Here is a 288358-nt window from a genome sequence, read left to right on the forward strand (position 1 = left end):
ATTGTCATTTTAGTCTTGCTATTCTCTCCAGGATGTCTGTTACATTTGTTGTTCTCCTGGTGTCCTCTGAACGGATCTTATCCCTAATGTATCCACAAAGACGCACACAAAATGCTGTCAGTTGGTACAGTTATTTATTCACATCTATTTACAAATTAAACACACACATAACCTTATTCACTGCTGTCACTAGCAAAATACACACACCAACAAAGCCACCATTTTTAACCAATGAATATCACTTCAACATGGAGACTGCACCCACTGCATGTCAACAACAAACACGTGTTCACCAGTGAAACTCCTACTAAACAATAACTCGTTACCATCAAGACCATCTCCTTATATACGTGCCTGGCCAGGCTTCTAGAAAGTTACATTACCAAAATATCTTTTTGAAAATTCCATAGTGCCTAACAACATGATTATAATGTACAGAATACTCTACCATCATCGAGTGCCTTTCTGGAACTTACAGTGTGTTTCAAAATACCGTAGTGGATTACAAATAATATATGCAGGTAAGAATAAAATATTAATTTACCAGTATTTACATCGATTGAACCGATATAAATATCTATATACAGTGCATGTTTCATGACATAACCTCACAAACAACGTGATCATATCATATGTACATATGATGTAGTAATAATAATAATAATAATAATACTAAATGGATGTAAACACTTCATAGCTATACATTACAAGTAGTAATAATAATAGGCATAATTGTAAAATAATAATAATAATAATTTGAGCTTGATACTTGCATTATTTACCCATGGGTGAGAGAATATTTTTTTCAAGTTATATCAGTCATGTGCTCATCCCTAAGGATGATCCCTAGCATCTTTCACTCCATGGCTCGTTGTGTTTGCTGAAGCTTGCGAGCACTTGCCTTAGTCAGAGTCATCGTTTCCAGACAGTAAGTAGTAACTGGCAGCACGCACCTATTATAAACCTTGATCTTCAGGTTAATTGGAACATCCTTGTTGATCAAAATGAATCTTAGTTTTTGGAATGCTATCCAACTCATACGTATTCTATGAGGAATTTCTGCATATTGGTTGTCATTTTCCAAATTTTATCTTGTGTTCAAGATAGATGTACTCTTGGACAGCTTCTATATAATTGTTTCCCATTTTAAGTGGTTGATTGTCTGGGCTTAGTATTTTCGTTTTATTAATGTTCATTTCCAAACCAATCTTAGCAGAGGCAGTTTTTAATTCTTGGGTCACGTTTTCTAGATTTTCACGTATGAGCACAATGTCATCAGCAAAACGCAGGTGGTTCAAATATAACCTGTTGATTTTTTATTCCTTTATTATCCCAATGAAGTGTTTTAATTACATCTTCCAAGGCAAGGGTAAACAGCTTTGGAGAGATTGTGTCACCTTGGCAAACTCTTTTGCCAACTGGGATTTTATTGGTGATGAGGTCTACATCCACTCTGACTACCATTGTTGCTTGATCATAAATGTTTTCCAGGAGCTTTATATACCTTGAGTTTATCATGACATTTTGAAGTGCTTTCATGATTGCCCAAATCTCCTCTGAGTCGAATGCTTTTTTATAATCAACGAAGGCCAGATGAATCTTGATGTTGTACACAGTGGTGTTTTTTTTTTTTTTTTTTTTCAAGAAAAAGGTGAATAGTCTGGATGTGTTCGACAGTAAAGAAACCTTTACAAAATCCCGCTTGCGCGGCAGGTTGATATAAATCCAGTTCTCATGTGTGGCGGTTAGTTACAATTTTAGTCAGGTGCTTGTAAAGGTGTGCTGTCAAACTCACAGGATGATACAGTAGTTCTCTAAATTTTCCTTATCACCTTTCTTGAAGAATAGTATCACTTCAGCATTTTTCCAGTTTTCTGGTATTTTTCCAGAGTTATTGCACTTGTAGAGGAGTATTTTCATGGCTTCTAGCAGATCTCTTCCACATAATTTCATCATTTCTTTCTTTATTTTATCCTCCCCAGGGGATTTTTTTTATTCCTTAGTTGTTTTAGTGCATTTTCAATTTCAGCAGTGGTTACTTCATGTGTATAATTCTGGGCTAGTTGTTCATCACTGGGTGGTTTATTAATGGTTGATGTATACAGCTTGTAGTTAAAATCTCTAATAACTTCAATCAGTCACTACTGGTCTGCATTTAGGGCAGTCGTCCAGGTGGCAGATTCCCTATCTCTTGTTTTTCTAGCCGTTTCTTAAATTATTTCAAAGAAATTCAAAATTTATTGAACATCCCCCTTGGCAAGTTATTCCAATCCTTAACTTCCCTTCCTAAAAACAAATATTTTTCCCAAACTGTCCTCTTATTTTCCAGCTTTATCTTCATATTGTGATCTTTCCTACTTTTGAAGACATCACTCAAATAAATTCGTCTACTGATGTCAATCCATGCCATCTCTCCACTGACAGCTCAGAACATACCACTTAGTCAAGCAGCTCGTCCTTTCTCCCAAATCTTCCCAGCCCAAACTTTGAAACAATTTTGTAATGCTACTCTTTTGCCGGAAATCAGCCATAACAAATCTAGCTGCTTTTCTTTGGATTTTTTCCAGTTCTTGAATCAGGTAATCCTGGTGAGGGTCCCATACACTGGAGCCATACTCTAGTTGGGGTCTTACCAGAGATTTATATGCTTTCTCCTTTACATCCTTACTACAACCCTTAAATACCCTCATAACCATGTGCAGAGATATGTACCCTTTATTTACAATCATATTTATGTGATTACCTCAATGAAGATCTTTCCTTATATTAAACAATGATCCCCAAAAGGAACTTTCACCCCATCAACGCAGTAATTAAAACTGAGAGGACTTTTCTTATTTGTTTATCATCATACCGTTGCCCACTGTCCATCTCACAACATTATCGAGGTCATATTGCAGTTGCTCACAATCTTATTTATTACTCTGTACAGAATAATGCCATCTGCAAAAAGCCTTATTTCTGATGCCACCTATTTACTCATATAGATGTATATAAGAAAATGTAAAGGTCCAATAATACTGCCTTAAGGAATTTCCTGCTTAATTATTACAGGTTCGGATGAAGATTCGCCTAATCTAATTCTCTGAGTTCTATTTTATAGAAATACAGCCACCTATTCAGTCACCCTTTAGTCTAGTCCAGTTGCAGTCATTTTTGTCAGTAGTCTCCCATGATCTACTCTATCAAATGTCTTAGATAGGTCAATCGTGATACAGTCCATTTGACCTCCTGAATCACGATACAAGTTGAGCTTCAGTGAAATAACCTTTTGCTAAACCCGAACTGCCTTCTATCGAACCAGTTATTCATTTTGAAAACATATCTGATATGATCAGAAAGAATGCTTTCCCAAAGCTTACATGCAATGCATTTCAAACTTACTGGCCTGTAACTTTCAGCTTTATGTCTATTACCCTTTCCTTTGTACACAGGGGCTACTGTAGCAACTCTCCATTCATTTGGTATAGCTCCTTCAACCAAACAATAATCAAGTAAGTACTTCAGATATGTTACTGTATCCCAACCCATTGTCTTTAGTATATCCCCCGAAACCTTATCAATTCCAGCTGCTTTTCTAGTTTTTAACTTCTGTATCTTACTTGAAATTTCATTGTTATCATAGGTAAATTTCAATACTTCTTTTGTATTAGTCACCTGCTCTATCTGGACATTATCCTTGTAACCAACAATCTTTACATACTGCTGACTGAATACTTCTGCCTTTTGAAGATCGTTGCATACACAGTCCCCTTGTTCATTAATGATTCCTGGAATGTCCTTTTTGGAACCTGTTTCTGCCTTAAAATATCTATACATACCCTTCCAATTTTCACTATAATTTGTATGACCACCAATTATGCTTGCCAACATGTTATCCTTAGCTGACTTCTTTGCTAGATTCAATTTTTTAGCAAGTTCCTTCAATTTCTCCATACTTCCACAGCCATTTCTGTCTCTATTTCTTTCCAACCTGCACCTCCTTCTCAGTCTCTTTACTTTTCTGTTATAATAAAGTGGATCTTTGCCATTCCGTACCACCTTTAAAGGTACAAACCTGTTTTCACATTCCTCAATCGTTGCTTTAAACCCATCCCAGAGTATACCATTTTTCACCGATCATAGTTACATTTAGAAAACTCCCTCATGCCTGTTTTATCAGCCATTTGGTAATGCCTAATAGTCCTACTTTCATGACTTCAGTAATGTTTTGTCTATCTGTGGCTATTTCTCCATTCTGGTTCTTAAGTTTTGTAATTTTTGGTCTTCCTGTAGACATGCTGTTCTTTACAATCTTCATATTTTTATTTTCTTCAATTGTCTGTATGATCATGTTATTATTAAATTTTCTTAGATCTTTCCTTATATCCTTGCAAATGGTCTTGTTAAAAAAGTTTTATATTCTGCTGTATCCCTGTCCATTGTCTTCCTGTCCTTAATGAGCTGTATGCTATTAAGTGAAAGTCGACTCCTCTTATTAGTTTTCTTCGATGGAATCTTCTTTGCTGCAATTTTAGTACTGACTGTAATTTTCTCATTGCGTTCGTTCACATCCAAGTATTTAAAATGTTTTATTGGGTTAAGTTTTTTAGTAAGAGCTTGTTGAGAAAATGATTGATGTTTTTCTAAGTCCTCTATTCTTGGAAAAGTGTGCCCCCTTGTCATTTTGGACCGTTCAAGTTTGAGGTCAAATGTGAAGTTTCCTCAAACTAGTCTATGGTCACTTCCTGTATTAAATCTGTTGAGAACAGTATCTGTACAATATTTCTTCTTGTTGGTCAGTATAAAATCTGTCTCATTCTTGGTTTGTCCATCAGGGTTCTTCCATGTCCATTTTCATTGGATGGGCTTTTTAAATATGGTATTCCTGCAATAGAGATTTTTGGCTATGAGATATTCTAGCTATCTTTCACCTCTTTCATTTTCATTTCGATTCCCTAGTTCATACGTACCAATGTTCTCTGGGTCTCCGATTTTCTTGTGACCCACTTTTGCCAGTAGCAATTAAAAGATCTGGCATATGGCTGAGGGAAAAATGGTGGGTCAGTTTGTTTGCGTAGTATTATACGAGCAATGTCATGCGGGAAAAAGCACGTTGTCTGTCTTAAAGGTGACCGATAGTAAGGGCAACGCCGTGTATAGAAAGTAGAATGCACATCTTCTTCATGGCTAATTAATTAATTATACACATAAATGTGCCTCGATAGACACTATCTATTGGTGAAGACCGGAATAAAATCCGTTCAGTACTTCCTAAGGTTAACAATTTCAAACAGACAGAAAAAATGAACCCACTTTAATTTATACAGAAGGTTGTTCAGGATCTCTGGTACAAGTTTGAAGGTCGCTGGTGGCATTGTTATCAACTTGAGCACGTCAAAACGGGGAGTGATGATTAGTGTGTGTGTCCTCCGCATCGCAAGCTCTGCGCCTGCAAGCTCCGCAACCCGCCGTAGCACTAAAGTTTCTAGCAGCTATGAGGTGTCCTCACTGTGCCTGGCACGCTCACCGATGACGTCTGCCAGCGATATATAAGGAGCTTCGTTCCGAGCCTCTCCAGGACTACCCCAATGTTCGACGACCAGACCACACTGCAAGTCAGACACAGAGGCATTCCCCTTTAAAAACTTGTTTTGAACAGGTGGCAAATTGCTGGCCGTGAGGTTTCACCTCTGAACATTGCCTCATTATCCTGATCCCCATAGCCATGTCGAGCCCCGAGTATAGCATTCTGCTACTCCCTTTAGTCCTCACCAGTGCTCCGACGTCCACCTTAGCATTCTGCTATTTGAATAAATTAATGCAAGTTCCTTGCAAGTATAAACCTAGTACCAGCATTCTGCCTCTCTCTACAAGTTACGCTTGTAATTTCACAGAAGATAGTTTTCGACTATCAGGACAATTTATTAGTGAAACAGACTATCTCCTCAAGATAGAACTAAGTGTATATAGAACTCTCATATTGTATAATTGTACATATGCAACAGACATTCAATTTAAGATTTAATTTCAACATTTCATATCCTGTTTTCGGTTCCTGAAAACCATGCTTTTTTCTCCGCAAAATGCACGGCGGTTACTGCTTGTCCGTTTAAGATGAGCATTATTTTCCCCCCAATCATGAATGGAACTCTCATCCTCATCATACTTTCTTCCCACTGCATGATTAATATGGAGCTTTTCTTCAGCCATGAATGACCTATAACAAAGACTCATTCTGCCCATCTCAGATGTGATATTAAACTGACGCCACGTAAATAACACCAAATATACGCAGCACGGTTCTCGGTTTTGGTGGGAACAAATTCGCCAATTGGTTGGGGCGAAAAAATATGACTTCCAGATTTCTCTAAGTCAGGAGTACTGTACCAACCTTGATGCAAATAATACCCGCACCCTAAATTTCTGCCGTCAAATTTTGAAAAAAATATGCAGGGATTATTTGTTTATATACAGTATTTTTGAGGGCAACTGTTTTCACAAATAAGCTAGTGCTGAGTCAAAACACAGGTCCCGTTTGACTAATAAACATCTGTTGGTTCAGCTGAATATAGTTTTAACGAAAATAAACCCAGATTTTAGTGAATAATAGTAAATGTAAAAGAAATATAATTAAAAAATAATATTGTATTTTTTATTTGTTTACTATAGTCTAAAGTACATAAACCATAATCAGTATTTGTCTAAGAATCAGCAGCTCCCACTGCTCTCATTGTCCACTTACGCCTCTATCTACTAGTTCGTTCTGAATTATGTGGTGTTTGCAGGTTGCTTATCAAGTGGTATCATTGCTAAATTAAGTAACACATTTTTTTAGTTTGTACATATTTTATTGTTGCAAGTTAACATTTAATAGGAAACCAACTTTAGTTACAATTTAAACACTAACATTATATTAATATAAATCATTTACACATTTTTACATAGGTACTTGAAATGTAGCATCTATGTTGTATTTACAATAAAAGCTAATCGTTGGAGGTTGTATGAGTTCTGATTCAGGGATATAAATTCTAAGTTGGAACTTGATTCTTAAAAGGAAGATTATTGCTTTAATGCATTATAGGCAAATTAAGAGGATTAGTATTAAAAGGATATATCACAGTAGAGAATGTATAAATATGCCAGTGCAATATGCTTGTATAACTGGAGAAATGGCAAAGAGTTCTCAATAGTCTGAGCGAACTGATAAACGTATATATTTATGATCAACCTTGCATTCTTTTTTTCTTTTTTTAAAGGAAATTAAATGTAATAGATCTGAGTATGCCTGATTCTAATACCAGGTTAGTGTAACTTTTATAATTTTATAACTTTTATAATGATATTTGTCTTTTCTTTTAGGATAGGTAAAAATAAACTTGCCAGCTTAAATGTTTTATATCAGCCTTACACCTGCAAAACCTGCTACAAGAAATATTTCAGCTCGGAACTATGGCTAGTAAGGTTCTGTCATCTAAAGTTCAATAGTGAACAAATTATGTCAAAGAATTCTCATTCTTAGTAATATATGTGTTGCAGGTCAGTATTTCTCCGACAACACAATCACATTACATAAAATCAGCTTCATGGTCCGTATTGCACTTCAATAGATTCACAATTAAGTATTTATTTATTTTCCACCTAGTCGATACAATGATTGCTTAAGGCAATTTTTAATGGTCAAAAGTGGTACGTTTCGTATATTATCAACATCTTCAGCCACATAACACTGTTTAGATGAAAAATATATAAAATTGACAAAGTAATGCTTTAGAGGAAGTGTCCTTAAAATTAACATAAGATTGACAAGATTCATCTGTTAAGTCCAAGTTGAAGCCCTATTAGAATATTCTACATTCTGTTGTGTATATACTCGTAAGGAACAACTTATGACTGAGTGTTTGTTTAATTCTATTAACATGTCAAACATAGCTACAACGCCTCTTTAAAAGTTAATCAGACTGTTCAACAGATTAAAATACGACAGATCAAAAGCTGATCATTATATTTTACTGCAAAAACCAAAATTTCTTTTAACATGTCATTCTTTTTAAATACAATTACTAAGATGTACACCTTATAAAAATCTACCACTATTGTATTAATGACTATCAGCTTATACATGTAAATATTACTTTAGTTTTAATATGTATATTTCTAATTTTACTATTATGATATTATTATAAGGGTCATGATCAGTGTATTTTATTGTCTTTGTATAATTTATCCTAGGCTGATGATGACATATAGTTTTGTCGAAACCGGTACCAAAAGTTTATAAACATGAAGATTTAACAGAAATGTAAAAAAAATTTCATGTAATATATAGTATTGAAAAGGTGGATCTTATTATTTGCTTTGTTTATTGCGAATCTTGATTCAATACAGAACCCGAAGAATGAAATTCTTAACGTTAAATAAAACCAGTAGCAAAAAGAAAAGTGAAAACTACAAGGAGGTGTCGCACGACAATCTCTTGTGCATGAACCTACCAATATGCCCACAATAATGTGTTTTCCAATTGAGTTGGCTGTTGCTACGTGGTCAGAGAATGTTGGTGCTTGTTGCTGGATTCTGGTGGACAGTCATGCTGAAATTCCAAGTTCTTATAGTATAGTCATTACGGCAATGTGCTGCCCATGGAATGTATAGCATCCTTCTGTAACACCCCATGTCAACTGAATCAGTGCTTTGCTGGTCACTTTTGTTTATTGTCCATGTCTCAGTAGCATTTATGTGATGACAAAAAATGAGATAGTTGCCTAGTCTCAATTTTAGTGACCCATCAGAATGAGAAGCTGAGATGGTAGAGTGCTGGCCTTCTGAGCTCAACTTGGCAGGTTTGATCCTGGCTCAGTCTGCTGGTATTTGAAGGTGCTCAAATTCATCAGCATCATGTCTGTAGATTTATTGGCACATAAAAGAACTCCTGTAGGAGAAAATTCTGGCATCTCCAAAAATCATAAAATGTAATTAGCGGGGCTTAGAACCAGAAACATTATTATTTAGCAACCTAGATATGTGTCGATCTTTCCAGATGTTCAACTGGTTTGCCTTGGCTGTTCTGGGGATTGCAGTTCTTCTTGGGATTTCTTTCTCACATTTTCTGGAGTTTGGTACAATGACAACAAGGTAAATAAAGTTTTCCACCCCTTTATAATCACACCAAAATGGAGAAGTTTTTCTACAGAAAAAAGAAAAGAAGGAAAAAGGCCCGAAAATGTTGAACATTTCTCCTAACTCGTCCTTGTTTCAATGCTTGTGAGTTGTCAACGATACTTATTCGATCATGACTTCCTTTTGCTACTCACAAGCGTTGTAAAATTCAGTGTAAATGAAGGACCTCAGGTGCTGCTCTTCTCCACCATAAATCCTTCAGTAATGTTGTATTTGCTGTGTTAAGTGTACCTGACAGGTGACAGAAAGATTGAGAAAGAAGTGAGGCTTACATTAAGCACATCTGCACTGGAATCGCTTATGGTTCAGAAGACTCACAGTGGGAAGGATGCTTCAAGAAAAAGAACTACACTGAAAAGCAGCTGCTGCATGAGAAACAAGCTACCAGGAACGTTTTATCACAGAACGAACAGGTTGTGTGCAAATGTCATTGTGTAATATGATAATATACTTTCAAAATAGATTGCTAGAGGTAAGGGCAAAAGGGGTGTCATTATCGTGAAGGGAGGAGCATGTTTTGGACTTGACTTGAAATTTTTCTCGGGGGAGCAGAGCGATTACTGATAATCTACTTCAAAGGTTGGCACCTCTGTATGTATGTCGATCCTCAACAGCCCCACCATCAGCTGTCATGTATAGCCTAGGCATCACTGAGATGGTACATGAGAGAAATAACGAGAGGTAGTTTCCCATTGCTTCACTGAGCCAAGTCCACTGACCTTATGACCCACTGACACCAGCTGACCCTATGAGTGATACCTTCATAGTATTCATCACAGGGACTGACTGTGCAAGGTATGGCATTGGTAGCATTGCTTACACCTCAGTCAATATTGTCAAAGCTGAAGATAAGACATTCAGATCAAAGAAAATAACACATTTGTTCTAACCCATACCAGGAGGTACAGTGCACTGTGAACACTACATGTCACCAGAGATGGATGTGGGATTTGTAAATACATATATATATATAATTATGGATTTATATTGTTGACATTTGTTGACTGTTACAGAAATTGTAAAGTAAGCTGATCAAGACAACTTATGTGAATGAGGAATGAAGCAGTATTGGAGTTCCTTAGTTACCATTGTAATCCAGATTTTCTACTTCTAAATGGTTAGGATCAAGGTCACAAAGCTCCCACCAATTTACAAACTTTGCTGCCAAGGTCCAAATAAATTTGCATTGCTGCTATAAAATACAGCCCATAATTATCAGACATACCCAGGTGGAAACTAAGTCAGTATGTATCAATATTGTTCAAGTTAAACTCTTTGGTGAAGATATCTCAACTTACGGAGGAGATGTCAAAAGCATCTCTCCAGAAGAATCAGTCAAATATTTGGGAATGAATTTTGAGAGTATTATCACATTCAACTCTTAAACAATGATTGATCTAAGAAACAAGTTAGAATCTCTGTAATTCTCACCTGTTTTAAAAAATATATATATTTCTGTACCAAGCAAGTTGGCCATGTGGTTAGGGTCACACAGCTGTGAGGTTGCATTTGGGAGATAGTGGGTTCGAATCCCACCGTCGGCAGCCCTGAAGATGGTTTATTGTGGTTTCCCATTTTTCACACCAGGCTGTTCCTTAATTAAGGCCACGGCCGCTGCCTTCTCAATTCTAGCCTTTTCCCGTCCTTCCATCGCTGAAAACCTTCGATGTGTTCATGCAATTTTAAAGCTGTTATATACCAGTTCCAAACAACTTTCTCCAAGCAAATTCCTGTAAAATTCCTTGAAGATCCAGGTAAAATGATCAGATGCACATTGAAAGAAATCTTACAAGTTCCTGCGGATATGCCAGACACCATGATATACAGTCCTGTGAAATTCAACGGACTAGGACTATTCTGTTCATGTTCAGAGGTAGTTCTTCACCGCATTAATGCCTCTTTAATTCCAAAAATCCTTACTTAATACAAAGAAACCAAAAGAAGAAAGCCTGATCTGTTTGAAAAGGCTTCATCTAACACCAGATAACAGCGTGTTGAGTAGAAAGGATGGTTTTTTCAGACCCCTGGAAAGTAAGAACCAAGTTGAGAGAAGTTGAATTTAGTAAGTGGTGTGACCCCTCAAAATGGGAAAGGAGATATCCTTTTTCATCAACACCCTCCAGCCAAACATTGGGTTAGTTACCTTCAAGGATTATCTTGCAGCAAATGGCATGGAAATCGACAGAGAACGTAGTGGTCAGATAAGCTATTCCAGGCAGGACCATAGACAGTAACCATTGTCAGCGCTGCCACAGCCAGGTAGAAATGCTTGCTCAAATCCTTCGTTACTGCTCTCATCGTAAAGCTCTATGAGATATAAGGAAACATAAAATATGATTTGCCAGTGCTCAAACATTAAGAAATTTGGGCTTTACAATCTTTGAGGAGGTTCATGGTCTTCTGTTATAGGCAACACCCATCGAATTGACATGATTGCCTTTAAAGACCATTAAAAGGGTTTTGTAATAGATCCGACGACTAGATTCAAAATGCCCAAAACAACCCATTGAGTCCCCTGAGGAAAAGAAAGCAATATATGAACCAACCATCCCATTCTATCAACAAGAGTACCAGTTGGATGATTTTGAAGTTATTGAATTAATGGTTGGTGTTAGAGGAACCATTCCTCTTTTTTTCTTTTGTCATGTTCTGCAAATTGTTTAATGTTATAGGATAAGTTGCAGTGACTGACCTGAAATGTTCAATCCAAATCTTGAAACACCATATCTCCCAAATTTTTTAATGAAACCAACCATTATGTAATTAACTCCTCACAATTAATTTTAAAATTTCTGTTGCTGTACTGTATACTTCGTCCTCAGGAGCAATTTCCAGTTGGGGAGAGGTTTTTTTTTTTTAAATTGCTATCTGTCTTATAATACTGCATTAGTATTGATAGCCTAGGAGTTGCATACTATAGTTTGTATATCGTATTTCTACTCGAAAATACAGACTCTGATTATCAGACATACCCAAGTGAAAAACTTAACTCTCGTAATTATTTTAAAAATTCATATAATTTGTCTGTTTATTATATGAATGATAAGTATTTCTGAAGGTGAGACATCCCTACTAATATCATAAGTAATTTCAAAGAGGAGGTACCATATCTCCCCTAGTGCAATCACTGCACATCAGTAGCGACCGCTTGGGTGATGCTAATGAAGCACCAGTTCACCTGTTTATAAATATCTAAATACTCAATTTTGTGACACAAAATTTTTAAACTTTTAATTCTGCTGTCCAAATATCTGCATTAGAAGGAAGTTCTAACGTGGCATTTTTCTTTCTGCATTATGTTTACTTGGAGCCACTAAAGCTAGCTGGGTGTTAATCTGAAGAGGATGTACAAGGGGATTACTGTTGTCTTGTTAGAACTTCCTGCTTGCCTTTGGCCTGCAGAGTAAAGCCATTTCCAAACCTGTAGTGGATAGGTGCATGTTTATGGTTGGTTGCTATGACAACCAACTAGAGTTTATGCTTGTCTAAAATTTGTTGCAAGTCTTTAAGTGCATCCATATTTCCAGATCTACCTGGAAAGTTTAGCAGCACTTTGTAGCCTCCTTTGGCAGTCTGTTTCATTCACATGGTCAAGAGGGAAGTAGCAGTACATTTTAAGCCATCCCTTGCACCTTCACCATTGTAATTATCTCATTCTGTCCTTAGTACTTTCATTAGTAGGGCCAATTGTATTTAGGAGTAATTGTTAAAAATAAGCTATTGTGCAGTGAAGGTCAAAGAAAGAACTATATCTTATGTTTTATTAATGTCTTGTTATAAGTGACAGTTTAGTAATAATGGCAACATAGATTAGAGTGATTCTGCAAAATTATGTAAGTGGTGTATTATTACACACACTATTGTAACATTGGACTTGACTTTCATTTGGTTCAGCTCCTTGGCTGAACTGTCAGTGTACTGATTTTTGGTTCAGAGGGCTCTGAGTTTGATTCCTGGCCAAGTTAGGGATTTAAATCTTAAATGGTTAATTCCCTTGGCTCGGGAACTGGATGCTTTTTGCCATCCCCAACATCTCTGCAACTCACCACATACATCACATCCTATCCTCGACCACGCCAACACACTGTTATACACGGCAGATGCCGCTCGCCTCATTGGAGTGTCTGCCTTACAAGGGCTGCACCAAATTATTTATACTTTCATACTGTAAAAAAGTACAATTTCAAGCACCATTGAAACTATTTTAGGCGTGTCACAGAATCTCCTCTTCCAAAAGAGTTTATGGTTCAGCTTGCAAGTTGCTACTGCTGCATGTGCTTCAGAGGAGTTTTACAGTGGTGTCTCAATGGTGCTCTGGCTGCCAGTGTCTTGGAGAGGTGTGGCAATCCAATTGATGAGCCCAGTATGACACTGGGACAAAACACTGCTAATTTCACAATTGGAAAAGCCTAAACAGCTTGTTTTGCTGAATATGGTTCAGACTACTTCTCATTTTACTTTTATTTCTTGAACGTGTACTTTTCCAAAAAATAAAAGAAATAAAAATTATACAAACATCCTATATCTTGTATAAAACTTAAAAAATAAAGCAATTCTTTCTACAGGAAGCCAAATGCGAATAAGGAATTCAAAGCATCATTGAGAGATTTTCAAGATTTCTAAGATTCTAAGAAAACGGCACCATGACAGATTATTTCATGTGAACCAAATTCTTTGGAAATACATCTGCAGAGTTCTGGAAGTAGGAATAGCTGCTTAAATTTATGGGTCAAATAAGAATTCAGTGTCATAGAATAAAAATAACTCAGATTTCACTCTATTTAAAGGGTGTTGATGTATGTACACTATTCCTTCACAAAAATTTTCTTATGATCTATAGTTTGATATCTTGTTACAAAAATATTACTATATGAGTAGTTTTAAAATACCTGCTCAGGTATTCGTTTGGGAACATCAACTTGTAACGTTTGTTATTTAATTATAATATTTTGTCAGTTATAATAAACTTTAAGCATGAGAAGAGAGGGAAGTTGGGAGACAGAAAGTGAGAAAGAGAAATAAAGAGAAATGGTGGAGGAAGGTTTACATTAGTAATTGAAAAGTGTTGTTTTAATACTTTTTTTCATAGTTGTGATTTTAATTATAATGGCTGTGGGCACGCCATTTAAAAAGAAGATCTTTGACTTGTCTGGAACTTATACTGATGCCTTTTGCTGTTTCTCTTGATGATCTTATCTTGCATCATCCTTCTCTGCACTTCATCCTTTGACTGTACTATTACTTGGTCATTGAGGATCAGGAGCAGTTTTTGCATATCCTAGAGATTGCAGTACTAGTTTAATATCGCGATACACTGTAGGATCTTCAATGGTACCAGGAATCTGGAGAAAAGATATTTCACTTATTACATTATAGTAGGAAACATATTCATTTGTATTAATTATTAATTAATGAAAATTTAAAATATATTAATTGAAAGTAATAATGGCCCAAAAACTTAATAAGAATACCAGGTATAAGGAATACAGAGATTTCTCTCTCTCTCTCTCTCTTCATTCCTAGTTGGTCTTTATTACAGTATTGTACTTGTCTTACCTTAACAAACTTATTCCTAGCCAAGTCTGATATAGACTTCCTTGCTGTCTTGCCAGACCGTGTACGCGGTAGCCCTCGAACTGCTGCGGCTGATCGAAAGGCTGCAATAGGGCCTATCAACTCTCTTACCATAACCACTAGCTCACGGCTAATCTCTGACTCATTCTTTCGAGCTCCTGGAATACAAGGAACATGTTATATTATGCCTTTCCTATATCTGAGGATCTGTGAGAAAGAACCCTTTGGTTTATACATTTGGAACTGATAATTCCAGTCTCTGAAATACTAACAAAGAATGGACATAAGCTGATTGGCAGAGTGACCAGAGTGTAGGAAGTTGCACTGCTGTCAGCCCTACCAGTTTGAAACCATTTAAGAACAGACTAGGTAAAGAACTGAACAGGGAATCTGCCACCTGGGCGACAGCCCTAAATGCAAATCAGCATTGATTGATTGATTGATTGATTGATTGATTGATTGATTGATTGATTGATTGATTGATTGATTGATTCCTTCCTTGCAAACTATTCGATTGGTAAGTAACCAACAATCAGTTTAAACCTGTAATAAGAAAACAGCTGACAGTCTACCTACAATTCAGTCTCTTCTGCTATCATTTCATATTTAGCTTTCTTGAGTACTGAACTTGTCCTGTTAAATTAATAGGTTTATAACACTAGGACTGTAATGTTATAGCCACCACTGTGGTTTTTTGCGATTTTTTTCCCTCCCCCCCCCTGTCAGTGTTTACAGTGAGTGTTGGAGGAGGCACACAGAGTGCTTGTGAGTGGGCTTATCTTCAAGACTTTGGAAGTCATGTCATCACCTTTTCACTTCTCTTTCAGTGGAGACATTTAGTAAAGGTTTTATTGAAATTAAGCAAAAGGTAGTAGATTGTCTCTTCTTTTTTTTTTTTTTTTTTTTTTTTCAGCATTAGGTTAGTTAAATAATTAAATAGTTGGAGATCAACTGTCAAATCAGTAGGTCTGACAACTCTGTTCAAAGAGTATATCACCCTGATAATAGGAGCCAATCTGGGGATGAATATTGCTTGGGTTCCTCCATACTCATTTGAGAAGAATGACATATTTAAACATTTAGGAACATTAATCCATGAAATTTGTTATTTAATTTGGGGGAACTTTCCAACCTTATAAATTGTATTTCCAAATAATAATATTACATTGTGGGTTTACAAGCAAAACACATTGTCAGTTTGCTTGCACTTTTATGCTGTCCTACTGTGCTATTCTACATATTCAAACAAATCCATTGCATAATTTTAAAGATAAATACATTTGTTTTATTCAAGAGCAGGTATTGGCATTGAAAGACTGAACATTTTCAAACCTCTTTTTTTTCTCAGAAGTAAGATTTCTGACTTAATGTGTTTTGCAGGTAAACCTAGGATATGGTTTAATTACTGAAAAGAAAATCATCTTGAGTGACAAAACTAGTGAATCTTAACATTCTGTTCTCAGTATCTGGTCATGCAACTATATTTAACTAAAGCTGGACTACCTTCTAGTGGAACTGAGACCTTTGTATCGATATATTAGAACATACGGTAATTTGCTGAATGTTTACTAGTTCAAAAAGATGCAGTTCTGGAATAGAAAAGAAAAAAAGAAAAAAAGAAAATATTTGAGAAACAGAACAAAGAGAGAGATGAGAAGAAGTATAACGTTAAATGTCACATGCATGTTTAGATATCTTTCAAGGTTTTACTTGCAGTTTTCTCTTAAAACAGGATGATTGAGCTGCTGCTTCTTCTTCAACATAATCCCACTAGGTGATGTCACTAATGGAGATTTCCTTCTTCCATAAGGTTCAGTTGTGTACCATCATCTCCACAAGTTCATGCAGGTTCATACTGTCTGGAACACCATCTACTCTCTTTTCCTGTTGGCAGCGTTTTGAATATTCTTCTTTCTACATATTCCTGCAATTCTTGCAATTTCCTTATTAACCGTCGGCATGCTTTTGAAACCTAGCTGGTGGGCTTTGTTTACATTCCCTGTCTTTGGAGTTCCAGGATTTCCCAAACTTGAGACACAGCATTGTCAAGTCTCCGTTTTAACTACATAGTCACTAAGAGGGAGCACCAAGACTGGACAGAACTGTATGCAGTTGTGCAGCACTGGAAACCTGACTTTGAAGTACTCCACATTGACAGTCACTGACAAAGCAAGTGTGCTATTGGTCAAGAGCCATCTGCTATTGGTCACAGCAGAGGCGATTGTAGACAGTCATAAATTTGGTTACTTTCGGGGGTGTGGGGGTGGTACATCTTAATGTTTGAGTCACCGGTCGTTAACGAAGAAATTGAGAGAAGTATGTCTTCCTTTGATGTGCCCATACCATCTGAGGCCAGCTTCTCTGGCTGTTTTAAATACTTTCATCACTTTAAATCTTCCTCTCACTACCTTATTTCTTACTTTTTGTAGCCCTTGGCTGTCCATTTCCAAACCTTGCCATTCTCATCTCTGCCACACCCAGTATATCACCTGTTTTCTTGTCGTTGGCAGAGTTTCTGCTCTGTAAGTTCTAGCTGTTACGGCAACTCTTTTGTGGATATTTCCTTTTAGTTTTTCTGGCATCTTTCTGTCATACAACACTCTGGACACCTTTCTCCAATTCCATAATATGGATTATATCCGGCTCATTGTATCTTCCTCCAGACCGCCATCTTGTTGGTTAAATGAACCAAAATACCTGAATGTGTTTGTTGTTGGGATTTCTATTGCATTCATCTGCACACCTGATTTCCTCTCTCTCAGGTTTATGAACTTTCATAGTGAGTTATTATAACTAATTTATGGTTTTTGAAGAGAAACAAGGTCTAATTCCATTTTCAGTTTTCTGTAAAGCAGTTGTATATGGTTTCTCCATTTCACCTTCAGATCTGAGATAGCACATTTATCACAGGTCATTATCTTCCTAATTGCTAGGGAGCAGATGTTTATGTAAATACATACAGTATTTTCAATAATTCTGCTATAAATGCGTAGTTTCAATAATTGTCACTATTCTTTGTTTTTGTTTTTCAGTTCAGTCCAAAACTTTTTTCACATACTGTGCATTATAAAAAAACACAATGTGAGTTAATTTTCTTCATCTTGATCTTGACTTTAACTGTACGTACTAGCTTGCTTGTTCTCCCATTAAAAGGGGAATCCCTTATCAATGAAATGAAGCAATGCATTTGATTTTATTCAGTTATTGGCATTGCCTTGATTAACTGTTTATACAGTATAGATACATAAGTGAAGTGATTGGTGTTCATCCTCATTTGCAGTAACGTATTGCTGCATTTAATGGAAATTTTACAAATGATAGAAAGATACTCTGTCAAAAATGCGTAACATCTGTAAATGCAGATCACCAATCTCTGACCTTGCAGCATTTAGGAGGTAGTAAACACAGAACGGCTGCTCACTTGCAACCTCTAGAGAAGTTATTTTATGAAAAGTAAATCCCACTTCACATTCCCTATTTTACATATACACTGCCCAACAAAAAGTTAAGCACCCAGAAGGAGTGGTGAAAGTGAATGAAACTACATTTGCTGAAAGACCTTGTGCCTTTATTGAACCGATTACAATATGGGATGAAAGCAACAAGGCTGTTAGCAGTTACAGGTGAAATGTTGGCAGCAGGTCAGTAGGGTGTCGCACCCCCGTAACCGCAATGCATGCCTTTATGCTGTTTGGAATGGTGTCAAACAGCCTTTGGATCCTCCCCTGAAGCAAGTTCACCCACAGTTATTGCAGCTGTCCCTCCAAATCCCGCAGGTTGGTACTGGGACGGAGTCTCCTTCCAATGTCATCCCACACTGTTCAATGATGGAGAGGTCTGGGGACCTTGCTGGCCACGGGTGGACCTCAACATCCTCTAGGTAGTCCATAGACACCTGTGCTGTGTGTGGACGTGCATTATCTTGTTAGAACACTGTCCCAGGGTGCCGTGCCATAAGAATGTCTGTGTCGTATCGCTGTGCCGTCAAAGTCTGTTGAAGCACTATTATAGGTGACCTGAATACATATCCTATGGCTCCCCACACCATGATGCCAGGGATTATGCATGTGTGTCTTTCCACAATATGGGAAGGACCTGCCCTGTGCCTCGATGCCACCAAACCTGCACACGACGGTCATCAGAGGTTATGGAGAAGTGGGACTCATCACTAAACACGATACGATGCCAGTCGTCCTTTGTCCATGACTCCCGGGCAAGGCACCACTCCAAATGCAGGTGTTGGTGTCTGGTGTCAATGGCAAACAATGCATGGGGCGGTAGGACACCAATCCCACGAATGTGAGTCATCGAGACACTGTGTGGGAACTCACAGGATGTTGTAGAGTCTCCAGTACATGTTCACAGATGGCGGGTGCCAAAGTTATGGGATCCCGCAATATTTGGCGCACTATACGACGGTGGTGTTTCTTGGTCGACCCGAACCTGCATGATGTGATTGGGTGCCCTCATGTATCCAGTGAGTCCAGCATCAGGCCACTGTGACATCTGAATGGCCCACATGCCTGGCAATTGCACAATATGACCAACCAGCCTCATGCAGTCCCAAAATGGGGCCTCTGTCAAGTGCTGTCAGTTAGTGGATAGGCTGTCTAACGCGTCTGCGAGGCATCGCGGGTACTTCGTACTGTACGTAGTCCTCTCTGCACGTCTTGCTTAACTGTCTGACTCACAGCAGTTGACTGGTAACAGCTTATCAACAACAGGACGGTGCCATCACGAATGAACTCTGGTGGGTGTTCTACACATTACAGGTCCTTGTAAATCTAATCATTTACTCACACATCAATGGTATGTATACCGAAATGGGATAATACTGGACCACTCCTTCTGGGTGCTTAACTCTTTTTGTCAGGTAGTATATTTATTGCATAGTAACAGTTCCTCAATTTAGATGTTGCCTATAAGACAAAGTATACTTAATACCAACAAATATTGTGTAATGTAATAACTCTTAATATTACGCAGATTAATGCAAAGTTTTCTTAAATCTGATATTCCTTTGTATAAATTTAAAAGTCCAGAGTTTAGGAAGTTTCTCACAAAATAAACACATTTTGAAATACAAGTAGAATGAGCATTTTGTATGTCCCTGTGTATTACGAAGAAATTCTAGGAAAGATCAGGCTGAAATGTGAGAATAAAGTAAAGATATAGGTAAGCATGGAGGTACCACTGGACTCTAGCAGCAGAAAAGTGGGAAATATTGTGGTAGGTGTGCTAGAAAATAATGGAATAGTTTCCAAGGAGTGTTTTCTATTTGCATGTAGAGGAATGTCAGAATCAAATCATGAAATGGAGGCTTATTTATTAAATGAATCTCTACAGTAGTTATGGTTGAATGGGGTCACAATTTATAATGTTTTACTCTTACTTATAGGTTTTTGCTCTGTATATGATGAAGGCAAGAGAAAGGCCTTTCTGTAAACTACCCAAACATGATATATGTAACTTTTATAGTACATGATTTACAGAGAGTATGTGAATTATGCTGAAGTGAAAAAAAAATTAAGTGTTAAAAAGCTTGTTTGTGAAAGCCCTAACAAGAACCGAATGATTCAAAGCCAAAAATCCAGATCTTGTGTTTCCACATAGACCCATAGTTACGTACTCGGGGGCATGATTAGAAGCAGTAGTGTATTATGTAAACAGTTTCCAATATTTTAAATCAGTGATAGATAAAATAAAGGATGATACTTCATCAATTAAAATTCTTCAAGCCTGGATTCAATTCCAAACCTTTCTGCAGTGTTTGTATAGAGTGAGGGCATATGACGCTGTTGATGGTGATTCGTCCATCGGATGTGGATGTTAAGCCTTGAACAGACCTCTTGGTGTTAATCGACAGGGGTAAGCTATGTGCTGACACCAGGTTTCATCCTCTTCCTACATTATCATCATCATCATCCCACATCCAGAAGTGCAGGTCGCCCTTGCACATCAAGTAAAATGACCTGCATCAGGCAAGCTGAACATGTCCTTGGGGACACTCCCGGTACTAAAAGCCATATGATAAATAAATAAAATAACTTATTTAAGGGTAGATTAATTATCTTGCCTACCTACAAACTAGAGTTTATTGTTGTCACTCTGTAAAGAAATTATAAACATCAACCAATTTGTTGCTGTGACAGTTAATGAGAAAGATGGCTTTGGAAAAAAGTAATTCATTTATAGGTCCCAACGTAGAATTTAGTAAACAAAAAAATTAAAAGTGTGTCTGAAATGAAATGGCGTATGGCTTTTAGTGCCCGGAGTGTCCGAAGACATGTTCGGCTCGCCAGATGCAAGTCTTTTGATTTGACTCCCGTAGGCGACCTGCACGCTGTGATGAGGATGAAATGATGATGAAGACAACACATACACCCAGTCCCCGTGCCTGCGAAATTAACCATCAAAATTCCCGACCCTGCCGGGAGTCGAACCCGGGACCACTGTGACCAAAGGCCAGCGCGCTAACCATTTAGCCATGGAGCTGGACAGTGTGCCTAAGGTAAGGTAAGGGTGTATTCTGCCTGAAAGCAGGTCCGAACCTCCGCAGAGGTGTGCCTGAGCCAGAGTTTACGTACGGTAGGGTGGCCAGTTCCTTTCCGCTCCTCCATTCCCTTACCCCCCACCAACAGCGCGTGGCAACCCTTCCAAATCTTGACCACTCCCAATGTTGCTTAACTTCGGAGATCTCACGGGATCCAGTGTTTCTACACAGCTACGACCATTGGCACAGTGTGTCTGAAGAAAATTATTGATTTCATACTGTGTGTAACCAAAGTTTTGAAAGGGCAAAAAGGCATTGATGAAATTAAGAATTTGCCTGTCAGTGACATTCCATTTATAACATTTGTATTTGTTTTGAGTATTTCCTGGTATTGAATTTTCATTGTGTTTTTCGTCCCTACATGATCAAAATTATTTATCTACTCATACAATAACATATGGAGCACATCTGCTTCTTACTGATAATTTTACTTAGCAGAATAAACCTATTGTTTTGATCAATAGTATCTGTTGTCATCCTTTTAACATGAATTGGTGCCTGGCCTATAAAAGACCCATATATTTTAACAGGCCAAATCCTTACTGTTTTATACTTCCTGTATTGTATCTTGTGACATTGAACAGTCCTCCCAGCATTGTGCGTGTTCCAGAACAACCAAGTCTTTGTTGTTCACAGCAGGAGTGAGCTATTTTAACCCACCACTGTTTGAACATGACTGGGGGAGTGATTTTTTATATAATATATGTATAATACAATTTTGTAATAATGAAACAAGATATTTTATAAGCTTACATACTTTTTATTACTTACTACATAAGAAAATAAATATTTTCAAGCTTTTTTTAGCAAAATGCAATCTGTTTCTACTAATTACTGTTCAAATGGTTGATTCACATCCCAATTCAGGCATTATGATAACATAGATTATCAAAGATTTTCACATTCACACAGCATGGTGACTAGTCTTCTGGAAACAGATCAGATACCTATAAATGCTGTATGAAAACTATACATGCTGTATGAAAAGTTCACAAAGAAATTTTGTTCAGAATATCTAGACCTTTAGGTAAGGACTCAAAAGTCAAAAAGGAAACATACTTTGAGGAAAAATAAATAATGGATCAGCCAGCTGTTAGCAGTAGAGAATGTATATTCCTCATGTAATGGAGTTTGGTGAGTTACCCAGAAATATATTCTTGCATCCATTGTTGTACAAACTGTACTATAAAGGACTAGGAATATGAAATTAAGGGATTTAATTACATAATTCCTTCTGTAAAATATAATTTTGTATGGGTGTTACAGCCTGGTATAGTCCTTGCAAAGCAAATCCCCCACTGAGGAAAAACAACGTCTGCCATGGAATGTAAACTGCATGTTATTGTAGTGGAGGGAAGTCTAGTATGTGGAGTGGGGATTTCAAGAATGTTAGGCACAAAATAAACACTCAACCCTAGAACCACAGGAATTAATTTTATGGAATAATATTCCCATGATGTAGTCAGAGATCAAACTCAGATCCCCCGCCGTTCAGACCAAAGACCATTATATTGACCATTCAGCCACACACTCAGACAAAATTCTTTCTGGAATTTAGGGACTCGGGATCACCTTATTATGCATTCTAATGAAAACACATGGGTTTATCTTACTACGGAAGTGTAAAAAGGCATGTCAACTGCAGAATGTGTCCTCCTCCAAATTTTCTGTTTTTAGTCAGTGACTTAAGATTTAGACTTCCAGATTTTACTTTGAAAATTGAAGTATCATTATGTTTAACTTTTATCTTCACTGAACTTGGCTGTGTAGACATTTTGTTGTTGTTTCAAACAACTATGAAATGAGATTCATATTCATAAATAATCTTGAAGCTATAGTAAAAATTTACCTTGCTTAATGATATAGAGGCAGAGCGGTATTTCACCCTTCGTTGGTTCAGGTACTCCTACAACTGCCGCATCTCCTACATCAGGGTGACTTAGCACAACATCTTCAAGAGCAGACGTTGACAGTCGATGGCCAGCTACATTGATAACGTCATCATCACGAGCTGTGACGAAGACATAGCCATTGTTGTCTACGTAGCCAGCATCCATTGTATCATAGTAACCCTAAATGGGTAAAATAAGGACTATTTTACTGAATATGCCATAAATAAGATTTCTTCTGCAGATATATTCAAGAAAAAAATTACTTCAGATGCATACCAGATTTTGAAATAACTAGCATGGAATAGCGTCAGTTGAACAGGTAGAAACATAAAAGACATTATCATATTTAAAAACACATGGTCTTTGCACTTTTTAATCATGCCAGTGTGCACGTCAGATAGAAGCCATCAATCTGTTTGGAATGAACTTTGAAATGTTGGAGCTATATTTTGATACTAAAAGATACCTGTGCTTCGCAATGGTTTTAAACTGAAAGTTATTATTCAAGATTTTACATTTTGGAGAGTCTACTGTCAGCTGAGCCTGTAAAATACGCCCTCAGTTCGTACATCAAACGGTTTTGGGGGAATAATTATTAATTTTCTAATCTATCACTCCTTTGAATCCAATACGGAAGAATTTGAATGTTTTAAACCCTACGTCATTTAACATCTATGATGTAAAAAAAACAACCTGTGAAATTGTTATTTTGTACATCGAACACTATTAGAGGAATGAATATTTTTAAGGGGTGCATGTTTTAAAGTATTTATTAACATCTATGTAGGTGGTTTGAAAAGTTCTCGGAATATACTAGAATTAAGTATCTTACCTCAGTGGAACTGCTTTTATTTTTCAACATAGTCTCCCCGTAGACTAATGCATTTGGTCCAGCGATGTTCCAATGCCTTGATCCCATCTCGAAAATGAGATTCGTCCAGTCCTGCAAAATACCTCTCCAATTCGGCTGTCAGTTCTTCCCTTGTAGAAAATCTCCATCCACCGAGGAAAATTTTCAGCTTGGGGAATAGATGAAAGTCTGATGGTGCCAAATCAGGTGAATAAGGTGGATGTGGCAACAATTTGTACCCCAGTTCATGAAGTTTTGCCACGGCAATACCACTTGTGTGCGGCGGAGCGTTGTCCTGATGAAAGATGACCTTTTTCCTTGCCAAACCAGGCCTTGTTTTGTGTATCTTTTCCTGTAGTTGGTCTAGGAGGTTTGCATAGTATTGCCCCGTAATTGTTTGGCCAGTAGGAAGATAATCTATCAGCAGAATGCCTTTTGCATCCCAGAAAACTGAGGCCATGACCTTTCCGGCTGAATGCACTGCCTTTGCTTTCTTTGGTGGTGGTGAATCAGCATGTTTCCACTGCTTTGACTGCTGTTTTGTCTCTGGGGTATAGTAGTGGACCCAAGTTTCATCTGTAGTCACAAACCGACGCAAAAAATTTTGTTGGTTGCACTGAAAACGGGCAGACTTTGTTCGGACATTTCCAATCTGGTGCGTTTATTGTCCAATGTCAAGAGCCACGACACCCATCTTGCGAATAATTTTTTCATACCCGATTCTTCGGTTAAAATATAATATACCCATTCAGAAGACATCCCTACAGCTTCAGCAATCTCCCGCACTTTCAGTCGATGATCCTCCATGACCATTTTATGCACTTTTACGATAAATTCTGGGGTCGTAACACTTTTTGGCCGTCCACCACGTGAATCATCACCCAAGCTCTCCCGACCAAATTTAAACTCGCCGGTCCACTTGGCAACAGTTGAAAATGAAGGAGGAGAGTCCCCCAGTGTGTTCTGAAAGTCGCATGAATTTCCTTTGGTTTCATACCTTTCTTTATAAAGTATTTAATCACTGCTTGAATCTCAGTTTTTTCCATTGTCACAAATCACTACGCGGGAACAACAACAAAGAGTCGTCACTACCACACTCCTGCAGCTAGAGCACTGACGCGCCACGTGTTCACTCACAAAGGATGTGTGATTATTGCGCGGGAACCTCGTTGCTCTAGCACTGACATCTAGCGGTGATTCTGAGAACTTTTCAAACCATCCTCGTAGGATGTAGAACACCAACCACCCTTCATAAAAAAAAGTTTGTGCCTGAAATAGTTTCGGAAGAATGGATATTTTATTTTTGAGTCAAACACTATCTAAATCCCTTAGGGGAGTAATATTTTGAAGTATACAATATTTTACACCTAGGACGTAAAAGAACACCCTTCTCGTAAAATTACAACTTTGTATGTCAAACAGTTTTGGAGGGATGAAAAATTTCATTTACGGAGCTAACCTCATTTAACATTTTAGGGTTGGAACATTAAAAATTATTTTTTATTTCATGCTTAGGATTTGAAATTGGAATTTTGTCTTCATATGTTAAACCATTTTGTAGGAAGGAATGAATATATTTGTTTTCGGATCTTAACCCCCATTTAACTGCGGTTAAATTTGTTTCAAACCTTCTGTTATTTAACGCCTAGGATATCATTTGAAATTTTAACTTCATAATTCAAATGGATGCCTGCTGTCATTTCTTGATGGATACAGTACTTTTGTGTCCATCTCTTGGCACAGGCCAGAGTAAAGTGTAGCTTCCACCGAAGTCTCAGTCAACATCCATGGCTGTGACAATATGGAAGTTGCTGGGGTATGGGTAGTGCTGAGTAATGACATTCAGAGCATGACTAGTGCATCTGAGTGTTATGAAAGATGCTGCTCATAGGGTCAGTTGTGCTGCAATCGTACTTTCTGACCCAGTGAGGAAAGCAATGGCAAACTACCTCACTCCTCATCTTGCCTAGTACGCCTCATTTTGGTGCTGCCATTGGTTTTTGGGGTTTCCTTATAACCGCATAACCTTTGGTGGTGCTATTTGAGGATCCAACCAGCCTCTAGGCTGATGACCTAACAGACAGACAGACAATTCAAATGGTTTCGTATAAATGCATATTTTTGTCATCATTCCTCACCCCCAGACAAAATCCCCTTAGGGGTGTATTGTTTTAAGTCCACTTCTTCTTTGTATCCTCATAAAAGTAATTCAAATACTTTTACACCCCCTTAACCCTAGAAGTGCCAAGTGTATTTCCCTAAATGCCAGGCCATTTTTGCATGCATTACACATTTATGATCTTAACAAATTTCATCACGCTTAAATAGAGAAAAGTTAGACATGCAGCACACCATATTATTCAGAAAGCTTCATTTAACAAGCTTATATAAGTATTATATAATTTACTTGCTTATCTGATGCATATCAGGCGATCAGAATTTTGGAAAAGTAAATAAAAAAAACTTTTTAATATTTTCAAGTTCACCATTAGTAATAACAAAACACTCATTTTAAAAATCATTTTAAAAATATACAAAACATGCAAAATTTCTTCTGGTTTTTAAAAATATTAAGTTCTCAAAATTAAACACAGGAATAAAATCACAAAAGAATCAAAAAGTTCCGAGCTGCACACAGTTCCGTCAGCCACCGAGCACTACTGGGAGTCATTCTCGGAGAATTTTCTTTTCCTGCAGGCCTCATAGGCCTCCAGAAATGCTGCAATTTATGAAAACATTCACGGTACAGCCCATGTTTATTAGAATGGCAATGTATTTTTTCACTCCAGAGACAGTTACATCACACCAGGATCGTATACGATAAAAAGCCTTCATTTTCTCCAGAATCTCTTTTAGGTTTAATTTTTTCGCTAATTGCTTCCAAATAAAATCCGTAAAGAACAAGTAGATATAGATAATGGATGTACTGTTTCTGTGAGGACAGTTCCTAATGCCAGGATCCCTTACGCGGAACTTCTCGGAAACATTGACCTCCTGTTCGGGTGGATAAACCCTGCATCATTTTGGTGTTACAGAATCAGTACCTATACATATAAAATAAGAGTTTTGTCTGTACATTGCTCAGAATTTGAAAAGAATGGTATTTCTGTGTCGGTCATGTCCATAGTAACAAGGAAATGCACTTTTTACTTTTCCGTAATTTCTGCCTGCCTGCCTGCCTGTCTGTCTGTCTGTCTGTCTATCTGTCTGTCTGTCTGTCCACCATCACTAGAAAACGGCTAAAGAGAACCTAATGAAAATCGGTACGCAAAGTCGGAGAATAAGTCGCTAAAATCTAAGCCATAAATAATTTTATTCACGCTGATAGCAATGGTAGTTTAAGGGAAGGTCTAAAATTTAATTTTCAAATATTTATGTTATTAGTGGTCCTGTCTTAATAAAAATTTGTGTGCAAAGTCGGGCAGTAAGTCGCTACAATCTAGGCTATAAATAATTTTATTCACGCTGAGCAAAATGGTAGTTTAGGAGAAGGCCTAAAATTTAATTCTTAAATATTTACGTTATTTGTGGTCCTATCTCATTGAAAACTAGTATAAAAGTCGGAGAATGAGTCACTACAATCTAGGCTATAAATCATTTTGTACCGAGCTTGATAGCTGCAGTCGCTTAAGTGCGGCCAGTATCCAGCATTCGGGAGATAGTAGGTTCGAGCCCCACTGTCGGCGGCCCTGAAGATAGTTTTCCGTGGTTTCCCATTTTCACACCAGGCAAATGCTGGGGCTGTACCTCAATTAAGGCCACGGCCGTTTCCTTCCCACTCCTAGCCCTTTCCTGTCCCATCGTCGCCGTAAGACCTATCTGTGTCGGTGCGACGTAAAGCAACTAGCAAAAAAAATCATTTTGTTCACACTGAATGAAATTATAGTTTAGGGGAAGGCCTAAAATTTAATTCTTAAATATTTATATTATTAGTGGTTGTATCGATAAATACTACATAACCAAAGTTACATAGAATTAAATTTCTGACATTTATGTCCTATACATTTTTACTGTACCGGTTATGATAACACAGATATTCATGAATTTGTATTTTTGTTGCTAAGTCCATATCGACGCCGAGCCACGAGAAAATGGGTTAACAGAATTTAATGAAAATAGGTATATAAAGTCGGGGAATAAGAAACTACAGTCTATAAACAATTTTATTCACCCTGGATGAAATTGTAGTTTAGGGGAAGGTGCCTAAAATTTTAATTTTTAATTACCTATGTTTCTGGTCCTATCAAAAAGTACTACATAACAAAAGTTACAGAGAATACAATTTCCGATCATTTATGTTTTATTCAGTTTTACTGTACCAACTATAATAAGAGTGGTATTTCAGTTGGAAGAAAACTAAATGTGAAGGCCTACAATATTGAAAGCGCATAACATTGATCAACAATAACATTACATTGACCATTGTTTGTTGTGATGTTATATGTCTCTTATGCTGCCTCTCAACTCCGATAGATGGGATTACTGCTGCGTACTGAGTATAATAGCCTGACTGAACATTGGCAGGAAATAGCCGGGGAGTTAGAAAACTTTCTTCTTTAGCATGCCATTCCTCCGGTTCATACATTTTCTGATACAGTTTGTACGTAACACACTGGTTCTTCATAGTACTCCAGTTATTCAATCCTACTCTGTTGAGCTGTTTTGAATGAGCAGTGTGCATACTTAAGGCAGAGGCTGACTTAGTAGTAGTAGTAGTAGTAGTAGTAGTAGTAGTAGTAGTAGTAGTACCTGGTCTAGAATTACAATTTAGGCCTATTCCAAATTATAGCACCACAATTCACTAAATAACTCAAAATTCAAACCCTGAAAAGAGCCATTTCTTAAGAAAATCTTCTTCCTCTCCACTTTTATTAAATTCTACATTCATTTTATTCCAAATTATCAGTGAAAAGGGGGTTTCTCCTCTGGCTTGGAGGAAAAATTTGCTTCGAAGTCAGATAGATTTTTTCTGCCGCCTGTGTAGTGAATTGATATTTTCCCACTCATCGGGTATTCCTAGGAAACAGATTAGTAAAAGGGCATAGCTTTGCCCTAGGAGTCTCCACGATTCGAGCCTCTCCCCGCCAATAAAAGGCGAAGAAAGTTCACTAATCACGGCTGTCTGCGGCCTGGTCATTCCAGCTCTGGAAATTTGGACTGTTAGATCGGCAGTGTAGTCCTGTTCGTTAAAAGTGAGAAAATGTGTTGTGTTTCATTTGATCGAAAATTTCATATGAAAGCACTGCTTTTAATCACACCATTCCTATTGACGTCATTGTTATGTACGATCATTTCAGTTCGGAAAACCACAAAGACAGTCTTTCTGAGGATGTAAAAAGGCAGGTGGAGAGTGAGTGTCTACCATCATAATGAAAACTTCCCAACCTGATTGTGACTGATGGTTTGCAAGCGGGTCAGCATTTACAGTGAAAATTCCCTAACTCAGTCTTCATATGTCAAAAGATGCTTGGTGACATCCCCGCGGCGTTTCTAGGATAACATTAAGAGCTATGCAATTTAATACAATCTTGCTTACAACGTGTACTCTAGAATTCCGTATACAATGTAGAATTCTGTATACAATGTAGAATTCCGTAGCAAAGCACGGGTACATCAGCTAATCATTCAATAAAACGTCGGCAGGCCTGCTCTGTTCATCGGAGTCACTTTCAACTTCAGATTCTGGCATATAATCTTCTCTGCTATCAGAAGAATCATAAGCTAAAGAAAATATGTCGCTGGAAGAGTAAGCATCCCAATGAAAGTTTACACTTCGAAAGAAACAATTTAAAAAATAAACTCAATAATCTGTTGAAAGATAATGAAAGATATTCACAGAAACTAACCAAAACGGCGAGCGAGCGCGAAGTTACATAGCAACTGAGACGACAGGGGTATGAGGAAAGAGTAGCTGACTTTATACCTACGCTGACCTTGACCGAGTCATTTCCGGCTTGTGAGGAATGTGTGATGAAAAACTTGAAGCTTCCTTTTCAACGTCTTAATTGTTAAAATAGCATAAGTGAACAATAAATTATGTTATAACTGATTAAGCCATTGCATGTACTATGCGTCACGTGTGCGACGTTGGCATTCTAGTGAGATCATATTGAGTTGCAAGCGCGACGTTTGGCAGTTCTAGGGTTAAGTTGATTCCACCCCCCTCCCCCGCCACAAAATACGTGTGTCTTTATTTTTAAAGGAGATTCCAAATACAAATGTCCATGTCTGTAACATCTTTAATTTTTGAGATATAAGTATCCTCAAACAAAGAATTCAACTCATTTTTCAATTCATTTATCTCTCCCTCCCCATTAAGAATATGTGTTTTTTTTTTAAGAGATTCCAAATACAAATTTTCATGTCCGTGTCATCTTCAGTAATTGAGATATAAGTGTCCTCATAAAAATAATGCATCCCCTTTTACAGTCCTTTCTACAACCCCCACCCCTTAAATGTTCTTTCCGAAACAAAAATGCATGTTACTGTGTGTTTAAAAGATTAAAAATACCAATTTTCATGTCTGTAATATGTGGTAAGTTTTTTTGAAATACTGTAGATTTGCTCATTTCAAAAATTCACCCCCTTTAACACTTCCCCTTATGGATTTTCAGAAAACAAATTGTGTGTGTTCTTTTACATTTACAGGAGATCCAAATACCAATTTTCGCGTCTGTAACATCTCCAGTATTTGATATATAAGTATCCTCATAGAAATAATTCAACACTTCCTTCAGTTCTTTTGACCCACCCCACCCCCTTAAGTAGATTTTCTGAAAACAAAAGAATACATGTTTCTTTATTTTTCAAGAAGATTCCAAATACAAATCTTCATGTCTGTAACATCTTCAATTTTTGAGATATAAGTATCCTCATAAAAAGAGCTCAACTCATTTTTCAGTCCCTTTTACAACCCCCTTAAGTGAATTTTTTGAAAACAAAAATACATGTTTCTTCATTTTTTAAAGGAGATTACAAATACCAATTTTCATGTCTGTAATATCTTCAGTTTTGGAGATATCAGTATCCTAAAAAATTAACTCAACCCCTTTTTCAGTAATTTTACCTCCCCTCTTAAGTGTTTTTGCAAAAACAAAAAATATGTGTTACTTTATTTTTAAAAGAGATAAAACATACCAATTTTAATGTCTGTAACATGTTAAGTTAATGAGATATAATACAGATTGCTCATTTTAAAAATTCACCCCTTTTAACACTTCCCCTTAAGTGGATTTTCAGAAAACAAATTATGCATGTTCCTTTACTTTTACAGGAGATTCCAAATACCAATTTTCATGTCTGTAACATGTTATGTTTTTGAGATATATCTTAGATATACTCATTAAAAAATTCACCCCATTTGTGGACTCCTGTTTACCCACTCTTACGAAAAGATTTTCCAAAAACAAAAAATATGTATTTCCTTATTTTTACAGAAGATTTCATATACCAATTTTCAAGACTAATATCTTCAGTTTTTGAGATATATGGATCCTCATAAAAGGTACTCAGCCCATTTTTCATCTTTTTTCACACCCGTTAAGAGGATTTTCTGAAAACAAAAAAATATGTGTTTCCTTATTTTTAAAAATTTTAAATACCAACTTTCACATCTTTAAACTGTCAAGTTTTTGAGATATAGATATGATATTTTAAAAATTAACCCCCCTTTCCATCCCCTTAGCAACGGAATATCCGAAAATCCTCCCTTAGTGAGTACCTACACTATAATATAAATGTATCCTCAAAATTTCATTTCTTTACGTTCAGTAGTTTTGGCTCGGCGGTGATGAATCAGTCAGTCAGTCAGTCAGTCAGTCAGTCAGGACATGTTATTTTATATATATACTAGCAATTATGCGGCTTCGCTTGCGTGGATTTTGTAATTTGATCAAAGTAATTGTACCAAGACATTACTTGAAAATTCCTAAAGTATAAAAACTCACTCAAAAATTGAATTTCATTTACCCAAGAAATTCTTTATAAACCATGTTTGTGGTATTACCATTTGGGGCTAAGACGACCATGCAACATAGAAGTGTACATGTGAGAAACAGTCTTCTCTCAAGTCGAAAAAATAAATACATGTTTCTTTATTTTTAAAGGAGATTTCAAATACCTATTCCAACATCTGTAACATTTTCAGTTTTTGAGATATACGTAAGTATCCCCATAAAAAGAATTCAACCCTTTGATCAGTCCTTTCCCCACCCCCACCCCAATCTAATTATATTTTCCGAAAACAAAAATACGTGTTTCTTTATTTTTAAAGGAGATCCCAAATACTTATTTTCACGTCTGTAACACTTTCGGTTTTTAAGATATAAGTATACTCATAAAAATTAATTCAACTACTTTTCACTTCCTTTCATACCCCATTAAGTGCCTTCTCCGAAAAAGAAAGGTACATGTTTCTGTATTTTTAAAGGACTTTCCTGTAAATGGCTTTTCTGAAAACAAAAATATACGTGTTTCATTATTTTTAAAGGAGATTCCAAATACCAGTTTTCATGTCTGTACATCTGTAACACCTTCAATTTTTGAGATAAACGTATACTCATAAAAATAATTCAACTTCTTCTTCACTTCTTTCCACCCCCATCCCGCCTTAAGTGGACTTTCCGAAAACAAAACAAAGTTTCTTTATTTTGAAAGGAAATTCAAAATACCAACTTTCATCGTCTGTAACAGCTTCAGTTTTTAAGATAAAGTATCCTCATAAACATATTTCAATTCCTTATTTACTTATTTTCAACCCCACACCCCTTACATCGATTTTCCGAGAAAAACAAATGCTTATTTCTTTATTTGTAAAGGAGATTCCAAATACTAATTTTCACGTAAATCAACTCATTTTTCACCCCAGCCCGTTAAGTTGATTTCACACCCCCGCCAAAAATGCTTGTTTCTTTATTTTTAAAGGTGATTCTATATACAAATTTTCACATCTTTAACATATTTCGTTCTTGAGATATATGTATCCTCATACAAAGAATTAAACTAAGTTTTCAATTCATTCATCCCCCTTAAGGGGACTTTCCGAAGAGTAAAGGACACGTGTTTCTTTACTTTGAAAGAAGATTCCAAATACAAATGTTCTTGCCTCTAACATCTTCAGTTTTTGAGATAAACCATCTTCATAAAAATAATTCAACTCCTGTTTCACCCCAACCCGTTAAGTTGATTCCCACCTTCCAAAAATGCATGTTTCGTTGCTTTTAAAAGAGATTCCAAATACAAATTTGCACGTGTGTAATATTAAGTTTTGAGATATAAGTTTCTCCATAAAAATAATTAAACTTTTTCACTTCCTTCCACCCTCCTCCCTTAACTGAATTTTCCGGAAACCAAAAGTACTTGTTTCTTTATTTATAAAGGATCTTCTAAATGCCAGTTATCACTACTGTAACATCTTCAGTTTTGAGATATATGTATCCTAATAAAAAGGAATTAAACTCCTTTTTCACTGCCTCCGCCCTCAAGTTGATTTCCCCCCCAAAATGCGTGTTCCTTTATTTTTAAAGGAGACTCCAAATACTAATTTTCATGCCTGTAACATTTTTAGTTTTAGAGATATAAGTATCCTCGTACAAAGAATCCAACTGATTTTTCAATTAATTCACCCCCTTAAGAGAATTTTCCAAAGACTAAAGATTACGTGTTTCTTTACTTTGAAAGAAAATTCCAAATAGAAATTTTCATGTTTGTAACATCTTCAGTTTTTGAGATATAAGTATCCCCATGAAAAGAATTCAACTCTTTTTTTCACTCCACCCCCGCCCGTTAAGTTGGTTTCCCCCCACCCAAAAATGCATGTTTCTTTATTTTTAAAGGAGATTCCAAATACCAATTTCCTAACCTTCAGTTTTGAGATATAAGTTTCTCCAGAAAAAGAATTCAATTTTTTTCACTTCCTTTCACACTCCCCACTTAAGTGAATTTTCCAAAAACAAATAGTACCCGTTTCTTTAAAAGAGCTTCCAAATACGAAGTATCACAACTGTAACATCTTCAGTTTTTGAGATATATATATCCTTGCAAAAGGAATTCATCTCCGTTTTCATTCCCCCCCCCTACCAAGTTCATCCCCCCCCCCCAAAATGCATGTTTCTTTATTCTTAAAGGAGATTCCAAATACCTGTTTTCACATTTCTAACATCTTTAGATATTTTGGTATATATATTCATACAGATAATTCAACTAATTTTTCAATTCTTTCATCGCCGCCCCCTCCCCCCTTTAAAGGTTTTTCCGAAAATGAAAGAATACATGTTTCCTTGTTTTAAAGGAGATTCCAAATACCAATTTTCACATCTGCAACATGTTAAGTTTTTTATATATACTGTAGATATGCTAATTTTAAGAATTCACCCCCTTTTTCAGTTCCCCGTAAATGGATTTTCAAAAAAAAAAAAAAATTCTTTACTTTTACAGGAAATTCCAAATACCAGTTTTCAAATCTATGATATGTTACCTGTCTGAGATAATTTGCAGATATAGTCTTTTTTTTAATTCTCCCCATTTGTCACTCCTGTTCATACAGATAATTCAGATATTCATGGGATTATCCAAAAACACAAAAATACGTGTTTCTTTATTTTCAAAGGAGATTACAAATACCAATTTTCATGTCTGTAAATTCTTCAGTTTTTGAGATATAAGTCTCCTCATAAAAGGTCTTCAATTCATTTTCCCCCAGTTTTCACCCCCTTATTGAGATTTTCTGAAAACAAAAAAATACGTGTTTCTTTATTTTTAAAGGAGATTCCAAATACCAATTTTTATGTCTGCAAACTTTTTAAGTTTTTGAGATACAGATATCCTCAATTTAAAAATTTACCCCCCTTTTCACCCCCTTAACAACGAAATATCCAAAAATCCTCCCTTAGTGAGCACCTACACCCTAATATAAATGTATACCAAAAATTTCATTTCTGTACATCCAGTAGTTTTGGCTCGGCGATGATGAATCAGTCAGTCAGTCAGGACATGTTCTTTTATATATATAGATATAGATATAGATATTACTAAACTGGGTGTACTGACTCAGTATGTAAACTTGTAACCCTGTAACCTTGTTTGACTCCGACTTTTGCCAATGTTCAGAGCGTCCGTGGCTGAGGTGGCAGCACGTCAGCCTCTCACCGCTGGATACCGTGGTTCAAATCCCGGTCACTCAATGTGAGGTTTGTGTTGGACAAAGCTGAGACAGGACAGGTTTTTCTCCGGGTACTCCAGTTTTCTCTGTCATCTTTTATTCCAGCAACTCTCCATTCTCATTTCATAGCATCTATCAGTCATTAATAAATCACTTTGGGAGTGGCGACCCCATCGTCCTAATAGCCTATATATGATTCATTTCATTACATCCTTGACCCTGTCAATGACTGGAAAACAGGTTGTATGTTTTCATTTTGCCAATGTATCACAGAATTGCACAGACATTACCAGGGCCCGGATTCTGATGACATGTCATATTTTAAATGGTTCACCACAGACATTGCTAACTTATATATAAATCCTGTTCATGACCCCCGTATTACAGAAATGCATAATTATTAAGTAATTTTTTGTCATTTTTTCTTTATTTTTAGGTCATTTTCTCGCTTTTTGCATCATTATTATGGAATTTATTAAAATATTTTACACGTTTTGAGTAATTTTCTCACATTCTTAATGGTTTATGATGCATTTCTTGCGTATGGTACTGGATATTAACAGAACTGAAAGTGAGGATGAATACCAAGACATGAGAATCTTCACAACTTTGTTCAACTTGGAATATCCACATTCCAGGAGACACACCTGTGCTTGCAGCTAATCCGGAAGCCATGTTGAAATTGAGGGGTAGGAGACAGACAACAGCAGGCCCAGTAATGCCAGTCTGGTTAAGTACCTCAGTGCAACCATATTTATGCTAAGCGGATATGTGTTATCGATTGTTTTTTGAGTGTATTTAAAATACCAAAGTTATCTAGGGCTCTTAACTTCAAACAAACTTCGAGGTCATCGACTCCTTAATGTGTTCAAAAGTGCCTCTATCTCCTCCGTATTTCTCAAATTGAATGGTAGTCCAAATGATTCAATAATTGTTCAGTTAGCACTGGAAACTTCAGAAATACTCATGGATCAAGGGTTGACTCCATCAAAAATCCTATTCATTTCCTTTTTATACTAATGTCCAAGGCCCAGAGTTTGATGACCTAAAAATGTTTAAATGATGGCTTATAAAATGACTGTAAATATCCCATAAAACTGACCAAAAATCTGAATGAAACTGATATAATTTCATCACACAAAATTCAAACAGACTAGGCCATTGTATTATTTAATTTATTTTCCGGGTTGAACCGTGTTGTACTTGTACGCATATCACGTACAGTTTGCCGACGTTTCGAATACATTCTTGACAAAGAATACTGCAATGTATTCGAAACGTCGGCAAACTGTACGTGATATGCGTACAAGTACAACACGGTTCAACCCGGAAAATAAATTAAATAATTCTTCACACCGTGGAAGCTTCACTTCTAGGCCATTGTATGTTGAAATGATTTTAATAGATACCTAATATAATTTAATTATTATTTGACAAATATGAATTATTTGCACACAAATACTGTTTATTATTTCAGTCTATTGTTTGGCACTCAAGGAAAATAACGCTTCATGGTATGTGGAACTTTAAGGCTACAATATCTGAAGAACAAAACAGAGAGAATTTCACCGTTAGGTACTCAAATTCTTGATTGGATTGGAGATAATAAGAAAAATGTGCACTTAGAATACATGACAGTCTATACAGGCTTATCTCACTCTGCGTTACAATAGATGATTCTGATCATTCGTAGATTCTCACAGGAAGACGATTGTCGAAAAGCTCCTTTCAACGTCTATGAATGCTATTGGAGCATACTTGAAGTGCACGAAATCAATGGATTAAGTTCTTCTTGAATGGCAAGAATGTTGAAATCTTCACCCGCCAAAATCCGAGAGGTGAAGCCACAAAACATTAAAACCCAAGTTCTTGACAAGAACACGTTTCAGTTCATCTGACACTGCCACACCAGAATCACCATGAATGAATTTTAATTTGTCTGTGGATGTTCTGACTAAACTGATAATTTTTCCTAGAGCCACACCTCTTTCCTGAAGATGTGTAATAATTAATTTGCTTTGATGCACACTAGTTTTCCCTGCATTTGCCTATCCGAAAACAATTCTTGAGCCATTTGAATGGCCTTGGCATCTTGTACATCGAAAGAATCTATTACATGCTTCACTGTCTGAAAATGGTCACAATAGTAAATACAGGCACCGATCCATGGACCCCACCATGCAATGCAAGATTGCAGTGGTAATGCAATGTCGGATGCTTGGGATCTGAAAAGTTCCCTGCGTGATGGAGTCTTAGTAAATACCTTCTCAGTTAGGGACACAAGCTTATCAACTTGAGGGAAATTTGATCTGACTTCTTCGGCCACTCTGTAAAAAATGTGAGCTAGGCTGGTTACATGTACCATTTTTGAGTTAAATGCTTTGATTGCAATGGTAGCTTTAACTATGTAAGACGCTGCATCAGTCACAAGGAGCAGAACATCCTCATACCTTACACCCTCAGGCCATAATAGTCCCATTGATTTTTCGAAGAGGCGACATATTGTAGAATTGTTCACAGATTGCAAAACTTTGGTCATGAGCAAAAATATTTTTCCAGGCCTTTCTACTTCTAACGTACAATGTAACAGGCCTCTACATAACTGGTTTCATTGTTGCTTTATGTGTTGTTCTATGTGTGAAACAGCATGGAAAGGAATGTGATTGTAGCAGGAGATCTTAATTTACCAAATGTCAATTGGGAAAGTAATGTGAATGACAGGAAGTATGACCAACAAATGGCAAATTGCAAATAAGTTAATATGGGAAGGATAGCTGATTCAGAAAGTGATGGAACCAAATAGAGGGAAGAATGTTTTGAATGTGGTACTGGTAAACCCAGATGAGCTCCATAGAGAAACCGAAGTAATAGATCGTACTAGTGATCACGAAGCTGTTTTTGTCATAGTTAAAAATAAATGTGATAGAAAGGAAGGTCTTAAAAGTAGGACTATTAGACAGTACCATACGGCTGATAAAACAGACATGAGGGTGTTTTTAAAAGTATCTATGATCAGTGGAAATCGGTCAATAAAAATTCAAAACAGACTCTCAGATGAAAACAGGTTTGTACCTTTAAAGGTGGTAAAGAATGGTAAATACCCACTTTATTATAATAGAGAAATAAAGATACTAAGAAGGAGGTGCAGATTTTAAAGAAATAGAATTAGAAATGATTGTGGAAGTAAGGAGAAATTGAAGGAACTTACTAGGAAATTGAATCTAGCAAAGAAGTCAGCTGAGGATAACATAATGGCAAGTATAATTGGCAGTCATACAAATTTTAGTGAAATATGGAAGGGTATGTGTAGGTACTTTAAGGCAGAAACAGGTTCCAAGAAGGACATTCCAGGAATAATTAATGAACAAAGGGAGTGTGTATGTTAGGATCTTCAAAAGGCAGAAGTATTCAGTCAGCAGTTTGTAAAGATTATTTGTTACAAAGGTAATGTCCAGATAGAGGAGGTGACTAATGCTAAACAAGTATTAAAATTTACCTATGATAACAATGACATTTACAATAAGATACAAAAGTTGAAAACTAGAAAAGCGACTGGAATTAATAAGATTTGTCATTAAAATAAATATATATATCTTTTTAAGCAACCTATGACAATTTTTCATGTTGGTAATTGGTGTTCAAGTGTTTGTCATGTGCATTATTCTTTGGAAAAATGGGCATTGTTTTCTTACATCCCTTTTATACGGGGCAGAGTGTATTTTTAGCGATAATATAGATGTGTGATGAAGCTAATTTTTAGTCTGGAAACTGTTAAGCATTATTGTGTGAAATGCGAAGATATCAATAGGTTATGGGCCCAGAGCACCACAGTGCATCACAGACCATTTAAGCAGGAATAGAGTGACAATAATTTATGAATGAAGCAAGTTGTGACATTAATAATGGCAGGAAAAATTGGCAGCATCATGGACCAGGGAAGAAACACTAAATAGGAACATGGCTGAGCTTACATTAGAAGTATAGTATGAGGATATGAGTTTACTTTAGTTAAGAGGTGTCCTCTGTTGTTGCTGTTAGGCAAGTTCATTAATAAAGTGATCGTTTAATATCTTGTAACTCAGGTCACACATATAAGATGCCCCAACGTAATTCGTCGGGGAAGAACAACGATTCCGCTTCGAAGTAGCTCCAATGACATCACAAAAATTTGTGAATAGCTTCCTCCATCTGACACGCACAATGAAAATGCATCAAAGTCGTGCAGCACATCTATGTTTCATAGTTAAGAAATATCCGCCTCCATAGCATTCTGCATCTCCAGTGACATCGCCCAAATACATGAACAGTTTTGTAAATCCAATGTGTGCATTGCATGCATGGATCAGCCATGTGATATCCCTGCGTTCTGTAATTAAGACCATCCGCCAGCATAATGGTTAGCACAATTACCTGTCATTCTCTGAGACCTGAGTTTGATTCCAAGTACTGCCAGAGATTTAGGAATGGCAGGAAGGTTGATAAGCAGTAAAATGGTACACACAGCCCACCTGCATTGGGCGTGTGGCTAAAAAGAGCTGCACCACCTCAGGATGAGGACATGAGTTTACTTTAGTTAAGAAATATTCTCGGTTGTTGCTATTAGGCGAGTTCATTAATAAAGTGATCATTTTAATATCTAGTAACTCAGACCAATATGGGTAATGTTTTGAGAAGTAGGTTTAAAGTGTGATTAAAACAATCCAATCATAATGATTGTTTTACTTGTCAATGTACCTAACAAATAATAATGTTATTGGTTACATGACCCACTAACTATTTTTTTGGTTTTCGGAGATGCCAAATAAATCATATTATGCATTAATAAAAACATGGTGACAGCGAATGTACAGAATTAAACATTATGATAGTAAAACGCATGCCTCCATACCTTTGGATATCCATAAACACGGCAAGCTTTCCTGATTTTTATTTTTTCTTGACTGTGTTCTGAGCTGTCACTGGAGATATGGCATGGAATGACATTAGTAGACTAATAAGCGAAAATTCGCTGAATCTCTGCAAGAAGATACAATCGGAAACAAAAAGATCTTATTCCAGTGGGTTAAAAAGAAGAAAAACCCAGGTGAAGCAGGATATATTGCAGAGGTGGGGAAAATGCTTTGAACAGCTTTACAATGTTGCAAAATACCTCGGTACAAGGAGAAATTGAAGAACCAGATTTAGTGCAGATGGAAGATAAGGAAAACAAGGTGTCCATGGCAGAGATTCAGTGGGCCACTAAAAGAATGAAATGAGGCAAGGCAGCTGGAATTGACGAGTTTACCATAGGAATGATAATAGCAGCAGAAGTAGTTGGTCTACAGTGGTTGTATAGACTCTTCAGAGTGATGTGGAGAGAAAAGACTGTTCCAAAAGAGTGGACGAAAGCAGTCATTATACCAATTTTCAAGTAAGGTGACAGGAAGCAATGTGAAAATTACAGAGGAGTGATACTGATACCTCATACAGCTAAGATCCTTGAAAGAATCTTGTATAGACAAATAAGAGACAGAGTAGAGGGAAAATTGGGAGAACATCAGTATGGATTCAGAAGAGGCGGGAGCACATTTGACCCAATATTTACATTGCATCAAATGATGGAAATGTATTGGGAATATTGAAAGGACATGGTAGTAACGTTTCTAGATATTGAAAAGGCATATGACAGTGTCCAAAGGAATTTTGTATGGAAAACATTGGGAATGAAACAATGCAGATTGTAACAGCATTTTATCAAAATTGTAAAAGCTGTGTTAGAACCAAAGTAGGTCAAACTGAATAGTTCAGAGTTGAGACAGGCTTAAGACAGGGAAGTGTATTGTCTCCCTTATTCTTCGTTATCAACATGGATAGAAATCTACATAATATCGAGGTGAAGATGATGGATGAGCAAATAAAGTCAATGTTCTTTGCTGATGACATTGTAGTTTGGGGAGATAATGAAGAGGAAGTACAGACGCCAGTTGATTTATGGAATGAGGAGATAAGAAATTTTGGAATGAAGATTAGTACTGGGAAATATAAGACTTTGATCATGACAAGAGGTAATGGAAAATCCAGGGGAGTGATAAAAATAGGAAATGAACCTCTTGAAGTAGTGAAAAATTTTAAATATTTGGGCAGCACGAATCACAAGATGGAAATTTGGATGGAGAAATCAATTTAAGAATACAGCAGTCTGCAAGTTTCTACCAGTGTGTGAGAGACATTGTATGGAACAAAGATGTGCCACTGAAGTGCAAGAAGGTTTTATACTCATCTTATTATAAACCTATAGAGACCTATGCTTCAGCAGCCTGGACGTTAACTAAGTGGAACCAAAGTAAGATGCAAGCAGCTGAAATGAGGTTCTTGAGGAGCATACAGAGAAAGACAAGACGAGATAGAATAAGAAATGAGGAAATAAGGAGAAGCGTGGGAGTGTGTAAACTTCAAGAAGAGATTGATATAGCAAAGCTAAAATGGTTTGGACACTTGATGAGAATGCCAGGAGAGAGAATACCAAAGAGAACATTCATGGATACAGAGACTGGAAAGAGGCCTAGGGGATGTCCTAGAATGAGATGGAGGAGCTCTGTTGTGGACTTTATTGCAAATAGAGGAGTCGATAGCAGTAAAGTACTAGAAGAGGAATGGTGGAAAAATCGAGTAAGGTGGAGGGCTTTGGTACACTACCCTACCCAGAGAGAATCTGGAAAAGGGAATGGAAGAAGAAGAAGAAGAAGAAGAAGAAGAAGAAGAAGAAGAAGAAGAAGAAGAAGAAGAAGAAGAAGAAGAAACTTCAGTGAAGCTTTTTAAAGTAGGAAAGATCATAATATAAAGATAAAATTAGAATTCAAGAGTACAAATTGGGGCAAATATTCATTTATAGGATGAGGAGTAAGGGATCTATATATTTTAAAAAATAGGCTGATTTTTGTTACTGCAAGTTTGAGAGAACAGTTGAACCGATTGACATTGTAAAGCATTCTGACGAAAGCTCTTAGCCTGTAGATTTGCAGAGTGTATTTGAAAGTATAACAATTTCTGGCTTATCTTTTTAACTGTTTTGATTCTTATCAAGAAAACATTCCACCTTTACAATACTTAAAAATGTATTCTTTAAAATAAAATTAGATGAACATGTTTCGTCCCTCCTGGGGACATCATCAGCCTCACAATGTACAAAAATTACAAGGTATGCACTGTCTGGTATGGCATCTCCTCGCTGTAGTCTACATAACTGAGCAGTCAGTCATGGACTCGTGGTTTGTCAAGAGTATTTCAGATACAGTTTTTAGGTTTGCTTAGCTGAATGGTGACAGTCCCAATGGCAGCTGGATGATACAAGATATGTATAGTGCAACTTGTGAATATGCACAGTTATCACTTACTTTTATTATTTGAAAGGTTCAACTATTTCCCAGACAATCTGGTCTTCCAAAAAGACAAAGTTCGATGGAAAACAAAATAACCTAAAACTAAAATTACCGTAAATCAAAAACACAACAATAACTCTAACGCTACAAAATATTTCGTAAAAACCGAGTGAGTGGCCGCGGTTTGGTTTGTGTAACTGTAAGTTTGCATTAGGGAGAGAGTGGGTTTGAACCCCACTGTTGGTAGCTCTGAAGGTGGTTCTCCATGGTCCTATTTTCTTACAAGGCGAATGCTTGAGGCTGTATGTTAATTAAGGCTATGGTTGGTTCCTTTGCACTGCTAGCCATTTCCTACCCCATCATTGCCATAGACCTATCTGTGTTGGTGCAACATAAAAAAAATTAAAACAAAAAAGTTTCATTTATCGTCGCAATAAGAACATCTAAGAAAATTCACTTCACACATCATTAACAGGTAATACAAATCCTAAAAGTAAGCGTTCAAAAAAAAGTACCCAGGCAGCACATGGAGCAATTATACATCAAGACACATTATTTGACCTATTTATAACAAATGCTGCAGAGCAGTACAGGTTCTTTAGTTGGAATAAATTATCAAGGGAAATGTTTGATAAATTTCTAAGTTCTTCAAAAACATTTAAGAAAAGGTTAGGTAAACAATTTATAGGGAATTGCCACCTCGGCGATAGCCCTAAATGCAGATTGATTGATTGATTGATTGATTGATTGATTGATTGATTGATTGATTGATTCATTCATTCATTCATTCATTCATTCATTCATTCATTCATTCATTCATTCATTCAAGTTCAAATCATTAGCTGCCTGACATGAGAGATAACAAACCTCCAGGCAACCAATCATTGACTCTAGGGAAGTACAAATAAGATAATGAACCAACTGTTTGATGTGATCCTAATTTTAACCCTGGAAACTGGAAGCTTACTCATCTGTTTCTAAGGGGCACTATACTGAAAATTAAATCATTCTATGCACTATAAAAATATTCTTTCTTGTTGGAGTTCTAAAGCAGTAATAATCTCTACAACATATTGAAGCAGAAGGGGTTGTTCTCTACACAGAGCATTTCTAAGCTGGACCAACAAACTTCAAGGTCAGTTAGAGAACCTTCTTTTAGGCAAATTCTTTTAAGGAACAAATAGTTCAAGATGTATCACTTCAATACTACAAAATATTTGACCATTAATGGGACAAACGTATACGTACTTCATGAGTGAATTTATTAAACAAACCATTTTTTATAATGGTTGTCATTTTACCAAAGCAATAAAGAATGAAGTAGAACAAACTGTACAAAAACAGTTCAAACTTTAATGGCAGATGTATACAAATTTGTTGTTTCAAAAAACTGTTCTCACTACTACTGCAGGAACTGGAACATTGTCAAATGTGCCTGGCATGTCACTGATTTCACCAGCTGATATTGCTGCTACAGAATCTTCTTTTATTAGAGTCAACAGCAGTTTCACAAACTAACACACCTCCTTTCCATTTTTCTCTCTGATTAGTGTTATATAGAGGATGGTTGCCTAGTTGTACTTCCTCTTAAAACAATAATCACCACCACCACTCATAAAGTAACAACTTATGTGATCCCACAAAAAGAAATCAAGTACTGTAGGTTCCTTTCCTCACATTCAACACTCTACACTTCCTCCATTCCAATTACACGCAGGTTCATATCATATGGTGCAAGTAGGGGCAAAAGATCTCTATAGGTCGACGCCCCGAACAAATAGCATTTAAAAAAAAGTACTGTAAGTTAAGGTGAATATGCTTGGCTGGCAACAGGTTTATCTTGATCCCTTCAGTAATTTCCAAACATAGTAAGATGACAATGCACATTGTTCCCAAAGTAAACTGGTTTTGTGTTGTGCTGTAACCACATTGGTTGTCTGATGTTAAGAGAAACCATTTCCAATAGCACAAGCAGAACCTCTTGCAAGAATATCAAGTATATTGTTGACATTGAGTCATTGTGCAAAAGTATATGGTCCTACAAGAAAATGATTACAATCCCTGGCCAAACATTGACACCAGACATCATGGAGAAGAATATTGCCTAATGTTGACAGTAGATCTTGTAACAATTGAAGGATTGTGCAGCACCTATATGTTCCATAATAAGAAGGGTCTAAAAGGGTTTTCTTCATGATCTCAAAGGTTTTCGGTCTAATTTAGAAATACTCTAGATTTATTCAATTCACATTGCTGAAAATGACCTTGAAGTAAGCAGGCTTTGCTACTGTACCGGGAACTTGGAGAAATAGATCTGCTTAAACCTCTCTGGAGCCTTGTACAGTGTGGACATGGTTCCTGGTGGGAGTGGTAGCTTACACACGATACGGCCCAGCTCCAGGTTGTCTGCTTTGCTCCCATCCTGACGAAGTACCATCACTAGAACATTATTCATCAATGTTAATACATGACATATTGCCTAATTTTATACAGGATAAGCTCAGTTTCAAATTTATACTCTGCTGCCATCCTAGCCTAGTGTTAACATGAAATTCAGCAGCAGTCCATACTGAAAATTGTCATAACCTAAAACATTCATCTTGAATACACAAGCCCCAGTACAAGCTAATATGCATAATATAATGGAGGATGATCTTGAGTATATTAGCCATAGAAAATAAAACAGTTTTTCTCTTGCAATGGATTAAAATTTAAATTAAATATACAGACAGTCAATATCTTACAATGTTGGAATATGCTTTCCTGTCTTGCTGGGATTGAAATTTTGTCAGTGAAAATAATTTCTTTTATTAACGAGTTGTGAACAAGTTATAACATAATTTAGAACATTATTAACAACTACTGGAATAGTTGCAAAATTATTAAATATGCTAATTAAAACACAATAAACAAACAAATAAAATCATCCACCCATTAGCTGAAGTCACTTAATATTATTTTAACATCTACATGCTCATACTTTTAGGAATACACTGGCAGAAAATGAAATCCCAACACTAAGAATACATTAGTTTAAAGGAATGCAATTTAGGCTAAGCAATTGTCTAGGTCACATATGTATTTGATTAAAGTTTCAAGGTCACAGGTTTAAGTGTGCACAAAAAAACATGTGACATTCTGGTAAAGTGACTACGAGTTTGAATGCAAGCATGCATTGTGTCGTACAGGTGCTGTATGTCATTTTGTGGGATGGAGTTCCATGCCTGTTATACTTGGTCAGTCAAGTCAGCACTGGTTAATGCTAGTATTGGATGACACTGGATTTGTCCTCCTATAATGTCCCATATGTGCTCAATGGGTGAAAAGTCTGGTGATCTCACAGGCCAAGGTACTGGTTGACATTCTGTAGAGCATTGAGTGACAGCAGCAATATGAGGATGAACGTTGGAAAACACCCACTTTGAATACAGTGAATGAATGGCAACAAAACCACTTCAGTCATCAGTTTGATGTACATATCTACTGTCAAGGTTCTTGGAATAACGAGAGTGTTACTGTAGACAAAGGAAATCGTTCCCCAGATCATAACTCCTGGTATACTATGGCCACGATTGGCACCAAGAAGAAACAGCTCTCATCTGAGAACACAACAGATCTCCACTCTGCCCTTCAATGAGCTTTAGCTTGACACCACTAAAGTCGCAGATGGCAGTGATTCGGAATTAGTGGCATGAACCCTGCAAGACATCTGGCTTGGAGCTCTCTCTCAAGTAATCGATTTGTTACTGTTCACTGTGTCAACTGAAACTCTAATGGCTGCTTCAGCTGCAGTATGATCCACTACAGTTTATCAATCTTGTGTTCACAATGTTCCATATTGACAATGTATAATACACAAAATTTCTTTGAAAAAGAGGAAAATTTAAAAAATCCACCTTTGTCAATACAATTCAATATAGCCTATATTAAAAACACTAAAAAGGTCATGATTAAAAACTTTGGTACATGTTTTGGCCAAATATTTAGGCCTTCTTCAGGCACATATTAAAACAATGAATGGAATAAAATGAAAAAATATATGATGTAAAGCTGAAAATACACCGTAAAAATGTCCAACTTGATGAAATAAAAATGGGAAAGTCTTTTTCAAAAATAACATACATTTGGGTTCTTCATTAATCACTTCTTGAATGCTGGAGACAATACATTCTTGTTACATAAATCTATCAATGTTAAAAACTGATAACAACCACTGATGATTAATAAGTAAAGTGGCACACTTGGTTGAAGAATAATTGTGTAAAAAAAAGTTTTCCTTTTTGAAGTCAACACAAAACATTGGCTGGAAACATTGACGTGATAACAGGTATGGCGTTCTATTAAAATCTATAAAGAAAAATGAACAAGTAAAAACCATGCAAAGAACCAAAAAAAAAATTAATTAATTTATTGCTTGTTGAAGATTGAATTAGAATGTAAACAAAGTGTGCACTGCAGGGGGATCTGCCAGGCTGGTGAGTTGGATCAGCTGTCAGCCGAGGAGAACAGGGGAACGGGAGAGGGAGGAGGAGGAGGAGGAGGAAAAAGGAGGGGAGGAATTTAGCATGGAAGTTGTTAGATGCAGGAGAAATTTTAGCTTTCTTACGTTTGTTAAAGAAATATTAAAGCCTAAAAAAGAATGTTGGACTGTCCCAAAATGTCATTTAAATTACAAGCAGAATTATTTCTTTGGTCTAAATGTATGAAAATATTTTCATAGATGCTGAGTAGATTACCTTTCAGTGTTGTTTGTATAAATCAGAAGATCTTTATCAGTGGTCATAAAATTATGATTAATGACGATGACTAATGCTGACGAGGTGTACAGAGCATATTTAAAGCAAACTTGTCATGGTGGCACTGCAAGTAGCACTCTTCATTGACTAGCAAGCAAATTTGAACAGGTGTCATCTTTTATATGTGCAAATACGTCTCTAGCACAACTCCTTCGTGGTGTTGGAATTTCATTTCCCACCAGTGTAATATAGATGTTATTAATATACATACATACATTACCATTATAGGCTGTTATGCCTTTCAGTGTTCAGTCTGCAAGCCTCTGTGAATTAACTGAACGTTGCCACAATCCTCTATTTGCAACTAGTGCTGTGGCCTCATTTATTCCATACCTCTTTAAATCATTAGAAACTGAGTCTAAGCATTGTCGTCTTGGTCTCCCTCTACTTCTCTTACCCTCCATAACAGAGTCCAGTATTCTCTAATTAACCTATCCTCCATTCGCCTCTCATGACCCCACCACCGAAGCTGATTTATGCGTACAGCTTCATCCATCTAGTTCATTCCTAAGTTAGACTTTATCTCCTCATTCCGAGTACTCTCCTGCCATTGTTCCAACCTATTTGTACCAGCCATCATTCTCACTACTTTCATGTCTGTTACTTCTAACTTATGAATAAGATATCCTCAGTCTACCCAGCTTTTGCTCCCATAAAGTAAAGTTGGTCTGAAAACAGACCAATGTAAAGATAGTTTCATCCAGGAGCCGACTTCCTTCTTACAGAATACAGTTGATTGCAACTGCAAAATTCAGTGCATTAGCTTTACTACATCTTGTTTCAATCTCACTTACTATATAATCATCCTGGGAGAACACACAACCTAAATACTTGAAATTATCGACCTGTTCCAGCTTTGTATCACCAATCTGACATTCAATTCTGTTGAATTTCTTACCTACCGACATCACTTTAGTCTTTGAAAGGCTAATTTTCATACCATACTCATTGCACCTATTTTCAAGTTCCAAGATATTAGACTGCAGGCTTTTGGGACAATCTGCCATTAAGACCAAGTCATCAGCATAGGCCAGATTGCTTACTACATTTCCACCTAACTGAATCCCTCCCTGCCACTTTATACCTTTCAGCAGAAGAACCATATAAACTACGAACAGCAAAGGTGAAAGATTACAGCCTTGTCTAACCCCTGTAAGTAACCTGAACCAAGAATTCATTCTACCATCAATTTTTCACTGCAGCCGAATTATCAACATAAAAGCCTTTGATTGATTTTAATAATCTTTTAATTCCATAGTCCCCCAGTATGGCGAACATCTTTTGCCTCGGTACCCTGTCATATGCTTTCTCTAGATCTACGAAACATAAACACAGCTGCCTATTCCTCTCGTAGTATTTTTCAATTACCTGGCCCATACTGAAAATCTGATCCTGACAGCCCCTCTGTGGTCTGAAACCACACTGGCTTTCATCCAACTTCTTCTCAACCACTGATCACACACTCCCTTCCAAGATGCCAGTGAATACTTTGGCTGGTGTACTAATCAATGAGATACCTCGATAGTTGTTGCAATCCTTCCTGTTCCGTTGCTTATAAGATAGGTGCAATGACTGCTTTTGTCCAATCTGAAGGAACCTTGCCAAAACTCCATGCTAATCTTACTACTCTATGAAACCATTTCATCCCTGCCTTCCCACTATACTTCACCATTTCAGGTCTAATTTCATCTATTCCTGCTGCTTTATGACAGTGGAGATTATTTACCATCCTTTCCACTTCCTCAAGCGTAATTTCACCAACATCATTTTCCTTCTCCCCATGAGCTTGGCTGTTCACATTACCACCAGGAAGATTTCGTTTTACATTGAGAAGATGTTCAAAATATTCCTTCCACCTCTCCAGTGATTCCCTGGGATCTATTATGAGTTCACCTGTAGTACCCTAAATACTGTCTATTTCCTTTTTCCCCTCCCTTCCTAAGATTCTTTATTACTGTCCAGAAAGGTTTCCTTGCTGCCTGACATAGCCTTTGCAGGTTATTACCAAAATCTTCCCATGACTTATTTTTGGATTTAACAACTATTTGTTCCACTCTGTTTCTTTCATCAACATACAATTCCCTGTCTGCCTTGGCCCTTGTTTGAAGCCATTTCTGATAAGCCTTCTTTGTACGTTTACAAGCTGCTCTCACTTCATCATTCCTACAAGATGTTCACTTTTTCCCATCGTTACACACAGTTGCTCCTAGGCATTCCCTTGCTGTTTCTACTACAGCATCCCTGTATGCCACCCATTCTCTTTCCATATCCTGAACCTGCTTACTCTTCACTATTCGAAACTTCTCACTAATCGTATCCATGTACTTCTGTCTAACTTCCTCGTCCTGGAGATTTTCTACCCTTATTCGTTTGCAGACAGATTTTACTTTCTCTAACCTAGACTTAGAGATACTCAGTTCACTACAGATCAGATAGTGGTCTGTATCATCGAGAAATCCACAGAAAACTCTTGCATTCCTAACAGACTTCCTGAATTCGAAGTTGGTTAAGATATAGTCTATTATGGATCTGGTACCCCTAGCCTCCCATGTGTAGCAGTGAATGGCCTTATGCTTGAAGAATGTATTCGGAACTGCTAAACCCATACTAGCACAGAAGTCCAGCAAATGTTTCCCATTCCCATCAGCTTCCATATCTTCCCCTCGTTTACTAATCACCCTTTTGTATCCTTCAGTTCTATTTCCCACTATCACATTGAAATCGCCCATTAGCACTGTCCTATCCTTGCTATTGACCCTGGCTATGATGTCACTCAATGCTTCATAAAACTTGTCAACTTTATGCTCATCTTCACCCTCACATGGTGAACACACTGAGACAATTCTCATCCTAATTCCTCCAACTGCCAAATCTACTCATATCATTCACTCATTTACATGCCTAACAGAAACTATGTTGCGTGCAATGGTATTTCTGATAAACAGCCCTACCCCATACTCTGCCCTTCCCTTTCTGACACCTATCAAGTATAATCTCCTATCTCTTCCTTGTTATCTTCCCTTTACCCGAATATCACTTTCTCCTAGCATATCCAGATGCATCCTCTTTGCTGAGTCAGCCAGTTCTACTTTCTTTCTTCCATAAGCCCCATTAATATTGATAGCTCCTCATCAAATTCCATTTTGTTCGCCAAGTTGTTTTCAAGGAGTCCCTCGCCTGTCAAATGGGAGTGGGACTCTGTTACTCCCATAGGTCCGAGGGTTGCTTAAAAGTTCTGAGTTCGGTAAATTCATGAAGCAGGATGCTACCCTACTTGCACATAGTCCAAGTGAGGATCCCTCCTCTAATGGGTTAGGGACCACCGGTGGATTGTATAGTCCTAGCCGTCTGAGCATAAAGAGGGTCATGACTCAGAATATGTCCGAGATGCCCACTCCCATTCCATAGCAACTGGTATCTCGATTCTCAGGACCGCTTACTAGGCTACTCAGCTGTTGCCCATGGTTTACGAACTAGGATGTGACTACAGTTAAGGATTTTGCCATATTTTGATGCATGTTAGGCAAATATTGTGTATGATTCACTTGATCTGTTGTATGTGTATTACAGAGATACTTTATAAATCAGCCTTTTAGAAGTTCACTTTTATCAAATATTGATTACCCTACATGAAATTTGTGTCGGGTTGTGGAGAAAGCAAGTGGACGTCCTCTGGGACATCTGATTTCCCTATCATTTTCATTTAGAAGTGCTTGATATCATTTATTTCTCAGTCTGGAACAGTGTGGTTTTTTATGGGTCAGCATTAGAAAGGTTATACATTTCTTTGCTGGAATAAGGTTCATTGAAGCAAATCTTTATTGATCTTTTTGAGCTGCCGCCCAGATGTTTCTTAAATAATTTCAAAGAACTTGGAAATTTATTGAAAACCATGCGAGTTGGCCATGTGGTTAGAGGCGCGCAGCTGTGAGCTTGCATCCAGGAGATAGTGGGTTCAAACCCCACTGTCGGCAGCACTGAAGATGGTTTTCCATGGTTTCCCATTTTCACACCAGGCAAATGCTGTACCTTAATTAAAGCCACGGCCACTTCCTTCTAATTCCTAGGCCTTTCCTATCCCATTGTCACCATAAGACCTATCTGTGTCGATGCGACGTAAAACAAATAGCAAAAAAATATATATATATAAATTAAAAATTTCCCATGATAAATAATTCTAGTCCCCAATTCCTCTTTCTATAAATTAATATTTGCCCCAGTTTGTCCTCTTGAATTGTAACTTTATCTTCATATAATGATCTTTCCTACCTTTAAAAGCTCCACTCAGCCTTATTCACCTACTAAAGTTATTCCACACCACTGATAGCTCAGAACATACCACTTAGTTGAGCAACTTGTCTCCTTACTCCCAGGTCTTCCCAGCTCAAAGTCTGCAACATTTTTGTAACACTACTCATTTGATGCAGATCACCCAGACCAAATCGTGCTGCTTTCCTTTGGATCTTTTCCAGTTCTTGTATCGAGTAAACCTGGTGAGACAAAAGAATGGTGTTGCAAAAGTGTAACAAACTTTGGGCTGGGAAGACTTGGGTGTAGGGAGAATTTATTTATTTATTTATTTATTTATTTATTTATTTATTTATTTATTTATTTATTTATTTATTTATTTATTTATTTTATTTATATATCATATGGCTTTTAGTGCCGGAGTGTCCGAGGACATGTTCGGCTTGCCTGGTGCAGGTCTTTCTATTTGACACTCATAGGTGACCTGCGTGTCTGGATGTGGAATGATGATGATAATGAGGTAGGAGGAGGGTGAAACCCGATGTTGGCATGTAGCTTAATTCTGTCGAATAACACCTAGGGGTCTGCTCAAAGCTTTATGTCCCTATCCGACAGACGAATCACTATCAAGAGCGTCATATGGCCACACTGCATATGAGCAATGCAGAGAGGTTTGGAATTTAATCCAGGCTTTTGGCATGCAATCTAGTGATTAGAAATTGTATTCCACCACCTCTCCTACCCTGCTGGCCAACATTCTGGAAAACATTTTTTTTTGACCAACAGGCTCGAACTGGCTAATCACGGTGTCAGATCATATAGACTTGATGCCTTAAGGATAACGGCTACCAAGCGGGCCCAATAAGAAGGTGAGCTGCTCATTATAAGTGATACATTTCAATCTGTCAGCAGAGAGATTACTGGAATGACATTAGTAGATGAATAAGCTTAAATTGAGTTTTTAAAAGTAGCAAAGTTCATAATCAGTGATGTGAAAAGTACAAAAGAAAAGTGATTGGGCTCAATTACAGGTACCTGAGAGAAATTTACTCAGTTACAATTACTAATTACTTTTTGAAAAAGTAATCAGTAAAATTACAATCATTGACATTTTTTCACATAAGATGGAAAGACTCCAAAGTTTGCAAAGAAAAATATATTATACTCTTTCTTTGTTTTTTTACAACTTGCTTTACATCGCACTGACACAGATAAATTTTATGGAAACGATGCGATAGGAAATGGCTAGGAGTAGGAAGGAAGCGACCATGCCCTTAATTGGTGTGAAAATGGGAACCACAGAAAACCACCTTCAGGGCTGCCGACAGTGTGGGTTCGGACCCACTATCTCCCAAATGCAAGCTCACAGCTGCGTTCACCTAACTGCACGGCCAACTCACTTGATTACTCCATTTTGCTTTTTCTAGCATAGAGACACATAACTATCTAGCTTTTTTTTTGCTGGTTGCTTGACGTCGAACCTACACAGATAGGTCTTATGACGACGATTGGACAGGAAAGGCCTAGGAATTGGAAGGAAGCGGCCATGGCCTTAATTAAGGTACAGCACCAGCATTTGGCTGGTGTGAAAATGGGAAACCATGGCGTAACCGGTGCTTCATCGGCTACACCAAACACAGTTAAAGGGAGGAAAGTAAGGGCAATTACACGGTACCTAAAACACTACACACACAATAAAACATCTAATGAACTATGCGAAACTCCGCTGATAACAACACTGGTAAATATCAGTAGGGGTAGGGGCAACTTGATGATAATATACCAGGAACGTTGAAAGGTGACTGGGAAACCTTACGAAGGGCCATGGAGGGGCGAAGGTTGCAGTTTCCGAAAAGCCAACAGTGATCTCTGGTTTTCAAAATATTATTTACAAAATCAGCAGTACAAATTAACTTCCGAAACAAATTCAGCTGTACACCAAATCTAGATACACACTATACATGATATGCATGTTTTTTGACAAACTACAGTATAGCGGTTCCTAGACAAGAGCTTTGCCTTAAGTTCAAAGAGTTAAGCAAGTACATCTCAGTTCAAATCTAATTTGACAAATACAGTATTGAAGGTAAGAGGAATCACGAAATACTATTACATTTTAGAGTGAAATCAAAAATTGCTTTTCACATCTAATCAAACGAGTGGCATTTAGGGCAAACTCCTGTGATACACCAACGAAAACTAAATGGGACTTAAAATCGGACAAAAGCAACAGTGCTTACCCTTAGGCAGCCCATGCTGGTACCAAGGAGATGTTCACGACGTCAAAAACTTCGGCAGGCTCAGGAGGCCAAGACCAAGACGACTCAGAGACTTAAGACGTCAGACCTCACATGAAATGCTGTGTAGCCCCTTTTAAAGGGAACCCTGGCCTTGGAGTAGCCAATCAGAACACAGGAGCTTGCCCAGATTGACCAATCACAACACTTACTTCGGTCACGATATTTAAATACTTTCTCAAATACATATGATCGAGAATCTTCTATTTCCAGAATAGTCAGAACATACTTTCTAGAATACATAACTAACAAAGGCCAACACAACCTGTTCAAAATTTCATGTCACAACTTTCTGGACAGTTCCAGTAAACATAGAAATGAAATCAACTAGTTACAAATACCATATGTAACCAAAATATTTACACTGTACAGGTTAGGTAGTTACATGGAATACAAATAAAACATTCTATCACCACATTTCAGATCATACAGTAAGTACTACTTAACAAGGTTTACAAATAAAATCTTCTATAAACACTTTCCACTTCCAATACATTCTGCTCCTGTGTCATCTTCCTCCCCCCCAAAGTCCATCGCACCGACTCAGATAAATTTTATGGAAACGATGCGATAGGAAATGGCTAGGAGTAGGAAGGACGCTACCGTGGCCTTAATTGGTGTGAAAATGGGAAACCACGGAAAACCACCTTCAGGGCTGCCGACAGTGTGGGTTTGAACCCACTATCTCCCAAATGCATGCTCACAACAAAGGAATTGAATTAAGTAATTCAATAGATATATACTTACCAGATATTTTAATAGGAGTTGAATCATGGCTGAGAAATGATATAATGGATGCAGAGATATTCTCACGGAACTGGAGTGTGTATCGTAGAGATAGGATAGGAATGGTAGGAGGGGGAGTATTCATTCTGGTGAAAGAAGAATTTGTGAGCTACGAAAAAGTTAAGGATGAAAAACATGAAATTCTGGGTGTAAGGCTCTTCTCTAAAGATAATAGGCAACTTGATGTCTTTGGAGTGTACAGACCGGGAAAGGGTAGCGCTGACGCTGATTCAGAATTATTTGATAAGATAATCAGCTATGTTGGAAATGATATGGAAAGGAATGTGATAGTAGCAGGTGATCTCAATTTACCAAACGTCAATTGGGAAGGTAATGCGAACAACAGGAAGCATGACCAACAAATGGCAAATAAGTTAATATGGGAAGGGCACCTGATTCAGAAAGTGATGTAACCAACTAGAGGGAAGAATATTTTGGATGTGGTGCTGATAAAACCAGATGAGCTCTATAGAGAAACCCAAGTAATAGGTGGTATTAGTGATCACGAAGCTATTTTTGTCATAGTTAAAAATAAATGTGAAAGAAAGGAAGGTATTAAAATTAGGACTATTAGGCAGTACCATATGGCTGATAAAACAGGCATGAGGGAGTTTTTAAAAAGTAACTATGATCGGTGGAAAACGGTAAATAAAAATGTAAACAAACTCTGGGATGGGTTTAAAGCAATTGTTGAGCAATGTGAAAATAGGTTTGTTCCTTTAAAGGTGGTAAGGAATCACTATATTATAACAGAGAAGTAAAGAGACTAAGAAGGAGGTGCAGACTGGAAGGAAATAGAGTTAGAAATGGTTATGGAAGTAAGGAGAAATTGAAGGAACTTACTAAGAAATTGAATGTAGCAAGGATGTCAGCTAAGGATAACATGCTGGCAAGCATAATTGGTGGTCATACTAATTTTAGTGAAAAATGGAAGAGTATGTATAGGTACTCTAAGGCAGAAACAGGTTCAAAGAAGGACATTCCAGGAATCATTAATGAACAAGGGGAGTGTGTATGTCAGGATCTTCAAAAGGCAGAAGTATTCAGTCAGCAGTATGTAAAGATTGTTGGTTACAAGGATAATGTCCAGATAGTGGATGTGAGTAACACTAAAGAAGTATTAAAATTTACCTATGATAACAATGACTTTTACAGTAAGATACAAAAGTTGAAAACTAGAAAAGCAGCTGGAAATGATAAGATTTCTGGGGATATACTAAAGGCAATGGGTTGGGATATAGTATCATATCTGAAATACTTATTTGATTATTGTTTGGTTGAAGGAGCTATACCAAATGAATGGAGAGTTGCTATAGTAGTCCTTGTGTATAAAGGAAATGGTGATAGACATAAAGCTGAAAATTGCAGGCCAGTCAATCAATCAATATCAATCAATCAATCAATCAATACTGATCTGCATTTAGGGCAGTCGCCCAGGTGGCAGATTCCCTATCTGTTGCTTTCCTAGCCTTTTCCGAAATGATTTCAAAGAAATTGGAAATTTATTGAACATCTCCCTTGGTAAGTTATTCCAATCCCTAACTCCCCTTCCTATAAATGAATATTTGCCCCAGTTTGTCCTCTTGAATTCCAACTTTATCTTCATATTGTGATCTTTCCTACTTTTATAAACGCCATTCAAACTTATTTGTCTACTAATGTCATTCCACGCCATCTCTCCGCTGACAGCTCGGAACATACCACTTAGTCGAGCAGCTCGTCTTCTTTCTCTCAATTCTTCCCAACCCAAACATTGCAACATTTTTGTGACGCTACTCTTTTGTCGGAAATCACCCAGAACAAATCGAGCTGCTTTTCTTTGGATTTTTTCCAGTTCTTGAATCAGGTAATCCTGGTGAGGGTCCCATACACTGGAATCATACTCTAGTTGGAGTCTTACCAGAGACTTGTATGCACTCTCCTTTACATCCTTACTACAACCCCTAAACACCCTCATAACAATGTGCAGAGATCGGTACCCTTTATTTACAATCCCATTTATGTGATTACCCCAATGAAGATCTTTCCTTATATTAACACCTAGATACTTACAATGATCCCCAAAAGGAACTTTCACCCCATCAACGCAGTAATTAAAACTGAGAGGACTTTTCCTATTTGTGAAACTCACAACCTGACTTTTAACCCCGTTTATCAACATACCATTCTCTGATGTCCATCTCACAACATTTTCGAGGTCACGTTGCAGTTGCTCACAATCTTGTAACTTATTTATCACTCTATAGAGAATAACATCATCCGCAAAAACCCTTACCTCCGATTCCACTCCTTTACTCATGTCATTTATATATATATAAGAAAACATAAAGGTCCGATAACACTGCCCTGAGGAACTCCCCTCTCAACTATTACAGGGTCAGACAAAGCTTCACCTACTCTAACTCTCTGAGATCTATTTTCTAGAAATATAGCAACCCATTCAGTCACTCTTTTGTCTAGTCCAATTGCACTCATTTTTGCCAGTAATCTCCCATGATCCACCCTATCAAATTCTTTAGACATGTCAATCGCGATACAGTCCATTTGACCTCCAGAATCCAAGATATCTGCTATATCTTGCTGGAATCCTACAAGTTGAGCTTCAGTGGAATAACCTTTCCTAAAACCGAATTGCCTTCTATCGAACCAGTTATTAATTTCACAAACATGTCTAATATAATCAGAAAGAATGCCTTCCCAAAGCTTACATACAATGCATGTCAAACTTACTGGCCTGTAATTTTCAGCTTTATGTCTATCACCCTTTCCTTTATACACAGGGGCTACTATAGCAACTCTCCATTCATCTGGTATAGCTTCTCTGACCAAACAATAATCAAATAAGTACTTCAGATATGGTACTATATCCCAACCCATTGTCTTTAGTATATCCCCAGAAATCTGATCAATTCCAGCCGCTTTTCTAGTTTTCAACTTTTGTATCTTATTGTAAATGTCATTGTTATCATATGTAAATTTTATTACTTCTTTGGCCTTAATCACCTCCTCTATCTCGACATTATCCTTGTAACCAACAATCTTTACATACTGCTGACTGAATACTTCTGCCTTTTGAAGATCCTCACATACACACTCCCCTTGTTCATTAATTATTCCTGGAACGTCTTCTTGGAAACTGTTTCTGCCTTAAAATACCTATACATACCCTTCCATTTTTCACTAAAATTTGTATGACTGCCAATTATGCTTGCCATCATGTTATCCTTAGCTGCCTTCTTTGCTGGATTCAATTTTCTAGTAAGTTCCTTCAATTTCTCCTTACTTCCATAACCATTTCTAACTATATTTCTTTCCAGTCTGCACCTCCTTCTTAGTCTCTTTATTTCTCTATTATAATAAGGTGGGTCTTTACCATTCCTTACCACCCTTAAAGGTACAAACCTGTTTTCGCATTCCTCAACAATTTCTTTAAACCCATCCCAGAGTCTGTTTACATTTTTATTTACCATTTTCCACCGATCATAGTTACGTTTTAGAAACTGCCTCATGCCTGTTTTATCAGCCATATGGTACTGCCTAACAGTCCTACTTTTAAGACCTTCCTTTCTATCACATTTATTTTTAACTACCACAAAAACAGCTTCATGATCACTAATACCATCTATTACTTCAGTTTCCCTATAGAGCTCATTTGGTTTTATCAGCACCACATCCAGGATATTTTTCCCTCTGGTTGGTTCCATCACTTTCTGAATCAGCTGTCCTTCCCATATTAACTTATTTGCCATTTGTTGGTCATGCTTCCTGTCGTTCGCATTTCCTTCCCAATTTACATCTGGCAAATTCAGATCTCCCGCTACAATCACATTTCTTTCCTTGTCGTTTCCCACATAGCTGACTATCCTATCAAATAATTCCGAATCCGCGTCAGTGCTACCCTTTCCCGATCTGTACACTCCAAATATATCAAGTTGCCTATTATCTTTAGAAACGAGCCTTACACCTAGAATTTCATGTGTCTCATCTTTAACTTTTTCGTAGCTTACAAATTCTTCTTTCACCAGAATGAACACTCCCCCTCCCACCATTCCTATCCTATCTCCACGATACACAATTCCAGTGCAGTGAGAAAATTTCTGCATCCATTATATCATTTCTCAGCCATGATTCAACTCCTATGTCAGTTTGACATGCATTGTATGTAAGCTCTGGGAAAGCATTCTTTCTGATGATATTAGAAATGTTTACGAAATTAATAACTGGTTTGAAAGAAGGCAGTTTGGGTTTAGGAAAGGTTATTCGACTTAAGCTCAGCTTGTAGGATTTCAGCAAGATATAGCAGATATCCTGGATTTAGGAGGCCAAATGGACTGTAATGCGATTGACCTATCTAAGGCATTTGATAGGGTAGATCATGGAAGACTACTGGCAAAAATGAGTGTAATTGGACTAGAAAAAAGAGTGACTGAATGGGTGGCTATATTTCTAGAAAATAGAACTCGGAGAATTAGAGCAGGCGAAGCTTTATCTGACCCTGTAATAATTAAGTGGGGAATTCAACAAGGCAGTATTATTGGACCTTTATGTTTTCTTATATATATCAATGATATGTGTAAAGAAGTGGAATCAGAGATAAGGCTGTTTGTAGATGATGTTGTTCTGTACAGAGTAATAAATAAGTTACAAGATTGTGAGCGGCTGCGGGGTGACCTCGATAGTGTTGTGAGATGGATGGTGGACAATGGTATGATGATAAACGGGGTTAAAAGTCAGGTTGTGAGTTTCACAAATAGGAAAAGTTCTCTCAGTTTTAATTACTGCATTGATGGGGTGAAAGTTCCTTTTGGGGATCATTGTAAGTACCTAGGTGTTAATATAAGAAAAGACCTTCACTGGGGTAATCACATAAATATGATTGTTAATAAAGGGCACAGATATCTGCACATGGTTATGGGGGTATTTAGGGGCTGTAGTAAGGATGTAAAGGAGAGGGTATATAAGTCTCTGCTAAGACCCCAACTAGAGTATGGTTTCAGTGTACGGAACCCTCACAGGATTACTTGATTCAAGAACTGGAAAAAATCCAAAGAAAATCAGCTCGATTTGTTCTGAGTGATTTCCGACAGAAGAGTAGCGTTACAAAAATGTTGCAAAGTTTGGGCTGGGAAGACTTGGGAGAAAGGAGATGAGCTGCTCGATTAAATGGTATGTTCCGAGCTGTCAGAGGAGAGATGGCATGGGAGGATATCAGTAGACGAATAAGTTTGAGTGGTGTCTTTAAAAGTAGAAAAGATCACAATATGAAGATAAAGTTGGAATTCAAGAGGACAAATTGGGGCAAATATTCATTTATAGGAAGGGGAGTTAGGGATTGGAATAACTTACCAAGGGAAATGTTCAATAAATTTCCAATTTCTTTGCAATCATTTAAGAAAAGGCTAGGAAAACAACAGATAGGGAATCTACCATCTGGGCGACTGCCCTAAATGCAGATCAGTAGTGATTGATGCTGTGTTGATGACAGCTGCGTTCACCTAACTGCACGGCCAACTTGCTTGGTTACTCCATTTTGCTTTTTCTAGCATAGAGACATGTAACTATCTAGTTTTCTTTTGCTAGTTGCTTTACGTCGAACCGACACAGATAGGTCTTATGACGACAATTGGACAGGAAAGGCCTAGGAATTGGAAGGAAGTGGCCATGGCCTTAATTAAGGTATAGCACCAGCATTTGCCTGGTATGAAAATGGGAAACCATGGAAAACCATTTTCAGGGCTGCCAACAGTGGGGTTCAAACCCACTATCTCCCGGATGTAAGCTCACAGCTGCGCACTCCTAACCACATGGCCAACAGGCCTGGTGATATGTAACTATCATCACTAGGTAAAACTAATCAGACTCTCAAAATGACTGCTCCCAAGCAAAATTTGTGTGTCACTTTAGTGTTTTCTTTATTTTCAGGATACATACATAGATACATACATACATACATACATACATACATACATACATACATACATACATACATACATACATACTACATTATCATTATAGGCTGTTGTGCCTTTCAGCGTTCAGTCTGCAAGCCTCTGAGAATTTACGAAACGTCGCTACAATCCTCGATTTGCAACTAGTGTTGTGGCCTCATTTAGTTCTATACCTCTAATCTTTAAATTGTTAGAAACCGAGTCTAACCATCGTCGTCTTGGTCTCCCTCTACTTCTCTTACCCTCCATAGCAGAGTCCAATATTCTCCTAGGTAACCTATCCTCCTCCATTCACCTCACATGACCCCACCACCAAAGCTGGTTTATGCATACAGCTTCATCCATCTAGTTCATTCCTAAATTAGCCTTTATCTCCTCATTCCAAGTACCCTCCTGCCATTGTTCCCACCTGTTTGTACCAGCAGTCATTCTCACTACTTTCATGTCTGTTACTTCTAACTTATGAATAAGATATCCTGAGTCCACCCAGCTTTCGCTCCCGTAAAGCAAAGTTGGTCTGAAAACAGACCGATGTAAAGGTAGTTTTGTCTGGGAGCTGACTTTCTTCTTACAGAATACTGCTGATCGCAACTGCGAGCTCACTGCATTAGCTTTACGACACCTTGATTCAATCTCACTTACTATATTACCATCCTGGGAGAACACACAACCTAAATACTTGAAATTATCGACCTGTTCTAGCTTTGTATCACCAATCCGACATTCAGTTCTGTTGAATTTTTTACCTACTGACATTAATTTAGTCTTTGAGAAGCTAATTTTCATACCATACTCATTGCACCTATTTTCAAGTTCCAAGATATTAGACTGCAGGCTCTCGGCACAGTCTGCCATTAAGACCAAGTCGTCAACATAGGCCAAACTGCTTACTATATTTCCACCTAAATGAATCCCTCCCTGCCATTTTATACCTTTCAGCAGATGATCCATGTAAACTACGAACAGCAAAGGTGAAAGATTACAGCCTTGTCTAACCCCTGTAAGTACCCTGAATCAAGAACTCATTCTACCACCAATTTTCACTGAAGCCCAATTGTCAACATAAATGCCTTTGGTTGATTTTAATAATCTACCTTTAATTCCATAGTCCCCCAGTATAGTGAATATCTTTTCCCTCGGTACCCTGTCATATGCTTTCTCTAGATCTATGAAACATTAACACAACTGCCTATTCTTCTCGTAGCATTTTTCATTTACGTGGCACATACTGAAAATCTGATCCTGACAGCCTCTCTGTGGTCTGAAACCACACTGGTTTTCTTCCAACTTCCTCTCAACGACTGATCGCACCCTCCCTTCCAAGATGCCAGTGAATACTTTGCCTGGTATACTAATCAATGAGATACCTTGATAGTTGTTGCAATCTTTCCTGTTCCCTTGCTTATAGATAGGTGCAATTACTGCTCTTGTCCAATCTGAAGGTACCTTATCAACACTCCATGCTAATTTTACTACTCTATGAAGCCATTTCATCCCTGCCTTCCCACTATACTTCACAATTTCAGGTCTAATTTCATATATTCCTGCTGCCTTATGACAATGGAGTTTATTTACCATCCATTCCACTTCCTCAAGCATAATTTCACCAACATAATTTTCCTCCTCCCCATGAGCTTAGCTGTTTGCAACACCACCGGATGATTTCCTTTTACATTGAGATGTTCAAAATATTCCCCTCCACTTGTCCAAGGTTTCCCTCGGATCTATTATGAGTTCACCTGTATTACCCTAAACACTGTCTATTTCTTTTTTCCCCTTCCTTCCTAAGATTCTTTATTACTGTCCAGAAAGGTTTCCCTGCTGCTTGACCTAGCCTTTGCAGGTTATTACCAAAATCTTCCCATGACTTCTTTTTGGATTTAACAACTATTTCTTTCGGTCTGTTTCTTTCATCTACGTACAAATCCCTGTCTGCCTTGGCCCTTGTTTGGAGCCATTTCTGATAAGCCTTCTTTTTACTTTTACAGGCTGCTCTCACTTCATCATTCCACCAAGATGTTCGCCTTTTCCCATCTTTACACATAGTTGTTCCTAGGCATTCCCGTGCTGTTTCTACTACAGCATCCCTGTATGCCACCCATTCACTTTCTATATCCTGAACCTGCTTACTGTCTACTCTTCGAAACTTCTCACTAATCATATCCATGTAATTCTGTCTAATTTCTTGGTCTTGGAGATTTTCTACCGTTATTCATTTGCAGACAGATTTCAGTTTCTCTACTCCAGGCCTAGAGTTACTGCAGATCAGATAGTGGTCTGTATCATCGAAAAATCCACGAAAAACTCGTACATTCCTAACAGATTTCCTGAATTCAAATTCTGTTAAGATATAGTCTATTATGGATCTGATACCCCTAGCCTCCCATGTGTAGCGGTGAATAGCCTTATGCTTGAAGAATGTATTCGTAACAGCTAAACCCATACTAGCACAGAAGTCCAGCAAACGCTTCCCATTCCCATTAGCTTCCATATCTTCCCCACATTTACCAATCACCCTTTCGTATCCTTCAGTTCTATTCCCAACTCTCATATTGAAATCGCCCATTAGCACTATTGTATCCTTGCTGTTGACCCTGACCATGATGTCACTCAATGCTTCATAAAACTTGTTAACTTCATCCTCATCTGCACCCTCACATGATGAATACACGGACACAATTCTTGTCCTAATTCCTCCAGACTCTGCCCTTCCCTTTCTAACACCCATCAAGTACACTTTATAATCTCCTATCTCTTCCTCATTATCTCCCCTTACCCGAATATCACTTACTCCTAGCACATCCAGATGCATCCTCTTTGCTGACTGAGCCAATTCTACCTTCTTTCTTCCATAAGCCCCATTAATATTGATAGCTCCCCATCAAATTCCATTTTGTTCGCCAAGTTGTTTCCAGGAAGTCCCTCGCCTGTCAAATGGGAGTGGGACTCCATTACTCCCATAGGTCCGAGGCTTGCTTAAAATATTCTGAGCTCGGTAAATTCATGAAGCAGGATGCTACCCTACTTGCACATAGTCCAAGTGAGGATCTCTCCTCTAACGGGTTATGGACCACTGGTGAATTGTATAGTCCTAGCCGCCTGAGCACAAGGAGGGCTATGACTCAGAACATGTCCGAGATGCCCACTCCCATTCCATAGCAACTGGTATCCCGACTCTCAGGACCACTTACTAGGCCTCTCAGCCGTTGCCCATGGTTCACGAACTAGGACGTGACTACAGTAACCCACAAACATGAACCATTTTCAGGATAACTAATTTATTCAAATAGGGGAATGGAAATGCCTTAATCCCTTCATTGTCACATGTTTATTTCAGCTCAATTCTCATTCACGTAACCCCTGTGGGTGGGGGCAGTAGAATAACATCTCTGGTATCCTCTTCCTGTTGTAAGAGATGAATAAAAGGGAGACCAAGTACTCTCAGCTTGGAAGCATGGGCTGACGACTATTGTTCCACTAGGCGAGCCTGGAATTGCTTCCACTTATGTCAGTGTCCTCGATCAACTGTTGTATTAAGTTTTCAAGGTCTATGGAGTCTTTCATTTTCACACCCTTTGTGGCCCTTCCCTTTCTTTTGCCAAAACCTTCATGTTTCAAAGTGTCAGACCTCCTCCAATTTTTCTCTCTAATTAGTGTTATGTAGAGGATGGTTGCCCAGTTGTACTTCCTCTTAAAATAATATTCACCACCACCATCTTGACCATGTAATACATTATTATCTAAATCTCAGTATGTAATTTATTAATATGGACCAACGATGATTTTTATCATATGTAATATCTAAATCTTAACCACTAACCAGGACAACCTGCGAGTAAGTGAATGAGTGCATGTCGTATCCTGGAATTATAACCTTGGCGCGATGCTCTGCCAAGATCTTTATGCAATGAATATCAATTACTAGAATGTAATGATTACTAAAGTTTTAATAATTACAATTTTATTTTCAAAAGTAAATTACAAGCAAAAATTAAATTTTGTCAAAAGTAACGATTACGAGTAAAAATGAGTAAAGAAGTAATCATTAGAAGTAATTCAATTACTTTTACTCAATTACTTCATTAGTCTGATCATAATATGAAAAAAAATGTTGGAATTCGAGAGAAGGAATTGGGGAAAATATTTATTTATAGGAACGGGAATTAGGGATTGGAATAATATACTAAGCGAAGGGTTTGATAAATTTCCAACTTCTTTGAAATCATTTAAGAAAAGACTAGGTAAACAACTGGCAGAGAATGTACCACCTAGGTGACAGTCCTAGATGGAGATCAGTGGTGTCTGATTTTATCTCATTTCTTTTAATTTTACCCCCTTAAATTAGACAAATGTGACAAAATATTTACTCTACTTACCATGATAACCTGGAAAAGGCATTCCTGCTGAGTACTTTGGAGGATTTAGACTATGTTCAAGTCCCAGGCACGTTGCTGTAATTGAGTGGCCTGTCTCAGTTTGCCACCAATGGTTCAGGATTGGAACCTTTGAAATGGAAAGCAAAATTACCAATGAATTTAAATGAACTGAGATACAACACATACAGTATCTTAAAGACTCATCAAGATAATTAGATATTTTTAACAGTTCCACTGTTTCTCTGCTGCATCAGGCAGGATTGGGTCAGTTACTTTTCCAGAGCAGTTTACTGCAACTGTGTTTGGCGTGCCTAATCTGCCACCAATATGTTCGATATTCCTTTTATTTCTTTTAAGTCTTCATGTTTTCCCCACAATTTCTCAATTTTTATCACCAACTTTTCTGAGGAGGAGGTCTTCACTGTTATGAAAGGTATCACCATGGACACACATCAGGTCCAGGAAATGTGTTATTGAGAGTCATGAAAGATGCTTCTGTCTCAGCTTTAAAGCTCAATCAGAAAAAAATGCCAATTATTCCACTTTTCTGAAAATAAATTTAATATTCCCTTCAACTACAAATTAATTCCAAAATTCTTGTAAACAGTGTAGAACAGAAAAATTACTTAGGTGTATTAATTACAATGATCAAATTTAACAAATATGTAAAAAATCCTTGCAAATACACTGGCAAAAAAATAAACAAATCCAAACATCAAGAAATAAGGAATGTAGAATACAGAAATTTTGGCAATATATTTGTTGAGGTAACACATTTAATTGATTAAAGGTACAAAACTATAGGTCAATATCTGTGCAAGAAAAGCCATTGCAAATGTACCACGCTGGCCCATTAAGAACTGGTATAATCACGTGACTGTTGAATGCAGGCATGCAGACATGCATGCATTGTGTCGTACAGGTCCTGGATGTCAGCTTAAGGGATGGAGTTCAATGCCGGTTGCACTTGGTCGGTCAATACAGGGACGGTTAATGCCGGTTGTGGATGACGCTGGAGTTTTCGTCCAATGGTGTCCAATACGTGCTCGCTTGGGGGCAGATCGGTGGATTGAGTAGGCTAAGGCAAGATGTCGACACTCTGTAGAGCATGTTGGGTTACAACAGCAGTATGGGGGAGTGCATTATCCTGTTGGATAACACCCCCAGGAGTGCTATTCATGAATGGCAGCACAACAGGTTGAATCATCAGATGGACATACACATCTGCAGGAATGGTTCAAAGCTCCGCTTTGTCCAGCACAAATCTCACATGGAGTGACCGGGATTTGAACCACAGAACCAGCGGTGAGGCCAGCGCACTGCCACCTGAACCACGGAGGCTTGAAACTGCTTTAGTATTCCATCAAAATATTTAAGGGTGGAATTCAAGGACTTAGATATTTTACAGTGGGCTGTATTGAAGCATGTTCGTGTGTGGTCTGAGGTTGAAAAGGGTTTGAATTCATAGCTGGGCAGTAATTCTTCAATGAGGATTTAAAAAAAAACTCTTATAAAACTGCCTTCCATTGAAGGAAGTGTAGTCCTGTAGGACTCAGGATTGTACTCGTTAACTTTATATAACAGTTATAGCAAATCATACTCAAATATTTGGACTGAGATGTTGATTTGTTTAGCAGGATTTCTTCAGCATAGTCATTACAATGTAATCTCTAAGACAGGATGGTATGCCACTCTTCCTAAAAATCTTCAAAAAACCTTCATAAGGCACCTCGAGTTTCCAGTAAAAGATCATAAGTCTCGATTGACTCCAAGTGATATATCTTTAAAGAAATTATTGTAGGTTAATTAATAGTCTTCTTTTCTTGTTGTACCTGTGTATCCTCAAATATTGTGGGATCCACAATTACATCTTGCTTTGTACAGAGCTGAGCTGATGCATCCACATCAAGGAAGGAAATTTCCTCATTTACTGTCCAACCCTTCTTCCTCAGGGCGTCAGCTACCTTTGACCTTAACAATGTGGTGACATGAGTTCTGGATGAGCACTCCATGGTCACTGCCAGGATTTCAGTCTCTGGGCAGCTATGTCTACACCAGTTATCACCCAAGGACCGACCAGGAATGGTTCAAACTTCAGCAACATTTGCATTCATCTTTAAACACATCACCCACTATGAAGTAGATGACCTGCTCTTGTTAGATATCCACTTGTTAAGCTCGGACACCATGCTACCGTGCTATACATTGCTACCTACATCTTTTGTGAGTTAAGAACTTAATGTTTTATCCGTACTGACATGTAATCAGGAGAATAGGTATGAGGTTTTCTGCCTTTCAATACATTATAAGTAAAATGACAAAGAGATTTTAGATCATTTTTACTATTTAAGGGACCGGTTTCAACCCAAACAGGGGTCATATTCAGCCTTATAATTCTAAACACTTTAAGAGTCTTCTGTTTTGTCAATATGTATTTTAATGTGTGTTTTATGTCTAGTGATAATGTATATGGTACGGGATTTTAATGATTGTACATGCATTGTATGACTTGCTGATCGGCTCTCATTAACACAATACAGTCCTAACAGTGGTGGAGGATGGCTTTCTATGTATCTCAAATTAAAATTACCTCTCGGCATGGGAGCCCGCACTTGCCCCCCCTGGAATTCTAAAGATGTGGAATTCTAAAGATGTTGATGTTCAATTGTTTAATATCATACCAGATTATTTCATAAACTGAAATTACTGACAGTCATCTAGCATATGTTATAACTGGAAGTTTCTGTAAACAATTTAATGTTGCTGACGTTATATTGGTTTTTATATTGAAGAAAATTGTTAATGTGCCCCCCCCCTGGAAAAGATCCTGCGGGTGCCCATGCCCCTCGGACTTTTCTTCCTGAGTACAACATACTGTTGGGGATGTCACCTGGTAAGAAAAGCATCTATTAACAGAACTTCACATAATTTTGTCTATGTAGGATCCACAATTACACTGATGAATTTTCATGCTTTAACAAGGCATGCAAGGTAAGTTAAGGGTGTATTCTGCCCGAAGGCAGGTCTCAACCTCCGCAGAGGTCTGCCTGAGTTGGAGTTTACGTACGGTAGGGTGGCCAGTTCCTTCCTGCTCCTCCATTCCCTTACCCTCCACCAACAGCACGTGGCCAAATCTTGACCACGCCCAATGTTGCTTAACTGCAGAGGTCTCACGGGATCCGGTGTTTTAACAAGGCTATGGCTGTTGGCACAAGGTATGCAACACGAGAAAAAATAAATATGTGGAATAGCTTGGATGATCCTGTAGGCATAGATAAATGGTGGACAGAAATCTTTGTTCAACTTAAGGACCATAATGTCAAGTGTCATCGTCTTTCATCAATCATTCAGTACATCCTTTCCCTGCCACTTAAAAAATGCATCTGTAGAAAAACTGTTTTCCCTATTAACACATTGAGATCTTGTTCATTTTCATACATTTGAATCCTCCAGACTGGTCATTTTTTACTAATTGCGGATTTTAAAATTGAATACTAGTTTTGAACTTACATAATTTTCTATTTCACTCTATTTGAGTTCATACTTTCTACTTCATATCTGTAAAACCATAATACAAGATAGATCCCTTACTATGAAAATAGTGGATTAAAGGTACACTCGTGTCCTCATCCTGAGGTGGTGCAGTTCTTTTCAGGCACACTACCAATGCAGGGAAGCTGTATGTACCATTCCAAACATATACTAGCCCTCCTGCCATTCGTAAATTTCCAGCAGTATCAGGAGTCGAACCCAGCCCCACCCCCCCGAGGATGGCAGCTAATAACACTAACCGCTACACTACGGAGGCAGACAAATTGAAATTAGTAGGTTTTTATTTTGTTAAAAAGTTCAATGTGTAACCTTAACTAATAAAATATAGTTATATTTTTGGTTTTTAGGCCATTCAAAATTGTTTGTATAAGAGGTATATCTACGTAATAAGTAGTACATAAATACACTGACTGACAGAGCAAATGCAACACCAAGAAGGAGTGGTTCGAAAGGGATGAAAGTTGGGGAAAAAACAGAGACGGCACGAACGAATAATTGATGTTTATTTCAAACCAATATGCAGGTTACACAATGCGCACGGCATCGACTCAGTAGGATGTAGGACCACCGCGAGCGGCGATGCACGCAGAAACACGTCGAGGTACAGAGTCAATAAGAGTGCAGATGGTGTCCTGAGGGATGGTTCTCCATTCTCTGTCAACCATTTGCCACAGTTGGTCGTCCGTACGAGGCTGGGGCAGAGTTTGCAAACGGCGTCCAATGAGATCCCACACGTGTTCGATTGGTGAGAGATCCGGAGAGTACGCTGGCCACGGAAGCATCTGTACACCTCGTAGAGCCTGTTGGGAGATGCGAGCAGTGTGTGGGCGGGCATTATCCTGCTGAAACAGAGCATTGGGCAGCCCCTGAAGGTACGGGAGTGCCACCGGCCGCAGCACATGCTGCACGTAGCGGTGGGCATTTAACGTGCCTTGAATACGCACTAGAGGTGACGTGGAATCATACGCAATAGCGCCCCAAACCATGATGCCGTGTTGTCTAGCGCTAGGGCGCTCCACAGTTACTGCCGGATTTGACCTTTCTCCACGCCGACGCCACACTCGTCTGCGGTGACTATCACTGACAGAACAGAAGCATGACTCATCGGAGAACACGACCTTCCGCCATTCCCTCATCCAAGTCGCTCTAGCCCGGCACCATGCCAGGCGTGCACGTCTATGCTGTGGAGTCAATGGTAGTCTTCTGAGCGGACGCCGGGAGTGCAGGCCTCCTTCAACCAATCGACGGGAAATTGTTCTGGTCGATATTGGAACAGCCAGGGTGTCTTGCACATGCTGAAGAATGGCGGTTGACGTGGCGTGCAGGGCTGCCAACGCTTGGCGGCGGATGCGCCGATCCTCGCGTGCTGACGTCACTCGGGCTGCGCCTGGACCCCTCGCACGTGCCACATGTCCCTGCGCCAACCATCTTCGCCACAGGCGCTGCACCGTGGACACATCCCTATGGGTATCGGCTGCGATTTGACGAAGCGACCAACCTGCCCTTCTCAGCCCGATCACCATACCCCTCGTAAAGTCGTCTGTCTGCTGGAAATGCCTCCGTTGACGGCGGCCTGGCATTCTTAGCTATACACGTGTCCTGTGGCACACGACAACACGTTCTACAATGACTGTCGGCTGAGAAATCACGGTACGAAGTGGGCCATTCGCCAACGCCGTGTCCCATTTATCGTTCGCTACGTGCGCAGCACAGCGGCGCATTTCACATCATGAGCATACCTCAGTGACGTCAGTCTACCCTGCAATTGGCATAAAGTTCTGACCACTCCTTCTTGGTGTTGCATTTGCTCTGTCAGTCAGTGTATTATGTGTGATCTAGGTCTGTTCAGTTGGTATAAATCATTGTTGTTCAGTGTGAGTTTGTGCATGGCCACCATTATGTGCACACTGCTGTTGAGTCGATACAGCTCCGAAATGATTTGAAAGGAAGAATATGACATAATGTAATGGTAGAGCTGTAGTTTGCTGCCATCTATATTTTTTCGAGAAATATATGAACCAGATCTTATACTGCAGTGCCGATCAACGCACATAGTAGGTTTGTTTCGTGGTAACAGCACTAAAAACCAGAGAATGTATGGCGTGCAGACTTTGTTCTCTGCAATAAATGACACAGCCCATACGGTGTACTGCCTTCGACCTCAAAGTGTTAAACAGAGTGTTGGATAATATTGATATTTTTGACTGTTTGTACACTCTAATCATGAAAAATGCCACCAAATAAAAGTGTCAAATTCCTAACCTTTAGGAAACTTAGCTGTTAAACTTCTAGTACTAAATTAATAATTTCATTTGTTATTACAATACAAATTTCTCTCTTGTGTGATGATTTCTTAGCTAGAAGCACCTGTAGGTTAATGTAACATTGTTTTATACTATCAAGAAAGCACATTATTATTATTATTATTATTATTATTATTATTATTATTATTATTATTATTATTATTATTATTATTGTTATTGTTATTGTTGTTGTTGTTGTTGTTGTTGTTGTTGACGACGTTTCCTGTACTGTGTGAATTTCTACTTGTTTTGTTTGCCCTTCATCAAGAAGATGGACTTTTTTCAACAGAGGTCACTGCTAATAAACTATGATCATGCACCCTGGTGTGAAGTGGAAGAACTTCGATTTGAAGAAGTTTTGCATTCATAAGTTATTTTTTTACTAAATTATGTTCATTCATTTTTGGGTTGGCAATATTGATCTTTTCTTTCCGCCAGTTTTGAATTTAGCCAATCATGAATTTCTGTAATTAATTTTCCGCTTATCACAGACTTCTTCCTCGATTCTGAGTGTCACTTTTGATGTTAACCAATAAGATCCTATGGGTGTGTCTTGATTATTCGTGAAAGGTCTCGAACTTTCCCCAAGAGTTTATAAACTGCTGATTTTCTCATCTCTTGGCCATTTGATCGTCATCTAACTAAGTGTGTGTGTGTGTCAAGCAGGAGGCAGGAGGCGCCTCTTTCATCAGGCAGCAGTTCTTCAGCAAGGTAATGGCCAATTAACATCTTTATTTCTTGCTAGCTCTGCAGTTTAACCCGAGGGGGAGGCCCGAAACTTTAACTATGTAACCTACTTTTCTGAAAATGTAATTTCTATCGGCTTATGTAATAACTTCATATAATCTTTAACTGTGAGTCGGGGATAGAGAGTGATGTACCCTCTCGAGCTCCCCTTCATACTGGTTTGAGGTGACTATGTTTTGTAACTGGTTTTCTTCGTTCCCGTAAAGTCTTAATATATTCATATTCGAGTCACCTCCATAGTTTGGGAATAGCCCCTGTTTCATCGGCCTAGTGCCCCTTAGGTTTTAAGAATGCATATTTAGGAGAGCAAGTACTCGCCTCCATTCAATTTGTGTTTCGGGCCATTTTCTTAACCTGTTCTTTTCTGCAACTGCCCAGTAGGTTGGGTACTGGTTACCCCTGTTTCAGATTTGTAAGTTGTGCCTCGATGGCAAGTGATTGTAATTTTCTGATATTGCCTTGAATAGGCTTGGAAAACGGAGAGCACGTTAGCTCTTTTTCAAGTGTTGTAAAAGTGCCTCTACGAGGCTTGATATTGTAAATTACGGAGCTAGTGCTCCATGTATTAGGGGATTTCTGCCCTTATGTAAAATTGTGGTCTTTTGTTAATTTGAGCTAGGAGCTCAGGATTTGTAAAGTGAGGGCTTGAAGCCCAAGATCTGTTTATACCACCAATCTTGTCTTTCCTAGACTTGTTTATTGCTGCTGGTACCTGTTACATTGTTATTTGTTGATTTTCTGAAATTCTAAAGAAATATAACCTTTGTTAAAGTTTTAAATTAATTTGTGATATTGTAGTTAGACCCATTCACCCCGGCACCTTCTTTCACCTCTGCTGGTCCACAGGTAGCCCCGTAACAATTATCATCATCATCATCATCATCATCATCATCATCATCATCATCATCATCATCATCATCATCATCATCATTGCTCTATGAAGTGCAACAGGCATGACATTGCTCAAGACAGGAAGCCAGTGGGTAGGAGTTAATCTCTATACACCTTGACTTATCCTCACTGCATTGTTGAGCTGCATATCCACAAGTTTCACTTATTGAGCCAAACTGGAGCACAATATTAAGTTGTAGAGAAAACCAAACCTTGGGCAGAATATCTCAATGTAGTTGCAGAAGTGCTCTAAGTTGTACCATATGATCTCTGCAAAATATAGTTATGACTTTGATCATAGCAGGAGTGTTCATTAGTTGATGCTTGAAGGAGAGTGTTTACTATAAAGTTACTCCCAGATACTTAGTCATCATATGCAAGTAAGTATGTCTACCCTTTAGTCCCATTTTTGATATGGGGTTGAGGATGAAATGAAATGGTGTATGGCTTTTAGTGCCGGGAGTGTCCAAGGGCATGTTCAGCTTACCGGGTGCAGGTCTTTTGAGTTGACGCCCGTAGGCGACCGGTGTGCCACGATGAGTATGAAATGATGAAAGCAACACATACACCCAGCCCCCATGCCAGGGAAATTAACCAATGATGGTTTAAATTCCCGACCCTGCCGGGAATTGAACCCGGGACCCTAGTGACCAACGGCCAGCACGCTAACCATTTAGCCATGGAGGGGTTGGGGATGAGGCGAAATGAAATTATATGGCATGTTTTTATGGCTGGATGCCCTTCCTGTCACCAACCTCAGTTGAGGAGCTAATGAAAATGAATCATGGTGACAAAATTGGGTAAGGAGGTGGTAGGAATCAGCATTTGCCTGGAAGTGAAAATGAGGAAACCACAGAAAACCACACTCAGGCCAGCTGATGGTTGAGTTCAAATCTGCTCACCTCTAAAATGCACAGCTTGGCTCTATAACTGTAACGCGTTAACCAGGGGCGCAGCCTGGGGAGGGCAGGACTGGGGATTAGAACACCCCCCATGGAATTTTTACAAATATAAAATAAACAGAAACTGACCTGACATTAAATAATAAACTAAATGAACATTCAGAGACATAATTATAGAACTAACAGATCTGTAATTTACTATTATCAGTGTCCTTGTAATGAGAAGTCATTCTTGCACATAACAAGGGATTTGTCCATTTTGGAAACTTACTTCAGGGACTGGAGACTCAAGCCCAGCACCAATAAAACAGAGGTGTCTTGTTTCCATGTAAACAGTCACTTAGCAAATACTAAATTGAATGTGAGTTTCTGTGGCAGGATACTTCACCACAATTGGAACCCAAAATATCTTGGAGTAACCTTGGATCAAACACTAACCTACAAGCAACATCTGCTGAACACCGCACAGAAACTGAAAACATGTAACAACATCATTCATAAGCTTTGTGGAACTGCCTGGGGCTCTTCTGCAAGCGTTTCATGGTCTTCAGCTTTAGGCTTGGTGTATTCAAGGGCTGAGTACTGTGCTCCAGTATGGATGAACAGTCATCACACAAACTTATTGATACTGAATTGAATTCCACCATGCGTATAATAACTAGCACAATTCGATCTACGCCAACTCATGGGCTCCCACTTTTATCTGGAATAATGCCATCTGATTTATGTAAATCCACCGCTCTCATCAAGGAATTTAATAAAATCTTACGAACCCCAATCTACCTATACATGAAGATCTACGAATTATAAACCAAAATAGATTACGTTCATGCCATCCAACTGTACGTAACACCTTAGACATGGTTGCTATAGGCTACAACCCAACTACAGAGTGGAAAAGATGGTGGGAAGCAGCAACAGAGATCCACCTGCACAGTACATTCTCGAATGCCAAACTTCCAAATGGATTCCAGCTACCACGTAAAACATGGTCTGCTCTGAACAGAATAAGAACAGGCCATGGCAGATGCAGAGACATGTTGTTTAAATGGAACAAGTTGCCGACACCCACATGTGACTGCGGAGCTGCACGACAAACCATACACCATATTGTCAGAGAGTGTGAAACGCAGGCATACACAGGCAGCAAAGTGGATTTTCTGATGGCAGCTCCATAAGCAATACATTGGATCAATGATCTTGACATTCAGCTGTAAGGAGTCTTTTCTTGTTCATTGTTTTCTTGTATGTAAATATGTATATAATTTATTTCTGTACTCAACTTGATTGTATGGGCCATACGCTAAATAAATAATTCTTGCACATCCATTGTGTTCTATCATCATTTTGTAGCTACAAAAAGGAAATCATCAGCTGATCCTGGCTATGCTACTGGCGTTAACACATGTTGCGTTCCACTGTCTGCAAGTAAGTATTCCACATAAAACTCAATGGCTGTACTGTTTTCAACAGCTGCACTTTCTGATGTTACTGTGCTTCTCCCCTCTTTGATTGGAATAGTCACAAACGATGTAGTAGCTGAACTATACTATCTTTCTGTTGCTGTGAGGTTCCTAGAAGCAGTCTGAGAATTGCTATATAGACATTCAATGTCAGCTACTTGCTGTGGTTACTGATGTGTACTCTGTCATCATTCACTCTTCACGAAAATTGGTTCAGATATCTTTTCATAATAATTCTAATAAAAAATGAGGTATAACCTTCAACCAAATATTTTGTGTATGATGGCATCTTTGCAAAACTGTTTCCACTATGGAACTTTTCTTAGCTTCAAACTTTAAGTTCTTATTCTTGAGTATACTATTCACTTTTACTGTCTTTTTTATAATTTTTAAAAATTTTATTTGTTTTATGTTGCACTGACACAGACAGGTATTATGGCAACAATGGGACAGGAGAGGGCTGGGACTGGGAAGGAATCAACCATGGCCTTAATTGAGATATAGCCCCAGCACATGCCTGTTTTGAAAATGGAAAACCACAGGGCTGTCAACAGTGGAGTTCAAACCCGCTATCTCCTGAAAGCTATGTGACCCAAACTGCATAGCTAACTCTCTAGGTGTTTCTGAGACTCTTTCCATCATTACTTTAAATAATTCTTCCCATCAAAACACTGATTGCTCATCTTAGATATTTTACGTGTTTACATGGAGCATCAAATTTTTTTTTCAAAAGTCCATTCCTCTGATAGGGTTTAAATCCATGATCTTTGGATCTGGAGGCCAACATTACAATTTTAATCCACAGAGGGAGTTTATGTTTTCTTCACCATAAATTTCACCAAGATTGCAGGGATGCAGAAGTCTAACCATCTGAGTATAGAGTTACTTATGCATAATGCACACCCTATCAGTTTGTTAAATATATATAATTTTAATTAATTCCTATCAGTTTGTTAAATATATATCATTTCAATTAATGGCTTGCTATATATACATCGTATAGCTACACTCTATGCTCAGATGGTTAGGCTTTTGTATCCCTTCAGTTTTGACAAGTGAATGTGAAATTTCTGCTGGAAAGAGACATAAGTTGAACAAGTTTTGAAAGAGATCTTTTGATTTCCTTGTTACTTTTTTTCAATTAATGGTTCAAAGTCATTTATAATTTCCTTAGAGATGTGCAACAAGCATTTTCATCAAACAATTTTCTCTCCCTCAGAATAAGATGAATCAAAGGCTGACTTGTAATTAATTTGGAAATAGGTGAAATAAACACAATAATGAGATACAAGTACTCTGATAACATTTTGAAGGGGCTAGTAAAATATGCCTTATATTATGTTCACTTGTCGGACACATTTTAAGGTACAGAAGAAATTGATAATTCTTTCAACATTCACCAATACCATGTTTTGTTCCTTTGAAATAAACAGTATAACAGATTAAACTGAAAGGAATATTGTTTTAACAGTTATTTTTATTGAGAGAGTCTGTAATGATATGAAGTGGTGGGTGACTCTACAGCAGAAATGTTGTTGTTATTGAGGAGTATGAAGAAAATAGAATCACCATTCTATTTTCTGAAGCAATCATTTTATGATTCCTCTTGTTGAGATAGCCAGTCCCTGTTCAGCTAAGAAGAAATGCCATCAAATATAAATCACTAGTTATGGAGAAATTCTCATCAGTAGACTTTTGGTATATTACTATTAAGAACTTTTACCTGAGCCCAAGAAGTTTCATTTATTCAAATATTGTTATCAAGTGGGCAGCTGTTCAGAGATACAATACAATATTAAGTTGGCTATAATTTGTGGGATGTTATCTTACATAAAGTGATTGACCAACTTACTTCAAATACTTTCCCTGCCCAGGCTTTCGTTTCGTGATCACAGTGCTCGCCAGCCACAAAGAGAGTTCGTAATCTGCAAGATAAATAACACAGAAAGTATGACTAAAAGGATTTCAGAAGACATAATTACAGATATATATTTTCTACAGGATATTGGTTTCTTTATATACTTACGACTTGGTTGAGTATTTTCGGCCAACTTTAACTTCTGGGTCTACTCTTCGTATCACTCTCAAGGCTGTGGGGGCTGTGAACAGTGCATTCACTTGGTGCTCTTGAATGACTCTGACAATGAAATGAAAACAAAGAATACTATGATACAAGTAGCAGATTTATTTCTTTAACAGTCTCAGACTGTTGGCAATCAGTTTCCCTGTTAGTTGGAGATTATGTGCCTGTACTTTGGTGTATCTACTGAAAAATGATCTAAATGGTAAAATATGATATTTTGTTTTTTTTGTAAGTGGACAGATATATCTAAATGAGCACCATATTATATTAAATCTTGTCATGATTTATCTTAAGTGAAAGAAGAAATTCACATTTACTTACATTAAATTTGCATACTTTGAAATCAAAATATAGTAATCTATTAAAAAAAGTTTTGTATCGCCTGTGAAGTATACAGAACTAGTTCATGATACTTAACATAAAAAATAGCCCTGATGCATGCAAGTATAGTACATCTGCACTAATTCTTGCTCAACAAACCAAAAAGAGAAACATTTCTGTACAAGATCACATCGTTGGTTTCTCAGTTGGAGTTTTTCATATCAATCTCGACAACATTGAAATTGAGTAGCTTGTCCCCTTGCTCAGATACTTGTTTAAATCATGTTGGCACACTGTCTATAATGAAATTCAGCTATTCTTGGCCAAATTTGTTCCATTCATCTCTGGCAATTCTTCATAAGTATTGAATGCTATGTGGTTGACTAGTGTGTTCATTAACAGCTTATTTAAATTTCTCTCAGACATCTTCAACAGGAATCATGTCTGGAGAATAGGAGGGCCACTTCATTCGATTTTTATTAGCATGAAGAAGGAAGACATAAACAATAATTGTGTAATGAACATGCAAGTACATAAAAATTCAGTCTTCTCCAAAATGCTGGTGTATGGTTCCATTAGTGACTGGAGAATGTCGTCCCTTTATTTTGAGCATTTAGTGAGTACTGAGGAGCCTCCGTGGCTCAGATGGCAGCGCGTCGGCCTCTCACCGCTGGGTACCGTGGTTCAAATCCCAGTGACTCCATGTGAGATTTGTACTGGACAAAGAGGAAACGGGACAGGTTTTTCTCCGGTTTTCCCTGTCATATTTCATTCCAGCAACACTCTCCATTATCATTTCATAGCATTTATCACTCATTAATAAATCACCTTGAGAGTGGCAACCCCATTGTAATAACAGCCTATATATGTTTCATTCATTACATCCCTGACCCGGTCAATGACTGGAAAACAGGTTGTAGGTTTTCATTTTCAGTGAGTACTGAACAACTTCAAGAATTATATTGAGGTGCTATAAAATACTACCCCAGAATATTACTGAGCCTCTACCTTGCTGCAGGCTACACAATGGATACAGTGTTTTGAGATGTGTGGTTTTATTATCTGGTTCCCTCTGGGCATGTCTGTGATCACCTGGTTGACACATGCAACATATGATGGTGAACAATTCTGGGGAGTTGATTCAGCTTGATTTTTTGTCCATCTATCACACACTGCATGATGTCAAGATTCAAGAGCTGGACCTCATCACGGCCATCAGGAATACTGTTTGGCATCACGCAACCTGTTCCTAAGTGTTTGATTAGACATGCAATGCCCTGCAGCGACCATGAATGCATGATTAAGTCTTGTAGCATTCAGTTTGCGGTATCTCTGTGCCAAATTTCTGAGATAACCATCATCTTAGAACAAGGGTGGCCTGTGTGGGCTATCATCATAACTAGTTGTCTGAACTTCGCTTTGGTTCACTCACAACCTACTGAATAACTCCCCTTGTCAACAATCCTTCTTGAGAAAAGGGAGGAGGAAGTAGCTTCTGCAGCTATCAGGAAAGAGAGAGCTGACCAGGAGGGGAGGGGATCAAATGAGGTGGGTAGAGCTGAGGCTCTGGTCATGGGCGATTCCATCGTTAGACATGTGGGGAAAGTATGTGGAGGAAAGGGAACCAGGGTAGAGTGTAATCCAGGAATTAGTTTGAGGCGGATGTTGAGGAAAGTAGAAGAGAAGGAATAGGGGAAGGAGAAACTGATAGTGTTCCATGCAGCACGGGTGTAGTTTAAGGAAGCAGAGATTGTTATCAGTGGAATACTGTGTAGGAGGGATACTGACTGGAGGGTGATTGGGGATTTAAATGAGACTATGGAGTGGGTATATGGGAAACTGGGAGTGAAATTTGTAGATCCTAATGGGTGGGTAGGAGATAGGGATCTGCGCTCAGATGGCCTTCACTTAAACCGCAGTGGTATGTATATGTTAGGAAATTTTGTTTGGAATGGTAATAGGGAGGTACATTCAGGGAAATGGGGTGGTCTAGGGAGCAGTGATAAGGGTACAGAGATCTGGAAGTCAAGTAGGGATGACATAAAAATGTTAGTGTTGTACTGTAGAAGTATTGTAAAGAAAGGAATAGAATTAAGTAATTTAATAGATATATACTTACCAGATATTGTAATAGGAGTTGAATCATGGATGAGAAATGATATAATGGATGCAGAAATTTTCTCACAGAACTGGAGTGTGTATCGGGAGGATAGAAATAGTGGGAGGAGGAGTATTCATTCTGGTGAAAGAAGAATTTGTAAGCTACGAAAAAGTTAAAGATGACAACATGAAATTCTACGTGTAAGGCTCATTTCTAAAGATAATAGGCAACTTAATGTCTTTGGAGTGTACAGACGAGGAAAGGGTAGTGCTGATATGGATTCAGAATTATTTGATAAGATAATCAGCTATGTGGGAAACGACATGGAAAGGAATGTGATTGTAGCAGGAGATATGAATTTACCAAATGCCAATTGGGAAGGAAATGCAAGTGACAGAAAGCATGACCAACAAATGGCAAATAAGGTAATATGGGAAGGACAGCTGATTCAGAAAGTGATGGAACCAACTAGAGGGAAAAATATCCTGGACATGGTAAAAAAAAAACATGAGAGAAAGGAAGGTCTTAAAAGTAGGACTATTAGGCTGTACCATATGGCTGATAAAGCAGGCATGAGGCAGTTTCAGAAAAGTAACTATAATCAGTGGAAAATGGTAAATAAGAATGTAAACAGATTGGGATGGGTTTAAAGCAATTGTTGAGGAATATGAAAACATGTTTGTTCCTTTAAAGGTGGTAAGGAATGGGAAAGACCCACCTTATTATAATAGAGAAATAAGGAGACTAAGAAGGAGGTGCAGATTGGAAAGAAACGGAGTTAGAAATAGCTGTGGAAATAAGGAGAAATTGAAGGAACTTACTAGAAAATTGAATCTAGCAAAGAAGGCAGCTAAGGATAACATGATGGCAAGCATAATTGGCAGTCATACAAATTTTAGTGAAAAATGGAACGGTATGTATAGGTACTTTAAGGCAGAACATGTTCCAAGAAGGACATTCCAGGAATAATTAATAGACAAGGCGAGTGTATATATGAGTATCTTCAAAAGGCAGAAGTATTCAGTCAGTAGTATGTAAAGATTGCTGGTTACAAAGATAATGTCCAGATAGAGGAGGTGACTAATGCTAAAGAAATATTAAAATTTACTTATTAAAACCATGACATTTATGATAAGATACAAATGTTGAAAACTAGAAAAGCGGCTGGACTTGATCAGATTTCTGGGGATATACTAAAGACAATAGGTTGGGATATAGTACCATATCTGAAGTACTTACTTGATTATTGTTTGGTTGAACAAGCTATACCAAATAAATGGAGAGTTGTTATAGTAGCCCCTGTGTATAAAGGAAAGGGTGATAGACATAAAGCTGAAAATTACAGGCCAGTAAGTTTGACATGCATTGCATGTACGCTTTGGGAAGGCATTCTTTCTGATTATATTATACATATTTGCAAAATTAATAACTGGTTCCATAGATGGCAGTTCAATTTTAGAAAAGGTTATTCCACTGAAGCTCAACATGTAGGATTCCAGCAAGATATAGCAGATATCTTGGGTTGAGGAGGTCAAATTGACTGTATCGTGATTGACCTGTCTAAAGCATTTCATAGGGTGGATCACGGGAGACTACTGGCAAAAATGAGTGCAATTTGACTAGACAAAAGAGTGACTGAATAGGTTGCTATATTTATAGAAAATAGATCTCAGAGAATTAGAGTAGGCGAAGCTTTATCTCACCCTGTAATAATTAAGAGGAGAATTCCTCAAGACAGTATTATTGGACCTTTATGTTTTCTTATACAGTATATATATAAATGATATGAGTAAAGAAGTGGCATCAGAGGTAAGGCTTTTTGTGGATGATGTTATTCTGAATAGAGCAATAAATAAGTTACAAGATTGCGTGCAACTGCGAAATGACCTCAATAATGTTGTGAGATGGACAGCAGGCAATGACATGATGATAAATGGGGTTATAAGTCAGGTTGTGAATTTCACAAATAAGAAAAGTCCTCTCAGTTTTAATTACTGTGTTGATGGGGTGAAAGTTCCTTTTGGGAATCATTGTAAATATCTAGGTGTTAATACAAGGGAAGATCTTCATTGGGGTAATCACATAAATGGGATTGCAAATAAAGGGTACAGATCTCTACACATGGTTATGAGGGTGTTCAGGGGTTGTAATAAGGATGTAAAGGAGAGGGCTTATAAGTCTCTGGTAAGACCCCAACTAGAGTATGGTTCCAGTGTATGGAACCCTCACCAGGATTACTTGATTCAAGAACGGAAAAAAATCCAGAGAAATACAGCTCGATTTGTTCTGGGTGATTTCCGACAAAAGAGTAGCATTACAAAAATGTTGCAAAGTTTGGGCTGGGAAGACTTGAGAGAAAGAAGACGAGCTGCTCGGCTAAGTGGTATGTAACAGTTACAAATTCTTGTTTTTATATCCACCTTATTCAATACATAAAAATGTTTATTGTCTCTAAAAGGACATTTACTACAATACAAACATTAAAAGAGACATGTTTTGCTTGTTTTGTTGAGCATCGTCAGCCATTTTGTACAATTATCTCAATGGTTGAGTCATTACAATAAACCTTATTTTACAATTATTTGTTCATTAAAATGTTATTATACAATAAAATATCGTTACTACAGTAGAAGTCCAATAGTCCGGCACGTTCGGGATCGGCCCGAAAATGCCAGACTATCGGGCTGTACCTCTTACTACGATATAGGTTAAGGCGTACAGCGAAAACAGCTGTAACACGGCATTTTGCAGTAAAATATTGATCAGCAGAATTATTAGTTTAATAACTTTAGCTCAAAATTAGGGCAGCACCAAATCTTCATTCAACACATTCAGTTTACATACATGTACTCTACAATACTTTAGTGTGACTTAAAAACATTTTGAATATTTTTTTGTTTTCGAGATCGTTGTTGCTTGCCATAAAAGTTATTTCTGATTATATGTAAACCATTAAGTTCAGTGGCATTATAATTAGTATTACACTCAGCAAAAGTGATCAATTTATGTAGGGATTCCGCGGCTTCAGCCCAGCTGATTCTCTCCTTTTCTTCGGTTTCCTCATCTGAGTCACTCTCCTCAAGATTGTGTATAGGTTGAGGGTTTAATACACTTTGGATAATGTCCTCATCGCTTAGCTCCTGCTCGGTAGGTTCATTGTTATCCATTTGAATCCACTCCGCAAGTTCCTTTTCAGATACGTTATCCAAAGGATTGTTGTTGGTTATACTTCTTACAACACCCAAAACTTCAGACACTGATTTGGGATGTTGTTCCTCCTCAACAGTCTGTGGTGTTGAATCAAATGTAGGATCCACAGCACCATTGTAAAATAACTTTTTTACTTGAGCCCAGGACAGTACGACAGCATAGATGGCACCTTGTACATTAAACTGTTTTTGAAATTCAGTTACATCACACTCAGTGTTTAACAGGCTGAAAATGAAAGAACTCCTATAAAAACATTTAAAGTTCTGGATTACCCCTTGATCCACTGACTGAATCAGTGACGTAACATTAGGTGGCAGAAGTGTAGCAAATATATTTCCAGAAACTAACTCAGCCACTAGTGGATGTGCTTTACAGTTGTCCAAAAGAAGGATGGTTTTGCTGTCTTCTGGTAGACCACAGTTTTTGAAGCTTTCTTTGACTTGTGGCACAAAATGATGAAAGAACCACTCTTTGAATTGGGTGGTGGTCTTCCACGCATTTGATTGACCACCATAATGAACAGGCAAGTTGGTAACATTTTTAAATGCCTGAGGTTTTCTAGATTTACCAATTACAAAAAGAGTTATTCGGTGGCTCCAGATGCATTAGCATGTAGCAAAACTGTCAATCTGTCTTTGTTTTTTTTAAACCCTTTAGCCACCTTTTCACCTCCCGCAGCTAGAATAAATGTTGGTAAGCACCGCCATAGTAGGCCTGTTTCATCAGCATTGTAAATCTGATCAGCTGTTAGATTTTTAACTGCGATTATTTCTTCAAACTCGTCTTTGTATTTTTCTGCTGAATATTGGTTTGCTGAAAGTGTCTCTCCAGTTACATCAAGTCTTCGAATTCCACGCTGAAACTTAAAGTTTCTGAGCCAACCATCAGAAAAATTGGATTCACTTTTTGCAACACCTAAGTCGTGTCCAAATTTCTTTGCCTTTTCAATAACCACTGGCCTCATTACCAGCTTCCCTTCAGAGCGTACTGCACTGAACCATTTGTACAATAACCTATCTAATTGTTCCAGTTTTTTTATGTTTGTCTGGAAGGCAAATTTTCAGTTGTTACTGATTGAGAAGCAAATTTCATTAGCTAATTTTTTTTTTTGTGTGTGTTGTAATTAGTTGATGAGCTAATATTAAATTCATTCAACAAAATATTTTTCTCACCTTTCTCCAGGCGTTTGATGATTTCCAGTTTCTGTTTGATGGTCAGAGTTACGCGCTTATCAAAAGATGGATCATTGGAGGTTTGTAGTCTGTTGTATGCGTCATAAAAATGCTGGTTCACTGGTCCTCCTCCTCTCAAGAATGTTCAAAACAACCCTGGACTCAATGGAGTCAGTCAAAACGTCTGTCTCCTATTTGCTGTGTATTGTTCACAGAGATTCTTTACATTTTCTCTATCTGAAATTCTGTATATCTTGTTTGTGAAGGCCAAGCAATATGGCTGAATACAAAAATAAATTAATTAATCGACCTTATGTGGCTAAGTATTTTATAGAACATCAACTACCGGTATTTCTTCAGTAGATACTGTATTAGGAGAGCACTAGTCCAAATAAGAAATTTTCAACTACCCTCCATTCATGAAATTAATCCAATGAAAATTTATTGAGATGAGTGAGGATGTAAATTCTTGTCTATAATATTTATGATCAGTTTATTTTGTTCACCAAACCTGAAATTATGGTTACTAATGTAAGTGTAATGAATGCCAGAACAATCTATGTTTGCACTGTAAAATTAGATGAATCACATATTAACACTGTGCATTAGAATGAACAATATTCCAAGAAGGATTTTATTCTCTTGAAGCATTTGCTAAAATGGTAATGTTCACACAGGTTGTTGCACAACGAACAAACAAGCAAACAAACATATATCCTCTCCACACCATAGATGGCTCATGAAAATCTGAACGGACGTCTAATTAATGATGGAATCCATGTATCTCCAGTCTGTTTAAAGCACTTCTCAGGTTGTTGTTTTTTCCAGTCCAGCTTTGATTAAGCATGGTATCAATTGTGTGGAAGTCCAGGCCAAATTTCTGCCCATTTCCTCTGTCTGGTCCAAAGGTGTTCTTGTTCCTGCCATGTACTGTAGATGGAAGCTGCAGTCTGGTTCTTAGATCTTATACTAGGAATGTCTCTGCATTTAGCTCATAAATTTCACTCTTCATCTCCAAAATTTTAAGGGGTTCTCCAAACAGACTTCTCAAAATTATTCATATCATGCAGTTTAGTTATTACTTCCCAGTGTCCAGATGCAGCTGGATCAAAACAAATATTGTTCTTTTCTACTTCTCTCTTCCCAAATGAATAATGATGATCATCACTTTCATTAATATTTGTGCTTGCATTTCACAATCTAAAATTTGTAAATTATCTTACGTTGCCTACAAATCCTGGATAAAGGGGACCCTTGTGTAGAATATTGATTAATACATATTTTTAGGTGTCCAGCTATTTTAACTTTGTAATTTAATTCTTGTAATTTGTTCTTTGATGGCTGTCTTCATTCTGCACATTCCTTGGAATCAGATTAAAACTAGTCTATAGAATATCAGAATGATATCCTTAGTGTTGTTTTAAGTTACTTTTTATCACTAGCAATATCAAATATAGTGCATGAATGTTGTTACTTTGAAATAATTTACACCCCTTGGCACCTGAGAAGGACTCACCTGAAATACTGGCCAGCATCTGGTGTCCGATCTGGTTTGCCTTCGTACATGACTGATGTCATACCATAGACGAGAGGCCCATAGCAGATGTACGAGTGGCCTACTACCCACCCCATGTCGGATGCGGTCCACCATACGTCATTCTTGTCCATGCCATAAATAGTGTGCATTGTCCAGGCCAATGTAGCAATGTGGCCTCCTGTTGGCCTTAGAACACCCTTGGGCTGATCTGTAAATATATTATTTATTTATTTATTTATTTATTTATTTATTTATTTATTTATTTATTTATTTATTTAATTTATTTATTTATGTATTTATTTATTTATTTATTGTAATAATAAGTTGTAAACAGGGTGTATCTGTTATGATATTACAAATTCCAGGGATGATAGAGGGCGGTACATGGATCAATTTGAGATAAGGAACCATATTCCAGAAACGATCGAGTCAAAAGTTAAGCAAAATTCTACTCATTTAAGTCCGTTTACATGCACAAGTTTCACAAGCTGCTCCACATACAACAAATGTTCAAAATAGCGTCCCCGTGTGCCAATGCAGGCATGGCATCATTGCACAAAGTTCTGTCATACCCGTTTCAATATCCCTGGTGTCGTTTGAACAGCATTGCAGGCAGCGAGAATTCTTGTCAAGAGATCCTTCATCAGTCTTGACAGGTGTCTCATACACAACCCCATGTCATTGGCTTCCGGCACATTAAAGAACATGAAATTCCGAAACCCCAACATCTGTTGAGAACGGATGGATTATTAATAACTTTTTACTCAAACGTTTCTGGACTACGGTTCCTTATCTCAAATTGATCCATTTGCCATTCTCCATTGTCCCTGAAAGTCTGTAGCATCATCACGGATACACACTGTGTATTAGAGAAGATTTACTCTCTTGCTGCCTATCATGAATTCAATATATCAGTAAATATTGTGTTTTCAGATCAAATACTTTATAAACTTGAAGTAATGAGAGGATGTGATAAATATCTCTTTAGAAACATTTCTTTCTCTGTTTAGTTGGTTGGTCACACCTGTTAACACATTTTTACTGCTCTGGTCATCATTGTTGACCATCTGTCTTTTAGGGAGCAAGTGCACAGATTGCCATATACTGTGAAGTATGGAAGTCCATTGTTCTTATTCAGAGATGGTGGTGTTACTGTGAAGGGAAAGAATGCCACAATCCATCCAGAGGCAATAAAGAATTATTACTCGACCATGAGTTCAGTTACGGATGCAACTAGAAGTGGCTGTCCATCCATGTTCTTGACTGAGGAGAATGTGACTTCAATTGAAGTCCAGGAAAATCAACACATATGGCAGCTTGCAAAAGCAGATTCAAAAGGTACCCATATGGAAGGTATTAAAGAAAGAATTTATTTCTGCCCATGAGAACCTCATCAGGTGCAGGAGCTGACACCAGAAGACTCCGACCGCTGAATGGAGTATTTCTTGTATTCTCCCATATTTTAGTCTCATCTTTTCAAGTCTCTTGTATTTAAAAAGATATCTCCCATAAATTTTTCTGGCATTTTAAAAATTATGGCTACAATGAGTTAGCAGAATCTGATGGATTGGCCTCAACTGTTTCAAAATATCCTCTGGAGCGATGAGGCCATATTCCATGAGGGAGTTTTCATTAATATGATACAGTTGTCATTATTGGATGGAACACAATCTTGGTATGATGGAAGAAAAGATGTAGAGTTCTCCAAAAGTCTCCATGATGGCCACAAAATATAATCAAGCCATATCTCCTGCGTTGACCCCATGAACGTGGTATGCTACATGAGATGCGTGAAGATTACATATGGCCCATGGTCTCTGGATGGGAAAACATCAACATTATTTTCATTATTTTCATTTTCTTAAAAATGTTTGTTATATTGAAAAATATTAAATTCTATTCTTCATAAACTATTCCATCCTTCAGGTCAGTATTCTTTTCTTTCTGTGTTTGTCCTGTGTTTCTAATCTTTTACCACCTGTATTCATTTTTATCTTCTCCTATGTTTATCTGGATTTCTTTTTGTACTACATGTCCCCCATCAAGACTGAAGATCCATCAAGATGGCTCCTGAATGTGCATTGATACTAAGGTTGCCAGATCTCCCTTATTTCTTGTATTCTCCCGTATTTTAGCCTTATCTTGTCTCTTGTATTTAAAATGAAATTTCCCATACATTTTTCTGCATTTTTAAAATTATGCCTTAGCTTAATCAAACTTAATATTTTATTGATAATATGTAGAAATTCCATACTTCTAAACCTTTGGACTAAACTTCAGTTTTCGATTATTGTGTTTGCGAGCTTTCAGATTTGATCAGATATCTGTGAGTGACTTTATTTGCTCTTGCATATGGTTATAACACAGGTAATTAATCTAAAACACTATGGGTGGAAAAAGAAGAAAAATGGAGTTTGTGTATTCAACTTAGAGTAGTACTTGTGTTTTGTTATGTGTATTCTGGACTTAAATGCTCACACTGAAAGAGTATTTTTATTAATGAATAAAAACTGGACAGATCCAAGAAATAAGAGTTCTGTTGAACTCATAAAAGCATTATACAGTTTATTGTTTTTTTAACTTCTTGAAATCCAATCCATTTTGTTCAGTCAGTAAGAATATTAAGTTCAAAACATTTAGTGGATATTTTATGATTTACCTGTCCAGTTGAAGTGTGTATCTTGTATTTTAAGTATTCAATAGTTTTCTTGTTCTTAAAATCTCCCTTATTTTCAGCTTTAAGATCTGGTAACCCTGTTGATGCCTGCCCCTGCCTTTCTGACAAAGTTGGAAAAGAGAAACAAGCTCATTGGGACTGAGAAGAATGGATATTGAAGAATTGGGATTAATGAGGAGAGATCTCATTTATTTGAAAATGTGTAGTTTTTGCTTGTCCCTTGTTTTGCTTTCATATTTGACTTTGTCTCTTTTCTCTGTTGCTCTCTATTCCTCAACTATAACATAGCAAATCCCATACTTATGAAAGAAATCTCATTCCAGTAAGGATTTTCTTCTCTTGAATTATTTTCAAAAATGGTAATGTTCACACAGATTGCTGCACAATACACACACTTCATACCGTATGGCAATCTGTGCTCGCTCTGTAACAGACAGATGGTCAATCATCTTTGTTATTGTTGTATGTGCCCACTCTCATGGCAAGCGTCTGTACTTCCAATGAGTGATTATCCTATTATGCGTTCCTCTTCTTGTTTTTATCTTTCTATATGATTTGGTGTTCCATCTCCTCAATTCCACATGAATAAAGGAAATGCATAAAGTTCTCTGAACTTTCTGTCATTTTCTTTTCTTTAGGGCCTTTTGTGTGGGTAAGTCATTTGCATTTATTGTGTTTTATCCTTGATGATGACCTTCACTAAAAGCTGTTTTTCTGTAAACAGTACTTTTACATAAATTATTTATATGTTTTGATGAATTTGTATGGGAATGCATCAAATTAACATAGAATGGTCAAGGTGATGGTACCTTAATAATTGATTATCAAGAGCTTCTGGGTAAGCTTTAATAATATTTTTTACTCTCCTGATTAAATCAAAGCATATACCGTACACCAGATGCTTTGATTGAATGTACGGTACTGGTACTGAGAGGTGAGACTGCAACGTTCTTTCAACAGTTTAGTCACTCTTTAATTAAATGAATTAGGTATATGGCTTAATTTTAACATTTGTTACGTTAATACATATAAAAAGAGAGTTATTTTATAGAGGAAATCTCTCTTTCCAAAGACAAATATTTTGTTAGGGGAGTGTGGCAACATCTTTAACATCTACAATGAGTACATTGTGTGATAAGTTTTTGGTAGCAGGAATAGCAGCATGACAATTGGTGGCAGGAGAATCTGCAGTGCATGACATGGATGACCTTGAGACTATCATGTGGAGATTAGGTGCAAATTATAGAACATATGGCCTGGGAATTAACATTATGAAAACAAAAGTCATGATCATTGACTGCTTAATAATCCTGACATTGTTACAGTTGCTAATTATGAGATAGTTAATTGAATACCTGGGATCTATGATATTCAACACAGCAAACTGTGAGCCTTAAATATGTAGACACATCATGATGGCAAGAAATTTGACAGCAATGTTCGCCTGTATCTATCACAGTCATGGCAAAGCTCACTTTACCTCTAATGCTTGTTTTCCTCATTAGGAACTACACTGCTGAAACAGCTATTTGGAGTGGGAAATGGTCTTGTTCTTGTGGTAAATTATTGTTCGCATATCAGCATTGAAACCTCAAGAAGCATTTTCCACTTCTGTTAATTCTCCAATCTTGCCCATATGCTCTCTTCCATTTCCTACTGTGATATTAGAATCATCCCTTCAAGTCAAAGTTTTGTTTGCTGTTAATCTCCTAAATCAAATCTTAAATCTTCAATCAAATCAAATCCAGTGGCATTATAGGTCTAGTGAGCTTGGTGGTGATGGTGATTGTTGTTTTAAGACCAAGCACAACTTGACAACCATTCTCCCTTGTAAGCTGTTCTCCTACTGACCTAAAATTCTTCCTCTCTTGAGACAAATCTGAGTATTCTATAGCGAGTACAATGGATTCCATGACAGTTAATGTTAGTGGCTCCTTTTCCATACTCCCAAGGGTGAGTGAGCCGCATTCCATACACAAAAGTAATTACGGTTCATAAATTTGTGTCAGACTCGATTTGAATCTGGAACCTCCTAGACTGCAACTTTCAATGCTATCTCTGTGCATGATAAAAGGTCTACTGAACTATCTCAGTATTTATAACCAGCTCATTTCTCTTTATGTGCCTACTCTCTTCATGTGTTTCGTGATCTAACCACGTTTTCTAGCTATTGAATGGTCTTTCTACTGCTCACTTTCTGGCATGGTGTGGAAGCTAACAGGTGCTGCTAAGATATGATTAATTTAGACTGATTATTTTCCCCCATTGTACTACAAGGAACATCCTAGAAGAATTGGTGAGATAAAGGAGAAAGACAATGAAGTCATGGGAACTTAGCAAGGTACGGTAACTCATTTTCATTATAATTCCTTTCAGTATTATTTCTGAGACTGAAATCATGGGCCTTGATTTTTTAATCCTTCAATGTGCTCTTTTAACACACCTTTTCTCTTTTTCTTTGTGGTATGATATATTCCTTCTTAACAATTATCTGACCAGTTTGAAAGTTCTATTTCATTCTAGAGTAAAAATCTGTGGTTGCCTTTTGCCTGGAAAACCTTTTAGTAATTCTTTTCTGTACTGTTCTCTTTGTGGCATACCAGTAATATGTTTGTTCTTAGCAGTTTAACAACCAATTTAAAAATCCTAGTTCATTCCAGGGTAAAGTTGTATGCTTGCCTTTTGTATGGAAAACCATTCCAATCCTTCATGCTTTTCATTTGATTCCATATAACATCGTCATTGTTACCTCAGTTCAGTTCACTGGAGTTCTGATTACTGGTTGCGACTTCAGAGTGTTTGCTTTATTGAATATAAGTGCACCAATAAAATGTATCTGGTTTTTGTATTTAATAACTCACAAAGTTAGTAATATTAGTCTTCTTTTATGTTCAGTTCATTTTTATTCAAATTTGAAATGTCATTTACTATGGCATTAAAATTTAATTTCGTGTGGCTATTTCTAGCCGAGTGCAGCCCTTGTAAGGCAGACCCTCCGATGAGGGTGGGCGGCATCTGCCATTTGTAGGTAACTGCGTGTTATTGTGGTGGAGGATAGTGTATGGCATTAACAACCCCTTAGAGAAAAAATGTTTCATTTTTAAAGGAAATAAAATCAGTTGTTGTGACATATTTTATATACTCCTTTAATTCCATATCAGCAGTGACATGAAAAAAAAAAAGTACTGAGCATAGTGTAGAACTGTTATGAGAATACCATTCATAACCTAAACAAAAGGAATTCTGGAAGACCAACAGGCAGTAAGAAAACAAGAAAATGGTAGTGCTGTATTGTAGTTAATGAGACAGAACCTCGAGAAGTAATATTGAAGATGTGCCCAAAAACTGATAGTGTCTCCAACATCTCTGACATAAATTTTGAGAGTTGAATTCAGGAAGATTTTACACAGTGCATTGGAATAACTTGCTTATAATTCATTGCTAAGATGAAGGGGTTGAAACATGCAACAATTTAAGCCATTTAATGGAGGAGAATGATGAATGGATAAAGGATGTGTGATTTGGGAGCAAAGCTCATTTCCATTTTAATGGATTTGTAAATCACCAGAATTTTTCCACAGTCTCAAAGGTACTGCTCAGCAGCTCTGAGTGCTAGGGGCATGACTGGTCTTCTGTAATTCTCATAAGAGAATGAGATTACAGTGTCTCTCAGAAGGTCCTCAGGTTATTCCTTGTTGAATTTAAATGTGGGAACATCAGTTTAAATGGTTGCTGCTAGACAATGCGATACCACTCACTATGAAAACAGTCATGGCACTGCAATAAGATCACTTTGGGATTGAATAAATTCCATTGGGCTCTTCATTCGCCAGGTATAGTCCCTAGAAAAGTCCTTACCGGGCGAGTTGGCCATGCGGTTAGGGACGTGCGGCTGTGAGCTTGCATCCGGGAGATAGTGGGTTCGAATCCCACTGTCGGCAGCCCGAGAAGATGGTTTCCCATGGTTTCCCATTTTCACACCAGGAAAATGCTGGGGCTGTACCTTAATTAAGGCCATGGCTGCTTCCTTCCAACTCCTATGCCTTTCCTATTCCATCGCCGTCATAAGACCTATCTGTGTCAGTGCGCCGTAAAGCCACTAGCAAAAAAAAAAAGTCCTTGTAGGGCCGGGCAATAGACAATATGTATTGAGAAAAAGATTAACTTGGTCCTTCTGCTGAGGAGCAGTTCTTGCATTCAATTCTAATGCAAATGTGTGAGAGTGACTGAGAATTTTGGGACTTTTTAAAACTGGAGCATTGGTTCTAGAGGTCAGTATGAACATACTGATGTAAACAGATAAATTTTCGTTTGATGTAGAATACAACCTCACCAGGAATACCTAATAAAAGAAATAGATGGTGTGCAGAGGAAAGCAGCCAGATTTGTAACAGGGGATTTCAGGAGAAAAAGTAGTGTGTCAGAAATGTTAGAGAAACTTGGGTGGGAAAATTTAAGTAAGAGAAGGGAGAAAACTAGACTTATAGGATTATATAGAGCCTATAGAAGAGAGGAAGCATGGGGGGAATTCTGTGAGAGGCTTCAGTTGGAAAATAATTACATCGGCAGGGCTGACTACAAGTATAAAATTAGACAAGGTTTTAGCAGATGCGATTAGGGTAAATTTTCTTTCATTGGGAAAGGTGTGAAGGAGTAGAACAGTTTACCAGGGGAAGTGTTTGATCCTTTTCCAAAATCTGTACAGATATTCAAGAAAGGAATAAACAGCAACAGAGAAAAGGAATGAAATGTTAGAGGGTATTTGACCTGTGCAGGTTATTGCAAATAAAGAATTTTTGTGAATAAATTACTGTAATTCCATCCTCTGGTCTGTGGAGATTGGACAGCCAATGTAGGGGACTGCCTATAGGGGTGAAGTACAGTGGGGACTTCGAGGGTTCTGGGACCACTACGGTAACTATGAAGGCCCTTGAGAAAATCTGAAAAATGGTGGCTCTGGTTAGGTCGTTATGCATGTTAGGTAAAAAAAAAAAAAAAAAAAAAAGAAAAAAAAAAGTGAATTTAAATCTTATATCAGTTGTATAGTATTATTTGAAGTGATTCCACATACTATGAGTATGTGGTTTTCCATAGTTTCCCATTTTCACACCAGGAAAATGTTGGGGCTGTACCTTAATTAAGGCCACGGCTGCTTCCTTCCAACTCCTAGGCCTTTCCTATTCCATCGTCGTCATAAGACCTATCTGTGTCGGTGCGATGTAAAACCACTAGCAAAAAAAAAAAAAAAAGTGCAAGTACAGAAGAGATGAGTAGAATTTTGAATTTTGTAAATAATTTAAATTTATTTATAAATTTAAGTTTAATAGAAAAGTTGTTAATATAAATTGTACAAAACTGTATTTTAGGAAAATGTCTTATTTTTCTGTTTACTTTAAAATTTAGTGCTTGAAAATTATGAATTTTTGTGTATCATTTGCCACCAAGGTAGACACCTCATTTTCCACAAAGGTGATTTTATTTTTATTTGGTTTGATCTGTAGTTTCAGAAATGTACCTGGGCCAGTGAATGTTACAAAAATGGAACTCTTAACATGAAAATAATCTAAACAACAGGTCCGATGACTGTGTTCATTATCTTGCTGTAAAGAAGAAGGGCAGGCTACTGGACACCCAGCCAAGCTCTTGCACTACCTCAGTGGTGAAAAATAACTTGGAACTCATAGATGTCGGTACTAAGTGATCGCCCTAGTGATGATGCGCCTACCTAAGCTCCCATGAATGTGATACTTTTGCCCATATTGTTGATGTAGATTTCTTTCCATATGTACGTTACTTTTCATATCACAGACCCATTGTACACTGACTTTGTCTTTAAGGTTTTTAAATTTGTTTAGAATTAGGAAATAAAATGTAAACAGTAAAAATACCTATCATGCAGTACGTATTATACGTCAAAACTTGCAGCCATGATCCCATCTCAGCCCTGACTGAATTATTTGTGTGCCACCACAATAAATATAGGCTAAATAGTTCATACGTTATACTTTTTACAAGCAAGTATATTGTATTGCGCATGCATCTTATTCATTTAGACATAGGGTTACCATATGTTACCATTTTTTGGTTTAAAAAATAGGTGTCCACAGATTTTCTTTTTGAAATCCATGATTTGTCCACATTTTTCATGCTGGAGTATTTATTCATTTTGTTTCTAGCATATGAAGGATGATATTATTTCTGTGTTCTGTGTTACGTTGGTAATTTTGCACAAATGAAGAGTACAGATGTTGACTAAAAACCAATAAAACTGACAATCAAAATTCCAATACCAGTAATCAGTTTTCCATTCAAAGAAATTTGTCGTTTCACACAGGGTCAAGTCAAGAAGAATGGTATGACTACCAAGGAAAGAAATAGACTGACCATTGTTTCTGTGAAAGGATTGATTTAGTGAAATTAAATTTTATAGTTACTAGTATTCCTATTTCGTTTTATTATTTGCTAAACCATGACTATACTATGATTCGGTAGATTTGTACATTGGAAGTTTTAATACATTGTTGCTGTAATCTTGACATTTTTTCAGAAAGAGACTTATTTTCTCTCATAAGAGGGTTTAGTTTTCTGAAATTTATTTGGAGCATCACATCCACAGTCTCACAATAAAAGGGTGGGCTCACCATTTAAATGGAGGATACAATGAAGCGGTGCACTAATTCATTCATATTTCTCCCTTTATAGCTTATTCTGCGGATCAGTGGTAGAGAATTAGCCTCCAGATTGCAAGATCGTGAGTTCAACATTGGCAGAGGTAGTCAGATTTTTGAAGGGTGGAAACAAGTTCATTTGATACTTCATGTCATATGATGTCTGCATATAAAAGATCTCCGGTGACACGTTTGGTAGTGTTTATCCAACAAAATTAAATAAGACTCAGGCATAGATCGTCCAAGAGAGATCCATGTTCCTTTGCCATCTGGTAGAGGTAACTGATGAGCATACAGCCTAGATGGTGTCAAATTAAAAATAATAATAATAATAATAATAATAATAATAATAATAATAATAATAATAATAATAATAATAATAATAATAATAATAATAATAATAATAATAACAACAGCAAAATTACTGTTATTATTATTATGCCTTATTTTGGTGCCACATTGGTTATTGTGGTTTCAACATAACCGCATAGCCTTTTGCAATGCTATTTGAGAATCAAAGCAGCCTTTTGTGTGATGACTAACCTAAATATGAAATGTGTCACCAGAGATCTTTTATATGCTGACATCATACGACAAGGAGTGTCAAATTAACCTTTTCCATCCTTCAAAAATGTGACCACATATCTCGAGTTTGAACCCACAATCGTGGGATTTGGAACCTGACAATCTATCACTGATCCACAGAGGGAGGTAATGTGGGAATGTATATAATCCAATCCTTTTGGTATCATCAACACCAAAGAAACAAAATTACTCTAACAAATCACATCTTATACCAAAACTGATGTAACTTAAAGAGTGTATAATAAAGGTAAGAACAGTATTAGAGTAATACTTTTACCTGTCGTGCCTGAAGTGTAAAGTATGTAAAGAGGATCATTTGCTTCCACTGGAACACAGGGATGGGGGGTTGCATCTGCCAAGGCATCATCCCAGAGAAGATCGTACTCAGGATCCAATTCCGCTGCTTCAACTCTGTATCTCTGGAAGATGATGCAGCGTTGAGGTTTCACTTTTGAAATAGCTATTGCTTCATTCAGGATGTCTTTGTATCTATGAAAAGACAAATATTATTATTCTGTGCCCCTGGTATACATTGACTAGTTTCAAGACTAATTATGCAGTGTTAAATAGAGCACATATTATTCAACACAACTCATGTCATATTTCAACTCATACATGCATACATAAGCTTACCGGACAAAAAAGTAAGTCACCCTAGTGCGCACACACAGATGGATCATTAAGCATGTACAGATGGCACAGCAAATGAGTCCTTGGCTCAACAGCATGCGCACTGCCTCTATGTGAGCATAAGGCAGTAGCGATCAACGAGACACTGATGTTTCAAGCGGACAGTCAACATGGTAGATGTAAGGATGTGACTTAGTGGTAAAAAGGGACAGTCGTGTTTGGCCGTGCCCATAGCCATACGGTGTGTGAAGTTGCTGGATTTGTTGGTGTTTTGCAGCGGACTGTTCAACATGTCTACAAGCAGCGGTGTACTACACGTGGCCACGAAAAACGTCAGAATTGTGGTCGGAAAGAGATCCTGACTGAGATGGACTGGAGACTTGTTTCACGGCTTGTGAATCAAAATCGCTTCCAAACCCAACAGAAATTGCTGCAGTCAATGAATGAAGATCCTTCCCAACCTGTTAGTGAGAGAACACTGGGATGCAAACTCCTTGCAGTGAATATGTGGAGTCTGTCACCTCGCAAGAGGCCATTGCTCACACAGGCACATAAAGCTGCACGCCTTCAGTAGGCTAGAAATCAACGAACGTGGACAGTAGCTGGCTGGCGGAATGAAATGTGGTCTGACGAATCATGTTTTTAGCCTGTATTCTAATGATGCATGTTGTCGAGTACATCGAATTTCATCCTGGATGTGTGCAAGGTCAGGTTCAAGCTGGAGGTGGGTCTGTAATGTTTTGGGGGTGTTTTTCATATCATGGATTGGATCTGCTCACTGAGATAACCACTAACATCAACCAGCATGTTTATTGAAACATTCTGGATGATCAGGTATTGCCTTTCAGTCAACATCTGCATGATGAGTATGCTACTGATACCCCAATTTTTCAAGATGACAACAGCAAAGTTCATCAGGCTGGAAGAATATGTGACTGGTTTTATGAACACTCCCCCACCCTATTACATCTCGATTGGCCTACAAAATCACCTGACTTGAACCCCATTTAAAATCTATGGAACATGCTGGAATAGCAGGTAAAACACCGATATCAGCATCAAATCTTTAGCGGGTGGCTTAACCTAGATGCAACATACATGCACAACCTTGTGGACTCACTTCCTAATCAAATCCAGGTGGTTATTAAGTCCAGAGGTGGAGTTACACGGTATTATATCTTGCTTGTAATTATTTCTCCAGAGGTGATTAATGTTTTGTCCTACATACATACATAACAGAGGGGTGGGATGGAAGTAACTGAGTAAAAGTAATCAAATTACTTGTAACCAATTTTTTCATGTAATTGTTCCTTTTTACATATTTTCTCATAATTTACCTCTTGAAATTGTAATTGTTACTTTCTAGTAATCAATATACATCGCATGGCATCAGGAACATGGAGAAAAGTGATAAAAAAAACTTTTCAGTTGTACTACAGCAGACCCAGTAGCTTTGCCAGTGCTGGATGAGGTACTTGCTACCTTTTCAGTACCTCCAAAGACAGTACGATATCCATCTCTGGGGATGTTCTTAAAATTAAAATTAAATTAAAATTAACCACAGGTATCCCTTCAACCCCCCCCCCCCCCTCCCTTCCCCTGTAGAGAATCTTTTCAGCAAATGCAAATATGTACTTCCCCTAAGAGGACAAAGCTTAGTGATATGAGAATTTTAAGAACCAGTTGTTTTGTAAAGCAATTGAAAACATATTTCAATGTTAAAATTCAATAACTATAAAATTATGGGAAAAAGTCATTGAAAGTTTCAAGGTATCATATTTAGTCTCCTTTGAAACTTTGATATTATTCCAGCTCCATGCAGAAAAAAAATTCAGTGCTTTCCTGAAGATTGGAGTTCAGTGAAGTAATAATTGTAATTTCAATGATTACTTGTTGTAAATGTAATTTGTAATTGTAATTGAGTAAAACATTTCTCAGGTTACTGTAATTCACACCAATTACTTTTCATACTTTTTTCACACATTGCAGCTTCTCTAAAGAGAGCCCTAACATGATGCGCTGGAGTAATATGTAGTTTTAGCTTACAATAATTGATGGTACTGAAGGTTTTATCTTACCTGTAATTTACAGTATCTATTGAAAATGTTCACCATTCATATCCAAGCATAAGTCATATCGGTGAAGGTCTAGAAAACTTGCTGAGGTTCATCTTGGCTTATACTGCGTATTACACTTGCAATCTCTTGTTCGAGAGTCTGAAGAACAGGAGGATTTTTCCTGTACACATTCTGTTTGAGAGTACCCCAAGGATAATAATCACAAGCAGTTAAGTACATAACAGAACACTCAGAAATGTCATATTCTTGCACAAGCAGTCAATTCAGATTTTACAAACTCATTTCCATTCTGACTCAAATGTCTTGAAGCTTCTCGTCAGTCAGAGCTCGTTTTGGTCATAGCTTTTTTAAAAATCAGAAACAGACTCTGTTTGTCACCACTTCATAAACAAACCCTTCTTCTTCTTCTTCTTCTTCTTCTTCTTCTTCTTCTTCTTCTTCTTCTTCTTCTTCTTCTTCTTCTTCTTCTTCTTCTTCTTCTCCTCCTTCTTCTTCTTTAAAGTTGACGGTGATCATGGCAATCTTTGTTTTTGAGGTTGTAGTGTGAAAAATTGAATTCTGTACCAGTCCGTGAGGTTCATTATCCAGGAAGTTGCTCTTCGGCCAGGAATGCATTGGCCTTCTGTCTTATCCTGCATCACTAGTTGTAAGGTCCTCTACTCATTGTTCTGCATCATGTTCCATGTGATAAATTTCATATTTGTCGTTAAGTGTTAACTTGTGAAACTCTATAATATCATCAAAGATTATCAACACACCTGCATGGTAAGGAACCTCCTACAAAATAGAAGATTTTTTGTTGAATTTAGGGGAAAAGATGTAGATGGAGATCCCAGAGAAATGGATTTAATGTTTACTCCAATGACAAGTCTCTACCAGAAGGAACGGAAAGTTTCATCTACGCAGATGATCGTGCTATTACTGCACAAACTAGCCAGTTTTAGGTTGTTGAGCGAAAGCTGTCTGGTGCTATGGAAGAACTTACTACCTATTACAGGGAGAATCAGTTGAAACCAAATCCAAACAAGACTCAAGTCTGCACTTTTCATCTTAAGAACAGAGAGGCTTATAGAACACTCCATATCTCCTTGGAAGGAGTCACTCTTGATCACTGTGCAACCCCAAAGTACTTGAGAGTGAGCTTAGATCATGCTCTCACCTTCAAGAAGCACTGCTTCAATATCAAGCAGAAAGTGTCAGCTTAGAACAATGTGGTGCAGAAACTGACAAGTACCACATGGTACAGCCAAGCACCCTGAGGACATCTTAACTCGTGTTGTGTTATTTTGCTGCTGAATATGCGTGCCTGGTGTGGTATAGATTCTGTCATACCAAACAATGGGGACGTCACTCTTAATGAGACTTGTCGAATCATCACTGGTTGCCTATGGCCTAGACCTTTGGAAAAATTGTCCTGCCTTGCTGGGATTGCAGCAAGCAGAAAAAAGTTGATACATCTGAATCTCACCCTCTGTATGATCACCAGCCAGCTTGTCCACGTTTGACTTCAAGGAAAAATTTCCTCTGAACAATGGAGGCTCTTGTAGGGACTGTACACCAAGCCCGAATTTATAAATGGCGAGGGAGGTTCAGATGCTCAGAAGAATGGCTGAATACAATCGAAGAACTCCTTCCTGGTCATACAGAAGGTTGGTTAATGTGGAAATCTCTCAATAGGTTGCGCTCAGGTGTTACAAGATACAAATCTAACCTGTTGAAGTAGGGTTTTCGCGTAGACTCACCGCTATGTGATTGCGGTTATCCACAGACAATGCCTCATCTTCTCCAATACAAACTGTGTCCAACTACATGTCCTATGGAAGACCTCATGCAAACAACAGCTGAGTCCCTGAAAGTGGCTAACTATTGGTCAACAACCATATAAGTTTGTTCATCTGCCATGTTCTGTGGTCGTTTTAGACCATTCCATTGTGGTTAGTTATTTCTAAAGACAGTTTTCATATACCAATGCAGAATCTACTTTCCCAAGCACCGTGCTCGACAGGAAGTCATCTATATAGACCAGATCCATCACATTGGGACCTTTTTTCTTTTATGTTATGTTGCTATATATTTGTCTTTTGGTTGTACATTTTGTATTTATATGTCTATACTAGCAAGATACCCGTGCTTTGCTACGGTATTATACTGAAATTTATAATTGAATGCTTAACATTTTATATGTAATCCACCAAAATTCGTGATCTGACTCGTTTTCTGAGAGATTACAGAAAAGTTCATCCCATTTTTGAATCTTTCTTTCCAGCAATCAATTTCGTACTTCCCAGGCTAGCTCCAGGTATTCCACCCGGTCAGTTGGGTCCCTAAATCTTTGCTATCTTTTCCTATAAGCATTTTTAATATGGATCAAATTGTTGAGGAGATCCGGTGTGGTGTTGTCTTGGGTGCCTTGGTGGTACTGAACCCGCGGCCGGACTGCATTCGTAGTCATTACCCGGCCAGGACCTGTTTCCAGTGTGGTCCGCATATTTTGATGACGGTCCAGAATATTATTATTATTATTATTATTATTATTATTATTATTATTATTATTATTATTATTATTATTATTATTATTATTATTGATGTTCTGGACCCCGCAGCAAGATGCAAGGCTACTACTTGGCGGTAAATTACATCTGCTGCCATTTTCATTGCTGACAGTGTGACTAGCACCATTGTTGTACGAAGGCAAGTGCACGGGATTTCTGGCGATACGAATGATATACTTCTGTGCATTATTGACCTTATTATAGAGGTGAACAATTACACGGTAACAATTGGTAACTCTGGGTGTTGTCTGCATCGTGCTTGCTTGCCATATGCTGTTTTGCTTGTCTCATACTGCACTCTAGTGAATGAAATTGGAGTCACGCAGCCACTGGCAACCCCTTGATCCTTAACAATGCATGCAAACCTAAGCCAGTCTTCCACACCTGTTCTACACAGTGTCTTTATGCGTGTAGGTGGTGACCGTGTGATCTGGGACATGCACGCAGTTAGGATTGTGAAGCTGCAAGCTTGCATTCGGGAGATGGTGGGGTAGCCCTGAATATGGTTTTCTGTGGTTTCCCATTTTTACATCAGGCAAATACTGGGGCTGTACCATCATTAAGGCCACAGCTGCTATCTTCCCACCTTGTGTCGCTGAAAACCTTTGATGTATTAGTGCAACATTAAACCACTAGTTCTTGTAATTCATTGAAACTAGTACTGAAAAGGTACTTGAAACCTGAAGTAAGGATTCATCTTAAAATTTATCAACTGATTGTGGAACAACCTGTAGAAATTCCAGACACTGGATAGGCTGCCAAAAGCTTGCATAGTTCATTTAATAGTACATGCTTTCACGGGTCACCTGCCATTTTAGGTATAGAATTTGTAACACACCTGATAATTTTATTGGGTTCAACTCCACAACTTGCAGCGATGATAACTTTCGGTTCGGCATGTTCTATTCGAACGCACAACTCACGAGCAGCAAAACCTGAAATAAACAACATGTCCTCATCAATACTTCATTTTACTATACAAGTTCATTTCTTACTAGGAAGTTAATTATTGTTGTTGATTCATAATAGAAGCTTGGTTATCACAGCAATGCATCTAGTTATGTAGACTGATAACCTGTTACGTGCCAGCCCTGTGACCCTTTTGGTACTTTCTGGAAGGTATTAGTGAGTCACGGGACCGGGGAGCTCCCAGCCTACCCATGTATTGTTTTCTTCATCTGGTTTCCCTGTGAGTTTCTGCGAGGTGCAGCGATAATATTCCATCTCTAGCCACATCACAAATATTCCAGTACACATCACCCAAGCTATAAAAAGGAGGCTAGCCCCGAACAGTCAATGTTGGACTCAAGAGTTGGAGTCGGTATTGGACTCAGTGTTGGAGTCATTGTTGGATTTAATGTTGGAGTTGGCCTCTGTGTGTTGGGGCTCGGTGGTTGGGCTGAGGGCAAGAGTGTTGTTAGCTGTCGCCAGTGTCCCACCAGAGTCTGAACAAGGAATGGTTGTTGTTGTGTCGAGTGAGTAACTGGACCGAATATGGCTGTCAATGTCCCACCGGCATCAGAGTATGTAGCGTACAGAACGGAAAATTGTTACTGCTTAGGGTACTGTGTGTGTACTTCTGTGGACTGAGGACAGTCAGAGTGAGTGATTGGAGCAACTATTGTGAGTGTGATTCGAACAGTGTTATTGTGAGGAGTATTGTCCTGCTGTTTAACACTGTTGAGCTGTTGCTGTTTAGTTGTTCACTGTGTGAATTACTGGACTGTCTCTGGAGTTGAACCGAGGAGCAGTCATTGTGTGTTGTGTGGCCGGTAGCCCTGAGTTCAGACCTAGCTATCTGCGCACAGTTGCTGTATGGGGTGACTGGACTTATGAATGCAAGTGAAAAGCTTGTCAATCAGGTTTACCATCTCCCAGGTAATACCAATGATCCGGAATGCCCGCTGTATGAAAAGGACAGAGATTTGTATAGCCAGCAATTAGTAAGAGTAGCCATTCATGGGTGAATAAAATTGTGTGCGCATATGTATGTGTGTATGGTGAATTTATTGTGTTATCCTAAAATAAATTAGGGCACTAAAACAGACAGTGTTTTATTCGTAACAGTATCTAGCCTCCATTTTACTACCATTATGATGAATGCCTACATGGAGCGTGTGTTCTCAATTATAAACTCCTTATGGTGAGTGTGGAAATGCTTGTGGAATGTTTAATGTGTTTAATAAAAGTAGTGAACCATATTTTAATGTTGAAATAGATCGATTGAAGATTGAGGGAATTGGGTACAGAAATAAAATAAAATAATTTTGCTAGAAGGAGAGCCAAATGAAGAAGAAAGCAGTTGAACTAAGCAGTGTTATAGATAATCTTAAAGGCTCTGATAGACAATAAGTACTGTATGATATTAAGTGATTCGGGTGATAGGCTTACATCAGTGTGCCTGTATAAACTGCAGCAAGATAAAGCTTCACGGAACTGTAAAATCTGTTTGAAAACTCAAAAAGTTAAATGTTACAGTACCCTTCATTTTCTTTCCCCAAAAGCATACCAATATTCATTTGTGAGAAACACTTTTGACAATTTAATTTAATTGTAATGCATATTAACCCATAAGATCAATTAATTTAATTATACTGTAATTTTGTGTGTCTAGCCTGATGCAACCTTTGTAAGGTAAACCCTCCGATGAGGCTGGGCAGCGTCTGCCGTGTATAGGAAACTGTATGTTACTGTGGTGGAGTATATGGTTGTGTGTGGTATATGAGTTGCAGGAATGTTGGCTACAGCACAAGCACCCATTCCCTGAACCAAGAAAATTAACTGTTTACGATTAAGATCCTTAGACCTGGCTGGGAATCGAATCCGGGGTCCTGGGGACCGAAGACCAAGATACTGACCATTCAGCCATAGAGCTGGACAATTTCTTTTATCAAATGTACTGATGTCTAAATATCTAAATATATGATTTAATTGAATATCTGTCTTGTTTTAACAATCTTATAATTATTATGTAGGTTCTACACAATATTTATAGTTTCTTCAAGAAATTTTAATTATTGGCCTTTATTATTTTATTTGTACATCATGTGCATATTTTGATATAAATATGTCTTACAAATGGGGGTTGCAACCGTGCAGGCTGTGATGTGAAGTGTTGATGGATGGCCATACCAAGAGCCGTATTATCAAAGAGGGGCATTAGAGCCTATAAGGTCAATGTCATCTTGCAGGCTGTGTTGTGAAGTATTGATGGATGGCTGTGACTGAGAGAGACAGGAGACTCTTTTATCAAAGGGGCCTCATCTCATCATACTCTAAAAAACTGATTATTTCGTAGGCCTTGAGTCAGTTTTCCCCTTTCGATGCATTTGTCAACTCCAAATTCCACATAGAAGTTTCTCGGAAACGATTCATTAGATGCAAGTAAACGAATCGTTATCAATTTGCGTGTCAATTATTGAAAGATATGTTATGACCATTTGATTTTCCCAAAGAGAAAGTCAACACCATTTTTGTTGTGTATGGTATTATATGTACATACAAACTTTTTGTAATGTTATTTTTTCATAGCAATCATAATAAGAAGTATTTCTTGTCCACCTATTCATTACAAATCACCTTTATTGGTGTTTACACTTTCATACAATTAATTATTCTAAGGGACATGTTTCGCTCATATAAAGAGCAGCTTCAGCCTTAATTTTTTAAAATCTTAAAATGATATTCCTGAACAGTCGTAAACATATTAAAAAAACTATAGTCAAAATTAAAATTACAGTAGTCTAAAAACCAAATTACATTACATCTAAAAAACATTGAAGCACTTCTAGGAATGTGATAACATACACAATTAAAATGATCACATTGTCAATTTAAAACCTTGTCTGAAACTATTATTGAATCTTCATCTTACAAACAGCAGTAATTGTGTTTCTATAAAGACAGCACGAAGGTGAACACCAATCTTATGGAGAGACGAAAATTTTTTTCTTTCTTTTTTTTTTTGCTATTTTCTTTACGTTGCACCGACACAGATATGTCTTATGGTGACGATGGGACAGGGAAGGACTAGGAGTGGGAAGGAAGCGGCCGTGGCCTTAATTGAGGTACAGCCTGGTGTGAAAATGGGAAACCACGAAAAACCATTTTCAGGGCTGCTGATAGTGGGGTTCGAAACTACTATCTCTCGAATACTGGACACTGGCCGCACTTAAGCGACTGTAGCTATCGAGCTCGGTAAGACGAAAATTAAAATGCACCTTAAGTGACGTGGTATTTCTAGAATGTAAGTTAAAATAGAGTGCCCACAAGCTGAATTGTGAAAACACAATAATCCATATTGCTTTAAATATAACAGACAGGACACAGAATGTGTGCAGGAGTCAAATGTGGGCTCTAGTTGAAAGTGAAAGATGCTGCTCAGCTTGTTTACAAATGTAGGTAGTAAGTTATGTTATGCAAACTTGCGAGGTATACAACGTCATGCATGATCTATGACTAATTTATGCAGATAGTGGAAATTGTTATTGTTAAGATGATAGGTATGTCCTGTTGATTTGGAGTTGCCAGTTGCGAAGCTGCACTAGCAGACATCACTTCCCATGCTACGTGGTATTTTGTTCATTCTAGCATTAGATGTTTTAAGTCTGCAGCACATGCGGGATCGTATTTCCGCATTGGCGAGGGCAATACTGTATTTTAATTCACTGGTGGTGACCTGGATAAGATCCATGTCCAAGCCTCATTTGTATTGTGCTTATAACATATCTTCTGCTAACAAAGAAAGGGCACAGATTTTCCAGGGCATTGCACATCCAGTGTAAGTGGAAATTATAGGCTAATATGGATTCATTCAGCTAGCTATTCTGAAAATGAGGTCACTTGTGTAGTATTCAGGTTACCAACTGTCCTAGTTTACCGAAGGCAGTCTCAATTTTGTTAGTCCAGTACACTTCCTATCTTTTTATTGAAGAGAAACAGTAGATAAATAAAATAATGTGAACAATTACAATTTAAAATACTATTTAATTTTTTGCATTAGGCCTATATTTCTTCTTCTTTGTACTATTGTCCTGGATTGTTTTTCTGGGAAATAATGGCAGGCCTTTGTTTCAGGTTTGTTCTGAAAAGTTGATCTCCCTATGTAGTAAAATTGGTGTGAAATTACTGAACATTTTCTTCATTAAGATAAACTGTGAAATTGAAAATAATAATAGTGATATGATACTTGTAGAGACAAGCTCTTACCTCCAAATACGACAGAGTGAATTGCTCCCAGCCTTACTGTAGCTAACATTGCAATTATAGTTTCTGGTACCATGGGCATATAGATGAGCACTCGGTCTCCTCTTGTCACCCCAAGATCAGCCAACGCTCCAGCTAGTCGTGAAACCTGCACAAGTAAATGTGACAATTACAATCTTTTAAAATAAACTTCAGAAAACAGTTCAAAGGATATCATTTTTAAAGCTGAATTGTTCAGCACTGTCCAGTACTGAAAGAATTGCAGATGTACTTTAAAATGAGAACTAAAAATAAAAATTTTGATAATGATGATAATATTGAAATAATTACAATTCATTTTCTTGACATAAAATGAGCAATATGAAACAACTTACAATCACTGGGTATATTTAATTATAGCCTCTGCATATATCCTTCTGTGCAAAAGAACATGTAGGCCTACACATTCTTAAAGCAGTATGTTCTTTGAGAGTATGTTCTAGAAGTATATTTTAAAATATATCTTTGTACCTACCAATAGCCTAGACAAGTTGAAACATCAGATTCTAGTAGATAATTATTCATAGTTAAGTCATTTGGCATTATCTGTATTTAAGAGACAATTGCATACTATTGACTGCTGGAGAAGTGGAAAGCTTTTCATGTTTCAGCACCTTTTCCAGGAAAATGTTTTTCATGAAAGGAAAAATATTTCTTTAAAAGTACAACTTCAGAGAAAAATTCCCATAATCCTTCAACTGTTGCCTGGAAACATAAGTCTAGGCTGACAATATTTCAGAGATCAAAGTACAGACACCACCTCCCCCCATATATCCAAACTACCCTACACACATTTTAACCTAATAAATATTCCAAATTGACCTTGAAAAATATTATATACAGTACATATATAATACCTATTTATTCAATTGAATTCACGAAAAGCCTTCAATTTCTCCACTTTTATCTGAACCTTTTCCCAGGACCTCACACTTTTTTCATTAAAGAGAGAACTCTTTCTATAGCAGCTGAAATACCTGGAAGGCAGAAAATTAATTCAGTTGCCTTTCTTGGGCTCATGCAATTGTTTTGGCCTGTTTGAAGAATCTTTCACTCATATTTCAGCACCCGTGAGCAGTTCCTTTCTTGTCTTCTTTCTCCTTTTCATCCTCCTCAGTCTTTGAAAGTCCCTTCTTCATTGTAATCCAGGTGTTTGATTGTGTCCATTCTGAAAAATGTGAGACACCTTTTCCACGGTGTGGTAGTTTTTTCCATGTTTTGAACTGCTGATCTCTCAGTTTCTTCCGGAGAGTCTGTACCTTAGGTTGTTCATCAGGATCAAAGCCAAGGCTTCTCAGACTACCCTTTATTTCTTGTTGAAAATTTCTTGTTTGTACCAGAAGTGGGTCAACAACAGAGTCCAGTCTGTTACAGATGTTAATGTGTTGAAGGAAAGCTTCCCATGATGCTCTCATAATGCCCAATCCACAAACTTTTTTTGAGCTGTAGAGCATACAGTCTGGATAATCCATAGGTAAACCAATTATTTCCTTTATTGTACTTCTGATTAATTTATTGACATCATCTAAAAACCCGCGTCATAGTTTCTATAAGGGTGCACACTGTAAAGGATAAATCAAACTCGGTCAAATGTATTGATTTATAATATTAATTTTCTGATCTGGTTTAAGAAAAATTGAGTTCACAAGTCTCGATAAATTATCATTTAGTTTAGTTATAATGTTCCTTTAATCTAATATTATTTCATTGTTGTATGTAACACCTAAATATTTAAGGTTTACTTGTTTATCAATAGATGACACCTGAAGTGCACTGATAGTCCTAATAACAATGTTTATCAGTTGCCCATTCTCAATAACTATAGCTTTTGATTTAGAAGTATTCAGTGTGAGCCCTACTTTGGAAAGGCATTGGCTTGCTGTGTCAATCATAAGTGCTGCTGATTTTTTATCTTTAGATATCATCAGCAAAACCTAGTGCTGCCACATTGTAGACATCTTGCACAAGATTGTAGCCAAATTGAGAAGCATGTTCTAAGTCATTTAACTCCCTTAATATGCAATCAATTGCCAAATTAAACAGAAGAGGCGATAGAGGCAATCCTTGAGCTACTCCCCTATGAACTTGAATTTTCTTAGTTCAAGTGATTGCGTCTATTTCCACATGAATTGAATTATTCCTGAAAAGAAATATTATTAAAGACTTCAGCTTCTTGGGAACAGATGTCAAATTTAGTGCATATTCCAAGTTATTATAACCAATATTATCAAACGCTTTGTATACATCTAGAAAAGTGATGCAACAATTCTCTTGAAGACAACTGTTGACCAAAGATGAATTTATGAATGTACCTGGTGCAGACACAAAACTTCTTTGCTGGGTTGATAAGTCAATGAAAGGTCTAATTTTTCTTTCCAGACTTCTTTCAATGATCCTTCTTAAAATAGAATAAATTGTTATTGGACGCCAGTTACTCATTACGTTTAGACCTCCTGATTTAAATAACAGGATAGTACGACCTCTTCTAAAACTTTGCGGAACATAATCCCAGGTTATCATTATATTTGCTATAATACTGATGATTTTCAAACATTCAATTCCTTTATGACCTTAAGAAATACTCGATCAGGGCCAGGATCAGTATCAACATTTATTCCCTTCATAGCTTGTTGAATCTCCTCGTCTGTCACGGAACAGTCATATTCATTATCCTCCTCATCAGAAGAAGTGTAGTTACTTAAAACAGCAGGATTTTCTGTGCCTATGGAATTTGAAAAGAAGTCATATCCGAAGCAGGAAGTGTACATTGTTTACCTTCAGTATTTGTCATAATATTTTGAACAGCCTTCTTTCTTCTATACGAGTAATAATGTTGAATGAGATCATATTTATACTGATTTCATTTCTTATCCCTAAACCGTTTATCATGGCGCTGAGGATTGCTACAAGTAGAATATTTTGAAGGTTCACATTTAATTTGCCTAGCTTTTCGAGCTCTGAATTATTATTTTGCTGAATGTTGAGGACCTTTGCATTTAGATGTTGCCCTATGCAAAAATTCAGTGAACTTCTTTATTACACTGTCAAATTTTTCTTCATCTTTAACTCCATTTTTAATTCAAGAACTGGAAAAAATCCAAAGAAAACCAGCTTGATTTGTTCTGGGTGATTTCCGACAAAAGAGTAGTGTTACAAAAATGTTGAAAAGTTTGGGCTGGAAAGAATTGGGAGAAAGAAGACGAGTTGCTCAACTAAGTGGTATGTTACAGGTTATTATCCTCATGATCTTTTCCGTATTGAAAGTTATTCATATAGGAAATAACAAAAGTGTTTTTGCGGTTCCACCTATTCAATACAACCCGCTGTTCTGTGGTTGCATTTGTGAGCAGCTATATGGATTAATGGTACATGTTTTGCCCTTTCTAGAGGGCATCTTCAGCCTTTAGTCAAGTTTGAAATGCTGAACTTGAATATTGAATAGAAGTGTGAAACAGAGAAAGTGGACAATTAACATTGTAAAGCTGAAACTGGGATGCCAGGTTATTTGAGATATGGACAACACTAAATTAAAACATATGATGATAAAGTGGATTGAAATATATTAAAAGTCAGCATCAGTCTAAAACTTCAGTTTTAGCTTCAGAAGCATAGTTTTAGAGTGATGCTGATTTTTAATATATTTTAGTCTATTTTATCAGCACATGGTTTAAGTTAGTGTTGTCCATATTTCGAATGTCTTTGTATCCTGATTTTGGCTTTACAATGTTAATTATCTGCTTTTATGTTTTGCCTTTTTGTTTGATAGCCTATTTGGGTTTGGCATTTTAAGTTTGACTAAAGGCTGGAAGGGATTAATTGATTGATTATGAGCTAGGTTCAACTATTATTAATTAATTAATTAATTTATTTATTTATTTTATTGTTTCAATGATCCCATGAGCTAATGCTCGTATTGGGACAGTACATTAAAAAGCTGGCACAGTTACAATACTAAAGGCAAATTAAATTATTGATAATACAGAGCTGATAAAAATTTATAATTTAAATCTAAAATACAACATTTTTCAGAGATACAATTGTGTGTTTAAATGTTTATATAAATAGAACCATATAGCTTGAAAATAAACTTGATAATAATTTCATCTAAACAGGCTAAATCGAAGATCATTAAATTTTGTCCTAAAATGTTTTAAATTTTTTTAAATTTATTGAAATTCTGACAAGCTTTTAACGAGTCTGGAATGGAATTAAATGCTATTATAACCCTATACAATACACCATTAGTTCCATACTTTACTGTATTAATTCTATGGATGACGTAAGTTTTCAGATTCCTGTGTTGTGTGATCATGAATTGATGAATTACTGATGAATTTGAGTTTTATTTTTGCCTGAGCCAAACTATGTTCAATTTTGAAGGCAAGTGTTAGCAAAGAGTATGCAATAGACAACCTAACTAGAGAAATGTCTGTTACTGAGTATATTATTTGTCTGGACATTAAGAATGGAAAATTATAAATGGCTCTGAGTGCTTTATTTTGAAGAATTTGAAGTTAACCAAAGGCACCTCATCAATAGTTCATTCACATTTATTACTGGGCTAGAAGAGAGAATCACTGAGTTGATGAACTCAGCTGAACTTTCCAGAGAAGACTCTTGAAGGTTTTCTTCCAGTCTGTCAAGACTGATATGCACTGGTTGTAGAATTTGTCTACATGTATTTTAAAATATTCCTTTGTAACATCACCTTCCTGAACTCTGGCTGATAGCTTTCATTTGGCAATCTGGAAAATTAATCTATTTTCTTTCCTAGACATAAGTTTTTCTTGCAATTCAGGACACTTTAAAGCCACCTGTTGCTTAATTGCTACCTTGCTCCATTGCAAGGACAGTCTTGTTAATCATTTCCAGGGATCCATGCACAAACCATAGCCATACCTCACTAAAAACATTTTCAAAGAGGTCTTTAATAACTCTGGAGCACAATGACTGAAACAAGAAGTATGATTGTAATCCCTCATACATCAGAAGCATCCTGGATGTAGGCTGAAGAACCTTGTGTAGCTGTGAGGCAGTCATCTTTTGTATTCTACTCCAAGAAAATCACAAATGTCTTTAAGCTTTGTTACCCTGACATTACATATATATATATATAAAAGTAGACGTTTATTACCAGTTCTGTCATTTTGATATCAGTCATGGGAAGTTGATTGACTCCATGCTGCATACAATTGTGAATTATGTTAGAACCACATCCTATCTCAATATTTACCTTCCATACTTCTCTTGAAGTTGTGTGAGGACACTTTCGATATGTGCTCACAACAGTAGCATGAGAGTAGCCCACAAACCGAAATCCATCGCATCACTGCACATGGAATGGACAAGAAACTGTCATCCAGCATTCTCAGGTTTTCATTGGACAGCAGAGGGCTTTCACTGGTGTGGCTTGAGCTAAATATTTCCCCTTAGTCTATTCATCAACATCAAAACCGCACTGCATGTTAACATTTAGAGAATCACAATAACGTCAATTTGTAAAGCCGCTCTTCAAGATAGATCATCTGTAAATGTATTCATCTTCACGTAAGTAAAGCAATAACGTCTATCAGTCTTTTAATTCTTTTGAGAAAATTTGATTTGTTTATGTTAAATGACTTTGTAAAACGTTATAGTCTGTCAGTCTGCACTGGCCTACAAAACCAAAATAGTGGATTCAAACGAATCAGAGGTAGTTGGCTTTTTGAACGGCAAGAATAAGTCCATTTGGCACTTCATGTCATACAATGTTGACATGTAAAAGATCTCTGGTGATACATTTTGTGTTTACCTGACAAAATTTACTACAACTCAGCAGTAGATCATCCAATAGAGTTCCAGGATCTCTGCCATTTGGTAGAGTAAAACACAATGTCAAAACTGACATGCAGTAAGCCCAAATGGCATCTTATAAAAATATTTGTACACAGTGGCAGTAGCTTTGGTCGTATGATTATATAATCTTCTTCATCTGCTTCTCAGTGTTTACGCCAGTCAGTTGCAGGGTCCGCTCGACGGCATTGCTTGCACCACATAACACTGTCTAGTGCACCTCTGCAGGTAAGCTTTGTCCACCTCATATCATCTTTCAGTCTTTCATGGCATCTCATCTTTGGATTATTTTAGCCTACTACCTGGAACCAACATATTTGTCACCGATTTTGTCACAGAGCTGTCATTGCTGCACAGAAAGTGATAAAACAATCTTATTCTTGACTCTCACATATCTTTGATTGGAGTGACACCAAATATTTTGCCAAAGTTTTTGTTCTTCACTTTAGCTACCAACATAATCTTGTTTATCCTATGGACCATCTCAGAATTTTCATATCCATGGTATGGAGAGTCTGCATATTTGTCTTCCTCACTGGCTAATTCCCTGACTTATACAAAGCCATTGTCCTGATATCAGTACAGTGCAGCTTAGATTTGAGAAGTAAAGGGGTTTTCTTGTCATATAGTACATTCCAGCAAGATATAGCAGATATCTTGGATTCTGGAGGTCAAATGGACTGTATTGCGATTGACCTGTCTAAAGCATTTGATAGGGTGGATCATGGGATACTACTGGCAAAAATGAGTGCAATTGGACTAGACAAAAGAGTGACTGAATGGGTTGCTATATTTCTAGAAAGTAGATCTCAGAGAATTAGGGTAGGTGAAGCTTTATCTGACCCTGTAATAATTAAGAGGGGAATTCCTCAAGGCAGTATTATCGGACCTTTATGTTTTCTTATATATATAAATGATATGAGTAAAGGAGTGGAATCGGAGGTAAGGCTTTTTGCGGATGATGTTATTCTCTATAGAGTGATAAATAAGTTACAAGATTGTGAGCAACTGCAGCGTGACCTCGAAAATGTTGTGAGATGGACAGCAGGCAATGGTATGTTGATAAACGGGGTTAAAAGTCAGGTTGTGAGTTTCACAAATAGGAAAAGTCCTCTCAGTTTTAATTACTGCGTTGATGGTGTGAAAGTTCCTTTTGGGGATCATTGTAAGTATCTAGGTGTTAATATAAGGAAAGATCTTCACTGGGGTAATCACATAAATGGGATTGTAAATAAAGGGTACAGATCTCTGCACATGGTTATGAGGGTGTTTAGGGGTTGTAGTAAGGATGTAAAGGAGAGGGCATATAAGTCTCTGGTAAGACCCCAACTAGAGTATGGTTCCAGTGTATGAGACCCTCACCAGGATTACCTGATTCAAGAACTGGAAAAAATCCAAAGAAAAGCAGCTCGATTTGTTCTGGGTGATTTCCGACAAAATAGTAGCATTACAAAAATGTTGCAATGTTTGGGTTGGGAAGAATTGAGAGAAAGAAGAAGAGCTGCTCGACTAAGTGGTATGTTCCGAGCTGTCAGCGGAGAGTTGGCGTGGAATGACATTAGAAGACGAATAAGTTTGAGTGGCGTTTACAAAAGTAGGAAAGATCACAATATGAAGATAAAGTTGGAATTCAAGAGGACAAACTGGGGCAAATATTCATTTATAGGAAGGGGAGTTAGGGATTGGAATAACTTACCAAGGGAGACATTCAATAAATTTCCAATTTCTTTGAAATCATTTCGGAAAAGGCTAGGAAAGCAACAGATAGGGAATCTGCCACCTGGGCGACTGCCCTAAATGCAGATCAGTATTGATTGATTGATGAATGTGTGAGTATTTTGTTGCTCATGCTGGAATTTCCATAAATTCATCAGCACTAACTTAACCCCAGATATGTAATGGGTTATTTCGATTCAGTTCTGTTGAACTGCTGGTTTGGTCACCCCACTGTAGATATTCTGCTTTACAGATATTGAGTCTCATTTCACACCTTTATAGTTATACCTTCCATTGTTAAACTAGGCATTATAGATGATTCCGAATGGCACTGACTATCATAATGTCATCAACTAATAGCCGTGCCCAAGGTGGTGTAAGAAGGTCTGTAGTTGCAGAGTCCATACATAGAATAAAGAGTAATGGTAAGGGTCAGACATCACCCAGCCATATGTCGACAGCAGCTCGTTCATGTCAGAGGCCAACGGAGGCTGTGGCACATTCTTCGGAGTGACCTTGGGGCCAAAGTTTGAGAAATCACCAACAGGTACAACGGTGATGAACGGGTCAATGTTTCCCAGCATACGGTTAATCGAACACTGCTGCGCATGGAACTGTGGAGTCAACGACCCTGTTGTACACCTATGCTGACAGCACTTTATAGAAAACAGCGCATACGGTGGACATAAAATCATCACCACTGGACTATGGATAATAGGGAAAAAGTTGCCTGGTCCGATGAAGTATTGAACAGGTTGATTAGAATAAAAACTTTGTTATTACCAATAAAAACTTTGTTATTACAAATAACATATTTCAATACGGATTAAAACATGAGATTAGTCACTTGCAATGAATCCAGAAGACTCATTCATCACATCAATGGCCTCAATCGGAGGCTATGACACTTGGTTGCAGGGCTGGGTGAAGACAGGCTGGCGGAGGTGGTGTGATGATCTCGGCGATGATTTCATAGGAAACACTGGGGCACATTATTCCGATACACCAATTCCCTAACAGCTATTTGGTGTCTGGACATTGTTGGGAACCAAGTCCATCATGTGAACAGTGTTTCCTGATGGTGATTGTCACTTCCAACAGGACAATGTGCCATGCCACAGTGCCAAGACAGTAAAGGACTAGTTCGAGGAACATGACGTGAATTTGCTTTTATGCCGTGGCCTCCAAATAGCTCTGATATGAACCCCATTGAACCTTTATGATTTGACTTGGAGAAGCGGGTTCGTACTACATCACTACCGCCCAGCAGTGTAAGCCAACTGGATGACCTGCTGTGGTACCAGATACCTTAAGATACCTTCTGCCACCTTGTTGAATCAATGCCTTGCCAAGTGGCCACGGTTCTGGCCCTACATTGTATTAGGTAGATTGTCATAATTTAATGGCCCTTCGATGTAAATATGCTGTATACGAGAATTACGGTCTAAGGTTAGCCAGCCTACCCTTTATCCAGAGGCTTTAAGTTCGACTCCCTGCATGGTTGGGGATTTTTATCTAAATCTGAGAGCTGGTTCAAGATACACTCAAGTCTACGTTAACAATTGAGTTGCTATCTGATGATGAGACAACGGCTGAGATGATTCGTCACGCAGATCACACATCACCTCATAACTTGCAGGCCTTCGAGCTGAGCAGATTCGCTTAGTAGGCCAGGGTCCGTTAGGTCTGTGGGCCCATGGGGGTCTGTTTTTGATTTATATGATATAGAAAAGGCAATTTCTGTCCTATAACTTTTGTCACATATATAGTTTTTAGATAGAACTAATAATTGTGGAGATATTTGGAGGTTTATGAAAAATATAATTGTGAACATCTCCGTTATTAGAGCCTCCATGGCTCAGGTGGCAGCGCACTGGCCTCTCACTACTGGATTCCATGGTTCAAATCCCGGTCACTCCTTGTGAGATTTGTGCTGGACAAAGCAGAGGCAGGACAGGTTTTCCTCCGGGTATTCCAGTTTTCCCTGTCACCTTTCATTCCAGAAACACTCTCCAATATAATTTCATTGCATCTGTCATTCATTAATCATTGCCCCAGAGGAGTGCGACAGGCTTCGGCATCAGGCACAATTCCTATCTTCGCCGCTAGATGGGGGCTCCATTCATTTCATTCCTGACCTGGTCAAATGACTGGAAATAGTCTGTGGGTTTTCAACTCCATTTTTATTTGTTGTAAACTGTATTTTGCACAACTTTTGATATGGTAAAATTTTTCAGTGAAACTAATGTTAGTCTAATACATGTTATTCATTTTACGTTCTGCTAACTACTTTTAGACCCCAGTGTATTGGAATTTTGTTCCACAGAAGTGTTATGCACCGGTAAATATACCAACAAGAGGCTGACGTATTTGAGCATCTTATTCAAACATTACCAGACTGAGCCAGGATTGAACCCATCAACTTGAGCTCAGAAGGCCAGTGGGCTACCATCTGAGCCACTCAATCTAGCCCAAGTAATATTAACGGACATATTTGACAATTCCTGTTTAGGGCACTCCCACTCCTCCCAATATTACTGTGCCACTACACTAATCAAATAATAGTTTAGAGCACAGATGAAATATAAAAGATCAGAAATTGCATTTTCTATAACTTTTGCTATGAACAGTTTTTACATGGAATTAATATTTGTGGCAATATTTAGAAATCTTCAAGAAGTGTAATAATTATGAATACCTCTGTGAATATTCGTCATATGAGAGAAGCATATGAAATATCAGAGATCCTTAATTAAACAGGGTGGTCAGAAACATAGTGAATCAGATATATGAGCGTTAGGAGTTTGTCATACTGATAAATAATTTGAAAAATAATTTGATATCTCACACCGCTGTCATTTTATCACCTGTTGAAGTTATCCAATCAGATCACTTCACGAAGCGGTGGTGCTAAATCTGCACGTGGCTAATGACCAGCTTATGATTTCAATGTGAGAGTTGGAAATAGAATGGAAGGATATGAAATGGTGATTGGTAAATGTGGGGAAGATAAGGAAGCTAATGGGAATGGGAAGTGTTTGCTGGACTTCTGTGCTAGTATGGGTTTAGCAAATACAAATACATTCTTCAAGCAAAAGGCTATTCACTGCTACACATGGGAGGCTAGGGGTAACAGATCCATAATAGACTATATCTTTACTGACTTCGAATTCAGTAAGTCTGTTGGAAACATACGGGTTTTCCAGGGTTTTTCAATGATCTGTAGTGGACTAAGTACACTGACTGACAGAGCAAATGCAACACCAAGAAGGAGTGGTCAGAACTTTATGCCAATTGCAGGGTAGACGGACGTCACTGAGGTATGCTCATGATGTGAAATGCGCCGCTGTGCTGCGCATGTAGCGAACGATAAATGGGACACTGCGTTGGCGAATGGCCCACTTCGTACCGTGATTTCTCAGCCGACAGTCATTGTAGAACGTGTTGCCGTGTGCCACAGGACACGTGTATAGCTAAGAATGCTAGGCCGCCATCAACGGAGGCATTTCCAGCAGACAGACGACTTTACGAGGGGTATGGTGATCGGGCTGAGAAGGGCAGGTTGGTCGCTTCGTCAAATCGCAGCCGATACCCATAGGGATGTGTCCACGGTGCAGCGCCTGTGGCAAAGATGGTTGGCGCAGGGACATGTGGCACGTGCGAGGGGTCCAGGCGCAGCCCGAGTGACGTCAGCACGCGAGGATCGGCGCATCCGCCGCCAAGCGGTGGCAGCCCCGCACGCCATGTCAACCGCCATTCTTCAGCATGTGCAAGACACTCTGGCTGTTCCAATATCGACCAGAACAATTTCCCGTCGATTGGTTGAAGGAGGCCTGCACTCCCGGCGTCCGCTCAGAAGACTACCATTGACTCCACAGCATAGACGTGCACGCCTGGCATGGTGCCGGGCTAGAGCGACTTGGATGAGGGAATGGCGGAATGTCGTGTTCTCCGATGAGTCACTTCTGTTCTGTCAGTGATAGTCACCGCAGACGAGTGTGGCGTCGGCGTGGAGAAAGGTCAAATCCGGCAGTAACTGTGGAGCGCCCTTCCGCTAGACAACGCGGCATCATGGTTTGGGGCGCTATTGCGTATGATTCCACGTCACCTCTAGTGCGTATTCAAGGCATGTTAAATGCCCACCGCTACGTGCAGCATGTGCTGTGGCCGGTGGCACTCCCGTACCTTCAGGGGCTGCCCAATGCTCTGTTTCAGCAGGATAATGCCCACCCACACACTGCTCGCATCTCCCAACAGGCTCTACGAGGTGTACAAATGCTTCCGTGGCCAACGTACTCTCCGGATCTCTCACCAATCGAACACGTGTGGGATCTCATTGGACGCCGTTTGCAAACTCTGCCCCAGCCTCGTACGGACGACCAACTGTGGCAAATGGTTGACAGAGAATGGAGAACCATCCCTCAGGACACCATCCGCACTCTTATTGACTCTGTACCTCGACGTGTTTCTGCGTGCATCGCCGCTCGCGGTGGTTCTACATCCTACTGAGTCGATGCCGTGCGCATTGTGTAACCTGCATATCGGTTTGAAATAAACATCAATTATTCGTCCGTGCCGTCTCTGTTTTTTCCCCAACTTTCATCCCTTTCGAACCACTCCTTCTTGGTGTTGCATTTGCTCTGTCAGTCAGTGTATCTCTAGGCCTAGGATAGAGAAAGTGATATCTGTCTGCAAACGAATAAGGGTGGAAAATCTCCAGGACGAGGAAATTAGACAGAAGTATACGGGTATGAAAAGTGAGAAGTTTCGAACAGTGGACAGTAAGCAGGTTCAGGATATGGAAATAGAATGGGTGGCATACAGGGATGCTGCTGTAGAAACAGCAAGGGAATGCCTAGGAACAACTGTGTATAAAGATGGAAAAAACGAACATCTCGGTGGAATGATGAAGTGAGAGCAGCTTGTAAACGTAAAAAGAAGGCTTATCAGAAATGTCTCCAAACAAGGGCCGATGCAGACAGGGAATTGTATGTAGATGAAAGAAACAGAGCAAAATAAATAGTTGTTGAATTCAAAAGGAAGTCGTGGGAAGATGTTGGTAATAACCTGAAAAGGCTAGGTGAAGCAGCAGAGAAACCTTTCTGGACAGTAATAAAGAATCTTAGGAAAGGAGGGAAAATGGAAATGAACAGTGTTTTGGGTAATTCAGGTGAACTCATAATAGATCCCAGTGAATCACTGGACAGGTGGAGGGAATATTTTGAACATCTTACAACATAAAAGGAAATCTTCCTGGTGATATCGTGAACAACCAAGCTGATGCGGAGGAGTAAAATGGTGTTGGTGAAACTACGCTTGAGGAAGTGGAAAGGATGGTAAATAAACTCCATTGTCATAAAGCAGCAGAAATAGATGACCTGAAATGGTGAAGTATAGTATAGTGGGAAGGCAGAGATGAAATGGCTTCATAGAGTAGTAAGATTCACATGTAGTGTTGTAAGGTACCTTCAAACTGGTCAAAAGCAGTAATTGCACCTATCTAAAAGCAACGGAATAGAAAGGATTGCAACAACTATCGAGGGATTTAATTGATTCGTATACCAGTCAAAGTATTCACTGGCATCTTGGAAGGAAGGGTGCGATCAGTGATTGAGAGGAAGTTGGATGAAAAGCAGTGTGGTTTCAGACCACAGCGGGGCTGTCAGGATCAGAGTTTCAATATATGCCAGGTAATTGAAAAATGCTACAAGAGGAATAGACAGTTATGTTTATGTTTCATAGATCTAGAGAAGGCATATGACAGGGTACCAAGGTGAGAGATGTTTGCCATACTGGGGGACTATGGAATTCAGGGTAGATCATTAAAATCAATCAAAGGTATTTATGTTAACAATTGGGCTTCAGTGAGAATTGATGGTAGAATGAGTTCTAGGTTCAGGGTATTTACAGGGGTTTGAAAAGGCTGTAATCTTTCACTTTTGCTGTTTATCTGCTGAAAGGTATAAAGTGGCAGGGTGGGATTCAGTTAGGTGGAAATATAGTAAGCAGTCAGGCTTATGCTGACGACTTGGTCTTAATGGCAGGTTGTGCCGAAAGCCTGCAGTCTAATATTTTGGAACTTGAAAATAGGTGCAATGAGTATGGTATGAAAATTAGCCTTTCGAAGACTAAATTGATGTCAGTAGGTAAGACATTCAACAGAACTGAATATCAAATTAGTGATACAGAACTGGAACAGGTAGATAATTTTAAGTACGAGTATATAGGTTGTGTGTTCTCCCTGGATGGCAACATAGTGAGATTGAATCAAGGTGTAGTAAAGCTAATGCAGTGAGCTCGCAGTTGCGATCAACAGTGTTCTGTACGAAGGAAGTCAGCTCCCGGACGAAACTATCTTTACATCAGTCTGTTTTCAGACCAACTTTGCTTTATGGGAGCGAAAGCTGGGTGGACTCAGGATATCTTATTCATAAGTTAGAAGCAACTGGTCCAACTTGTTGGCTGAATGGTTAGCGTACTGGCCATCGGTTCAGAGGGGTCCCGGGCTCGATTCCCGGCTGCGTCGGGGATTTTAATCACTTCTGATTAGTTCTTCTGGCTCGGGGACTGGGTATTTGTGTTTTTCCCAACACTCTCCTCTTCATATTCAGACAACACACCACACTCCCAACCACTACAGAAACATGCAATAGTGATTTCATCCCTCCATATAGGGTTGGCGTCAGGGAGGGAATCCGGACGTAAAACAGGGCCAAATCCACATGTTCGTTGCAGTTCACGCCCACTACCCTACAGGTGTGGGAAGAAGCGGTAGAAGAAGAATAAGAACAAGAAGAAGAATAAGTTAGAAGCAACTGAAAAGTAGGAAGAATGATTGCAGGTACAAACAGGTGGGAACAATGGCAGGAGACTACTCAGAATGAGGAGATAAAGGCTAAGTTAGGAATGAACTCGATGGATGAAGCTGTACGCATAAACCGGCTTCGGTGGTGGGGCCATGCGAGGCGAATCGAGGAGGATAGGTTACGTAGGAGGCTAATGGACTCTGTTATGGAGGGTAGACTCTCTTTCTAACGATTTAAACGGGCCTATGACCTTAGATGTTAAGTCCCTTTAAACAACAAGCATAACTACATGAGGCCACAGTACGAGTTGCAAATAGAGGATTGTGGCGACGGTTAGTAAATTCACGGAGGCTTGCAGACTGAACACTGAAAGGCATAATGGTCTATAATGATAATGTATGTATGTAAGATTAGTAACAAAGTAGAACTGTGCGGTTTGAAACAATAATTTCTTTGTTATTCTCATTCTGAGAATTTTTGTTTTCTATTTGGAGGACCTTTCAGACTGGTGTATGTGTATTTTTAACCACCGAGTGATGCCCGCCATCTGCCTTTTGACATTTCCTACGTGTCTTTTGATGTAAGACCATTTCCACACAATGCAAAACCTAACGCATACAGGTCATACCCTTCCGCCAGTGTATTGTCGATCATGAATCCCATTTCTCATGTTTATTTACCAGATCGTTTCGCTATGTATGTAGTCCATTCTTCACACATATCACATTATGGAAATTAAGGGGCTGACGAGTTTTTGTCAGTTTGTAGACTTTCGTATCATCACTAAATGTGTTCAAATAAGTTAGTATTTGTGATTTAATATTTTAAAGGTGTTTTATCAATGCTTTGTAGGGAAATTCTAGAGAAATTAATTTACTTTTTCCGTGAAGAAAAGGCAAAATATACAGAAAACATTGTAATTTAATAATGGTGGTACATATAGTGTTTCTCAAAACTCGAAGCCACGATGTGTTGTCACATCAAGGATATCATGAAATTAAAATAACTCCAAGTATTCAGAAAGAGTAAAACCAACCAAATGTATTCTACAAACATTCGTAACCGAAAGAATTGGCTGTGCGCTTAGGCTCGCGTAGTTGTGAGCTTGTGTTCTGGAGATGGTGTGTTCGAATATCACTGCCGGCAGCCTTGAAGGTGGTTTTCTCATTTTCACAAAAACAACAGCTAGGGCTGTAGCTTAATTAAGGCCTCTGTCGCTATCTTACTATTCCTAGCCCTTTTCCATCCTTGCATCGCCGAAAACCTTCGATGTGTTAGTGCGACGTTAAACCACTAACAAGAAAAGCCCACGTTCATAACAGCACGTTTAGTGACAACTATTGTTGGAAGTAAAATGATATGATAGAGACGTTTGCTACTCATTCAAGAATGCATTCATGGGCGCCCATACCCGGAGGCAAGGTGGGGACCCCCCCCCCCCCTAGCTCTCAGGGAAAGGAAAAAAATCTAATATAGTCAGGTGTTTTTCTTTCAAGACAATTATTTAAAAATCGGTATTATGTAGAAGTGGTAGGGGATACCGTGTGTGGTACTCTACCGTGGAATACAAGTCGCCATTCATGTTCCAAAATATTAAAAATACTATATAACCCCAGGTCTAGCCCCCGGTACAAACTATTCCATGGGCGCCCATGCACGCATTAAAACAGTAATTATAAAATACCAGTCGTCTAAAATGCGCATAATAACTAATGATAAAAGACGCACGTAATATAATATAATATAATATAATATAATATAATATAATATAATATAATATAATATAATATAATATAATATAATATAATATAATATAAAGCAGTTCAGATTTAGGAAAAGTTAGGTCAAATGGACGGCTTCACTATTGAACATCCAAGGCATTTTATAGGGTAGATCATGGGAGACTCCTGAGGAAAATGAGGTCTGTTGGACTGGACAAAAAGGGTGGGTAAATTTCTAGAAAACAGATGTCTGTGAATTAGAGAAGGTGAATCATTATCTGATCCTTTAATGACAAAGATGGGGTTCCGCAAGGCAGTATTATTGAGCCTTTATGTTTCCTTATGTATACTGCACATAAATAATTTGAGTAAAGTACTGGCATCTTTTTGCGGATTTTATTATACTGTACAGAGTAATCCTTCCGTATATGGTTGGCGTCAGGAAGAGCATCCAGCCGTAAAATAGGACCAAATCCACATGTGCGACGCAGTTCGCAGCCGTGGGGAAAGCAGTGGAAGAAAAAGAAGAGTAATAAATAAGGTACAGGATTGTGAGCGACTGCAGTAAGATCTCGACATTGTTGTGAGATGGACAGCAGGCATTAATGGTATTATGGCAAATGTGGTGAAACGTCAGATTGTTAAGTTTCACCAAGAGGAAAAGTCCTCTAAGTTTTGATTACAGTGTTGATGGAGTGGAAGTACTTAGGTGCTAATATAAGGAAAACCGAGCTCGATAGCTGCAGTCGCTTAAGTGCGGCCAGTATCCAGTATTCGGGAGATAGTAGGTTCGAACCCCACTGTCGGCAGCCCTGAAAAATGGTTTTCCGTGGTTTCCCATTTTCACTCCAGGCAAATGCTGGGGCTGTACCTTAATTAAGGCCACGGCCGCTTCCTTCCCACTCCTAGCCCTTTCCTGTCCCATCGTCGCCGTAAGACCTATCTGTGTCGGTGCGACGTAAAACAATTAGCAAAAAAAGAAAAATATAAGGAAATATCTTCATTGGGATTATAAATAAAGGGTACAGGTCTCATCATATGGTTATTAGGGTATTTAGGGGTTTGAAGTAAAGATGTGAAGGAAAGGGCGTATGAATCACGGCAAGACCCCATTTAGAGCATGGTTCCCGTGTATGGCACCCTCACCAGGATTATTTGATTCGAGAATTGGAAAATATCCAAAGGAAAGTAGCATGATTTGTTCTGAGTGATTTTCTATAAAAGAGTAGTATATAGTAGGAAGACTTGAGAGTAAAGGAGACGAGCTGCTCGGCTAAGCGAACTTGTCAGCGGAGAGATGGCGTGGTACATTAGTAGACGAATACGTTTGGATGGATTTTCTGAAAGTAGGAACGATCAAACCGTGAAGACAAAGTTGGAATTCAAGAGAACAAATTGGGGCAAATATTCGTTCATAGCAAGAGGAATTAGGAACTGGACTAATTTACCAATGGAGATGTTCGATAAATTTCTAACTTGAAATTATTTCAGAAAATACTTTTTTAAAGTACTTTTATTTTACAAGTTGCTTTACGTCGCACCGAGACAGATAGGTCTTATGGTGACAATGGGACAGGAGAGGGCTAAGAGTGGGAAGGGGGCGGCCGCGGCCTTAATTGAGGTGCAATTTGCCTGGTGTGAAAATGGAAAACCACGGAAAACCATCTTCAGAGCTGCCGACAGTGGAGTTCTAACTCAGAAAATACTAGGTAAACAACCGATTGGGAATCTGTCACCTGATAGACAGCCCGAACTGTAGATCAGGCGTGATCGATACCTCTGATTGATTGATTGATTGATTGATTGATTGATTGATTGATTGATTGATTGATTGATTGATTGATTGATTGATTGATTGATTGATTGTATGTTTGTCCAACTATGGATCCGTTACGAAGGGACATAATATTTTTTGCAAGTGTTAACAGATTATTTTGATATTTATATGTTAATGCCACTATGGACAATAAACCTTTTAATAGAAGTAGTGCGTGAGAAGGACATTTGTATTTTCAATTTAAAATTAAAATGTAATTTCTGGGTGCGTAAAATATCAGAAGAGTTGTTGGTATAGAATAGAATCTCCGCCTCCGGCTGGGTCAAAGATTGAGGTGTTTATATTTCTGTCAGTGAGTAGTAGGCCTATAATTGATAGCTCCCACTAGGACAGGTAAGGATAATAGTAGTAACACGGCTGTAATAGCTACTGCTCAAAAATAAGTCTTTGGTCGAGAGATATACCTGGAGCACGCATATTAATAGTCGTGGTAATAAAGTTAACTGATCCTAGAATTAAGAAAACTCCAGACAAGTGAAGAGAGAGAGGCCTCGGCATGAACAATCTCTCATCTCCAAGTAAGTAACTGGGTTGTCCTAGATCAGCTCGAATTGATAAACTTAGTAAAGTCCCTGGTCCCTGTCAAGCCCATTCAAATACATACACCGATTAATCCTACAAGCAATATTTTCATACCGTTCGTCATAGGGGCTGACTGCGAAAGAAGGGTGTAACTAGAATAGCTCATTACATCTGATACTTTCATATTGTCAACATCTTGAGCAGAGATGGATTCTAACATCTAACTTCTTAATGAAATCCTTGTATTTCCCTGTCATCAACAGCATATTTATATTTTTAAAAAGGCACTCTAAAGGTCATCACGGCTCTTATAGTGGTGTGGATAGCAAAGACTGGCACTCTTCGTAACCTCAACACTCAGTGCGATAGGATGGTTAGCTCCATGCCCGGCCACCCTTTCTCCCTGATACTCATTTCTGGTGTAGGGACACGTGCCTTTCCAAAAGTGCAAATCTCGGTTCCGATTTTATGACTTCCTAACAGGAGAATCGAACCCACTTCCTTCTGGGTGAACCGAGCACGCCTTTAGCGCCTCGGCTATTAATCAAGCCCGTGTAAGTAATTCAAGTAATTTAATAATATTAATAATGTTATTTGTTTAACATTCGTTCTAACTGCTAACGGTTTCTAACAGATGTTACAGAATTGTGCCTCAAAGAACATCTTTCAGGTGCTGGAAGCTAACGACACGGGTTTTCCATTTTTCGTTTCTATTTCGTCGATGCCCTCGAAATCAATCGAGATCGAACTTGCTATCGTGGGAGTACCGGTATTATGTCATCGGAGTCCGCATTTAAGTGCGATAACTGGGGTTAATAAAGAGGTTAGCAAAAAAACAGGCACATCATTTTGTAAAATAAATTTCCAATTTAAGTTATGGTTATTGAGAACACATTTTCAATTCGTGCACATGTCAAAGCGGAGAGGATGGTTGCCCAGTTGTACTTTCTCGTAAAACAATAATCACCACCACCACCACCACTACCTGTCAAAGCAGAAACTGTATGGACACACGCAATTAAGACAGACTTCACTCTTGCTGAGTGTATGGGGCTGTTGATCACGATATCCCAAGTTCCTAAAATGAAGCAAGAACAACAACATATAGGCCACAACGGTGATAATCAAATTTACAGAGGAAGCGTCTGGACAGCTGATCAATTAAAAGTTGTACCGATGTTAAAATGTTAATATTTGTTCAGTAATCACCAAGGAACACTGCAGGACAACGTACGGTTGATCTCCTGGAAACAAATTCCCTGGAAATTCCCTGGAAATTCCCTGAAAACAAACTATTGTGGTAACACACTGTTTGAAATGCGACCATCTCAAAACACTTCCTCGTATTGTTTGTTATTTCTTCCTCAATAAATTGTTTCTGTATCCCATTAGAAAATCACTAAATCTCGAAATATGTAAAACTCGATGTCTGTCTGTAAGAATATAAAATTATAACTAACTTGAGAACAGCTGGACATATTTTGTTTGGTTTTCTCTGTTCCTTGGAGGATCTCTCGAGGAAGATTTTTCGTGAATTAAATATTGAACTGCGATGAAATGAAGCCGATCAGTAACAGTTTCTGCGAAGCAATTCGAAGAAAAAGACGCCACGGTAACACTTTTTCGGCTTACGCTACTTATACCATTAAAGTTATCTACAAACTGCATGTGTAAGATATCGTAGAGCATAAGAAGTCTCACAAAAATCCCGCGCTATCATATACTTATCCTTAAAAGGTCACCCGCAATAACAGTTTTTATATTTGTTAATAGGGGGACCCTGTTCGGCTCCATGGCTAAATGGTTAGCGTACTGGCCTTTGGTCACAGGGGTCCCGGGTTCGATTCCCGGCAGGGTCGAAAATTTTAACCGTCACTGGTTAATTTCCCTGGCACGGGGGCTGGGTGTATGTGTTGTCTTCATCATCATTTCACCCTCATCACGAAGCGCACAAAAGACCTGCACCTGGCGAGCCGAACACGTCCTGGCATCTCCCAGCACTAAAAGCCATACGCCATTTCATTTCAGTAGAGACCCTGAGCTGGATATAGGAAGAGCATTCGTTTGGCTCGGCTTAACACTGCTTAAACCGCTTAATAAACACTCAAGCTATGCGTATAAAAATGATCGAGTGTAAGAAGTTCTACGAAAAAGTCTGTAAGAACTCTTTCATATCTTTAAAAGGTAGCCCACAATTGCGATAACTTAGCAGTAAACACAAGAATAAGATGTGATGTGTAGCTCATAAAATCAGCTGTGTCTGTTTTATGTTAGTCAGTACCGGAAGTATTACCTTCTAACAGTCAAGGTTTGTTTAGATTTATTTCACTGTAATAATCTAATACTAGCACACTTTTGGATTCCATTTTGAGATTTTGTACGAAGCTCAAGGGATATAATCGTTTAATTTGCAGGACTTCGTCGACGTGGGCGGAGCCGTGGGCAACAGTTAGTTTAATAATAAATCACGCGCTTTGAACTCTTTTGTTCTGCAAATATTTCGCCACTTTTACTTGCTGACATGGTCATCGGTCACTAATAGCGCTGTGTTGACCCGTGTAATTGAATGTCATTTTCGCAACAGACAGGTGATAACCAATCATGACAATGATAAAGCTTTCACCGCCCTTTCTTATCAAGAGGGAACTTCCGTTGCTAGTAAAGCTGTCAGCGATATCTGCTACTGTACTTGAGAGCGTGTTGCGGATATCAGACCTTGCTACTGATATGGTAAATCAAATATAAAATGTGCTTGACGGGTTATTCGTGATACAGATGCCTTTTATTTGAATACAATCGACCAGATTTCTTCCCTCTTGTCATAGCGGAAAGAAATAGTTTAGGCCTATATGGCGCAGAGTAACCATGTCATCATATACAATGTTACTGAACTTCACTTCAGAAACTATTTTCATTTTTTAAATTTCATAACACACGCAATAAACATGCGTAGAGGTATGATTTTTCGCATTAACGACAAACGCGACAAAAAAATATTCTGAAGCGATTTTGAAATGTCTTAACGAATCGTATGATTCTGGTTAAGAAATTAGTGCTTTTGTTTCCGTAAATTACAGCGAATTAAAGCGACAAGGTCAGTTTAAAGCGAAATTTAATTATTTTGCGATACGTGTGAAAATGCAGCGAAATTCATGGAAAATTACGATCTTGATATTGTGTTCCAATATCGCATGTGTGAGGGGAACAGAAGACATTCTCATTTTAACAGAAGCGTCTTTCTTTCTTTCTAATCTGCGTACCTTCCAGAGTTGTTTTTCCCTCGGACTCAGCGAGGGATCCCACCTCTACCGCCGCAAGGGCAGTGTCCTGGAGCGTGAGACATTGGGTCGGGGATACAACTGGGGAGGATGACCACTACCTCGCCCAGGCGGCCTCACCTGCTATGCTGAACAGGGTTGGGAAGATTGGAAGGGATAGACAAGGATGAGGGAAGGAAGCGGCCGTGGCCTTAAATTAGGTACCATCCCGGTATTTTTCTGGAGGAGAAGTGGGAAACCACGGAAAACCACTTCCAAAATAGCTGAGGTGGGAATCGAACCTACCTCTACTCAGTTGACCTCCCGAGGCTGAGTAGACCCCGTTCTAGCCCTCGTACCACTTTTCAAATTTCGTGGCAGAGCCGGGAATGGAACCCGGGCCTCCGGGAGTGGCAGCTAATCACACTAATCACTACACCACAGAGGCTCTTCGTATTAATCTATATATATAAAATAACTTGTCCTGACTGACTGACTGACTGATTCATCATCGCCGAGCCAAAACTACTGGACATAAAGAAATGAAATTTTGGGGCTATATTGGTATTAAGATGTAGGTGCTCGCTAAGAGAGGATTTTCGGATATTCCTTCGCTAAGAGGGTGAAAAGGGGGGATGAAATTTTAAAATGAGTGTTTCTATATCTCAAAACTTTAAAAGTTTACAGATGTAAAAATTGGTATTTAGAATCTTCTTTAAAAATAAGGAAACACGTATTTTTTTCTTTTCAGAAAATCCCAATAGGAGGGGTGAAAAAGGGTGAAAATGGGGAAAAATGGGTTGAATGCCTTTAATCAGGATACCGGTACTTATATCTCAGAAACTGAAGATATTACAGTCCTGAAAATTGGTACTTTTGATCTCTTTTAAAAATAAAGAAATACGTATTTTTTTGTTTTTGAAAAATCCAATTAATGGGAGGGTGAAAAGGGGGTGAATTTTTAAAATGAGTGAATCTATATCTCCAAACTTTTACAGTTTGCAGATGTAAAAATTGGTATTTAGAATCTTCTTTAAAAATGAGGAAACACATATTTTTTTTGTTTTCGGAATATCCCAATAGGAGGGATGAAAAAGGGTGAAAAAGGGATTAATTACCTTTAATGAGGATACTTATATCTCAGAAGCTGAAGATATTACAGACCTGAAAATTGGAATTTGGGATCTCCTTTAAAAATAAAGAAACACATATTTTTTGTTTTTGGAAAATCCAATTAATTGGAGGGTGAAAAGGGGGGGGGAGAGTTTTTAAAATGAGTGTATCTACATCTCAAAACTTTGAAAGTTTTCATATGTAAAAATTGGTATTTAGAATCTCCTTTAAAAATAAAGAAAGTTGTAATCTTTAGTTTTCGGAAAATCCCAATAGGAAGGGTGTAAAAGGGTGAATAATGGGTTGAATGCCTTTAATGAGGCTACTTATATTTCAGAACCTGAAGATATTACAGACCTGAAAATTGGTATTTGGGATCTATTTAAAAGTAAAGAAACACGTATTTTTTCGTTTTTGGAAAATCCAAATATTGGGGATGAAAGGGGGGGTGAAATTTTTAAAATGAGTGTGTCTACATCTTAAAACTTCAAAATTTACAGATGTAAAAATTGGTAGTTAGAATCTCCTTTAAAAATAAAGGAACACGTATTTTTTTGTTTCCTGTAAATCCAAATCGGAGGGGTGTAAAAGGGGGAAAAATGGGTTGAATGCCTTTAATGAGGAAACATATATCTCAGAAACGAAAGATATTACAGAACTGAAAATTTGTATAGGGGATCTCCTTTAAAAATAAAGAAACCCGTATTTTTTTGTTTTTGGAAAATCCAATTAATGGCGGTTAAACAGGAGTGACAAATTGGGGTGAATTTTTTGAAAGACGATATCTACAGAATATCTTGGAAACGTAAAATGTTACAGGCGTAAAACGTGGGTGTTTGGAATCTCCTGTAAATGTAAAGAAACAAAGGTGATTTGTTTTTGGAAACTCCACTTAAGGGGAACTAAAAAGGGGTGAAATTTTAAAACGAGAATTCTTACAGTATATGTAAAAAAACTGAACATGTTACAGAAGTGAAAAATGGTATTTTTTATCTCTATTAAACATAAAGAAACGTGTATTTTTAGTTTTCGGAAATACCACTTGGGAGGAGGGGGGGGGGGGTAAAAGAGACTGAAAATGGTGTTGAATTCTTTTAATTAGGCTACTGATATCTCAAAAATGAAGATGTTACAGACTTACAGACGTGAAATTTGATATTTGCAATCTGCTTTAAAAGTAAAGAAACACGTATACTCGGAAAATCCAATGAGGGGGGGGGGGGGTGAAAGAATTGAAAAATTAATTGACTTAATTGTATGAGAATACATACATCTAATAAAAACTAAAGTTGTTACAGACGTAAAAATTCGTATTTGGATCTCCTTTAAAACAAAGGAAAACGCGTTTTGGGGGGAAAACCATCTTGGAGAGCGAGAGTGTAAAGGAGTTGAATTCCTTTCATGAGGACACATAAATCAAAAACTGAAGGAGTTAGAGTCGTGATAACTGGTATTTAGAAGATCGTTTACTATTAAAGAAACAAGTATTTTTTGCGGGAAAATTCACTTGGGGATGGGGTGTAGTGTGAAATGAAGTGAAGAAAGTAAATTATTTTTATGGGGATACTTATATCTCAAAACTGAAGGTAATAGACGTGAACATTGGTGTTTGGAATCTCCTTTAAACATAAAGAAACAAGCCTTCTTTTATTAATTTTATTTTTTTTGGGGGGGGGGGTGTTGGCGGTAAATAAACTTAACGGCGATGGGGTGTAGAAGGAGGTGAGACCAATTGATTTTACTGTTCTTAATGTATTTATAGGGATCCTTCGTTGCTCAGGCGGCAGCGCGCCGGCCTCTCACAGCTGGGTTCCGTGGTTCAAATCCCGGTCACTCCATGTTTCATTCGTGCTGGACAAAACGGGGGCGGGACAGGTTTTTCTCCGGATACTCCGGTTTTCCCTGTCATCAGCCATTCCAGCAACATATAATAGTAATAATAATAATAATAACAATAATAATAATAATGTTCCGGACCGTCGTCAAATGTGCGGACCGCGCTGGAAACGGGTCCTGGACGGGTAATGACTAAGAATGCAGTCCGGCCGCGGGTTCAATGCCCCCAAGGCACCCAATAAGACACTACGCCGGATCTCCTGAAGTATTTTATCCATATTAAAAATGATTATAGGAAAAGATGGCAAAGATTTACGGACCCAACTGACAGGGAGGAATACCTGAGCCTAGCCCGGGAAGTACGAAATCGATTGCTGGAAAGGAATATTGAAAAAATGGGAGGAAACGTGCCGTAATCTAATAGAAAACGAGTCAGATCGGGAATTTTGGTGGATTCTCGCAGAAAACGAGTTATATCGCGAATTTCAGCGGATTATATATCTAAAACAATAAGCATTCAATTATAAATTTCAGTATAATACCGTAGCGAAGCACGGGTATCTTGCTAGTTTGGTTCATAATTCACATTTCAATATTACATCAGTCCCTCACTGATTTGTGCCATGTGCGTTCGTATGTTAATGAAAAGGGTACAATTCATTGCGTTTTTTCCGTTTATGGTTCTGTTTTGTGTTACCTGCCAGTTTTCAAATGTCTTGAGATACCTTCAAATAAGATAATAATACTAATATGTCTAAAAGTAGAGACTTATGACTTTTTTTCAAACTAAGGCAAAAGTATGTTTTAAAGTTGAACGTAATGAAAGTGGGGTAAAGTGTCACGTGTGATTGCTTTATAGCAGTTGGATATATAAAGATGCTGGGGATCTTTTAAGACATACTAAAGGCAAAAATTCATACAGAAAGCCGCTAAGTCCAGTACTGTACCGAAAGAAATTGATTCGCCTTTAGCCTGTAAGTACTCTTCCACAGACAAGAAAGTTCCGGTAACAGATTCATCATTAATCCTACAATTCTACGGACTGCATATCTAAATATTCAAATTATTCACGGTTAAAGTTAAATTTGAGTCTAAATAATTTATCCAGCTTTTTTTTTTAAATACCGGTATAAATTATGTCAAAATGTCTAACGCGATGTTACCAAGCAACCGTTGATGGATGGCCATCACCATCGCCGATAGAGAGACAAGGTTTATTTGTGATTATTTATAATAAATTTCGTGTGGGTATTTCTAGCCGGGTGCAGCCCTTGTAAGGTAGACCCTTCGGTAAGGGTGGGCGGCGTCTGCCATGTGTAGGTAACTGCGTATTATTGTGGTGGAGGATAGTGTTATGAGTGTTGTGTGAGTTGCAGAGATGTTGGGGATAGCACCGAACACCCAGCCCCCGAGCCAATGGAATTAACCAATGAAGGTTAAAATACCCGACCCGGCCGGGAATCAAACCCTGGACCCTCTGGACCAAAGGCCAGCACGCTAACCATTTAGCCATGGAGCCGGGCTATGATTATTTGATCTTCCCAAAGGGAAATGTGACACCTTCTTTTTAAAATGTTTGATCTGTCCAACATTTAAATAGTGATACCCATGCTTAGAGGCATGATTTTTTTGCATTAATTTATGTTCGATTTAGCGAAAACGAAACAATTTTTCATGTTATTTGGCGAAATAGGACTGATCCCATCGTTTTAATTTCGCTTTAATATTTTCCTAAAGTTATTCATAAAAAGTTTAATTTAATTTCACACTACACCCCCCCCCCAAGTGAATTTTCCCGCAAAAAATACTTGTTTCTTTAATAGTAAACGATCTTCCAAATACCAGTTATCACGACTCTAACTCCTTCAGTTTTTGATTTATGTGTCCTCATGAAAGGAATTCAACTCCTTTACACTCTCGCTCTCCAAGATGGTTTTCCCCCCAAAACGCGTTTTCCTTTGTTTTAAAGGAGATCCAAATACGAATTTTTACGTCTGTAACAACTTTAGTTTTTATTAGATGTATGTATTCTCATACAATTAAGTCAATTAATTTTTCAATTCTTTCACCCCCCCCCCCCTTCATTGGATTTTCCGAGTATACGTGTTTCTTTACTTTTAAAGCAGATTGCAAATATCAAATTTCACGTCTGTAAGTCTGTAACATCTTCATTTTTGAGATATCAGTAGCCTAATTAAAAGAATTCAACACCATTTTCAGTCTCTTTTACCCCCCCTCCTCCCAAGTGGTATTTCCGAAAACTAAAAATACACGTTTCTTTATGTTTAATAGAGATAAAAAATACCATTTTTCACTTCTGTAACATGTTCAGTTTTTTTTACATATACTGTAAGAATTCACATTTTAAAATTTCACCCCTTTTTAATTCCCCCTTAAGTGGAGTTTCCAAAAACAAATCACCTTTGTTTCTTTACATTTACAGGAGATTCCAAACACCCACATTTTACGCCTGTAACATTTTACGTTTCCAAGATATTCTGTAGATATCGTCTTTCAAAAAATTCACCCCAATTTGTCACTCCTGTTTAACCGCCATTAATTGGATTTTCCAAAAACAAAAAAAATACGGGTTTCTTTATTTTTAAAGGAGATCCCCTATACAAATATTCAGTTCTGTAATATCTTTCGTTTCTGAGATATATGTATCCTCATTAAAGGCATTCAACCCATTTTTCCCCCTTTTACCCCTCCTATTTGGATTTACAGGAAACAAAAAAATACGTGTTCCTTTATTTTTAAAGGAGATTCTAACTACCAATTTTTACATCTGTAAATTTTGAAGTTTTAAGATGTAGACACACTCATTTTAAAAAATTCACCCCCCCCTTTCATCCCCAATATTTGGATTTTCCCAAAACGAAAACATACGTGTTTCTTTACTTTTAAATAGATCCCAAATTCCAATTTTCAGGTCTGTAATATCTTCAGGTTCTGAAATGTAAGTAGCCTCATTAAAGGCATTCAACCCATTATTCACCCTTTTACACCCTTCCTATTGGGATTTTCCGAAAACTAAAGAATACATCTTTCTTTATTTTTAAAGGAGATTCTAAATACCAATTTTTACATATGAAAATTTTCAAAGTTTTGAGATGTAGATACACTCATTTTAAAAACTCTCCCCCCACTTTTCACCCTCCAATTAATTGGATTTTCCATAAACAAAAAATATGTGTTTCTTTATTTTTAAAGGAGATCCCAAATTCCAATTTTCAGGTCTGTAATATCTTCAGCTTCTGAGATATAAGTATCCTCATTAAAGGCAATTAATCCCTTTTTCAACCTTTTTCATCCCTCCTATTGGGATATTCCGAAAACAAAAAAAATGTGTTTCCTCATTTTTAAAGAAGATTCTAAATACCAATTTTTACATCTGCAAACTGTAAAAGTTTGGAGATATAGATCCACTCATTTTTAAAATTCACCCGCTTTTCACCCTCCCATTAATTGGATTTTCCAAAAACAAAAAAATACGTATTTCTTTATTTTTAAAAGAGATCAAAAGTACCAATTTTCAGGACTGTAATATCTTCAGTTTCTGAGATATAAGTACCGGTATCCTGATTAAAGGCATTCAACCCATTTTTCCCCATTTTCACCCTTTTTCACCCCTCCTATTGGGATTTTCTGAAAAGAAAAAAATACGTGTTTCCTTATTTTTAAAGAAGATTCTAAATACCAATTTTTACATCTGTAAACTTTTAAAGTTTTGAGATATAGAAACACTCATTTTAAAATTTCATCCCCCCTTTTCACCCTCTTAGCGAAGGAATATCCGAAAATCCTCTCTTAGCGAGCACCTACATCTTAATATCAATACAGCCCCAAAATTTCATTTCTTTATGTCCAGTAGTTTTGGCTCGGTGATGATGAATCAGTCAGTCAGTCAGTCAGTCAGTCAGTCAGTCAGTCAGTCAGGACAAGTTATTTTATATATATATAGATGGTCGAGACGATGGTTAATCCCCGAACGGGAACGCTCGCCATACTGTGTAGCTGTATAGCTGTCAGGTTAGATGAAGCGTCACGTCATGATATGTTTAATGGTTTTTGTTATTTTTAATATTTTGAATCGATGAACTTCAAGACATACAATAAACGCAATATTACTATTTAAATGGCGGACAATCACAAATTGAAATTCCTGCCCGACGTACGGACAAATGATAAAAAGCAGGACATGTCTGGCAACCATAGCATGGCACCACAGCTTCAAGGTAAATGAAATGAAATGGCGTATGTCTTTTAGTGCCGGGAGTGTCCGAGGACATGTTCGGCTCGCCAGGTGCAGGTCTTTCGATTTGACTCCCTTAGGCGACCTGCGCATCATGATGAAGATGAAATGATGATGAAGACGACACATACACACAGCCCCCATGCCAGAGAAATTAACCAATGATGGTTAAAATTCCCGATCCTGCCGGGAATCGAACCCGGGGCCCCTGTGACCAAAGGCCAGCACGCTAACCATTTAGCCATGGAGCCGGACACAGCTTCAAGGCGTTATAGTTTACAATGCAGAAGATTTGATCACAGATTTACACTTTATCAAGATACACATAGCTGGTTAGTATTTTATAAAATGAGAGAGGCATCTCTTAGACGAATCAGTCGGGCATCTGATCGAAGTAATAAGACCCCATTTTGTAACCAAGCCAATATATCCATTGACCGATTGCAGTTGAACGTTACGCTGTTCGGAGATTTGAGGTTCGACTCGAGGTGTTGACAGCGGCTATCCTGAGTGTGGTATCTTTCATTCTTTCTTGGCATTTTGCCATTTGTCTGGGGTCAGCACTAATGCGGATTAAGTCTACATTTACGAGCAGATGCCTTTTCTGATACCAACCTTGTGTAGAGGGATGTATTTAGTATTGCGATCACAAAACACCCGGTCCCCGATCTAAAGGAAGGAACCAAAGGGGAGTAAACTTCCGGCACGGTCGGGAATCCAATCCAGGGTCCTTTGAGGCGAAGGCCTCTACATTGACCATTCAGCCCAACAGCCGGACACCCTGAGTATGATGCATCTTAGGTTACTTCAACAAACCCTGAAATCAAATGTCCGAAGTGTGCCTTAGATCCCAGGGGTACATGTCGTAAATAATAATATTAGGCACGTGTTGCCATAGATTCTCACAATAACGCAATCATCAGATTCTGCACCACAAGTACGCGGAACTGATGACTGAAAATGTCCGAGGCCCATTATACTAATAGGCGAGAACGAAGTAATAATCAAACACGACGCGTTCTGGTAGAGAAGTATCATAAAATGAGAGATAAACTACTACTACTACTACTACTACTACTACTACTTAAGTGCGGCCAGTATCCAGTAGTCGGGAGATAGTGGGCCCGAGCCCCACTGTCGGCAGCCCTGAAGATGGTTTTCCGTGGTTTCCCATTTTCACACCAGGCAAATGCCGAGGCTGTACCTTAATTAAGGCCACGGCCGCTTCCTTCCAATTCCTAGGCCTTTCCTATCCCATCGTTGCCGTAAGACATATCTGTGTCGGTGCGACGTTAAGCAAAATATCAAAAATAACAAAAAAAAAAACAAAAAAAAACTACTACTGAAGATGTTCCCACACCTTGGTGGGGTTGCGGGTGCAAACTATGTCGCACATGTGATTTGGCCCTGTTTTATGGACGGATGCCCCTTCTGACGCCAACGCTATGAGGTAAGATGTATTCACTATTATGTGTTTTTGTGTTGGTGGATAATGTGGAGTGTTGGGACAATCGGCCAAAGTTCAAAAATATGCATATTTTTTCGCACGCAGACCGGGGCGATGACATATATGGGCACGTAGCTAAATGCACTAAAAGTTACATTAGCAAATTTTTGCTAGATTAGTAACTCTTGCTGCTTGCAGAAACAATTCTACTGAGACGTGACATTGTTCGCTTCATAATACATTTTCATCATTCCTTTTTTGTTTTTTTGTTTTTTTGTTTTGTAGCGGATTGAGCTGTTAGGTTACACTAGTCTTCGGCCCAAGAACAAATCTAGTATTCGATTTCCTGGTTATGTTAAGCTTCGGTGTAAGAGAGTTCCAAGTTTGATGTCCGTTCTCTTTTTGTTCAAGGGAATCCTAGACTCGATCTTTGTGTAGCTTAGATATTTTGACCAATGTTACTTTTGTTCAACCTATGAATAACGCATATGTATTAGGGCTTGTACTGTCTCCCTAGTCCCGTGCCGCCATCCTTTTCAGTTCAGCTTCCAACGTTACAGCTCCTATGAATAAAGCATATGTATTAAGCCTTTCACCACATCCCTAGTCATAAGTCTCTAGAGTTCAAATCCAGCGGCGGCTCATGACCAAATTTTCAGTGGGTTCACAGCAAAGTTTGTGTTCACTTCCAAAATATACCAAAGTAGAATGCAAATAAGTACAAAATCATTTACTTAAATCCTTCCTTGTACGGTTACTTCTCTACTCATAAAATGGGAGTAACTTTAAAACTGAGGATTTATTTTCCCGAGACTAATCTGTGAGTGTACAAGAAAAGTAAAATTACGACTGCCGGGCTGAGTCGCTCAGGCTTTGGCTGAGGCTCTGGCTTTCTGATCCCGTGATAACGAAAACCTCTTTAGTATTAGCTACTAGCGAAATCTTCCTGCAATGTAATGCAATAGTAACTTCTGGGAGCTGTGGCCAACAGTAACAGGGGAGGTGGCGAACCCTTATGGTCACCTGTAATACTATACCTGGTTTGAGGGTGGTTGTAGACGTAAAGGCACGTTCCTTACCGTGCTCCTTGCTTATGGATATATCTGTGCATAAACCATGACGTCATCTCCATGCGCATGCGTATAGTCTTTAGGCTCGTAGCAAAATCTCCAGTGTCCTCCCTGGCATTGTCAGTCGAAACGAACAGCTGTCAGTGTAACGGAGCTTCGATATAAGTCGATTGCTTTCGATCGATTGACGAAATCAGGTCGAAGAAAGGAAACAATTTTGAATTACCCGTATCCATGAATGCGTGAATATGCGCTACAACTGGGTGTTCACGTGCTCATGTGCTCCTGAGAGCCCACCGCCACTGTTCAAATCTATAAGCTCTACAGTTCAAATAAAATATTGAGTGTCCGGACACTAAGAAACGAACAGCGCGTTACGCATCAGCACAGGCATAATCTTGTTCCAAGTTCAGCTCCAAGCTCCCTTTAGTCGCATTCGAAAGTTACTCCCCTATGAATAAAGCGTATGTATTAAGTCTTACACCATCTCCCTAGTCCTATTAGTTCAACGTGTAGTCGCTAATCTAATGTAGGGAAGGGCTTCCGGTTAGGTTCATGCCTGGTCAGCGTGAGGTTAAGCCCCGCACAATTAGCTAGGGTGTAAAGTTATGTTTAAGCTGGAGTAGGGAAGGGCAACCGGTTAGGTTCACGCCTGATCAGCGTAAGGTTAAGCCTGCACTTTTAATGCGGTTAGTCCGGGTATTGAACTTAAATTCTGTACAGTTAATCTTACTCTTTTTCGGTTAGCCTGGGAGGTTGGGTTCACCTTCAATCCCCAAAGATGCTTCCCAAATATTACGCCCCCTATGAATAAAGTACATGTATTAAGCCTTATACCATCTCCCTAGGCCCATTTGCAGCCATCTTGTTCTTAGTTCAGCTCGGAGCCCCCGAAGTCACCTTCCGACATTACGCCTGTATGAATAAAGCATGCGTATTAAGCCTTATAGCCGCAATCTTGTTCCAAGTTCAGCTCCAAGTTCCCTTAAGTCCCTTTCCAATGTTACGCCCCTATTAATAAAGTCTGCACTTTTAGCCAGGGTTTGGGGAAGGGCAACTGATTAGGTTAACGCCTGGTCAGCGTAAGGTTAAGTCTACACTTTTTGCCAGGGTGTGCATTAGGTTAGGTTAAGCGCGGTCAGCATAACCTTAGAACTGCACTTTTAGCCAGGGTGTAGGGAAGAGAAACAGTTAGGTTAACGCCTGGTCACCGTGAGACTAAGCCTACACTCTAGCCATTAACGTCATGTACGGTTAAGCCTGCATGGTTATGCGGTTAGCCTCGGCATCGAACTTAGGTCTGTAAGTTTAACGACCTTAGACCTGGGGTCGAACCCGGGATCTGCGAGGTTAAGTCTAGACACGTAGTGCCTGTTAGGTTAAGCTTGCCCTCTTAGCCATAATTACGTTGGCTGTTAGTGTAAGCTTGCACTTTTTGGCATCGAACTTGGGTCTGTAAGTTAACGTGCTTAAGCCCAGGATCGAACCCGAGGTCTGTAAGGTTAAGCTTGGACACCTAGCCAGTTTAAGGCCATGTGAGGTTAAGAGCGCGCTGTTAGACAAATAAGGTTAAGGGCACGCTCTTAGCTAGCAGTCCCGCACCACGCTGCGATGTCACCCAACGGATCAGGCCTCTCCCAGGAGCCGGAAGTGGAAGTGGTACCAGAACTCTGCAAATATAACTTCTAGTGTGACTTGAGCAGACATGCAGGATGCCTCACAGACGTATGCGAGAACTATACCGTCAAATGAGTGAGTTTGAAAGAGGGCGCATTGTTGGCATGAGAGAACGTGATGCATCCAACCGGGAAATTGCTGCTCGTGTGGGACGAATAGGTATTTACAGGATGGTTCACAGAAGGCCGTAGAACACGATCAGATGGGTCTGATCGCACCATCCGGACACCCCCCTCCCGAGAAGATCGATACCGTACCTCATCCGAATGGCATTGCAGGACAGATCTGCGTCGTCACCGGCCGTGCCCAGCTACACACTAGACAGTACCGTATGGGCCTGGAAGGTTGGATGTTGTGTACGTGTGTTAAAGTCGAACTATGGCGTATGCGTACACACCCCTGTTGTGCAATCCGCCTATAACCGTTTGAGAGGGGTCATATTGTGGGACTTCACGAGGCGGGATGGTGCACCCGTTGGTTATGATGCATCCGCAGTGTGGCGATGTTATCAACGATGGTCTCTGTCCGGCCCCGTGGTGTAGGGGGCAACGCGTCCGCCTGTCACCCGGCGGCCGCGGCTTCGATTTCCGGTCGGATCAGGGGTTTTTAATTGTAAATTATTAATATCCCTGGCCTGGGGACTGGGTGTATGTGTCGTCTTGAACACTCTACACTTCCGCAATTACACTTACACGCAGATTCCTCTCAAATGGTGAAAGTAGTGGAAAAAGATCTGTAGAGGTCAACGCCACGAACAAGTATCATTAAAAAACTATGGTCTCTTGAGCAGGCCCCTAACCGTACATCAGGTTCGGGATGTCCCCGTCGTACAGATAAACGTCGCACGTATCCACTTGCGTCGGGCAAGGATTACCTGGAGAATGGAATGGCGCTCTGTTGTGTTTAGCGATGTTTCTGCCTTCATGCAAGTGATGGCTGTTTACGTGAACGTCATATTCCAGAGTGTATTCTCCTCCGACATACAGGTCCAACTCCTGGCATCATAGTGTTCATGGAGGGTCCGTTAATCAGTGCTCGCTGCATCCAGGACATCGTTTGACCCGTCCTGCTCCCATTCCTGCAACGGGAATGTGATATACTTTTTTTCTGGCAGGAAAATGCTCGTCCACATACTACTGCTGCTACTATTACTACATGTTCGATAGCTGCCCTAGTCAGCACGATGCGCGCACCTCTCTCCCACTGAACATGTTCAGGACATTATGGAAAACTGTACCGCAGGATGATACTCGTCACCTGTACGTTAATCTACATCAGAGGTGTTCACGCTGGGCATTTCGTCCCGCGGGCACACAGCACTATAAGCGAGCGGGCAAGCAGGCGATGAGCCTATGCTATTCAGATACAGTGACGTTGTGACTACGTCACAGGCCGTGAAGGTAATTTGAAGTTCTCCCAGTCACTCTCGACCGCTGCTGTGATACCAGAGTTTGAAATAGAGGCAAAAAGTAATGAAAGAAAGAGGGAAGAAATCCACGTCATTTTCAGTTTACGTTGTAAGAAATAAGTTCATTGTTCCTGCCAGTGTATGTTGTAACTCACCTTGTCTTGCAGTTCGCCGTAGGTTACGTGTCTGATGGTTCTCGTGACGGGACTGTCGTGGATGAGCGCCACTTTGTTGCCGTTGCCCGCCTCTACATGTCTGTCCACCGCGTTGTAGCACGCGTTCAGCTCTCCGCCCACGAACCTACACATAATACATTTTACATAAATTTCTTACTTTTTTCATTTAAAGCCTTTCTTAGGAGTTACTATGCTCCATCAGACGACTCGGAAGTTAAGTGCTTCAATTCTGTAGAAATATTACCGTCTACAGTTGGTTATAGAAGGGAAGGCCAAAAGAAAAATAGGGAAAGGGTGAAAAAGAATACCGTGATGGCTGTACATTTCAGGATACACCGGTAACAGAAATATGGGGCAAAATTACGAGAATGGATTCTTTATAAATGGTATGTGAAAATGGCTCCAGGAATAGTTAATTTTTGAATTACTTGACTTCCAAGTATGATCTTAGTCTATTCATGGATGTTTAAAAAAATTTATGATACTCGTTTCTTGCAATGGTTCAAATGTTCACCCTCTCTCTCTGAATAGAAGCCTAGGTTCGTCTCCTTATAGAGTTTCACACATGCTCCGAAATTCAAGACGCATATATATATATATACAATCTTCTTTACGTAGCACCGACACAGATAGGTCTTACGGTGACGATGGGATAGGAAAGGGCTAGGAGTGGGATTAAAGCGACCGAGGCCTTAATTAAGGTACAGTGTCAGCATTTTTGTCTGGTGTGAAAATTGGAAGCCATGGAAAACCATATTCAGGGATACCGACAATGGGGTTCGAACCCACTATCTTCTGCATGCAAATTCATGACGTAGTGGCGCAAGTGCGTTAACAGAAGTGCGATAAGAGGTATAACTTGAAAACAATATTCTCTCATCCATGGGTAACGAACACAAGTATCGAGCTCGAATTATTATTATTATTATTATTATTATTATTATTATTATTATTATTATTATTATTATTATTATTATTATTATTGTACCGGGCGGTACACCTCCACACCGTTTATTTAAAAGTTGCGCCAGTTGAAACTCCTCTTCTGGAGGAAGTCTGAACTTTATCTACGGTCTTAATTTCCAAATTTCTCAGAAGATGTCACTTCCTGGAAAATTTTGAGTTTGTGAACTGTGTCATTTTCGACGTACTTTTGTCTTGCTTGTATTAAGAAGTGTGAACTTTCTCTTCTAGAGGACACTACTGAAGATCAACAATAGTGCACCCTAGTGCGGAGTCAAAGAACTATTTTGGTGGAGAAAATTTAATTTCAGGAGTTTGTTCTTTGTTAAATTTCTTTCTGTCATTGTTTAAGTTGGCAATATTTACCCCTTTCTTCCCCTTGTTTTGAATGTATCCAATCACGAATTTTTTCAATTAATTTCTGACCAATCTGGTGTATCTTTCCCCAACTTGAATCTGTTGCGGGGTCCTACCCAATAAAATCTTTGTGGGAGGGTGTTTTCTTTCCCCTAACGCCTAGAACCTTCTGCGAGAGTATTTAAACTGCTGATTTTAGGGTCTCCGAGCCACTTCTGTTCCATCTTTCAGTGTATTAAGTACATAGCTGGAGGCGGGAAGCGCCTCTTTCCTCGGCAGCGGTCGACAATAAGGTAATGGCCGATTAATAAATTTTTTCTTTGCCAGCTCAGCAGTTTAACTTTCGGGGCAGGTTCTAAGCGTTCCCCTATGTAACCTTTTCCTAAAATGTAACTTCTCTTTTCTTCTATTCTCTTGTAAAGCGACATACTGGGATAGAGAGTGTTACCCCTCTCGAGCTCCCACTCACATTGTTTGAGGTGAACTTATTTTTCGCAACCTATTCTTCAGTAATGTAAGTTAGTAGTTTCTTAAGTCACCTCTGTAGTATGGGATTAGCCCTTGCATCAGTGGCCTTAGAGCCAAAATAGGTCTTAAAGACAAAGTGTATTAGGAGTGCAAGTTCGCCTCCTCTCAAATTGTGATTTTAGAGGTCATGTATTAACTTTCTTGTCATTTAACAGACCTCAGTAGATTGGGTATTTTGCTCCTGTGTATATGTCCTTTGAGGACGGCTTAAAGGTGGAGTTCGGAGTGGCCTATGATAGGCTTGTATTTTAAGGGGAAGTTGCCCTTTTTGAAAATTGTGTTTCTGCCTCAAGGAGGCTTTTGGATGTAATTGGAAGCAGATGTTTCTGGCATGTTTGGGGGTTTTCGGCCCCTTTGTTGTATGGTGTTCATTGTAAGGTTGGGCTCATGGCTCAAGAATTATGTTTCTGACTTTTTGAAGCCCCAAATGGGGTACCTATGTAACTGTAATTGTCAATCGTGTTTCGGCTACTAAGTACCTGTTCTATTTGTTGTTACCTAATTTTGAAAAGAAAATATAACCTTGTTAAATTTTAAAATTAATTTCACTTTAGTAGCTTGAGACCCCTTCACCACCCAGCACCTTCTTTCATGCATAACTACCACCAAAACACGGTAACAAGTGGTAGCAGAGCGTGGTTGAATGGGTCTCAATTTAGCCCCTTTTGACGGCTAAGCTCTGTTTTGATCCGAACTCTAACCATTTTCTCAGTTGCTGGAAATTTTTTATTGAGGTTTTTCAAAATTTTTCTGTTATCATGCCCGGCCCTCGCGATGTTCTCCTCCTTAACTACTTGCGCAAAGAGGAGTTGATCTACGAATTAACTATTAGAAACGTGCAATCTGGAGGCACGGTTGCTATCGACACTAACAAGCTTAGAGACTCCCTTGATTTGCCCATTTCCATCCCCAATTTGGGAGAGAAAGAAATTGATGACTCTCTTTCCACGATCGTCGAGAACATTACTGGGCTAGCATCGGTCGTTAGTTTCTTTGATGAAAATGATCCGTCTCCTAATCAGATTAAGCGTGTGCAAGGCAGGCTATATCATTTTTCAAATAGAGTTAATGATCTGTTGTCTCTAAAGGTGAATGACGTTCAGAGGAAGGAAGCTAATACGCTCCTTGAAACTATTTCTGAATTGTCTAGTAAAGTCACTCAATTGTTAACTGGGGAAATTCCTCCCAAATCTGATCAACCCACCATAGTGAATGTAGGTAGCGAGGAAGAGTCTCCTAAGGGAGAAGTAAATAGGAAAACCCCCACTGCTCAAACTATTTCTGCCCCATTGGACAACGAGTCTGAACGCCGTGCATCGTTGAGTAACATCCGTGCTGAATTAACTTCTTTGCCCCTGAAACCTCTACCTACTATGTCACCCGGGTTTAGCAGCTTGCCTCATCCATTGGCAATGTTGCTAAGAGGTATCTCTAAGTTTTCTGTCAACACCACCAGTGAAGTTATTTCATTTTTAAGATTTTTAGTTGAATTTCAGGATCACGCCCTTGTGTTTTCTCTTTCGCCTTGTCAAATTTTACAAATAATCTATCCTTATGCTATTGGTGTTCTCTCAGATAAAATAGTAAGAGCTATTGCTGAACAGTCATCTATTGAAGATTTTCACGCACACTTGCTTGCAAATTTCATTCCTGCCCGCGCGAGGTCATCTCTGATTCAGAAATACTATTATCGGGTACAGCGCTTGGATGAAAACTTGGCTGATTTCATACAGGACATTAAGTTTTATACTAGGGTGTTTGCCCTTCATTTTCCTGAAGATCAGATTGTGCAGGCTATTGTAGAGGGAATTTCACCTCCCTATAGGTCATATTTGTGTTTCGCGGCGTGCCCGCAAACCTTCTCGGAACTTGAAGCGTTGGCCGTCTCGGCGGAAGGAGTTAGATACGCCGATTCTTTGCGTGTCGCGAAAGAACCCCCGCCTTCCTTTAGTAACACTCGGCCTCCACCTCGCCGACCAGTTAATCCCCGTAAATGTTATGCGTGCGGGGCGCCTGACCACCTGCGCAATAAGTGTCCTCTGATCAAGTCTAGTAGGGCAAATAATGGAGCTGGTTCATCACAAGGCTGTTTTAAATGTGGGGCTTTCTCACATATCGCCAAGAATTGTCCCAATTCGAATAGCACCCCCTCCTGCTCAACTTCTGGGGTAACTTCCAACAACAATCACAAGTGACTAGTGGCTTCGGCTGAGTCAACTAATTCATCTTCCCGAGGCTCAGCCCCTGGTAAGCAGATCGAAAATCCTGGGAACGTTAAATCTGCTAATCTGTCCTTTGAATGCCCCAAAGAGTGTCTTAAGATTGCGGCGGATACCCCCGCACCTGTTCCTTTCCTTAAGATTGAGGTAAATAACGAACCTATAACAGCTCTATTAGATTCAGGCAGTGTTTGTTCCATTATTTCGGCTGAATGGTACTCGAAATTGAAGTCTGTTTGTAACCTACCTGTCTATGACTCTTCTCCTGTGAAATGTGTTTCTGCTAATACATCTCCATTAGAAATTCTAGGTTCCTTACTGGTCAAAATTCGTATTTTTAAATTTACATGGAAAATTAAATTGTTTGTGGCCAAGCAATTGTCTTGCCCCATTATATTGGGAGCTGACTTTATTTCTCACACTGGTCTTGTGCTCGATCTCCAGTCTAGGTCGTGCACGTTCAAATTTGCTTCTAGTTGTAAAATTCCACTATTAAAGTGTAATTCTGTGTCATGTTCTTCTATTTCGCCTACCCAGGATGAGATGTTGTTAGACCTTAGACATCTACCTGAGGAGCAGGCTGATAGTATTCGCAAACCATGTCAGTCGTTTCCCGAGGTATTCTCTGATACTCTTGGCGTTACTGACCTGATCGAATACAAAATTGAGGTCACGGATTCGATTCCTGTCCGTTTTCCACCGTATAGGCTATCTCCACCTAAAATGAAGGCTCTGAAAGAAATCATCGATCAGATGTTGAAGGATGGTATTATTAGGCCCTCTAAGTCAGCGTATTCTTCGCCTATTTTTCTAGTCCCGAAACCCCAAGGGGGCTTCAGGCCTGTAATTGACTACAGGGCTCTCAATCGGAAGGTGGTGTTACAATCTGTGCCCCTTCCCGACCTTCATTCTTGCTTTTCATGGTTTCGTAAGGCCAAGTTCTTTACTATCTTGGACTTGAATCAGGCCTATAATCAAATTCCCCTTGCTGAAGAGTCTAAACACCTTACAGCGTTTGCCACGGACTGGAATTTATATGAATACAACCGCGTACCTTTCGGGCTCCCCACGGGAGCAGCTGTGCTCACTAGGCTACTAGATAGGGTCTTCTCCGACATCAAATTTGAGTACTTATATCACTACTTGGATGATGTCGTCGTGTTTTCGGAGACCTTCGAAGAACATCTAGATCATCTGCGAGAAGTTCTGAATCGCCTTCGTAAGGCTGGGTTAACTGTCAAGTTGTCCAAGGTCGCTTTTGCTAAGCCCTCTATGTCATTCCTAGGGCATATTGTGTCACCTGATGGTGTAGCAGTCGATCATTCTAGAACACAGGCCATCCGTGATTTTAAACCTCCCAAGGACATTAAAGGTATCGCCAGGTTCATTGGTATGGTGAATTTCTTCAGAAAGTTCATTCCTAACTTTGCTAATAGAGCGGCGCCATTGAACCTTCTTCGTAGGAAAGGCATCAAATTCGAGTGGGGACCTTCTCAACAAGCCGCTTTTGAAGATCTGAAATTAGCTCTCTGTAATGCCCCTGTCCTTGCCATGCCTGATTTCTCAAAGAAATTCATCGTCCAAACGGACGCGTCGTCGTCGGCGGTAGCGGCAGTCCTTCTTCAAGAGACTGAACTAGGGAGGCGACCCATCGCCTATGCATCTAGGACTCTATCGGCTCAAGAAGCCAAGTATTCCATCTATGAGCTCGAAGGGTTGGCAGTCTTATTTGCCTTAGAAAAGTTCCGTCTCTATCTGGAACATGTCAAATTCGACCTGGAGACAGATAATCAAGCATTAAGCTGAGTCTTAGGTAGGCCGCGTCGTACTGGTCGTATAGCCCGTTGGGCCATCCGTATTTCTGCCTTCCAATTCAATGTCAGGCATATCCGAGGTACCGAAAATGTTGTCGCTGATGGACTCAGCCGTATGTTTTCAGACGACGTTGAGAAGCATGAACAGGTCGACAGTCCATCACCCCCCGAGTCCATGCTATCTGAGGTTAATGCCATCCTAACAGATGTTCCCATGCTGTTTAGGGATATCGAGAAATACCAACGTGAAGATCCGACGCTGGCTCCGATAATGGAAACCCTTTCTTCTGGGGAACATGTTGTCCCTTATGTTCTGAGGAATGGTGTTTTATGTTGCCCTTCGAGGCATGACAAGATGATGAAAGTTGTCGTTCCAGCTGTTCTGGTACCTATGATCTTCAAGTATTATCATGAGACCCCACTAGGAGGGCATCTGGGTATCTTTAAAACTCGTGAGAAGATTCGTGAAATGTTCATCTGGAAAGGTATGGACGGTGAAATCCGGGAACTTGTAAAAGCTTGTAAATCCTGTTTGCTTAGTAAACCGACCATGTCCACTAAGGTAGGTCTTTTGTCTTCTCATCAAGCGTCGCGCCCCATGGAGCGCCTGTATATTGATTATGTGGGACCCTTCCCCCAGTCAAAGGGGAATGCCAACAAGTTCATCTTTGTATGTGTAGATGGTTTTACTAGATTTTCCTGGTTATTTCCGACTAAGCTGGCTACCGCTCAGTCCACCATTTCTTGTCTTAATACTATCTTTGCTTCTTTTGGTCCTTGTCAATACATAGTTTCCGATAATGCTAAGGCTTTTACATCTAATTTATTTCGTAAATTCTGTTTTGACTTATCCATCTCTCATGTAACTACTTCTGCGTATTACCCTCAACCATCTCTGGCTGAACGGGTTAACCGTAATCTCAGGTCCGCACTCATTGCCTATCATCATGAAGATCCTTCCAGGTGGGACACGTCCCTGCATTGGATAGCTTTTGCTTTGAATTCAGCGGTTCATGAATCTCACAAGTTCACTCCAGCTTCTTTAACCCTTTCGCACTCAGCGCGCCGATCTATCGGCGCGAGAGGTTATGGCCAAAACGCTCACGGCGCCGATACATCGGCTCTGTCTTATTTACGGATTTTGGTCATTTGCGTAGTTGTTAAATCGTAACGGTTGATCGTGACGGTATATTAAAGCGTCGAATTTGCGTTTAACTCAACAGATATATCCACCAGCCCTACAAAATATTTTTATTTTCGACAAATGAAATCTGTTGACCGTGAATGTTTATGTTGTGTTTATTTGAAGTTGTTATTGCGTGGATCTGTTTTGATTGGCTTATGAATACAAGAAGTTGATCTTGCTATGAGTTTTGTTTATAGTTTATTTCGTTTCTTTGGTATATCGTGTGTTCGATGTACTTCGTAAACTACAATTTTACTCCTTTTCATAACTCCGTTGTTGCACGTGCTTGCGTCATCTTTTTATCGTAATGGCTAGGCCATATTCAAGGCCGAATGAGGCCGATATCCTTGAATGTTCAGATGATTTAGACAGTAATAATGACCTTCTTTTGCCGAAAGTGATTCCCGTTATGTGGGAAGTGACACAGTCGTAGCTGCTCACCGTGCATCGGACCGCGAAGCCCTGACATCGATGACCGTTACATGTACACTGAATAACTTTTGTGCAATGCTTCATGAGTGAATTGCAGCACACACATCATATTGATATCAAATTATTCAGAATTAAATGTTCTTTCATTCACGTCTAAGAGTAAAGAAGGAAGACACAACAATGTCTAATTTTTCTGTCATTGAAAACCATAATTTATTTTTTTAAATTTATTTTCGAAATTTAATAATTTTTTTGGGCTTAACCAATAACAATACGTCCAAGGTATATTCATTTCTGAAATGCTTATAGTTTCCTGTATTAGTGTGATTAATTTTATTTTAATGTGTGTTAAACTCTTTACGTGTTGAATTTTTGTAATTTGCTCTGGAAAATCACAAAAATTAGTCTGAGTGTCTTCGAGCAAACACCTGCATATAGGCTGAGTGCCAAAGGGTTAATGTTCAAGTTTGTTCCCAACTCGCCGCTCTCTAACCTCTGGTCTCTGAATGACATTCTACCCGAGATAATAGATCCGGACAACATTAAAGATCTTTGGAAGAAGGCTAAAGCCAATCTTAAAGTGTCTCATGAAAAGGTTAGGGAAAGGTATGATCGTGGACGGAGACCCACCCCTTTGAAGGTAGGTGACCAGGTTATGGTCAAAAATTTTGTTCCCGCGGGCAAGCTTGCCCCCAGATTTCATGGGCCTTGTATCATTCTCGATTTTCTTACGCCGGTTACCTTATTGTTAAGTAATCCAGCCACCGAGAGGATATTTAGGGTTCACCTGTCCCAGGTGAAACCGGTGTAATTTTGTGTTAACTTGCTTCATATTATTTTGAAAGGATATGAAGGTTATATTTTTTTTTGAGTTTCACTTTTATGGCATTCTGCCCCTTCTATAATATTTTGGTTTTAGATGTAAGCCTTTTGTAAAACCCGCCCCGATCCGTTAAACTGCCATCCTGTTCTTGCCACGGCCATTACCACGCTCCCGTCTCCTGCTCCACCTTACACTGTGGCTTCATTAGATTAAATGCCACGGATATCTACACGCCGCTGGCCCCTCAACCTCTCCATAATGCCTGTGCCTTCAAAAACACGATGGTCCAACACAATTCTGCCGCCTAGCCTTAATGTTTCAGTGCCCCCGCAGCAGCGCAGCGCCGTGCAGCAACTGGGGAGGGGGATGGGCCCCCTCCTCTCCAGCGAGGACGACATGTGCACGGCGAGCCGGAGCTCTCCTCCCGGCCAAGGCTGATGTGCGGCGCACGACCTGCTACTTGCCCGCAGCCTGTATATGTTCACCGCGGGCGCGGCGTGCTTCAACACCTCTGCTCCCCTCATAGTGCGGGCGAGCGGTATCTCAGGGTACTTGAGGGGTTCGAGCGGCCTCCTTTTGGACGCAAGCTGCAACGGCCGGTCCGGCCATCCAACTTCATCAACATCAACTACATGGACAGTTACTATAAGAGATAACTACATTTGGGAATTCAACAGCAATATCTGATGGACATTGCAAATTTTTCCTTCACTTTTAAGTAGTAAAAGCTTATCTTCAGAAATTCAACTTCTATAAACCTAAAGACTTCACTTCACCTCCAACAACAAATTTTGGAACCGAATTAAGAAATTTCTCAAATACTTCTGCAAGTTATCTTAATAGCAACATCAAAACTTGGAATTTATTTTCAAACAAAAGTTTATGTTCTTCTGTGTTACCCCGTGGAGGAACTTTTGGGGGGGGGGGGGAGGTCTGTACCGGGCGGTACACCTCCACACCGTTTATTTAAAAGTTGCGCCAGTTGAAACTCCTCTTCTGGAGGAAGTCTGAACTTTATCTACGGTCTTAATTTCCAAATTTCTCAGAAGATGTCACTACCTGGAAAATTTTGAGTTTGTGAACTGTGTCATTTTCGACGTACTTTTGTCTTGCTTGTATTAAGAAGTGTGAACTTTCTCTTCTAGAGGACACTACTGAAGATCAACAATAGTGCACCCTAGTGCGGAGTCAAAGAACTATTTTGGTGGAGAAAATTTAATTTCAGGAGTTTGTTCTTTGTTAAATTTCTTTCTGTCATTGTTTAAGTTGGCAATATTTACCCCTTTCTTCCCCTTGTTTTGAATGTATCCAATCACGAATTTTTTCAATTAATTTCTGACCAATCTGGTGTATCTTTCCCCAACTTGAATCTGTTGCGGGGTCCTACCCAATAAAATCTTTGTGGGAGGGTGTTTTCTTTCCCCTAACGCCTAGAACCTTCTGCGAGAGTATTTAAACTGCTGATTTTAGGGTCTCCGAGCCACTTCTGTTCCATCTTTCAGTGTATTAAGTACATAGCTGGAGGCGGGAAGCGCCTCTTTCCTCGGCAGCGGTCGACAATAAGGTAATGGCCGATTAATAAATTTTTTCTTTGCCAGCTCAGCAGTTTAACTTTCGGGGCAGGTTCTAAGCGTTCCCCTATGTAACCTTTTCCTAAAATGTAACTTCTCTTTTCTTCTATTCTCTTGTAAAGCGACATACTGGGATAGAGAGTGTTACCCTTCTCGAGCTCCCACTCACATTGTTTGAGGTGAACTTATTTTTCGCAACCTATTCTTCAGTAATGTAAGTTAGTAGTTTCTTAAGTCACCTCTGTAGTATGGGATTAGCCCTTGCATCAGTGGCCTTAGAGCCAAAATAGGTCTTAAAGACAAAGTGTATTAGGAGTGCAAGTTCGCCTCCTCTCAAATTGTGATTTTAGAGGTCATGTATTAACTTTCTTGTCATTTAACAGACCTCAGTAGATTGGGTATTTTGCTCCTGTGTATATGTCCTTTGAGGACGGCTTAAAGGTGGAGTTCGGAGTGGCCTATGATAGGCTTGTATTTTAAGGGGAAGTTGCCCTTTTTGAAAATTGTGTTTCTGCCTCAAGGAGGCTTTTGGATGTAATTGGAAGCAGATGTTTCTGGCATGTTTGGGGGTTTTCGGCCCCTTTGTTGTATGGTGTTCATTGTAAGGTTGGGCTCATGGCTCAAGAATTATGTTTCTGACTTTTTGAAGCCCCAAATGGGGTACCTGTGTAACTGTAATTGTCAATCGTGTTTCGGCTACTAAGTACCTGTTCTATTTGTTGTTACCTAATTTTGAAAAGAAAATATAACCTTGTTAAATTTTAAAATTAATTTCACTTTAGTAGCTTGAGACCCCTTCACCACCCAGCACCTTCTTTCATGCATAACTACCACCAAAACACGGTAACAATTATTATTATTATTACTTTACGCATTATTATTATTATACCGGGAGGTACACCTCAACGCCGCGCATTCAAAACTAGCGCCTGAATGAACTCCTCTCTTGGTAAAACAGTGAAACTGAAACTACACCAACTTGGAACTTTAATCAGATGATGTCACCACTAAAATATTGAGTAATTTTGTTATTGTGCAGTTTCCTAACCCGAGTGAATATCTACTTGTTTTGCTTGACATTCATCAAGAAGTTTGGACATTTTTCCACAGAGGAAACCACTAAAAACTATGATCATGTACCCTAGTGCGAGGTGTAAGAAGTTATAATTTAAAGAAGTTTTGTATTTCTAGGTTTTTGGAACTGATTGATGTTCATTTATTTGTGGGTTGGCAATATTTCCTTTTTCTTTCCGCCAGTTTTGAATCTAGCCAATCAATAATTTCTGTATTTAATTTTCAACCTATCACAGGCTTCTTGTTCGATTCCAAGTGTAACTTTGATATTCATGCAATAAAATTGAGAGGGTTTGGCTAGTTTAGTCTTGAATGATATCGAACCTTCCCGGAAGGTTTATAAACAGCGAATTTTCTCGTTTCTTGGCAAATTCATCGTCACCTTTCGGAGTGTGTGTGTTAAGCAGGAGGCGGGCGGCCTCTTTCGTCAGCAGCTAGTACATGTATAACGTAATGGCCACATAACTTTATTCTTTCTTGCTACCTCCGCAGTTTAACCCGAGGAAAAGGTCCGACACTTTAGTATGTAACAACCTTTTTAAAAATGTAACTTTCTTCCAGCTGATGTAAAAATTTCATAAAATTTTTAACTGCAAGTCAGGGATAGAGAGTGATGTACTCTCTCGAGCTCCCGTTCATCTTGGTTTGAGCTGACTACGTTTTGTAACGGTTTTCTGCCTAAATGTATTAAAGTAAATTCTATACGAGTCACCTCAGTAGTTTGGGAATAGCCCCTGTTTCGTTGGCCTAGAGCCCTTTAGGTTTTCCATTATCTTGGAGCGCAGTACGCCTTCTTTCAGTTTGTGCTTCGGGCCATTTACTTAACCTGTTCTTTTCCGCAACGGCCCTGTTGGGTACGAGGCACCCCTGTTTCAAATTGAAAGTTGGGCCATGGGAGGCCAGAGAGCGTAAGATTTTTGTGGAAGCTTAAAGAAACGGAGAGCCGGTTAGCTCTTTCTCAAGTTTTGTAATTGTAAAGAGTGCCTCTAGAAGGCTATAAATTGTATTTTGGGGAGCAAGTGCTCCGTGAATTAAGGGATTTCTGCCCTTAACCAAATAATTCTTCTTCCATTTGTAATATTGTAAAACTAGGAGCTTAAAGCCCAAAGTGTTAAGGTTCTGAATCTTGGATTTTTCCCAATCTTTTTTAATAATTGCTAATTGTACCTGTTATGTTGTTATTTGTTGATTTTTGAAATTCTAAAGAAATATAACCTTTGTTAAAGTTTAAAATTAATTTTGGGACTGTAGTTAGACCCATTCAAGAGTGCACCTTCTTTCGTCACCTCTGCGTTCCACAGATACCCCGGAACAATTATTATTATTATTATTATTATTATTATTATTATTATTATTATTATTATTATTATTATTATTATTATTATTATTATTATTTTACGAGTACGGTCATTATTATTATTGCTTGTATGTATAGATATGAAGTGTACATCCATTTAGTATTAGTATTGCTATTATTTACGTAGTCGAATGGTCGTGTTGTGTGTGAGGATATGTCATGGAACACGTGTTGTACATGGCCATTGATATCAGTTCCGTTAATGTAAATACTTGCAAATTAATATTATAATTTATTCTTACCAGTATAATGTGTAATCCATAATTGTCAAACACACTGTAACCTCCAGAATTGTAATAGGCACGAGAACGATTGAGAATATTCTGTACATTGTAATCTGTGTATTAGACACTCTAGAATTTTCACGAAGATGTTTTTTGTAATGTAACTTTCTAGAAGCCTGGTCAGGCATCTATATAAAGAGTCATCGGAAGTTAGTTATTGAGAGTTGTTGTTAAGTTAGTAGTTGTTTATTTGGAAGTGATTGGTTGAAGAGTCATGGTGTAGCAAGGTTATATTTGTGAGGACGCAGACGACATGCTTTTAAGCAGTCAACTGTTTTATTTGTGTTGCAATGTTGTCATCTTGATATGCAGCGATTGGCAGTTGTCTTTAATTGGCGGTTTGTGATGTGAGAGTTTTGTTTTTTTACAACAGTGATGAAGGTTATGTGTGTGTTTTGTAAATACGTTGTTGTTGTTGAGTATTCAGCCCGAAGGCTGGTTTGATCCTCAACAGCACTGCCAGCAGCTGCCATGTATGGCGTAGGCAACACTGAAGAGGCATACTAGGGCAATGAGGAGTGAAGTAGTTTCCCGTTGCTTGTAATTATCTATATATTAAAAAATAATTGATGAAAACTAAAGTCAGTCAGTCAGTCCAGTCATTCTATCCGGTCGATTTCCTTCATTCTTTTTTTAACTGAAAGGTATTCATGTACAGATTTGTCATCAGGTACTATAAATCACTTAACTTCCGCCTTTTTCAAATTATTTGATTTTTTCAACTTTTTGTCTCTCTGAAGCAATCATATCTTTGGCTCTAATTGAGGTACGGAGTTCATTTTGGCCTAAGAACACTCGGTTGATCAAGCTATTTCATTTCAGCTCTTAATTATTCAATTTGGTTGATTCTGAGGAAAGTTATGAGTGCACATTCAATTTGACGTCTCATTTCTTCAACATTTTTTCTCATTGAAGCAATCGTATCTTTCGTTCTAATTGAGGTACGCGGTCTGTTTTGGTCGAAAAATAGTCAGTGGATCAAGCGCTTTCTTTTGAGGTAATAACTACTTAAATTGGTACATTCTGAGAAAAGTTATGAGTACATTTGTCTCCATGACGAAGATCTTTGAAGGACTTTTTAACAGTTCGGCGCGTAGTGTTGTTCCAAGGAACGTTTAATTCAATTTCTTTGTGTGATGTATTTTCAAGTGCTTTGTTGACATAATATTACATTCTATTACCACAGCAGATCATGTGCTTTATTTCATTAACTCGAAACTTTGGAAATACATCCGTGAGGATAGTAATGAACAACACCATACTTTGTACATTGCGGGCGGAGCCAGCGGGAAACTGTTAGTTGATGTGATTAATTGTTCCAACTAACAGCATCTCGTGTGCGTCTTTGTGGATACGTTAGTAGTTCGTGTTGTTTGACAGGCTCATAATTCACTTTCAGTCGGCTCATGTAGCGTCGTTCAATTCAGTCAAGATAGATACACACGATAACACATCAGTTCCAGCCAATGGACGGCAAGGAGACACTCAGATAACGCTCGACAGCTGTTAACTGAGAAAATATCCATTTCCGGGCCCATATTGATATGACCTGTTTTTCTTTCCCAAATATGAAGAATCTATTTCTGAAATTTCGCGTCGTATTTTTGTTACACTGCTGGGCTGAATAGCTCAGGCGGTAGAGCGCTGGACTACTGAGCTCAAGTTGGCGGGTTCGATCTTGGCTCAGTCCGGTGGTATTTGAAGGTGCTCAAATACGTCAGCCTCTTGTCGGTAGATTTAACGGCACGTAAAATAACTTCTGCGGGACAACATTCCGGCACCTCGGTATCTCGAAAATCGTAAACGTAGTTAGTGGGAAGTCAAACCATTATTATTATTATTATTATTATTATTATTATTATTATTATTATTATTATTATTATTATTATTATTATTATTGTTGTTGTTGTTGTTGTAGCGGGGCACACATTCTTCGTCCAGTTAAACTGCGCGCCTTCTATACGGCCATCTATGTAATTGAACTTGAACTAATGTTATGCAAGATACTTGGATTTTCAATTATTATAGGTCTCTACCATCGCTTAACCTTAGTTTTGAAGATTGTTTTGTTCATGTGTCAAGGTTGTCAACACTTCTGCCCCCCCCCACCTATCAATCTCCTGTATCTATCAACAATTAGAAATTTTTTGAATATTGTCTCAAGCCAATTAAATTTGGGGGAGTGTACAGGCATCCAGCCTGTCTGTAAAGAGTTCTGGAAACTTCTCCTACAGATACTACACTGAAGAAAATGGAAATTGCAACACACAGAAGGAGTGGTGCTACATTGCTGCAATTGAACATGCAGGACGAGTGTTCGGTTGTGATTCGATTATTACACTTTCAGGTCTCCCTGACCGCAAGTTTGGACAACAATAAATACAGGATATGCCCACCGCGAGCTGCAATACATTGATGAATTCGCCGAGGCATGGAGTCAATAAGGCTCTGGATCGCTTCCTGAGGAATTGTGGCCCATGCTTGCTGCACTGCACGGGTCAGTTGTTCCAGAGTTGTGGGTGGCTGAGGACGGTTGGCCAGTTGTCGACCCATCATGTCCCACACATGCTCAATAGGACTGAGGTCCGGGGATCTGGCGGGCCATTCTAAGGTTGTGATGTCGTGGAGAGCTTCTCTGGAGATGTGTGCAGTGTGAACCCGGGTATTGTCCTGCTGAAACATCCCATCAGCAATGTTCGCCATCATAGGGACAACCACTGGATTGAGTACCCTATCATCGTACTGTCGAGCAGTCTTAGTGTCCTCAACAAGCACTAATTGTGATTTCACATTAAAGCCAATAGCTGGTGTTGGCCCTGTGTGCCTCTCGACAATAAGATCTGGGCGGCCCCTCTCCCCGGTACGTCGGCGCACACGATTCCGGTGATCACTGCGGGCAAGACAGAAGCACGATTCATCACTAAAGACGACCCTATGCCATTCGTCGACCCACGTCGATCTTTCTCGACACCAGGCCAGCCTTACACGTCGCTGTTGTGGGGTCAATGGAACACCTTATGTAGGGACACGGGCTCGTAAGCCAGCTGCACGCAGGCGATTACCAACTGTTTGTTGTAGAACGTGGGGTGCACAGCTGCTCGAATTTGCGCTGCTGTTGCATGGGGTTCCATCCGGGCCATCCGAATTATGTGGCGATCCTCTCTGACAGTTGTCTGTCGCGCTGGGCCTGTGCCAGGTCTACGAGTGTGTGTACCTTCATTTGACCACTGCTGCCATACACGGTGTACCGTAGATGCCTGTCGGCCAACACGTGCAACGACAGTCCTTAGCGACAATCCAGCCTCACACAGCCCAATTATCCGAGCCATCTCAAACGGCGACAGTTGTTGATAGCGTGTTCTTCTCAGTCGTCGAGGCATGTTTGACGGGGAACACTTCACTGCACAGACTGCAAGTCAACTACGCTACGCCAGAGTCCGTATACTGGAGGTGATTCCTCCGCGACCAATCACGTGGGGAGACCTGTAGCAACAATCCAATGGATCTGAAACTTTGATCGTTTACATACCTACATGGCATCGTTCCATATCTTGAAAATTAACACAAACGACCAATGCCTTCATGGTGTTGAAATTTCCGTTTCCTTAAGTGTATGAAAGCTAGGCGCTTTAAGACCGCATGGACATCTTCATCACTCCAGTTGATTGTGTGTGGCGTGTACTAATGAGGCAGGGGCCGTAGGTCGGCGTGCGGAAGGCCCAGCAACTCAAGTTAATGGCAGCATTTTCTTAACGTGTGATAGCTCCGGCAGATAGCTTGAGAGGAAGGTTTCAAAGCTCTTTTATTATATGTAAATTTCTAAACCTGGTGGTTTAAATGTAAAATTTTCCGTCAGTCCAAGGACTCTGTTCTATACTCTACTGGGAAAAATGTAATATAAGGGAACGAAGAATGATTTCCTTCTGTTGATTCCCATTCAGTTTGGTACGGGGTGACTAAAGTTTCTTATCCTCTAAAATTCTTAACACTTTTTTGGTATTTAATGTTTCTCATTTAGTCACCCCGGCGTAGAATAGGCTTAGCCTGTGTATCTTTGGGCCATATGCCCACTTAAGGTTTTAAGACTTTTCTTAGAAGGAATGCAGGTATTTGGCTCGCTGCATTTTGTTTTTATTATGAACCTCTTACTTTTTACATTATGGCCATTTATGTGGGCACTCATTGCCCCTGTTTATGTTTCCGGAAAAGAAAATGAAAAACTGTTGAGCAGAAGTGACTGTAAATACCTCATTTGAAGGTTGTCATTGTATAACCTTGTGCGCTGTAAAAAAAGTATGCCTCTGAGATGCTGGATTGTATTAATTTTGGAGCTCAGACTCCTAGGCTAGGGAAGTTAGTGGAGCCAAACATGCTATTATAAAACACTGTACGGTACCTCTTTCAGGGCTATAATGATCATCCCTCATACATTATCATGTTGATAATTCTCCCTAGTTTTGTACCTGATTTGTGGACGTTAAGTCATTGTTGTCAGAGCTAACGAGCTCATTATTGTATTATTATTGTTTATTCAGATCTTCTATTTACCAAATTTTTAATATAAAAAAGGAAGGAAATAAATAAAATAATTTCAAAATTTGGTGCATTAAGGAAGGTGCGGGGAAGAATGGGTGGATAGAGAAAAGATCGAATTGTAATGAAAAACTTTAAAATTAGTAATTTTATTTCTTCCCCTTCACTTTCCTTTTCTTTTCAAATTTTGAACTTTACTAAGCAATAATGAATATTCAGATAAAAGTGAGCTCGAGAAACAATGTTAAGGTCTAGAACAATCAGACAACATGATTTAACAATCAGAGCTTGAAGCTCCCCAGTTACAATTTTAACAACACCAAAAAACAATCTATAAACAATTCAGTTTTACCAACTATTGACTACGGAATTTCTCTTGAAAATTAATTGTCCATCCTTTCATCAGAGGGAGCACATAAGCTGATAGAGACATCTGTCGGTGAATGATCAAACTACTTCCGAAAAAAAATCCAGGTTTATGCTATAGATGGCCTACTAAAAGGCGCTTATTTTAAATGCACGGGTCGGGTGTACCTCCGGTACAATTATTATTATTATTATTATTATTATTATTATTATTATTATTATTATTATTATTATTATTATTATATTTTTTTACACATATGTAAAGAAATGGTCAAGGCTATTTACTGTGGATAGTCTGTTACACACAGCAAGCAATCTGATAGAAAAGCAACATGTTGTCGCCAACATCCATTTATGAATGTAGGCCTACAACGTGATCCAAAGTTCCGTTAACATGTGATGAGGCAATGCTTCAGACGGAATATTGGAGGTAGAGAGGTAATAATTGGCACACGTGATTGGCATGACATGGTATTTTTTGACACCACAATAAAGTACACGAAATGATCAGCAGATGGCGTTTTATACGATACACAAGCAATAATTAGCATAACAATCCAGGTTTAGCAAAGACTATGTTCTTTATAACACCAGCTCAACGTGTCGGTCGTCATTCATCAACAATGCCTGTAGTCGAGGGCAATGTTGTGAACAGCACTGTACAGCACACCCGTAGGTATGGCGAAAAGTTGCTGTTGGATGTTGACTTTTAGCATCCCTAATGAGGTCGGACGATCACGGTAGACTTGCGACTTCAGGTAACCCCACAACCAATAATCACACGGATCGAGGTCGGGGGACCGGAGAGACCAAGCATGACGGAAGTGGAGGTTCAGCACGCGCGTCTGACACTCTCTCTCTCAAGACAGCTCCTTTTATTCCGTACACGGGTTCCATCCGGCATCATTGACGTCTTGCTGTCCAACGCCATCTGTTGGCCTTCTTGTGCACTCGTTTTTAGTGTCAATAAATCTCCATGTCATGCCAAGTATGTGCGGCCTTTTGTACCTGGCGTGTTGCTATCCAGCGTCATCTGTTGGTCATTTTGTCTGCTTTATTTTGGTGTCAATAAAATAACCTGTCTTGTCAATCATGTATGTCAATTATTACCCCTCCATTTCCAATATTCCGTGAAATATTGCCTCGTCAAATGTTAACGGACTTTTGGGTCACCTGTACATGAGAAGTAGTAGTAGATTTGTCGGAGCGAGTCGCCCGCGGGATACGGGCGATATAGCTGTAAGCTTGCATTTTCGAGGTGGTGGATTCGAACCCTTTCCCTTTATGAGCAGGCCTGAAAATGTTTTTCCATTGGTTCACTTCTTCGCAGTAGGCTGTGCCTTAATTATGACCACGGACGCTTACTCCTAGTCGTAGCCCTTTCCTATCTCATACCTCAGGTAATGCGACTTAAAAAGCTTGAACTCGGTAAGGAAAATAGCTTAAATATCTAGATTCTATGACATTTATTTTCTGCGGAGTGTTTTCAGTTTTTTGTGCTCCGTATTGTAACCGTATCGGTAATAAATGTAATCGTATCGTAACTGACTGAGGGAATAAGGGCATTCTCTAGCTTTCTATGTCCGTATGGAAGCTGTGTTGCATCCCATTGCGCAAGACTTGGTGGCGCCATCTCAAATAGGTACTTTGTGGCTTGAAAAATCACAGAGAGGGAAGACACCATTCTAATCAGCCCGTCCACTAATATGGCCGAAATACGATAGTGCCAACTTGCTATCTTGGTTTAAGACTGGATATTTCGAGATGATTGCATTACTTACTAAGTGAAATATAGGCAAGTCATATGTGAGCATTTTAGACCTCTGACAAAATTATAAAGAATTATTATAATTCAGCATTAGTCAAAGTGCGTCGCAGAAGATAAGGTAGGCGTCAGTAGAGTAGCCAAGCTAGCTGTGGACCCAGACTCAGAAAGGGAAATCCCAGAAGTAGCGTCCCTAACAAAGATATCAATCTAATCACCGATCGAATCGCTCTTCGCAGATGATAATTTGTCATGGAATTATGAGCTACACGTTTTGACTCCATCACCGATGTCAGAAGACCACTAGAACACGAGATATGGAAATTCGAGTGGGGACAACCGAACCCTGGCATAGCTGGTTGGGGGTAGTTTACTTAACCCGCGAGTGGTCGCTATATGAGATTTTCTCTCACATTATTTTTTATTGTGATATTACTCCACAGTGATGAAAGAGAGGTGACTGTTCCCTCATCTAGCTGAGTTTATAACTATCGTGAGTAGAGCGATTCACATTTGAAGGGTAAGCACTCCCTCCCCTAGTCAGAACAAAGGTTCATATACACTAACTGACAGTGACAATGCAACACCAAGAAGGAGTGGTTCGAAAGGGATGAAAGTTGGGGAAAAAACAGAGACGGCACGGACGAATAATTGATGTTTATTTCAAACCGATATGCAGGTTACACAATGCGCACGGCATCGACTCAGTAGGATGTAGGACCACAGCGAGCGGCGATGCACGCAGAAACACGTCCAGGTACAGAGTCAATAAGAGTGCGGATGGTGTCCTTAGGGATGGTTCTCCATTCTCCGTCAACCATTTGCCACAGTTGGTCGTCCGTACGAGGCTGGGGCAGAGTCTGCAAACGGCGTCCAATGAGATCCCACACGTGTTCGATTGGTGAGAGATCCGGAGAGTACGCTGGCCACGGAAGCATCTGTACACCTCGTAGAGCCTGTTGGGAGATGCGAGCAGTGTGTGGGCGGGCATTATCCTGCTGAAACAGAGCATTGGGCAGCCCCTGAAGGTACGGGAGTGCCACCGGCCGCAGCACATGCTGCACGTAGCGATGGGCATTTAACGTGCCTTGAATACGCACTAGAGGTGACGTGGAATCATACGCAATAGCGCCCCAAACCATGATGCCGCGTTGTCTAGCGGTAGGGCGCTCCACAGTTACTGCCGGATTTGACCTTTCTCCACGCCGACGCCACACTCGTCTGCGGTGACTATCCCTGACAGAACAGAAGCGTGACTCATCGGAGAACACGACGTTCCGCCATTCCCTCATCCAAGTCGCTCTAGCCCGGCACCATGCCAGGCGTGCACGTCTATGCTGTGGAGTCAATGGTAGTCTTCTGAGCGGACGCCGGGAGTGCAGGCCTCCTTCAACCAATCGACGGGAAATTGTTCTGGTCGATATTGGAACAGCCAGGGTGTCTTGCACATGCTGAAGAATGGCGGTTGACGTGGCGTGCGGGGCTGCCACCGCTTGGCGGCGGATGCGCCGATCCTCGCGTGCTGACGTCACTCGGGCTGCGCCTGGACCCCTCTCACGTGCCACAAGTCCCTGCGCCAACCATCTTCGCCACAGGCGCTGCACCGTGGATACATCCCTATGGGTATCGGCTGCGATTTGACGAAGCGACCAACCTGCCCTTCTCAGTCCGATCACCATACCCCTCGTAAAGTCGTCTGTCTGCTGGAAATGACTCCGTTGACGGCGGCCTGGCATTCTTAGCTATACACGTGTCGTGTGGCACACGACAACACGTTCTACAATGACTGTCGGCTGAGAAATCACGGTACGAAGTGGGCCATTCGCCAACGCCGTGTCCCATTTATCGTTCGCTACGTGCGCAGTACAGCGGCGCATTTCACATCATGAGCATACCTCAGTGACGTCAGTCTACCCTGCAATTGGCATAAAGTTCTGACCACTCCTTCTTGGTGTTGCATTTGCTCTGTCAGTCAGTGTATGTCCGTGCGCGCTGCGTGAGAGTTTCTCTCATCGCGCGACTAATGACGTTGGTGTTATTTTGAAATGGAGCGGGAAACTTACTCCTGTTGTTCGCGTTAGTATTTGTATTATGAGCACTTCTTGTTTTTGAAAATGTTATTATGTTCAGAAACCTTGCTTTGTACGTAAATATTACTAGATATAACACATGTGTGAGATTTTATTTTTTACAATTTCAGGACGGAAGTTATTTTTATGTACTTTTTATATGTTATTTTAAGTAGTAATTTGTGTCTTTAATAAACAGCCAATCACGTCCGGCTCCATGGCTAAATGGTTAGCGTGCTGGCCTCTGGTCACAGAAGTCCCGGGTTCGATTCCCGGCAGAGTCGGGAATTTTAACCTTAATTGGTTAGTTTCGCTGACACGGGGTAGGTGTATGTGTCGTCTTCATCATCATTTCATCCTCATTATGACGCGCAGGTCGCTTGCGGGAGTCAAATCAAAAGACCTGCATCTGGCGAGCCGAACTTATCCTCGGACACTCCCGGCGCTAAAAGCCATACGCCATTTCTCTCTCTCTCACAGCTAATCATTTCATTTTATCTAAAATATATAAGGTAAAACTTGCGTTTCATTTCAGTAGTAAATTTCAGCCTTACACCCAACAAAACTGTTACATTTCGGCTAGCGACCACTCGCGGGTTAAGGGATCCTCCTGTGATAGGAGGAGAGATTTGCTGAGGAGTGTTCAAGAGAAGCAGACGTCTGGTCGTGTCGCGTGTCTCCAAATATATTTCTACATAATAGCTCGAATGAACAAAGCCACTGTGATGTAAAGTGCTGATGTGTTAAAAAGTCGCAGCATGTTTTTTTCCCTGTGGGTAGGGGTAGTAAAATAACATCCATAGTATCTCCTGCCTGTCGTAAGAGACGACTAATAGAGGCCCTAAGGGATATTAACTTGGGAGCGTGGTTGGCGACCGTGGGGCCCTTAGCTGAGTCCTGTAATTGCTTCCACTTGGGCCAAGTTTCTCACTTTCATTTGTCCTATCTGACGTCCCTTGGTCAATCTGGTTCTTTTCCGACCCGACGGAAGGAAGGCTTATGGAGTCTTTCTTTATCACGCTCTTCATGGCCCTTGTCTTTCTTTGGCTGATACCTTCATTTTTCGAAGTGTCGGACCTATGCCAATTTTTCCTTCTGGTTAGTGTTAATAGAGGATTGGGATTTTGTATTTCCTCTTAAAGCAATCACCACAACCACTCTTTCTTATTGTCGAATGGCCGAATTTAAACCACTTCTCAAGGCGTGGAACTAATAGCCAACGTAAAAAGGGAAAGTATCACTGACATTTTATCGTCGGTAAAAAATTCTAGATTTTGATATCCGGCTCCATGGCTAAATGGTTGGTTACAGGGGTCCCGGGTTCGATTTCCGGCTGGGTCGGGAATTTTAACCACAATTGGTTAATTTCGCTGGCACGGGGGCTGGGTGTACGTGTCATCTTCATCATCATTTCATCCTCATCACGACGCGCAGGTCGCCTACGGGAGTCAAATCAAAGGACCTGCATCGGGCGAGCCGAACTTGTCCTTGGACAATCCCGGCACTAAAAGCCATATGCCATTTCTTTCTTTTTCTAGATTTTGATAACTGATGCCAAGATTTGTTTTAAAAAAATATTGTTTCGTATGAGATTGCGAAGGAATATCGTGCCAAGAATGTTTTTTTTTCACGTAGTAGTTTGAAAGAAGTAATGTATGTATATTACCTTACAAAAGGAAATGTGGTAACTCATTACCACGTACATTGATGGGATGGTTGAATGTGCCCTTCATTGAAGAAAAGAACGTGAATTGATTATTCCAGACTTTATATGCTAGCACCATACCCACCTATCCGAGAGCCTATTTCAGAAAAAGTAATTGGAAGGTGCCAAATAAAGCGACTGAATATGTGCAATTAGCTAAAAACGTTTTATAATGAGTTATTTTCTTCACCAGAGACAGATTAAACTTGTTTCCCTAGAGTAGTCATATTTATTTAATGGCGTTACGAAGTAATTTACTATGATTTTGATACTGTAGTACTCTTCATTTTTTATGTTTTATGTAAAATAAAACGAAATCCAGTATAAAAGTTTTTTTTTGCTATTTGCTTTACGTCGCATCGACACAGATAGGTCTTTGGCGACGATGGGATTGGAAAGGCCTAGGAATGGGAAGGAAGCGGCCGTGGCCTTAATTAAGGTACAGCCCCAGCATTTGTCTGGTGTGAAAATGGGAAAAGCACGGAAAACCATCTTCAGGGCTGCCGACAGTGGGGTTCGAACTCACTATCTCCCGATTATTGGATACTGGCCGTACTTGAGCGACTGCAGCTATCGAGATCGGTAAAAGTATTTTAATAATTTAATGGTTGAATTCGAAAGTCAGAAATATCAAATACTGTTTAAAATCGAAGTACTACTCGAAACTTTAATTATTCCTGTTTTCACATACGTGAAATCAAGATATTATTCAAAAAACTTTAATAGTAATAATACAAACGAGATAAGATTTTTTACTCTTCTGAAAAGTGCACAAAATTATCTTCTTTGACTTCACTAATTGCTGATTCAGTTGTAACGAAAGTTCTGCGACTGATCCGCTTTTTAATCAATTTTGGTTAACCGAAACAATATTTCAGAATCTTCGGTGGTTGTGTGTCTACCTCTTAGACATGTTTTCCTTATACGGGGTCCGGGATGGGTGATACGAAATTATACAGCATGTTTTACGGCCGGATGCCCTTCCTGACGCCAACCTCAGTTAAGGAGCTAATATAAATAAAATGAATGATAGTGAATGAAATTGAGAAAGGAAGTGGAAGGAATCGGCTTTGGTCTGTGAATGGGAACTGTCCAGGTATTTTATTGGAATTAAAAAATGGGAAACTACAGAGAACCATGATCAGGGCAGCCGAAGGTGGTGTTTGAACCCACTCCCCTCCTGAAGGTGTGCAGAACTTGGCTCCATGGCCACTCCGCTCAATCAATCAATACTGATCTGCATTTAGGGCAGTCGCCCAGGTGGCAGATTCCCTATCTGTTGCTTTCCTAGCCTTTTCCGAAATGATTTCAAAGAAATTGGAAATTTATTGAACATCTCCCTTGGTAAGTTATTCCAATCCCTAACTCCCCTTCCTATAAATGAATATTTGCCCCAGTTTGTCCTCTTGAATTCCAACTTTATCTTCATATTGTGATCTTTCCTACTTTTATAGACGCCATTCAAACCTATTCGTCTACTAATGTCATTCCACGCCATCTCTCCGCTGACAGCTCGGAACATACCACTTAGTCGAGCAGCTCTTCTTCTTTCTCTCAATTCTTCCCAACCCAAACATTGCAACATTTTTGTAACGCTACTCTTTTGTCGGAAATCACCCAGAACAAATCGAGCTGCTTTTCTTTGGATTTTTTCCAGTTCTTGAATCAGGTAATCCTGGTGAGGGTCCCATACACTGGAACCATACTCTAGTTGGGGTCTTACCAGAGCAGAACCGTCGGTGATTAATGAATTAATGAATAAAGCAAACCAAACCCCATGGGGCCATGGCCTACCAAGTGGCCGGTGCTCAGCCCGAAGGCATACAGAATACTAGGTGTCGTGTGGTCGGCTCCACGAATCCTCTCGGTTGTTATTATTAGCTTTCTAGACCGGGGCCGCCATCTCACCGTCAGATGGCTCCTCAGCTGTAATCACGTAGGCTGAGTGGACCAGGTAAAAATCCCTGACCTGGTCGGTAATCGAACCCGCGGCCTCCGGGTAAGAGGCATGTATGCTACTCCTTCTCGCGGGGCCGGCTCGGTGATTAATGAGACGAAATATTTTGTGCACTCCTTCGTCTAACGTCCTTATTAATAAGGTTGTATTTTCACTGTTAGTATCTTCAGCCGGTTTCAGGCAGACTGCACAAACTGGAAAGAGGCGACAGGAGTGCTGTGTGACCGAAGGGTACCTGTGAGATTGACGGGGAAGGTTCATCAGACAGTAGTGAGACCTGCGCTTATGAAACATTGCCTCTTAACAGGTCAAATGTTGGCAAGATGAAAATTGCTCAGATGATGCGGTGGATGAGTGGAGTAACTAAGATTGTCAGAATCCGCAATGAGTACATTCAAAGGACAAAGTTACAGGCGTGGTAGAGAAGTTCCAAGAAGCCAGGTTCAGATGATACGGTCATGTTGTAAGGAGCGACATGAACTACATGGTAGAGAAGGTTCTGAAGATGGACGTGGGAGACAAAAGGAAGAAAGGATGGCATAAGGAAAGAATCCAGGAAGAGCTCAAGAAGAAGGAGCTAGAAGAGGAACTGGCAAAAGACAAAGAAATAAAAGAGGATCATTACAAACAGTGCCCCTGTACGAAATGGGACGAGCTGAAAGAAGAAGAACTTTATGTGATTCATCTCACGACTTTGTGTTTTAAGAAACTATCAAGCGAATACTTACCAGTTCGTGTGTGGCTCGTTGGAGTTGTCCAGCACTTTGGTCCACGGCTTGCTCCATGTTACCTCTTTGCCCACTTCTGCCCAGAACTCCTCTGGCTCTTCCAGAGATCGTCGGTATGCCTCGTAGTACTTGGTACTGTAGTGTTCATTTGCGGTGATGATCAGTTCTGAAAGTAGGGATATGTTGTTCAACGGCTGATATTTTAACCAGAATATTGTACCCTATATTCTAAAATACTTTTCACATGTTCGTAAAATAGAGAATGCAATTTTCTCAATGCCTCTCTTGCCTACAGTGTTACACTCCAAACAATGATGCGAATACCATGCAATCAGCTTAATGAACCTTTGCTATTTGTTTTACGTCGCACCGACACAGATAGGTCTTATGGCGACGATGGGGCAGTAAAGGGCTAGGACTGGGAAGGAAGCGGCCGTGGTCTTAATTAAGGTACAGCCCCAGAATTTGCCTGGTGTGAAAATAGGAAACCACGGAAAATCATCTTCCGGGCTTAATGAACCATTCACCAAAAACATTCCTGACGGTCATTCATGCCAGAATAAGCAATATAGGTGCCATCCTGGCATTTCCCTGGAGAAGGAGTGGGAAACCATGGATAAACGTTTCTAGGATGGCTGAGGTGGAAATCGAACCCCCTCTACTCAGTCAACCTCCCGAGGCAGAGCCGGGAATCAAACCCGGGCTTCCTGGGGTGGCAGCTAATCACAATATCCACTATACCACAGAGTTGGACCGAGTGAGCAATACATGTGAAGTGAATCTAGAAGACTTTCAGTTTTGATTCAGAAATGGTTTTGATACTCGGGGGCCCTCTTTGGTGTGACAGTCCGTTTACAGGAATGCTGGGAACAACACAACGATGTATTATGCTTGTTTCATAGATTATGAAACAGCGTTTGACCGTGTCAGACATTATGAGCTCATCAGGCTGTTGCATCAGACTGGAATTAAGGAAAAGACATGCAAATTACTGAAAACCTCTGTTGGGAACAGAAGGCTGTGGTGAAGATAGATGAACTAACCAGTAATGTAAAAATCCACAGAGGAGTGAGGCAAGGTTCTGTGCTGTCCCCTTTACTGTTCAATCTCTACTCGGTATCAATATTTGAGTCCGACTCGTTGGCTGAATGGTCAGCGTACTGGCCTTCGGTTCAGAGGGTCACGGGTTTGATTCCTGGCCGGGTCGGTGATTTTAACCTTAATTGGTTAATTCCAATGGCTCGGGGGCTGGGTGTGTGTGGCGTATTCAACATTAGAAATCATCCTAGGTAGGGTCCTCATCTTCACAGACATGCAGGTCGCCTAATAGGCCGTATACTAGGAAAAGACCTGCACCAGGCCTCTCCGGAGGCCATACGCCATTATTATTATTATCATCAATATTTGAGAATACTAGCAGTTGTGGAAGTTGGAATAAAGGTTAGTAGAGAGTCAGTAAGTGCTATAAGATATGCAGGTGACATTGTGGTTCCTGCTGAAGATATTGAGAGCTTTCAGCAAAGAGATGGTCCTAAACATCAGCAAAACCAAATTCAGTAAGATGAAGAACGGAAATGATTCCTTAAAACTCAACGATATAATAATAATTTCGCTTTGTTATCCCTAGCCACTTGCAGCCCTTGTATGGCAGACCCTCCGACGAGAGTGGGTAGCAACTGCCTTGTATAGGTATGGGATACTGCGTGTTACTGTAGTGGAGGATAGTGTTGTATGTGGTGTGTGAGTTGCAGGGATGTTGGGTACAAAACACCCAGTCCCCAGGCCAATGGAATGAACCATATAAGGTTAAAATCTCCGACCCGGTCGGGAATCGAACCCAGAACTCTCTGAACCGTAGAGCACTATGCTTATCATTCAGCCAAGGAGCCGAAAAGCTCAACGATGAGCCTATCTAACAAATAAGTACATTCAAATACCTTCGCTGTTGGATTACAAATAACCTTGACACTGATCTGGAAATTAGGAGGCGCATTGCATTAGACAGAACCATTTTCAAGATCATAACATCACTGCTCTGCAACGATTCTCTCACTTTAAATTCAGTCAGTAAATTGTAACATGTTAAATTTAAGCCGCCTTGCTTTATGAAGTTGAATCTTGGATTCGAAAACAGAACACAATTCAACGGCTGGAAGCTCAGGAACTGTGACTGCCTAGAAGAATAACAATGACAATCTCTTGGGTCCAACATTTAACCAACGAAACGGTACTGGGAAGAGCTAACAGTAAGGGAGAACAGCATGTAGTCATTAAATGCAGAAATATTACCTACTTACGCCATGTGTTGCATGGTGAGAAATACAGGAGAATAGGTTTGCAGTGGTTTGCTAATTAGCGCTGGTTAATCAAAAATGATACCATTAGCGCATCCTACGCCGGTGGAAAAGAAGAATAACGTCGTATCGAACAAGTGGCCGCGCGGTTTGAGTCACGTAACTGTCAGCTTGTATTCGAGAGATAGTAGGTTCAAACCCCAACTGTCGGCAGCCCTGAAGATGATTTTCCGTGGTTTCCCATTTTCACACCAGGCTCTACCTTAATGAAGGCTACGGTCTCTTCCTTCCCACTCCTAGCCCTTTCCTATCCCATCGTCGCTATAAGACCTATCTGTGTCGGTGCGACGTAAAGCAATTTGTAAAAAAAAAAAGAAGGAAAAAAAAAAGAAAACAAGGACGTCAAAATCCATTGCAACAATTTTCTTTTGCAGCCAGTATATGAATACAATTATTCTACTTCCTCGTCGCCTTCTTTAACAAAATATTAGAACTTTATTTGGCTTTCTCTTTTAATGGAATTACTTATTTATTCAATTCGCTATGTCAACATAGTAAGGATCTATAACAAAATTAAAAAGTACTACACTGCTATTTTCGGAGGCAAGGAAAGGTAGTAATGTTTACTTAATCGTAAATAATTCAAAGTAACATTTAGTTCTTATGCATACTGGAAGTTTCTCAGCAATAGGATAGAAAATGTGACGCAAAGAGCATGTTGTAAATGACGAAGTGCAAATGATGATTTTGATGCTGTTGTTTAAAGGGGCCTAACTTATAGGTCATTGGCCAAACATATAACATTTAGAAAACAGAAAATGAAGGGTGGATTTGCTTTCAAACTGCAACACTACCTTCATTTAAGAATAACATGTGGAGAATGTAATTACATTCTTTTTAAGAACTGAAGAATTTACCAAGCTCAAAATTGAAAAATCGGTACTTACAATGGAAATGGCCAAAATTTAAGTTATGACTCCCCTTAAGGGATCCACGCTGCCTTAGTTCAGGCCATTCGATTCTTGGCTGTCAGAATTGAATGGCCGCCTAGTTGTAATCCTCTTATAAACAACTAGCAAATGTACCCGTGCTTCGCTACGGTATTCTACAATGTATACGGATATCGAAGTAACTTGCTGTACATGAAGTGAATAATTTTTTTTAATTGCATGTCTCTTGGTGTTATCCAAGAAAAAGCATAGGGAAGTCCGCAGATGTTGTTTCCAATGTGAAGTGCGAGTTGCAGAGTTGTGATGATAACGACAGGTCCACTTGTCTGCCGCAATTCACTATGCGTAACGTCAGTCACAGTTTGATGGGTAAATTTGTTTATAATCGGGGGCACCTATATCTAATGATAAAGAGAATCAGGCAAAAGAGTTTAAAAAATGCACGCTCCCTTGCCTTCTGCTAGTCAAATCAAGAAGGGAATTATGCATTACAATGGTACACAGGCGTTGGGGAACTACCCCATTCCTATTGCTAGTTAAAGTCGACGTGGGAAGTACTAATTACAACAGCAGACGCCCTCCTGCTGAGAGTCACTATTGATTTATAAAGTATTAATTACAATGTAAGACACACGCCTTTCTAGATCGCTACAAATCGACTTAAATTAATAAATCTAGATCGACATACGGAAGTATATGCATGTTCACCTTCATTTACAGAATAACTGCTGCTAAACGGTTCATTCATATTGAAAAACGGATTGTATAAAAAGACGACTCTGGCCTCGTTTAGCTATTTAAATGGCTGGCCCTATGATATTTCCTCGTATCTCATCTATTTAAAGGCAAGATAATTTAGAAACGTTGAATAGGGTGAAATTTGTGTAAGGTTTTCACACAGTGAATTAATTTTCAGATACTTATGAGACAGCTTCAAACATAGAATTTGGCTGGGTGGGCCAATATTCGAGTATAATTTGATGATCCCATCTTTCCTATAAGTGACTCAAACCATCAGTTATACGTGTACAAAGTGCAAAATTTAGGTAAATCCAGAAATAGAGCCAAATTTATCATAAGGGACAGAGATACGACAAAAAGTCATAGGACCAAAGTTGTAAATCACTCCAAATTGAACCGAGATTGTGCCATCCGTTTTGTGATACGACTTACCGTTTAGCTACCAAATACCTCGAAAGGAAGGTCTGCACCGTCATTAAAATTGCCTCGATACTTCGATATTTTTGGGGGGTAGAAAATAAATTTTTTGAACATCTCGAATATTTTCCATCGGTTAAGGGCAAAAAGCTAAAATTTTGCCAAATTTCTATTTTCTAACTTGTCTGGGAGATTGTGCTGCCATCTTGATATGGGGGAGGGGGTTAAAAATTAAGACTTTCAGGAAACTTTTAAGCCCATGAAACCTATAGGTTATCGTTGTGGATAAATATCACCGACTGTGTTCTTATGCAGATTTGAAACTCCCAAAGTGTCCCTCTCAGAGAATTTTGAGAATTTTAGATTTTTCTAGGGATCCTCAAGTCATCAGGTTGTCTGGTACCAAGTTTTAAGTTTCTAGGATGCCTAGAATGGTCTCATTAATTCACGTCTGTTTTCATTTTTATGCCTTAATTTATATATTTATAGTACAGTATATATATATATCGCGCCAAACTGACTTCTATTTATTAATATGGATTATATATTTCACCCGCTTCCGAAGTAGTTCTAGGGGCGTCTTACTCCCACAGTATGTTTTCCAGGCAGTAAGTCATACTTGAAAGTCATACTGGAACATACACACGTCTATTACCTTGGGCATTCTTGACAATTTATTTTTTCACCCTTTCTCACCCTCTATGCCAAAGGGGGGCATTTTTGATAATTTATTTTTTCACCCTTTCTCAACCTCTATGCCAAAGGGGGCTGAATCTGGACTTTAAAAATCCGGAATGTTACTATTCATCTCAGCGACCCGGAAAACTATGGATTAGGCAGTATATTCGATTATTATTATATCTCACTCCCCCTCCCCCCTAAAAGGGGTTAAACTTTGAGTTAAAAAAACGGGAGTGTTACTATTCATCTCAGCGACCCCGAAAGCTATGGCTTCGACACTATTTTGGATTATTTTTAAATCTGAATCCCCTCACCCCCCACCAGAAAGGGGAATGGACTTGGACTTGTAAAATATTCGGGGTCTCACCATTCATCTCAGCGACGCCGACAACTATGGATTCAACATTATTTTCGTTTATTTTTATATATCACGCTCCAATTGCCACCCACCACGAAGGGGGCTGAACTTTAAAAAATTCCGGAGTGCCATTATTCATCTCAGTGACCCCGAAAAGTATGGATTCGACACTACATTCGATGATTTGTATATCTCAGCACCTCGTCCCCCACCACTAATGTTTCCTGGGGTGTATTACCCCCACGTGGTTCGTCTCCTGATATTAAATTCCGGTATGTCACTATTCATCTCAGCGACCCCGAAAACTACGTATTCGACAGTATTTTCTATTATTTCTATATATCACTCTCCCATCACCCCCCCCCCTCCCCAACGAAGAGGGCTGAACTTGGACATTAAAAAAATTCCGCAGTGTTGCTATTCATTTCAGCGAGCCTGAAAAGTATTGATTCGACACTACTTTCGATGCTATATATGTCTAACCCCCTGCCCCCCCCCCTAAGCGGTCCTGGGGTGTCCTACCCCCACGTGGTTTGTCTCTTGATACTAAAAATCCTAAGCGTACAATTCACCTCGGCGACCCTGAAAACTATGTATTCGACACTATTTTCAATTAATTTTATATATCACTCCCACGTCGCCACCCACCCCAAAGGGAGATGAACTTATACAATATCCGGAGTCTCACTATTCATCTCAGCGACCCCGACAACTATGGATTCGACACTCTTTTCGATTATTTTCATATATCACTCTCCCATCGCCCCCTACCACGAAGGGGGCTGAACTTGGACTTAAAAAATTTCCGGAGTGAGACTATTCATCTCAGCGACCACGAAAAGTATGGATTCGACACTACTTTTGATGATTTTTGTATCAGAGCCCCCTTCCCCCCTGCCCCTAAGGTTTCATGGGGTGTATTACCCCCACGTGGTTTGTCTCCTTATACTAAAAATACGGAGTATACAATTCACCTCGACGACCCCGAAAACTATGTATTCGACACCGTTTTCATTTAATTTTATATATCAGCCCCCCCCTCGCCCCCCACCCAAATGGGAGCAGAAATTTGACTTTTAAAAAAATCCGGAGTGTCACTATTCACCTCAGTGACCCCAAAACTATGGATTCCACACTATTTTCGATTATTCTTTTACTTAACACCCCTAACCCCCACCCCTAAGGGGGCTAGAGGTGGCTTACTCCCACAGTGCTCGTCTCCAGATAGTAAAGAATAAGTTTCAAAATTTGAATGAAATTGCTCCAGTGTTTTTTTTTTGCTAGGGGCTTTACCTCGCACCGACACAGATAGGTCTTATGGCGACGATGGGATAGGAAAGGCCTAGGAGTTGGAAGGAAGCGGCCGTGGCCTTAATTAAGGTACAGCCCCAGCATTTGCCTGGTGTGAAAATGGGAAACCACGGAAAACCATCTTCAGGGCTGCCGATAGTGGGATTCGAACCTACTATCTCCCGGATGCAAGCTCACAGCCGCGCGCCTCTACGCGCACGGCCAACTCGCCCGGTGCTCCAGTGGTTTAGGAGGAGGTGTGTCATTTACACACAAACATCCATCATCAGTCCCCCCCTCGCTCCCCACCCAAATGGGAGCAGAAATTTGACTTTAAAAATCGGGAGTGCCACTATTCACCTCAGCGACCCCAAAAACTATGGATTCGACACTATTTTCTATTATGTTTTTACCTGAAACCCCTTACCCCCACTCCTAAGGGGGCTAGAGGTGGCTTACCCAAACAGTGCTCGTCTTCAGATAGCCAATAATATGTGTTCAAAATTTGATTGAAATTGCTCCAGTGGTTTAGGAGGAGATGTGTCATTTACACACATACATCCATCATTAGTCCCCCCTCGCCCCCCACCTAAATGGGAGCAGAAATTTGACTTTTAAAAAATCGGGAGTGTCACTATTCACCCCAGCGACCCCAAAACTACGGATTTGACACTATTTTCGATTACTTTTCACCTGATCCCCCTAACCCCCCACTCCTAAGAGGGTTAGAGGTGGCTTACCCTCACAGTGCTCGTCTCCGGATAGCAAATAGTAAGTGTTCAAAATTTGACTGAAATTGCTCCAGTGGTTTAGAAGATGTATCATTTACAAACATACATACATACATCCATTTTCGTTTATTTTTATATATCAGTCCCCCCTCACCCTCCAAAGGGGCCTGAACTTGGACTTTCAAAAACCCGGAGTGTCACTATTCATCTCAGCGACCCCGAAAAGTATAGATTCGACACTATTTTCGTTAATTTGTATATCTGTCCCCTTGCCACCCCCGCCCGTAAGGTTTCCTGGGCTGTCTTACCCCCACGTGGTTCTCCTGGTACTAAAAATCCGGAGTGTACAATTCACCTCGACGACCCCGAAAACTATGTATTCGACAGTATTTTCGATTATTTTTTTCCTGACCCCCCTAACCCCCCACCCCTAAGGGGGATAGAAGTGGCTACCCCCACAGTGCACGTCTCCAGATAGTAAAGATTAAGTTTCAAAATTTGATTGAAATTGCTCCAGTGGTTTAGGAGGAGATGTGTCATTTACACACATCCATCCATCATCAGTCCCCCCCTCGCCCCCCACCCAAATGGGAGCAGAAATTTGACTTTTAAAAAATCCGAAGTGCCACTATTCACATCAGCGACCCCAAAAATTATGGATTCGACACTATTTTCTATTATGTTTTTACATGAACCCCCTAACCCCACCCCTGGTGGTGGCTTACCCCCACAGTGCTCGTTTTCAGATAGCAAATAATAAGTGTTCAAAATTTGATTGAAATTGCTCCAGTGGTTTAGGAGGAGATGTGTCATTTACACACATACATACATTTTTATATATAGTAAGATAGTAAGAAGAAGAAGATTATGCTTGCTTTATTATTACATTATTTATTTTATTTTGAACACTGCAGACATCTAAACTTAAACTGTATATCCGAAGAAATTATTCGAATCCGAGGATTGAATATTACTTCGCTCGCGGCATGCCCAATCATGAGAATGGCTTCAATAATATTAGTCATAAGTTTCAGAGTCGTGTTCATTGCAGAGGGCAGGCCTTATACTTAAGAAGGATAATTGGTGCCACAATTGTCCTCTCTAAGATGTCGAGGGTACTCCAGGTGACTCCAGGTCTTTCGAAGCTCTGCCGTGTAGTCGATAGACTTGTAACTGTGTAGAACATCGGGTAATTCTTGTAAAAGTTGCTTGTTGAAAGAAATGAATGACATGATATATGGTAGCAAGAATGAAGAAGATGAAACCCGGCGCCGGCACATAGCCCACTCCTCTCGAATAGTTCAAGACTTAACGTCCCGATCCGACGGACGAATCATATGCCCTCCCACCATATAAGACCAAAAACAGCTTCCTACGTCCTGGACGTAAAATGGCTCCTTGAATATTGTGTTCTCTACCTATCTTATGTACGTTGCCTAGCGACAGCGACTCTATGCATTTAATCTTGGTGACAGCACGTTGGATTGTCATATCCCAATGCACGTTTTCCAATGGTTTTTCGTTCATAACTCACCAACGAAAGCGAAAATGAAAATTCCGGCTTCGAGGTGCATTCGGACCCCTTTCCATCTACCTATGTTCAAAATTTCAGATCTCTACGTGCTGTAGACTTTGCTGGGCATCGCGCACAGACACACAGACACACACACACACACACACACACACACACACACACACACACACACACACACACACACACACACACACACACACACGCACACAGACAAACACTTCCTTTTATAATATTATAGATAGATAAACATCACCACCAATACTCTTACACCCTAACTCCAATCAATAGAGAAATCGATGGAATAATTTAGTAGACGAATACGTTTGGTCCGCCTCTGTGGTGCAGTGGTTAGTGTGATTAGCTGACATCCCCGGAGGCCCGGGTTCGATTTCTGGCTCTGCCACGAAATTTGAAAAGTGGTACGAGGGCTGGAAAGGGGTCCACTAAGCCTCGTGAGGTCAACTGAGTAGAGGTGGGTTCGATTCCCACCTCAGCCATCCTGGAAGTGGTTTTCCATGGTTTCCCCACTTCTCCTCCTGTCAAATACCGGGATGGTACCTAACTTAAGGCCACGGCCGCTTCCTTCCGTCATCCTTGTCTGTTCCTTCCAATCTTCCATCCCCCCGCAAGGCCCCTGTTCAGCATAGCAGGTGAGGTCGCCTGGGAGAGGTACTGGTCATCCTCCCCAGTTGTATCCCCCGACCCAGAGTCTAAAGCTCCAGAACACTGCCCTTGAGGCGGTAGAGGTGGGATCCCTCGCTGAGTCCGAGGGAAAAAGTGATCCTGGAAGATAAACAGATAAAGAAGAAGAATACGTTTGAGCGGAGGAAAGATGATAATGTGAAGATAAATTTGGAATTCAAGAGGACAAAATCGGGCAAATATTCATTTGTTGGACGAGGAGTAAGGGATTGGGATACATTATCAAGGGAAATGTTCGATATATTTTGAAGTACTCTGAAAACGTTTAAGCTAGGTAAACAATTAATAGGGTATCCCCCACCTCGACGACAGTCCTAAATGCAGATCATTGATGACTGATAGATCGATACCAGTCCAGTATCGACTGGGCTTCACACACCTAACATAACAGTGATCAGAAGAGAAGAAGAGTTAATAAGCGACACCGAATAGCAGTATTACGTGGCAGCCAACACAGGCTCCCAATATGAGAACTCATAAGAAGTCGCTACTTTCGACAGGCACGACGTACCTAGCGGGGATGTATTTTAATGTCTACATTCAGAGAATTATTATTGGTAAAAGAGTAAATTTTCGTTCATATTTTCACACATTTCAGGATTTATGATCCCCAGGGAGAAGTGGTCCAGATTTTCGTTATTGCATATAAGAATATTCTGGACCGAGCACCTGACGAACGTTTCTGTCCAAGAAGAGCACGAGATCTAGGACAGACTCATGAAGAAGATTATCTAGGCCTGTTCGAGGTACTTTGGCCACGTATCTAGGAGGAATGGAGCTGTGGATAAGGTGGATTAACCAGATGAAGGAGTTGGTTGGGAGGTCTCAATATCAAGCAATGCATTTAGCGCAAGAGCGAAGAGCATGGCAAAAACTCTGCAACCACACACGATATGCCACCACACACTGTGAAGGGTACATGGAACGAGAGAGAGAGAGAGAGAGAGAGAGAGAGAGAGAGAGAGAGAGAGAGAGAGAGAGAGAGACCTAATGTCATTACTGTGCTATAACAATATTTCTGTACCTGTTTTATGGAATATAACATTGAAAATTTGTACCTCCTACATTTCTTACTTGACAACAAAACGTAGAGTAAATATTATCTATATATGTGTTAAGGAGAGATTGTCCAAAATTAAACTTCAAAAAATAAATTGTGATGCACAGAGCATGGTAAGATACAATATAAATATCTATAGGCGTGTTCGATTATTTCTTATAAGAATGTGTGTTGTTACAATTTAACAGTGATAGCTAGAGAACTTCTTCTTATTCTTACTTTCTGCCACTTTTCCCACATCTGTGGGGTCGCGGGTGCAAACTGCGTCGTACATGTGGATTTGGCCCTGTTTTATATCCGGATGCCCTTCCCGACACAACTCTCTGTGAAGAGATGTAATCACTAGTGCGTGTTTCTGTGGTGGTTGGTAGTGTGGTGTGCTGTCTGAATAGGAAGAGGGGAGTGTTGGGAAATACACAAATCACAGTCCCCGAGCCAGAAGAATTAATCGGAAGTGATTAAAATCCCCGACCTGACCGGGAATCGAACCCGGGACCCTCTGAACCATTCAGCCAACGGGTCGGACTGATAGCTAGGGAACTGTAGAAGTCTAAAATTTCAGTTACAATTCCCCTTAATTCACTATTTTTCCAAACTGGAGCTTAGCTGAACTATGGTTTTACACCGGCCATTTGTTTCACGGTGTAGGGGTAGCGTGTCTGCTTCTTACCCGGAGGCCCCGAATTCGATTCGCGGCCAGATCAGGGATTTTTACCTGGACCTGAGGGCTGGTTCGAGGTCCACTCAGCCTACGTGATTACAATTGAGAAGCTATCAGCCCCGGTCTAGAAAGCCAAGAATAACGGCCGAGAGGATTCGTCGTGCTGACCACACGACACGTTGTAATCTGCGGGACTGCGGGCTGAGCAGCGGTCGCTTGGAGGGCCATGGCCCTTCGGGGCTCTTGTGGCTGGGTTTTTTTAATTTTCAGTTAGCAAGCTATGAAAATTTGAGTTTTACTAAATTGAAGCGGGCAATAGGTGTACCTCCACCCTTAAACAAGCACCACCAGCAGTCCGTTTGTCAACCAGCATTCGACAAGTGAGGTAATATAAAGTTATTTCTGTAAAGCAAACATATGAAGGTGCAATAAAGTCTCGCTTGCTTTTAATTACTAACTTGAATTAACTGACGCAATCAATTATGGATATGGGAGCGGCTTACGTAATACAATAAGGTGCTCTCTCTGCAAGATGGCAGTCGTCTTTGAAACCTTACCAAACAAACCATTTTTCTTCTTTAGTTAAATATTGGGTCCTTCTGTTTTGAAAGAGGCGTCTGGCTCAAATGAGTCATAATCTTTCAGAACTTGGCGATGTCACAGAGACCGACAAGACAGATTTCCGATGGAATGTCTCGAGAATATATTTTTTTTTTTTTGCTAGAGGCTTTACGTCGCGCCGTCACAGATAGGTCTTATGGCGACGATGGGGTAGGAAAGGCCTAGGAGTTGGAAGGAAGCGGCCGTGGCCTTAATTAAGGTACAGCCCCAGCATTTGCCTGGTGTGAAAATGGGAAACCACGGAAAACCATTTTCAGGGCTGCCGATAGTGGGATTCGAACCTACTATCTCCCGGATGCAAGCTCACAGCCGCGCGCCTCTACGCGCACGGCCAACTCGCCCGGTCTCGACAATATTAATACGGTTCTGCATGTTTGTAGAAGACTTGCTCGTTGAGAAATGTATCGTGTTGTAAAGAACTAAACCTTTGCAGTCCAACACAGTTTACACAAGCAGCCCGTACAAGTTAGATAAGTTTTTGAGAATGCTTTCTGCAAATACAAGAAGAAAATAAACATGACAATTTCTAGGAATATTTTTCACTTTATCGTAGGCATTCAGAGGTACTTTTCTCATGTATGGCAGAAATGAATAGATTTTCTGTCTGGAGACTGCGCAGGGATTGACTGTAAAGTGAGGTATTGTCACGTTTCGTTTAAGTGTGATGAGTTACAAGTTTTCGCTCTGATATGGCCTAGGAAGTGATTATAAATGATGTTTTAAGAAATGAAACATCGACATTTTTTAATCTTTATTGATTGGGATTGAATTTCAATCAATCAATCAATCAATCAATCAATCAATCAATCAATCAATCAATCAATCAATCAATCAATCAATCAATCAATCAATCAATCAATCAATCAATCAATCAATCAATCAATCAATCAATCAATCAATCAATCAATCAATCAATCAATCAATCAATCAATCAATCATGTAATTTGCATGCTGTCGCCCAGTGGAAGATTTCCTAGCTGTTGTTTACCTAGCCTTCTCTTAAACGTTTTCAAAGAACTTGTAAATTTATCGAACATTTTCCTTGATAGATTATTCCACTTTCTTACTCCTCGTTCTGTAAATGAATATCTGTCCCAATTTTTCGTCTTGAATTCCAACTTCATATTTTGACATTACCTACTTTAAAAAAAACCCACTCAAACTTATTCGTCTACTAATGTCATTCCACGCCGTCTTTCCACTGACAGCTCGGAACATACTACTCAGTCGAGCAGCTCGTCTCCTTACTCCCAAGTCTTCCCAGCCCAAAGTTTGGAACATTTTAGTAACACTACTCCTTTGTCGGGAGTCACCCAGAACAAATCGTGCTGCTTCCCTTTGGATATTTTCCAGTTCTCATATCAAGTAAGTTAGTCGTGGTGAGGGTCCCATACACTGGAGCCATACTCTAATTCGGGTCATACTACAGACTTGTACGCCCTTTCCTTTACATCCTTACTGCAGCTCCTAAATAAAATGAAATGGCGTATGGCTTTTAGTGCCGAGAGTGTCCGAGGCCAAGTTTGGCTCGCCAGGTGCAGGTCTTTTGAGTTGACGGCCTGTTGGCGACCTGCGCGTCATGATGAGGATGAAATGATGATGAAGACGACACATACATCCAGCCCCGTTCCAGCGAAATTAACCAGTGATGGTTAAAATTCCCGACCCTGCCGGGAATCGAACCTGGGACCCCTGTGAACAAAGGCCAGAACGCTAACCATTTAGCCATGGAGCCGGACTGCAATTCCTAAATACCCTCATAACTATGTGACCTTGCTTAACAATCTAGTTAATATGATTACCCAAATGAATTGCATTCCTTACATTAACATCTAGATACAGTGATCCCCAAGAGATACTCTTACCGAGCTCGATAGCTGCAGTCGCTTAAGCGCGGCTAGTATCTAGTATTCGGGAGATAGTGGGTTCAAGCCCCACTGTCGGCAGCCCTGAAGATGGCTTTCCGTGGTTTCCCATTTTCACACCAGACCACGGCCGCTTCCTTCCCACTCCTAGTCCTTCCCTGTCCCAATGTCGCCAAAAGACCTATCTGTGTCGGTGCGACGTAAACCAACTTGTAAAAAAAAGCAACCTCTCTTATCCCATAAATACAGTAATTAAAACAGAGGACTTTTCCTCATGGTGAAACAACTTGACTTTTCATCCCGTTTGCCATCATACATTGTCCGCTGTCCATCTTACAACATTGTCTATGTCTCCCTGCAGTCGCTCACAATCCTGCAACTCATTCACTACTCTACACAGTACATCATCCGCAAATAGCCTTATCTATGATTCGAGTCCTTTACTCATATCATTTATATATAAGAAAACATACAGGCCCAATACTACTGCCCTGTAGGACCCCCTCTTAACTATTATAGGATCAGATAACACTTCACCTACTCTAATTCTCTGAGTTCTGTTTTCTAGAAATTTAGCCATCCTTTCAACCACTCTTTGCCTAGCCCAAAAGCCCTCATTTTCATCAGTAATCTCATATGATCTAACCTATCAAAGGCCTTGGACAGGTCAATAGCGATACAGTCCATTTTCCCTGAATCTAAAATGGCGTGGAATGACATCAGTAGACGAATATGTTTGAGTGATGTCTTTAAAAGTAGGAAAAATCACAATATGAAGATAAAGCTGGAATTCAAGAGGACAAATTGGGGCAAATATTTGTTTATGAGAATGGGAGTTAGGGATTGGAATAACTTATCAAGGAAGATGTTCAATAAATTTCCAATTTCTTTGCGATCATTTCAGAAAAGGCTAGGAAAACAACAGGTAGGGAATCTGCCACTTGGGCGACTGTCCTAAATGCAGATCAGTACTGATTGATTGATTGATTGATTGATTGATTGACTGATTGATTGATAGCTGCTATATATTGTATCTTGATGATATCCTATTCCTACGGCGGTGGCGCTGATGTTGATGGAAATAGTTGTTTCAAAGAGAAGTATATAGCGGGATAGTCATCCTCTCTTAACTCCATCAGAAGGTTTGAAAATTTAAAATGAACCGCAAGGCCTTGAAAACGCCGGGGACGGAGGGAACAAGCGTTAGAAAAGTATGGAACTGAGGAGTTTGACACAAGTAACTGGATACCATGATACACTGACTGACTGACAGAGCAAATGCAACACCAAGAAGGAGTGGTCAGAACTTTATGCCAATTGCAGGGTAGACTGACGTCACTGAGGTATGCTCATGATGTGAAATGCGCCGCTGTGCTGCGCACGTAGCGAACGATAAATGGGACACGGCGTTGGCGAATGGCCCACTTCGTACCGTGATTTCTCAGCCGACAGTCATTGTAGAACGTGTTGTCGTGTGCCACAGGACACGTGTATAGCTAAGAATGCCAGGCCGCCGTCAACGGAGGCATTTCCAGCAGACAGACGACTTTACGAGGGGTATGGTGATCGGGCTGAGAAGGGCAGGTTGGTCGCTTCGTCAAATCGCAGCCGATACCCATAGGGATGTGTCCACGGTGCAGCGCCTGTGGCGAAGATGGTTGGCGCAGGGACATGTGGCACGTGCGAGGGGTCCAGGCGCAGCCCGAGTGACATCAGCACGCGAGGATCGGCGCATCCGCCGCCAAGCGGTGGCAGCCCCGCACGCCACGTCAACCGCCATTCTTCAGCACGTGCAAGACACCCTGGCTGTTCCAATATCGACCAGAACAATTTCCCGTCGATTGGTTGAAGGAGGCCTGCACTCCCGGCGTCAGCTCAGAAGACTACCATTGACTCCACAGCATAGACGTGCACGTCTGGCATGGTGCCGGGCTAGAGCGACTTGGATGAGGGAATGGCGGAACGTTGTGTTCTCCGATGAGTCACGCTTCTGTTCTGTCAGTGATAGTCACCTCAGACGAGTGTGGCGTCAGCGTGGAGAAAGGTCAAATCCGGCAGTAACTGTGGAGCGCCCTACCGCTAGGCAACGCGGCATCATGGTTTGGGGCGCTATTGCGTATGATTCCACGTCACCTCTAGTGCGTATTCAAGGCACGTTAAATGCCCACCGCTACGTGCAGCATGTGCTGCGGCCGGTGGCACTCCCGTACCTTCAGGGGCTGCCCAATGCTCTGTTTCAGCAGGATAATGCCCGCCCACACACTGCTCGCATCTCCCAACAGGCTCTACGAGGTGTACAGATGCTTCCGTGGCCAGCGTACTCTCCGGATCTCTCACCAATCGAACACGTGTGGGATCTCATTGGACGCCGTTTGAAAACTCTGCCCCAGCCTCGTACGGACGACCAACTGTGGCAAATGGTTGACAGAGAATGGAGAACCATCCCTCAGGACACCATCCGCACTCTTATTGACTCTGTACCTGGACGTGTTTCTGCGTGCATCGTCGCTCGCGGTGGTCCTACATCCTACTGAGCCGTGCGCATTGTGTAACCTGCATATCGGTTTGAAATAAACATCAATTATTCGTCCGTGCCGTCTCTGTTTTTTCCCCAACTTTCATCCCTTTCGAACCACTCCTCCTTGGTGTTGCATTGTCACTGTCAGTCAGTGTATATTCAGCTAAGGGTCCCGTAGTCGCTATCGATTCTCCCTGGGGACTGGACCTTCAGTGGGTGGGGGCGGTAGAATTAGCACCGACGGTATCTCCTATCTTTCGTAAGAGGCGACTAAAAGGCGCCTCACGGGCTCTTATCTTGGGAGTGTGGGTCGGCGACCGCGGATACTTAGCCGAGTCCTGCCGTTGCTTCCACTTACTTGTGTCAGGCTCCTTACCTTCATCTATCCTATCTGACCTTCCTTGGTCAACTTTTGTTCTTTTCCGACCCCAACGCTATTGAGTTCCGAGGCCTAGCGAGTTTTTCATTTTCACGCCCTTCGTGGCCGTTGTCTTTCTTAGGCCGATATCTTCATTTTTCGAAGTATCGGATCCCTTCCGTTTTTTTTCCTGTGATCAGTGTTAATAGAGGATGGTTGCCCGGTTGCACTTCGTCCTAAAATAGTAATCACCACCACATAGGGACCGGTATAAAACTACTACTCTCCCCAACCTGGATAAGACTCTGGCAGTTTCAACACATTTAACAGAAATTTTATCGGTTTACGTCCCACTAACTACTTTTACGGTTTTCGGGAATGCCGAGGTACCAGAATTTTATCCCGCAAGAATTTTTTACGTGTCCGTATAACTGCCGACATGAGGTTGATGTTTTTAAGCATCTTCAGATACACCGGAGTGAGCCAGGATCGAACCTGCCAACTTGAGCTCAGAAGACCAGCGCTCTATCTTCTGAGCTACTCAGCCCGGCAAAACTGAGGAAGGGTGATGGGCATAAGCACTAGAGCCGTTATTTTTCTTAACTAGGTGACGTCGGTTTTACGTAATGGGCTATTTGTGTGGCCAATACGACATTCAGTGACCTTAAGGCCAATAGGACGGGCCTCATGAGACGTCTTTAGCGGAAGAACCTTCACATTAACTATTCTCTGTTCTTTATGCATACTGTAGGTAATTAGAATTCCTTCGACCAAGGACTTCTGTTGTCACGTGCAGGGGTAGTTCACGACCACTAGGGTCCGGATTCTTATCTAATTACACATTCCGTTGCTTTATTGTAGACAAGTGAAAATATCCGCGAATTGTGGTTCTGATATGGTTATACCCGTGTTTCAATCAATGACTGTCATCAGTCACTACTGATCTGCATTAAGGACAGTCATCCAGGTGACAGATTCCCTATCTGTTGTTTTCTTAACCTTTTCTTAAATTATTGCAAGAAATTTGAAATTTATTGAACATCGCCCTTGGTAAGTTATTCCAATCCCTAACTCCCCTTCCTATAAACGAATATTTGACCCAATTTGTCCTCTTGAATTCATATTTTGATCTTTCCTACTTTTAAAGATACCACTCAAACTTATTCGTCTACTTATATTCCACGCCACCTCTCCACAAACCACTTAGTCGAGCAGCTCGTCTCCCTTCTCCCAAGTCTTCCCAGCCCAAACTTTCCAACATTTTTGTAAAGCTACATAGCAAATTGAGCTATTTTTCTTTGGATTTTTTCCAGTTCTTGAATCAAGTAATTCTGGTTAGGTTCTCATACACTGGAACCATACTCTAGTTGGGGTCTTACCAGAGACATATATGTCCTCTTCTTTACATCCTTACTACAACTTCTAAATACCCTCATAACCATGTGCAAAGATCTGTACCCGTTATTTACAATCATATTTATGTGATCACCCCAATGAAGATCTTTCCTTATACTAACACCTAGGTACTTACAGTGATCCCCAAAAGGTATTTTCACCCGATCAGCGCAGAAATAAAAACTGAGAGGACTTTTCCTATTTATGAAACTCATAATCTGACTTTTAACCCCGTTTAATATTAATATTACTCAGCTAGTTTTTTCTATTAAAATGTGCATTTGTGACTTCCTGATATGATGAACGATCCTTCTCAGCCTAGAAGAGAATTCTATTGGATCAGCGCCAAAACATCACAATGAAAACGTTCCCTACATTCTTGGTGACACACTGCGCATCATGATAAAAATTAACCTACTATTTGTGTTAACAAGGGTTTAATGACAGATTTCTATATTAACTTTATTTAGTAACTTTTTAGTTTCTTCTTAAGGGCAACAGAAAATTGCCTACAACAATACATTGTGTAATACACTCCCCGATTTGCAGTGCATAACATTCTTTTTAAATATTTGAAGTATTCTGATTATGAATTTAATTTTATTATTTAATACTGTCAAAATTAGAAAACAATAGACCATATAAATTATCTAAAGCAACAGCGATGACTTTTCATAAAATATGTATTTAAAATTATTTTATTTTCTCATATCATAACCATAAATCACAATAAAAGGAAATACGAATATTTTCATTAATTTTGTGCAATAATAATAATAATAATAATAATAATAATAATAATAATAATAATAATAATAATAACACCTAGGTGCAAAGAACAGATAATCATAGACTCCTTGTAACACAACAGGCAATGCACTCACAAAGGAACCTGTACACAGCGTATATAGATTATCAGAAAGCATTTGACTCAGTTCCCCACTCATGGTTGAAAGAAGTACTTCATTTGTACAAGATCAGTCCTGCAATAATTCATTTTCTTGAAGTTACTATGAACAATTGAAAGACAGTGGTCTGCACTAAGACAGAAAATAAATGTATCATGTCCGATACAATTAAAATTGAACGTGGTATATTTCAAGGAGATTCATTAAGTCTTCTGTGGTTTTGCCTTGCAATGAATCCCCTATCCAATCTTCTAAAAGCTACTGGTTTTGGACTTGATATTAAATATAACAATAGGAAACACAAAATATCTCATTTGTTTTATATGGATGATCTGAAAGCGTATGCCCACAACGAAACACAAATGAACGCCCTGACTCTTACTCATCTGATGTGGGAATGACGTTGGGAGTAAAGAAGTGTAAGCCCCTAACAATTGAACGTGGTCGGTACACAAACTCCCAACCATATGAGCTTCATACCGGATCTTTAATTGAGGGAATGACACAAACAGAGACATACAAGTACCTTGGATTTGCTCAGAATGCAACTCTGGAGCACAAGAAAATCAAACAGGAACTCATTGATAAATATACATCGAGGTTGCATCAGATTTTGCGCAGCTACCTAAATACCAAGAACAAAATTAAAGCAATAAACACGTATGCTATTCCAACTCTTGTTTATTCATTCGGAATTCTGAAATGGTCTGCTACAGAAATAGACAACATACAAAGAAAAAGGAGAACTTTGCTCACCACCTATAGATTACATCATCCAAATTCATGCATGGAAAGGGTCACTATTCCACTAAAATCGGGAGGCCGAGGAGTACTGGATCTTCAAGTCATGCTCCTGAATCAGATAAAGAACCTACGGAGATACTTCCATAAAAAGCAAGAAAACAACCTTCTCCATAAAGCTGTAGTACTTGCTGACAAGTACACTGTTCTGTATCCATACAATGCCTCTGACCCACATACAAATCACCAGGAGAAAGAAAGGACATGGCGAGAGAAGACCCTCCACGGAAAATACTACAGCAATCTAAACCAACAGAGCATAGACAAGATGCGTCGTGTATGTGGTTACAAAGTGGGCGCTTATTTGGGGAGACAGAGGGATTTGCAGTTGCTATACAAGACCAAACAATTACAAAAAGTACATCATCAAAGACACTAGCGTACTCTCCGACAAATGCAGACGATGCTCTGTTCATCTCGAGACCATCGACCATATCACTGCGGGCTGCCCAGTACTTGCCCCCGTAGAATACACGAGACGACACAATCATGTCTCGGGAATCATAGAACAGGCACTTGCTCAGGAAAACCAGTTAATTCAGGAGCGTATCCCTTATTACAAGTACCATCCAACACCACTCCTGGAGAACGAGTCGATTAAGCTTTATTGGGACACTGCTGTAGTGACAGACAAAACAGTCAACCATAACAGACCAGACATCATACTGGTAAACAAGAAAACTGGGACAACTCTCATTATTGACATCGCTATCCCCAATGACACCAACAGTGACAGGAAGTACCGTGAAAAAGTCTCCAAGTACAAAGAACTTGCAGAAGAGATCAAGAGGATCTGGAAGATGAAACTGGTGCGGATAGTCCCTGTGATTCTGTCAGTCAACGGCCTCATTCCACACACACTTCACAAGAGTCTGCGAGAACTGAGTCGTCCACCGAACATCTACAAAATTATGCAGCATTCTGTCCTCCTGTCAACATGCAACATTGTGCGATCGTTCCTCTCGCAAGAATGAAGATCCCGTGATCTACAGTTTTGTATGTACCTGTACATCAATGTTTGTATTATAATGTGTAAACACTTTAATTATTGTAAGGCACTTGGTGCATCCCGTGCCGCATTACTACCCATATTTCCCGTGGAGAAGTGTACGAATAATAATAATAATAATAATAATAATAATAATAATAATAATAATAATAATAATAATAATAATAATAATAATAATAATAATAATAATAATATTTATTCTTCTTCAAATGACTGAGGTTGCCAGACCGACAAAAAATATAATACAATATACATTTTGTGCCCACCTCTGTGGTGTAGTGGTTAGTGTGATTAGCTGCCACCCCCGGATGCCCGGGTTCGATTCCCGGCTCTGCCACGAAATTTGAAAAGTGATACGAGGGCTGGAACAGTTTCCACTCATCCTCGGAAGGTCACCTGAGTAGAAGTAGGTTCGATTACCACCTCAGCCAACCTGCAAGAGGTTTTCGGTGGTTTCCAACTTCTCCAGGCAAATGCCTGGATGGTACCTAACTGTCTTCCCTCTTCCTTGACTGTCCCTTCCAATCTTCCCATCCCCCGGCAAGGCCCCTGTTCAGCATAGCAGGTGAGGCCACCTGAGCGAGGTACTGGTCATCCTCCCCAGTTGTATCCCCGATCCAGAGTCTGAAGCTCCAGGACACTGCCCTTGGGGCGGTAGAGGTGGGATCCCTCGCTGAGTCCGAGGAAAAAACTGACGCTGGAGGGTAAACAGATAAATAAGAAGCAGATAAATTTTGCACAGAGTAAAATAATAAAAAACAACAAAAATGATGAAGTATCAGATAAATTACTTTAATTGATATAATTAAGTGGATGGAGCGTAGAGGTGATGCCCTAAGATTGCTTTGAATGTTTGTATGCCCCAACTCACGATGGTCTCATTCGGTAAATCGAAGCGTCGTAAGTAGTCGACCAGTAGTTTAGGAATGGTGCCCCTTGCACCCAGCATGAGCCATATGTCCTCAAGGTTGTACTTATTGAGGTAAAATGGAATGGTTCGTGAATATATCATTTTTTTTCTTCATCGACGTCAACGGGCTGTTGTGCATCTGCTTCGGATTAGACAGTCAGGTCGAGAATGAAACCTTTTTGCTCCCGGGTTTGAAGGTGATCATGTCGATACGTCTTTTCTCGCCGTCAACTGCGAGGCCATGGACCTCTTCGTGTACTAGGCACCCTTTACCACATAGCGTATCGGCCAAGGAAGACCGGATGTGATGGTGTCTGGTGTTCCATAGGCATTCGCCAAACAGGCAAGATCCTAAGACGTGTGCCAGTTTCAGTCCCACGGCATCGTCTGCGGTGGTTGCCGTCTTTGGATCTGCCTGGTATGGCGCTGTCATGTTGAGAGCATCTTTCCACTCGGTGCTTGTGAGTCCTTCCTGTTTTCTTATCCACCGGTTGGCTGGAGTAAACTAATACTATTACATATTTCACTGATATTTACTACATGTTTATGTACATATTTCACACTCCGATATTACATACAGTATGTCTGTTTCTGTGCCTCTCACAACAAAAACAGTTAATGAGACTTATGTTTATTCCAGCTATTAGGCGTTTCGCCCCCGTGTGACAGCGGGCTTCTACGGTGAAACGCTGAAAATCCACGACTGAAAAGGCCTAAAAGTGCTTGAATACCTTAATATTCGTAAGTTAAAATTAAACTCTCTGCCCCTGTGGTGTAGTGGTTAGTGTGATTAGCTGCCACCCCCGGAGGTCCCTGTTCGATTCCCGGCTCTGCCACCAACAGCGGCGCGAAGAAGCTTGGGGACCCTGCAATAATTGAAAATGCCCCCCCCCCCCGCCGTTTCCTGATAAGGACAGTTACAAGTTTATTTCATAGTACAAGGTTGTATATTGTTACAATACCAACGATAATATTAATAATAATGATCATTACATAATTTAGATTTCAAATCCGAAGAATAAAAATAATACACTTATATGGTACGAGCGCACACGCACACACACACACACACACACACACACACACACACACACACACGACATGCATATTTCAATATTAGTAACCAAAGCAAGCTGACAGTCATACTATTGAGAAGTAAACTCGTTCCTAGGACCAAATAATTTACAATTCAACCGTCCAACGCTAGCCTACTTAGCTACACTGACTGCCGAGTATTATAAACAGGCTCGAAAGTATTTAGAGTTCAATCAATCAATCAATCAATCAATCAATCAATCAATCAATCAATCAATCAATCAATCAATCAATCAATCAATCAATCAATCAATCAATCAATCAATCAATCAATCAATCAATCAATCAATCAATCAATCAATCAATCAATCAATCAATCAATCAATCAATCAATCAATCAATCAATCAATCAATCAATCAATCAATCCTGATCTGCATTTAGGGCAGTCGTTCAGGTGGCAGATTCCCTATCTGTTGTTTTCCCTGCCTTTTCTTAAATGATTGCAAAGAAATTGGATATTTATTAAACATCTCCCTTGGTGAGTTATTCCAATCCTTAACTCTCCTTCTTATAAACGAATATTTGTCCCAATTTGTCCTCTTGAATTCAAACTTTATTTTCATATTGTGATCTTTCCTTCTTTTAAAGATACCACTCAAACTTATTCGTCTACTGGTGTCATTCCATGCCATCTCTCCGCTGATAGCTCGGAACATAACACTTAGTCGAGCAGCTCGTCTCCTTCCTCCCAAGTCTTCCCAGTCCAAACTTTGCAACATTTTTGTAACGCTACTCTTTTATCGGAAATCATCCAGAGCAAATGGAGCTGCTTTTTTGTGTGTATTTTTTCCAGTTCTTGAATCAGGTAATCCTGGTGAGGGTCCCATACACTGGAACCAAACTCTAGTTGTGGTCTTACCAGATACTTCTATGCCCTATCCTTTACACCCTTACTACAACCCCTAATACCTTCATAACCATGTGCAGAGATGTGTGCCCTTTATTTACATTTATATTTATGTGATTACTCTAATGAATATCTTTCCTTATATTAAGACCTAGGTACTTACAATGATCCCCAAAGGGAACTTTCACCCCATCAACGCAGTAATTAAAACTGAGAGGACTTTTCCTATTTGTGAAACTCACAACCTGACTTTTAACCCCGTTTATCATCATCCCATTGTCCACCGTCCATCTCACAACACTATCGAGGTCACCCTGCAGCCGCTCACAATCTTGTAACGTATTTATTACTCTGTACAGAATAACATAATCTGCAAACAGCCTTATCTCTGATTCCACTTCTTTACACATATCATTGATATATATAAGAAAACATAAAGGTCCAATAATACTGCCTTGAGGTATTCCCCTCTTAATTATTACAGGGTCAGATAAAGCTTCGCCTACTCTAATTCTCTGAGTTCTATGTTCTAGAATTATAGCCACCCATTCAGTCACTCTTTTTTCTAGTCCAGTTACACTCATTTTTGCCAGTAGTCTTCCATGATCTACCCTATCAAATGCCTTAGATAGGTCAATCGCAATACAGTCCATTTGGCCTCCTTAATCCAGGATATCTTGCTGAAATCCTACAAGATGAGCTCAGTCGAATAACCTTTCCTAAACCCAAACTGCCTTCTGTCAAACCAGTTATTAATTTCGCAAACATGTCTAATATCATCAGAAAGAATGCTTTCCCAAAGCTTACATACAATGCATGTCAAACTGACTGGCCTGTAATTTTCAGCTTTATGTCTATCACCCTTATATTTTCACACAGGAGCTGCTATATCAACTCTCCATTCATTTGGTATAGCTCCTTCAAGCAAACAATAATCAAATAAGTACTTCAGATACGGTACTGTATCCCAACCTATCGTCTTTAGTATATCCCTCGAAACCTTATCAGTTCCAGCTGCTTTTCTAGTTTTCAACTTTTGTATCTTACTCTAAATGTCATAGTTCATTGGTAAATTTTAATACATCTTTAGTATTAGTCACCTCCTCTCTCTGGACATTATCCTTGTAACCCACAATGTTTACATACTGCTGACTGAATACCTCTGCCTTTTGCATATCCTCGCATACACACTCCCCTTGCTCATTAATGATTCCTGGAATGTCCTTCTTGGAACCTGTTTCTGCCTTAAAGTACCTATACATACTCTTCCATTTTCACTAAAATTTGTATGACTGCCAATTATGCTTGCCATCCTGTTATCCTTCGCTGACTTCTTTGCTAGATTCAATTTCCTAGTAAGTTCCTTCAATTTTTCCTTATTTCCGGAGCCATTTCTAACTCTATTTCTTTCCAAACTACACCCCCTTTTTAGTCTATTTTACTTCTCTGTTATGATATAATGGATCTTTACTATTTGTTCCACCTTGAGAGGTACAAACCTGTTTTCACATTCTGCAACAATTACTCTAAGCCTGTCCCACAGTCTGTATTTTTATTTATCGTTTTCCCCCGATCATAGTTACTTTTATTTAACTCTCTCGTGCCTGTTTTATGAGCCATATGTTACTGCTTAATAGTCCTACTTTTACAACCTTCCTTTCCATCACATTTATTTTTAACTATGACACAAACAACTTCGTGATCACTAATACCATCTATGACTTTGGTTTCTCTATAGAGCTCTTCTGGTTTCACCAGCACCACCTCCAAATTATTCTTCCCTTTAGTTGGTTCCATCACTTTCTAATTTATTTGTATTTCCCATATTAACTTATTTGTCATTTGTTGGTTATACTTCCTGTCGTTAGCGTTACCTTCCCAATTGACATGTGGTAAATTGAGGTCATCCGCTACAATCACATTCCTTTCGATATCATTTCCCACATAGCTGGTTATCGTATCAAATAATTCCGAATTGGCATCTGCGCATGCTTTCTCAGGCTGTACACTCCAAAATCATCAAGTTACGTATATATTTAGAGATAAGCGTTTTGCTTTGAATTTCATGTTCGTCATCTTTAACTTTTATGTAACATACAAATTCTTCTTTCACCAGAATGAATACTCCCCCTCGTACCATTCCTATCCTCTCTGTACGAAAAACACTCCAGTTCTATGAGACAATTTCTGCATCCAATATATCATTTCTCAGCCATGATTCAACTCCTATTACAATATCTGATAAGTATATATCTATTAAATTACTTAATTCTATTCCTTTCTTTACAGTACTTCTACAGTTGAGCACTAACTTTTTGATGTCATCCACTCATCCCTACTCGATTTCCTGTTCCCTGTTCGCTTATGACAGCCCCCTAGACTACCCCGTTTCCCTGAATGTACCTACCTATAATCCTTCTAAACAAATTTCCTAACTTATACGTACCACTGCGGTTTAAGTGAAGGCCATCTGAGCGCAGATCCCTATCTCCTACCCACCCATTAGGATCTAGAAATCTCACTCCCAGTTTCCCACATACCCACTCCATAGTCTCATTTAAATCCCCAATCACCCTCCAGTTAGTATCCCTCCTACACATTATTCCACTGACAACAACCTCCGCTTCCTTATATTTCACCCGTGCTGCATTTATCAGATCCCACACATCCCCAAATATGTTGATACTTGTACCTGCTTGTTTTACGTTGAGAAACAAGAAGGATGTCTTTGTTATCGTATTTTCGCTGACTACTGGGTTCTCAGAACTGGCTAATTACTTCAAAAGCCTTGTTGATTGTTGTGAGTAGCAGCAAGGGATGTTATTATTGGAACAGGTTGGGAAATCCACATTCCTTCAAAAATATCTACCGTACTCCTATTGATAAAGGAGGGCCGATGACCTCGATGTTAGACCCTTTTAAACAATAAGCATGAAAGAAGCTCTGCTTTACGACGACTTAAGTTTGGAATAACCATCTGTAATACAAATAATACAGTGTTGTGTGCTGTAGCTTTATCAGTACGTAAAACCACTCTTCCGCGGGGTCTGCGGGGTCCTTATCGCCACCACTGTCCACCACGAAATATGAAAAGTGGTGCGAGGGCTGAAACGAGTCCACTCAACCTCGGGAGGTCAACCGAGTACAGTGGGGAGGGTTCCATTCCCACCTCAGCCATCCTCGAAGTGGTTTTCGTGGTTTCCCACTTCTCCTCCACGCAAATGCCGGAATGGTACATAGTTTAAGGCCACGACCGCTTTCTTCCCTCTTCCTTGCCTCTCTCTTCCGATCTTCCCACCCCCACAAGGTCCCTATTCAGCATAGCGGGTGAGGCCACCTGGGCGAGGTACTGGGCGTCCTCCCCAGTTGAATCCCCGACCCAAAGTCTCACGCTCCAGGACACTGCCCTTGAGGCGGTAGAAGTGGGATACCTTGCTGTGTCCAATGGAGAAACCAACCCTGGAGGGTAAATAAATAAATAAATAAATAAATAAATAAATAAATAAATAAATAAATAAATAAATAAATAAATAAATAAATAAATAAATAAATATTCTCTGATCTGTATTTAGGACTGTTGCCCAGGTGGCAGACTACCTAGCAGTTGCTTACCTAGCCTTTTATAATAAAGATTTCAAAGAAGTTGGAAATTTACCGAATAACCGCCTTGGTAAATTATTTGAATCAATAATAGATGAGTACTAAGAAGAATAAGAGGAAGCAGCAGAAGAATAAGAAAAAGATGGTGGTGATACAAGCAGATCTAGAGAGTTTCATGATCAGTCTGTCACAAGGCAAAAAGTGAACTTAAGGCAACGAGCCTGTAAGCTAGTTAAAGATTCAATGACTCAGGTATGAAAGGACAAAACCATTCACTATCAAGTACAAGAACATTTTACAGGAGGGTTTTCCATTTGAAGAGCTCAGCTTAAAGCCGAATAAAGAAGGTCGTCCAGTGATACTGAAAACAGTTCAACAGGAAAACTATTCACAGGGCCAAGGGTCAACTACGTCAAGATGGGTAGTAGGATTGTTGACAGGGCACTGCCATATGAAAAAACGCCTACATGTAATTGGAGTAATAAGAGACAATATGTAGGAAATACAATGAAACAGAGCAATCAGTTGAACACATACTTTTCGAATGTGAGGCGCTGGGTAGAATCAGACTCTCCACTCTAGGACTACCAGGTGAGGAGAGAGAAAAAATCCAAGAAGACCCAATAAGAACAACCTGCAGCTTTGTGAAGGGAGCAGGTATATCTAGGTGGGAATGCAGGAAAACATGGTAGCAAAAGATCTTGGAGGTCGACGCTAATTAGGAACTAATATTTAGAGGCCCCACGAAGAAAAGAAGAAGAACCTCATCATGTACGACAAGATTTTATGTTTCTTTGTTTTAAATTTATGTTATAATTTGGCAATACTGTATTTTAGTTGACTTGATTTCATATGTAATGTTATGTTCTAACTAACGTATTTGAATGTATTGAACTGTGAGATATTGAAAACCGTCTGGGTACAAAAATGTCTCACTGTACTTGCATAGCTCAGGTCTAGATCAGTTCTTAGGACGAGAGAAAAAACATTTACGTGAAAAATACTAAATAACCTCAGTCTCAGTATTAAAAATATTGATTTATTTGCTGTCTGGTTAGTATAGTTAAAGTATTTTGTTCATCCATAGATTTGTGCTTTTAGAAACATAATATAGAAGCCAACTGGGGTTACTGCTACAAATTATCTCAGGAGTCGAATTATGTTCCATCGTTGGACTTCTCTCTTATCATTTATCCGGATAAGAATGACCGTATGTTAACTGTTGTATTAATGAGCGTCAGTTTCAGAGGTCTCATTCATATTTTATCTACCTTCGTATTAAGAATCTGATTTGAGCAGAAAGACTGTATTTACCGCGAGTCTTCCATTCCTCCAAATCGAGACCTTGAGTTTGTCAGTCAGTTGGCGCTGTCCTCCATACATAGTTACCACAATGCGATGCTTGGCTGCTTTATCTAACAACAAGAAATTATCCACAATTCTTCAGAGATCTGGGGAAATAATATCTTTTAGTCAAGGTTATGCGGCATATACTGTACATTATGGTGACGTGAAATCTGATAGTGTGACGATATCTGTGGGAACACAGACACAGTTTAGAACCACTCAGCATACTCGAGGGACCAAAAAAAAGTGTCTTTGTAAACAAACGTAGGCTACGTCTTCATGATAGATTGTTCTCTCAGTCTGCAAGCCTCTGTGAATGGACTAAGCACCTTCTCAATCATTTATTTGCAACTAGCTCTGTGGATTCGTTTAGCTCCACACCCCTTATCATTAATTATAAAACTGAGCCTAACCATCGCCACCTTAGTTTTCCTCTACTTCTCTTACCCTTCATGGGTGATTCTATTATTCCATTACTCTCCTAGGTGCTGGGGCTCTACCTTAAGACCAAATTCGCTTCCTTCCCAATCTCAGTCCTATCCTATCCTATCCTATCCTATCCTATCCTATCCTATCCTATCCTATCCTATCCTATCCTATCCTATCCTATCCTATCCTATCCTATCCTATCCTACCTTCGTCATAAGATCTACCTGTGTCGATGCGACGTAAATCAAATTGTAAACAAATAAATAAAAACTCTCTCCTAGGTAACCTATCCTCCTCTATTCGCTTCATATGACCCCACCACCGACGTCGATTTATGCGCATCGAGGTTATTCCTAACATCGCCTTTATCTAATCATTCCGAGTATTGCACCTGTTTGTACAAGTACTCATTCTAGCTATTTTCCTGTCTGTAACTTCCATTACTTCTAACTTAATGTAAAATAAGGGCTAAAATGTTTCCATCGATTAAATACCAATTTATTGTAACTTAGAAATTACATATATTTGAAACTAGTTTCGGTCTTGCTAGAGACCATTATCAGTGAAAATCACAAAGTTAAGGCAAGACATAAATAATAATATATAAAATTTATAAAATAAAAGTGTGGTGTTTACATTCAGTGGAAGACAAGTAAAGTGCTAGTATTTTACGTATTTGACCTGGTCTTTTGGGAGGTGCGTTCTTCAAATTGGAAGAAAACGTTGAGAAGTTACACTAGAAAAAGTATGATCGTGATGAGTGTTCATCATTCAACTCTTTACTTATCTTGCACCGGATGTCAACAACACACTCTTATTTTATAAGTTTTATCTATTATAATTTATACCTTTATGATTTTGACAGATGATGGTCTCTAGCAAGACCGAAACTAATTTCAATTATATTTACATTCTTTCTCAGATTACAATAATTGAATAGCTGGAAACCTTTTAGTTCTTGTTTTATATTATATTGCTCTTCAATACGGAATAATATGAAATTTATTACCTGTGATTACTTAACTTATTAATAAGATATCTTGAGTCTACCAAGATTTAATTCCCGTACAGCAAAATCTATCCGAAAACAGATCGGTGTAGTTTCGTTCGAACACTCAGTCATTTATGAGCGAATACAGTTGATATTAACTGCGAGTTCACTGCATTAGTTTTTATACACCTTGGTTTAATATCACTTTCTGGCCTTTCTCCAACTACTTGGGGTTGGCACTGTTAAACTCAGTTTTACAACCGGATGCTTTTCTTGATGCCACCACCTTGTGCATGTTACTTTGGTGTTTGGTAGTGAGTTGTATGTTAGCTAAGAGGTGTGTATTTAGACGAACATAAACACAGAGTACCCGAACGGGAAAATTAACCTAACGTGGCTAAATTCAGCGACCCCGTCGGAATCGAATCAGGGCCCCTCGGAATCGAAGATGGCTACGCTGACCGTTCTGCCGAGAAGCAAGATGATGCTTATACTGTATATTCCGACCCCTGGAAAATAAGGATGGTGACTGTCATGAAAAGCGACTGCCTAGCCGAGGCTGCCATTCTATTTATCAGGCAGAACGTCGATTCAATTTCTTGTGAAAATTAAAGTAAGAAAACAAAGCAGACAAACGAGATTTCCACTTCTGGAGAGGCATATGGCCCTACATCAAAGATAAGTTCTAGGTTAACTCCTGGGGGCAGAGGCGGCCAGGCATAAGAGTAACCACTCTGTCTCAGTTAGTACCACTTCTTCAAGGGCCTTCATGACTTATACAGAGATTGCTTTGCGTTATTGATGGTCATGAAAATAACGCGGGAAAGCGAACACGTTCCTAGAACTCGAGAAGCTAATATTTTCGAACAGAACCTGGTCTGACCACGATACAATAAATCGAAGAGGGAAGGTGAAATGGGGCACTCTTGAGACGTTTGTTGACAGGCAGCTCCCCATGTGGCGGCAAGAGGGTAGCTAAAGGCATACATGGTATGGCGAGATGTTTCACTGCTCCAATAACTTGAACCCCTTAGACCTGAGAACTAAACGGCTCTTCAACACTAATGAGAATCTGATTGAAGCGTCAAATGCCGTCAGCGGTGCCTTCATCTCTTGACAAGAAGATGAGACAATACATTGTTCTTTCCTTGGAGCCTTGACACATGTAAATTTTTTAAATGAAGTCCTTTAAATATGCATGTGACGTTCTAGTTTTGTAGTCTCCAGAATGTTCTTCTCTCTCCGAGTAAATCATTCGTGAATATCACGCAAGTAGTCTACGGATTGTATGCCCATGTTCCACGTTCACATTCCCGGGAGTTACGAGCGGAATGGAGGTGAAATATAATAGAATGTTGAAACTACTGGCGTGTGAGAATCATTGCTTACGCTGATTTCAACTTATAATAGCACTAGCGACACGCCCCGGATTCGCCCGACACCAATTTCGAATTTTCAGTGACGGGCTTTATTAGATGACATAATATGTTTTCTTCCTGATGTATGTATGGTCTTGCAAATAAGAATCCTTATGATGACGAATGCACAGGTCTCACAGCTCATCGCTGGGGAAATTCCCATCGAGGAGCTACTCATATGACTTCTTTCGTTTTGTGCGTAGGCAGAAGGGAAATTTCAACTTGAATCATTTCTGAATGCTACTGTCTCCCAGTGATAGGCTATGTAACTCCTCTCTATAAATTGATTTTCTTTTTATTTGAAACTGATGTCAGCTTTGCAGCGGTTAAAAATTCGCAGTGCGATATCATAAAATCTGGAAAGAAACTGTCCAACTGTGTTCATAGTTTTTCTTTTTTTTATTACAATTGGCTTTATGTCTTACCGACACAGATAGGTCTTATGGTGACGATGGGATAGGAAAGGGCTAAGAAAGCGGCTGTGGCCTTAATTAAAGTACAGTCCCCAGTATTTGCCAGGGCTGCCGACCCTGGAATCACATTCTTAAGTGAACAAACAACATGAAAGATCAGCTGATATGAGGGCGCAAAGAGTGTGGCTCATAGAATTATTAACATAGGAAATTACTGGATGCCACCTTATCTACAAAAGTAACATTTTAAGTTTGCCTTTCCTCTTTTTAAATTTTTTTTTTTTTTTTTTTTTTTTTTTTTACAATTTGCTTTACGTCGCACTGACTCAGATAGGTCTTATGGCGACGATGGGGCAGGAAAGGCCTAGGAGTGAAAAGGAAGCGGCCATGGCCTTAACTAAGGTACAACCCCAGCATTTGCCCAATTTTGTCTGTACACTTCAACCGTTTGCCTCATATTTCGTTTTTATCTCGGATTATGTATACAACAGTTCGTAAGTAGGTTCGGTTCAATTTTTGCCTGTTAGTTTTGTTTGTTATATCACGGGAAAACGGCTGATGAGACTTGCGGAAAACTTGTTATTTAAGTTTAGGGATAGACAGGGATATATCATCGTCATGTGACAATGTTGAGGGGAGAAATACTGACCCGCAGCACATTGCATCCCTCCCGCCCGGTTCAGGTCAGTTTAGTATCCCTCGTTTCCGCCCGGATCTGTTCCTCTGCCGCACATAGCTTCCATCTCTTTCGGAAGCTGTCAGTGAACCCGGCTTGGAGCAGCGCCTGTAGCAATGTTGAACTCTTCGCCCGAAGACAGAGAAATTATAGACTGCGAAGAAGAAGAGAGAAGATTTTGGATACATGAAATAAATGTAAAAAGGGAACAGTGTGGTGAATATTACCTTCACTTTCCAGACTTGCTGTCACTTCTTGTCGATTGACTTGAAATCTTATCCTTGCCATATCTTATCAGGATGTCCTTTAAACGACTTCAATCCTTGACCACATTCATTGAACTCAAATAAAACACTTCGCCGGAGACTCGTAAGGTGGGGTCCTTCCGTCTTCCGTCAACTTTGATTGTGAGGGCAAGCTCGACTGAACGGATGGTGGGGGGAGCTTGCGGAACTGAAGCAGTGTGCTCCGTGCTTTAGAACGACCTTTCTGGTCAGAGTTCTAAGCTGAAATATTACCACATAGCGATTTTTCAAGGCAAAACGACGATATATTATTTGATTTGTATACAGTGGTGGCCAAAATAGGAACTGTCAAATTTTTCAGTTAATATTAGCTGTATCAAGAAACTGGACATAAAAAGTAGTGTAATGTAATTTCTGATCTTTTGTGCTTCATGCGTTTTTACCCTACAAGCAATAATAACGGAGATACCCGCAATTGTTAGCCTATATTTTCACTAATTTCCAAATCGTCTTCCTCTACCGCTTTCCCACTCTTGCGGGGTCGCGGGTGCGAACTGTGATGCACATGTGGATTTGGCCCTGTTTTACGGCCGAATGCCCTTCCTGACGCCAACTCTATATGGAGGGAGGTAATCATTATCGTGTGTTCCTGTAGTGGTTGGTAGTGCAGTATGTTGTCTGAATATGAAGAGGAAAGTGTTGGGACAAACACAAACACCCAGTCCCCGAGTCAGAAGAATTAATCAGACGTGATTAAAATCCTCGACCTGGCCGGAAATCGAACCCGGGACCCTCTGAACCGAAGACCTCAACGCTGACCATTCAGCCGAGGAGTCAGACATTTTACCAATCTCAAAATATCTGTGGAAATAATATTGGTATGAAAAATCTATAGCGAGCAAACGTTGTGGGAACAGGAATTTCCAGTCTTGCATGTCTCCTGCATTTTTACAATTCGAGTTAAAAGTAACAGAGATACTCTTCCACCAACGGCGAGCATTACCAACGTGGAAATACTGTTCAGTCGTCATGGTAACGAGCTAACTGGCGATAGCGATGATTGATTTTATAGAGTGGAAAACCGCAGGGTTGTTCTAGTGTTATTGGTCAGGAAAATAATGAAGATGACTATGGAAATAAGATGAAAAACGTGAAGGAACGATCAGTGGAAGGATGATAGAAAATTAATCATAAAAAGGGGACGGGTTTGTAAGCCTAGTCTCGAATGTTGTAAAGTAATATCGCGAACCCGGAAGAAACTAGTATGTGATGGCCCAAACTGTCTTGAGCCCTAGAACTTACAAACAAGAATATTACAACAACTGACTGCTGTGGTTAGTTTAGGTGTGATCTGTCTCTTCTGCTGCAACCGGGAATCGAACGCAGGCCTCTGGGGGTGGCAGCTAAGGTTTAAACTACCCGCGACTAATAAGTGCAAACGTAGTAGCTTATAACATCAGTCAAGGTACTGCCCTTCACGGTGACTATTTCTAGGACATTTATCAACTGGCAGAACTGTTAGGCCTTGGCAGTATGAACTGACAACTTCCATGTGCCAGTCGGACGTCATTTGTGAATTACTGGCCATTGTATGGAGAGTAAGCCGTGAGAATATTGAGCTACATATGCACACAAGTGCCCAGAATTAACTCACTGAGCCGGTAGGCATTATATATATTTAGTACACTTTAGAGTTTCTACGTGATAATGTTAATGCTGCTATCATTTGACATCTTCAATTTTCTATCAGGGAGCCTAGTAAATCAAATATATATTTACCGAGCGAGTTGGCCGTGCGGTTAGGGTCACATAGCTGTGAGGTTGCATTCAGGAGATAACGGATTCGAATCCCACCGTTGGCAGCCCGAAGATCGTTTTCTGTGATTTCCCATTTTCACGCTACCTTAATTCAGGCCACGGCCATTACCTTCCCAATCCTAGCCCTTTCCCACCCTTGCGTCGCCGAATACCTGCGATGTATTTGTGCGACGTTAAACCACTAGCAATAAATAAATAAATAAATAAATAAATAAATAAATAAATAAATAAATAAATAAATAAATAAATAAATAAATAAATAAATAAATAATCTTGTCCTAATACTGAGGTGTTACTGCTCTTTTCATGCACACCTCCAATGGCGGTGAGCTGTGTATACCTTTTTTAACCACATACCAGCCCTCCTGCCATTCTTAAATTTCTGACAGCACCGGTAATCGAACCCGGACCACCGAGGACGGAAGCTAATATTGTTAACCGTTACGCTACGGAGGTGGACAATAAATTATATTAACGAATATAAGGCAAATTCTCACGCAAGTTTTTCCATATCCGGTATTTTGATTTCGTATGCAATTTCGCTGTCCTAATGAGAATTGTCCTGTTTATCCTTAATTGGTCCACGCGTGCTTGTTTTTCGGTGATGATTTTAAGTCTGTATTTCGACTTTATTACATTCATTAGCATTCTCAGATCATTTCAAACGTTGGTCACTCAAATTACTTTTGCTTGTTGATTTTTTTTCCTTTTACAATCTGCTTTTCGTCGCACCGACACAGACAGGTGGCGATGCAATAGGAAACGGCTAGGAATGGGAAGGAAGTGGCCGTGGCCTTAATTAAGGTACAGCCACAGCATTTGCCTAGTGTGAAAATGGGAAACCACGGAAAACCATTTTCAGGGCTGCCGACAGTGGGGTTCGAACCCACTATTTCCCGAATACTGGATGCTGTTGATTTTATGATCTTCAACAAAGTGAAGGTTTGATCGCACCTTTAGGCTAGGAAGTCTCAAGAATAGGTAATAAACTCCGTAGTTGTAGGGACAGCAACATTTTTAGCGGTCTCAGGAAGAATTAGGCGAGCCATAAGATTTGCACACCGCTTTAAAAACAATCTAATTTCCTTGATTTTCTGATAAAACTTAGCTTCCTCGTTATCCAATTTTAAACATTTTTCGCACGGCAGAGGCCAGAATAAACTCATTCGCAGAATGGACGCGGCCCGCGGGACATATTTTGGAGACCCCTGTTGTGTACTATCAACTCTGTCAACATCACGACTCTAAAATGAATGTATGGACAGACATACACTGCATTCACATTATAGCAGTACACCGAGCGAGTTGGCTGTGCGGTTAGGGGCGCGCAGCTGTGAACTTGCAGTCAGGATATAGTGGATTCGAAGCCCGCTGTTGGCATTCTTGAAGATGGTTTTCTGTGGTTTCCCATTTTAACTCCAGGTAAATGCTGGGGTTGTACCTTAATTAAAGCTACGGGCGCTTCTTTCCGTCTCCTAGCACTTCCCTATCCCATCGTCGCCCTAAGACCTATGTCAGTGCGTCGTAAAGCAATTAGTAAAAAAAATATTAGCAGACTAACAGAACCGGATTAAAGATTTGGTGACGCAGTTGTTTCATTTTAAGATCTGAAGACGCCGTTTTCATCAGCTCCATGTGCTTATACAGGAATGAATAATGATCATTGACCTGTGCTACTGCGATATTTATTGGCGTATGTCTTTGTGTTTTTAACTTAGGACAGGACTTGGTCATCAGTAAGATTCAACCCTGAAGTAGGAAACACTAAGTGATTTGGCTGCACGATACGGGTCATATAGCTGTAAAGTTGCATTCTGGAGATTATAGTTTCGAACCTCACCATCGATGAAGATGCTTTTCTGTGGTTTCATCATAGTTGTACCATAATGAAGGCTAAGGCCGCTACCCTACCCTTCCCGGCCCATTCACCTTACTCCATCGTTGGTGAAAGCCTATAGAGTTATGAGTTAAAACAATAAAAACAACAAATATAAAAAAGAAAACAGCGATGGAATCGAGTGAAACCATATCATAAATGACGTATAACTTATATTTAGCAAGATGGAATACTGAAAATAATTCATCACCACTTGCTTTTTTACTACGTTCAACTCGTTTCCGAGAGCCGGGCCGGGAATTTTAGCCACGCCTGGTTAATTCCCGTGGTGAAGGTAAACGTGCGGTGTTGAACCAATTGGAGCGTGGGGGGGAGGAGGTGCAGAGGCGTGTCTCCAAGTACGCAGTGTGCCAGCTTAGCATTGGCCAGCAGGTATTCATCGCTGATCGCGCGGAATTTGAAATGTTTCAACTTTTAAGCAACGTAGTTAACGCTCTAATGAATGTTGGCACCCAAAATTGATGCCGACATCGTTTTTACGTGTACCTCAATGTGTTTTCCAAGGTTCATCGCGATCGGCGACTTACCCATTGCCGATGTTTCCTTGTCAGAGCGAGTTAGTGGTCGTTAAACTGGGGTTAATCGACATGTAATGACGAACGAAGGTTATTGAAACATAGAAAAAGACGAAGGAGAAGAAGAAGTAGAAGAAGAAGATTTACTTGTCTATTTTTCCTTTTGTATTGCGTGCTGTTAAATGAGTACTGTTAATTTGTTCCTCCTTACAAACAATTCACTAGTTTTCCTCTTACAACAATAACCACCACTACCACCTTACAAACGATTGTGCAAGAAGTGTCAATCGTAACGTTGCTTAGCAACACAATGACTGGCTGTATTTTCATGAAATTTCCACGGTTAGACCCTTTTTCTTCTGGTCTGTACATAACATTCAGCGTGTGAAAATGCAATCACTGCTATGCTATAACACGGTATTGATAAACTGAGTGGCTGAGAAGGGACTAACCCACAAACATTGAGAAATGTATTGTTCTTGTTTCTGCATAGTGCTGCTAACGCTTAGCACAGATATTTGAGAACCTTGAGAATCAGCTGTACAGTTAGTAACAGAAGGGGCAACTGGTACGGACGGTGAAGACTGATATGTAGTTACTTTTTTTACCCTAAAAATATCTTTTCATAGTACAAAAGTGGTTTTAATGTGAGTAAATGTATAAAAACGTAAACGAAATGAAGAAAGAACTGGAAGAGTTCCGTAGCTAAGAGACTGAGAAATAGTGGTGAAACTTATGCAAGTGATAAAACTAAGAAACTTTTGTCAGCTAAGAGAATGGGTGAAGGATGTAAATGTGCAATGGACAATAAAAAGGCTGATGTTAAGTGGTGTGAGTATTAAAATCTATCCGGTATTGAAAACGAAAACCGTTTCATAGGATTTTACAAACTTGCTAATTACAAATTACAAAATTATTTTTGTTTGGTCTGATCAAACGGAAGTCAAGTCAGAGAGCCTATACAAAAAGGAATAGTGAGCCTGAGAGAAAGATGTCATACTAATATTACCTACGGTGAAGATGTTAGTGTGTGATTAAAATATATTTGTGGCACCCTTTCTTTCAGTTACTAGAAATGGAATAAACGAAGAGCAATCATCTGGAAGAGGTGAGGATGATTTTAATGATAGTGACGCCAGTCTGAAAGGAAGCACTTTTTTCTGGGTGTGCCCGATTCAAAAACATATTTACAGTAGTGGATATGGAGTGTAATGACTTCCAGGATTTAAAAACCCTCTTATTAATTGTAGTGAAGGACAAACTAACTGTGGAGGGTACAAAAGTACTGATTAGAGAAATAAGAACAACAAAAGTAACTAAGACAAGCCAGATTTACTGTTCCTGAAGTTCTCACACTCACATTCAGAGTTATGGACAAAAGTTCATGTTTCCCTAAAACAACGTTGGAGGGCAAATACATAAATAAATAAAAAATAAAAAAATACGAAAGTGTCGCTTACAAAAGAAGTGTTGAAACAAGCACTGGAAAACATGAATAGCCTGTACCCGTCAGGAAGGGATATTAATCACTTAAAACACAGATATTTGCTGAATCTACTGCCACACGTTCCAGCAGTGCATCACGGACTACGAATATTTAAACCTCAAACCAGCTACTAATAATAATGTTATTTGATTTACGTCCCACTAACTACTTTTACGGTCTTCGGAGATGCCGGAATTTAGTCCCGCAGGAGTTCTTTTTACGTGCCAGTAAATCTACCGACACGAGGCTGTCGTATTTGAGCACCTTCAAATACCACCGGACTGAGCCAGGATCGAACCTGCCAAGTTGGGGTTAGAAGGCCAACGCCTTAATAGTCTGAGCCACTCAGCCCGGCCAAACCAGCTACTAAGAAAGTGGAGTCTTGACACTGAAAACCACGACATTTTTTAAAAAAGGATACTAATTATGTACAGTATTATTTTAAAATTCATATTTTTTATTAATAATTAAAATTAAAATTTTATTCTACTTGTAATTTTCTGAGATATGTAATTAATTTAAAAACTATAAATTAATATTCCTTCATCATCATCATCATCATCATCATCATCATCTGTTTACCCTCCAGGTTCGGCTTTTCCCTCGGACTCAGCGAGGGATCCCACCTCTACCGCCTCAAGGGCAGTGTCCTGGAGCTTCAGACTCTTGGTCGCGGGATACAATTGGGGAGTATGACCAGTACCTCGCCCAGGCGGCCTCACCTGCTATGCTGAACAGGGGCCTTGTGGAGGGATGGGAAGATTGGAAGGGATAGGCAAGGAAGAGGGAAGGAAGCGGCCGTGGCCCTAAGTTAGGTACCATCCCGGCATATGCCTGGAGGAGAAGTGGGAAACCGTGGAAAACCACTTCGAGGATAGTTGAGGTGGGAATCGAACCCGACTCTACTCAGTTGACCTCCCGAGGCTGAGTGGACCCCGTTCGAACCCTCGTACCACTTTTCAAATTTCGTGGCAGAGCCGGGAATTGAATCCGGGCCTCCGGGGGTGGCAGATAATCACGCTAAACACTACACCACAGAGGGGGGCATAAATTGGTATTTAAGTTTTCAATTTTCTTGTGTGTTTTCTATAATACAGTATAATGAATGAAAACCTACAACCTGTTTTCCAGTCTTTGACCGGGTCAGGGATATAATGAATGAATGAGATATAGGCTGTTATTACGATGGGGTCGCCACTCCCAAAGTGATTTATATTAATGAGTGACAGATGCTATGAAATGAGAATGGAGAGTGTTGCTGGAATGAAAGATGACAGGGAAAACCGGAGTACCCGGAGAAAAACCTGTCCCGCCTCCGCTTTGTCCAGCACAAATCTCACATGGAGTGACCGGGATTTGAACCACGGTATCCAGCGGTGAGAGGCCGACGCGCTGCCGTCTGAGCCACGGAGGTTCATAATACAGTATAATAACACCTTATTTATCTCAAAGCTTTGTTTTTGTGGGTTAGTCACTTCTCTTACTTAGGCACTCAGTTCCAATTATTCAGTTGATAGTAACATTTTAGAGTGATGAAAAATGAACGTAAAAGAATAAGAGGTAGGTAGCTACGGAAGACTATTATTTGGCATTGACGTTGAAGTGTCTCGAGCATAAGAAGAGAAGTTATGCCATATAAGAAGGAATCTATATGAATTCTCAAGAGTTGTTGAATATCTTACATAAGTCACAAAAAAATGCAATATCAGAAGAAAAAGTTCGTGGCGAGGACCTCGTGACTCGGCCAGTTGGGCTACGAGTATGTGCTCGGACCGCGAACTGAAGAAGTCAAAGTTTAAAATTACAGCAGTTAGTATGAGGTCTTACTACCAACCTCTCCAGATATGTATGTTAATATACTGACGGACGTAGGGATTTGAACATCGAAACTGGGATACTGGCATTAATCATTATAATAATATTTTAATTTGAAAATCTTCCCGCAGCATGATGACAAGGAGAACCCAAAATCATGCGGTTAGTTACTAGGAAAAATTATGGTATATGTAGCAAGCAAGTTCCGTATGTACCGCGTGGATCAGTTCCCCCCCCCCCCTTTCTCTGCGGATTCATGCAATGCGTAGTTTATGAGCTAACGTGAAAACATATTTCCTGCCGTCCGCTAGGTTCAAGGCTTGAAATATTCGCATTCGTTGTTGTCAGGCCAGCAGTATGGAGGTAATAAAAGAATGAACTCTTAGAACTGTATTTTATATACAAAAGGAAGGATTCATGTTGAACAGACAATGAAATGTTACGTATAAGGACAACTGCAACAGACTTCCCCATAGCCGCAATCATTAACGGCCAACGGTGTGTTGTATGTTCAAAACAAAGAAAAGTCATCTCCGTACCGGCCATGAAGGCTCTTGGATGGGTGGAGGGTAAAGCCTTCCACTATTCTTAACCCCAGCATAGGGTAGGCTACAGCGGTTAGCTTTACGCCGGGCCGCCTTTGCCCCCAGGAATTAACCTGGTACTCATTTTTGGTGGAGGCTGAGTGAACCTGAGGTCCATGACCACCTCCAGAAGGGGAAATCTCGTTTCTTAAACTTTTGATTTCCTGACGGGGAATGGAACTCCCGTCCTTCCGGGTATAGCTCTGAGAAATACTGTACTACTTGGTGTTGAACTCAGTGCCAATGTGGTCTGTAAGCGAGTCGCACATAAACCATGTAACTTTTGTTTGAGTAACTGAGGATGTCGCGATGCCCGTAACTGACGGAACAGGTACCTTACAGCGTCCTGTGCTCCGTCGGGTCGTACAGCTCTTTGCCCCGTGTGTGCCACTTCGAACTCCCTGTCCTAGTAGACAGACCACATCCATGTTCACATCCCCTAGCAACAAGTTTCTCTACAGCGGCACTACACCCTGTTGCTGCTGCTGGTGGTAGAGCTGAGTGTTTTATGAGGAAATAGAACTGTGAATTCATTCTCTCTTAAAATTAATCACAGGAAAATAATGTCCGACCCTTCGAAGAATGAATGTATGTATCGTTAAGCGAAAGCGAATGGCTGCGAGGGATGTGAGTAAGAAAGGCCTCGCACACATGATACTCTCAGAGTTGGATGAGAACAAGGGTTGACCAAAAAGGTTGGACAGGGAAGATGAAACTGAGAAGTGTGGCACAAGTAAATGGAAGCAATGTCAGAATGGCTAGGGCCCTCTGATCATCATCCTTCAGGGTCCCATTTTAGTCACCTTCTGCGGCAGGCTGGGGATACAATGAATTTATTCTATTACTCCCACCCACTGGGGGAGGGGGGAGTTACGCTGCTATTTATGACTATCCGTCCTCTTTAGAATATTCAGAAATGCATTACGAGGAGTATGTTTTGGTTGCCTACATCAATGTTATGCTGATGACAATTTTCGAATTGCAAATTGCGTCATCGCTATTCTTTGACCGAAATACTGGCTCAGATTTTCAAATATGCATCACAGTATTAGAATCATATGATAGTATATTTAGCTATCCTCAATACTACTGCATCTTACACACAACACAACCACATTAAACGTACCGCCTATCTTCGACAGGGGGTCAACTTTACAAGGGCTGCATGTCACACGAAATTATTATCTGTTGAAACAAACGGTAGTAGAAGGCTTTATTGAAGGAAAGACACCTCGAGGACCACCGTAATATACGAGTTTTATAGCTTCAAACAAATTGTGAAGGTCATACGAGGGACAGATATATGGCGGTGAAGACGACTGTGGAGGGCCGCCGAGCATGGAAGAACTTCATAGAAACTGACCAGTCCTAGGAATGCTCACTTACAATGATGATAATAGGCAATGACCATTAGAATGAAAAAACCAACAACATGTAATAAACTACTATTCATTAACGCTATTCACTGCACAATTTATAAATCGAAATAGTCCTCATTGCACACGCTAGGGAGTGATATTATTTTATCACATGGTTTCCCACACCACTCACATTTACAGTCTGACACAGCTCATGCAATTTCTTATTTATATATATTCCAGGGTGAAATCCATGTATTGCGAGTCGTGTAACTGTGCATCTTAGCTCGTAATTTGTGCAAAACCGAGATCGATACCTGCAGTCGCTTAAGTGCGGCCAGTATCCAGTATTCGCAAGATAGTGGGTTCGAACCCCACTGTCGGCAGCCTTGAAGATGATTTTCTGTGATTTCTCCATTTTCACACCACGCAAATGCTGGGGATGTGCCTTAAGGCCACGGGCACTTCCTTCCGACTTCTAGCCCTTTCCTGTCCCATCGTCACCATTCGGCCTATCTGTGTCGGTGCGACGTAAAGCAACTTGTAAAACAGCAAACAAAAACAAAAAATCCATGTATTGTGAGGCGTCTAACTGTGTGTCTTAGCTCGTTATTTGCGCATTTCCAGTCATTGGATGTCATGATGGTGATTTCCCATTTTCACACCACGCAAATGCTGGTGCTGTACCTCATTTAAGGCCACAATCGCTTCCTTTCCACTCCTAGGCCGTTGCTCTCCCATCGTCGTCATATGCCATCACTGGGCACATGCAATGAAAGTCATCAATCAATCAATCAATCAATCAATCAATCAATCAATCAATCAATCAATCAATCAATCAATCAATCAATCAATCAATCAATCAATCAATCAATCAATCAATCAATCAATCAATCAATCAAGCAATCAATCAATCAATCAATCAATCAATCAATCAATCAATCAATCAATCAATCAATCAATCAATCAATCAATCAATCAATCAATCAATCAATCAATCAATCAATCAATCAATCAATCAATCAATCAATCAGACCTGTCTGTGTCGGTGCGACGTGAAGCAAATTGTAAAAAAAGAATAAGAATCTGTTAGAATTGTTACGTGGAAAACAAGAAAATTTTTGACATTTTCTGAGTTATGGCTGCTCGAGTTGTGAAGTTTTCTTTGGAGATACAGTTTCGCAGTAGACTGGGGGACGTTGTTCCGTACTGAGCCCTGATGAAGCCCTGAATGTATACGTACAGTGACGTCACGTAATGGTTCTTCAAACATCAAGTACGCTTTACCTGCAAGACCCTGACTTAAATCCAGAAGAAGCTATCTCCAATCACGTCAGTGCTGAATATAATTACAAACAAAACTACATAAACGCTGTGGAAACCGTGAAGAGCCCACCGCCATGGATAGATCATAAAAATCCCTACCTGCTCGAAGTAACCTGCGAAAGAGATGATGGAAATGGAGCTACTTACAGCGAGGGCAAATGACGGTATGCCAGTGCTTCTGGTCCCGCGACATTGCGGCAAAACGAGATTACATCGAACACAACTGTCCTCAACCATTACCGCACCTGTGTAACAAGTTTGGATCAGCACATTTATCTGCAACCAAACCACATACTGGGCGTTTGTCAAACAGTTTTATGTTTCAGAAATAGAGTTTTCACGATCACTGTGAAGTAAATTTATTTCATCGCACAAGTGTGCGCTACACTTCATGGCCTACTGTATTACAGTACTGCCTTAATCACGAACTTACTGATTCTTTCCAGTTGAAATGCAAGAAGAAGATCCTTCTTCCTTTTTTTTCTTAATTTATTTACCATCTAGGGTTGGCGTTTCCCTCGGACTCAGCGAGGGATCCCACCTCTACCAACTCAAGGGCAGTGTCCTGGAGCGTCAGACTTTGGGTCGGGATACGGCTGGGGAGGAGGACCAGTACCTCGCCAGGCGACCTCACCTGATAAGCTGAACAGGGGCCTTGTTGGGGGATGGGAAAATAGGAAAGGATAGACAAGAAAGAGGGAAGAAAGCGGTCGTAGCCTTAAGTTAGGTACCATCCCGGCATTTGCGTGGAGGAGAAGTGGGAAACCACGGAAAACCTCTTCAAGGATGGCTGAGCTGGGAATCGAACCCCTCTTTACTCAGTTGACCTCCCGAGGCTGAGTTAACCCTGTTGCAGTCGTCGTAACACTTTTCAAATTTCGTGGCAGAGCCGGAAATCGAATTCGGGCCTCCGGAGATGGCAGGTAATCACACTAACCACTGCAACACAAAGGCAGACCGCAAAGAGAAGATAATACATTATAATGTGACGATTTATTATTACTCCGGAAAAGATATTTCAACAATTGTATGTCGAGTTGAGTACCTTGGACAGTACTGCACTAGCCATGTGTGCACAAGCGTGTTCAAACCGGCTCAGTCCAGTTTTATTTGAAGGTACTCAAATACGTCAGCCTCATGACGGAAGATTTACTGGCACGTGAAAGAACTTTTGAGGGACTAAATTTCAGCACTTCGTCGACTCTGAAAGCCGTAAAAGCAGTTATTGGGACGTTAAACCAATAACATTACTATTCAACGAATTTATCATATGCTTAAGAAGGTTATTTTAAAGGGGCCTATGTATTGAAGAAAAAATGAACAATTCGAAATAATACATCATAATATATCTGTTCCTTAAGACAATTTATGACTTATTGCACATTACAGGTTTCTCGCCGTGCTTTACGAAATACTGAGTTATTAAACAAAAGACGTGCAACTTTCATACATAATGCCGAAGAGTACACACCCTTCCTATAACAACGTGAACTCAGAAATCCTCACAACTCTAATATGTTACATACCGAGCGAGTTGGCCGAGCGGTTGGGGTCGCGTAGCCGTGAGCTTGCATTCGGGAGATGGTGGGTTCGAACCCGGCTGTTGGCAGCCCTGAAGATGGTTTTCTGTTGTTTCCCATTTTTACACCAGGCAAATGCTGGGGCTGTACCTTAATTACGGCCACGGCCGCTTCCCTCCCACTCGTAGCTCTTTCCTGTCCCATCGTCGCCATAAAACCTATCTGTGTCGGTGCGACGTAAGGCAACTTGTAAAAAACGTCTCTTGAAAACAAAAAGCCTTATATACAAAACCTTACTTTAAAAAATATGTTTCGTTCCAAAGAATTGATATTTTGGTTAAATATATAGAAAAAAATATGTATATAACTGATGTGGAGTGAACATTTTTTACAGTCGTGTAATTTAAGCAGGAGACGTCATTCAAAAAATAGAGTGCCCACTTTACGAAAGAATTGTATAACTATTCGTCAAATAAGGTTGTATTTCGTATTTGTGTCCTCGAATACCTTACGCACCCTGTGTGTTGTTAGAATTTAATTAGGATGATTCGAAGCAAGTCTGACGCAGTGCACGTTTCATCTGAGAAGATGAATGTCCTGGAAGCCTTTTGTTCGATGGTCTCGGCTGATTCAACTCGTTGTAGAGTAGGTTACACCTCAGGTGTAAGTGGATGGCTTATTGCTCCCAAAGGTCCGACTGTAGTAGCCCCACGGGAACTCGCTGCGAGTGCAATTACAATTCTCTTACGAATTATTTCATGGCCACTGATAAGCTAAGAATGCTTGTTAAGTTTTAATCTAGAGGTGATTTCTAGAAAGGATTAATTGCGTAAAGGTGAGTGGTGAGCTTTATCGCGATCTAAAGACTCAATTTCATTTACGTAACAGGATTAATAACTGCTTTCACTGAACGAATTCGTTAATTTGACACGTTGAATGAAACGACTAACTGCAAACTAAGAAACAATTTAAGAGGGAAACTGTCCATATTTATATTAATAATTTTTTCATATTTGCTTTACATCGTGCCGACACAGGCCTTATGGCGACGATGGGGTAGGAAAGGGTAGGAGTTGGAAGAAAGTGCCGTAATTAAGGTACAGGCCCAGCATTTGACTGGTGTGAAAATGGGGAACCGCAGAAGAATGTAGTCAGGGCTGCCGACAGTAGGGTTCGAACCCACCATCTCCTGAATGCAAGTTCAGGCTGCGCGCCCCTAACAGCACGGCCAGCTCGCTCGTTATTCATCTTCATGTCACTTTCTATGCAACTCACTATGAGAGAGACGAGCTGGTTGGGGAGTCATTGTTTGCTCGTACGTACATTTATACTGTTTCTTCGGCAGAAAATCTGAGCTACCCGTTTTACTCAAAATGATGAATAACTAAACATCTATAGAAATTTGACACACTACTCGTACCCAATATTCAGCCATTCTGCTCACTGGCCATGCTACAGCTCCAGTAAATGAAATTGAAATGGCGTATAGCTTTTAGTGCCAGGAGATCCCAGGACGGGTTGCTTTTTTGTAGCAACAGGATTCCAGGGGCTCCATGTCATAATTGGAACTACATTCCTATTAATCTGCTTATTACGACATTTAATATGTCACTTCTCAATTAATCATCACTTTGGATTTGACTCCCGTAAGCGACCTGCGCGTCGTGATGAGGATGAAATGATAATGAAGGCAACACATTCACCCAGTTCCCGTGCCAGGGAAATTAACCAATGATGATTAAAATTCCCGACCCTGCCGGGAATCGAACTCGGGACCCCTGTGACCAAAGGCCAGCACACTAACCATTTAGCCATGGGGCCGGACTGCAGCTCCAGTAATTATAGATAAGTAATTTACTTTGTGTTTTAACTTTTTAGCCTTATTTGTGTCATAAGAGTTGAATATTGTGACAAATGACACCTGTTAACTCCTCCACCAAATCCCCACATTTAATCTTGAATATTTGTTTCACTTTCCATGTGCTTAAAGCTCCCCACAGTTTAATTATCTACAGTTTCTACCGCTCATTTCTCTTCCCTTCTTTTTTCTTTTCTTCTCTGCTCTTCTTGCCATCACATTTTCTTGCTTTTTTCATCCACTCTTTCTAATTGTACAGCATTTCAACTTCTTATTTACTGCATGAGGCCGTTCTTGGACTCTCTCACATTCTTTCCTGAAATCACAATTTCATCAACAAATAGTGTTGTATCCATTATTTGCCTTTATTAGTTTCTTGCGCTGCCCTTCATCGAGCGAGTTGGCCACGTGGTTAGCGTAACTGTCTGTGAGCTTGCATTCGGAAGATGGTGGATTCGAGTTCTACCATCGGCAGCCCTGAAGGTTCGTTGCGTGGTTTCCCATTTTCACGCCAGGTAAATGCTGGGGCTGTGCTTTAGTTGAGCCCGCGGCCGCTACCTTCCAAATCCTAGCGCTTTCCCTCCTTGCGTCGCCGAAAACCGTTGATGTGTTTGTGCGACGTTAAACTATTAACAAAGAAAAGTGCTGGCCTTCATGATATTATCCATTAAAATTATAAACATTAAAACCGAAATAGGTTAGCTCAGTGCGTTACGGTTGCTAGCTCTGTACTTGGGAGACAGGTGTGTTCGAATCTCCCGCCGGACTTGTCGGACTCGAAATAGTTATCTACAGTTTCTCATTTCAACCCCAGGCTCTGCACTCCGACTATACAACCGAGTAGAGGATGGGTGGCCACCGCTGTACCGTGGCTGTACAATTCTGCAGTCGGGACACGGAGAGGAGCTGCTCTCCACCACGGGCTGTCTGAGAATGGTTTTTGCGCGGTTTTCCATTCTCCTGCACTAAGGCAAATGTCGTCACCAACACTCTCACTTCTCCTATCATCTCCCTGGACTGAGAGACGGCGTTACCGTTTAGGAGGCCCACCGAGCCCTTCAGGGACGGAATGCAAACTTGTGTAGATGGATTAATTCTGTTACTTTTGAGAGGTTTATCTTTACAGTATGTTATACTGTATATACCGGGCGAGTCTGTTGTTAGGCGTCCCAACGAAAGTCACTGGTGGTGCGATGGTCGATTCTCCTTTGCCGTCCACCAAGCAACAGTCGCCTTTAACCACTTGCTGCACCGTCACCCTTGAAAAAACATGCATGCGACAGGTATTTACACAATACATTAAACTGACTTCAAATTTTGATATTTTCTTTATTCACGCCTTTTCCCCTCTAATCTTGGAACAGGGTTGTACGTCTAATGCGAGTGATTAGATTGTTATCATTGGTATAAAAGATATGATTATTCTTATCGATTCCATGGCACTTCCCTGCTTATGGCGCACCTAACTTACTTCCATTGCTCGTTTTGAGACTAAGCACTAAGACGCTCCAGTAACGCTGTTTTATGCTATACTTAGGTGAGAATTATCAGTGTGATTCCGTATCACTAAAATGGTACCTGCTACAGCTTGTAATTGAAAACTTCACGTCATATATGGTGACATATATTATTACAGCACTTCTGATGGTCTTTTCTTCTAATAACGCCTTCCAATTGTTTCAATATACAATCTAGGTCAGGGCAAAAATGAGGCACAGCTAACAAATAATTTTGTTCATAAATACTCCAGAAAATACATTATTGTCTTTCGTCGGACTTTTCGATGGCATATAGCCCTACAGTGTGTTTCTAAATTTCCATTACAGACTTTGGGGGCTAGCGGTGGGGACGAAGACGGTTAAGTTTATCATAGGAACTTGTGTCCAGAAGCGTACCGCTTTTTCGCTAGCTGAAAAAACCACCAGAGCACACTCCACAACTCCCGCATTTTCGGCGCTCTATCAGACTCCTGTTGCTTGTCGTCTGGGTCCAGTTACAGGTGGAGCTCCATGCGATGACCTTTGACGTCAACACATACACGGTATATCCGTACCATATTCTCGTACACACGATCACCAATCCCTAGTCCTGCAACATCCGCCGCAGCCATAAACCGCGCCAGTAGGTCTTCCTCGGATTCCACAGGTAGTAGTCTAGCGATGTCAAATCGGGTGAACGTGCAGGCCAAGAAATCGGGCCACCACGACCTATCCACTGTTTCCAAAATCTTTGGTGCAGATGATCTCGGACCGTAAGTGAAGAAAGGTGGTGCGCCATCGTGCTGAAACCACATGTTTTGAAGTTCATGCAGTGGTGCATTGTCTAAGAACTCATGGAGCACGTCTTCAGGGAATATCAGGTACGTGGCACCCGTGAGATTTCGTGGAAGAAGGTATGGCCCATTCAGGAACCCTGCCCAAATGTTCACACCGTAAAGCTGCTGAAACCCATCGGAGCGCGCAGCACGCGGGTTTTCATCATCCCACACATGACTTCTGCGGAAATTGAAAACACCTTCCCTGGTGAACTTTGCTTCATCACTTAAAAGGATCTACCATGGGAAGTGGGGATCATCCACACAACGGTGCAAGAACCACTTGCAGAAGTGGGCTCTTGACGCAAAATCCTGTGGATACATTGGCTGTACCCTCTGGTGGTGGTACGGGTGTAGCTGCTTCTCATGCAGAACACGCCAGACTGTTGTGTGATCCACATTCAGTGTCCTTGCTATGTTTCTAGTACTCATAGTACCGTCCTCTTCCTCTGCGTGGAGTAAAGCCTCTTCCAACTCGTGTGTGCGGCGCCGCCGTGGAGCGGTGAATCTACCCGTCTTCGAGGCCCGCCGATACACCTTAGTAAAGAGGGTGTGCGAAGGTGTCCGGGGGTATGGAAAACGCATCCCATACGACTGACGAGCAGCTCTCCCATTGCACCGAGCTTCATCGTACTATATCAACATGTCGGCGTATTCTGCAAACGTATACCCCATGGTCAACAGAAACACACTCATACTGAACTACTGCAAGTACAGTACTGTACCTACAGCTAACTGCTGTGTACGTAGAAACGAATTACTGCTGTATTGTAGTAAGACCGAAGATCACAAGCACAACAGAAGGTGCAACACGTCTCCGTGCGGATCGCACACTCAACTCAATGGCATGGAATGTCATCAAACATGTAAACGTGATCGTTCAATGACGTACGTACTCTAGTTAGTGGCGTCGAAAATGCGGGAGATTTGAACGTGTGCTGTGGTAGCGGGTAGCGGGAAGACTGTACGTTTCCGAAAACAAATTCCTATGCTAAACTTAACCGTCTTAGTCCCCTACTGCAAGCCCTCAAAGTCTGTAATGGAAATACAGAAACATCCTGTATAAACTAATTTAAGTGGACACAATCTTCCGATCTGACTCTTCCCTTAAACTCATTCGCAGAATGGACGTGGCCCGCGGGACGTATTTTGGAGGCCCCTGTTTATACTGTCAACTCTGTTAACATCACGACTCTAAAATGAATATATGGACAGACATACACTGCATTCACATTATATTAGTACACCGAGCGAGTTGGCCGTGTGGTTAGGAGCGCGCAGCTGTGAGCTCGCATCGGGAAGATAGTGGGTTCGAACCCCACTGTCGACAGCCCTGAAAATGGTTTTCCGCGGTTTCGCCATTTTCACAGCAGGCAAATGCTGGGGCTGTACCTTAATTAAGGCCGCGGCCACTTCCTTCCCATTCCTAGGCCTTTCCTTTCCCATCGTCGCCATAAGACCTATCTGTGTCGGTGCAACGTAAAGCTACTAGCAAAAAAAAAAACCCTACCATGAATTAGTTAAACTTCTTATGCCTGACTGTACCTATGTTATTATTGCATTCTGCGTAATGCCAATTGAAATAATTTATATTGGTAGCTAGAAAGTGGGCATAGTGCCATAAATACACTAATTTACACTGCTGTCAAATAGAGAAGGGATTGGTCGATATGATTTAACAACTCTAAATTCTAGAATGGCTCAGGAATGATCTGATAATATCTAAAATTCTGGACAGCAATGGCCGTACAGGGTGTCTCAAACATTTTGGGTCAAATTGAAACAGGTGATAGTGTGTCCGAAACCGATTATATTGAGATAGGTAACCAATGGTCGGAAATGCATATTTATTGTGTTGTCAATATACACAGCGTACACCGCATGACAACAACGTAGCTCATAGTAATAGTTCAAAGTGTCTACCGCCAGTCTCAATGCATGTATTGCAACGGCGCGAGCAGTTCTGCCTCACTCTCACAAAGATCCCGGGTGTCTGTTGTACACTGGAAAAGACAGCGGGTGGTAAACAGCGTACACCTTTGACCACCAAACAGACTTACTATACACAACTTAACTCATAGCACATGTTGTGTAATGTGACGACCGGATGCATTGCACCGGCGCATTAACCTGTGCTTCACGCACACCGCTCTCTCTGGTGTCAGTTGTCCATTGCAACAGGCAGCTTGTGATGTGTCCATGGTTAGGTGTTGTACTGTGTAGTCAAAGATGAAACGTTACTCGTCACGAGAGTTGGCAGACTTGCATTTGATGTACGGTGTCCGTAAAGCAGCACGAATACACAGAGAATGCTTTCCCAATGGGCGTCGTCCTAATTGGAAGAGGTTTGTCTCCGTAGATACCAACTTGAGAGAGACAGGGTCGTTCACGCCACGGAGAGCCGGCCAAGGCTCCCGTCAAAGACATGAGGAGATTGTGTTGCATCGTGTGGCCGACCACCCAGCAATAAGCAGCCGTCAACTTGCCCGTGAAACGAACACGTCTAAGAATACAGTGTGGAGAGTATACCTGGCGAAACAAGTATTACACCCTTATCATAAAGAACGTGTACAAGCACTGGGACCAACGGATTATGAGCCTCACGTTCACTTCTGTCAGTGAATTATCCGCCGCAGTGCTGTAGTGCCGAACTTTGTTCAGTTTGTATTCTTTGCAGATGGGGCCTCATTCACCCATGATGGTGTTTTCAACAGACGCAATAGCCATGTCTATAGTGAGGAAAATCCCACTCCACCCACATCGGTGGCCACCAGCAAAGAGTCTCTGTCAACGTATGGACAGGCATTGTTCAAGATCACCTAATAGGACCTTATTTGCTGCCTCCCCGTTTGGCTGGTCCACGTTACCTCGTGTGTCTGCGAGATGTGCTGCCACAGTTCCTGGAGACTTCACCCTTTGATGTCCGCGAGCACCTGAACAACACGTACCCTCGTCGTTGGATTGGAAGTGGAAGTCCTGTCCCATTGCCAGCGCGATCGCCGGATCTCACGCCTCTGGACTTTTTCCTCTGGGGGTTACGTTACGTCGTTGGTATATGAACCCCCGTAGAAACGGATGAAGACCTGTTAGCTAGGTCCAAGCTGCCTGTCTGCTGGTACAACAGACACCCGAGATCCTTGAGAGAGTGCGCCAGAACTTCATGCGCCATTGCCATTCATGCACAGGGACTGGCTGTATGTAGTCACTTTGAACAAATACTATGAGCTTGCGGTGTACACTGTGTATGTCCATAACACAGTAAATATGCATTTCCGACCATTGGTCCCCTATATCAATATAATCGGCTGTGGACCCTTTAACACCTGTTTCAATTTGACCCAAAAGGTTTGAGACACTCTGTATATCGATGGAGATGATTTATTTTATGCATAATATTCGCTGTTTGAATAAGGACTCTTCACTCATTGGTCTGAACAGCTTTAGAATTGTTCAAATTTAGAGTGCTGAATGTCTAACGACTACTTAGGTAAGGAGACGAGCAGATGCCCAATTGCTACTAATGAAAGTAACTGGTTAGGCAGTTCGGATTTAGGAAAGGTTATTCCACTGAAGCTCAACTTGTAGGATTCTAGCAACATATAGCAGATATATTGCATTCTGGAGGTCAAATGGGCAGTCTAAGGCATTTGATAGGGTGGATCATGGGATACTACAGGCAAAAATGAGTGAAACTGGACTTGACAAAAGAGTGACTGAATGGATTGCTATATTTCTAGAAAATAGATGCTAGAGAATTAGAGTAGGCGAAGCTTTATCGGACCGTGTAATAATTAAGAGCGAAATTCCTTGAGGCAGTATTATTGGACCTTTATGTTTTCTTATATAAAAATGATATGAGTAAAGAAGTGGAATCAGAGATAAGGCCTTTCGCGGATGATATTATTCTGTATAGAGTAATAAATAACTTACAAGAATTTGAGCAACTGCAAAATGACCTCGATAATGTTGTGAGATGGACATCAGGCAATGGTATGATGATGAACGGGGTTAAAAGTCAGGTTGTGAGTTTCACAAATAGGAAAAGTCCTCTCAGTTTTAATTACTGCGTTGATGGGGTGAAAGTTCCTTATGGGAATCATTGCAAGTACCTAGGTGTTAATATAAGGAAAGCAATTATTATAAAATGCAGAATATTGACGGAAAAGCAAATTAATGGCAATGCACACTCGCTTGTAATAGTTCTCGTGAGGGATCTCTCCCTGTTAGTGGATGCGGTAGAATATGCCCACGGTATCACACGTCTGTCATAAGGGACTGTATCATCTGCCTATCATAAGAAACGACTAAAAGGGGGTTCTGAAGAGCGTGGATTGGTGACCACGAAATTCCTGAGTCTGTCGTTGTTTCTGCTTAAATGTGCCATGCTCCTCCCTTGGTCAACTTTCTCGTTTTTCGTAGTGGTTTAATGTCAAGAGGTATTCGGCGACGCGAGGATGGAAAATGTCTAGGACTGGGAAGGTAGCGGCCGTGGCCTTAACTTAGATATAGCCCCATAATTTGGTTGGTGTAAAATGGGCAAGCACGGAAAATCATTTTCGTGGCTGCCAACCGTGGGATTCAAACCCACCATATCCCGAATGCAAGCTCACCTCTACGCGACCATAACTGCACGGCCAAGTCACTCGGTAAGTCTTCTTCTCTTCCGACAACGAGAGCATAGGTTTGTGAGATCCAATGTCTCTTTTAATTTTCACGCCCTTCCCAAGGCTCATTTCTTTTACGGATGCTCCCATTATTGCAAGTGTCGATCCTCTACTTGAAACAATAATGACCAGCAATCACCACCTTTCGTAAGTATTGGGGACAGTTTTTCCAAATTGAACATTCCCGCTCACAAGTCAATACAGTTTTTCTGGGAGTGGTGTAGGATATAAAATATATTGCATTCCTGTCGTCGAAGTATTGCAGACTTTCGAATGTTCAGCACTGTTTTCCCAGTTTCAATAATATAATGAAAAATGAAATAAGAGCTGTCGGACACAATTCAGGATTTTACATGGTTAAATTTAGAAGGGATGTGTTTGTAGTTTTTTCTTGGGAATCCCCCTTTGTTGGGAGAACTCGTTTTGGGAACTAAATTTGTTGGGAAAATGGACTGGAAAAAAGTGTCCGCCAACCCTCACCAAAGATGATTAAACTATCATTTACGATTAAAAAGTTATTAATGTCTAGTCCCTGCCTGCATTCTCTGGTACACCGAGCTCGATAGCTGCAGTCGCTTAAGTGCGGCCAGTATCCAGCATTCGGGAGATAGTAGGTTCGAACCCCACTGTCGGCAGCTCTGAAAATGGTTTTCTATGGTTTCCCATTTTCACACCAGGCAAATGCTGGGGCTGTACCTTAATTAAGGCCACGGCCGCTTCCTTCCCACTCCTAGCCCTTTCCTGTCCCATCGTCGCCATAAGACCTATCTGTGTCGGTGCGACGTAAAGCAACTAGCAAAAAAAAAAATCTCTGGTACAGTAAAAACTCTATTCATCCGGTGGGGAAGTGTGGAAATACTCCGTAGGAAGATCAAACACAAGTTGGACACTGCCAGTACGAAGTTCCGAATCAAAGAACTGGTGGGTGAGCATTTGTATGCTTTGTGCTGAAGAACATTTCACTTCACCCCACTGGTAAGAATAGCAGCCACGCGGAGTGAGGTCGTGTCTTAAGGGAGCAAGATTATTTCACTGCCCAGTGAGCCCGTCATTGGCCACTCTGCTTTTGTACACTTACATCTGGGATCGCACGTTAATGTCACAGGCAGTTCGTGGAGTGTGTAGAGAAATAGCACCTTCACACATCTAATCTGATGAATGGCCTCTGAAGCGTCTAGGAATTTGTTTATGATGGAGGAATACATTTGTAAGAAACAAATGAATGCATTTTTCAATTATTACTTTTCACTTTTTACAAGTTACTTTATGTCGCACCGGCACATAAGGTCTTATGGCGACGATGGGATAGGAAAAGGCTGGGGTTGAGACGGAAGAGGCCGTGACCTTAATTAATGTACAGTCTAGTGTTAAAATGGGAAACCACGGAAAACCATCTTAAGGTCTGCCAGAAGTGGGGTTTGAACTCACTATCTCCCGAATGAAAGCTCACAGCTGAACGACGCTAACCGCATGGCCAACTCGCTCGGTCATTATTTCGCTATATAATATGCTTTCCTCTTCAACTCCATGAAAGTTCTGTGGACTCAGGATGGTTACAGGCAAAAACAGGTTGGAACAATGACAGTAGGGTGCTTGGAATGAGGAAATAAACGCTGTCAGGCGTACAATCGAAGATTGAGGCTGTACGCATTAACCGGGATCGGTGGTTCGATCATGTGAGGCGAATGGATGTTGGTAAGGGAAGAAACTACAGCATGCGGCAAGGAAACGGCTTTGAAATGACAAACATTCTCTGAACATCAGGATAAATAATTAGAATATGCAAGGTGCCGGCGGCAAAACATGTCTCACTGTGTCGGTACAGCATGTGTTCATAACGGTCCTGCAAATTGTCCAACACGGGTCACCGCAAGGTCACAAAAATTGCTTATCTCCTATCGTGATTCAGGCCATGCTGAAAGAATCCGTTTTCACTTAGATGACCCTTCGATAAATGTTCCCGAGTAATGAGAAAAAATAAAGTCATTTTCGTTTTTTGCCTTAAATAAGGCTAGAAACCCGACGGTTGCCCAAATCGCCTGCTCCCGAGGCCTTTCTTTCTCCTGATGATCTCGTATCGCTTACTTCTTTTCTCTGGGAATAAGGCGACCAACTTTAGATGCAACGTTTACATTGGAAGAATGGTTTTTTAGACAGTAAAAATAGGTTGTAAACACATTTAAGGTAGGCAGGAGAACTGGTATGTGCTTAAATAGGTACATGCAGCTCGCCTCGAATGGGAGTGCGCCTGAAAAGGGCTCTACCACCTCGCAAGGAGGACTGGAATTTACCCTTAACCCGCCAGTGGTCGTTATATGAGCAAAATGCTCACGGTCATTGAAAATCATCTACTCTTTTATACAGCGTATATGCCTTTGCTGGCAGGACCTAGTGTTTACAGTGCACTATGTCTTCTGGTATGGGCTAGAGCAATTGTGTTACTTTCATTGATCTGTCTCAGCTTTATCCTTGGCTTTGACAAAATGAAAGTGACTGAGGTACGAGTGATGCTAGTAATGCCATTCCTTCTGCACCCAGTCCCAGCTATGAATGGTGTGAAAATATTGCTCATAGGGTCGGTTGGTGCATGCATTTCGGTGGGCTTGGCAGACTAATATGTAATAGCAACTTCTGGCTCGGTAAGGAAAGCAACGGGAAACTACCTCACTCCTCATTCCCCTAGTACGCCTCTTCAGTAATGCCTGGACCATCTATAACAGCTGATGGTGGAGCTGTTGAGAATCCAACCAGCCTTCGGGCTGAGGACTAACATACAGTTTCGATCTTGAGCCCTGATGTACTTTCGCACTGCAGTTTTGGGAGAAGGGCGGATGTATTGAAACGCACATCTGGACCTTGAGAAGGGACAGAGAGGAGCGACCGTCAACGGTGAGCGATACCAGTCACGTTGGCGCTAATTTCTGTGTGTGTAATAGTTTTGCTATTGTTGAATAATGTTTCATAGTTGACACAGTTCTTTGCAACTTATTGTATTAACGTGTTTCCTAATTAGTGCGTGACCGAGCTCGATAGCTGCAGTCCCGCAAGTGCGGCCAGTATCCAGTATTCGGGAGATAGTAGGTTCGAACCCCACTGTCGGCAGCCCTGAAAATGGTTTTCCGTGGTTTCCCATTTTCACACCAGGCAAATGCTGGGACTGTACCTTAATTAAGGCCACGGCCGCTTCCTTCCCACTCTCAGCCCTTCCCTGTCCCATCGTCGCCATAAGACCTATCTGTATCGGCGCGACGTAAAGCAACTAGCAAAAAAAAAAAAAATAAAAAAAAAATAGTGCGTGACGCTGGCTTCATGTTGTGACATTTTAGCTTGGTTTGATGAAATGTGAACATAAAACAGGCACTGAACAGTCCCGGATAGAAGGACGTGCTGATGGAACCGTACCCGGAGAGCAATCTGTAGCTGGCGAACAACTTACCTGTATGTTGGATGTAAATGGGAATTTCATGTTTAGTGACAATGTTCATAGAGGGAAAGTTAACTTGACAAAGTGGGGCAGACACTCACCAAGAAGAAGTCCACACTCACGTACTTGTGCTGAAAATATAGTGACCCATTCTCCTTATGTAAAGGGCATTGCGAACGTCGCACACACTATTTTAGAAAGTTGGGAATTGTTTTTCCAGATACAGTTATAACAATTTGGGATTTATTACTATGTGTAATTTAATGTTTAATTTTTTGTGTTCTCTATAACCATTTGAAATTTATTCTTACAGTGTGTTCATTTAATGTGTTAATATATTTACGCTTGAAATCGGTTGCTATTTACATAATGTAAACACGTCATATCATACCGTAAGCATTTTGCTCAACGCGCGACCACTCGGGTTACCTTCATCTTAGCGACCACTGGCGGGTTAAGCGCGCTAGTAATCTAGAAAGTCACAACTGAAATAAATAATTTCACGAAAATTCATTTCAAGTTTTAATACAAGAGAACAGTTTTTTTCCTATTCTTCCTCGAGAATGAACGTGACGCTCATGACTGAAGAGGAATCAACATAATTTTCCCCCTACGTTTCAAGATTTGCTTTTACACGTCTGAGCAGAGATTTTCTCCATTTATCAGAGTGACAGCATTGTCACACGGGCAAGTGCTGTGTCCAGCCACGTGGGTGTCAAAATAGTGAAAGTGAAGAATTAAGGTTTAGAAAACTTTTATTTACTGGGCTCTCCTTTTGCGAATGTTGATAAATTATTTACAAACATGGATTCTCTTACATATTTTTGAGTGCCTTAGAGCATATCTACCTTCATAGGCTAGATGAAATGAAATGTCGTATGGCTTTTAGTGCCGGGATATCCCAGGACGGGTTCGGCTCGCCAGGTGCAGGTCTTTCTATTTGACACCCGTAGGCGACCTGCGCGTCGTGATGAGGATAAAATGATGATGACGATGACACATACACCCAGCCCCCCTGCCATTGGAATTAACCAATTAAGGTTAAAATCCCCGACCCGGCCGGGAATCGAACCCGGGACCCTCTGAACCGAAGGCCAGTTTGCTGACCGTTCATCCAACGAGTCGGACATAGGCTAGATGAGAGTAGTAGACGTACTCGGTTGTGGCTTGCGGCGCTCAGCCGCATCCGGTTTCTTACGTTGTGTTTCGGCTTGTTCAGTTTCTTTTGACTCATTATTTCTTCCTGTTGCCGTTTGCTGTACGGTTGAACTCTATTTAAATTAAGATTTTTGGAGACTCTACAATTTTTCACAAATATTTCACGTTTTTACGTACCTAATGTTCAGTAATTTTCTCACAAATATTATACAGTATATAGATATATCTTGTGAAGGCACACATCGCGATACTTGCTACCACTTTGCGGTCCCGGACTATACAAATTTTATGATACGCTATGAGCCTCCAATTTTACCACTAAATTGCTGATGCGCCCCATTTGATCTTGGAAGGTACTTGGGTAGAATATCTCTTGCCACTATTTTTATGTCCAAGTCAGTTTTTATACTTTTTCTAGCTTCTATAATTTTGAAACTATTGAAGGAAATCTGGTAAAAACATGTTTGTGTTATATGGGTTTTTGCTGAGGAACCCAGTACTGGAAGGAAACGATGAACGTAATCTATTTCAAAATGCAACTTTTGACGAAACTAAATGTAAACACCGCCACAATGTTCGAACTATCAAAACCGCATTAAAATTTAGTTACAGGACATATATTTATATTCGTCTTTTTATAAGAATGCGCAGTTGCTTGCAAAAGGGCTAGTTATGCCGTGTCAGTCGAGATTGAGCAAACAATAACATCACAACCGAGCGAGTTGGCCGTGCGGTTAGGGTGACTTAGCTCTGAGCTTGCATTCGGGAGTAGTGGGTTCGAATCCCACTATCGGCAGACCTGAAGATGGTTTTCCGTGGTTTCCCATTTTCATACCAGGGAAATGTTGGGGCGACGGCCGCTTTCTTCCCACTCCTAGCCCTTTACTATCCACAGTCAACATAAGACCTATCTGTGTCGGTGCGACGTAAAGTAAAATGTAAAAAAAAAAAGTTTTTAACAAAATCACATGCCTTGTTAATGGACGTAGTGTGACCAAAGTCATGGTTCGACGATTGTACTTCGTTGTTCTTGGTGTTTTGATGTCGCACTAACACACTGAAGGTTTTCGGCGACAGAAATATGGGTAAGGACTAGGATTGGGAAAGTAGCGGTCATGAACTTAAGAAAAGCACCGCAATCAGATCGACAGTTTGTGTCAAATGGTTCGAGCCTATCTCTGACACATGCATCTCAAAACTACTATACATTTGGCCGCGACTTACTGCTGTTTGCTATGAGTAAATGTTATGCACCATTGCAATACGAATGTGTGATGTTGGTTGCTTTCCAGGCGAAGACGTATCGTAGTCTATAATTTTCTTCTACCAGACCCTTTCCCAATTGCTTGGAGACGAAGGCTAATTTAGGAATCAACTAGGTGCATGAAGCTGTACGTATAAACTGGATTCGGTGGTGGAGTCATGTGAGGCGAATGGATGAGTATAGATTACGTAAGAGAATAACGAACTCGACCAAGGTGGGCAAGAGAAGGAAAGAGGGATACAATTAAACGATGTCACAGATTCGGATGTCCGACTCGTTGGCTGAATGGTCAGCGTACTGGCCTTCGGATTAGTGGGTCCCGAGTTCGATTCCCGGCCGGGTCGGGGATTTTAACCTTCATTGGTTAATTCCAATGGCCCAGGGGCTGGGTGTTTGTGCTGTCCCCAACATCCCTGCAACTCACACACCACACATATCACTATTCTCCACCACAATAACATGCAGCTACCTATACATGGCAGATGCCGCCCACCCTCATCGGAGGGTCTGCCTCACAAGGGCTGCACTCGGCTAGATATAGCCACACGAAATTAAAAAAAAACAGATTCGGATGCAAATAGAAAATTATGGAGGCACTTAATGTATTTAAAGTGGTTCGGCTTCGTAGTTCAGTGGTCAGCGTCTTCGCCTTTGGTATTGGGAGGCTTGGCTTCTATACATGGCAGGGTCGAGTGATTTCAATATTAAACGGGTTCGTGGAATGTGTTCGTGCTGTTCACAACATTCCTACAACGCATACTCTACGCACAATACTATCTTCGACCAATAATAATAATAATAATAATAATAATAATAATAATAATAATAATAATAATAATAATAATAATAATAATAATAATAATAATAATAATAATAATAATAATTGTACCGGGAGGTACACCTCCACGCCGCTAATTCAAATATTGCGCCCGTTGAAACTCCTCTACAGGAGAAAGCTTGAACTTTAACAAACTGTATTAACTCAATGGTTTCCCAGAAGATGTCTCTACTGTAAATTTGGTAATTTTGAAGTGTTCTGAACTGTGTCTATTTCGAATTGTGTTTGTTTTTCCCTGTATCAAGAAGTGTGGACATTCTCTTCTAGATGTCTCTACAGAGAAAAAACTACGATTGTGCACTCTGGTGCGAAGTGTTGGTACTGTTTTTTTAAAGAAAACTTGTATCCATAAGTTTGTTCGTTGTTAAATTTATTTCTTTCAGTTTTGGGTTGGCAATATTGATCTCTGTTTCCGCCAGTGTTGAATTCAGCCAATCCCGAATTTTCTAAATTAATTTTTCTCCAATCCTAGGTTTCTTGTTCATGTTGTGTGTAATTTTTGGTGTTAGCCAATAAAGCGAAAGGGTGTGTCTTCTCATTCCTGAAAGGTCTCGAATGTTCCACGAGGGTATATAAACTGCTGATTTTCAGGGGGCGGGAAGCGCCTCTTTCTTCAAGCAGCAGTTCATCTACAAAGTAATGGCCTGTTAACATCTTCATTTCTTACTAGGTCAGCAGTTTAACTCTCGGGGAGGGTTCGAAGCCTTTAATATGTAACCTTTTCCTTTGAAAAGGAAATTTCCTTTCTGTGCATGTAAAAACTTCAAATCTCTTTTACTATAAAGCGGGGATAGAGAGTGTTTCACCCTCTCGAACTCCCCTTCATTGTGAATTTGAGGTGACTATGTTTTCGTAACCGTTTTTCTTCCTTCTTAAAGTCTTAAACTTATTTTGCTGACTAGTCACCTCCATATTTTGGGATTAGCCTCTGTATTATCGGCCTGGCGCCACATAGGTTTTTAGACAAAAACGTTGTGTAGGAGTGCTAGTTATCGTCTCCATTCTATTTTGCATTATGGGCCAGTAACTTAACCTAATGTTTTGTTTTCTTCATGTGAAGGCCCTGTAGGTTGGGTACAAGATACCCCTGTTTCACTGTATGTGTGCCTTGAGGGAAGTTAGGAGCGAAGTTTGTTGTGGCCTTTGATAGGCTTGTAAAATTGAGAGCAGGACTGCTCTTTCCTAATTTGATCTCTGCGTGCCTCTAGGAGGCTTAACATTGTAATTAGGGGCAAGTGCTCCTTGGCATGATGGGGTTTTCTGCCCCTTTGTTCATTTGGTAACTGGGTAAAGTTGAGCTATTCGCTCAAAGGTTGTGAGTGTGGGGCTCGAAGCTCAAAACGTGGTAAAAAACCCCTGGCGGGAAAAATCATTTTGTACCTGACTTTCATTGTTATTTCACCTAGTGGAAATTGTTGAATGTTGTTATCTGTTATTTGTTGATTTTGAAGAGAAAATATAACCTTTGTTAAAGTTTTAAATTATCTTTAATTTGGTAGCTGAGACCTGTTCCAACCCGCACCTTCTTTCACCTCTGCTATTCCACAGTACCCTCGGAATAATAATAATAATAATAATAATAATAATAATGCAGAATCCTGTAGTGAAAATTATGTGGCGTAAAGCCATCGTTGTGACTTTGCTACGAGACCTGTCATGACAGGAGGGTGGTATTAAGTAAAGCACTTTTTGCTCTTGCGAAACGTATAATTACAGTTCAAAATGCACGGTAGCGAACTGCACATTTTACGTCATCTGGTGTTTCACGGGCGACTGAAGGTCACCATCATCCTTTCCTGTCAACCAGTCACTCACTGACCAGCCTAACTCGTGTTTCCCTGCGTGAAGTGACCAACGCTAAAGCAGCATTGCAGACTCGAAGTATGTTCAGTTATTATTTAATTTTCAGACCACATTGTGCTTGAAATAATCTTTCCGCTTATTACGTCGCGTAGAACACATTTAATACATTCCGAAGATATGTTAAATGCAGAACAAAAATGGTAAATCTGACACCAGGCTGATCTGGACCTACAACTATGCGACTTCGCGTCCGGTGCTCTCATCGACTTGAGTACAAACGCGGACAAAGAAAAACTTCCTTGCCTGTTCGATTGTTTGACATGGACTTTCCATCCCTCCCCTCCCTCCATGCTATCTTAGCGAGCGTACGACTGGGATGAGCGACACGTCATCAGATTAGAATGGGGCCACACTTGGGAACGAACTCTTTACTACAGTAAGAATACTTGTTTCACCAGTGATCTCCGTCATTTGCCAAATTAAGTGTAGATCAGTATATTTAATTTTATTATTTTTGGATGAAAAGCAAATATGTTTATTTCGGTAGTTTTCACCAAAAGGTTACATTCTTATTTTTCTTCATGACCTTTTCCTAAATGATTGGGGTAGCAATAAGAATATATCTGTCCAAGTTTTACGGTGGGATGCCCTTGCTGACGCCAATGCGATGTGGAGGGATGTATTACTTTTGCGTGTTTCTGTAGTGGTTGTTAGTGTGGAGTGTATTATATAGATTAAGAGAAGTGTATTATGCCTAGCATAAATACCGAGCCCCGAGCTAGAGTAAATAATCATAAGCAGGAAATATCCTCTGCCCGGCCGGGAATAGAACCCACGGGCCTCTGTATCGAAGGTCGGTATGCTGACCATTCAGTCAAGGAGTAGGACATAACGTTTTCATTCATCAAACAAAAAAACAAAATCTAATAATATTGTTGGTTTTGTCCCACTAACTAATTTTACGATTTTCGGAAACGCCGAGGTGCCGGAATCTAGTCTCGCAGGAGTTCTTTTACGTGCCAGTAAATCTAACGTCACGAGGCTGACGTATTTGAGCACCTTCAAAAACCACCGGCGAAAAAAAACCCGCCTGTGTGGTGTAGTCGTTAGTGTGAATAGCTGCCACCTCCGGAGGCCCGGGTTCGATTTCCGGCTTTGCCACGAAATTTGAAAAGTGGTACGAGGACTGGAACGGGGTCCACTCAGCCTCGGGAGGTCTACTGAGTAGAGGGGGCTTCGATTATCATCTCAGCCATCCTCCAAGTGCTTACCGTGGTTTCCCACTTCTTCCCCAAATAAATGCCCTTTCCTGTCCCATCATCGCTGTAATACCTGAGTCAGTGCGACGTAAAGCCAATTGTAAAATAATAAAAATAATACCGGGCGAGTTGGCCGTGCGGTTAGGGGCGCACAGCTGTGAGCTCGCAACCGGGAGATAGTGGGTTCGAATCCCACTGCCGGCAGCCTTGAAGATGGTTTTTCGTGTTTTCCCATTTTAACACCAGGAAAATGCTGGGGCTGTTCCTTAATTAAGGCCACGGTCGCTTCCTTCCCACTCCTAGGCCTTTCCTATCCTATCTTTGCCATAAGAACTATCTGTGTCGGTGCGACACAAAGCAAATTGCAAATAAATAAATAAATAAATAAATAAATAATAATATCCAATCTTCAGTATAAAATAGATGTTTTAAGCTTTCTTATAGGATACTTTTTGTTGTTGTCTGGCAATACGCATTTATTAATAAGGTAAATATTGTCTATTGTCCGCCTCTGTGGTGTAGTGGTTAGCGTGATTAGCTGCCACCCCTGGAGGTCCGGGTTCGATTCCCGGCTCTGCCACGAAATTTGAAAAGTGGTACGAGGGCTGGAACGGGGTCCACTCAGCCTCGGGAGGTCCACTGAGTAGAGGTGGGTTCGATTCCCACCTCAGCCATCCTGGAAGTGGTTTTCCGTGGTTTCCCACTTCTCCTCCAGGCAAATGCCGGGATGGTACCTAACTTAAGGCCACGGCCGCTTCCTTCCCTCTTCCTTGTCTATCCCTTCCAATCTTCCCATCCCCCCGCAAGGCCCCTGTTCAGCATAGCAGGTGAGGCCACCTGGGTGAGGTACTGGTCATCCTCCCCAGTTGTATCCCCGACCCAGGGTCTGAAGCTCCAGGACACTGCCCTTGAGGCGGTAGAGGTGGGATCCCTCGCTGAGTCCGAGGGAAAAACCGACCCTGGAGGAAAAACAGATTACGAACGAACGAACGAAATATTGTCTATTTCGTTTCTTACTATTTCAGAGCGAGAACTACTGAGAAGTATGCACATTTGGAAAAAAACAAACAAACAGGAGTTGCATAATTTCATCGTCCTCATTCTATTGTTCAGCAGAGCGAGTGTCCAATTTTTCAAGAGCAAATCCCATCTCTGCAGGGTTCGTCCTCGTTGTCCTCGAGGGTACCACCTCAAGCAACAACACAGTACGCTAAGTTGGCACGTGCCAACTGCTTATGGTGGTCCAGCTGCTTATTTCTGTGTTACGTGGTTTGAAGAACCACAGTGTACGTATCCGGTGCTATTAAAATTTCAGTCATTTGGAGTTGTCAACTGTTGTGACATAACTCGGCGATCTCGACAGTCGAATAGTGGATTGGGATACTGCGGCCCTTGACTTACGTAACATCGCTGCTGGGTTTTGCGTGTCTTGAACGCGAGTCTCACATACAATTTCCCTATCAGATGCGTGTCACGTGTTCCTAATCTGATTGCAACCAGCTGAGATCCGATTTGTTATGGGCAGAGAAAAGTAATTCCCACTGAATCTGTGCTTGAGAAATCAACCCGATTTTCTCTAATTACTAACAGAGATGCTGAAATTGATAGTAGTCGCATGGTTTGCTTGTTCTCAACAAATGAAGGAGGTTGGTCCTAGTGGCGACATCATCAGGGGTAAAGCGTGGGAGTTTTCTGGGGTAAGTTGAACGGAACGTCTTTGACGATAATAATAATAATAATAATAATAATAATAATAATAATAATAATAATAATAATAATAATATAATAATAATAATAATAATAATAATAATAATAATAATAATAATTAAAAAACAAGAAATAAAATTCCTCAGGAAAATCTTAGAACCAAAATGTGAAAATGGAATTTGGATGAAAAGAAAATAACATGAAATATATCAAGTTACAGAGAGAAAAATTACAGATACAATTAGGAAACGGCGATTACAATGTTATGGTCACTTATATAGAATGGATCATAACAGGCTCAATGAAAATTGTAAACTTAACATTATCAATGGAAAATCACAATAATTAGTTTAAAAAATCAGTGAAGATCTAAATGAAATTGGCATTAATTAAGAAACCATTCAAGATTCACAAACACAACATTTCTGTAAAGCCCACCCGACGGATAAAAAGGAACACAGCGAGAGGATGAAGAGAAATTGGGAAGAGAATCAGAAAAGTAGATAAAAGTACTAATAAGTTCAAACACGCTCCTTATTTGGGCATAAAGAATCAATAATAACAATAACAATAACAATACGAACAACAATAATAATGTTATTAGCTTTACGTCCCACTAACTATTTTTACGGTTTTCGGAGACGCAGAGGTGTCGGAATTTTGCCCCACGGGGCTGACATATGTGAACACCTTAACATATCACCGGACTGAGCCATGATCGGATCTGTCCACTTGGCTCAGAAAGCCAACGCCTTAATCGTCTGAGCCACTGTATGCTTTCCTTCTATGATTCAATGTTTGGGTGGAGAGAAAAGAAGATTTCATGGAGATAAATTTCATATTTCAAGTTCCTAAGTATTTAAACAGAAATAGATATAAGTATTTATACTTTTCTAAATATTTGAGTGTGATTTGAGGGAATCTGATGATGTTATTTCAACAACGAAACGCGTCATTCTATTTTAATTAAGTTGTTTCTTTTTCACGTAATTTATAAATTTATTAGTCAAAGTTAGTTTTGGCAGACTTAAGAACCTAACAGTCATAAATTAACTGAGTTGAAACTGAAAAGAATTTGCTTCAGATATCACAAACATTAGAGCCTCCGTGGCTCAGACGGCATGGCATCGACCTCTTACCGTTGGATACCGTAGTTCAAATCCCGGTCACTCCATGTGAGATTTGTGCTGGACAAAGTGGAGGCGGGACAGGTTTTTCTCCGAGTGCTCCGGTTTTCCCTGTCATATTTCATTCCAGCAACACTCTCCATTCTCATTTCATAGCATCTATCAGTCATTAATACATCACTTTGGGAGTAGCGACCCCATCGTACTAATAGCCTATACATGCTTCATTCATTACATCCCTGACCCTGTCAATGACTGGAAAACAGGTTGTAGGTTTTCATTTTTCATTCATCGCAAACATTACAAATATACGTATATCTAAACTGTTTCACTTGGGGTAGGAAAGGGCTGCGGTAGTTATTCAGAATAATAGGTAAATACTAACTGTTGTACCCGTGATTCGCTACCGAATTCTACATTGTATACAGAATTCTAGATGTAGTCATGCACACGTTGTCAATAAGATTTTATTAAATTGCATAATAGCATAGGTGTATAAAAAATACATTTTAGGCGCCTTAGGCGAGTTGTACTGTTTACAGTGCACTATGTCTTCTGGTATGGGCTATATCAAATTTGTTACTTTCATTGACCTGTCTCAGTCTCATCCTTGGCTTTAACAATATGAAAGTGACTGTGAGTGATGCTAGTAATACCATTTCTTATGCAGCCAGTCCCTGTTATGAATGGTGTGAAAATATCGCTCATAGGGTTGGCTGGTGCATGCATTTCAGTGGGCTTGGCAGACTGATATGTAATAGCAGCGGCTGGCTCGGTGAGGAAACCAACGGGAAACTACCTCACTCCCCATTTCCCTAGTACGCCTCTTCAGTGACGCCTAGGCTATTTATGACAGCTGTTGGCGAAGCTGCAGAGGCTCAAACCAGCCTTCGGGCTGAATACCCAACATACACACCCTAAACTACCATTCATCCTGCGTGAATAAAGTTATTTATAGCCTATACTGTAGTGCTTTATTCCCAGACTTTACATACCGGAGGCTACGTTAAAACAATAATTACCTCCCACCATACATAAACAAAGTGGCCATTCTTTGTAATGGAGAGCGATAGCCGAGGGACATCGTCACTGAATTCACATCAAGACGACCACTATACGAACTCAAACAATGCATGCGGGATATGGAAAGTCATATACCTGAGCTTCGGTTTTCACATAAGACTAGAGATGCTGTAGTTGTGATAAGGATATCAACTTATCAAGAGTCTTGCGAAGTTACAGGCTTGCTTTCTTGCTTTAATTTTATAGACGAATGCCCACTGCGTTTTCAATCCAGCTCAGTAAATAAAACAAAGCCATCTACGAACATGGCATGAACATCTTCGGTGAAAGTGAGAGGTTAGGTCTTAGCCGAGGACGGTGGCGTTTGAGGCTGTTGAAATGCAACATTGCAACATCAGCTTTCGGCGCGAGAGAATGAGAGGCAAAGTACCGCACCGTTCTATACAAACAACATCATATTGCAGTAGAGAAAGGTTATAACGACGCCAATCAACAGTGGTTATAGCCAGTGTTGCCAACTCAGCGGATGTCCCGCCAAATCTGACGGATTTTAAAATGCAACAGCGGATACATTTTCCATTTAGCGGACAGCGGATTTTTTGACGGATTTTCGAACTTCTTTTAGCGATTTTCAGCGGTAACAATATCACCTTTCATCATCAGGAGAAAAATAATAATATAGAACTTAGTACGGCATAATAGTCTATTTATTCTTGTTGTATTGAACTTATGCTGCATACTACCACTCGTTTTCTAGATCAGCTCTGGCCCACAGCCTCAGTCAGTATTTGTTACAATCGTTACTGCACTCTTGATGAGCCGGGTAGTGTCGTGTTTGATAACGAGTTTCTTTTGACATCAGGGTACGTTAATACGTCGAAAGAAAAAGGTTAAAAAAGTAGTCATATATTTCGTAAAGGGTGGCTGAATAATTAAACTTCAAAGGATTAGTTGGTTAAGCTTCCCAGTGATCCCAAATACGGACGGTGAGTCTATTGGAAGCGCAATATAAATGCGAAATTGTTTGACATTAATTCTTTCCGCACTTATCAAAAACAATGAAAACAGCAATGAAAGTGAACTGCTGTGAACTGGGAGCATATACTTTGAAAAAGAATAGTACCATGTGGCTTCATATGAAACCACAGGACCTCAACTCAGCACTTCTGCTTCAGAGCAATAGTGCGCAGAGGAGAATATGATGAACTCCTGTTCTGAACCTGGTGAGTGTTGCCTTAATCTCCTTTATTAAAACAGCTGGAATATGCTATTTTGCTTCAGTTCGAAATTTAGCGGATTTTCAACTAAAATTTAGCGGAGAAAAGATTTATGGGTTGGCAACACTGGTTATAGCCGATAGAGTCACAAACCGGTTTCTTGTTTTGTTGCTAAAAGCTGCACGCGTGGATGGTTAATTAACACAATTTTAAAAGTTTAAAAAACTAATTGAAAGAAGAACTGTATTTATAGTACAGTATTTGTGAAGTGGGATTGCGAGGAATTTAATTGGCTTTGACTTGAAGAATAGGTCCACTGATCGGCACTTTGCTGCTTACACCGTCTAAGTAAAAATTCTTCAATATCTTTTTACTCAGATAGTCTGGCTCGCTTGATTTTTAAATAATTTTCTTCGAGAAGAGACTGCATTTTCTCTCTGTCCTTCCAAAGTGTAGAAATCATTCAGTGTGACACAAATCCTTCGCGATGGTGACGTTTGTTTCCCACGTTCATAATCGCCATATTATATGTGACGTTTTTACAATATTAAGCACTTTCTTTTATTACTTTGCGACATCTTCACAGCGATGCTTGTCTTGACTGTTTAACAGACAGACTGATTTGAAATCTACAATAATAATCGTTACATTGTTGTCACCAATCCCCAAATACATAGCAAACAAAAATAAACATTGGACGTTATAGCCGATATATTTATTCGAAAATGTGATCGAAATACGTCGTTATATACGATATGTCGTTATAAACGAGTTTTTAAATACAGTGTTTATACAGGATTTAGACGGGACCGTAAGATTTCGCCGTTATATCCAATACGTCGTTAAAAGCGATGTTGCTATAAACGGTTTCGATTGTATTCTTCTTCTTCTTATTATTATTATTATACTGTGGAAGAATAAGTCTCCTACATTCTTATTTCAAAATGGCTGTTCAGTTGAACAAAATGGTGGCTGTACAATCTACACTTCTGTTAACTTTTACGGTTGCACTACAAGCTAATACTGAAAATATTGTCAGACTCGTTGGCTGAATGGTCAGCGTTCTGGCCTTCGTTTCAGAGAGTCCCGAGTTCGATTCCCGGCCGGGTCGGGGATTTTAACCTTAATTGGTTAATTCCACTGACACGGGCGCTGGGTGTATGTGTTGTCTTCATCCTCATCACGACGCGCAGGTCGCCTACGGGTGTCAAAATAGAAAGACCTGCACTTGGCGAGCCGAACCCGTCCTGGGATATCCCGGCACTAAAAGCCATACGACATTTCATTTCATTTTACTGAAAATGTCAAGGTTGTGAAACAAAACAGAAACAGCTGAAGGTTTTTTTTCTTGCTAAGGGCTTTACGTCGCACCGACACAGATAGGTCTTACGGCGACGATGGGATAGGCAAGGCATAGGAGTTGGAAGGAAGCGGCCGTGGCCTTAATTAAGGTACAGCCCCAGCATTTGCCTGGTGTGAAAATGGGAAACCACGGAAAACCATCTTCAGGGTTTTTTTTTCTAAAGTGACGTATGATCACAGGACAATACACATATACACACAAGTTTGGAGAGCATTTTGTCATCTCCATCGTGAGATGGAAAGCAGAGGTTCTCTACCAATTATAGTCATAGTAAATGGCATTGTACTTGTCTAAAAAGACCTAAGATTGTTTGGGTTCTAGCTCTGAAAGTGTCCACTTTTTCAACTTGTCGTTTTTCAGAAATGAGAGAAGAACTATTGAAGTAACGCAAAAAGGATACTCATGCGGTATTTGATAATGACGATGTATACCATTGAGGTTAGTTAGTTATTTAACATTTACATTGAAATTCGCTTAACAGTTCGGTGCCAGAATTGTGTGACTATTGATATCGTTATTATGGTAGCTCCAGCTTTACGTGCAAACTTATTCACATGGACGTTGTTTATTTCAAAAATCCCACATGCACTGGCCTGCATTCGAACCACAACCATTTGGGTGAGATGTTACTCTGCTATTATATTCAGGCGGATGAAAATCTCGACCCTCCATATCATTGCATGATATGGCAAAGTGCTCTGAAGACGTATTAGCGTCAACTTCCACTGATGATAGTAGCGGTAGAATGCATCCACGGTATCCCTTGCCCGTCGTAAGAGGCGACTAAGAGGGGAAACCTAGGGGCTGTCATCTTGAGAGCATGGGTTGGTGACCACGGGGCCTCTAACTGAGTCCCACGTTGCCTGCAGGCTTCTCAATTTCACACTTCCTAATTCGACCTTCCTAGGCCAAATATTGTTCTCTTCCGGGTCCTATAATGTCGGTTTTGTGAGACCTAGGGTATCTTTAGTTTTCACATTGTTCATGGCCATTTTCTTTCTTTTGTCGGTCGCTTAATTCTTCCAAGGTTCGGATTCTCCCATTATTTCCTCTAATTAGAGTTAAGAGAAGATGGTTGCTCAGTCATACTTCCTCTTTAAACAATGATCACCACAATCACTATTATTCAACATCAGCTCCATAAATTTTAGACAGAAGAGAGCTCTACTTTCGCTGCTAGCTGGCAACGTAATCGGAACATCGAAATTGGTATACACTCCGTGTAAATGACACCATTTCAGAAGGCTAGCACCCTAGTAGCCGAGGTATATAAAATTATTATTATTATTATTATTATTATTATTATTATTATTATTATTATTATTATTATTATTATTATTATTATTATTATTTAGTATTAGTAGTAGCAGTAATCACAAATACACGAATGAAAGCGTTCAGTGTTATGTGAACTTAAGTCACACGATCTAAAGCTACGAACTATACAACTTTATTGGAATCCAACTCAGACGACGCAAAGTAATCTTGATATAAAAATATCACATCAATTGATCGAAACCAAGAACCTCAATGAGAGTAATGATAATTCCGGTGACAACATTAATGATAATACAAATGGTGCATGTATTCGTGGATAAAACCAGATGGGGCAGTCCTAAAATCTGTGCTATGATATTCCGTGTCTTACCGGGATCCTGCAGGTCTTCACGCTGAGATGTCCTGTGATTCTTCCGTATCTTGGTATTAAAGTGCTCCTTGCCGCCTTTGAGCGCCTGCTCATCGTCCCTCAGGGTCTGTAACATGTTGAGGCCGCGAGAACCAACTGGACAATGCAGTGCTAGCCACTAGGCTCTGAGAAGTCGACCTCTCTGTCTCTCCCCTCCCCTTCCTGGGCTCCTCAAGGTGAATGCTACAATGCAAATCACCCACCACTGTTCTGTCTTACATGTGTAAGCCATATCGCGGATTTTTAGGCAAATGCGCATTTCATTGCTGTACAGGGATTTACCAGAAAATTCAAATTGATGATTCAGTTTGTGGGACTTCAGCTTCTCCGTAACATGACTACAGGGGCTGCCTGGCCGAGGCTGTAGGCGTTCTCGGTTCGCCCGGAAGGATGTGAGTTCGAATCCCCGTCAGGAAGTCGTACAATTTAACAAACGAGATTTCCACTTCCGGAGGTTCACATGGCCCTGAGATTCACTCAGCCTACCAAAAAAATGAGTACCAGGTAAATTCCTGGGGGCAAAGGCGGCCGGGCGTAGAGCTAATCACTCTACCCCTTCAAGTGCCTTCATGTCCTGTACGGAGATGACTTTACTTTGTAATGTGACTATCCTAAAAGTGATTGTGATAACGTAACGGTCTTCTTCTTGTAGTGCCTCCTCCATGTCAGGAGGTTGACCACAATCACTGCGAAGTCTGCGCGATGTTTGGCTGTCCTCATCAGTCTACTCGAGTCTAGTCCTGGTCAGTCCCGTAAGTTTCTCAGCCGACACTGTTTCCTTCGATCGCGACCTCTACGTCCATCAATTTTACCCTGCATGATCAATTTTAGTAGGCGTACTTATCATTCCACATAATATGCCCAAGATAGGCTGTCTTTCTTTCCTTGACTGTACATACCAACATTCGTTCCCTTCTAATGCCCCTGAGTAAAACAGCATTGGGGACGTCAGTCCAGGGGATCCGTAACATTCTTCGGAAAACCCACGTAACGATAAACGCTACAATAATTATATTATATTATATTATATTATATTATATTATATTATATTATATTATATTATATTATATTATATTATATTATATTATATTATATTATATTATATTATATTAAAGAGCAATTACATTTATTATCACTTCAATTGAAAATTCACGGCCTGTTTCCAGCCATTTCAACAGGTCAGGGATGGAATGAATGAAGCCCCCATCTAACTGCGAGGATGGGAATTGTTCTGGCTGCTGAACCTGTCACACTCCTCTGGGGCAATGATTAATCACTGACAGATGCAATGAAATTATATATTGAAAAGTGCTTTTGGAATGTATGAAGACAGGGAAAACCGGAGTACCCGGAGAAAAACCTGTCCCGCCTCCGCTTTGTCCAGCACAAATCTCAAATGGGGCGACCGGGATTTGAACCACGGAACCCAGTGATAAGAGCCCGGCGCGCTGCAAATTGAGCCACGGATGCTCTTTATCACTTCAATTAAATTCATTTTTTTACCGGGCGAGTTGGCCGTGCGCGTAGAGGCGCGCGGCTGTGAGCTTGCATCCGGGAGATAGTAGGTTCGAATCCCACTATCGGCAGCCCTGAAGATGGTTTTCCGTGGTTACCCATTTTCACACCAGGAAAATGCTGGGGCTGTACCTTAATTAAGGCCACGGCCGCTTCCTTCCAACTCCTAGGCCTTTCCCATCCCATCGTCGCCATAAGACCTATCTGTGTCGGTGCGACGTAAAGCCCCTAGCAAAAAAAAAATCATTTTTAAAACTTTGCTTTACATCGCACCGACACCGATAGGTCTTATGGCGACAATGGGATAGGAAAGGCCTAGGAGTGGAAAGGAAGCGGCCGTGGCCTTAATTAAGGTACAGCCCCAGCATTTTCCTGGTGTGAAAATGGGAAACTACGGAAAACAATTTATCAAAGTGTGAACTTGCTTGATGGATTAATAATAATAATAATAATAATAATAATAATAATAATAATAATAATAATAATAATAATAATAATAATAAATTGTGATTAATACATTTATTATTATTATTATTATTATTATTATTATTATTATTATTATTATTATTATGATTATTATTATTTAAAGGAGAGTGATCCTGGATGACATTGTCATTGGCTTCTCATGGAGATGCTTCGAAACTCAGCCAACTGATACGAGATGTAAAATGAAATGTCCTATTCCTGTGATTCGGATTCCATGTATTGGACTGATTAAATACAGTATAGGAAATATGCTGCTGTGCTCCTAACTTCACCAGAATGTACACATCTTCTATCTATCTATCTATCTATCTATCTATCTATCTATCTATCTATCTATCTATCTATCTATAAACACTCACGGTCAAACATAATTGGAAACCTGGAAGGAGTGGTGGAAATGAATATACAGGTATTGAAGGATTATGTGACTGGAGTAGACGATCTCGACCAATCAATCAATACTGATCTGCATTTAGGGCAGTCGCCCAGGTGGCAGATTCCCTATTTGTTGTTTTCCTAGCCTTCTCTTAAATTACAGTATTTCAATGAGATTGGAAGTTTATTGAACATCTCCCTTGGTAAATTATTCCAATCCCTAACTCCCCTTCCTTTAAATGAATATTTGCCCCAATTTGTCCTCTTGAATTCCAACTTTACCTTCATTTTGTGATCTTTCCTACTTTTAAGGACGCCACTCAAACTTATTCGTCTACTGATGTCATTCCACGCCGTCGCTTCGCTGACAGCTCAGAACATACCACTTAGTCGAGCAGCTCGTCTCCTTTCTCCCAAATATTCCCAGCCCAAACTTTGCAACATTTTTGTAACGCTATTCTTTTGTCGGAGATCACCCAGAACAAATCGAGCTGCTTTTCTTTGGATTTTATCCAGTTCTTGAATCAAGTAATCCTGGTGAAGGTCCCATACACTGGAACCATACTCTAGTTGTGGTCTTACCAGAGACTTATAGGCCCTCTCCTTTACATCCTTACTACAACCCCTAAACACCCTCATAACCATGTGCAGAGATCTGTGCCCTTTATTTACAATCCCATTTATGTGATTACCCCAATGAAGATCTTTCCTTATATTAACACCCAGATACTTACAATGATCCCCAAAAGGAACCTTCACCCCATCAACGCAGTAATTAAAACTGAGAGGACTTTACCTTTTTGTGAAACTCACAACCTGACTGTTAACCCCATTTATCAACATACCATTGCCTGCTGTCTATCTCAGTATTGTAATAATTACAATATCAGGTCAAATGGACAATGAAGTTGACAGTGCTGGTAGGCTTCTGGTCCCATGTTGGTAGAAAGCAGAGTTTCCTCAAGACTGGATTCATGTGCTGATTCGGTTCGCGAGGGGGACGTGCAGCCGTTACACTCTCTCCTGAGGCAATAAGACTGAGAGTTGTAACTAGCCCTCGATATACTGCACACTGGCACTGAGTCAGAGTTGTCGTCCAAGAAAGATAATGTTTGTTTGTTTGTTTGTCCAACCCTTGTCCCGTTTCCCTACGGGGTCGGGTATGAGGTGAGATGAATCTGTCGTGGCGGTTTTTTATGACCGGATGCCCTTCCTGACGTCAACCTCATCAGAGGAGTTAATGAGAGATGAAATGAATGACGTGATATATGATAGTAGGGAGAGGGTGAAACCCGGTGCCGGCACATAGCCTACTCCTGTCGAATAGCACCAAGGGGTCTGCTCAAGGCTTAACGTCCCCATCCGACTGACGAATCACCATCAACAGCGTCATATGCCCTCACTCCATATGAGCACTGCGGAGAGGTTTTGGAATTTAATCCAGGCTTTTGGCACGCAATCTAGTGATTAGAAATTGTATACCACCACCTCCCCTACCCTGCCGGCCAACATTCTGATGGTGAAAATTTTTTCGACCAACGGGACTCGAACCGGCTATCCTCGGTGTTAGACTGTTTTTAGACTTCAGCGCCTTAACGATCATGGCCACCAGGCGGGCTCCAAGAAAGATAATAAATATGAAAATTATGTGATAAAGTGTTAATTTTAAGCCCTTAAGCATATCCTTGCAGGTAATAAAGTATGGCTATTGAGACAAAACAATAATAGACCGAGGTGCTTCATAACATGCTCTATCAGGGAGATCTCGGGGTACCTTGCTGGTCATGATAGTTCCTCAACGTGACGCAGACAGTCCGTAGACAAGTGTGACGCGTGTAGACGGGCATCGTCATATTGGAGGGCTGTCACATGAGCAAGCTCCGGATTTTTAGATTCGAACCTATACTCTCGCTATCGCGTTACTCTCGATGTATCACTTTTCCTCTTCGTTTTATGTACCAGTAAATAACGTACATTTTACAGGACCTGAAATAAAGACGGAAAGAAGAACAAATGCTTCCATTATGGTCGAACTAAGCATAAAGAAACGTCTGTCTTCCCGTATGAGTGAACGTACTTCCAAGTTCCTTGGTCTCATTTAGAGAAGATGGACCATTTTCCGAGCCAAAGCTGTAGGCAGTAAACTACGAGGAAGAACAGCAAGTAGATGGCTAGATCAAACGAAGATCACTGGCCTACCTCTTCAAAGGCTGAAGACCGCTTTGGATGGAGAAGTCTCGTCAAGGTCGCAACACAGAAACGATAAAGCAAATGAGGCCATGACGCTCAGCAATGAGTAGACCGACTCATGATGACGAAGAAAGATCTAATTCTATGTTAGGACCTAAAATTACCCGCCAAGCTAAATGGCTCAGACAGTTGAGGCACTGGTCAGACCAACTTGGCAGGTGCTCAAAAACACCAACTTCGTGTCGGTAGATTTACTGGTACGTAAAAGAACTCCTGCGAACAAAATTCCGGCACCCTGACGTCTCTGACAACAATCAAAAGTAGTTAGTGGGACGCAAAAAACATTATTAACAATAACACTGCCCGTTTTGCTCTTCAGAACCTAAGAAGACCTAATTCGTTGTATTTAACTAGTGCGCTATAATATTATTTTAAACTAATTGAGGCTTTTTACGAAATTGGGATATTTATGGCTTCCATTTGTGTCCCTAGCCTTTTTATTGAAATATAATGTTAGTTTATTTCTAAAAGGACAAAATTCCTTATTTATGAATGTACGAAATTAACAAGTGGAATCAAAAAGAGCAATCTCCGAGCTCTGTTGGAAACAAATGGAACAATCTCCAAAGTATCCATCAGTTGCTTCTATAGCACTCGCGCGATTGCCTCAATATTACGAAGTTGTTGTCAGATTCTGTGGTTGTCCTGTGCGTCTCCGAGTATTTTTTATAGCTTCGAGTTGTTGGGGCCATTATTTGAGTAAAAAAAAGCAAAGTCATCTCCATACAGGCCACGAAGGCCCTTGGAGGGGTGGAAGGTAAAGGCTTCCACTATCCGTAACCTCGGCATTTGAAGGGGGTAGAGTGGTTAGCTCTACACCCGGCCACCTTTGCCCCCAGGAATTAACCTGGTACTCGTTTTTGGTGTAAGCTGAATGAACATCAGGGCCATGTGCACCTTGGGAAGTGGAAGTCTCGTTTCTTAAATTTTACGACAACCCACGTCCTTCCGGGCGAACCGAGCATGCCTTTGCGCCTCGGCCAGGCAGCCCCTAATTATTTGAGTGGTTTTTGAAATGAGACAACGTCAACGGTGAATACAAGAGATTGCCCGTCAGTCATGGCTACAATACCACAACAAGGTAAACCTGTCTAATTTACAATAACTAGCTCAGCGAGAAACGGAATAGAAGCTTTTGACATGTGGTGTTGCAGAAGAATGCTGAAGATGAGATGGGTAGATAAAATCATGAATGAAGAGATACTGAATCGAATTAGTGAGAGGAGAAAAAATTGGCAAAATTTGATCTGACGAAGACATAGAATGATAGGACATATCTTAAGACACCCATAACTTGTTCAGTTGATTTTTGAGGGAAGTGTAGGTGTTAAAAAGGCAGGCGTATACTAAGGTATGAATATGAAAAACAGATTAGAGTAGATGTAGGATGTAGCAGTTACGTAGAAGTAAAGAGGTTAGCACCGGACAGGGTGGCATGGAGTACTGCATCAAACCAATCTATGGACTGATAACCCAAACACCAACTAAGCGCATTAATTAACTATTATAGGAGCATACGAGCTATCTCTTCTAAAGATTGAAAATTTTTCTTGCTTTTAACCACCAATTACGACTCCTAACGGGCTGAATTTTTCTTTCAAAAAATATTCCGTAATTGTTACCTGTTTTTGCGTATAAATGCATGTTCTTTTCTGAAACGTCGTAATTAAGAATTATTTATATGTCTTTGCTTTTCGAATTATAACCAGATAAGAGACATTTTATTTGACACATTTTGAGACCTTTGTAGAAAAATGCATTTATTCATTTTATTTTGCAGCAATTGACGGTCATTGCCTGTTTTGACATTTTAAATATAAATTTCCTGGATTCCGTAACAGTGGCGACAGATGGGAAACAAAGTAATGCAACGTCCACTGAAAGATACTGTGAACATTTCAGAACGGTGTGCCAGAAATATTTCTCGGCTGATCAACATACAGAAAGTGGCATCTGTACTGAAGAGGCAGCGGTAATCTGGACTAAACATCGTCTGTGTAAGTTTGCCCCAGTTACAAGCTGTGTTGTTTGACGCTCGTTTTGAACACGCGGGGTTGTATTTGCTAAAGAAATGACAGTCCTTCAAAACCAAAAGCGCTGAAATATCTCTTCTGGTTTACTGTCATTTGATCTATGGCAAAAGTTCTTCAACGTATTATTGTGTTTTTCCTTTATACAGTTACCTTTACGTCGCATCGACATATATAGGTCTTATGGCTACGATGGGATAGGAAAGGGCTAGGAGGAAGAAGGAAGCGACCGCACAGCCTTTGCTCGGTCGTATTATTGTGAATTTATAATTAAATAAAAGTACTTTTTTGCAGTAAAACCATCGTTAAAATTATATTTGAATATCTCACTCTGTACCTCCTGGACCTATTTTCGTGTGTTATACTGCAATTAGAGCCTGCGTGGCTCAGACGGCAGCGCGCCAGACTCTCACCGCTGGGTTCCATGGTTCAAATCCCGGTCACTCCATGCGAGATTTGTGCTGGACAAAGCGGAGGCGGGACAGGTTTTCCTCCGGGTACTCCGGTTTTCCCTCTCATCTTTCATTCCAGCAACACTCTCCACTATCATTTCATTTCGTCTTTCATTCATTAATCATTGCCCCAGAGTGCGACAGGCTTCGGCAGCCGGCACAATTCCTATCCTCGCCGCTAGATGGGGCTTCATTTACTCCATTGCTGACCCGGTCGAATGACTGGAAACAGGCTGTGGACTTTCATTTTCATACTGCAATTAATCGTTATCGTTTAATGATGATGCTCATTATTTAAAGGGGCCCAACATCTAGATCATCGGCCCCTAACGGTACGAGCTGAGACTAAAGGTAAGGACAATTACAATTCCAAAATTCATCCACATGCGGATTTTTACGGCTGGATACCCTTCCTGACGCCAAACCTATATGGAGGGTTGTAATCACTTTTGTGTGTTTCTATGGTGGTTAGTAGTGTAGTGAGTTGTCTGAATATGAATAGGAATGATGAAGAATCAATATGAGTTTAAAATAATCAGCGGATCCAGCTCACAGTATTGAAAGTTAAAATAACTCCAAAATCCATCCACTGACTAGAATTCAAAACGACGGCGATGAACAATGATTATGAACTGAAAACAATCAGTGAAACCGACCGGCAATGCCCCACATTCCCATAAAATAACTTAAAACAATGGCATAAACTGAATAAGGGGCTGCTTCCAAAGCAAAATCCTGTATCGATGATGCTTGTCCAAAATCCAAGTCACCGAACCTTCATAATGACAGTAATCGCTGGCAAAGTTGAACCACAGTGTTCCTCATGTAGCGGTGCTAATAGACTCACGGTGTTCCCCACATAACGGCACCTCTCACAGGTAACACAGACCGATCCATGGTGTTCCTCACATAGTTGTACTAATCGTAGGCAACGTAGACCCACGGTTTTGCTCCTATAGTAGTACTGAAATGAAATGCCATGTGGCCTCCGGAGAGGCCTGGTGCAGGTCTTCTGATTTGACGTCCGTAGGCGACCTGCGCGTGATGAGGATGAAATGATGATGATGACGGCACATATACCCAGTCCCCGCGCCAGGGGAATTAACCAATTATTATTAAAATTCCCGACCCCGCCGGTAATCGAACTCGGGACCCCTGTGACCAAAGGCTAGCACGCTAACCATTTAGCCATAGCGCCGGACATAGTGGTAATAATTACAGGTAACCTAAACCCACCGTGTTCGCATATATTAAACCCCAAACTACCAGGCGAGTTGGCCGTGTGCGTAGAGTTGCGCGGCTGTGAGCTTGCATCCAGGAGATCGTGGGTTAGAATCCCACTGTCGGCAGCCCTGAAGATGGTTTTCCGTGGTTTCCCCATTTTCACACCAGGCAAATGCTGGGACTGTACCTTAATTAAGGCCACGGCCGCTTCCTTCCAACTCCTAGGCTTTTCCTATCCCATCGTCGCCATAAGACCTATCTGTGTCGGTACGACGTAAAGCCCGTAGCAAAAAAAAAAAAAAAAAAAAAAAAAATTAAACCCCAAACCAAACAAACCCATGGCACTACAGCCCTTGAAGGGCCTTGGCCTGCCAAGCGACCGCTGCTCAGCCCGAAGGCCTGCAGATTACGAGATCTCGTGTGAACAGCACGACGAATTCTCTCGGCCGTTATTCTTGGCTTTCTAGACCGGAGCCGCTATCTCACCGTCAGATAGCTCCTCAATTCTAATCACGTAGGCTGAGTGGACCTCGAACCAGCCCTCAGTCCAGGTAAAAATCCCTGACCTGGCCGGGAATCGAACCCGGGGCCTCCGGGAAAGAGGCAGGCAACCCCTACATCACGGGGCAGGCGTTCGCATATATTGGTACTAATTATTATTATTATTATTATTATTATTATTATTATTATTATTATTATTATTATTATTATTATTATTATTATTATTATTATTATTATTATTGCCTTGTCTTATATGGCGTGACTCAGTCTATGAAGCCTGCTATTTTGTCCGACCATACATACATCTACATGAATAGTTAAATATACACTAAATAATCTACCATTTGATATCTTAAGGTATCAATTAAATGTTTTAATTAACCTAATAACTTAGCTATGATCTAATCCTATCTATGTTATGATTAACTATTATTTATTAACCAGATTTGACGGAGTTTCTTAAAGCGGAGTTGGTTTGACAGGCACCTAATTTCAGCAGGTAGGGAATTCCAAATTCGACTGGCGGCGACTACAAATGATCTACTGTAGCCATTACAATAAAAGTCTCGCTGCATGTAGGAAGATTATCACTTAAATGCGACGTAATTACTCACTAAATTTCAAGGCTTTATGTAGAATTTCAGGCACTCTGGTCATGGTATTTTGTGGTGCTTGTTATGTAACAACTGAGAATTATCATTCAATAGCTAACATGTAGCTGAATGAATACGAATCCTTTGACGTTTCCTGCAGTAGATCGGCCAAGCCTCTAAAGACCTTAGGCGAAGTACTGATATACTGGCTTTCTTTTTGTCTGAGTGGTAAGATAATAGTTCAACCCATCTGTATTGCCGTTACGTTTTTAGAACATCCACTATTCATATGCAAATTTAAAGAATGTAGAGGAAATTTTTGCTAGCACAGGAAAATATTTTTCTTAATTCCGCTCTTTCTTTCTTTCTTTCTTTCTTTCTTCCTTCCTTCCTTCCTTCCTTCCTTCTTTCTTTCTTTCTTTCTTTCTTTCTTAATCCGTTTACCCTTCAGGGTTGGTTTTTCCCTCGGACTTAGCGTGGGATCCCACCTCTATCGCCACTAGGGCAGTATCCTGGAGCGTGAGACATTGGGTCGGGGATATACAACTGGGCAGGATGACTAGTATCTCGTCCAGGTGGCCTCACCTGCTATGCTGAACAGGGGCCTTGTGGGGGATGGGAAGATCAGACGGGATAGACAAGGAAGAGGGAAGGAAGCAGCCATGGCCTTAAGTTAGATACCACCCCGGCATTTTCCTGGAGGAGAAGTGGGAAACCATGCAAAACCACTTCGAAGATGGATGAGGTGGGAATCGAACCCATCCCTACTCAGTTGACCTCCCGAGGCTGAGTGGACCCCGTTACAGCCCTCGTACCACTTTTTAAATTTCGTGGTAGAGCCGAGAATCGAACCCAGGCCTCCGGGGCTGGTAGCTAATTAAACTAACCACTACACCACAGAGGTGGACAAATATTTTTCTCATCGATAAAAATATAAAATTTGAAGAAAAGTCAAATATTTTTATGAACCTAAACAATTCATACAGATCATCACTTTTTTGCTACTTATTGGCCAGAACCTGATGTATAACACCTTCAAGTTTGTACTTCTGGCCGGACTGAGTGATTCAGACGGTAGAGTGCTGGCTGTCTCAGCCCAAGTTAGCGGATTTCATTGCGGCTCAGTTCCGTGGTATTTTAAAGTGCTGCTCAAATACGCAAGCCTCGTATCCGCTTATTCACGACACGTAAAGGCACGCCTGTGGGACGTCGGCGTCTCCGAAGATCGAAATAGTAGTCAGTGGGATTAAAGTATTGTTATTAATGTCTCTCTCTCTCTATAATAGAGTGTGTGTGCACGCGCACATGCGCGATGCCCAGCCTAATCTACGCCACGCAGTGACCTGAAATTTTGAACGTAATTAGATGAAAGGGGGTCCAAAAGCACCTCGAAGCTGGATTTTCCATTTTCGCTTTCGTTGATGAGTTATGAACGAAAAATCGTCGGAAAACATGTGTTGGAATATGACAATCCCACGTGCTGACACGAAGATTAAAGTAATATATTCACTGTCGCTAGGCAACGTACATAAGATAGGTAATACAAGTCAAGGAGCCATTTTAAATCATGGTGTAGTAAGCCTTTTTCCGTCCCAGAAACGGAGAGCCACATTCAGTCTGAATATCCGGAAGTGTATAGTAATAATAATAATAATAATAATAATAATAATAATAATAATAATAATAATAATAAATGTACGATTAAATAATTCCGTATAGATGGGCAGTTGATGACTGGCTGAAAGATCAGCATTTAGGCCTTCGGTTCAGAGGGTCCCGGGTTCGATGCCCGGCCGGGTCGGGGATTTTAATCGCGTGTGATTAATTCTTCTGGCTCGGGAACTGGCTGTTTGTGTTTGTCCCAACACTTTCATCTTCATATTCAGACAACGCACTACATTATCAACCACCGCAGAAACACGCAATAGTGATTACATCCCTTCATATAGGGTTGGCGTCAGGAAGGGCATCCGGCCGTAAAAAGGGAAACATCTACATGTGCAACACAGCTTGCACCCGTGACCACACAGATGTGGGAAAAGCGGTAGTGGTAGTAGTAGTAGTAGTAGTAGTAGTAGAAGAAGAAGAAGAAGAAGAAGAAGAAGAAAAGGGAATTTGATGAGTGAGTAACCAGTGTAACGACCTTGAGGTGTGAGTTGAGCCGATTACCTCAGAAAACTTTAAAAGTAGTTCTTGGGACATACAATCAGTCAGTAATAGCATCATTTAGTTCAGGGGTTTTTGTTTCATATCTTCAAATTACACAGCACAGCACAGCACAGCACAGCACAGCACACTGCCCCAACCACTGCAGAAACACGTAATTATTCCATAAAACACATCCTTCTACACAGGGTGGTGTCATGAAGGACATTCGGTCGTAAAGCTGGGCCAAGTCCACTCCCTAGGTCTCACAAACATAGCAACATTGGGGTTGGGTCAGAGTAAGAGATTGCGTATCTATAGCCTATTTTCAGGGAGCTATGAAAATTAAAATTTTGGCCAGGTCTTGCGAGGCAAATACTGTCGAGCTCGGAAGACTACAAGAGGCGACTAAGTGAGGTCTTATAGAAGAATGAATGTGGTGAAACTGGTAGAAGTACATGGAAGTAATTCCAAAAATGTCAGACATGGCTAGGGGTTCCGCGGTCTCAAATTTAGACCCTCGGTTTACCCCTTTAAGTGGCCTCTTACGACAAGCAGCGGATATCGTACACATATCCTACGCCCCAACCAACGGGCACAGGTTCCTGCACAGGTACCTACTCTCAGAAGGTAACATAAATTTCAGCCATAAGTAACGAAAAGCATAACACCTAGAAACTACAGCAAGATGAAAATTCACGAATTATAGAATAATTTGAAAGGCTGTGGTATCATTCACTACACGTGTGTGAATTTCTCAGTGAACTGCTCTACGTGTTATTACCAAACCACAACAACGAACAAGTCAGAGACCGGCAAAATGACGGGCAATGCCTCTCTCAGAAACTGGGACTGGGAATGAAGTGAAACATGTCTTCCTATTGTGCATGGTTTTTGGTTTTAATGTTAGTGTATGATACCGAGTTTTCCTTTAAAATTCTGCTCATAACCAAACAAATGCCAGCCAAATACACTGTACTAATTTCATTGTAGGATTATTTACTCATTGAACTGATAATGCGGCTAAATATCACGATAAGAATGTATGTCCACCAGGGCGCTGTAACGAGTACGTTTAGCAGTTTATATCTTTCATTTCGTTGTGTTTTCATCACAATCCATCGCGCCGTGAACACGAATAAAAGTACAGAATTACTGTCGCTTGTTGAAGCCACCATCATGACTGGACATGCCGCGGGCGAAGTAGCATTTATTCTTGGGATTTATATCATCCCTTCGGATATACCGTTTCGATTTAGACTCCTATAGTTCCACGTTCGTTTCAATTTGGCGTCAACAAGGCGCAAGGACAATCACTTAAAGTTGTAGGATACTATCTTCGGAAGAAATGCTTCTCCCATGGTCATCTGTACGTGAATTGGTCCAGACTTGGAAAGGAAAACACGCTATACATCTTAGCTCCAAATGGGAGGACACTTAATAAGGAAAAAAAAAAGGTTTTTATGTAATATTGTTTTCTGTATTGTACCATCCATTACCCAGATATCTTGAGCGTTGAAAGTAATAATATCATTAAAAATAAAACAAGGTACTATACGCATTTTACGTAAAAACGGTGTGTGTACGTTTTGTTATGCTTTTAAAACAACAGTTTAAAAATATCCAACGATTGAAAATGCGGTCAAAGCCACGGGTACATGCTAGTATTTATATACCAGGTGGCTCACGGACGCCGTACTTTCTACTTATAAATGTCCCGCATGCATAAGTGATGTGTGGGGTGTCTACCAACTGATTTTAACAGGGGAACTACTGCCAGCGGGCAGGTTACGTCAGAATATGAAGAGATAAGAAACAGAGTCACACTCGTAGCATGTTACTCAGCGCTGCCGATCGAATGCACCCCTTGCATTAGTAAACATCGTTTTCGACCACATAGTTCTAGGCTGGTGTATGCTTCAGCCGCACTATATTTGCTGTCTGCATATCGGCAGTAGCTAGTGTGATCAGCAGCGGTGAATACACAGACATTATTTTAATCTGGACAATCTGGTCGGAATGCAACAGAAGCTCCAAACAGACGTATGCCTTCTACATAGGCTACGTACTTCACCGAACAGTATTAGTTTTTGTTTCATACATGCAACTCTTCCATCGAGTGGAATGTCTACACGTGTATAAATAAGTTATTAGATTTCCTTTTCTACACCTTTGGCGTGTCTACAAACAGTAGCGGCGATTAGGGGGTGCGGCGAGGAGGGACAGCCGCTACCCCCCCTCCACTTTGTGGAGTACACATTATATTTTCATTCCACTTTAGCCAGCTGGAACTAGGAATTATTTTAAAAAGCTGTTTGTACAAACCTTGTTATCTTATATGCTAATTCCTTCGTTTATTTTCTTTAATTATTAACATAATTATTGACGAAAATACGCACAAAATACTGTTCGTCGCCGCTAATCAATTTGTATAGCACTACGGCAAGTAATGGAGACTTTGCCTGTGCTGTGAGGAAGGGTAGTAGGGGTATATATTTTTTGCCAAGGTCGTGGCCACTGAGTTATAATTCACCCACTTGTCGCGCGCATTCATCAGTCTGGCAGTCTCTTTAGTGTCTGTTAGTTTCTTAGGGACTATTCAAATACTAAATTATTTTTAATTGCATAATCATGCCGTACTTCTATGTAATTATACCGGGCGAGGTGGCGGTGGGGTTACGGGCGTGGAGCTCTGAGTTTGGACTCGGGAGATAGCAGTTTCGAATCCCACTGTCAGCAGCCCTGAAGATGGTTGCCAGTGGTTTCCCATTTTCACACCAGGCAAGTGCTGGGGCTGTACCTTATTTAAGGCCACGGTCGCTTCCTTTCCACGCGTAGCCCTTTTCTGTCTCATCGTCGCCATAAATCCTATCTATGTCGGTGCGACGTAAAGCCAATTGTAAAAAAAGAAATATTCAGTTGTAATCGTATTTCAACAGGAGCTAATACCTACGTTCCTAAGTTACTTCTTTGTGTTATGTTATTTATTAAGTAAATGCCCCGTAGTATGTTTGTGGGACCTGGTGAAATTTTATTATACAGCACTGAATCAAAATCTCAAAAAACTATTATTACGAATAGGCCTAATCCACGGGGCTGATTAATTACATTTACTTATAAAAACCATAATACAAACGAAATAATTTAGTCCGGTGAATGTAAAGTTGGTATTCTCTCGCGTTGAAATTACAATTACAATTAAATATATCTGTTTTTACAATTGACTTTATGTCGCACCGACACCGATAGAACTTATGGGAAGGAAGCAACCGTGGCCTTAATTAAGGTACAGACTCAGCGTTTGCTTGGTATGAAAATGGGATACCACGTTGAAAACCATCTTCAGTGGTGTGGACAATAGAATTCGAAACCACTATCTCCCGACCGAGTGCAAGCTCACAACTGCGCAGCCGTAACAACACGGACAGAACACCTGTACAATTACATAGATGTACGGCATGATTATGCAATTAATAATCATTTTGTATTTGAATACACACTAAGAAACTAACAGACAATAAAGAGACTGTCAGACTGACGAATGCGCGCGGCAAGCGGGTGAATTATACCTCCGTGGCCACGACCTCGGCAAAAATTTGTACCCTTACTACCCTTCCTCACAGCACATGCAACGTCTCCACTACTTGCCGTAGCGCTATACAATAAAGGAAAGATTTAGCATATAAGACAGCAAGGCTTGTACAAATAGCTTTTTTAAAGTAATTCCTAGTTCCAGCTGGCTAAAATGGAATAAATGTCATATTTACTCTACAAAGTGCGGGTGGGAGCGACTGTCCCTCCTCACCTCACCTCCTAACCGCTGCTACTTTGTAGACAAGCCAAAGATGCAGTAAATGAAATCTAATAACTTATTAATTTAGACACGCGTAGACATTCAACTCGATAAAAGAGATGATTGCATGGAACAAAAACGAATACTGTTCGGCGAAATATGTGTGTAGAAGGCGTACGTCTGTTTGGAGCTTCTGTTGCATTCCGACCAGGTTGTCCAGCTTAAAATAATGTCTAAGTATTCACCGCTGCTGATCACACTAGCCATTGCCGATATGCAGACAGCAAATATAGTGCGGCTGTAGCATACACCAGCCTAGAACTATGTGGTCGAAAACGATGTTTATGAATGCAAGAGATGCATTCGATCGGCAGCGCTGAGTAACATGCTGCGAGTGTGACTCTGTTTCTTATCTCTTCATATTCTGACGTAACCTGCCCGCTGGCAGTAGTTCCCCTATTAAAATCAGTTGGTAAACACCCCACACATCACTTATGCATGCGGGACATTTATAAGTAGAAAGTACGGCGTCCGTGAGCCACCTGGTATATACGTACAAATAAAATTGAAGTGTCTGTTTGTAATGTCAAAATACCAGCATTTTACTAATTTTATATTAAAGTTTATACGCTACTTATAATTAACAATCATCTTTTACATTTTTTGTCTGTCTGTCTGTTTGTTCGGTTGGACCGATTTTGACGGGACTTTAACTGACAGATAGCTGTTGGTATAAGGAGTAACTTAAGCTACTTTTAAATTTTCAAAATAATTAGAGGGGGGCGATGGGGTAGATATAAAATAATAGGCGAAATATCGAATTTGTCGTACAGGCAGGAGAAGAAGCTCATTTTAATCCCCTCGACGCAAAGAACAAAACTAGGTAAGCCATACTGGCCCGGAAACCATGTTTTAATGCCCTAAAACCAACCGTTATGGAGATATGGCACCACACTACCGCTGCTCTAGGAATCCGACAAAGAAACGACCACCCGTGACTATGACAACGACAGATCCAAGATTCTACAGCAGCGAGATTTGCCACTCAAAATTGGTACACATATCAATTACTATCTGGAGCTTAGGCTACTTCTAAATTTTCAAAACAATTAGAGGTGGTGGGAGGGCGACGGGGGGGGGGGCGTTCTTTCGTATCTCTGTCGCTTATACGTTAAATGGAGCTGTACCTAAAAATAAAGCAATGTGTGAAAACTATAGCCCAAATGTCACCCTATTCAAATTTTTCTAACTCAATCCAGCTCATACTTACAGGGAATACGAAAAAATGCCATAGGGCCGACCATGTAGATCGCTAAACGAGTCGCCTTATGTCGTAATCGGCTTGTCGATATGACGTACTGCTGATAAACGGTACATGAAAAAAGACGCTTCTCGGCCTCTAGGCTAAGATCAAAGTATAGACTCACTGGAAGAGATCATGTGTAGTGGAGCTCCGCGATCTTAACATCTTTTTTCGTGTTCTGTGTAGTGTTAGTGGGTATCAGGGAGTATTTGTTCATTTATTTGGTGTGGTGGTTGTGTAAACGTGTTATATTAGGAGTCTACAGCTTATTTTAATTGATTTTAGGGTATATTTTGGTTTAATTTTATTGCCCTAAGTGCCTCCATATTGGATTTTGCTACAATTGCTTCATAGATAACTTACTAAGTGTGTATTTTGCAACGGTATTTTGGTTGCTAACCTTGCCCTAACAACCACCCACTCGCTAAATTTTCTCGGTATCCGAAGTTTCTACTAACTGGATATATAACTCCACCTTTCCATTAAGGCGTTCCTAAGGCAACAGATCTTGGCCTACTGCTGGGAGCCATCTTGGTGGTCTGCGAAAATATAACAATACACTAAAGAAGCAGTATCCAGTACCGCGCGTTCCCGTTCGCCGCATCGAAAGGCGCCTCCCACCGCTTCCCCCTTCAACGACTTAATATCACAAAGGTTGGCTGTCGCGCGGGATCAGTACGCACGAGCGGGCTATGGCGGATGGTTGAGTCTCAACGCGCGCCGTGTTTGTGTTCGTTCATACTGAGTAGTTAAATTGTTAGTCATGCCTCAAAGAAAATCAAATCTCTCTAAAACACGAGAAAGGCCAAAACTCAAAGCCTGGAACGTGAAAATGAATCTCAGCAGGATAGAGAAATTCACCTTACAAATTGTCGATTGAGACAATCCATATCTAGGTCGAATGAAAGTAGTTCTGAGAGGAACGAACGATTATAGGTAGATAGGACCCGTCATTCATTGTTAAGGAGTCAAGAATCTCAGAAGTCTACAGAAAAGCGTATAGAATCAGACGATTTTAGAGAGCAGCGATTAGAAAATGACCGTATTCGACACTATGTGTTGCGATCTCTAGAATCGGACAATTCTAGAGAGCGGTGATTACAAGATAATCGTATTCGACACCCTGTGTTGCGATCTCTAGAATCGGCTGATTCTAGACAGCATAGATTAGGAGATGACCGTATTTGACACTCTGTGTTGCGATGTCTAGAAACAGATAGAGAGCAGCAATTTGTCGTACAGGCAGGAGAGAAAGCTCATTTTAAGCCCCTCGACGCAAAGAACAAAACTAGGTAAGCCATACTGGCCCGGAAACCATGTTTTAATGCCCTAAAACCAACCGTTATGGAGATATGGCATAGTCGTCTGGTTACTGCCAGACAAAGGACAAGTGCTATGCGGGATATTGAATGTGAAGTGAACAGGCGACAACGACTGAATAATGACCAAATAAGACGTAATAGACGTAATATTGCATGGCAAGAAAAGCATAACATTGGGTTTCATTATGATGGCCAAATAAATTATTCTGCAGCATCAGAGATAGGCCCTATGAATGTTTGTTGCATTTATTGTAACATGAGTCAAACGGACTTCGTTATTCTTCTGGTAAAGTGCACTTGGACTCTATTCATCAGCCACCTGAGCCACTTAAGTTTTTGTTATGTGGCAAACAAGAACAATCTCAACATTCCCTGAATGATATTAGATGTTATAATTCGGCTTTTCAAATGACTTTTTTTGGGGCAAAAGAAGTTAATGAAGGGAATTATATGCCCACGTTTAAAATACAGGGGCAGGTGTATCATTTAATTGGTTCCCTTTTTCCAATAGATAATGCGAGAGAGTCATTTAAAATACATATATAATTAGCGATTATGATCTACAAAGGGACGCGAGATTACAATGTTTTCAAAATATAAAAAATTCGTTAGTGGAAATCTTGCAAAGTATGCTTATGGAATAATAATAATAATAATAATAATAATAATAATAATAATAATAATAATAATTGTATGGCTTCAGCTACCGTGTGCAGACTTTCAAGTTGACGCTACCTGGCTGTCTGCTCGTCAATTTCGACGTTTCGTTTTACTCTAGACCCACTAGATGGCAGACCGAGTAAACAGAAACTCTCTTGGGAGTCTGTGGCTGAGATTTAATTAATTTTGTCGGGTAAACACCAAATGTGTCACCAGAGATCTTTTACATGACGACATCGTACGACATGGAGTGTCGAATGGACTTTTTTCCGCCCTTCAAAAATCCGACTACCTCTGCCAGGTTTGAACCGGCTATCTTGGGATCCGGAGGCCGACACTCTAGCACTGATCCACAGAGGCAGCTTTATGCTTATGGAAATAAACAGTTACATTCGTGATTTCAAAACTGCTCTTCAATCATTCACACCGAATTCAAACGAAAATAACTACAAAATAGTTATAATTGTTGATCGGCGGCCTTCAGCCGAGCACAGAGGTCGCCATAACGAACCGACAACAAACGAAGTATCTGTGTTGCTGGTAAATCAAGATTGTGCTAAACGGGACATATTACTTCGCAGACATGACACTAAATTGCAGAGAATCGCCGAAACTCACAGATCTTATGATGCCTTACAGTATCCTCTAATGTTTGTTTGATGGGAAGACGGATATAACTTTTCGGTCTATCAAGTCGACCCAAACACAGGCCACCAAATGTTCAAAAAAAAGTTTCCGCACTGCAGTACTATTCTTACCGATTAATGGTGAGAGAGAATGAGTATAATCATTTTCATTATTACAAACAATTATTTAATCAATACTTAGTTGACGTGTACGCTAAAACTGAAACAGAGAGACTCGTTTTTATACGAACTAATAAAAAAAAGCTTCGAGTTGACTATTATATTCACCTTCAAGATGCAATCAATCATAATGAGCACGTAGAGGACTTGGGCCAGTTAGTTATTCTACCTTCATCCTTTATGAGAGGACCTAGATATGTGCACCAACTGACACAGGACGCGTTTTTTATGTTAGGAAATATGGACGTCCCGATAACTTCACAACGTGCACGACCAACCCTAAATGGGATGAAATTACAAACGAACTTTTTACTGGGCAGTTGGATTCTGATCGACATGATGTTGTAGCAAGCATTTAAAAAAAAAACTGAAAAAGATGATGGATCTCCTGGTGAAAGGAAAAATTTACAGTTCCGTTCGCTGTTTTATGTATAGTGTAGAATGGCAGAAGCGTGGTTTGCCCCACGTCCACATTTTTGTATGGTTAGAAACGAAAATAAGACCACAGCAAAGTGATGATGTTATTCGAGTAGAATTGCCAGACCAAGAAGTTGATCCAGAACTAACTTGTTTGATGTTGTTAAAGCCCATATGATACACGGTCCATGTGGCCCTTAAAAACCTCAATCTCCGTGTATGAAGAACGGTATTTAAAATTTCCTACATCTTTCAGTACAGAAACTGTTACAGGTGAGGGTGGTTATCTATTTTACAGGCGTCATTCACCTCAAAACGGTGGTATACGAATGAAAATTCGATCAAGAACTAACTCTATTTATATCGATAATCGCTGTATTGTTCCATTTGCCCCGTTACAGTCACGCACTTGTAGAGCACACATCAACGTTGAACTTTGTAGCAGTGTAAAGTCAATAAAATATATTTGCAAGTATGTCAACAAAGGTTCAGAACTGGCAGTATTTGGAGTACAAAATGTTAACGATGAAGTGACATCATATCAAAATGCAAGATATATTAGTACTTTCGAAGCAATCTGGCGCATATTGTCATTTTCGATTCACGAACGTTTCCCCGCAGTAACACATCTGGATATCCATTTAGAAAATGGTCAGAGAATTTATTTTGATCCAAGCAATGTCCTTGGAGTGGTAGAGAATCCGAGGAATACCTCATTGATGGTGTTTTTCGATCTGTGCTACAACTACGATTTCGCAGCCAGTTTATTGTATGAAGAAGTACCAGCTTATTACACATTTAATAAAGAAAATGACACATTCCAACGGCGACACCGAGGTACTCCTGTGGAGGGTCATCCCGACATATTCAAGAGCATACTCTTGGTAGAATTGATACAATTTATCCTAATAATTGGGAATGTTATCATATAAGAATGTTATTAAATGTTGTCAAGGGACCAACTTCTTTCGAAAGTCTCAAAAGCGTGAATGGTATTTTGCATCCTATATATCAAGCAGCATGCCTTGGACTTGGTTTACTAGAAGGCGATACTCATTGGTGCGACACATTAACAGATGCCAGTATAAGCAGCAGCACATCTCAACTGCGAGAGATATTTGCCATTATTTTGGTATTCTGCAATGTTTCTAATCCATCAGAATTATGGGACAAGTTTAAGGATCTTTTCATGGAAGATTATGTAAGAGACCTCCAATGCATTACCCAGATGCAGGCATAAATGCTCATTTACAAAACTTTACTAATCGTGCTCTGTTTGCGTTACAAGACATTCTTATTTCCATAGGCGGCAATTCTTCACCTCATTATTGTTTACCATCTCCACAAGCGACTGCTGGGATTGTTGATAATTTGAACAGAGAATATATTGAACACACAAATTTTGATCCAGTTGAACTTCAACAGACGATGAATCAGAATGAACCAAGATTTAACAACGAACAAAATCAAGTTTACCGACTCCTCATTGACAGTGTGAATGCTGCTAACGCTGGTGGTGTATATTTTTTAGACGCTCCAGGTGGTACTCACAAGACATTTGTGATAAATCTTTTACTGGCCAAAATACGTTCGTGTCTTCGGGAATAGCTACAACTTTACTTCCTGGGGGAAAACAGCACACTCCATATTTAAAATACCAATAGAAGCAGAGCGTATGGAAAATCCTGTCTGCAGTATATCGAAAAATAGTCATAAAGCCGAAGTATTACAAGAGTGTGTCTTTGTAGTGTGAGACGAATGCACTATGGCGAACAAAATTTCAATCGAAGCCGTGAACAGAACACTGCAAGACCTAAGAGGTAATACTCTATTATTTGGAGGAGTAACATTTTTATTCGCTGGAGATTTTAGACAAATATTACCAAGTGTCACTAAAGGTACGCGAGCGGATGAAATTAATGCCTCTTCAAAACGTTCTGTTCTTTGGAGACATTGTAAAAACATTTCCTTGAACGAAAACGTGAGAACAAATTCAGCTGATTCAACATTTAGCAAAATTCTCCTTGATCTTAAAGAGGGGAAGAGTCCAGATGTGAATGGTACTCATAATATAGAACTACCTACCGGTTTTTGTCAGGTTTGGGCGGACACGGAAACTTTAATAAATAGTATTTACGATGATGTTCACAATCTCAATATAAAAGAGATGCGTGGTTGTGTGAAAGATCAATTTTAGCACCAATGAATGAACAGGTTACTGCGCTTAGCGCATTTTAGATAAGCTTCCTGGTGAATCACAAACATACCTTTCCATCAGTACAGTTTGCAATCCGGATAGAGCTGTTAGTTATCCAACAGAATTTTTAAACAGTATAATTGTGCCTGGTCTAACCCCTCACAAACTAGAACTTAAAATGGCGTTCCCATCATACTGCTCCGTAATTTAAACCCACTGACACTTTGCAATGGTACCTGATTGCGAGTAGTGTCATTGCAAAGAAACGTTATAGAAGGTCGTATAATATCCGGATGTGGAAAAGGTGAGACGGTATTATTATACCACGAATTTCCACCATACCGTCGAATTTTCCCTTTGATTTCAAAAGACTGGAATTTTCTATCAATATCAGCTTTGCTATGACAATCAACAAGTCACAAGGGCAAACGCTGAGCAAAGCTGGCACAGATTTAACTAAGGGTTGCTTTACCCATGGGCAGCTATACGTCGCATGTTCACGAGCGAGGAATGCCACTAGCGTTGTTGTTTTAGCCCAGGGAAATCGTACACCAAACATTGCATATAAGGAGACTTTTCAATGAGATTAATACGAAAAGCAAAAACAAAATCAAAATACTTCAAAAGTTGACAAGGAAGCTTTATAAGTCAAAAACAAAATTCAATACTTTCGAAGTCGCAGGAACAGGTATTAAAAATAAATGTATTTCATCCAATTTACCTGTGTAAAAACGATGTGTGTAAATAAAATATAATGATTTATTTTGCTTTTAAATAAATAGTTTAAAACATCTAACGGATGAATTAATAAACGCGAGTGAAGCCGCGGGTACATGCTAATAGGCATATACCTGTGTGTCCGTATATTTCAACTTACAACCACAACTATCCATCGAAGACCACTGGTATTTGTGTGCTATAATGGCCTTCTCATCGTGTACTGTAGTGGTATGGTAGATGTGAGGGTTGAAAGTGGCCGACTATATATACAAATAAACGCGTGTGCGCGTATATTTCACCTTGCAGTCACAACTACCCATCGTAGACCACTGATGATTGTATGTGGTAGTAGCCTCGAGTCTCCCATCTTGCACTATAGTGGTTGCGTGTCTGTAGCTGTGGTGGTGTGGGAGATGTGGGGCTTGAAAGTGGCTGACTTCGTCACTGAATGTATTAAAATAAGTGAGAATGTACTCTAGAAGGCTGTGATGTGTAGTCCTTGGTTTTCTGTACCATCTTTGATCCGTCTGGCAGGAGTATGATGATCTCAGAACCATTAAAAATAAAAAATAAAAAAATACCGGGCGAGTTGGCCGTGCGGTTAGGAGCGCGCAGCTGTGAGCTCGCATCCGGGAGATAGTAGGTTCGAATCCCACTGTCGGCAGCCCTGATGATGGTTTTCCGTCGTTTCCCATTTTCACACCAGGCAAATGCTGGGGCTGTACCTTAATTAAGGCCACGGCCGCGTCCTTCCTATTCCTAGGCCTTTCCTGTCCCATCGTCCCATTGCTGCTTGAGTGAGTACATCTTTGAGTATTTTCTGTAATTCTTGAACATAAAGCAGATACTTACTGAAACAGCTCCTTAACAATATCATTGAGGCAGTAATCCTAACCGGCAAAGAAAAGGAACATAGGTTTTCGTACCAAGAATTCCATTGATCTCAAAAAAGATTTGTCATTTTGTTTCAAACGATTACAATTTCCAGTCAGATTAGGTTTTAGTATGACTATCAATAAGGCTCAGGGTTAAACGTTCCACTAATGCGGAGTTAATTTGAAGAATTCCTCTTTTATACTATATACACGTAGACCAATCGTCCAACGTATCATAGTAGCAAAACAGATGGAATCGCAGCAGCACAAGCGTGTAAGCTCATACCATGTGGGCTCCATCTGAAAGATTAGATCCGAGTTTCAGGGTGGCCATAAATATAAGACAAGGCTCACCCCATCGTATAAAATTACAGAACAATCACACTATTGGACACATTCATATCTGCTCTAGTGGCTAAAATAAATTGACCCAAGATAGCGTTATATGCACACGTAACATAATGAGCCCGAGAAGAGACGTCGAGGGAGGAGAAATAGGTACAGGTCTCGAATACACAACCAAGGCAGACAGACAATGGCATGCACCCATACACACAACATGGGTCTGTGTCACCTTCTTGTCCTTACATAACAGTATAAATACATTCAGGAATAATAATAATAATGCGAACGGAAAACAGAGGATATTACATCACAACGATAAAATGAGAAATAACACAAACGGGATCACAAAGACATATGATCAAGTAGCCGTGGCAACCAAAGAAAGAGGTAAAATAGCAAATACCTTGGTTCACATTCCGTGCACATTAAGTGATCTTGAACATTAAGTAAGTCAAGGTTTGCATTTCTTTCATAAAACAATTGTACCACATAATACACATTTCGTAAGACCGTCTCGCCATCTTTTTGTTAAAAGCCCCTCTCCTTTTCAAAGATATTATAAATGCAAAAGGATATGAAAGAAAGAAATGTCTTGGAATATCGAAGTGGCATGTTGGTTTCATATGTCGAGTTAGGGAAGAAGTAATTGTCAAGTCGAAGAATGTTACAATATTGGAAGAACAAACATATGTTATAGCCTCTAGGAAATAGAATAGGACAGCTAGAGCAACGGAGCAAAAGAGCGTTTGGTGCGGCACATAGGTCTTGACCCACCGCTTGAATTTCGCTGTAATTATTTTCTAAAATTCGTAAAAAGTTTCGTTCATGCTATTTGTGAATTGTTTAGAAAGAGAAACAATATTGATAATTCATTATTCCCCTAATTAAAACAAATATATGGCTATACCATTAAGGGATTTCCTACAATACTAAAACGAACAGGTAGTTCTGCTCTGTCTTCTGATTTCCTTTACACGCGTGATATTAGAATACAGTTTTCAAGATCGTACTTTTCCATGAATTTCGCTGCATTTTCGTCCTTGTCGCAAAATAAAATTTCGCTTTAAACTCGATTATCGCCTTAATTCGCGAAAGCAAAATAACTCGTTTCTAAACAAGAATTATATGATTTCTTAAGATATCTCAAAGTTGCTTCAAAATATTTTTTGTCGCGTTTAACGTTAATACGAAAAAATCATGCTTCCAGCCAGGCCACTTCGGAACTGTTGCACCATGGGGTTCGGTTTGGTTTTAGAGCATGGAAATAAGTCAAATTCGTCATAACATATAATAAATATATTTAACTTTACTGTCGATGATTCGAATCTGGATCGCCAATAGCAGATAAATATGCTAGTAAATTTTTCAGAATGAATACTTAATGCATTCACGGGGTGGTTCATTTATATGCTAAAATGAACAACATATTCTTCGGTCAGAATAGAGCCGTTGATCCTGGATACAGGAAACTGCTACGATAACTAGCTCCGATACCTTCAGCTTATAAATGTAAAGTACTGCCAACCATTCATTAATATTCTATTTCATTGTCGAGCTATTATAGTAGTAAATAATGCCCACGCGGTTATATGGATCGATGGCATTTTCCACAGAAGGAACCTGGACAATTTATGTACTGAATAAATGAATTCATTTATCCCACGTGTCAAATTCAGTGTTTATTGCATTCTGAATATTGACTGTGTCAAATTTATATTCGGTGAGCTGGTAGGAAATGCAGTGGACTCTATCTTATTCAATATAGAGAGATAGTGACTGGACACTTGAATACACTTTTTGTGACACAAAAGCCGAACGAACTCTTGTATGGCAAAATCTTTGTCACACTTGTTCACCTCCTCCTGTGCTATTGTCTTTCGTAATATTTCTTGTCCTACATTTCTCCAATACACACTTTGCAAATAAATGGTCATTATATTCAATATACGAAATGTGAATGTTACCCATCTTATTTCTTCTTCTTCTTCTTCTCCTCCTTTCATCTTCTTCTGCACCGTATTCGTTAAGCGTACATTGGGGATCATTTTCTTTTTTCGATTTCTGCTCCAAAACGTTCGAAGGTAGATTTCTCATACCATTCCTTCGGATTCTTTAGACTCGATGTTGTTCTACCAAGATCTCACTTGCCTTTTGTCTTACCTTGTTCGGTTGAGTGGCTCAGACGGTTGAGGCGCTGACCTTCTGACCCCAACATGGCAGCTTCGAACCTGGCTCAGTCGGGCGGTATTTGAAGGTGCTCAAATACGCCAGCCTCGTGTCGGTAGATTTACTGGCACGTAAAAAGGACTCCTGTGGCACTAAATTCCGGCACATCGGTGTCATCGAAAACCGCAAAAGTAGTTAGTGGGACGTGAAGCCATTATTATTATTATTATTATTATTATTATTATTATTATTATTATTATTATTATTATTATTATTATCTTACCTTGCATGATGATGTGCAAGATGTATTTGCTGGGTATCAAATGATATGGGTGAAATATTCTAGCTTGCGCTCCTTACGTTTTTAACAATTTATTTTGATTCTCTCATACGCCCTGGTAACTCCATATTTCTAACTTTATCAGCCCATATTATGCGCAATATGCGTCTGTAAAGCTACGTTTCAAACGCTTCAAGCCCTTTTAAGTAATTATCTGTCAAGGCCCTACTCGTACTCACTACTCCGCAAAGCAACATGGAGAAGATATAACATCTGAGAAACTTGATTTTCAATTTTAAAGGTAAGGTCGTATTACAAACGACATTTTTCCTCCTACAGAATGCGGCTCGGGGTTTTTCTGCTTTTGTTTGTTTGTTTGTTTGTTTATTTCTATGGTCATGTTCCGGTTCTCCTGGATATTACAGCAAAGGTATGCTATTTTATTTACTATCTTGAACAGAGGTCCATTTGCTTATATTCGTGGCAATTCAGCGGGTTGTTTACTGATGTCCATGATTTTTGATTTAGCGGTGTTCAGATTTAAGTCATATTCTTGACATAATGCCGTGATTCTGTTGATGAATAGTCGTACTGTAGTTCCTCAGGCCTATTCGTGACGAAAGCGGAGTCATGGGTGTATTTCAATTGGTACACCATTCACCTTGACGCCAACTTCTGTGTTTTCCAGTGCATCTTTGAAGATTTCTTCAGAATTAAGTTGAATAAAAGAGGAGACAAGATGAATCCCTAACTAATACCTACTCGTATTTCGTTTCTTTGTCAATCTGCTTTACGTTGCACGACACAGATAGGTCTTAAGGTGACGATGGAATGGAAAAGGCCTAGGAGTAGGAAGGAAGCGACCGTGACCTTAATTAAGGTACAGCCCCAGCATTTGCCTGGCGTGAAAATGGGAAACCACGGAAAACCATCTCCAGGGTTGCCGACAGTGGGGCTCAAACCCACTATCTACCGGATGCAAGCTCACAACTGCGTGCCCCTAAGCGCACAGCCAACTCACCCGGTATAAAGCGGGGTTCGAACCCACTATATCCCGAATGCAAGCTGATAGCTACGTGATCCAGACACTTGCTCGATAATTCTTATTTCAGCGTGATATGACATTTTGACATTAACCACTTGGTGCCAGTGCAAGTTCTGTATTATTTGTAGGTCTATATAATCTAGACCAGGGCCTCACAAACGCCCAAAATCTCACGGTGCAAACCGAGGCGCAGAAGCTCTGTGCACTGTGCATCAGTCCGACTCAGCTCAACTCGGCTTGACTCGGATGGTGTAGTGCGCTGAGAGCGACGAAGCGTTCGGTGATAGACGGCTTGTTTATCAGTGAAATACAGTAGTTAAGCGCAAGACAACAACATAATAATGGAGCACCCTGTTTCGAAGAAAGCAAAGACTTTCGAAAGTCCATTTCAATCGAACTGGGAACATTCATATTTTTTCTCAGTCGTGATGATAAAGCCAAATACTTAATCTGTGGGACAATAATTACGTGATCATCAAAGGATCTATTTTTCAATATATAGGCCTTGCTCGAATTCTTCGAGAATTTGTCGAAGGAAGATTTTCCTAAGCTGAATCGAGAAGCAGCTAAGTTTATTTCAATGTTTGGTTCCACATGTATATGTGAAAGTTTACATTTTTCTGTTTTGACTTGTGCGAAAACTAGATTGCGTGCGAGTATTTATGATTGTAATTTAAAGTACGCTCTCAGAATTGCTGTCAGACAGACACTACTGGTACAATTGCAAAGAAAATGGAAAAGAACTAGAGAAGATAAATTGTCTGCTCAAACCAAATTGAAAGAAGAGTGTTTTAACACCGGTAACATTGTCTCTACAACAGTGTGTGTCCGCTCACCACAAATAAACATTTCGCAGTGAGGGGAGAATCAGTGGGGAAGAAGGCGGAGACAGGTCGAACGGGTGAAACAGGTTTAGGGAAAGAGGAGTAGGGATTTGCACTTTGGTCAACCTAATGAAGTCATCTCCTGCACCTTGCGCCGTGCAATACACTGGTGCATGCACCCTGAGAGGCCCTTATCTATACCAACACATTCAAAGATTTGCAGTAGTTTATGATGGCTCTGTTAACTAGGGTTTGGTAAAATCTTTCTTGATGACATTGTTAATCTGTTTCACCTTCTTCTCACAACCATATATTTCAGTTACAATATATGAACGAATGTTTGATGTTGCCGTGGGATCGCCACTGGCACCAGCCATTCCTAATTTCTATATGCAGGTTTTTGAAGATTCAATCTTTCACACTCAAGTTTTCCATCTCGTTGAGATATGTCGATGGACACATTTGTTATCTGGCCTTATGGCGAAAGAGAATTATCCATACTTTTGGATCACTTGAACAGCTTATATCCAAACATTAAATTTACCATGGAGACTGAATGTGGAGGATGTTTTGGTTTCTAGGAAATCAGATGGAATGTTAGGTCATTCGGTTTACCGTAAAACCCATCCATACTAATAGATATTTTCATGGGTCCTCTCACCACCATCCTTGCCGAAAGCGTGCTGTGCTTAACACCCTAAAGAGCCAAGCAACGGAGGTTTTTGAGGAGAATAAGTTAAACGGTGAACTTTATTTCCTAAAGAAAACATTCATGAGCAATGGGTATTCAATGAAACAGACTGATGAAGTGCTACATACTAAGCCAAAAGACAGATTATCACGTGAATCTTCTCCTTTGAATCTGGTCTTCTTGTCATACGTACAACCCGCCACGATTAGATTTGGCAATATTTAGATAAACCACAATATCAAGGCAGTCCGTCTTCACGGCTAAATGGTTAGCGTGCTGGCGTTTAGTTCAAGGGGCCCCGAGATCGATTCCCGGGCGGGTCGGGGATTTTAACCTTGATAGGTTATTTCCATTGGCTCAGGAACAGGGTGTGTGTGTCGTCCTTAGAAAATAAAAGGAAAAAACAAGGAAATAAAAATAAGAAAACGGAGAAGATGGAAAAATTAAAAATGTGAGAAATAAAACCTACCTTTGAACCTAATATCATCTTAGGCATTGCTTGCGATCTGTTTAAGATCCTATTGGGTTAAGCTTTGCTGAAATACACAAGTTGTCTGAAAATAAATAACAGAAAATTTATGGGCATAATAAACCCAATAATATAAGAGATAATCCGTCATCCATTTCTCCCAAACCCTTTCGTTAATCGCCGGGGTAACTGGTTCATGTCTTTTATGTCGTGCGACGTAGTGCACTGAATTCGCAACAGGACATTAGTGGTGAAGTGTATTGATATCAGTATTCGAAATTCCCAAAGAAAATGCATGGGGTACGCAGAATTGATCAGAATCTCTTTTAGCGAACGGAGTATAGACATGAGCGCGTGACTGAGGAACGCACGGTATCAGCCGTTTATATGTTCTGTGTAGTTGGCAAGCAATACAGTAGAGTGCATTGCGTGACTCAACACATGTAGGGGAGGGGAGTGGACAAGCGGAGCTTCGGGAAAGATAAATTTAAAGCATAATTTCTTGTAAGTTTTCGCGTTTGTGCCCTGCGCCGCGTGAAACACACAACAAAAATTAAATAAAATTATTAATGTTCACTGTATGTACGATACATGAACAATTAACAGAATTCAATTATCACTGATCTCCTCAATGGCCAAAGGACACTAAAGTCGAGCTGGGAAGACCTGGCCTGTTACGTCAGTGGAGAAAACAGTGGAAAGCCGGAGGGGTGTTTCCAGGGTTTCTCGGGAAATAAGAAACGAAATCAGCAGTTACAATGTTTATTAAATAAATAATGTAGAAATAACAAGAAAATTTAGGAAAATTCTAACAATGATTAATATATTATATTTCAGCACTTGGTCTTGAGCTAAAAAGTTGTCACAGGCTGTGCGAACAAGAACAAATAGGTAAGACTGTGTCTTACGATAGCTGTGAAGTGAGATTACAATCTCCAAATAATTAATTTACGTTGAAGGCTGGTTAAAAACCAAACCGAATAAGTGGAATAATTATAAATACTTTAAAAGTAAAGCTATCAAAACAACAAGGTTAAAGATAGGAATTTTGAGAAAATTTACGGTGTAGCACAACAGTACTGAAATTGAATCTTAACACACAAGTCTCCACCAGGGAGTAATAAGTTCAAGAAAAAGGGGACCTTTTGTCCATTATCTTCATTATTCGTTGAAGAGCTGTAGTAAATGAGTTTGCAGACGAACCAGCCGACATCTGGGTAAAACATGTCCATAGACACAAATTAGGTAAAAGCAGTCATTAAAAAATAATTCAATAGATACTGGTGCGAAGACCAAGCCTAAGCTGGTGTTGTTATCATGTTCAAATGTAAAGTACGAGGCCGACAAGGCCACGTCGGTGCAGCTGGCTGGCTAAAATGCTTAGAGCAAACCAGACCTGAGCGATGAAGGCGAGGTAAACAACCTCGAGTTGACTGTAGCAAAGATGCACGCTGAAGAGAAGTTGCTATTACATATGCGTGCAGCGAATATGTTTCTCAAGAAGGTAAAGCATAGTAACTGCTGCGGAACACCAGGCGGCGATTCCGGCCAAATCCGGAATGATAAGGCGAAGCTTACAGGCAGGCATGTCGCTTAAATAGCGCAAAGGAAGATTCCAGATGCGACGCAACATAGTACTGGAAAACTAACAAAAATAATTTACAAACTGTGCATGGAAATCTTAACAAAAATAACCAAACAATAAGAAAAGGGGAACCCAGAAAGAATATCCTTAAAATTTACAATTAATAAATATAATAAATACTAAATGGGAATAACGAAAAGAACCAATACAAGAACAAGAAAGCGCGGAAGGATACACTTTCGGTACCAATCAAGAGAAAAGTTGCCAGTGACGTAAGCAGTCATGTTAAGGTGATGCATCCAATCAGAAACCAAGAAGGAATGACGTAGGGCAGCGCAAAGTGAAGGAAAATATGTGAACAGAGTTCGTTTAACCGGTAACATGAGTGCACGTCGAAGGAATCTTGTAAGCAATCAACGAAAAGTAGCCAGATCGAAAAAAGTAATTAAGGTAAGAACAGCATGTAACTTAAATTTAGAGAAATATGAAAGGTTCCGAAAACAGCCAAAATTATCATCAAATGGTACGTTCATGAACGCATGAACCAGTCAGGAAGAGTAAATAACGTAAAGAAGGTATTTGACATGAATGGTGGTGTACAAGTCTGATTAACACTTATCAAAACAAAATAACGTATGGATCTACCTTGGACTTAGTTTTATTAGCTTATATCCTAGGATACTCAGTTCTAAACAGCCTTTAATACCTGTCAACACCACAGGACGTCCTTGTAATTTTTACTTTTATTACATAAGTTATGTTACATGGGGATGTAACTTCAGTACCGTAGTTATTTTGTAGTGTGGCGAACTTTGACATGCACCGGTGTGCTTCATAAAACCAATGCACTGTGTTCACCCGTAATCGGCAGCAGTTTCACTACTATAGTATTCCAGTTTTGTACGCCAGTCGGTTCAGAATACCTTAGCACATGATAATAATAATGAGAATAATGACGCTACATTATCCGAACATGATGATCAGATGTTGCTCAGTGATACGCCCCCATTACTAGCAAGGTTGCATGTGAGCGAGCGACATGTCGCACCGCCCAACGTTATTAAGCAAGACAGCTACATAGGCTGACAAAGAAGTTGCTCACGACTGAACTTACATTTATTTGTCGATTTTCCGGTGAGCATTCTCGATTTTTGTTTCAGAACACTATGTCCTCTTACAATTTCCGTAACATTGTCAGACACCCTGTATAAGATTCCTACTTCCTGTGGGTCGGTTTATATTGTCCAAATATGTAGGAAGGTAGCAACGAAAGTTAAGGAACATTGCAGGCACTTGTAAGTCTTCGCCAGCCGGAGAAGTCTGCTGTGACAAAACATGCCATACATAATGACCATCAACTCATTTTTGATGCAACATCTGCTGCTTGTAAAGAGAAATGTTTAACACCTACAATCATTCATGAGCGATAGAGTTTGCTAAACACCCGAATAATTTAAAAAAAGGGGACGGCTGTTTACTGAGTAGATCATGACTACCCTCCATAGTTAACTCTTCAGCATCTCTCTCCTTGACTCAGGAGGCCATGGAATGAGCTTCATTTCTAACAGGTCTCTTGACCTCGAGTCTACAAAACGACGGTCGTCGCGTTAACTCGCTACGATCCTCCGAAATGTACTGAATGCGCTCAAAACACGAGGCCTCCGCGAGAAATGTTGCATCATAAGACATTTAGCTTCGTGAATTACCTAACGATATCGGGATATCAAAGTATCACTTATAGTTTATCATAAATACCCTGCAATATGCAGGCTGATATAATTCGGGGCACTTTGTCAACAATTAAGAGACAACAGATATTTCGACAACATTTATTTTATCAATGGACATTACCAATGATTTTGTGATGATGATGTTGATGATGATGATGCTTGTTGTTTAAGGGGGCCTGAAATCTAGGCCATCGGCCCCTCATGGTACGAAATGAGACGAAATGTAATGGCAATTTAAAATTCATTCTTTGACCGGGACTCAAAACTTGGTGATGAATACGAATTTAAAGTAATCAGCGAATCCAACTCACAATATTCAAAGTTAAAAATAATTCCAAAAGCAATCCACTGACTAGAATTAAGAAAGACGACGATGAAAAATGAGTCTGTCTGTTAGGTCATCAGCCCAGAGGCTGGTTGGATCCTCAAATAGCACCACCAAATGTTGTGCGGTTATAAGGAAACTCCAAAAACCAATGGCAGCACCAAAATGAGGCGTACTAGGCAAGATGAGGAGTGAGGTAGTTTGCCATTGCTTTTCTCACTGGGTCAGAAAGTACTATTGCAGCACGACTGATCCTATGAGCAGCACCTTTCATAACACTCAGATGCACTAGTCGTGCTCTGAATGTCATTACTCAGCACTACCCATACCCCAGCGGCTTCCATATTGTCACAGCCATGGATGTTGACTGGGACTTCGGTGGAAGCTACACTTTACTCTGGCCTGTGCCAAGAGATGGATGCAAAAGTACTGTATCCATCAAGAAATGACAGCAGGCAGAGAACAATGAGTATGAACTTAAAACAATGCCCCACATTCCCAAAAGCAAACTTAAAACAACGATATATACTGACCAAGGGGCTGCTTCCAAAGCACAATCCTGAATCGGTGGCACTTGTTGTCTAAAGGGGTCCAAGTTCTAGGTTAACGGCCCCTCATAATGGCACTTATCGCTAGTAAAGTAGAACCGTGGTATTTCTGATGTAGCAGTACTGATCACAAGTAACGTAGATTCCTTGTGTTCCTCACATTGCGGTCCTACTCACAGGTAATGTACTACGCACAGGTAAAGCAGACCTATGGTTTTTCTCACATAATGGCGCCACTCATAGGCAACGCAAACCCATGGTGTTCCTCACATACTGGTACTAATCACAGGGACTCGTACTATCCCGTGTGTTCCTCACATACTGGGTACTAATCACAGGCAACGCAGACCCATGGCGTCGCTCATATACTGGTACTAATCACATTCTACGCCCAGACCCGTGGTGTACATCGAAAAGCAGGCTCATGATGTCCACAAATAGATGCTGAAACACCCCAACGAGGAGAGCCTCTTTTTATCTGCTCGGAGTGTTCCAATCGTACCTAGATAGAGGGGATCCTCCGTCATTGTAGTGGATACTATACATGGGTACCGTAAACCCATAGTGATCCACCCACAGACCCACGGTATTCCTTACATAGTGCTACTAATCACAGTTAAGGTCACGGTTCAAAATTCAGCATCCCTTGGTCGCTCCTTTTAGTCGCCTCTTACGACAGGCTGGGGATACCGTGGGTGTATTCTTCGTCTGCGTCCCCCACCCACAGGGGTCAATGAGTTTGTTTACAACAGTTTTTTGACAACAAATATATACATTGACCCCCAGCTAATTTGGCACCAAATATCTGTTACTAACCAGTTAGTTCCGGCACTATTACCTTTGAGAACATTCAACCACAGAATCAAACAAGAGGAACCTTTTGTTTTGTGAGGTTCGATCATATGGTGATATAATTTCCACTTCTTCAAGTGTCCATGATATGGTGGGGTGGTGTTTGTTCTGAACGCGAGATATATTACGTTGTATTGTACTTCGATCCGCCATATTCATTTGTACGTCTTCGCTCATTGAAGCTATTGCCATTTCCTTTCTAAATATGGCAAAAGGTGGCTAGTACCCATTCCTTCGACTCTTCTTTTTATAACTCTTATTATTTTTTACACCTGAATTTTATTAGATCAGCTTCATGAGTTTATTTTTTTAGAAATTATATTCATTGTTGTTTGGACATAGAGAATAGAGAAATAAAGAGACTAAGAAGGAGGTGCAGATTGGAAAAAAATAGAGTCAGAAATGGCTGTGGAAGTAAGGAGAAATTGAAGGAACTTACTAGAAAATTGAATCTAGCAAAGAAGGCAGCTAAGGATAACATGATGGCAAGCATAATTGGCAGTCATACACATTTTAGTGATAAATGGAAGGGTATGTATAGGTATTTAAAGGCAGAAACAGGTTCCAAGAAGGACATTTTAGGAATAATTAATGAAGAAGGGGAGTGTGTATGTGAGGATCTTCAAAAGGCAGAAGTATTCAGTCAACAGTATGCAAAGATTGTTGGTTACAAGGATAATGTCCAGATAGAGGAAGAGATTAATGCTAAAGAAGTATTAAAATTTACACATGATAACAATGACATTTAAAGTAAGATACACACGTTGAAAACTAGAAAAGCGGCTGGAATTGATAAGATTACTGGGGATATACTAAAGACAATGGGTTGGGATATAGTACCATATCTGAAGTACTTATTTGATTATTCTTTGCTTGAAGGAGCTATACCAGATGAATGGCGAGTTACTATAGCAGCCCCTGTGTGCAAAGGAAAGGGTGATAGACATACGGCTGAAAATTGCAGGCCAGTAATTTGACATGCATTGCATGTAAGATTTGGGAAGGCATTCTTTCTGATTATATTAGACATGTTTGTGAAATGAATAAGTGGTTCGATAGAAGGCAGTTCGGTTTTATGAAAGGTTATTCCACTGAAGCTCAACTTATAGGATTCCAGCAAGATATAGCAGATATCTTGGATTCAGGAGGTCAAATGGACTGTATTGCGATTGACCTGTCTAAAGCATTTGATAGGGCGGATCATGGGAGACTACTGGTTAAAATGAGTGCAATATTGGACTTGACAGAAGAGTAACAGAATGGGTTGCTATATTTCTAGAAAATAGATCTCAGAGAATTAGAGTAGGCGAAGCTTTATCTAACCCTGTAATAATTAAGAGGGGAATTCCTCAAGGCAGTATTATTGGACCTTTATGTTTTCTTATACTCGTATATATAAACGATATGAGTAAATAAGTGGAATCAGAGGTAAGGCTTTTTGCAGATGATGTTATTCTCTATAGAGTAATAAATAAGTTACAATATTGTGAGCAACTGCAACGGGACCTCGATAATGTTGTGAGATGGACAGCAGGCAATGGTATGTTGATAAACGGGGTTAAAAGTCAGGTTGTGAGTTTCACAAAAAGGAAAAGTTCTCTCAGTTTTTATTACTGCGTCGATGGGGTGAAAGTTCCTTTTGGGGATCATTGTAAGTATCTATGTGTTAATATAAGGAAAGATCTTCATTGGGGTAATCACATAAATGGGATTGTAAATAAAGGGTACAGATCTCTGCACATGGTTATGAGGGTGTTTAGGGGTTGTAGTAAGGATGTAAAGGAGAGTGCATATAAGTCTCTGGTAAGATCCCAATTAGAGTATGGTTCCAGTGTATGGGACCCTCACCAGGATTACCTGATTCAAGAACTGGAAAAAATCCAAAGAAAAGCAGTTCGATTTGTTCTGAGTGATTTCCGTCAAAAGAGTAGCGTTACAAAAATGTTGCAAAGTTTAGGCTGGGAAGAATTGCAGAAAGAAGACGAGCTGCTCGACTAAGTGTTATGTTCCGAGCTGTCAGCGGAGAGATGGCGTGGAATGACATTAGTAGACGAATAAGTTTGAGTGGCGTTTATAAAAGTAGGAAAGATCACAATATGAAGATAAAGTTGGAATTCAAGAGGACAAATTGGGGCAAAGATTCATTTATAGGAAAGGGAGTTAGGGATAGGAATAATTTACCAAGGGAGATGTTCAATAAATTTCCAATTTCTTTGAAATCATTTAAGAAAAGGCTAAGGAAAACAACAGATAGGGAATCTGCCACCTGGGCGACTGCCCTAAATGCAGACCAGTATTGATTGATTGATTGATCAAGTTTTGTCACAGATGAACCGCTGATAATTTCACGCTGGACGCAACGCCATCACTTCTTGGTTTTATTTTTATTGCCGTGATTGAAATGGTATAAGTAATTTTCAAACTCTTATCTTATCCTTTCCTTTAGCAGTGCGAACTATTGTTGCCATAATTAGTGCAGTTTTGAAAACTGATTTTGTATGTGTAGTAAATATTAACTTTTTATTATGAATTTGATAACATTGTCGAACATATACTGTTGACAAAATATGAATGCCGCTTAATTTTTATTCTGAAAAAAACATTCTTTTTGGAATAAAGCTGCTGACAAAGAGCGAGTTGATGTGCGCATTGAGATGTTACGCCAAAAATCTCTGTAGGCTCGTCCAGGCCTGCATCTGTTGATGGTAGGGCAACTGTCAGTTCTTAGTTAGATTCTTAACACACGTAATTTAAACGTAAGTCTGATTAGCAAGTGTGTGCGAGATGTTTCGGGTTTGCAATCTGCGGCAGACTGTTGATGAGTGCACTTCGTGTAACAAGGTCTACGCTGGACCGCCCGAGAAACGTCAGAGCAGCTGCTCGAAGTATTTTCCGTCGACAGGCCAGAGGTAACGCAAACTGTGAGCTTTCTCCTCCAATTTTAGTAAAAGATAATTAACAAACTGTGGTAGTGTGTTGGACCATACTTCTTGCCTTACTTTCATCTTCATCATCACCCTAGTCATCTTCCCTGCGTTTTGCCATACAGGAGAGACTAGCCTTGTATAAGAGATATGAGTTATATTTTACAGACTAGTCATCGTCAGAGGTCAACAAATGGCCAAAGCATACTTTTAACTAGAATAATCAGATGGTCAAGGCACTGGCTTTTTGAGCCCAAGTTGGCAGGTTTGATCCTGGCTCACTCCAGGGGTATTTGAGGGTGCTCAGGTACCGTGTCGGTAGATTTACCATCACGTAAAATAACTCTCGCGGTATAAAATTCTGCACCTCAGCGTCACCGAAGGCCACAAAAATAGTGAGTAAGACGTAAATGAAATGGCGTATGGCTTTTAGTGCCGGGAGTGTCCGAAGACATGTTCGGCTCGCCAGGTGCAGGTCTTTTGATTTGACACCCGTAGGCGACCTGCGCGTCGTGATGAGAACGAAATGATGATGAAGACGACACATACACGCAATGATGGTTACAATTTCCGACCCTGCCGCGAATCGAACCCGGGACCCCAGTGACCAAAGGCCAACACGTGAACCATTTAGTCATGGAGAGTAGGATGCAAAACCAGTAGCATTATTACTAACTTGAATAATGAGCAGCGAATGAAAAACACGCCATTGTACTGATCACAAAATCACACTCCATTAGATGCGTATTCCTTTGGTGTAGTTAATATATTAACGGTGGGTGGCCTCCAGAGAGGCCTGCTGGAGATATTCCGAGTTGATGCCCTGCAGGCGACCTGCGCGTTTGAGAGGATGGAGCTCTACCTAGGATGGATTATAATGTTGAAAAGGAGCACAACAATCCAGACCCCGAGGAATTAAACTGTGAAAGTTAAAATCCCTGACCCGGCCGGGAATCAAACCGGGTACCTCGTGGACTGAAGGCCAGCATGCCAAACATTTAGCCAAGGAGCCAGGCGTTTGTTGTAGTAAACCATTCAGGAGGACCATATTTGTTTAGCGAGGTGATTCAATGTATGTTTTGACGTAGTTTCGAAACCGAGCGCGTGGCTGCCTAGTTTGGTTAGAACTGGGAAGGAAGCGGCCATGGCCTTAATTACGGTAAGAAACCTCGTGTCCTCATCCCGAGGTGTTGCAGCTCTTTTTAGGCTCACCTCCAATGGAGGTGAGTTGCATGTACAATTTTAACCCTCCTCCCATTCTTAAATTTCTGGCAGTACTGGGAATCGAACCCGGGCCTGCGAGGATAGCAGCTAATAGAACTAACCGTTACGCTACGGAGGTGGATCTTAATTCAGGTAAGGCCTCAGCATTTGTCTGATGTGGAATTGAAAAACCACGAGAACATCTTCAGGATTGCCGACTGTGGGATTTGAACCCACCATCTCCCGAATGCAAGTCCACAGCTTTGCGACCTTAACCGCATGACCAACTCACTCGGTACTGAAATCTTAGTCCAGGATTAAATTCCTTGGGCTAGCCCGGAATCGCACCCAGGAAGGCAGGCACCCTACCACGGTGCTGGTTTCTGGCCATAACATTGATTTATTTTGTAATTGACTTGAGGGACATAAGATATAGTGTGGATATCTCATTGAAAAGTGATCACAGGTCATGACCCTCCTAGACATGAAGTTCACACGCGAAGGCTGAATACGTCACAGTGTTTCGCTCGCGTTTATGCCATTGTTTCAGGGTGTTCCGGTGATCTCTGAACCTCTCTGGGATAAGGACTACTTACCACGGTGTCTTAGGTCAAAGGCTAGAATACTTAACGATACGGGAAGACCCTTGTTACACATGATGGGCAGTCCAGGATATTCGTTCATGTGTACAGTGCGAGTAATTTGAAGGTTATGTTGGTCCTATTATATGCCTTGTGAGGACTGTTTCCAACAGATAATACAGGTATCCTTATACCAACGTGCGTGTGAAAAGTTATCACTAAAGTGGAAGGTTCATTTATTAAATATTGTCTTAGCCGAAACGCATATCGTTGGTAAAACATCATTTCATTAAACCACAACTCGCATTCAAAAGACACCTTCCATTGTGCAGTGCTGAGGAATATACAACGTGCTACGATTATGAAACCCAACATGGATTTGACTTGGAAGAAATTCCTTTTAACAGCTCTCACTTCTTCCATCTTCTCCTAATTTTTGGTCCTAGATTACCCAGTAACCTCATCTTGCGCCGTTCATGATTGGGCAAACAATTTGTCTACAATCGCATTGAAACATTTGAATCGGCTGAAAAGCGTTAAGTCAAAATTGCACATTTTAAAATCATTCAGTTTACTTAAGTATTGAAGCAAGGGCTTCGAACGGCAAAAGAAAGGATTAAGTAAACCTTCTCTTTATAGCAGAAACCACTGATAGGCCTACGCGAAGCGCGATCGGAGGAGGATAGCATTAAGTCAATGACTTTCTGCCATTCAGCGCCGTATTACTTACTTAATGTTCACCACATTGCAGGATTTACGCATGTTACATAATTTTTGCAGCATTTTCTGGTTAGACAGTGTTTAGTTATGGGAACATACAGTACTTGTAGGAAGTGTGTGGTACTTTGGCATTATGCCTCCCAAAAGAAAACGACAAGACAGCCTCCACAGGAAAAATTCATAAAATACGCTAACAGGAAGGATTTACCAATCGTCGCCATAAGACCTATCTGTGTCAGTGCGACGTAAAGCAAACAGCAGAAATAAATAAATAAATAAATAAATAAATAAATAAATAAATAAATAAATAAATAAATAAATAAATAAATAAATACTTAACACAAACTACTATAGGAGAAACACCAATAAGAAGGAAACAAGCGAAGATTGCAGAATAGTAAAGACAATTTAACTGATCATAAGTGGTCAAATTGGCAAAATAAAGAGTCTTTTTAACGTTCCATGTCATGAATAGTGGGGTGCATTGTATTTTTACAGGATTTAGGTACTTTTAATATTACAAATACATTTTTAGACATATTATCATGTGAAATATTCATTATGGATGGCTTTAGGTCGCATTAAACTGACCACGGAGCTCAAAGACTGTAAGTCACTTTTTCAAAACTGATTCTGGCAATTGTTTTTAAAATTAAAAATGGCCTTCCACTAACTCAAATATAACGTGAATAGGAGCCTCACAATACAGAACATAATTATAGTGTCTTTTTATGTTCTATTTCCGTAATAACATCTTTTCTGTTTCCTGAGAAGTAGTGAAAAATGACTTAATACTTTTCAGCTCCGACCAATTCATTTTTATTACTAGTTGCTTTATGCCGCACCAACTTGGGACACGACGATGCGAAAATTGGAAACCACGGAAAACAATCTTCAACGCTACTGACAGTGGAGTTCAAACCCACTATCTTCGGAATGAAAGCTGATCCAAACCGCATACCGGGCGAGTTGGCTGTGCAGTTAGGGGCGCGCAGCTGTCAGCTCGCATCCGGGAGATATTGGTTTCGAATCCCACTGTCGGCAGCCCTGAAGATGGCTTTCCGTGGCTTCCCATTTTCACACCAGGCAAATGCTGGGGCTGTACTTAATTAAGGCACTACTCTTATTTTTTCTGTTATCTTCATTTTTTGAACCTTTTTATCTTCTGGTACAGTTGTACTTCCCTTTAAAACAATTCTCACCACCACGATCATCTGATTCTGTTGTTGAACGTTTAAAAAATAATGTTACATTTCGTGGTTTGGGATAAAGTTTGAAAGAGGGAAAATATTTTAAGGCCTCTTTTCTTCTTCTTATTCTACTTTATCTGCTTACCCTCCAGGGTCGTTTTTCCCTCGGACTCAGCGAGGGATCCCACCTCTACCACTACAAGGGCAGTGTCCTGGTGGCCTCACCTGCTATGCTGAACAGGGGCCTTGCAGTGGGATGGGATGATTCGAAGGGATAGACAAGGAAGAGGGAAGGAAGCGGCCGTGGCCTTAAGTTAGGTACCATTCCGGTATTTTCCTAGAGGAGAAGTGGGAAACCACGGAAAACCACTTCCAGGATGAGTGAGGTGGGAATCGAACCCACCTCTACTCAGCTGACCTCCCGAGGCTGAGTGGACTCCGGTCCAGCCCTCATACTACTTTTCAAATTTCGTGGTAGAGCCGGGAATAGAACCCGGGCCTCCGGGGGTGGCAGCTAATCACACTAACCACTACACCACAGAGGTGGACCGGTTGAGCTCGCCACGTGAAAAATCTCTATTACGTATAGAGTATGTCGGGGAGAGATGGCGCACATTTTGTAATGATCGTGCAGCAAGTCTTCGCCAATATTTCGATTAGCTTATTTTTATGCTAGAGGTCATTCCTTGTATCTCTCCTCACTGCCTTTTGAAGGAAATGGTCTTAATGTAAGTAGATTACAGACATAGGTCGTTTATTTGAATGTGTGTCACCTGCGCCATCTCACCCGTAGTGTCCGGGTGAGATGGTGTTATGTAGTTGATATGATAAGGAGGGAAAAAATTAAGAAGTAAACTATGATTACAGGTTTAATACATTTATTTACCTTATTTACATTCACTTGTCTATTACTCCTTGGTCATTAATGAATCAATTAATTATTTAAACTTCAAGATTTATCCCTCAGTCCTTTTAGGATGTGTTTTTCCTTACTCTCTCTCGTCCACAGTTATTACATACGTTCTTATACACTGAACACAATTCATGCGGCCACTTGTTGCAGACGGTGCATTTAATTCAATCGTCCTTCTGTTTTGTCAAATAATAGTTCTCCCAGTGCTCCACACACTTGTTGTACCGGGCGAGTTGGCCGTGCGCGTAGAGGCGCGCGGCTGTGAGCTTGCATCCGGGAGATAGTAGGTTCGAATCCCACTATCGGCAGCCCTGAAGATGGTTTTCCGTGGTTTCCCATTTTCACACCAGGCAAATGCTGGGGCTGTACCTTAATTAAGGCCACGGCCGTTTCCTTCCAACTCCTAGGCCTTTCCTATCCCATCGTCGCCATAAGACCTATCTGTGTCGGTGCGACGTAAAGCCCCTAGCAAAAAAACAACACTTGTTGTAATCATCAAATATTGCATTATTTTGCCTATCTTGAATTATTTTAGCTGCTTCATTGGAATGAGGTTTTTCTCCTTTCCTACTCTTTCCCGTCGTGAAAGTGGTTGCAATTTTTCTTTGCACTTTGTTCTTTTCGTTCACTGAGATTTCTCTTTTGTTGGAGATATTACGCTTTAAAGTTGCATTAAAAACATGTATCGCAAACTTCGATTAGGCTGTAGCTGCTTCCTCTTCTCCATAAGTAGTGTAATTTGACACAGAATTAAACAAAATATATATAGGTTATATATATTTTATTAACAAACTGATCGGAGAATGGAAACACACTTTACACATAAATGGATATTCAAAGAATACCGCGCCATCTCACCCGACATTTGGGGAGAGATGGCGCACCCCTGCCCCAGGAACTGCGTTGGCCCAACATGGCGTATATCACACCAGCATAGTCGCTGATTAACCTAGTCACCCGCCTGTGGCAATTCAAAGTTAATTTAGCTTGAACAACCCAGTCAGCGGGCTTTTATATCATGCCGTTGCAAAACTTTGAAGGTTGAGAAGACGTATTTACCAGAAATATCTAGGTTTACAGGCAAAATCACTTGCACTATGTGACATAGAATAAATAGCTTTTGTTCTCACGTACACACTGCACACACAAGAAGCAGTGGTCGAGCGATCTAGCGGGTGATTGCCGCACTGGCCTACCCTGCGCCATCTCTCCCGGAAACACTATACTCTTGCATGTCCTCTTTTCACTGTGTGTTCCGTGATGACTTACAGAATCACCACTTCATGAGGACGCCTTTAATTATACAGAGGAAATTTCGATACATTTAACATAATTTTAAGAAAATTTCCTTCTCTCTCACAGTGAAATTATTGAAGTAATTTTCCCCTACGCCGAGGGAAATTTCTTTCCATCCGCCAACATTGCCCCAGCCAACCACATTTCTCTTCCGACCACAACTGTAGGCCTATTAGCTTTGCGAGGCCCTTCATAGATGGCCCTACTCGTATTTTTTCTGTTATTTTCATTTTTCGAACGTTCAGATCTCTACCTTTTAATTTTCTGGCTAGAGTTCTACTTCCCCTAAAAACAATTCTCACCATCACGATCATCGGATTCTGTTGTTGAACATTTAAAATATAATATTACATTTCGTGGTTTAGGATAAAGTTTGATGGAGGGAAATTATTTTAAGGCTCCTTTTCAACTACTTAATTTTGAAAAATAATGTCAGAACAATGGCAACCCCTTTTTAGATCAGTGGTTGCGCGCCGATTGAAACATGGCAGACGTCGTCGGATTTATGAAGGGCAGAAAAGTATATTCGGAACTTCATCATGTAGGATATTGCTAGACATTTGGAGTTTGCCGGACAAAAGTTAAAACTCAGCCACAGACCCCCTGAATTCACTTCGGTCGTGGGGTCATGTGAGGCGAAAATGAGAAATACCGAGCGAGTGGTCACGTAGCTGTAAGCTTGCATTCGGGAGATAGCGAGTTTGAACTCCACTGTCGGCAGTCAGACAAAAGGACTCAAGGGCAAACGTGCATGATAACAGCCGCATTCCTTGTCTTTTTTTCACTGAGTCCCCTGCCCCTTCACTTTCATATTTCCCATCCGATCACCATTGGTCAACTCTTGTTCTCTTCCGATCCCGATAGTATCTATTAAGAAGGTATCGCATTTAAAAATTATTTACCATTTAAACAAGAGACTTGTAGACGAGAGGTAATTTCGTAAATTAGTGCGCGCTTTTCATGTGTTCCATGAAGTTTATAGAATACGTTTGACATTGGCTGCTTAGTGGTTGTCTGTACTCAGGGGCGTACGCAGAGGGGAGGGGGATTGGGGGGGGATGAATCCCCCCGAAAGTTTGAAGTTTAGAACTTGTGATTAATTGTGGCAATTATATAAATGAAGATTTTAGGTAGCTCATTATTTTGCTTTAAATTTGAACTACGTATTTGCCAACAATGTGTTGATGCTTTCATATGAATAAGTTTTTCTTGTAAAATCAATCATCCTGAAGGAATTGTCTTCATTTCTGCACTTAACATTTTGAGGCAATGATATTTTCCCAACAATACGTCGAGTACTGAAACTGCTTGCTGTCTTACGAGTAACCATTGACTCACCAGAACGTTCTCTTTCACCCCTGAAATATTTAAAAGGTTATTTTTAGAATATTACTGCACAGAAAAGATTGAATGTATTAGCTCTTTTGTATATACACAAATGAAAACATGTGACCTAGGATATATAATCCATGAGCTGGCCAAAAAGTCCAGGAGACTTCTGCTATTGTAAACATCAACATGAATGCAAATGCGTCTTAATTGAATAATTGTGTTATTTTGAAAGTTTCAATTTAGTGTTTCTATTTTCACAATATGCACCCAACATTATTTTATAGAAGTCCTCAAATTTTTATATTTAATATCACCCCCTCCCCCCCCGAAAAATTTCTGCATACGCCCCTGTCTGCACTGTGGAATTACACTGGTAGACTTTGATGAGCTGTATTGAGTTGATGTTTAGAATTAGTTTTCCCTGCTTAAAAGCCAGTTTTGAGGACTCAAGATTCACCGGCCCGCATGAAATGCCAAACAAAATCGATGCAAGTTTTCTGGACGTTCTTGGTTCGCATATATTTTACTTCTCATAAAAAATATGAAGTGTTTATTTCAACAAAGACAAAAAGTGCTATTCAGGTTTTCATCAGTAGCCTAGAGTGATTTCTCCGGTATTTTTTCAACTAAAGTGATAGAAACTTTGAGAGAAACTGTAACCAATAAAGTAGGCGAATCATGAGTTCATCTGCATTTTTATCACTGAATAAATACACACTATACAGGCAAATTATTTGTAGCAAATAAGTGGGAACGAAGGGGAAATAACACTTGTCTATTACACATAGTAACAAGTCAATTGTGAAACGAATATTTATCCATGATGTAGCTTACAAACACATGCAAAAATATATATTTGCTCTTGAAACTATAGGCTTTTTAATAAAAGATTATCTTGCTAACCTCGCACGTAATCAAAACGTAACTTTTCAATATCGAAATGAAAAATCGCACTTTTAAATCGATGCCGGACTTAGCCTGGAATCAGTAGTCACCACACTACCACTACCTGTGAGCCTTTGAGGGTATCATGAGACAAAATAAGCACTTTCAATGGATTGTTGAAATGAGTATTCATTAGTGTGTTTGATTCAGACGCGTGGTCCTCAGCCACTAATGATACGTACAAATATTCAATGGTCAGGCGATTTACTGCTAGAAAGAAACATATGACGTAGATGTAAATAGATGTTAATGTCCCTTGAACCGCAATATCAGTCGTCAATTATGTCCTTGTGTGACATCGTGAAGGCCATTTCATCTTCAACACTTGAGTTGCTCCTTATCTATGATTCATTGTATTCTCCCTTGTGTTAGTCTCATAGTGATTACCCAACCGATTTACATCCTTATCCGGTCAAATGTGTGCTTTCTAATACCAAAATCAATTCGCTATATTGACATAGAAAAATATCAACCAATCTGAGAGGCTGAAATTGTATAATGGTGGTATTCTGATCCCATGTTGTTGGTTTTGATGGTGCGGATGGTATTTGCAAGTGTTCGAATATGCCATCATCGCATCGGCAAATATCCTGGCACGGAAAAGAACTGCGAGACAGTTTTTGGCGCCTTACAGTAACTTCACGGAAAACCGTAAAAATAGTTACTGGGAGGTAAATCTATTATTATTATTATTATTATTATTATTATTATTATTATTATTATTATTATTATTATTAATATTATTATTATTATTATTATCTTTCTTGATTATTTCCTCTTTGCAACTTCATTGACTTTAACTTTTGTGCTCTGATTTCGGTATGGCTGAAACATTCTCTATCCTACCAGTCGAAGCCTATACTATTCATAGTAATAAATCACATCATAGTTTTTAAAAGACTGGACGAAGTTAGATGTACGGACCACCATGGAGAGTCTAGAGTAGGGAAAATAATACTGGAAACGGCCTTCCTCACGTACCAGACGACTGGGGTTTGACTTCAAAGTTTGCTATGGAGAATTGAAATGTCGGTTTGAGGGTTCAACGGGGTGCATTCAGTTGGATAGAGAGATATAGAAGAGGATGGTTAACATTCAAATCTTGGCTATCATGAGAGTATATTTCCTTTGTGTTCCACTTTAACTCCAATTGATAATGCTATGACACCCAATGCACATGCGAAGACTGTTTCTTTGCTAGTGCTTGGCTTAATGACATTCCTACCGACTTTGTACTCACAGGCAATAACAAATGTATTCTTCTTCGCCGCCGCCGTCTCTGCACCAACATGGAGTGTTTTTTTCTTATTTTGTGCTTGCCATATAAGGATTGTTGTATCATGGAGGTTCCGTGCCCAGAATAATCTCCACCTTTCCATGCCTACGTTTCTCTTCTATGATCACGAAGATTTCGGATTTAAGGCAAAGAAAAACAATGTTGTTCCTTAAGAGAACTTAAAATGAAGTTGTATTTACATGTTTTATGTATTTATAAGGTTAAAAACGGTGGTCCTATAGAGCTTAAATTGACGTTAGAACCTATATTTGCTTATGTTCCTAAAATGCCTACTTTTTAAATCGCTAAATCGATTAAAGTTGCTTTTAGTTTAAACCCGAAAAACAAATATTTGTCGACTCTTTTTCAGTATCTTGAGCAGTATATTCTTGAAATATTTTTCGAACAAAATCTTGAAATCAGAGTTGTAACCACACTCCTCGGCAGTCCTTATGCCCTCGTTTACACGATCCCAGTTGTTGAGACAATTGTTGGTGACAGTTGTCCTCTAGTTATTACGGGACAATCACTGGCCAGTCCAGTTGAACGACAACCCGTACACATTGCCTCGCCAGTAGATGGCGAGAAATAGTTGAGTGCGCAACCGTCTGTAGTATCCCGGGAGGAATACAATTTATGTTTTAATTATATATGCCGGGAATTCATTGCTGAAGCATGCAAAGTTTAGACCTCAACCACGCCGACTCCTTGAATGTTAATGTTATCGGTAATCTCAGAAAGTGCCGCTTGACGAGAATCTTTGTACAAGTCTTCGTGTTGGTCCCACAAACATTATCGTTCCCTATGCAGCTCAACGAATTTTACGTTAGTATCGTCGCCCCACTTTGGAGCCATAATTACGTGAATAGTTTACAAATAATTTAATAATTGAACTATTTAAATTATCAAGACCACGCAGGTCCGCCTCTGTGGTGTAGTCGTTAGTGTGATTAACTGAGACCCCCGGAGGCCCGGGTTCAATTCCCAGCTCTGCCACGAAATTTGAAAGGTGGTACGAGGGCTGGAACGGGGTCCACTCAGCCTCGGGAGGTCAACTGAGTAGAGGTGGGTTCGATTCCCTCCTCAGCCATCCTGGAAGTGGTTTTACGTGGTTTCCCACTTCTCCTCCAGGGAAATGCAGGGATCGTACCTAACTTAAGGCCACGACCGCTTCCTTCCCTCTTCCTTGTCTATCCCTTCCAATCTTCCAATCCCCCCCCGCAAGGCCCCTGTTCAGATTAGCAGGTGAGGTCGCCTGGGCGAGTTATTGGTCATTCTCCCCAGTTGCATCCCCCGATCCAGAGTCTGAAGCTCCAGGACACTGCTCTTGAGGCGATAGAGGTGGGGGATCCCTCGCTGAGTTCGAGGGAAAAACCGACCCTGGAGGGTAAACAGGTTAAGAAGAAGAAGAAGAAGAAGAACACTACGCAGACGGCTGCACCTCTCAGTTGACACTAGCGAACTGACACAAAATAAATATACAGCTACTGGCCTGTCAGTTCACACGGCACTAACTGTCCCGACAATACTAAGCTCCGGGTGATGGGGACTGCAGCTGGGCCCAGTTGGTTATCCTCAGTCTACTCCTGAAGGCAACCGATTATTGTGAGGGCAATTGCCTAGACAGCTGGACACGTAGCCAATAACTGTAAGCCAGTCAGCTGTCTTCTGACAATTGTCTCATCAACTGGCATCGTGTAACTGGGCATAAAGTACACGCCCACAGTCTGTGTCACGAATGTCCATCGACCTGTTAGGAAAACCGGGCGAGTTGGCCGTGTGGTTAGGGGCGCGTAGCTGTGAGCTTGCAACCGGGAGATAGTAGGTTCGAATTCCACTGTCGGCAGCCCTGAAGATGGTTTTCCGTGGTTTCCCATTTTCATACCAGGCAAATGCTGGGTCTGTACCTTAATTTAGGCCACGGCCGCTGGCCTTTCCTATACCATCGTCGCCGTAAGACCTATCTGTGTCGGTGCGACGTAAAGCAAATAGCAAATACAAAAAAAAAAAAAAAACCCTGTTAGGAAACTCGTGTCCTCGTCCAGAGGTGGAGCAGCGCTTTTTAGGCACACCTTCGTTAGAGGTGAGCTGCACGTACCAGTTTAACCATATACCAACCGTCGTACCATTCTTAAAGTTTTGGCGGTACCGGGAATTGAACCCGGGTCACCGAGGATGGCAGCTAATAGTGCTAACCGTTACCCTACGAGGGCGGACATTGACCTGCTAAAAAAAAGTGTCTGCTTCCTAATAGTCTGTAAATAATAGATTACCAGAGTTTCCCAATTTCACATCGGATTATATTCTGTGTCCGCTTCTGTGATGTAGTGATTAGTGTGATTAGCTGCCACCACCCGGGTTCGATTCCCGGCTCTGCCACGAAATTCGAAAAGTGGTACGAGGGCTGGAACGGGATTCACTCAGCCTCGGGAGGTCAACTGAGTAGAGGTGGGTTCGATTTCTACCTCAGCCATTTTGGAAGTGGTTTTCCGTGGTTTCCCACATCTCCTCCAGGCAAATGCCGGGATGGTACCTAACTTAAGGCTATGGCCGCTTCCTTCCCTCTTCCTTGTCTATCCCTTCCAATCTTCCCATCCCCCTACAGGGCCCCCGTTCAGCATAGCAGGTGAGGCCGCCTGGACGAGGTACTGGTCATTCTTCACAGTTGTATCCCCGACCCAATGTCTCACACTCCAGGACACTACCCTTGAGGCGGTAGAGGTGGGATCCCTCGCTGTGTCCGAGGGAAAAATCAACACTGGAGGGTAAACAGGTTAAGAAAGAAAGAAAGAATTATATTCTGTGACGTTTGTAGCAAAGAGAAGAGTGAAATTTGTTTTATATTTCCCCGTAAAGAAATACCAATTTAGCACAATAAAAACGGCATTTTCATTGATAAATATCCTTTAAAATGCGTAAAATTGAAGCTGGCTAAAATCTATTCTTAAAACCTATGTTTTCAAACTTGAGAGACTATTTTAGACACATAAAATAACATTTTTAGCACTTAAAAATCCGAGGTCTAAGAGGTGAGTTTGCGCTAATTATTGTTTTAAGAGGAAATATAACCAGGCAACCGTCTTTTATTAACATTAATCAGAGAGAAAATGGAGGGGGTCCGAGGTTAAAAAAAAATAAGGTATCGGCCAAAGGAAGACAAGGGCCACGAAGGGCGTGAAAATGAAAGACTCCTTATACCTCGCAAACCTAATACCGTCGAGGTCGGGAAAGAACAAGAGTTGACCAAGGGAGGTCGGATAGGATAGATGAAGGTGAGAAGCCTGGCTCCGAAGTCGAGTGCTCTTATATCTGCGTTAATCACGTCTTGTCATCATTGTTTTGGACTTCCAATTGGTCGAGTTCCACTGACTTTAAGGTTGCAGATAGTATTAGCGACGGTGTGAGGTGTTGCGCGCATAATGTGCCCATACCATTGGAGACGTCTCTA

General features: G+C 40.0%; 1 protein-coding gene across 1 annotated transcript; it reads right to left on the reverse strand.

Moving 5' to 3' along the window:
- Positions 1–6808: 6808 nt before the first annotated feature.
- On the reverse strand, positions 6809–238097 carry LOC136866044 (acyl-CoA synthetase short-chain family member 3, mitochondrial). Its single transcript, XM_067142670.2, has 14 exons — positions 237968–238097; positions 166116–166281; positions 140364–140508; positions 105676–105820; positions 101306–101402; positions 95485–95696; positions 85257–85485; positions 76880–76990; positions 76706–76778; positions 64996–65122; positions 44838–44983; positions 23136–23358; positions 14716–14891; positions 6809–14501 (listed from the first exon to the last, which is right to left on the reverse strand). The coding sequence occupies exons 1-14, from the start codon at positions 238080–238082 to the stop codon at positions 14406–14408; spliced, it is 2061 nt and encodes a 686-aa protein (XP_066998771.2). The 5' UTR covers positions 238083–238097; the 3' UTR covers positions 6809–14405.
- Between the last annotated feature and the right edge of the window lie 50261 nt (positions 238098–288358).

This window comes from Anabrus simplex, chromosome 3, assembly GCF_040414725.1.
Source record: "Anabrus simplex isolate iqAnaSimp1 chromosome 3, ASM4041472v1, whole genome shotgun sequence".
NCBI lineage: Eukaryota > Metazoa > Arthropoda > Insecta > Orthoptera > Tettigoniidae > Anabrus > Anabrus simplex.

Bases quoted from the DNA above. Each gene is read 5' to 3' on its own strand.
- LOC136866044 (XM_067142670.2), bottom strand. From the start codon at position 238,082: ATGTTACAGACCCTGAGGGACGATGAGCAGGCGCTCAAAGGCGGCAAG. The intron at 44,984-64,995 runs GTAAGTAGAGTA...ATAATGTTCTAG, and splicing joins GCCTTTTCCAGGTTATCATG to TGATGGTACTTCGTCAGGAT. The intron at 23,359-44,837 runs GTACAGTAGCAA...TTACCCATTTAG, and splicing joins TCTATTTCTCCAAGTTCCCG to GGTTACTATGATACAATGGA.